General features: G+C 37.6%; 2 protein-coding genes, 1 non-coding gene and 1 pseudogene across 6 annotated transcripts; 2 read left to right on the top strand and 2 right to left on the bottom strand.

Annotated features, from left to right (window-relative positions):
- Nucleotides 1-30,818: 30,818 nt before the first annotated feature.
- Nucleotides 30,819-31,865, bottom strand: LOC122688675 (RWD domain-containing protein 1). Its single transcript, XM_043894848.1, has one exon. It carries the CDS (start codon nt 31,716-31,718, stop codon nt 30,987-30,989), a length of 732 nt encoding a protein of 243 aa, XP_043750783.1. The 5' UTR covers nt 31,719-31,865; the 3' UTR covers nt 30,819-30,986.
- A 36,744-nt stretch (nt 31,866-68,609) lies between these two features.
- CSRNP3 (cysteine and serine rich nuclear protein 3) lies at nt 68,610-264,870 on the top strand. Of its 4 annotated transcripts, XM_043894612.1 has the most exons (8): nt 68,617-68,642; nt 79,113-79,167; nt 82,341-82,511; nt 104,930-105,018; nt 182,908-183,078; nt 236,174-236,433; nt 251,841-252,137; nt 254,369-264,870. In XM_043894612.1, the coding sequence occupies exons 4-8, from the start codon at nt 105,006-105,008 to the stop codon at nt 255,419-255,421; spliced, it is 1,794 nt and encodes a 597-aa protein (XP_043750547.1). In that variant the 5' UTR covers nt 68,617-68,642; nt 79,113-79,167; nt 82,341-82,511; nt 104,930-105,005; the 3' UTR covers nt 255,422-264,870. The 4 variants fall into 4 exon arrangements, with proteins under 4 accessions (XP_043750548.1, XP_043750547.1, XP_043750550.1 ...); XM_043894613.1 differs by lacking the exon at nt 79,113-79,167 and having other exon boundaries at nt 68,610-68,642; XM_043894615.1 differs by lacking the exons at nt 68,617-68,642; nt 79,113-79,167; nt 82,341-82,511; nt 104,930-105,018 and adding an exon at nt 163,999-164,129.
- LOC122688245 lies at nt 155,655-156,445 on the bottom strand (annotated as a pseudogene).
- On the top strand, nt 223,644-223,750 carry LOC122688859. The gene has a single exon (XR_006339601.1). It is a non-coding gene; the product is annotated as a U6 spliceosomal RNA (small nuclear RNA).
- Nucleotides 264,871-288,358: the final 23,488 nt, after the last annotated feature.

The raw sequence follows: 288,358 nt of genomic DNA, 5'->3' as shown, positions 1-288,358 counted from the left end.
TTCCACATATATGTGCTAATATACGATATTTGTTTTTCTCTTTCTGAATTACTTCACTCTGCATGGCAGACGCCAGGTCCATTCACATCTCTACAAATGACCCAATTTCATTCCTTTTATGACTGAGTAGTATTCCACTGTATATATATATTACATCTTTTTTATCCATTCATCTATCAATGGACATTTAGGTTGCTTCCATGTCCTGGCTGTTGCAAACAGTGCTGCAGTGAACATTGGGCTACACGTGTCTTTTTGAACCATGGTTTTCTCAGGGTATATGCCCAGTAGTGGGATTGCTAGGTCATATGGAAGTTCTATTTTCAGTTTTTAAGGAACCTCTCTATATTGTTCTCCATGGTGGCTCTATCAATTTACTTGCCAGCTTTCACCTATGTCCTGAAAAGTGCAGAATATGCCCTCTGCTTGAGAGTCACTTAAATCCATCTTTGAATGGTAATGGTCTACCACCACCACTTCTAATACTAATTTTAGCTATGAGCTGGGAGAGAGAATCAGGTCACTAATAGCTGATCTCCTTCTCTTATTAATTTTTTCTCTTTTGTTCCATTGACGAGTAACAGGAAATGTTTTCCCTTTCCTGTGAGACAAGAACTTCCCTTATATAATGTGCTACTCTTCCTATTCTAGAGCCTATACTTTATTCAACTCTCTGTACTTTAAGTCTTAATATGTAAAAATTCAACATTACTATAAATTTATAAATATGAAGTTTAGAGAAAAGAAATGTTTTTTCCCCTCTAAATTGATATAATTGATATCTGAATTCCTGTTATTTGAAACAAAAAATGTCATGTTTTTCAGATGAAAAGGAGTCAAGAAAAAGGAGAAAAACTTACTTAGAAGTCAAAATACAATAGGTCACTCAAACATCTTGATATACTAAATAATCATATATACTTTAATTGATAAATCTTATAGCATATCATTGAAGTCAATCTTTATGGGAAAAGGAGGATTATTACCCCATGTTAAATTCTAGAAAGGCTTTCTGTAAAAGATTGACATTATCAGAGGGAAATATAAGTAACTATAACTATTGTCATTATTTTCCCACACGAATAAGCATTCTCTTGCAAAACATGACAATATTTTAGAAAACCATATTCTGATGTGTCTTGGTTGGCCTTTTTGTGTGTGTGGTTCCTCAAAAAATTAAACACAGACTTACTACATGACCTAGTAATTAAACTGCAAATGGAAACATATATTCACACAAAAAATTGTATACAAATGTTTATAACAGGATTAATTGTAACAGCAAAAAGGTAGAAACAACCCAAATTTCAACCAGTGAATGAACAGATAAGCCAATTGTGGTATATACATACAATGAAATATTGTTCAACAATAAAAAGGAATAAAGTACTGCATGAACCTCAAAAATATTATGCTAAAATGAGAGATGCCAGCCACCAAAAGTCACATTCTGTATGTTTCTTTTATATGATATATCCAGATTAAGCAAATCCATAGAGACAGAAAGTAGCGTAAGCTTGCAAGGGGATGGCAGAACGTTGAATAGGGAGTGATTAGCTAATGGTTATGAGGTATTTTATGGAATGACTAAAAAGTTTTGAAACTAGAGAGAGCTAGCGGTTTCACACATTGTTAATACACGAAATATCACTTAATCTTACACTTTAAAATGGTAATATTTTGCGAATTTCTCGAGGGAAATTTGTTTGAAAAAAAGTTCATATTATTGCAACTCTATCCACTAGAGGGCGCCACTTCCATTGAGAAGCATGACTTTTTTGGCGGAGTAGAAGTTAGCCTTGCAAAAATACTTCTTATTTTCCATCTATTTTAGATGGAAAAAAAAAAAACAGATAAGAAATGTACATTTGGAAACATTCCTGGAAAAACAATGGTTTACATTTGAACATACCTCTTCAAGAAAAAAAGCAGTTTGCAAAAGGTGTATTAAGATTTCTTTCCTTGAGTATAGAAGACCTCTTAGTTCAAAAATTAAACATGACTAAATTATGAAACTAAAAGAAAAAAGTTAATCAAAAGCATTTCAGAGACTCATAAAAAGCTTAACGAGCAAAGTGTACAGGTATTCATATCAACACAAAGTTTCAAATATTTTTCATTATTACTGTGAGTACTTGAGAGAGTCTTGAAAGTATCTGTATTTTCCTGAGCACAGTAACATTTGATTATACAACTCACCTCGTGCCTTAACTTCTTTCTATGATTCATGAAATACTTCATACTGTATTAAAATTAATAAAGCTACATTTGTTGAAGCCTTATCAGAAATAAAATAATTAGATCATAATCTCCCTGAGCTACTAAGGCCAGGGCTTCTTAACAAAGCAATACAAGAAATGTCATTTATCTACATGTATAGAATATTTTTTCAGATCATCAGATCCAAAACCACACAATAAGTTACTCTTCTTACAAAAGGAAAGTCTTTCTGCTACCTTAAACAACAAATCCCAATTGTAGCAAGGAAGAAATAGCTTAAGAAAATATAATCCACAGAGAAAATATGATCCAAGCATTCTGATTTGTACCATATAATTATAGTATTGTACAGCTATTCTTGGGCTAATTTATAGAGTGGTCAGTTACCATTTTCCAAGACATGCTAACAGGAAGCAAAGCCTTCCTCAGAAATCTTATAAACACTGTAAAGACCATCCTCTGAACAAAATCAGAATGATATCACTACTAAGTCCTCTATAAAACAAGAAGCAGGGATACCAGTACAGACGGTTTGAAATGGCTCAATATGGAACTGGCAAAAAATATCTAGAAACATAAGCTCAATCAGAGGCTTTTATTTAGAAACATCTGGAAATATACCACAATCTACTTTATAATCAACATATAAATCATATATAGATTTTTTTCTAAAGTGCTTCAATTCAATTGTTCTAAAAACCAACACATGAAATACCAATTAGATAGCATATTGGCTTTCAATTGCCGAGTAATAATCACAACATAGTGATTCAAACAACGTATTTATTATCTCACAGTTTCTATGGATCAGAGGTTGGGGACAGCTTCCCTAAGTCCTCTATTCTGGGCATCACAACGGTGTAGTCAAGGTAGTGGCCAGGGCTGAGGTCTCATCTGAGGCCTGAGGTCTTCTTGAAAGTTCATGTGGTGATTGGTAGAATTCATTTTCTTTTAGCTACAGAATCCAAGGTGGCTTGTTCCTTCAAAGTCAGCAGAAGATTTGCAGTGAAGTCTCAGTGCTCACTGTCATGACAAATACATGTCATTTTACATTTGTCCAAACCCATAGAATGTGCAGCACCAAGGGTGAGCTATAATGTAAGCAATGGGCTGATGATTATTATACACCAGTGTAGGTTCATCAGTTATAACAAAGGTACCAGTCTGGCAGAGGGCACTGATAATGGAGGAGGCTGTGCATGTGGAGGGGCGTGGGGAATATGAGAAATTGCTGTCTCTTCCTCTCAATTTTTCTGTGAACCTAAAAGTGCTCTAAAAACAATTGCATATTAAATAAATTTAAACCAATTGGATACCTTCATTACACCCACAAAATATTTTATGACACATATTAAAAGTATGCCCTCACAAACAAACAAAAAGATTACTGATATCCTAACCACACAAAGAAATCTTATTTTTTTTCTTTTTAAACTTGAAGTATAGTTGACAAGCAATATTATATCAGTCTCAGGTGTACAATGCAGGGATTTGATGTCTACATGTATTCAGAATTGATCAGCATGGTAAGTCGAGTAACCATCTGTCACCATACAAAGTTATTAAAATATTATTGACTGTAAAAAATGAATACCCTCATCTGCTTTGTGTATGTGTATGTGCGTGTGTTTATTCGCTCAGTTGTGTCCAACTCTTTGCGACCCCACAGACTAGCCTGCCAGGCTCCTCTGCCAATGTAATTTTCCAGGCAAGAATACTGGAGTGGGTTGCCATTTCCTTCTCCAGGGGATCTTCCCTACTCAGGGATCAAACCTGTGTCTCTTGCCTCTCCTGCATTGGCAGGCAGATTCTTTTTACCACCGAGTCACCTAAAATTGGATTTATAGTGTATTGCTCATTCTTACTCTTCATTGCTAAAACATATGCCCAAAGAGGATATAAAGAGTAGTTAAAAACTAGCAATTATATATATTTCTGTTTGAATATATTACTGTATTTAGTACTCAGACATTGGAATAGCAACCACTAACATCACAGAAACACACGGCTCCCCCCTTGGGGTGTGGGCCACACGGGTCTGTCCGCTTCAGTTCCCGTTTTGTTCTCAAGGGTGCAGCAGGGCTGGCAGTTATTCAGTCTCACTCTTTCTGACCCCGCTGTAACAGAGAGGGGTGATTCAAGTTTCCTGTCGTCACTCATTTCTTAACCAAACTCAACAGTGAAAGATGGCAGGATATATATTCACACACAGAAATTGGCAGTGAGCCCAGTCATCAGAGTCTGTGATCCTGTCGCCACTGGGGACTCATCTAGGTTCACAGTGATGCTCACTCAACAGATTAGAGGCTGAGTAGGCACAGCCTTGGGGGGCGGGCGGAGCTCGGCTTTCTGCTGTAAGTGGGTGAGGGTAGCTCTTCCAGTTAACTAATAGGAAGCATGGAAATAAATTGTTCCTTTGACAATCTGGGTCTGACATCATGTCCTCTGAGTAGCCTTCCTGGTGTTTCAGGATTGGAGATCTATCTCTTGGAGGTTGTATTCTTGTTCTTGGCTGTAGGGTGGCCACAATAGAGTCAGAGAAACCAGAGACTTGTACTTGAGAGAGATCTTACTGCCAGGTAGATTAAGCTATACTAATCAGAGTGACAGTGATGCTCACTATACCCAAGAGAGCCAGGAAACTTTTAACAATTAAGTAGCACAGAATTAAGTAGCATCAGTTGGGGACTTCCTCATGGAACAGTGGCAGTACCAGTAGAGGTAAATATGAGTATGCATGTATACTTACACAGAACATACACTTGTAAGCACAAATGAAACTTGGGACCTCCTAGAAATATTTGTGAGGCTAGAGAACATGTAGAACAGGAAGAACAAGAACTAGAAATATTTGGGTAGCTAGGGTGACCAACCATCTAGTTTACGTGAGAATTTCCTGGTTTCAGCACTGAGAGTCCCATGTCCTGGGAAATCCCCTCATCCCAGCAGAAAGCTTGGTCAACCTAGTTATAACTCTTACAGTGTTCCAATCTGTCCTATGTTCTGATTTGTTGTTCTTTAGTCATTCAGTCATGTCTGACTCTTTTGTGACCCCATGAACTGTAGTCCACCCGGCTCCTCTTTCCATGCGATTTCCCAGGCAAGAATACTGGAGTGGGTTGCCATTTCCTTCTCCAGGAGATCTTCCCGACCCATGGATTGGACCCACGTCTCCTGAATTGCAAGCAGATTCTTTACCACTGAGCCTCTGGGGAAGCCCCGTATTCCAATTAGACTTGGGGAAATTGGGATCATACATATTAAATGATATATACATTTTATTTGGAAGCTGAAACTCCAATATTTTGGTCACCTGATGTGAAGAGCCAACTCATTGGAAGAGATCCTGATGCTGGGAAAGATTGAGAGCAAGAGGAGAAGAGGGCAAGAGAGGATGAGATGGTTGGATGGCATCACCAACTCAATGGACATGAATCTGAGCAAACTCCAGGATATAGTGGAGGATAAGGAAGCCTGGCATGCTGCAGTTGATGGGGTTGCAGAGAGCTGGACATGACTTAGTGGCTAAATAACAAACCATATGTTTTATTATTTTCTTAGTTAAAAATTCTAGAAGTGAAATTGCTGAGTCAAAGATTGCAGTTAATTTTGTCTTTTTTGACATGCATTTTCAAGTTGCCCTAGAGAAAGAATACACCTCCTACCAAATAATAAGGCATTTTCAAAGCTATGGAAAGTTAAATAACCTGTACTGGCATAGGAATAGATATATTAATGCATTTAGAGTCATTCAAACCCAGATATAGACTTAAATATGGATAGAGATTTAAGATATGAAAGATGATATATCTTATCAGTTGGGAAAATTTGGATTATTTATTGCCTTTAGGTGGGCAGCTGTATAGTCATCTGAAAGAAAAGTAAATCCCAATCTTCTATTTAAAACAAAATTAATTTATCCAAATTTAAATATTAATGTTAAAAGAACATAAAAATATAGGAAAAAAAGTCATTTGGGGAGTTAAATGACTTTCTAAGTATAAAAAAATCCTCAGAGTCCAAAGGAAATGACTGATTCTCTTAAATTTGTATAAATATTTTTTAAAAGATATGCACATGCAGGATAACATTCACTAAATAAATCCACAGGAAAAATAACAAAGTGGAATAATATTTTCAATACGAATGACAAAGAATTTTTTTTAAAAACAAATAGCTCACAGAAAACAAAATTCAAATCACCAATAAATATCTGATGTTTGGCATCACTAGTGCTTAAAAATTCAAATTAAAACAGCACAGTATTTTTAACACATTATATTGGCAAAGATGAAAAGATTTGATAATATCCAGTCTAGCATAGGTGTGGGAAAACAGGCAGTTTTTACAAGGTTCTTGTAAATTGAAATAACATTTTGGGATGGCAATTTCACAATATTTATGACATTTTAAATTAACATATCTCCTTTACTCAGCAAATCCATTACTAGGTGTTTATCCTTTAATATTCACTCAACTACACAATGATACAAAAAGAAGAATGCATACTACTGCATTATTTATAAGAGCAAAGAACTGAAAATAGCCTAGATGCTTGACAGTAGAGCTCTAGTTAAATAATGTGACAACTACTTAATATAACACAACACAGCTGTTGATAGAATGAGGCAGATTTGTATTCATGGAAATGGGTAGTTGCTGTAAGAAAATAAAGAATACCATGTTTAGAATGAGTTTATCTGTATAAGAATGTATATATAAGAAGAAATATTCTGGAAGGATAAACATGAAACTGTTACTACTTCTGGAAAGTAGAAATGGGGGCAAGAGATTGTACTGGAAATTTTACCTTTTAGTTTACACTCATCCAGGTGATTTTGTTTTGGCCACAGTCATGGGTTTTTAGTAATAGTATATTATTAACAGATTTTTTAACAGATGTACAAATCTGTTCTTTCACTTGTTTGCCTATTTTCACCATATCTTCCAAATAAGAGTGGATATTTCTTGAATGGTGTCATGCAGGTTGATTTCAGTTGCATGTTGGTCAGAAACAGAAACTCAGTTAGACTACCTTACACTGTGTGTGTGTGTGTGTGTGCTAAGTTGCTTCAGCCATGTCCCACTCTGTTTGACCCCATGGACTATAGCCCATGAGGCCTTCTGTCCATGGAATTCTCCAGGCAAGAATACTGGAGTGGGTTGCCATTCCCTTCTCCAAGGGATCTTCCCCACCCAGAGATGGAACCCTCATCTCTTATATCTCCTGCACTGGCAGGCAGGTCCTTTACCACTAGCGTCACCTGGGAATGTACAGATTTAATAAACACATACATGTGGAAATCAGGGAGGCAAGAACCCCCCAGGAAGTCAGGAACAGCTGAATGGTTGAGATGTAGTGAAACAGAACACAGTGGGGCAGAATCATCTACACAGCACTAGGGTTCATTTATTTGATCACCTCATTAACTGAGCACATCCTTCTTGGGCAATTATGGAGACTTATCTTTATTTCTACTACTCCTCAACCAGCTTGTCCATCTTTTTTGTAGCTTCTTCTTTTTTATTTCTTCACTTCAGTCATGGTTCTCATTGCCCTGACATCTTCTCAGCTTTTGCTCCTACATACTCTGTTCCTGCGGATTCTCTCTTTTCTGGATTAAACTCCAGAGGAAGAATCTAGGTCCATGTGACTTACCTGTCCTTGGAGATTTTCATCCCAGGCCACTTTGGATGGCCACTTTGAGAAAAGGACCCGTTTTGTGCACATAAAGGATTGGATAACATAGAACTGCCTTACTATAGTAATTATTAAGTAGACATTTGTAAGAGGGATATGTTTAAAAATTAACTAGTAGTGTTTATATTAAAAAAAGTTATAAGCTACCCACTCGACTGTCAGCTTTATGAAGTCAGGGCTCCTTTCATTTGTCCACATTTCTCGCTTCAGTCAGTTCAGTCGCTCATTCATGTCCAACTCTTTGCAACCCCACGGTCTGCAGCACGCCAGGCTTCCCTGTCCATCACCAGCTCCTGGAGCTTGCTCAAACTTATGTCCATTGAGAAATGGCTCATGTCATTTCTCGTTTAGCATCTAGCTTATAACCATGCTGAGGAGCTGTTGTAAGCCAGACCAGATACTAGTTTATCATATACCATATATCATGTATCATATACCATCCATGTTTTCAGAAAAGGGTAAATGTACAGTATAGTAGTCGATGACTTCAGGAGAATTAGTGCTTGTGGGTATAATGTGACTGAGTAAGAGTGCCCATTCTGCACAATGCACAGTGCTACGCCCAAGCAGTGTGCAAGGGTGGAATCCCACCCTGGGACTCAGAGCTCAGAGCTGGGGTGGAATGAAGGGCTCTTGTCCCAGAAAAAGGCAAGCACCACAGGAAAGGGATGCAAGGCTAGATTTGGCAGGCACTTCCCTTTCCTGGCACAGCCGCCCTGATCACAGGGCTGTCCTATTAGGTATCTGGCTGTGATGCCATCACAGGAGGTAACAGACAGACAAGCTAATGGGATAGCATGGACATTGATAAGTTGAGGCACAGAAAAAGGTTTGAGGGAGGAGCCAGAAACCTGGAAATCTAGGGAAAAAAATAAGTCAGGAAACAAAATGGGTAGCTGGCTAACAGAGACCAGAGCAGATAGAGAATTCAGGAAAGAAGCTAAATAGGTACTCTGCTAAATAGCTGCATCAGTTGTTTTGTTAAACTACGAGTTTTTCAATGACTTTTTCTTGGTTCAGTGGAAACAGTTTATAAGCATGAGGTGGACTTTTAGAAACATGGTCCAGGCCCACTCTCCTTGTTAAATCATTTGAGATGCCATGTGTGCACGCATGCTGTCAGTTCAGTTGTATCCAACTCTTTGCAACCCTTCCTTGGTCTGTAGCCTGCCAGGCTCCTCTATCCATGGGATTCTCTAGGCAAGAATACTGGAGTAGGTGGCCATTCCCTGTTCCAGGGGATCTTCCTGATCCACGGATCAAAACTGCATCTCTTGTGTCTCCTGCATTGGCAGGTGGGTTTTGTGTGTGTGTGTGTGTGTGTGTGTGTGTGTGTGTGTGTGTGTGTTTTACCACCAGCACCACTTGGGAAGCCCCTTGAGATGCTATAGCTTCACCAAATAGAAGTAATTCAGGTAATGAACATAGTTGGAAATAAATATATATGGTAATAGGAAAAGACAAAATTATTAGGCTACTTTCAAAGATGCTTCATAAAATGTCCTCAAACTTCTTTCCATGGATTATCCCTCATTTTTATGTTTCAAAATACCCTGGAGTCAACCTACACAGACCAGAAGTCTTTACTCATGCAACACACATGTGTTCAGGTCCCTATAGTTCAGTACCTGTATCTTGGTCTCTGTTATATAGTGAAGAATTTAGCTGATCTTTGTCTTCAGTTTAAGGGGAGTAGCCTCTAAATCCTTGGAATTTCCCAAGTGATAAGGGTATTTTTATTATTCACAGTGATGGTTCCTAATACTTTATACTAGTCGATCTCACTAGTTACCCACGCACAGGGTTGTCCTAGAGAGTTTATGCTGAGATGAGTCAGGACCAACCTTGGTATTGGAGGATTGGAATTTTGAGCTGCATGACAGCAGCCCAATATCTAGGGATGGGGGGTGTAGATTTATTTTGATCATGTGGCCCATGACTCACTCACTCACATTTATGTAATGACACTGCTATGTAAATGCTAGACACTGAAGCTTGGGTAACTTCCCCTGGTTGGCAATATTTTGTTGACCTAAAACAAGCAAGCAATCCCAAACACCATTTGTTAAACATCTATTCTGTTCCAAGCACTGTACCAGTTTACTGCAGTGACAAAAGCTGCCAGTACCCTCTGCAGAGTAGGCCAGTGGGTTGCTTGCAAAGACTTTGGGGTCCTCTACTGTGAAAGTGGCAAGGTTTGCAGCTGTTGCTGGGACTATTGAGGTCCTTGGGGACAAAGGCTGCCAGTGTCCTCTACAGGGCAGGCCAATGGGGATCTTGATGGCACCCACCATGTGGCTGATGCCATATGGATTATGACAGCCTCTGACCTTCTTCGTTTCCAGCTTTCTCCAGATGTTTCAGCCAGGCTGGTCTCCCCAGCAATCTTTTATGTGCCATTATTCTCCCTTTTTTTTTTCCCTTCACTGCTGCTGTAGCCTCTTAACCGAACTGTTGAGCCTTCCTGGAGCAATTTTCATTCATGAGTAGCAGTATGTTTTCTATAGGAGGATGAAAACTGACATTTCTTACTCTGCCTTCTTACTAAAGTCCTAGATCTGCCTTTTTCTAATCACACAAAATATTTAAAAGACATATACTTAAGGGTCAAGATTTAATGAAATTAATCTTTACTGCTTCATTAAGAACATTCTTAAGTGAAGCTGTTTTTTTTTTTTTTTCTTTGTCTTTCTCCCACACATTTGCAACAGTAAGAACAAAATTTACTAGAAATGGAGAACAGTAGGGTGATACTGGTGGTATCTGTGCTAAAGCACCAGCAGTTTTACCGATTATTGCTTCTACATCACCTATGCAGATGTCAACAAAGAGGAGGAAAAAGCAAATAATGTCTTATGCTATTATGAAAAGCAGTTTGAGCTCATGGATCCACTAAAAGAGTACTGGGGATCACCAAAGGGTCCATGGTACACACTTTGAGAACTGCTGATGAAATAGCACTCCCTGTTGCTTAGTGATGCTTCCACTAAAATAAAAGCATTCTGGAGTCAGGTTCACTCCTGTCTTGCTTGTCATTTTAGTCTCAAAGCCCAGAAAGGTGCTCAGAATAAAATGTTGCAAAATAAATATGTATACAGCAAATTAATTTAATGTTAGTTATACTTGAACCTTGCACTCCACTGTTTTGCTTTCGATGTTCCCCTAATTAATATCTATCAGTTATAAAAGCAGATTCTATAAAACTGATCTCTTAAAAGACTTACCCTGCACATGCTTTATTGACTATGCCAAGCCTTTGACTGTGTGGATAACAATCAACTGTGGAAAATTTTGAAAGGAATGGGCATACCAGACCACCTGACCCACCTCTTGAGAAACCTTTATGCAAGTCAGGAAGCAACACTAAGAACTGGACATGGGCCAACAGACTGGTTCCAAATAGGAAAAGGAGTACATTAAGGCTGTATATTGTCACCCTGCTTATTTAACTTATATGCAGAGTACATCATGAGAAATGCTGGGCTAAATGAAGCACAAGCTGGAATCAACATTGCCAGGAGAAATATCAATAACCTCAGATATGCAGATGATACCACCCTTATGGCAGAAAGTGAAGAGGAACTAAAAAGCCTCTTGATGAAAGTGAAAGAGGAGAGTGAAAAAGTTGGCTTAAAGCTCAACATTCAGAAAACTAAGATCATGTCATCTGGTCCTATCACTTCATGGGAAATAGATGGGGAAACAGTGGAAACAGTGTCAGACTTTATTTTGGGGGGCTCCAAAATCACTGCAGATGGTGACTGCAGCCGTGAAATTAAAAGACGCTTACTCCCTGGAAGGAAAGTTATGACCAAGCTAGATAGCATATTAAAAAGCAGAGACATTACTTTGCCAACAAAGGTCCATCTAGTTAAGACTATGGTTTTTCCAGTCATCATGTATGGATGTGAGAGTTGGACTGTGAAGAAAGTTGAGCACCAAAAAATTGATGCTTTTGAACTGTGGTGTTGGAGAAGACTCTTGAGAGTCCCTTGGACTGCAAGGAGAGCCAACCAGTCCATCCTAAAGGAGATCAGTCCTGGGTGTTCATTGGAAGGACTGATGCTGAAGCTGAAACTCCAATACTTTGGCCACCTCATGAGAAGAGTTGACTCATTGGAAAAGACCCTGATGCTGGGAGGGATTGGGGGCAGGAGGAGAAGGGGACGACAGAGGATGAGATGGCTGGATGGCATCACTGACTCGATGGACATGAGTTTGGGTAAACTCCAGGAGTTGGTGATGGACAGGGAGGCCTGGCGTGCTGCGGTTCATGGGGTCGCAAAGAGTCAGACACGACTGAACGACTGAACTGAACTGAACTGCACATGGCAATATTGTCGGGGAAGTTTGTAATTTCCTCAGTTCTGTCTCGCCAGAGCAAAAATTTGAAGCTGTGGACAGACCAATGTTACAGTTCCGTGTTACAGCTCAGTTTTAATTGCAAGCAAAGGAAAATACATCCTCGAGGCGTGAGTGCAGGCTGACCCAAAAGACACGAAGAGAAGCCCAAAGCTCCTCTTTTTATATGTTTTTTCCTCCTCCTTGTGAGCCTGCCCTATGTAAACTGGACTAGCCAGAGGGCTGTTTGTTTTACCTGAGGTCCTCACTCTGGTCCTTCGACCTTCCTTTGTTCTATTTTCACAAACTTTTCCCTTCTTTGTCTTTTAGCCACCACCATTCTGGACTCCTTTTTCCTATTCTAACAACATCAGTTCAGTTCAGTCCATGAAGAGAAAGCCCAGCTCTTTGACATGCCAACAAAGGATGGTCCCCAGACCAGCAGCATTAGCTTCACTGGGAGCTTATTAGAAACGCCAAATCTCAGTTCCAAGCCCCCAAATATCCTCTTTAACAAAATCCCCCAGGAGATTTGTATGCTTGTTAATGATTAAAAATCACTGATAACTTAAAAATCACCTTCATCCATTTCTCTCATTTTTCTTGTCTTCAGAGCAGCTGCTCCCATGCGTTTGATCCATGAGTGCTTTGTGATGCTAAATTTCTGCCAATGGATAATAGAAATATTTTTGGAAAGAAAACAAATCCTACCTCATCCCCATCCTTCTACAGAGGAAGGAAGGTCCATGAAGATAAGAAGAAAATGATGCTAGGAAGATGAGGAAGAATCAAAAGTGCAGAGGTAAGGTGTTTGCAAGGGTGAGTGGTTAACCTGGGAGCATCTATGGTTGAAAAAATTTTACTTTAATCTTTTTAAAAAGTGTACACTCTGGAAGAAATCTGCTTCCCTATTAGAATCCAGATTATTCTGCTCAGATTCAGCCTTGGCCGAATAATTAAAAACAAAACTACTGAAACACTATTGGTGATAAACTCATGAGTTCAGAAAAACATTCTAAAGCCTCTGATCTTTAAAGGGTATGATAAACCACTGATTTAGTCTTAATTATTTTATTTCTGCTCACCTGTCTGTAATCTGTGATTCAGCCATTCAGAAGTGTCTTTAAAAAAAAATGGTGTTTTCCCTAAGCTTATTAAACTGTTGACTTGTGGTTCTAACACATTACACTAAACAAAAATATGAACTTCAGTGAGAATCTGATACAATCTAAGAAGCCTTAGATGTTGACTTTTCACAATGAAAGCTTTCTCTCTCTCTCTCTCTTTTTTTTTTTTTTTTTCATATATTCATAGCTTGTTGCTTTATAGGGATCCAGAATAAACCACGGTGGTGTAAAAATTTATTTTGATCTGAAGACCTTTGAGTTCCTGAAATCCCTCTACCTAAAAGCAGACCCTCCATTGCCACAAATGGGAGAACCCCATTGTCACAAATCACCTCCCTAGGAGTTATGCTAATCTCTTTTTGGAGAACAGAAGTCAGTACCACACCCTATCTCATCTATTTTCCTAAAGCCCATTTATCTCTTAAAACTGTTTGTTTTTCCTTAAGTAGCCTTTTTAACCCCCTTCTAAGAACTCATTTGTTCTCTCAAAAGTGTCACTCTGCCCCACCCAGCCTCCTGTTAAGATGGTAGGTAAGCTCCAAACTCCCCTCCTTGAGTCCCATTTCTTTGTGAAATCCCTTGTGTACATATGTAATTAAGTCTTTTTTTCTTGCTAATTTGTCACTTGTCAGTTTAATTGGAGGCCCCAAACACTTCACTTAAGAGGGTAAAGGAAAAGTTTTTAAGTTTGCTGACAATATTTAATCTTATCAAATTTGAGGCAGTGTAAATTAGTATTAAAAGGGCTTCCCAGGTGGTGTAGTGGTAAAGAATCTACCCCCAATGCAGGAGACATGTAAGACTCGGGTTCGATCCCTGGGTGGGAAAGATCCCCTGGCATAGGAAAAGGCACTCACTCCAGTATTCTTGCCTGGAAAATTCCATGAACAGAGGAGCCTGGTGGGCTACAGTCCATAGGATTGCAAAGAGTTGGACGTGACTTAGTGACTCAACAACAACATTATATTTCTTTCCTAATGCAAAGCATAATTACACACCTGATATTGTTGTAGCCACGCGTTCTGAGAAACAAACTCACTCAGAAGGATGATGCAAATAGTGGAGGGCAGTTTATTACACCAGCAGTCCCAAGGCAGAGTCTCCTCTTAGCCAAGGATCCTGACCAGTTTTTGTGAAAACCTTATATACCCTAAGTGTATGTGCCCAAACCCACCTCCCCAAATTCCCTGAAACTAGTCTTGAACAAAGGAAAAGAAAGTTAACCCGCGATTCATATGCCTTAAGCCTAGGTAGTTAACAGTGGACAATTATCAATAGGCCTGTGGTCATACCCTGGTTACACAGATAATTAGGGTATTCTTTTAGTCAGTGGAGTGTCTAGGTATGAGCCCTGGGGCTCTTCCATCTGCGGCATCTGGTTTTGCAGTTGGTATGTCATTTCATAGATACTGGGCATATATCTATATATATAGATATATGTCTGGCCTAAGATGGAGTCCTGCTTTCAAGATGGAGCATGTTCTGTCTGTTTCCTCCTTGAATATCACCACTAATAATGTTCTTGTTGTTCAGTTGCTCAGCCGTGTCCTACTCTGGACTGTAGCCTGCCAGGCTCCTCTGTCTATGGGATTTCCCAGGCAAGAATACTGGAGTGGGTTGCCGTTTCCTTTTTCAGGGGATCGTACTGACCCAGGGATCGAACCCACGTCTTTTGTGTCTCCTACACTGGTAGGTGGATTCTTTACCGCTGAGCCACCAGGGAAGCCCACCACTAATACTGCATTCTTAATCTTTAATAAATGACAAGTGTATTTGAAAGATGCAGGTAGGTTGGAAAGTTAAAGTACCAAGGGATTTGGAAAGTTTTACCATTTGCCATTCATGGCAGAACAATGCGAAGATTATTATTACAATACATTATCATAAAAGATGTGACATTTATATAAATTCAATTACCACTCAAATACATGGACTTATCATTTGGCAGTTATGCTATAGTACGTTAAATCTTATATTTAGCGTATTTTATCATACACATTTCTACATGATTGCAGAGACTGTCTCCCTAACCATTGTCCAACAGGATACTATATCATCCATTATTTTTTTAATTGTATTTTTTAAAATTAAAGGGTAGTTGATTTACAGTGTTATGCCAATCTCCATTGTATAGCAAAGTGACTCAGTTATATAGACATTCTTTTTTTTTAATATACTTTTCCATTATGGCTTATCACAGGATATTGAATATAGTATCCTGTGACACGGGTTTGATCACTGGGTTGGGAAGATCCCTGGAGAAGGAAATGGCAACCCACTCCAGTATTCTTGCCTGAGAAATCCCATGGACAAAGAAGCCTGGTAGGCTACAGTCCATAGTGCCGCAGAGTCAGACATGACTGAGCAACTGAGCACACACACATATATACTGGTTTACATCTGCTGATCCCAAACTCCCAGTCCTTCCCTTCTATACCCCTCCTCCCCAGTTAGTATTTTTGATGGTTGATTAACAAAAGAAAAGAAATGGCTGCAACAGAAACTTAGACAACCAAACAACCACAAACTACTATCACGTACAAAATCTGTCCTGCTCTTACTTCAAGAGCTGTGTTGATATTAAATGGTTTATGCCTCATATGTGTGATTTATAAAACTCCCATTAGGAATAAGCAGTTATTGCGGTATGTAGAGATTTTGTGTCGTTTGTTTTAACAATAAAAACTAGGCTAAGACAACTTTGTTCTTTAAGAAGAATGTGTGTGTCTGCTCAGTCTTTGCAACCCCATGGACTTTGCTCGCCAGGCTCCTCTCCCCATGGAATTTTCCAGACAAGAATACAGGAGAGGTTGCCATTTCCTCTTCCAGGGGAATCTTCTCTACCCAGGGATTGAACCTGGGTCTCTTGCATCTCTTGCACTGACAGGTGAATTCTTTACCACTAGTGCCTCCTGGGAAGCAACCTTAAAAAGAATAGATTTAGAATATAAAAAACTTTGGATTCCAAGGAAAAATTAACATAAGTATTTTAATATGCTGGATTATTTTTACTCATTGTTAATCTCACTTAATTAGTGCATTTAACTGAATGCTGACTCTGCAACTCAACAAGTGCAAAAGTTTTGAAAGTTGACCGTGCATTAAATTATAAAGATTAAAAATCAAGTTGAGCACATTGACTGGTGTACTGTAACTTTATCCAATATTAGTTCCCATTCTCCATCTCTTAGTGATGGAATAATGGCTTCGTGCAAAATTTTCAGAGCCTGATTGTCTTTTAGAATAATAGTTGTGTCATCTTTATACAAGTATAAAATCAACATTGTTCTCCAGAAGTTTTTCTTCCAAATACTTAAATAAGCATGCAATTATTTCCTTTGTACCATAAAGACTAGGCAACATCTATCTAGGATTATTTTGGTCCATTTCTCTCTGAGGAATTAGATATTTGATTTTCAAGCAAACAAAAAAATAAGCAAAGGGCAATTTATTTAAACAACACCAAATCTTGGTTTTTCCTCACTTCTTTCTCTCCCTATATATTCCTATCCACTAATAATTGTGATTCTAAGGGGACTCCCGTGAACTTCTGCGTTTCCCTGGTGGCTTGGAGATGAAGAATCCACCTGCCAATGCAGGAGACCCAAGAAATGCAAATTTGATCCCGGGGTTGAGAAGATCCCCTGGAGAAGGAAATGGCAACCCACTCCAGTATTCTTGCCTGGACAGTTCCATGGACAGAGGAGCCTGGTGGGCTATAGTCCACAGGGTTGCAGAGTTGGACTTGACTTTGTGATTAATCAACAAAGAACTCATAAGACTTTGCAGAGATTAGTTTAGAAATGCAATTTTTCTATACTTATATGTCTCTGCAAATAGAACAAAAAGTTTTTTTAAATAAAATTTCTTTTCCACAATGTTTTTGATTATAAGAAATTTTATTTTCTATGTCATATCTCAAATTTAACTGAAATTAGTAAACAATGGAGATGATTGTTCCTGGATTTTATCTAATAAAGGTGAGCCCTTTAGAGGTGGTGTCTAAGAAAGCCATTCTTCTGACCTTGAAGGATGAGTCACTATGAGTTCTACAAGGGAACAAATTCTACCAAATTGGAAGAAGAGATTTCTGGAACTTGGATGAGACTCCAGCTCTACGGATAGCCTGATTGAGCAGAGAATATAGTAATATGGTGCCAGGACTTTGGACCTATAGCCACTGAGATAATAAGTGAAGCCTGTTTTAAGCTATTAAATCATTGGTAATCTGTTACACAGCATTAGGAAACAAATAAGCTTATCTAGAGGTGGTGCTAGCGTTCTATTCTTGTCATTATGACATAAACACTCTCAAAGCATTTCCTTGCTGCCTGTGCTATTATTTGTCCCACTGACGCGGTGAGAGGGCTTCCCTGGTGGGTCAGTGGTAAAGAATCTGCCTGCAGTGCAGGAGACCTCGATTCAGTCCCCGGGTTGGGAAGATCCCCTGGAGGAAGGCATGGCAAGCCACTCCAGTATTCTTGCCTGGAGAATCCCATGGACAGAAGAACCTGGGGGCTACAGTCCATGAGGTTGCAAAGAGTCCAATATGACTAAAGCAACTGAGCATGCACGCACAAAGTGGCAAGAACTTTCCTCACTACCCACAGTGTGCACCCTCAACTAGTGTAGACGGAACTGTTAAAGACCCAGCCATGTGATATTCTTTCCCTTCAAGTAAAAAGATACATGGGGTACACTTTTATGTCTTCTCTCTCCAACTAGGTTTTACATTCCATTTGGAGTGAGCATCTCTGTGTAATTTTTATAACCATTTAACAAGTATTTATAACGTACATTGCTTTAAGTCTATTCAGTCTATAGTAGAAAAGCAAATAGAATTTGTTTTTCATTGATGAATCTGTCACCAGTTTCCCAAAGATGGTTAATATAGTTTAGTTAAAATATTCAATTTATTTCTCAAATTTTCAATTTCACGATCCTGATGAATATTCACTCAACTGTGATGCCAAAACCATTCTTTGACACTAAACACTATTTATCTACAAAAAGAATAATAAATGTCAATTACTTTTGACCCACTAATTAATAATTGTCAAAGTTTTTAACATCTATAAGAGGTAGCATTAAGACAATGCTTATAATATTCAAATAACTAATATTCACTTTGTTACCATTGATTGGCACATATTTCTAATTCATAGATGAGAAAAGAAAGAATTTCTAATTTATTAACAGATTTCTAAGAAAAATACTCTCTCTAATCCAGCTTCTGAAAGTCAGTATTTTCAAACAAATATCCTCAGCACATGAATATTTATTTATGCCATAAATAAATTTATATATTCCTTAAATTACAAAAGATGCAATAGAAGTTTTTAAAAACTGAACTGAGAAAACCACAAATATTTTAATAACTATTTTAATATAAAGAATAACAAAACTTTTTTTTCTTTGAAGACAAATAATACATAGTACGATATGGGGACAAAACTAGTATTTCATATGCTTCATTATTTATAAAAAATATTTCAGCCTAATGCTTTATAATGTAGAAATTTGCAAATATGAGTTTAAGTTCAGTTTGCTTAGATATTTGGGTTTGGAGACCCATCTTAGCTGACCAAAAAAAAAAAAAAAAAAAATGCAGATACAAATGGAAAAAACGTCTTTTTTTTTTTTTTACTTTGCATATGAAATCATCCTACTCATTTCTCTATATTGTCCACTAAAGATTTTTGTTGAAATTCAAGCAAGCTTTAATCTTCCCTGAAGTCTGTCAGTTTTTTTTGTAAACTAATCAAATGTTAATTATATCTTTAATGATTTGAAACCCATTGAGTCACTTTTGAAGATTTTCAGGGTAGAAAATTCATTTTCCATGTTTTTAAGTATGCAGATTTTTAGCAACAAAATTATGTAATGATAGAAACATCCGTTTTCAAAATGCTCTTTCCACAGCCTGCATTTACTTCAGAAAAGAGTTCTTTTTATTGATCAACTTCTTGGATCTTAGTAGATTACTCCTCTTAATTAGATTGGGAAATAACTTGCATTAAGAGTAGGAAATGTGTCAGCCGTATCATTTTCAGATGGCTTATTGTGGTTGCATTACTCACAATGTCTTCAGTCAATCTCGATTCTTTTTAAGCCATTTTCTGAAGACTTAGGTCAGTGAAAATCAGGGGGAAACAATCCATATGTCCACCTACATGAGTCTCAGTGAACTGCTTTGTGTTGTAATAATGTTTGAATGAGAATCTTGCTGTCAAAGGTGATAAAGACCCACCTTTCCTTCCACAGTAGGTGACTCATGACTGGCCCTGCTGATGGGTTCATTTTGGGGGCCAGAGTATGAGGAAAACCTAATGCCTTTCTTCATTTTCACGTTAAAATAAAATAATTTTAGTTTTTTCTTTCCCCATCTCAAATAAATGTCTTGAAGAGCTCACTTTGAAGAATAATCTTGTTCATCACCTTCACCGAGTCCTGGTGGTTCTTGATAAAATTTCAATTCCTGAGTCCCATCCAGACCTACTGGGGCAATGATTGGAGGTTTAAAAACAAGCTTTACAGCTATATGCTACAACGTGACAACTTGTCTTGAATCAGTGATTCCCAAGCAAAGTAGAGAAATAGGCGTATATCAGAATTAACTTGGGATGCTTGTTAAAAATATTCAGAAACTGGATTCCATCCAAAAGCAACTAAAATCTCTAGGAATAGGACCCGGACTTTTGTATTTTTTAAGCGATTTCTCAGGCAGGAACTGGTATGAAAACCACTGCAGTCTCCATCATTGAAGTGAACTTTTAAAACAAAAACTGACATTTTTCTTATTCTTCACATGATTCCATGGCTAGGAAGGTTTTTAGAGTTCTTTGAGATTCTTAGCTTAGATCTGTGGTTCTCAAAATAAGGAACTTGGGCCAGCAGCAACAGCATCACTGGGAAATTTTAGAAATACAGGTTCTCAGATCCCACCGCATTCACTGAATCAGAAACTTTGGGGCGGACCTGAGCACTTTGTGCTATAAGGAGTCCTGAAGATAATTCTGATGCACACTTATGTTGAATGCTGCTGGTTGAGGTCCAATCGTGAAAATTACCTGTCTCATTTTTGTGGGGAGAAAGGTTTTTTAATAATTTCATATTTAAAAACTAACTTAATTTTTTAAAAGTTGTGCTATTGACAATGAAAAAAAACTCTCTGTGTTTCCTTTAAGTTATGTGCAGCAGATATTGGCAAGAATAGCACCTTTTAAAATATTTGTATTGGGGGAATCTGAGATGAGAATTGAGGAAATATTTTAAGGTTAAACTCTCACAAATACTTCCTCCCAAAGACCTTGTGCCAGTCCGTCTGTGATTTCCCAGCAGATGTTTTCCATTACACTGTTACTGGGTCATGACAGACTCTGCACAGTTTGCAGTTGCCATGACAACCACAGTTTTCTGTCTGCAGAGAATAGTATACAGCTCAGAGGTGTACCTTTTTTCTCAGTAATGGAAATGTTGATCCACCAAAGGAATTGAATAAGTTGACAACTGTAGTTTGATAAATCAGCAGTAATTTGCAGGATCACATTTATTAAACATGCTTTATCCAGTGGACAGTATGCTATTTCCACTAAATTTTCTAGACAAATAGAGATCCTGTGGTAAGCATATCAGTCTTTAAAACTATAAAAAGCTGGGGGAAATGTTTTATTATTCTTATAAGCCATATTTTTCATGGAGGAGAAGATGATTCTAGGGAAAAAGAGCCACAAATTTTGGTGATTCATCGTCATGGTTTTGCACTCATTTTGAACCTATTTTCCCCTTGGTCACTTTACAAAATGAAAGCAAGTATTAATTTGCAAAGCAATGATAATTTAATAACACTGTAGACTTGAAAGCAATGTATGTAACATCTAATTGTTGGTAATTTTATTTGGGAACTTGTTATCTAGGGTATCATTAGATTTTACATACACAAAAATGCTATGGTAAAATGTTTTCAGAATTAAGGTCCTTTGAAAAATGAACCAATTATCATTTTTAAATTAAATCAGGAACAAGTTTTTTTTTTTTTTTTTTTTTCAATCTGTTTTTTTTTTTCCTACCAGTGTATGTCAGGGCATGACCGTTTTCTTCGCAAATACTCATAACATACTGAAATCATGTTCTGGTTAATTTATGACCTAGATGAGAAGGGAAATCTTTCAAAAGAGGTATTCTAAATTATGGTAATTACTTTCATTTCTAGGTCCCATGAAGTCAGGGTCAAAGTAAAATGTTCATCTAGGAAGCTGTAAAATCTAACAGCATTTCTTCTACTATAAAAGTAATTAGAGAGGGGCTCCATTTTCTACTTGTTTTTGCAATATTTTAAATTTATTGTCTTGGAATAGTTTGATTAAATATAATTAGGTATATGCATCACGGGGTTTCACTGGTGGCTCAGGGGTAAAGAATCTGCCTGCCAGTTCCAGAGCTTCAGGTTCAATCTCTGCATTGGGAAGAAGCTTTGGAGAAGGAAATGGCATTTCACTCCAATATTCTTGCCTGGGAAATCCCATGGGTAAAGGAGCCTGGCAGGCTATTGTCCATGGAGTCACAAAGAGTTGGATACGACTTAGTGACTAAACAACAAATATGCATCACGTTGATATGCAATTGTTCCATTTTAATTGATTATTTTTTAATTTGCTATAACTCAATGAAAATTTGAAAATATTTTCATTTTTCTTTGTCCAAGAAAATAAAAACTTTTCATATTCTTTCACTGCAACTTTCACTGAATTATAAACCTTGAATTAATTATATTTGGTATATTCCTTTTACCAGTTGCCTCTTATAGTACTGCATAAGTGGTGTATGTACTTTTATTGTTTCTTGCTTGTAGATTAGATGCTACCTATGCAGATGACACAACCCTTATGGCAGAAAGTGAAGAGGAACTAAAAAGCCTCTTGATGGAAGTGAAAGAGGAGAGTGAAAAGGTTGGCTTAAAGCTCAACATTCAGAAAACTAAGATCATGGCATCTGGTCCCATCACTTCATAGGAAATAGATGGGGAGACAGTGGAAGCAGTGTCAGACTTTATTTTTGGGGGCTCCAAAATCACTGCAGATGGTGACTGCAGCCATGAAATTAAAAGACGCTTACTCCTTGGAAGGAAAGTTATGACCAACCTAGATAGCATATTCAAAAGCAGAGACATTATTTTGTCAACAAAGGTCCGTCTGGTCAAGGCTATGGTTTTTTCAGTGGTCATGTACGGATGTGAGAGTTGGACTGTGAAGAAAGCTGAGCGCCGAAAAATTGATGCTTTTGAACTGTGGTGTTGGAGAAGACTCTTGAGAGTCCCTTGGACTGCAAGGAGATCCAACCAGTCCATCCTGAAGGAGATCAGTCCTGGGTGTTCATAGGAAGGACTGACACTGAAGCTGAAACTCCAGTACTTTGGCCACCTCATGCAAAGAGTTGACTCGTTGGAAAAGACCCTGATGCTGGGAGGGATTGGGGGCAGGAGGAGAAGGGGACGACAGAGGATGAGATGGCTGGATGGCATCACTGACTCGATGGACATGAGTTTGGGTAAACTCCTGGAGTTGGTGATGGACAGGGAGGCCTGGCGTGCCGTGATTCATGGGGTCGCAAAGAGTCGGACACGACTGAGCGACTGAACTGAACTGAACTGAAAGTTCAATGTTATTTCTTTGGTTTGTCTTTTTATCCCTTGTAGTGCCCATTGTCTTTGAAAGGAGATAAAAAAATATACAAAAGATAAAAAAAGAGACAAAAGAGTTAGGGATGGAGACCCATCCCGGGAGGGAGTCCTAAAAAAGAAGTTTCCAAACACCAGGAAATCCTCTCACCAGCGGGTCTGTGGGGAGTTTTGGAATCTCAGAGGGCAACATAACCAGGAGGAAAAATAAATAAATAAATAAAACCCACAGATTACGTGCAACTCCCAGCAGAGAAGTAGCCCAGACGTCCGTGCCACGGGATGCATTGCATAGGATAAGGACCAGGCCTGAATGCCCTGAGGGCAATCTGAGGGAGTTAACATGAGATAGCAACCCAAACCAGCCTGTTCACAGAAAAAGGACTGAACAAATACCAGAGGAGAGCTAGCCAGCAGCGGACTGGCCCATCCCCTGCTGGAGGCAGGGAGGCAGGTGGGCAACAGCCAAAGCCTGAAAGGGGCAATCTCAGCCCCAGAGATGGCATCCTCTACCAAACTGCGAGCAGGCTCCTAGTTGCTAACCGAGTCTTCCTGGAATCCTGGACAGTTAACATCTGACAGGAGGGTCACAGCCAGAGATCAACTCTCCAGAAGAGACACATGGCACACCTGAGATGGTGGTCCCGCTGTGCACCCAGGAAACAGAGAAGCTGGTACTGGGGAAGTGATAAGACTCATGGCACCTGGGGAGTGTGCACTCACTATACACCTGGTCACCTGAGCTGCTCAGACCTGGGAAGGGCAAAAAACGCAGGCCCAACTGAGTCTGCGCCTTTGTAAAGTACCCGAGAACCTGAATCTGGCTTAGACCTGGGAAGTACTGGCAACCCAGGGCCCACTTTAGACAGTTCCCCTGCAGAGCAACCTGGAGCCTAGCAGTGTAGACTGGGAAAGCACACATGCAGTGAGCAGTGGCAAACCCAGTGTGGCCAAGACACTGCGAGCACTCCCCACAGACGCCAGTGATATTTGTTAGCAGTGTTCCTCCCTCCTCACAGCACGATTGAACAAGTAAGCCTAAATAAGTGACCACCTTTGCACCCTAGTGTCAGGGCAGAAATTAGACACTGAAGAGAATTGCAAACAGAAGAAGCCAAAATAAACAGAGGGAACTAGTTTGGAAGTGACAGGTGCAACAGATTAAAACCCTGTAGCTGGCACTGACTACATTGGAAGGGGCCTATAGATCTTGAGAAGTATAAGCTGGAACAAGGAACTATCTGAAACTGAACTGACTCCACACTGCTCACAACAGTTCCAGAGAAATTCCTAGATGTATTTTTACTACTATCATTTTTAAAATTTTTTTAAAAAATTTAAGTCCTCTATTACTCCTTTAATTTTCACTTTTATAACCTACTATTAACTTGCAAAAAAAAAAAAAACAAACAACCTATTTTCAAAGCAAACTTCATATATATTTTTTATAATTTTTGTGATTTAAAAAAATATTGTATTTTTAAGAGCCTAACCTCTAGATTTTTAATCTTTGCTTTTTGGTATTTGTTATCAATTTTGTACCTTTAAGAATCCAATCTTCAGTACCCATTTTTACTTAGGGGTGTGATTACTGACTTGATTGTCCTCTCCCCCTTTTGACTCTCTTTTTTCTCCCCTAGGTCACCTCTATCTCCTCCCTCCCCCTTCTCTTCTCTACCCAACTCTGTGAATCTCTTTGGGTATTCTGGGCTGTGGAGGACGCTTAGGGAACTGATTACTGGCTAGATCTGTCTCTCTTCTTTTGACTCCCCCTTTTCTCCCTCCCCCTCTTCTCCTCCTGGTCACCTCTATCTCCTTCCTCCCTCTTCTCTTCTCTATGTAACTCTGTGAACTTCTCTGGGTGTTCCAGGCTGTGGAGAGCACATAAGGATTTGATTACTGGCCAGATTGCTCTCTCCCCTTTTGATTCACCCTCTTCTCTCCTGGTCACCTCTATCTCCCTCCTTCCTCTTCTCTTCTCCATGTAACTCAGCAAACCTTTCTGGGTGTTCCTCACTGTGGAGAATCTTTTCTCCATTAACCTAGATGTTTTATCATTGGTGCTGTATGGATGGAGAAGTCTTGAGGCTACTGTAAGAAAAAGACTGAAAACCAGAGGCAGGAGGCTTAAGTCCAAAACCTGAGAACACCAGAGAACTCCTGACTCCAGGGAACATTAATCGATAAGCGCCCATCCAAAAGCTTCCATACCTACACTAAAACCAAGCACCACCCAAGAGCCAACAAGTTCCAGAGCAAGTCATACCATGCAAATTCTCCGGCAACACAGGAAATTAGTCCTGAGCTTTAATGTACAGGCTGGCCAAAGTCACACCTAACCCACAGACATCTCAAAACTCACTACTGGACGCTTCATTGCACTCCAGAGAGAAGAAACCGACCTCCACACACTGGAACACTGATGCAAGCTTTCCTAACCAGGAAACCTTGACAAGCCACTAGTCCAACCCCACCCACAGGGAGGAACATCCACAATAAAGAGGAACCACAAACTGCCAGAATACAGAAAGACCATCCCAAACACAGCAATCTAAATAAGATGAAAAGGCAGAGAAATACTCAGCAGGAAAAGGAACATGATAAATGGCCACCAAACAAAAGAGGAGGAAATAGGGAGTCAGAATAATGATAGTTAAAATGATCCAAAATCTTGAAAGCAAAATGAAGTTACAGATAAATAGCCTGGACACAAGGATTGAGAAGATGCAAGAAAAGTTTAACAAGGACCTAGAAGAAAAAAAAAAAAAAAGAGTAAGTCAATAATGAATAATGCAATAAATGAGATAAAAAACACTCTGGAGGGAACCAACAGTAGAATAACTGAGGCAGAAGACAGGATAAGTGATGTAGAAGATATAATGGTGGAAATAAATGAAGCAGAGAGGAAAAAAGAAAAAAGGATTAAAAGAAATGAGAACCAAATGTCCCAACATTCAAATCATAGGAGTCCCAGAAGAAAAAGACAAGAAGAAAGGCCATGAGAAAATACTTCCCCTAAAATGGGGAAGGAAATAGTCACCCAAGTCCAAGAAACCTAGAAAGTCCCAGACAGGATAAACCCAAGGTGAAACAACCCAAGACACATATTAACCAAATTAACAAAGATCAAACACAAAGAACAAATATTAAAAGCAGCAAGGGAAAAACATCAAGTAACTCACAAGGGGATCCCCATAAGGATAGCAGCTGATCTTTGTATGGAAACTCTTCAGGCCAGGAAGGAATGACAGGACATACTTAAAGTGATGAAAGAGAAAAACCTATAACCCAGATTACTGTACCCAGCAAGGATCTCATTCAAATATGAAGGAGAAAGCAAAAGCTTTACAGACAAGCAAAGGCTGAGAGGATTCAGCAACACCAAACCAGCTCTCCAACAAATGCTAAAGGATCTTCTCTAGACAGGAAATACAGAAAAGGTGTATAAACTTGAACCCAAAACAACAAAGTTAATGGCAATGAGATCATACTTATCAATAATTACCTTGAATGTAAATGGGTTGAATGCACCAACCAAAAGATGAAGACTGGCTGAATGGATACAAAAACAAGACCCCTATATATGCTGTCTACAAGAGACCCACCTCAAAACAAAGGACACATACAGACTGAAAGTGAAGGGCTGGAAAAAGATATTTCACACAAACGTAGACCAAAAGAAAGCAGGAGTCGCAATACTCATAACAGATAAAATAGACTTTAAAACAAAGGCTGTGAAAAGAGACAAAGAAGGACACTCCATAATGATCAAAGGATCAATCCAAGAAGAAGATACAATTATAAATATATATGCACCCAACATAGGAGCACCACAATATGTATGGCAAATGCTAACAAGTATGAAAGGGGAAATTAACAATAACACAGTAATAGTGGGAGATTTTAATACCCCACTCACACCTATGGATAAATCAACTAAAGAGAAAATCAGCAAGGAAACACAAACTTTAAGTGATACAATAGATCAGTTAGACCGAATTGATATCTATAGGACATTTCACCCCAAAACAATGAATTTCATCTTTTTCTCAAGTGCACACAGGGCCTTCTCCAGGATAGATCACATCCTGGGCCATAAATCTAGCCTTTGTAAATTAAAAAAAAAAATTGAAATCATTCCAAGCATCTTTTCTGATCACAATACAGTAAGATTAGATGTCAACTACAGGAAAAAAACTACTAAAAATTCCAACATATGGAGGCTAAACAGCACACTTCCGAATAACCAACAAAAAATTACAGAAGAAATCAAAAAAGAAATAAAAATATATGTAGAAAGGAATGAAAATGAAAACACAACAACACAATGCCTATGGGACACTGTAAAAGCAGTGCTAAGGGGAAGGTTCATAGCAATACAGGCTTACCTCAAGAAACAAGAAAAAAGCCAAGTAAATAACCTAACTCTACACCTAAAGCAACCAGAAAAGGAAGAAATGAAGAGCCCCAGGGTTAGTAGAAGGAAAGAAATCATAAAATTTGGGCAGAAATAAATGCAAAAGCAACAAAAGAGACCATAACAAAAACAACAAAGCTAAAAGCTGGTTCTTTGAGAAGATAAACCAAATAGACAAACCATTAGCCAGACTCATCAAGAAACAAAGGGAGAAGAATCAAATCAACAAAATTAGAAATGAAAATGGAGAAATCACAACAGACAACACAGAAATACAAAGGATCATAAGGGACTACTATCAGCAACTATATGCCAATAAAACAGACAACTTGGAGGAAATGGACAAATTCCTAGAAAAGTATAACTTTCCAAAACTCAACCAGGAAGAAATAGAAAATCTTAAAAGACCTGTCACAAGCATGGAAATCAAAACTGTAATCAGAAATCTTCCAGCAAACAAAAGCCCAGGACCAGATGGCTTCACAGATGAATTCTACTGAAAATTTAGAGAAGAGCTAACACCTATCCTACTCAAACTCTTCCAGAAAATTGCAGAGGAAGGTAAACTTCCAAACTCATTCTATGAGGCCACCATCACCCTAATACCAAAACCAGACAAAGATGGCACAAAAAGGAAAACTACAGGCCAATATCACTGATGAACATAGATGTAAAAATCCTTAACAAAATCCTAGCAAATAGAATCCAACAACATAGTAAAAAGATCATACATCATGACCAAGAGGGCTTTATCCCAGGGATGCAAGGATTCTTTAATATCCACAAATCAATCAATGTAATACACCATATTAACAAATTGAAAGATAAAAACCATATGACTATCTCAATAGATGCAGAGAAAACCTTTGACAAAATTCAACATCCATTTATGATAAAAATTTAAAAAAAAACCCTCCAGAAAGCAGGCATAGAAGGAACATATCTCAACATAATAAAAGCTATATATGACAAAGCCACAGCAAACATTATCCTCAATGGTGAAAAATTGAAAGCAATTCCCCTAACGTCAGGAACAAGTCAAGGGTGCCCACTCTCACCACTACTATTCAACATAGTTTTGGAAGTATTAGTCACAGCAATCAGAGAAGAAAAAGAAATAAAAGGAATCCAGATTGGAAAGAAGAAGTAAAACTCTCACTGTTTGCAGATGACATCATGATCCTCTACATAGAAAACCCTAAAGACTCCACCAGAAAATTACTAAAGCTAATCAATGAGCATAGTAAAGTTGCAGGATATAAAATTAACACACAGAAATTCCTTGCATTCCTATACACTAACAATGAAAAAAACAGAAAGAAATTAAGGAAACAATACCATTCACCATTGCAACAAAAAGAATAAAATACTTAGGAATAAATCTACCTAAAGAAACAAAAGACCTATATATAGAAAACTATAAAACATGATGAAAGTAAACAAGGATGACACAAATAGATGGGGAAATATATCATGTTCATGGATTAGAAGAAACAATATTGTGAAAATGAGTATACTACCCAAAGCAATCTATAGATTCAATGCAATCCCTATCAAGCTACCAATGGTATTTTTCACAGAACTAAAACAAATAAGTTCACAATTTGTATGGAAATACAAAAACCCTCAAATAGCCAAAGCAATCTTAGAAAGAAGAATGGAACTGGAGGAATCAACCTGCCTCACTTCAGACTGTACTACAAAGCTACAGTCATCAAGACAGTGTAGTACTGGCACAAAGACAGAGATATAGATCAATGGAACAAAATAGAAAGCCCAGAGATAAATCCATGCACCTATGGACACCTTATCTTTGACAAAGGAGGCAAGAATATGTAATAGAGAAAAGACAATCTCTTTAACAAGTGGTGCTGGGAAAACTGGTCAATCACTTGTAAAAGAATGAAACTAGAACACTTTCTAACACCATATACAAAAATAAACTCAAAATGGATTAAAGATCTAAACGTAAGACCAGAAACTATAAAACTCCTAGAGGAAAACATACGCAAAACACTCTCTGACATAAATCACAGCAAGATCCTCTATGACCCACCTCCTAGAGTAATGGAAATAAAAGCAAAATAAACAAATGGGATCTAATTAATCTTAAAAGCTTTTGCACAATGAAGGAAACTATAAACAAGGTGAAAAGACAGCCTTCAGAATGGAAGAAAATAATAGCAAATGAAGCAACTGACAAAGAATTAATCTCAAAAATATACAAGCAACTCCTGCAGCTCAATTCCAGAAAAACAAATGACACAATAAAAAATGGGCCAAAGAACTAAACAGACATTTCTCCAAAGAAGACATACAGATGACTAACAAACAAATGAAAAGATGCTCAACATCATCATTATCAGAGAAATGCAAATCAAAACCACAATGAGGTACCATCTCATGCCAGTCAGAATGGCTGCTATCCAAAAGCTTACAAACAATAAATGTTGGAGAAGGTATGGGGAAAAGGGAATCCTCTTACACTGTTGGTGGGAATGCAAACTAGTACAGCCACTATGGAAAACAGTGTGGAGATTCCTTAAACAACTGGAAATGGAACTGCCATATGACCCAGCAATCCCACTGCTTAGTATACACACCGAGGAAGCCAGAATTGAAAGAGACACGTGCACCCCAATGTTCATCCCAGCACTGTTTATAATAGCGAAGACATGGAAGCAACCTAGATGTCCATCGGCAGGTGAATGGATAAGAAAGCTGTGGTACATATACACAATGGAATATTACTCAGCCATTAAAAAGAATACATTTGAATCAGTTCTAATGAGGTGGATGAAACTGGAGTCTATTATACAAAGTGAAGTAAGTCAGAAAAAAAAACACCAATACAGTATACTAACACATATATATGGAATTTAGAAAGATGGTAATGATGACCCTATATATGAGACAGCAAAAGAGACACATGTGTATAGAAGTCTTTTGGACTCTATGGGAGAAAGCGAAGGTGGGATGATTTGAGAGAATAGCATTAAACATGTATATTATCATACTTGAAACAGATCACCAGTCCAGATTTGATGCATGAGACAGGGTGCTCAGGGCTGGTGCACTGGGATGACCCTGAGGGATGGGATGGGGAGGGAGGTGGGAGGGGGGTTCAGGATGGGGAACACATGTATACCCATGGCTGATTCATGTCAATGTATGGCAAAAACCACTACAATATTGTAAAATAATTAGCAACCAATTAAAACAAAAAGAAAAAATAAATAAGTAAAATTTCTGGGTACAGCAAATAAATAAATAAATAAATAAAATAACATTTTGAAGTGATGAAGTCCACTTATCCAAGAGACTTTTTTTTTTTTTTTTGAAATTTTTAAGATCAATTTATTAAGTTCAATGATGAAAGCCATCAGAAGAATATTCTCCTGAAAATTATTTTTTTCTTAGAAAAAAGAAAGGAAAATCAACACCCTCTCAGCATAGCCACAGATGCTGTGGCAGTCAGGCCTCTCTGCAGACGGGAATAGTCCATCAGTCGGTCAAGTCACTCTCCCGGTCAGCAGGATTGTAGTCTGGATCATCTTCATCATCCTCCAGCTCCAAGTCATCCATTTCCTGGAACAAAGACTCATCTACCTCCACGTTGTTTCCAGCATCTTCCAAGAACTGGATATCAGATGTGTCAAGATTATGATCTGTTTCAAATAGTTGTCTCCCACTTAATTTATTTTTTCCCGCTTGCTCTTCTTCCTTCATCCGTTTCTTTTTAATTTCCAAGAGTTCTGCATCAAACTTGGCCTTCCAATTTAAGAAATTCTCAATTGTAACAGGAGTACCATGGAATAATTGCTTCTCGGCTTCTTCCGCTTCTCTTTCTTTTTGTTTCTTTTCTTCTTCTCTTCTAGTTTTTATTTGATCTACTATTTCATTTAATTTCTCTTGCACAGCTGACACTAAGGTGAAGATCATCACCATTCCAAGGTTTTCTTCTGCCTGTAATGCTAATAATTTTAAAATGTCTGCTACATCATTATCTTCTAGATTTAACTGGGCGAATATTTCATAAAGGGGAGCTTCATCTGGGTATTTTTCACTGTATGTAAACTTGAGGGTTGTCTGGACAGTTTCATCATTTTCTCCAGCCTCAGATGTCACAGTAATGGTGAAGCTGGGTGGATTTTCTGATAATACTGTGAAGGAGTCAGGGTAGATGGACTCCAGAGCCTCCAGCTCGTTGCGCTGCTCCTCGCCGTAATCTGTCATCGCGGCCCTCGCTGCAGCCCATGGATCGCCCAGACACCCAGGCGGCGTGCTGCAGCCTGGACCGCGGCAGCGCTGGGAGAGCAGGCAGCGGCCGGGCGGGCGCAGGCGCAGAGTCCCAGGCGGAGAGGCCTGGGGCCCACAGCCAGGCTGGGCCTGCTGAGCAACAACCTCCAAGAGACTTATATATCAATAATCAGGAATTGGATAGAGTCCCCTTTCTCCTCACTTTGCTCTATTTCTTTTCACCCTTCTCTCATTGTCTCCTGCTCTATGTGTTGGTCTTTTAGGAAAAGGAGAATCATAGGATTTCAGAGCTGAAAGGGACCTAAGAGACTATGAGGTTACCATCTCCAGTGCCCCTGGATCTGGGTAGTCGGTGCAGTGGGCATGCTGAGGACTGATGTCTTGAAAAGCACAAGCCCCACCCATAGGAGGCAGTGCAGACTCAGCTGCAGGCAGTTATTACCAAGGGAGCATGTAGGCCAGCTCTGCCAATTTCTTCATGAAAATTCAAAACTGGGTTTTCACATAAACATCCCAATTTTAATTTTATTTTTTAAACTTAAAATAATTGAAGTTAAGCTGACCTACAAGATTATATTAGTTTCAGGGGTACATCATAGTGATTTGATATTTCTGTAGATTATATACCATACAAGGTTTTTATAAAATATTGACTATAATCCCGAGCTGTGTATTATGTCCCTGTTGTTTATTTTATAATTGAGTGCTTGTACCCCTTAATCCCCTGCATATATTTTGTCCCTTCCCCAACCCCTTTCCCCTATGATAACCAGTAGTTTGTTCCCTGTATCTGTGAGTCTGTTTCTGTTTTGTTATATTTGTTCTTTGTTTTGTTTTTCAGATTTCACATATATGTGAAAACATACAGTATTTTTCTTTCACATTCTGAATTCTTTCACTAAGCCTAATACAATCCAGGTCCATCCATGTTGACACAAATGGCAAGATTTCATATTTTTTAAGGTGGATTAATATTCTATTCTATATACATACACATCACATCACATCTTCTTTATCCATTATTTATTGATGGACACTTAACTTCCTTCCATATTTTGGCTACTATAAATACGTTTAATAGCTGATCTTTTAGCAGAAACTCTGCAGGCCAGAGGGGAATGGCACTGAAAGTACTGAAAGAGAATAATCTATAACCAAGATTACTCTACCTAGCAAGGATCTCATTCAAAATTGATGGAGAAATAAAAAGCTTTTTAGACAAGCAAAAGTTAAGAGAATTCAGTACCACCAAACCAGCTTTACAACAAATGTTAAAAGGACTTATATAGTCAAGAAATTCAACAGAAGAAAAAGATCTACAAAATCAACCCTAAACAATTAAGAAAATAGCAATAGGAACATATATATCAATAATTACCTTAAATGTAAATGGTTTAAATAATCCAACTAAAAGACACAGATTGGCTGAATGGATACAAACACAAGACCCATGAATATGCTGTCTACAAGAAACCCACTTCAGACCTAGAGACACATGTAGACTGAAAGTGAGAGGATGGAAAAATATATTCCCTGCAAATAGGAGGCAAAAGAAAGGTGGAGTAGCAATCCTCATATCAGACAATATAGACCTTAAAATAAAGAAGATTACAAGAGATAAGGAAGGACACTACATAATGATCAAGAGTTCAATCCAAGAGGAAGACATAACAACTGTAAATATCTATGCACCCAACATAGCAGCACCTCAATACATAAGACAAACACTAACACATAAAATGAGAAATTGACAGTAGAACAATAATAGTAGGAGAATTTAACCCCACTCACACCAATGGACAGATCATCAAAACAGAAAATTAATAGGGAAACATGAGTCTTCAATGATACATTAAATGAAATGAATCTCACTGATATCTTCAGGACATTCCATCCAAATGCAGAAGAATGCACCTTCTTCTCAAGTGCATGTGAAACATTCTCCAGGATAGACCACATCTTGGGTTACAAATCAAACCTCAGTAAATTTAAGAAAATTGAAATAATATCCAGATTCTTCTCCAACCACAATGCTATGAGATTAAATATCAATTACAAGAAAAAAGAACTGTAAAAAACACAAAGACGTGGAGATTAAATAATACCTTTCTAAATAACCAACTGGTTACTGAAGAAATCAAAAGGGAAATCAAAAAATTTCTAGAAACAAATGACAATGAAAACATAACAACTCAAAACCTATGGGATGAAGCAAAAGCAGTTCTAAGAGGGAAGTTTATAGCAATACAATTCTACCTCAAGAAATAAGAAAAGCATCAAAAAGATAATCTAAATTTACACCTAAAACAACTGGAAAAAGAAGAACAAAGGAAACTCCAAAATCAGTAGAAGGTAAGAAATCATAAAGATCAGAGCAGAAATAAATGAAAAAGAATTGAAAGAAACAATAGTAAGGATTAATAAAACTAAAAGCTGGTTCTTTGAGGAGATAAACAAAATTGACAAACCTTTAGTCAGACTCATCAAGAAAAAAAGAGAGAATAATCAAATCAACAACATTAGAAATGAAAAAGGAGAAGTTACAACTGACAATGCATAAATACAAAGGAGTATAAGAGTCTATTATGAACAACTGTATAGCAGTAAAATGGATAACCTGGAAGAAATGGACAGATTCTTAGAAAAGTTCAATCTTCCAAGACTGAACCAGGAAAAAATAGAAATTATGAACAACCCAATTAGAAGCACTGAAATTGAAGCTGTGACCAAAAATCTCCCCAAAAACAAAAGCCCAGGGCCAGATGGCTTCACAGGAGATTTTTATCAAGCATTTAGAGAAGAGCTAATGCCTATCCTTCTAAAACTCTTTCCAAAAATTGCAGAGGAAGGAACAATTCCAAACTCATTCTGTGAGGCCACCATCATCCTGATCCTAAAACCAGACAAAGAAAACACAAAAAAAGAAAACTACAGGCCAATATCACTGATAAACATAAGTGCAAAAACCCTCACCAAAATTAGTAAACAGAGTTCAGCAACACATCAAAAATCTCATACAACATAATCAAGTTGGGTTTATTCCAGGAATGCAAGGATTCTTCAATATATGCAAATCAATTAATGTGATACACCATTAACAAATTGAAAGATAAAATTCATATGATAATCTCAGTGGATGCGGAAAAAGCCTTTGAAAAATTCAACACTCATTTATGATTAAAACTCTTCAAAAAACGGGCATAGAAGGAACTCACCTCAACATAGTAAAGGCAATATATGATAAGCCTACAGCAAGCATTTTTCTTAATGGTGAAAAACTGAAAGCATCCTGCCTGAGATCAGGAAGAAGACAAAGGTGTCCACTTTCGACACTATTATTCAACATAGTTCTGGAAATTCTAGCTACAGCAATCAGAGAAGGAAAAGAAATAAAAGGAATCCAGGTGGAAAAGAAGTAACGCTCTCACTGTTCGCAGATGACATGAAACTGTACATAGAAAACCCTAAAGGTAGTATCAGAACATTACTAGAACAAATCAGTAAATTTAACGGAGTTGCAGGATGCAAAATCAATACACAGAAATCACCTGCACTTCTATATACTAACAATGAAAATTCAGAAAGAGAAATTAAGGATCAATCCCATTCACCATTGTAACAAAAATAATTAAATATTTAGGAATAAACCTACTTAAGGAGACAAAGAGATGACACAAAAGAAGACTCTACACAAGGACATCACCAGATGGTCAACACCAAAATCAGATTGATGGTATTCTTTGCAGCCAAAGATGGAGAAGCTCTATACAGTCAGCAAAAACAAGACTGGGAGCTGACTGTGGCTCAGATCATGAACTCCTTATTGCCAAATTCAGATTTAAATTGAAGAAAGTGGGCAAAACCACTAGACCATTCAGGTATGATCTAAATCAAATCCCTTATGACTATACAGTGGAAGTGAGAAATAGATTTAAGGGACTAGATCTGATAGACAGAGAGCCTGATGAACCATGGACGGAGGTTCATGACATTGTAAAGGAGACAGGAATCAAGACCATCCCCCCCAAAAAAATGAAATGCAAAAAAGCAAATTGGCTATCTGAGGAGGCCTTACAAATAGGTGTGAAAAGAAGAGAAGTGAAAAGCAAAGGAGAAAAGGAAAGATATTCCCATTTGAATGCAGAGTTCCAAAGAATAGCAAGGAGAAATAAGAAAGCCTTCCTCAGCAATCAATGTAAAGAAATAGAGGAAAACAATAGAATGGGAAAGACTAGAGATCTCTTCAAGAAAATTAGAGATACCAAGGGAACATTTCGTGCAAAGATGGGCTCAATAAAGGACAGAAATGGTATGGACCTAACAGAAGCAGAAGATATTAAAAAGAGGTGGCAAGAATACACAGAAGAACTGTACAAAAAAGATCTTCATGACCCAGACAATCATGATGGTATGATTACTCACACTCACCTAGAGCCAGACATCCTGGAATGTGAAGTCAACTGGGCCTCAGAAAGCATCACTATGAACAAAGCTAGTGGAGATGATGGAATTCCAATTGAGCTATTTCAAATCCTGAAAGATGATGCTGTGAAAGTGCTGCACTCAATATGTCAGCAAATCTGGAAAACTCAGCAGTGGCCACAGAACTGGAAAAGGTCAGTTTTCATTCCAATCCCAAAGAAAGGCAATGTCAAAGAATGTTCAAACTACCACACAATTGCACTCATCTCACACACTAGTAAAGTTATGCTCAAAATTCTCCAAACAAGGCTTCAGCAATATGTGTACTGTGAACTTCCAGATGTTCAAGCTGGTTTTAGAAAAGGCAGAGGAACCAGAGATCAAATTGCCAACATCTGCTGGATCATCGCAAAAGCAAGAGAGTCCCAGAAAAACATCTATTTCTGCTTTATTGACTATGCCAAAGCCTTTGACTGTGTGGATCACAATAAACTGTGGAAAATTCTGAAAGAGATGGGAATACCAGACCACCTGACCTGCCTCTTGAGAAACCTATATGCAAGTCAGGAAGCAACACTAAGAACTGGACATGGGCCAACAGACTGGTTCCAAATAGGGAAAGGAGTACATCAAAGCTGTATATTGTCACCCTGCTTATTTAACTTATATGCAGAGTACATCATGAGAAATGCTGGGCTAAATGAAGCACAAGCTGGAATCAAGATTTCCAGGAGAAACATCAATAACCTCAGATACGCAGATGACACCACCCTTATGACAGAAAGTGAAGAACTAAAGAGTCTCTTGATGAAAGTGAAAGAGGAGAGTGAAAAAGTTGGCTTAAAGCTCAACATTAAGAAACTAAGATCATGGCATCTGGTCCCATCACTTCATGGGAAATAGATGGGGAGACAGTGGAAACAGTGTCAGACTTTATTTTTGGGGCTCCAAAATCACTGCAGATGGTGATTGCAGCCATGAAATTAAAAGACGCTTACTCCTAGGAAGGAAAGTTATGACCAACCTAGACAGCATATTAAAAAACAGAGACGTTACTTTGCCAACAAAGGTCCGTCTAGTCAAGGCTATGGTTTTTCCAGTGGTCATGTATGGATGTGAGAGTTGGACTATAAAGAAACCTGAGCATAGAAGAATTGATGCTTTTGAACTGTGGTGATGGAGAAGACTCTTGAGAGTCCCTTGGACTGCAAGGAGATCCTACGAGTCCATCCTAAAGGAGATCAGTCCTGAATATTTATTGGAGGGACTGATGCTGAAGCTGAAACTCCAGTACCTTGGCCACTTGATGTAAAGAACTGACTCATTTGAAAAGACCCTGATGCTGGAGAAGATTGAGGGCAGGAGGAGAAGGGGAAGACAAAGGATGAGATGGTTGGATGGCATCACCGACTCAATGGACATGGGTTTGGGTGGATTCTGGGATTTGGTGATGGACAAGGAGGCCTCACGTGCTGCAATTTATGGGGTTGCAAAGAGTTGGACATGACTGAGTGACTGAACTGAAGGAGACAAAATAACTGTACACAGAAAATTATAAGACACTAATGAAAGAAATCAAAGATTATATAAACAGATGGAGAGATATTCCATGTTCCTGGGTAGGAAGAATCAATATTGTGAAAATGACTATACTACCAAACACAATCTATAGATTCAGTGTGATCCCTACCAAATTACCACAGCACTATTCACAGGACTAGAACAAAAAATTTCACAATTCATATGGAAACACAAAAGATCCAAAATAGCCAAAGCAGTCTTAAGAAAGAAGAATGGAGCTGGAGGAATAAACCTTCTTGACTTCAGATTATACTAGAAAGCTACAGTCATCAAGACAATATGGTACTGGCACAAAAAATACAGAAATATAGACCAATGGAACAAGATAGAAATCCCAGAAATAAACCCATGCACCTATGGGTACCTTATTTTTTTACAAAGGGGGCAAGAATATACAATGTTAAAGACAGCCTCTTCAATAAATGGTACTTGGAAAACTGGACAACTACTTGTAAAAGAATGAAATTAGAACACTTCCTAAAAAAAAAAAAAAAGAACACTTCCTAACAAACTCAGCATGGATTAAAGACCTAAATGTAAGACCAGAAAGTATAAAACTCTTAGAGAAAAACATAGGCAGAACACTCGATGACATAAATCAAAGCAAGATCCTTTATGACCCACCTCCTAGAGTAATGAAAACAAAAACAAAAGTAAACAGGTGGGACCTGATTAAACTTAAAAATTTTGCACAGCAAAGGAAACTATAAGCAAGGTGAAAAGACAACCCTCAGAATGGGATAAAATAATAGCAAATGAAACAACTGACAAGGAATTAATTTCTAAAATATACAAGCAGCACATACAATTCAATTCCTAAAAAACAAATGACCCAATCAAAAAGTGAGAAAAAGACCTAAACAGACATTTCTCCAAAGAAGACATACAGATCGCTACCAAACACATGAAAAGATGCTCAGCATCTCTCATTAGAGAAATGCAAATCAAAACTACAATGAGATATCACCTCACACCAGTCAGAATGGCCCTCATCAAAAAGTCTACAAACAACAAATTCTGGAGAGGGTGCAGAGAAAAAGGAATGCTCTTGCACTGTTGGTAGGAATATAAATTGATACAACTACTATTGAAGATGGTATGGAGATTCTTAAAAGTCTAGGAATAAAACCACCATATGACCCAGCAATCCCACTCCTAGGAGCATGTATACCCTGAGGAAACCAAAATTTAAAAAGACACATGTATCCCATTGTTCATTGCAGCACTATTTACAATAGCTAGAACATGGATGTAACCTTGATGTCCATCAACAGACGAATGGGTAAAGAAGTTATGGTACATATACACAATGGAATATTACTCAACCATAAAAAGGAAAGCATTTGAGTCAGTTCTAATGAGGTGGATGAACCAAGAACCTATTACAGAGGGAAGTAAGTCAGAAAGAGAAAGATAAATTTCATATTCTAACACATGTATGTGGAATCTAAAAAATGGTACTGAAGAATTTATTTACAGGGCAGCAATGGAGAAACAGACATAGAGAATAGACTTATGGACATGGGGAGAGGTGAGGAGAGGGTGAGATATATGGGAAGAGTAACATGGAAACTTACATTACCATATGCAAAATAGATAGCTAATGGGAATTTGCTGCATGGCTCAGGAAACTCAAATAGGGCCTCTGAATCAACCTAGACGGGTGGGATGGGGAGGGAAATGGGACGGAGGTTCAAAAGGGAGGGGATATATGTATGCCCATGGCTGATTCATTTTGAGGTTTGACAGAAAACAGCAAAATTCTGTAAATCAATTATCCTTCAATTAAAAAATTAATTAATAAAAAATAATGCAGCTATGAACACAGAGGACCATATATCTTTTAAATTTACTCTTCAATTTCAAATTTCTTTGGATCAATATTCAGGAGTGGAATTGCTAGATCATATGGTAGTTCTATTTTTAGTTTTTTGAATCACTTCATATTGTGTTCTATAGTGGCTGTACCAATTTGCATTCCCACTAACAATGTACAAGTGTTCCCCTTTTCCACATCCTCACCAAAATTTGTTATTTCTTGTCTTTTTGACAATAGTCATTATGACAGGTAGAAGTTGAGGATTTGCATTTCCTTAATGTTTAGTGATATTGAGCATCTTTTCATGTGCCTGTTGGCTATCTGTTTGTTCTTTGGAAAAATACTTATTCAGGTCCTCTACTTTTTAATTGGGTAGCCTATTTGTTTGATATTGAGTTATATGTGTTCTTTATATATTTTGGATATTAACCCATTATCAGACATATCATTTGTAGATATCTTTTTCCATTCAGTAGAAATGGAGGAAATTCCTTTTCCATTTTGTTGATGGCTTCCTCCACTGCGGAAAAGCTCTGAACTTTAATTAGTTCCTATTTGTTTATTTTTGCTTTTCTTGCCTTGGTTGCAGAGAGAGATCTAAGAAAAAAATATTGCTAAAACTGATTTCAAAGAGTTTACTGTCTATTTTTTTTTAATCAGAATTTTATGTTCCAGGTCTTACATTTCAGTCTTTAGTCTGTTTTGAGTTTGTATTTGTATATAGTATGAGAACATTTTCTAGTTTCTTTCTTTTACACATAGCTGCCCAGTGACATCCCATCTTTTGAATGCTGGCAACCAATGCACACCAAAAATGTACTCTTTTTCCAAGACTTCCCTGGTGGTCCAGTGGTGAAGACTCTGAGCTTCCACTGAACGGGCCGCAGTTCAGTCCCTGATGGAGAAACTAAGATCTCCCATGCCATGAGGTGTGACCAAAAAAATAAACAAAAAAAAGTACTCTTTGTCCAATAAAACAGATCCTCAGGGCAAAATTAGTCCATGAGCTACCAATTCTCAAAATGTGGTTAGACCAAACTCTCATTTTATAGCTGAGGAAAATAAAATTCAGACAAATATAAAAACTTGCCTAAGACCATCCCAGATCTTAAACAAAAACTCCAGCACATCAACCATAAATGTTGGTGACTTGACATAAATATTTTCTTAACAAGTCAGGAAGGAAGTATGTAAGCATGTACTCTGCAGAGATGAAATGTCTGGAAACTGTTCTATATCTTTGATGGGGCAAGAAAGCATTTATTTTGTGATTAGAAAGTACCAACAAGGCCTTGTTTGAGTAGGTAAATGGTCCAACATTTGACAGGCAAGTAGAGTAACAACGTTTAATTTGTGTTCTCTGAATTTTTTAATAACTCCAAGTTCTTTTGTGCAGAATAACATAGCAGTCTGAATTTCAGTTAGTTTTAGTAATGCAAGGAAATTGATATATTTTCTATTACTAGATTATTATTTTGATGGATGCATCAGGATTTAGGATTTGTAATTTAGAGAAAGAAAATTATCTACCGAAATTGCAAGAATAATCTCTTTCCCTGCATTTTCATTATTACATCACATTTTGTTTTCTGCATTTAAAGTACTTTTCTCCCTAATGGCTCAAGGAATTTCCAATAGATCATCGGCAAACTCATCTAGATCTTCCTTATGAAAATTAAAGTTTCTAATTCCTTAGATAAAATTTTCACCACTGAAAAGATTTTATGTTATAACGGCTCATCACACATTGTGTTTGTCTCACAAATCACACAAGACCAGAAATGGCTGAAATCTAAAAGTGAGAGTATGGCTGCAAAGATTAAGAAATGCCTAAATCACAAAATACCTAACCAGGCACACTTGAAATGTTAAATAAAAATGACCCTCTATATCAGTTGTCCTCAGCCCAGATCATCTGAGAAACTTGAAAAACAAACAAACAAACAAAAACAAAAACCAGTGCCCAACAAAGAATTCTGATTGAACAGATCTGGGAGGTGGGCACACAGATATCTTATCCCAGTCTACTTCTATGTAGTGATACTGACACAGGGTGGAAATAATAAAATGTCCAGAAGTAGGGAGAATACTCCTCTAAGTGCACGTATCAGTCCTTGCCCTGCATCATGTGATGTCCAGCATCAGGAGTGATATGTGAGTGATATGTCCATCTCAGTCCCATAGTGATGTGCTGGGTACTGAAGACTGAACCAAGAGCTTTGGTCTAATAATTGTGTCATAAGTGTCAGGGCTGATCAGTTTGCAATTCCTTATCAGTGTCTATTTCCCTGACCAGCACATCAGTTTTCAGATTAAGCGGCTTGTGTCTTTAAGACTAAAGTCCTTTCACTTCTCTGGGGACCCAAAGCAGTAGAGGAGATTAGCACACTGACAGAAGGAAGCACCACTTGTTGGGCATGCTCAGGGTCATGGTCGCAGTTCAGCTCAGTTCAGTCGCTCAGTCATGTCTGACTCTTTGCGACCCCATGGGCTGTAGCATGCTAGGCCTTCCTGTTTATCACCAACTCCCAGAGGCTACTCAAACTCATGTCCATTGAGTCAATGATACCATCCAACCATCTTATCCTCTATCGCCCCCTTCTCCCCCTGCTTTCAATGTTTCCCAGCATCAGGGCTTTTCAAATGAGTCAGTTCTTCACATCAGGTGGCCAAAGTATTGGAGTTTCAGCTTCAGCATTAGTCCTTCCAATAGATATTCAGGACTGATTTCCTTTAGGATGGACTGGTTAGATCTCCTTGCAGTCCAAGGGATTCAAGAGTCTTCTCCAACACCACAGTTCAAAAGCATTAATTCTTCGGTGCTTAGCTTTCTTTATAGTCCAACTCTCACATCCATACATGACTACTGGAAAAACCATAGCCTTGACTAGATGGACCTTTGTTGGCAAAGGTTGTCTCTGCTTTTTAATATGCTGTCTAGGTTGATCATAACTTTCCTTCCAAGGAGCAGGCGTCTTTTAATTTCATGGCTACAGTCACCATCTGCAGTGATTTTGGAGCCCCCCCCAAAATAAAATCTCTCACTGTTTCCACTGTTTCTCCATCTATTTGCCATGAAGTGATGAGGATGCCATGATCTTAGTTTTCTGAATGTTGAGCTTTAAGCCACCTTTTTCACTCTCCACTTTCACTTTCATCAAGAGGCTCTTTAGTTCTTTGCTTTCTGCTGTAAGTGTGGTGTCATCTGCATATCTGAGGTTATTGATATTTCTCCCAGCAATCTTGATTCCTCCAGCCCAGCGTTTCTCATGATGTACTCTGCATATAAGTTAAATAAGCAGGGTGACAATATACAGCCTTGATGTACTCCTTTCCGTATTTGGAACCAGCCTGTTGTTCCATGTCCAGTTCTAACTGTTGCTTCTTGACCTGCATACAGATTTCTCAGGAGGCAAGTTAGGTGATCTGGTATTCCCACCTCTTGAAGAATTTTCTACAGTTGTTGTGACTAGGCTTTGGCATAGTCAATAAAGCAGATGTTTTTCTGGAACTCTCTTGCTTTTTTGATGATCCATCAGATGTTGGCAATTTGATCTCTGGTTCCTCTGTCTTTTCTAAATCCAGCTTGAACATCTTGAAGTTCATGGTTCACATACTGTTGAAGCCTGGCTTTGAGAATTTTGAGCATTATGTTGTTAGTGTGTGAGATGAGTGCAATTGTGTGGTAGTTTGAACATTCATTGGCATTGCTTTTCTTTGGGATTGGAATGAAAACTGACCTTTTCCAGCCCTTTGGGCACTGCTTAGTTTTCCAGATTTGCTGGCATATTGAATTCAGCACTTTAACAGCATCATCTTTTAGGATGATGATCACAGTAGAGTCCACCTATTAGAAAATATAAGAGCATTCCATAGATAGCACCAGAGTTGTTCATGGGAGGCTCCACTCTACATGGGAGGCTGAACTCTGGCTGGCAGGGAGGAGAATAATCCTTTGATACCTGTCTTAAAGCTATATTTCCATAACAAATCACTAGTTTTACCTAGAGCATATGTTTATTTGCAATACAAGAAGTTACAGAGCCATGAAAGGCTGATGGAGATCATGGAAATAACCAAATACCCAAATCAGCCATCTATCTGTGACACCTGTGATGGTTTAGTTTAAGAGTTGGCTGGTTGTCAAAGCAAATTTTAAATATAGGTCAGGTGCAGAGAGGGAGTCTGAATGCTCTAGAATCGCCACTGGCACACACCTTGAAGTGTTGGGTTTGGAGAAAACCTCGGCCCTCTCAATCATGCTCAGTGCTGAGAACTTCATTCCTGACTAGACTTGACCTCAGAGGGTTACAGTTCTTGGTGTTTGTTTGTTTTAATCATCTCCCAAGGTGCTGGATCAGGTTTGTTTCTGGTATGTGCCACCTTATGGATTCAGAATCCTCACTTTCTACTTCTTCCTAAATGTCCATTTGGACAGTTATTAATAATATTTGGACCTTTGGAACATAAAAATTCTTATTATCCTGATCTACAGGATAACCAGGACAAATGGCCGTGAACTTGCTTCTTTAAGGGAAACTAACCTCCGGGAGTCTTTGGTAATTTTCTGTGCCAATATTTAGAGTTGCCACTTATCACTTTATGGCAGGAAGAAAATATGGATATATGTTTATTTCCACTGAAGCTCTGAATAATTTCTTAATTTACATTCAATCCTCTGAGAGCCTACAGTTAGAGGTTTACACAGTAGAAATAACCAACTTTTATAAATTTTAATATTTTAAGTTTTAATACTTAACTTCAAAACAATATATCTAGTGAACACAAGACTTTAAATCAGTATTTCCCAAACTGTGTTCTGCAGACCTACAGTTCTATGGTTTATTAGCAGTTGCCGTTTACTCATGCATTCATGTAAATACAACCACACACATACAGACACACAGACACACAGAATTCACAGGATTGGGAAATGCTGTTTTAATTAAATGTAACCTGGCTTAATTGCTCTAAAACTTCAAAAGATTATGCCAATTAATATCAAGAGGATATATTTTAGCATGTTTTTCAAATGTATTCAGCCAATCAATCTATCTTGGAGGGTCACGTGATGAGGTTAGCGTGTTTTAAAAAGAACTTCAGGAAATGTGTTCTACATGATACACTGAAAAGCTATGGAATTTGGAATCCCAGACACAATTCAAATCCCACTTTGTCACTTGTCCATCAGTGAGACTGTGGATAAGCTACTCAAATAGATTTCTTGAATAGAAATTATATAAGTAATATCTGTGTCATAAGACTGATCTGAGATTAAAATATATGAATTATGTAAATATCTTGGAATTATGGAAATGGGGAAGTATTAAATATATCAAGAAAACTGAATTCACTCCATTCTCTCACTTAAGTTTCTTATGATGGCACTTCATGCACATTAATTTATGTTTGTAGGATTTTAACAAAATTTCACATGTATATCTTCTTCTTACTTCACTTACTTACCTACTTACTATAAAGATGGGCCTATTTTAAGGTAGTTCATACAGTTTAACAGGCAAGCTATTAATAGTGTTCCATGGTATTAAACATTAGTTTCCTTGGACAATCGCTTATTGTTGGAGATTTGAGTTAGTATTTTCAAAGTTTCCTTTTCATAAACTGCTTCGTATGAACAACTTGGAACAAATTATTTGTTTTCTTTTAGATTATTTTCTGAGAGTATATTTCCTAAAGTGCAATTACTAGGTCAAAGAAAAGAAAGCATTGTATAGCTTTTGTCACAAATGGCTCTACAGAAAATTTGAACCAATTTACAATGTCACTTAAAATATATAAGCGTACCCTTTTTTACCCTAACCTGTCACCGATGTCTCTTTATTGCTTTTTCTGGTTTAATGGGTACATACTGGTACCTTCAATTTGATTTGAGGCAATTTTATTTAATCTCCAGATTTTGAGTATAATGGTTTACTGCCTTTATTTTTATTCCAATATGAAAGCTGTTTATTCTACTCTTTTGATATTTGTTGACTAGAATCTGAATTCCCAGTGTAATAGAATCTTCAGCCAACCTCATGGCTTTTTAAAAAATTATTTATTTTATTTTTGGCTGAGCTGGGTCATCAGTTGCACCACGGGCTTTTCTGTAGTTTCATCGGGGCTGGGGGTTGGAGGAGCAACTTTCTAGTGGTGATGTGTGGGCATCTCATTGTGGTGGCCTCTCTTGTTGCAGAGTATAGGCTCTAGGGCAAGTGATCTTCAGTAGTTGCAGCACATGGGTTCAGGCAGTTTTGGCACATGGACTTAGTTACTCTGTGGCATGTGGGATATTACTGGACCAGGGATCAAACCCATACTTCCCACATTGGTAGGCAGATATTTTTTACCACTTAGCCACCAGGGAAGCCCCCAACCCCATGTTTTAGGGCAAATATTGATAACATGTGACAACGCTTTTTAAAGATTAGTAGCAAGTTTTGTCATGTGACTCCAACTGTTTGCACTTTCATCACTTCTCATCCCCATTCTACCCTCTAAATTTTGTAGTTCAGTGGATCTCATTTTTTTTAGTACAAGAATGATGCCACACAATATCCAGTGCTTAAATCTCTGCTTATGGTTTAGTTTTCTCTAAAACTCGGAAGAGACATGATCCCAAACTTACATTTAATAATTTATCCCATGGAAAGTCTTTAAGTCAGATCTTGATAACTTTTAAATTAAGGTGTAAAGTTACCAGACAATTATGTAAAAGCATTACAGAGGACTATTTCATATAATACCAAGTTCTGCCTACAGTTATTTTTCTCCATTGCCAAGGCCACTTGGCCACTGTCCACCCAGTTCTTTAGGAGCAATCCTGACTTTAGACCACAGTTTCCATTTCAGTAATATATAGCTTAGCATTAAGTTACAGGTCAAGCTAGTCCAGTACTGATCACTAACTTATCTGTCTTGAACCCAAGGACCAAGGTATTTGGTTTTGCCTCTGTTGGCCCTCCACAGGGTTAGTTGTCTGTTCTCCAAAACTCAAGCTTGTTGGTGGGGGGTGAGTTGGTCTGTGACCTGTTGATTGACTGCAGACACTGGCTTCACTGACTTCCTGCCTATCCTAAGCCTTAGCAAATGTGTGTGTTCAGTTGCTCTGTCATGTCCGACTCTTTGTGGCCTCATGGACTGTAGACTGCCAGGCTCCTCTGTCCATGCAATTTTCCAAGCCAAGAATACTGGAGTGTGGTGCCATTCCCTCCTCCAGGGGATCTTCTTGTCCCACAGATCAAACCGTGTTTCTTGTGTCTTCTGCATTGGCAGGCATATTCTTTACCACTAGCGCCACCTGGGAAGCCTTAGCAAATTAGAGTCATCTTATTAACTACTAACAGATGAAAAGCTAGATATATCATGATCCAAAGTCTGAAGCTCTACCATTGTTTTCCACAGAAAAGAGTGTGTGTTATTTACATGGAAACCTGAACAGCTCTCTCTTGCCAAGTTCCACAAAATGTGGACTCTCTTAAATGCATGACTGTATATTTTCTTCTTTATATTGGGGAAACATGCATGCTTTGTTAAAGAACAATTATTGAGGACCGTGTACTGAAAGAAATGAGGCAGGAGAGGGAGCCATGAGGACGCAACCCAGCAACTGTCTGCAACAACAGTTCACTAGATGTCACCCCACACTTGTGTCAGGATTCATGTTTTTCTATTTTAACAGAACACACTAGCAGGAAGGTGCCTTCAGTTTACTGGCAGAAACCTCTTATTTCTCCTCCAACCTAATGGCATATCTGTGTGTTGAAAATGATTCCAAGTCATAAAAGGAATTTTTGGCTTTAACCAGAGGATTTTTAATGTCCATGAAGCTTTGGCATTTAACCAATTATGTACTATGTTAATCTATTATGTAATTGTATATAGTGTATGTTTACTATGTAGAAAATTTTAAATGCAAATTAGCAAATGAAAAAAGGGGAAATCTATGTGACATGACTTTGCCTTCACAAAGAAAATTACAAACATTTTGATGTTGTTGCTCTTGTTGCTATTCAGTCACTAAGTTGTGTCTGACTCTTTGCGACCCCATGGACTATATACTGCCAGGCTCCTCTGTCCATGGGATTTTCCAGGCAAGAATACTGGAATGGGTTGCCATTTCCCTCTCCCAGGATCTTCCCAGATGAAGGATCGAGCCCATGTCTCCTGCATTGGCAGGTGGATTCTTTGTATACACACACACACACACATGCACTAAAAATTTGGGTTATAAAGTACATATTATGAATCCTTTCCATATCAATAAATACATTTTTACTATGAATATATAGTCACTTAAATGACATAATAGTGTTCTGTTATTTATTAATAAGTCTTATCAAACAACTTCAAACATATTATCAAACACTGATTCTATAGGCTTGAGATACTAATATGATGGGAAAAGATATGAGCCTATTACATTTTTCTCATGTTTTATTTTAATGGGTATGACATTACCAAATCCTCCTTAAACAATTTTAGCATTTTCCTTTGAAATAATTCTTCAAACTTTGTTGCCAGAATCTTGACTCCCTGTCCACTGATGTTAAACAGACATACGGAGACAGTTTGGAGGAGATAAAGAGTAGCTTTATTATTTTTGCCAAGCAAAAGAGAAACACAGCTGGCTAGCACCTCAAGAACTGTGCCCCTGTCTCTTGGGAATAGGGGGAGGTTTTATATCCTAATGAAGGTCTTGCATTTTTTTTTTCTTCTGCAGTGTCAGAATAACCACAGCTGGCATCAGGCAACTCAACAGCCGAGTCTTGTGTCCCTGAAATTATCAGCTCGTGACCTTCTTTCTGAAATGCAGAATGCTACAAGAGAGTGTAGGGGGAGAAGAATTAGCTTTGTAAGAGAGAGTAATTAGCTTTGTGAAGGCCTAGTCCAGCTACCAGTGTTTGCTAGTATTAATAGTAATGGCTAAAGAATAACCAAGTTGTTTAACTCTTGTAGGCCTGTTTGGCTAGTATGTGCCAAAGGCTGTTCACTCATTTCTGTTTTTGCTGCAACAAATTCCTCTCACATACACACACCCCCATTATTTATTCCTTCCATTTCAATGGAGGAAGGGAAAAAAGCATCATTCTTGCTTGACTGAGGACAAAACTGAAGTTTTGTTCCATTTGACAATCATCAGCTGCCTGGCCCAGGGGGCCCGTCTATCTCCTACTTCAAATTAAAAAAAAAAAAAAAACTTACAGTAGCCACCTTTAACCAAGTACTTGATATGAATATCTGTGTTTATCACTAAGTTTTCAATTCTAAGGAAGAAAAACTTCGTTAGGAAGAGAAACTTATTGGGAGACTTAGTTCTTTGATGTGAGCATTCACTTCTATGAAGCCTGAAACAGCACAGGTTTCTTATCTGTGATTAAAGCTGGAGGGATCTGTGGACACCTATTGTGTGCAAAATATTGAGTGTATGTTATTTACTGACAAGAGACTGTAGATTTCAAGGTTTTCAAAAATGTTAGTGATATATTCTTGAGACCAGATATTTATGTAGTATTATTCTTTATTGGGTTAGTTCATGCAATTTATTTAATTTCTCTGATCTCATTTTTCCACCTGTGACCTAGGGGTCATGATATCTACCTTGATGAATCATTGTAATTAAATGAGATCATGCTTTTAAAGTTCCTGGTGCATAAAAGCACAAGGAGTTTATTTTCTGTTTTATAAATGAAACTTTCCCTTTTTCAGAAATATAATCCATGATTTTTCAAGTCAGTTGAATGCATGAGTAAGTAATACATGTTTAACTCTGTAAAATGCTTAAACATATTTTATTGAACTGAACAATTATGAGTAAACCATGCTTCCTGCTGTTATTTCCATATGGTTTTTATCAATATACTTTTCAGTTGTTTATTCTAAGCACTACACATTCTTACAATTTTTGTCTTCCTCTAATTTTGTTTCCTCTCTCCTTAATTCTTTCCTGTCTGGCAAACTAACAAAGTCATTGAGTCCAAAATGCAATAAATCCTGTTGGGTTATGAATATATGACTTCAGTTTCTGTTGATATTCACCATGTGCTTACGGAATACACTGGCTTTTGAAAGAAAATAATGATATGATACTCTGACAGCTTACTCTCTACACCCTTTCCATAATAAAGTAATATGGAATATTACAAGTCAAGTAATAAAGAAAGTGGTTGCTTTTCTTTGACAAATCTGTTTAGATAGCCTGGTCAAACGTCATAGGTTTGTTTGCACCTACAAACCTACCCAGCAAGTGAAGGAATAAAGCAAGAAATAATCTATCCTCTCTCACTAGGATACACACACACACACATAAGGATATTGCGGTCAAGGCATGCTTTATCAATCCTTCATATTATCTTTATCAGAAATGATTTTTTTCTAAAACTTATTACTATACAGAAAACACCACTGGGACTTTCCTGGTGGTCCAGGGGTTAAGAATCTGCCCTTCTGCAGTGGAGAAGGAAATGGCAACCTACTCTAGTGTTCCTGCTGGAATAATCCCAGGCACAGAAGAGCCTGGTAGGCTACAGTCCATGGGGTAGCAAAGTCCATGAGATTTGTGGAGTGTTTAATATGCACCAGATACTACTTGTGTGACTAAGAGTGCATTTCTGCAAAGAGTCGCACACAACTGAACAACTAACACTTTCCAATGCAGGAAGCATGGGTTTGATTCCTAGTCAGGGAACTGAGATCCCATATGCTGCACAGCCTGGCAAATAAAATAAATTTAAAAGAAAGATAAAACCACTGATCTTGACTCAGCTCAAAAACAAATATGTGTGCTTGGTGTATGTGTGTACATGGACATGATTTTCATATATATATAAGATTCATGTCTTTATTTCTCCACCCTATAAAAATAATAATAATAAAAAAAAACACCAGCTAGGTGGGAATTAGTTAATCTTTATTTGCAAGCCTTGCACTTCTAATACCAGACATTTTATTCCTTTCTTTTTTTCTCTCCTTTTCCCCTAGGTGGGCTTGTCTGAATGTTTCCAGGAGAAGTTAGTAGGTGGCGACTTTCATCTATGCTTTCTGCACTACTGGTGTCTGCTTTTACCTTGGTACTGTGCAAATTGTCGTGTTCATGCTGTTTTACTCTTTAGGGCTGTGCTTGCTCAAGCTGTGTTACTGTTTTGCTTCTGCTGCGACATGAAGACCTAAACATTTTAAAAGAGAGGTCAGAATAAACACATTCTGTTCCTTCACTCAGTGGAGATTCGTGGAGTGCTTAATATGCACCAGATACTACTTATGTGACTAAGAGTGCTGCTGCTGCTGCTAAGTCGCTTCAGTCGTGTCCGACTCTGTGTGACCCCATAGACGGCAGCCCACCAGGCTCCCCGTCCCTGGGATTCTCCAGGCAAGGACACTGGAGTGGGTTGCCATTTCCTTCTCCAATGCAGGAAAGTGAAAAGAGAGAGTGAAGTCGCTCAGTTGTGTCCAACACTTAGTGACCCCATGGACTGCAGTCCACCAGGCTCCTCCGTCCATGGGATTTTCCAGGCAAGAGTACTGGAGTGGGGTGCCACTGCGCATTTCTGCTATTAAATTCTTTCTATTAGGAGAGTTTATTCTCACTTTTGGAAAAAGGAAATCTGTATTCAGAGTAAGCATTATATTCAATGTATGCCTTATATTCAGTTTGCTGCCCATTGTGTCTGGTTCATGAGGTTTGCTAGTTTCTGCCTTTTTGTGAACTTTGACAGAAAAGACTATAAGCATTTAGACTCTGTTTCATCATTTCAAAATTTAGGAAGACTTTGCTTTAAAGTTTATTGAAGTAGTAATAAAACAACCCATTTCACCAACCTATCCTCATTGAACAAATCTCCCATTTCCTATAAATTGAGACAAATTGATAGAAATAACACCATACTTTTGGTCTTAGATCCAAATATAAAATGACATGAAATAGTGTTATTTATCAATTATATTTTGGAACACTTTTTTCCACACTTGGCAAGTGCTAAACACTGAAGATCTAAGGACGAATAAAAGTCTCTGAGCTTTAAGAAGCTTCCAGATCTAAACTCTATACAAATCTGTTTCCTTCTATCTGGTAGAAGAATGATAGAAACGTCCATGGGTTGGATTTCAAACTCAAAACTAAATTACCAAGGGTTCCTATAATTAATGATTCATAAACTTAAATCAGCAGTGAAATAATATGTACTGGACTCTACATCAGTTTTTATTACATATTCTTTTAGCAAATATTTATTTTTAAAATATCTAGCATTTACTTACTCCTATTAAATGCATCATACTAAATACATACTATAATGAATGTGAAAGTGTTAGTCGCTCAGTAGTGCCTGACTCTTTGCAACCCCATGGACTGCAGCCCACCAACTCCTCTGTCCATGGGATTTTCCGGACAAGGATGCTGGAGTGGTTAGCCATTTTCCTTCTCCAGGGAATCTTCCTCCTGCACTGCGGCAGATTCTCTACCAAATGAGCTACCAGGAAAGCCATTATATAAATATACATATATATATATATTATAAATATAAATATTGTCTCTTTAAACACACACACACAAACAACTCCATAAAGAAGGTGTTATTACTAACTCCATAATACTAAAGAAGAAACTAAAATTTAGGGAGGTTTTCATTCTAGAGCCAGGACTGGAATCAGGGTTTGGATCTGGATCCCATGCTTTAATTACGTTGTACTGAATGTTGGGGATTGAATGATGAGTACATCAAATACCTTCCCTCACCTTATGGAGCTTACAATCTAATTGAGGAGACAGATATTAACTAAATCACTACACAAATATGTAAACACAAATAGCAAGAAGTACTCAGAAGTGCAAATATGAGACATTAGAACAAAACTACTATGGGAAACAAGACATAAACTGACAGGGTAAGAGAAAACAACTCAAAAAGTTAAAATCACTGAATGAATTCTCAAAGTGCCCAGGAAAAGGGCAAGCAATTCTAACATTGCCTATGGTCCACCACAATCTGGTCTCTGATACTTCACAGATTTCATCAAATTTCATGCCCTTTTCCTGGGTGCTTTCTGAAGTATAAACAAGCTTTCAATTGGTGCATGTAATGGAAAAGGGGTTAGAGGTTAAATAAAGTATTCATAGACAGAGGACGAGGCTGTGAGGCAGAGGAAACAAAAGGAAATTCAAATGGCTGAGAACCTCTATTAAGGAGAAATCGGCATGAAATTTGATGAAATCTGTGAAGTATCAGAGACCAGATTGTGGTAGACCATAGGCAATGTTAGGAATGTTTGTCCTTTTCCTGGGAGCTTTGAGAATCCATCCAGTGATTTTAAATCTCCAAAAGTTCTATTTACCTCAAAAACCTTGGCAAATTTGCAAATCTACTGCCCACAAACACAAAGACATATTTGAAATTTCTTCAATTTTTGCGAAGAATATTTTGTTATGTCTTTGGTCTGAGATTTTTATTTGAAGTTATTTGCTACTTTTGAATTTGAATTACTTTTAGCTTATCTTCATTACATATTTAGTGGGTCATAAAATTTTTGGCTTAACCCCATCCATCTGGAATGTCCAGTGTTTGCATCAATATTTTTGGTCTGTAATTTTTGCAATATTACCTGAAGATTCATACAGGTTATAGCTTACGTATTAGTACATTCAGGCTAGTATAACAGAATACTATACACTGGGTGGCTCATAAACAAAAGAAGTTTCTCACAATTCTAGAGGCTAGGAAGTCGGAAATCAAGGCACAAGCAAATTCCGGTTCTGCTGAGCTCCTTCGTCCCAGTGGAAGGAACAAGATGCTCTCTGAAGTCTTTAATTAGGGAAATACTCCCATTTATGAGACTCCACCCTCATGATCTAATCACTTTCCAAAGGCTCCACCTCCTGAATTAAATGGTTAAAATTTCAACATATGAATTTGGGGGAGACATGAAATTTCATCCTGTTCATGGATTTCTTGAGGCAAGAATACTGATGTCGTTTGCCATTCCCTTCTCCAGTGGACCACACACCTTCACCACAACAAGGCTGTGATCCATGTGATCACTTTGGTTAGTTTTCTGTGATTGTGGTTTTCATTCTGGAGGCTGTGGGATTGTAATTTCTGCTTCCTGATGGGAGGGACTGGCTGTGGGCAAAACTGGGTCTTGTTCTGGTGGGCAGAGCCATGCTCAGTAAATCTTTAATCTGATTGTCTGCTCTGGGTAGGTAATGTGAACAGTAGACTCATTGGAAAAGACCCTGATGCTGGGAAGATTGAGGGCAGGAGGAAAAGGGACAGACAGAGGATGAGATGGTTGGATGGCATCATTGACATAATGGACATGAGTTTGAGCACACTCCAGGAGATGGTGAAGGACAGGGAATCCTGGCATGCTGCAGTCCACGGGGTTACAAAGAGTCGGACAAGACTTAGCGACTGAACAACAACAAACTTTCAGTCCATAACAAAAACGGTGATGCCTATCCATAGAAAATGTGTACGTAATTCCATATCCCAAATCTTCTTATAAGGAGGTACTTTATTGCTGTAATTAGGTACTTTTATTTTCCACATTGGAGTTTAGACATAAGTAGAGTTTATGTTTTAACAAAAGGTTCCCCCCCACCAAAACGGGTTAAAGTTAAAAAACATTTGAGAGGCATGTATGCCCTCATGCTCGAAACAAACTATTATCTCATACAGGAAAGAAACCATTATCACACACTGCACATTTCTATAATGGAGATGATGGCAAAGGGAAACAAGACAGCCCAGATCTCCCTGAAAGAAATAGGAAAGGCTGCAGACCAGGCAGTGTCTTATCTGAGGCTCTACAACTAAGTAGATTATTGCCATGCTTTTCAGTGGAAGAGAGCAGAGGAAATAAAATGTATAAATGCAGGGAAATGAGAGAATATTCCATAATTACAAAGTTACAATGAACTTTGAATTCCAGAAATCAAGTGAAAGCCACAGCAAATGATCAGCCAGGATAGATATGTACCTTGTGAGACATGGAGGTGGAAGTGTCCAGTTTGCCAACTTTGGAAAAGAAATCTGCTTTTCACAGAGGTGGATTTTATGACCTATAACAACAGAGGACCCAAGACCAACAGAGGAACCAGAGTCTGCATTAAAATGCGAGACTATTTCTTGAGAATGCTGAGCTATTTGGCTTTCAAGTGAGAAAGTACATAAAAATATTATGATAGATATTGTTGAAAGGGAACACACATTGTCGAGACTCCTCAAACTTTCTATTTTTATGGAAATTAGTAGTCAGGAAAAATATACCAAAAGGAGATGATCAATATGCATGTACAGAGATTTGGCTTCTGACAAACACCCATATGATAACGTTGGGTCTACTCAGCACATTAATGAAATTTGGCAAGAGTTATGAATTGTCTTAGCAACCTCCCCAGGAAATGAAGTTTGGCTGATGCAATGCCATCTTAGGAAAGGCCAGATCTGCATATCATTAACATTTGTGTTGGTGGGTTCCCAAAAATGGATGTCATTTGACCCAGAATGGGTGTTATATAAAAGCCCCCGCTTGCTACAGGAGTGGGAAACCATGTGAGGGAAGTAAAAAATCAGACACTTCTTCAAGCACAAATGGCTGGTGTCAAAACTCGTTGCAATCATGCTATGTTCGGCAGCTGCACCTGCGTGGTAACTAGGGAGCTATCTGGCTATGCATGTTTGTTTCACACATCAGAATTTAAAGAAGAGGATGGAATACACTGGGCAACATCTCATGAAAATGGAGTTTTTTCCTCCTTCCATAATCTGAGCCTGAAGCCTTAAAACGGGAGGAAGTCATGACATAACTGTGTTTTCATCTGTAGAAAAATACATATTTTTCAATGCTAGTAATGGCATTTAAAAGGAAAACATGCCTGTTTGGTCACTGGCCACTCCCACATTATAACTCTCCTGGAATTTCCTTTTTAAGCAATCTTTCCTAGAGACCCAGTATTGGCCTGAGACCAATTTACTCTTTGCCAAAAAAGTTATTTCTCAGGCCCAATTATCTAGGAAGCTCATAAAATGTGTGCCTTGGCAGACTGAAGAAAAAAGATTTTCTTAATCAGGTTTTCCAGAGGAACTCTCAGAATTTCCAATCCAAGATCCTGTTTTAGTTGGAAGAAGGTGCACAGATAGAAACATTAATAAAAAAAAAAAAAATGAGGAGTATTGTCTCGTAAAACTATGGGAAGATTTATAGTATCAGGACCCTCCTGGTGGAAGTGAAGGGAATAATAAAAGGAAAGAATCTAGAACTAAGGATCTATAAAATGCCCATATTCAACATGCACAGTCATTTGGGTAACCTGATGGAAGACCTAGAAGTTAGAGACAGGATAAAAATTTCTTTTCATAGTTGTTTGAACCAGATAGTAAGGCAAAATAAGACGATTACAATTTAAAACATAAAAATAAAACAACTACAAAAAAGAAAATGAGGGCCAAGAAGTTTGCCTGGGATCCATGTAGGTAGGGGGCCAGGAGACTTATAAAGACCTAGGACTTTGCTTACATATACCCTGTTGCCATAATTTTAAGGGGGGTTTTTATCTTCACAATGAGACAACAATTAACCTTTATTCCTGTTTTCTCTACAGTTTCACTGGTATATCTAATTATTTTATCTGAGAGAACTTCAAACATTTTTAACTTCTGTTATTCCTCTTGAAGGGAGTATATGTGCCTTAATCTAAAAGAATTTTTCCTGAGAAATTCAGAAAACAAAGGTTCGATGCTGAGACATTTTAAAGCTAATTATATATGCCTCTGAATGATCAATTACTATTTGCTTCACTTAGATGAGAAAAATATCATAAAACATTACCTACTCATTTTTATCTTTTTCTAAGCTCATGTTTTGATCCCTGGACCAGGAAGATCCTCTGGAGAAGGAAATGCCAACCTATTCCAGTATTCTTGCCTGGAAAATCCCAGACAGAGGAGCCTGGCAGGCTACAGTCCTTTGGGTCGATAAGAGTGGAACATGACTGAACAACTGAGTGACTGAGCACAAACGCAAGCTTATGTTTATTCTTAATCCTTTGCTTCAAATGAGTTCACAACTGCAGACTGATCTTTATCAATAAATAAAAATAACAATAACAACAATAATATTAATCATGTTATTAGAAGAGAAGGGGGTGCCATCTCAGGAGAATTCCTAGGAGGAGCTGCCAAGTAAGGGTCTTTGGCTTTGTGTAGGAAAGAATTCAACAACAACCTGTAGTAAGGTGAAAGCAATTTTATTTAGGCAGATACAGTTTCCGTAGCAGATTGTGGTCTGTCTCAGAAGGAGAGAGTGCAGAAATTTGAAGTGGTTAGTTTGTATGGGCTGGGTATTTTCATATGCTAATAAGTGGAAAGAATAGTCTATTTTGGAGGAGTGGGGATTTCCAGGAATTGTTCCACCACTCACTTTTTGGCCTCTCATTGTCAGCCTCTGAACTGTCGCAGTGTCATTTAGATATGCTATATTATATTACAATGAGCACAGAAGGCGCAAGGTTTTATGGGAAGTTGAGTCTTCCGCCATCTTGGGCCTAGTCAGTTCTAACCTGTTTTTCCCATGTCCTGCTTTCCTGAATGGCTGTGTCATTCTCTCAATGGTTGTGCCCTGCCGCCTTCCCTCCTGTCTCAACATGACAGCATCTTCTTCGGTGAGTGAAAGTGAAAAGTGAAAGCCTTTGTTGCTCAGTCGAGTTAAACTCTTTGTGACCCCATGGACTGTAGCCCACCAGTTTCCTCTGTCCGTGGAATACTCCAGGCAAGAATTCTGGAGTGGGTTGCCAGTCCCTTCTTCAGGGGACCTTCCCAACCCAGGGATCAAACCTGGGTCTCTTGCACTGCCGGCAGACTCTTTACCATCTGAGCCACTACCAGAACTTAAAACCTTAATGTCGTTTTTGTTCCTGCAAATGGAGACCGGGAGAAAAACTGAGAGAATGAAACACTTCAGAATACTATGTGAGTGGTAAGGAAATGCAGTGATTTTAGTTGGGTTGGTTTAAAGTGGATGAAAATTTTTCAACTGGATGAAAAAAGTGGCCCTGGCATTCCATTCTAATTAATTGCCCTAAGGAGACAGTTTAGGGTCCACTAGTGTTCAGAGTTGCATGGTGAACCAGCTGCTGCTTTGTTTTACTTGAGGAAAGAGGAAAACCAAAAGTTGTTCTTTGAAATTTAGGGAAACGTTAAACTAATCAAGAATACTTTTAAAAACAGCATTAGGATATTAAGGCCATTTTGAGAAACAGAAAGTTCACCTGATAATATTTTACTGGCCACGTCTCTCAGAGCATCTGCTACCAATTCAAATATTTGAAATCCATGGGAAACTTTGGCCCAACATCACAACATCATATAACCATGGCAAGATTTTTCTTGTTCTTTTTGCTATTTTGCAAATAAAACTCTTCTGTTTGCAATGTGCAGCTGTAGGTACTACATCTTTTCTTCCTGTATGAGGAAAGTGAAAGTGAAAGTTGCTCAGTCCTGTCAGACTCTTTGTGACCCTCATGGACTATACAGTCCATGGAATTTTGCAGGCCAGGATACCGGAGTGGCTAGCCTTTACCTTCTCCAGGGGATCGTCCCAGGTCTCCCACATTGCAGGCGGATTCTTTACCAGCTGAACCACCAGGGGAGCCCAAGAATACTGGGGTGGGTAGCCTATTCCTTCTCCAGTGGACCTTACTGACCCAGGAATCGAACCGGGGTCTCCCACATTGCAGGTGGATTCTTTACCAGCTGAGCTACCTGTATGAGAAGGACAAAACAAATGAACATAGTTCATTTATGAAACGTTAGGAACCATTTTGCTACTTGTTTTCTTTTGCTTCCAGGAAATTTATATTTAAATAATATATTTTAAAGAAGCCTTTAGCACAGTTAAGTATGGTTAAAATAGTATGTTTTTTATTATGTGATTTTTACCACATAAACATTTTATAAAAGAAACCTTTAGAAGTAATGTGTTGACCCTCATTTTTGTCTTTTATATAAATAACCCCGATGTGCTATGATTTCTTGCTATGACCATGCCAGATTTGTAATAAATATCTATGTACCGATAAGGAAAGAGTGCCTACCCAAACGCTATCTGGGAGAAATGCCTCCCAGGGGGTTATAACAGAGATCAAGTTGGAGGTAATAAAATGACAAAGCATCTTTCATTTCCATCATTCCCTCTGAGATGACTATGAAAGAACAGGATGCATCATCCTTTAGGACACTTCACTAAGATTTACAGCAATTGTTCCTTTCTTTCAGATTGCTGTTACTTTCCTCAGTGTTACATACTGTCATTAAATTCTCCACCCTCACTATTACAGCTTCCATTACCACCCACATGGCACTACGGCTTTATCCATGGGTGGCAGATGTTATCACCATATGTCATCCGATCAATTTTCCATTCAAGGGTAATGTAATGTTTGGGGGAAAGCCAACTCACACTTTAGTAAAGACTTTCTCTGTAGTCTTCACCAGCCGTAAATGCAAGCATCCTTTCAACTTCTTGGCTCTGATAGCTAACCAAAAAATCAGCAGGGAACTTAAAGATGTATTGCATATTTCCATGTTAGTTGGGCTCTCTCTTACTATTACCTGCCAAATTGCTTCCTATTAAGGAGTTTGCCAATATTTTGCTTTCCTCTACTTTTATTCTTTTGTCCAGAACATCCTGGACAGAGAACCATTAGCAAGATGAATCCCAAAGAAGACAGTGGTCTCAGGTCTGATTCACAAGGTTGCTGCTTTTTGTTTATTTCTAGGATCTTTATTTCACCCCCTTATTCTAGAAGTTGGCTTTGCTCACAGAGTTTGAAATTCTTATTCTATATAATTCTAGAGGATAACCAACAATGGCAAGATCAGTTTATCATCATTTATCATGATTTGCATATGCTCTCTCTCTTTCTCTCATTCCTTTTTGTTTTCTTCTTTTTTTTCTCAATATTTTCTCCCAGTTCCATTCCTCTCTTGCTGTGGATTTATACTTTCCCATGTTTACTGAATACATTTTTTGCCAATCACTGTGCTATGCTCTGCATATTTAAATATTAAATAAAATGCACTTCTAACAAATTTTTCAAACCTGGAAGTTTAAAACTCAAATTATTTTGAAACCAGTCCAGTCTAAATCACTGAATTTCTCATCCATGTTGGGTAATTAAAATGTGGATTGTTTGGGAGGAGAACAAGTGGAAACAATTACTTGTTTTTATTGATCATGAAATAATTTCCATCTCAAGTGTTCTAGATGCCTTATAATTTGGTAAATAAAGTTATCTTTACGTTATCCACAATCATCAATATTTTAAGAACCTGGATTATGTTCTTTTTCCAATCTCATGGTTAAACTCACTTGAAACCTGTTAATTCTAATGATCATTGAACTTGCCTTTCTCCATATATTTTCTGTTTGTTTCTTGATATATGGTAACCAGAAATTACTGTGGCATTTCAAGTGTAGATAGAAAAACTAAAATTTTATGTGAATACACTTTTCTTTTAAAAATTTCTTATGTCTTATGCTTCTCGAAGACAGGTAGGTTTGTGGGCATTTTGGGTGACATGAACCAAAATGATGTCTCCTCCTGAGTTACAGCTGATGTTCAAAAATCATCACATTTAAATTTAAACAACTTTATATCTACCCCTAATGAAAATCACCCACTACTTTATTATTCATTAATGCTGACCTATAAATTTTTTTTAGTCTTGTTTTTTATGAAACTCTCCAGGAAATGTAAGTAGAATCAGAACACAAATTATTTTACTGTTTTTCAAAACATTTTTATTAATGTCAATTGTTGTAAAACTAACAACCCTATTTTTAGTTGTCTTAAGCATAAATTCCTAAGGAAACCATGTTGCCAGTTTTATTTTTATCCAGAGCATCTTATCACTCAGCAAATTCCTTATTTTTGATACATCATATTTCACAATCTTCTTCTATATTTTGTAATGCATTGGGAAATATTTTTTTAAATTAACACCCATATAAAAATGTAGACTGTTAAAGCTCTTTAACAAAGAGATCGCAAGGCACATTTTTTTCTTACTAAAATATGTTGTCACCTTTGCTCCCATAGTTATTCCAGTTATTGCTATCATCTATGATCCTCCTCTTTGTTATACATTCTCCTGGGATACATCTCAAGGGCAGGAAGTACATCTGCTATTTAATTTGGGTCTCTACATATTGCCTAATTCAGCACTCCTGTTCTGTAGTGTAGACCATAAATGTATATAGATAAGATATAATTTACCTCCATTAGCATGGGAGCTCCATAAAATCAGAGATATGACCTTCTTTACTGTAGTATTTTAATACCAACAACAATAATTTTCATGCGAAAATCTCAATAAATATTTGTGAATTCATACTTTCAGAAGTACATTGTTAATATTTCACAAGTAACTAATGAAGCTAGTTTCATCTTTTTTTTAATTAAATACCTTTGAACATCTCTTACTGTTTGATGATTATCATGGTGTTCTCACATGGGTAGAAGTCACACTGATGGTCTCCTGGCACCAAGGTAATTTATAACAACATGTAAAATACTTTGGCCGGTTGCATCAAATTTTACCCTTGAGTTCTTATAAGCATTTGGGTAGTTGCCAACAAGTCTTGCTGATCCATTCTTTTCTGTGGCTCATCTAGCTCTAGAGTAGTCCTAATATTCTTTATTACCTTTTGATTTGATGCTCCTGAATCTTAATTTCAAAAGGCAATTTAAGAATCCTTTAATGAAATCCATAGTGAAGATTGGAATGAAAAAATGATTTTCTATATTTTTAATCCCTGGATATGCTTATGAGATAAGAGATATGAAATAGTTCTACTGATCCTTCAGCTTACAATAATACATTGAAAGTCTTTTATCTTTGACAATCTGGTTCCTTGCAGGGGGCTTCTTGCTTCTAAACTACATAATTGTGGATGCATTTGGACTACCACACCTTAGTTCAGTTCAGTTCAGTCGCTCAGTTGTGTCGGACTCATTGTGACCCCATGAATCGCAGCAAGTCAGGCCTCCCTGTCCATCACCAACTCCCAGAGTTTACTCAAACTCATGTCCATCAAGTAAGTGATGCCATCCAGCCATCTCATCCTCTGTTGTCCCCTTCTCCTGCCCCCAATCCCTCCCAGCATCAGGGTCTTTTCCAATGAGTCAACTCTTCGCATGAGGCGGCCAAAGTATTGGGGTTTCAGCTTCAGCGTCAGTCCTTCCAATGAACGCCCGGGACTGATCTCCTTTAGGATTGACTGGTTGGATCTCCTTGCAGTCCAAGGGACTCTCAAGAGTCTTCTCCAACACCACAGTTCAAAAGCATCAATTCTTTGGCTCTCAGGTTTCTTCACAGTCCAGCTCTCACATCCATACATGACCACTGGAAAAACCATAGCCTTGACTAGACAAACCTTTGTTGGCAAAGTAATGTCTCTGCTTTTGAATATGCTATCTAGGTTGGTCATAACTTTCCTTCCAGGAGTAAGCGTCTTTTAATTTCATGGCTGCAATCACCACCTGCAGTGATTTTGGAGCCCAAAATAATGTCTGACACTGCTTCCACTGTCTCCCCATCTATTTCCCATGAAGTGATGGGACCAGATGCCATGATCTTAGTTTTCTGAATGTTGAGCTTTAAGCCAAAATTTTCACTCTCCTCTTTCACTTTCATCAAGAGGCTTTTTAATTCCTCTTCACTTTCTGCCATAAGGGTGGTATCATCTACATATCTGAGGTTATTGATTTCTCCTGGAAATCTTGATTCCAGCTTGTGCTTCTTCCAGCCCAGCATTTCTCATGATGTACTCTGCATATAAGTTAAATAAGCAGGGTGACAATATACAGCCTTGACTGGTCCATGTCCAGTTCAAACTGTTGCTTCCTGACCTACATATAGGTTTCTCAAGAGGCAGGTCAGGTGGTCTGGTATTCCCATCTCTTTCAGAATTTTCCACAGTTTTTTGTGATCCACAGTCGAAGGCTTTGGCATAGTCAATAAAGCAGAAATAGATGTTTTTCTGGGACTCTCTTGCTTTTTCGATGATCCATCAGATGTTGTTGGCAATTTGATCTCTGGTTCCTCTGCCTTTTCTAAAACCAGCTTGAACAGCTGGAAGTTCACGGTTCACGTATTGCTGAAGCCTTGCTTGGAGAATTTTGAGCATTACTTTACTAGCATGTGAGAATAGTGCAAATGTGCAGTAGTTTGAGCATTCTTTGGGATTGCCTTTCTTTGAGATTGGAATGAAAACTGACCTTTTCCAGTCCTGTGGCCACTGCTGAGTTTTCCAAATTTGCTGGCATATTGAGTGCAGCACTTGCACAGCATCATCTTTTAGGATTTGAAATAGCTCAACTGGAATTCCATCACCTCCACTAGCATTGTTCGTAGTGATGCTTTCTAAGGCCCACTTGACTTCACATTCCAGGATGTCTGGCTCTAGGCACGCCATCGTGATTATCTGGGTCATGAAGATCTTTTTTGTACAGTCTTTCTGTGTTTTCTTGCCACCTCTTCTTAATATCTTCTGCTTCTGTTAGGTCCGTACCATTTCTGTCCTTTATTGTGCCCATCAAAACATGAAATGTTCCCTTGGTATCTCTAATTTTCTTGAAGAGATCTCTAGTCTTTCCCTTTCTGTTAAGAGCCTCCCAAGTCCATTCATTTCACAAGTCCTCCACTTTCAAAATATAAGTTTTATTACAATAGTCTCTAGTTAAGTATGGTGGTGTGTGTGCTCAATTATGTTTGATTCTTTGTGGCATCATGGACTGTTGCCCACCAGGCTCCTTTGCCCATGGAACTTTGCAGGCAAAAATACTGGAGTGGGGTGCCATCCTACTCCAGGGGATATTCCCAACCCAGGGATCGAATGCCAATCTCTTACATCTCCTGCATCAGCAGGGGAACTCTTTCTCACTAGCGCCACCTGGGAAGCCCAGTTCAACATGGTTAATATTTATTTAATTATTTGGTCTGTGCCAAGCCTCATCTATTTCCACAGTGCTCATTTGCATGATCGTAAAACCTTACCTTACTTCTGTTGCTCAACTGAGGAAAACAGCACCCAGTTAAAACATAAAATATTGAAATCCTTTGCTACTACAAATTGCTCTAATTTTGAGACTTCTGTAAATTTTCCCAATTCTTTTACTCTTTTGGCTTATCTTCATTACACATGTTTTTGAGTATTCTTAAATTATTTAATAATGGCACCGCCTTTAGAGTTTTTGTAATATTTACTTCTCAGGAAAGATTTTTAAGGTCACTCAGACTACCCTCAGTTCTGTTACCTCTGCTTCTGACGCTGTGTAACTGAATTCCCACGGTGATCAAGGGTCCCACTGTCACGGTTCCTTAGGAAAACATTTTCTCTATCACCATCAGCCTTATTATTCTCATCACTTCTGTCTGCCCAGTGGTCTAGGCAGAGACATGCAGTCGAGAGGAAGCCCACTTGTTTGTGTTATTGTTGTTCAGTCGCTAATTCATGTCTGACTCTTTGCGACCCAATGGACTTGCAGCATGCCAGGCTCCTCTGTCCTACACTATCCCCTGGAGTGTACTCAAATTCATGTCCATTGAGTCGGTGATTCTATCTAACCATCTCAATCTCTGCTGCCCCCTTCTCCTTTTGCCTTCAATCTTTCACAGCATCAAGGTCTTATCCAATGAGTCAGCTCTTACCAACAGGTGACCAAAGTCTTGGAGCTTCAGCTTCAGCATCAGTCCTTCTGATGAATATTCAGGACTGATTTCCTTTAGAATTGACTGATTTGATCTCCTTACTGTCCAGGGGACTCTCAAGAGTCTTCTCCAACACTACAATTATAAAGCATCAATTCTTTGGTGCTCAGCCTTTTTTATGGTCCAACTCTCACGTACGTACATGACTGCTGGTAAAACCATATCTTTGATTATAAGGAAATTTGTTGGCAAAGTGATGTCTCTGCTTTTTAATATACTGTCTAGGTTTGTCATAGTTTTCCTTCCAAAGATAAAGCATATTTTAATTTCATGGCTGCAGTCACCATCTGCAGTGATTTTGGAGCCCAAGAAAATAAAATCAGTCACTGTTCCCTCTTCTATTTGCCATGAAGTGATGGGACCAGATGCCATGATCTTAGTTTTTTAAATAAAAAATTCAATTTAGTGTCTTTGAATTGAAGAGATAGCCTGGTGGTCATTGTGCTAGAAGATTCTTGCCCTGGGTATATACAAAGCACAGAATTTGCCTCTGTTTCATTATCTCCCATTCATTCTTAAAATCGCTTTCATTTGCCTCTTGACCCAACCACTCCCCTGAAACTGCTTATTTTCAGTTCACCAAGAACTAAAAGTCAAATTTCAATGGAAAAAAATGTTTCTAAAACTTAAGTCAGACAGAAAGACAAGTGCTGCATGATATTACATATGTGTAGACTTTTAAAAAGCCAGACTTGTAAAAACAGAACTGGTGGTTACCAAAGGGTATGGGAGTGGAAGGACAGGAAAGATGTTGTTTAAGAGTAGCAACCTACAATTAGTAAATAAGCCCTATAGCTATGTATAAAGCACAGCAGAGTGAAAATAGACAAAATTGTATTATAAACATCAAACTTGCTAAGAGATTACATCTTAATTACTCCAACTCCTAAAATGAAAGGATAATTAGAGGTGTTAATTATCTACAATGCCAGTCCCATTGCAATATATAAATGTGGCAAATTTACATGTTGTATGCCTTAAATTTACACAGTGCTATAGTTCAAAAATATTTTCATGAAAAAAATAGTAAAATTTAAATGTGCATATTACTCACCTGGGGATCTTATTAAAATGCAGATTATGATTTAGTTTACTGGGATGGAACTGAGATTCTGCGTCATCACAAGATCCAGAGGATGCTCACCTCAGTGGGCTGCACTATGTACAGCAAGGCACCAGACTTGGCAGAGCCTTGATAAGACATGATCTTGAAATTCTTTACCCTTTGGGATTTTGCTCCATCATTCTCTTGGTTTCCCTCCAGGATGACTCTTCCTGTTCCCCTTCTCCAAGCATCTTTTCTTCCTTCCACTACCTCTGGTGGTTCTTTAATGCCAAGAGTATCATTCTCAATCTACTTCTCTTTCCAGAGTGAGAGTTTTCAAAGGTTAGTATAAAAGGAAAGGTAGCTGGGAAATTCATTTAAATGGAGTTCTAAAGTTTTTAAAGCCCCACTTCAGAGATTCTGATTTAGTAGGTAAGGAATAGTCTGTTAGTGTGCATTTTTAATCATATTTTTAGGGTTATACGTAGACTTATCATATGACCTGGTGGTGCCACTCCTAGACATGTACCTAAGAGAAATAAAAATATACGTCCATACATAAACTTGTATACAAATATTCACTGTGGCCTAATCACAACAACCAGAAATTGAAACAACTCAAATGTCCACCAACTAACAAATGATCAAACAAAATGTGATATGGAATGGTATTTAGCAATAAAAAGGAATGAAGTACTGATACATGCTACAACAGACATTAACTTTGAAAACATTATTCTAAGTGAAAGAAACCGGACACAGAGGCTATATACTGTATGATTTCATTTATATAAAATATCTAAAAGAGGCAATTTATATATAGAGAGAAATAGAAAATAGATTAACAGCTGCCTAGAACTAGGGGTTGGAAAGAGATGGGAGTAATTGCTAATGAGCATGAGGTTTCTTTTTGAGGGTGATGAAAATGCATAGTTGCTTGGGATAACAGTGGCACAACTCCGACACATTTTTAATTCTGATAAATGGGTTTCTTGGACCACAGTTCTGAGAAGCATTGCCTAAGGGCACTCATGCACTCTCATTGCTCTAGTTAAACCCTAGATGATGTCTGGGTTAGGCATTTGTTAGTTGGTGGACATTTGAGTTGTTTTAATTTCTGGTTGTTGTGATTATGCCACAGTGAATATCAGTATACAAGTTTATGTATGGACGTATATTTTTATTTCTCTTAGGTATATGTCTAGTAGGAGTGGAATCACCAGGTCATATGATAAGTCTACGTATAACCATAAAAATATAATTAAAAATGCACATTAACAAACTACTCCATACCTACTAAACCCCAGACCTCATCATGATTTCAACTGACTATATAATAATTCAATCTGGATTATTCAAAAACTTCAAAATGTCAAAACTAAATCAGTTATATTTACCTCCAAAACCACTTTTTACCCCCTCTCTCTGAGATAACAGGGCTATAATCTAACAACAACAAAAATTTCCAGTCAGAGTTTGTTTCGAAAAAATGCATATCTACTGAATCGATGACCTACAGCATGGTTGGCATAAATATCACCTGGGAGAACTTGCTAAAAATGCTAGGCCAAAGACTCCCCAAATGCTGATTCCTGAAGTCTGACCTGTGGCTTGAAGATCTGCATTTTTCATAAATGTTCCTGCATTGATTCTTATGCAGATGGGCCCCAACCTGCAAGTTAAATGCTATCTGAGGGATTCCTCCTGTTATTCCTACATAGAAGCTCTGAAAGCACTGTTCATAGGAAAGGACTTGAAATGGGAATCAGAGATAATTTAAGCTTCCCTTTATCTCTAACAGAGCCTCCCAAAGCTAACCCAAATAACTGTACACACAAGGTAAAACCAGTGAAATTCTATCTAAAGTCAATTTCAGTGACAGTCACTCCCTCCTAACCAGATTGACACCCCTAAAACCTTCCCATAGTTACTCCTGGACTACCAGCAATACCAGTGACTTGCTTTCATTCCAGTTGTTCTTGGAGTTAAAAAATATTTTCTTTTCACTTCTCTATTTTTCTCTCTTTGGTCTTATTTCCATGAGGACACATTACTAATTTAAGAAATTGAATGGCAAAGCCTTTAAATATCTCAGATAGAAAGTGCACATCTCTGTGGTTGAGATAACATTCATTGTTTATGTCTCCCCATGGAAAATTTTCAGACCTTCACTAGTGAAAGCTCAATTAATAGCACTTTTTATCATAAAGAGGCGTGATTTGTATGATATTTTGTAAGTTAAGAGTTCAAGCTGTATGTAGTTTAAATTCTTTGTCAGTTCTAGACAAACTTCCTTTAAGCTATGGACAAATTTGCTTTATTGCCTTAGAGAAGTCTGACGATTTTCCTCAAATGTCCTTACATACATGTTATGCTTCTTACTTCAGAAGTGAAATGATTTTGCCCAAGGTTAATAGAATAATATTGGAATTCAATTAGTCACTTTGAGACATGGCAACAAAATGGCTGATTCCTTTTTAATCTTTAACAAGTTCCGTTATTCACATAGAGAAATTGATGCCAGCATTTAAGAAATATGAAGTAATGCAAACCACATAACTTTGAAATATTTAAATATTCTAGTGCTTGGGATGAAACATCTTTCTCATTGTGACTAGGCTTAGAAACTGTTTTTAAATGAAAACAGTGCCCAACAAAGGTTGAAATGCAAATAGCATTATACATCAATGTAAAGGGTCTTAATTCATTTTATCTCTTTGCAAACTAAATGTGCATAATGTTATCTTGATGTTCAGCCTCAACCTCTTCTATCTACATATCAAAATGTACAATGAGAAGATCATTCTTTATTCCACTGAAAAAAAAATCAGTGGGAACTGAAAAATAGGCAATGTCCCTAAGCTCTACCATGAGTGTTTCACTTTGATTTCAGATGGGTAAAGCATTGATTAACCAACCCTATTTTCCTAAAGCCAAAGCAAGACATTTTTACTTCAGTCGAGTTCACCTGCAGATATTTTCCATAGTTTGGAACTGTTCTTTGAAATATCTTTCATCTCTTTATTCCTTTCCTCTCCATATTCCTTTTTTCCCACTCCCTGCCTCTCTCCCAGCTGCAAGGATTTGTCCTCTAAAAGAGTGGGGGTGGGAGGGAACAGGGATGAAAGCAGACAGGGAGCATGAGCCAGAGAATGCCAGGATCTGGCTTTTGTTATTGGTTGGCTGCCGCCTGATGGATAGAAGAGGGAGGAGTGAACTCTTCAGTCTGTTCTGACGGAGCCGAAGTACAGAAACCATATTTACAGGTAAGAGCAAAAGAGAAGGGAAAACATTCCTTTTCTTCAAAAGAGAATGCTTCTCAATTCTTACTGAGGCAATTTTATGATACAGAAATTATTCCATGAGACATTTCCTTGAAAGTGTGTCCCTCACATTACTTGAGGAAGCTTGCAATGAGCTGTTCTTTCTCCCTATAAAATCCTTAGCTGATAAAAACGCCAGAGGCATGTTTTATTCTGGATAACTTTCTAGCAAGTGTTACTGGAGCAAAATTAATAGATAAAATGAGTCATCGAGTGTCTTTTATTGTTCGTTTTTATTCAAGTGTATGTTACTGTGAATCAAAGAAAGACTGAGGAAAGCTCGGTAAATTCCACAGGTCCTGAGAAAATGGAGCTTTCTCTGAATATGTAGTATAAAATTTCATGTGGTGTTTAATATTTACAACACAAGAAATGGCTTAGGAAAATAATTTTTGCAGGTTGTAGACTCTGAATACTAACTTAGCATGAATGATTCATATGCATTTTATTTAACTCCCTCCTCTTGATAAAGAACATGTTATTGAGTAGTTATATCATTTTATTTAGTAAATTGTAAGCTCACATGATAATTAAATAATTGTCTTTATTTATCAACATGCATGGAGCTGTTTTCATTTTCAAAGTCCAGAAACCTGTTTGTGAAGAATTAAACATTGCTATAAAAAATAGCATCATATTAGGCAAGTTTCATTGGTAGTTTTATTAATCAAATATATCTGTATAAGAATTCCATCACAGCATTTATATTGTTGTAGTACCCCTAGGGCAATATTTTTAACAGTTCAAAAATTAAGATTTTACTTTACCAGTTCCTTCTCTCTCTTAATATTGCCTTTTATGTACCCTTAGGGTAAATGTATAGACTTAAATGACACAATTATAAGAGAGACATATGAAAAATAATCTACTCCAAGTACATTTAATTTTATAGTGATTTTAATTTGTAAATATAGGTCAATTTAGGTTGGGAAACCTCATTAAAATGGAGTTCCTTTTAAGAAAGGTTATTACTGACTTGAACACAGTGACCATCAATTAATACTTGTTGATTATATTAATAAAAGTCTTTCAATGATGACTTGTTCATATATTTTTAAAATGCTTCTTTTGAATGATTCACAAACTAATAGGAATGGACGTATACAATGTTTTTGGATTTTTTTTTTTTGGTGTTGTGTTTGCTTTCTGTTTTTGTTGAGAAATGGATTTCACCCTTGAAGAACAGACAAAAACATAGCAGTTTTTGCAAAATAAAAAAAAGGGGTAGAAAAACTACTGAATGAAATGATTATCTAAATGAATGGAGAACTATCTTTAATTATCTAAATGTGGCAAGCATAGTTAATAATATGTTTACACACTTAAATGTCATATTGACCCAAGCAAATACTCTTGCATAATTTATTTTGAGCTATTTTTGGATTTCAAAAATTTAATGATGTTAAAATACTGCCATGTTTCTAATTATTGATGGATTCTTTTGATCTTGTTTTTCAAAACAAAATGATGGTAGAAATTAATACACCCCTTAGACTGGAATTTAAGGTGATATGATATTCATCTCCTGAAATGTGTTAAAGAAAAATAAGTTAAGGCAGCTACATTTTTTTGCAAATTATAAATTCCAAGTAAATCTACCTCTAAGAATGAAGGGGAATTGATGAAAATTAGAGAGCAGAGTTCCACATGGTTTTAAATTATTCTGTTTCCTTGGAAACCAGCTGCTGCAGATGCATTTTGCTTTCTTTGGCTAAAAATATCATCCTTTTAATAATCGCTAAGGGAAAGATTCTGAATAAAACCAGAGTATATTGTTGCTGCTTTTTGTAATTTGCTTAATGGCTCTCATATTTTGGATGAAAAGTAGTTAAACCCTTTCTCAGTCAGACTTTTCTATCCTCCATGGGCAGCCGTCTGCATGAGATAACTATGGTAGCATTTCCTGCAGAGACTATGTGAAAAGAATGTGTGTGTGTAAGTGTGCGTGTGTGCATGCACACACTGGAGTGGAGGCTAGAAAGAAAACAAAGTATGAAAGAAAACAGTTAAGAGGCTCCTGTCCAAGTGAAGGATGAGACAAGGAGCATGAAACCCACGTAAGGCTGCTGTGTGAATGGTGCCAAAGGAAGACCATTTGCTTTTCCTTTGGTGCAAACATAAAGATTCAAATGCAGGTTTTTAATAGAGACCACTGTATCCAACTTTGTCTCCTGGACAGAATACTTTCCTTCTTTTTTCTCTTTATATTTGTAGCAGTTAGTAGGATACTGAGCAAGATAATAAATTAAGAAGCATTTTTTAATGTGTCAGTCATTTCAATCATAAAAAGAGAAAAGCTTGAGATATATGTTCAGTCTATGGATCGTGAAAAGGATTAAATACATATTTTGACATATGAGATTAAAAATGTCTTTTAACTTAATGTCCAGACCATCTTTTATTAATGTAGTCATTTCCTTACCTTTGTAATATATCTAATATATATAAAAAATCACACATTTCAACAACCTAATAACTGTTTTTCAATAGCATTAAGGTAATATATTTGAAGTTTAATAGGAATTATTATAAGTACACATACATGCTTTCTGTTTTATTTGAAATCTTTTGCAATTTTTTTGGACATGAAATTTTTATGTAGCTTTTCTTTATAAGAAATAAAAATCACAACTATCATCGTATTTTACCCTAGGCAATTTTTAAAATTAAAACATTATCATTATGATTTTTTTTTCTATCTCAGCTATTTGGTGAAAGGGAAAATTCGGCATAAAGCTGCTATTTATTTCCTGGCTTATTAGAAGCATGTGGGCTCAGTCATGTCTGACTCTTTGGGACCCTATGGACTATAGCCCGCCAGGCTTCTTTGTCCGTGGGATTTCCCAGGCAATAATACTGGAGCAGATAGCCATTTCCTTCTCCAGGGGATCTTCCTGACCCAGGGATCAAACCTGTGCCTCCTGTGTCTTCTACATTGCAGGAGGATGCATTTTATTATAATTCAGATGAGAGTCCTAACTCTATCTTCCCTTTCACCACTTGTTTAAATGCTTTTGACATATAATATCTTATTTTAATAATATTAACGTTAGTCTATTAGATTAACTGTTAGCAATGGAGCAAATAAAGTACTACAAGCTTAAACCATGTTTTAATATATTTAATATGTAGGCAATACATTATTTGAAGTGAAATTAATTTGGTATGTCAGTATGTTATTTTTCAAAAAGAGTTAGGATAATGGGAAGTACTTAGTTTTTATCAATTAACACACACAAAGCTCTTCAATTGCAGCACTTTCATCATAAACACAGATGACATTAAAGAGCATGCTAACAAATCAGATAGACTAGTAAATGGATTATGCAACCTGTGCAAATAACTCATTTCAGGCACATTCAAAATTATCAAGTATGTTTCAAGTTCCTGAAAAGAACGCATCGCATGGACTTTAGCTACAGATAATTTCTAAGTACAGTTTGTTAATAGTGATTCTTTACTGCTTTATGCTTTTTTATCTGCTTAAAGTAGCTTGCCAGATTCATAGGTGAGTTTATATAGGTCTCTTAAGTCTCACGAAATGTATTCAGGAATATGAAATATTAATAGTTTCCCCTATAATATAGGTAGACAACTTTATATCTATAATGAAAATATGCTGCCTTGGCAAATAACCCTACACTGCTGGAAACGGAAGGGTGGGATTTAGAAGAAATGGAAATTCCACTAGGATGAGGGAGTTCAAGTCAGGTTTCACTGTTCAAACTGTGCTAGGTACTTCAAGTAATTCAAGCAAATGAAAAACCATGTTAGTGTTTGTACTGTGGTAGGCCATGATTCGGGCTTCCCTGGTAGCTCAACTGGTAAAGAATCTGTCTGCAATGCAGGAGACCCCAGTTCAATTCCTGGGTTGGGGAGATCCCCTGGAGAAGGGATAGGCTGCCCACTCCAGTATTCTCAGGCTTCCCTCATGGCTCAAACAGTAAAGAATCCACCCACAATGCATGAGACCTGGCTTTGATCCCTGGGTTGGGAAGATCCCCTGGAGGAGGGAATGGCAACCCAGTCACTTTTCTTGGGAAAATCCCCGTGGACAGAGGAGCCTGGCAGACTACTGTTCATTGGGCTCACAAGGAGTTGAACATGACTGACTGACTAAGCACAACACAGGCCTAGCTCAAAAATATTCTTGATCAGAATTTATTTTTGACTTGGTATATATCTAATACCTGATAGCATAGTATAAGGTTTATATCAGTATAGAAAGGGCGTTGATTCAAAGCAGCATTATTATTCTTTAATTACCATTTTGTGAATCAAGGAGCAAGGAATGGATTTGTTTATCAAGGTAATGATCAAATTTGGATGTTTTACATATCTCAGTGAATCAGTTGGGCAACTCATTCTATTTCTTAGTCAACTGTTTAGATCTCAGTGGATAACAAATAGACTAAATAGTTTCACCTGAAAATTGCTGAATGTACATACTTTGAGAATAGAGATTCAATGTAACTTTTCAAGCATTTAATAGAAGATTATGATGACCTTGATAAATGTCAATGCTAAGGATGACACTTCACCAAGAAAACTACTTAGTGGGAGATCAGTTTTGCCATTCATTGATATTAGTTTCATGGCCAAAAAGATAGATAGTAGTCATGTGATTTATTGCCAGAGAGTCTGTGTACTTTAGTTAGATCAAGGACTTAACACATCAACTTCCAATACAACAAAAGTTAATGCACACAACACATTCCTATAGATACATTTCTCCTGACTCACATGCACATTTGTAACAATATTAAATCACCAAGTAAAAGTAGTTCTAATGTAAATTTTGTATCTTTAAACAATAATGACTACAAAGTCCTTTGGCAAACACTCACTTAATTTTCATTATTCCCTTTAAATATTGTAGTCTTCCATCATTCTAGAAGTGTGGAGATGGCCTGTAGAGATAATTCCTTCCTGGACTGCTTACTTTACCTGTGAAGAAAGTAAGGCACAGAGAAGGATTCTAGCAATGATATTGTAGTGGGAAACTGAGAACTATGCAAGACAAGAACAGCCAAACAGTATGTTTGTATTAAGTATTGGTTATAATGCATTAAATACTGGATGAATGAAAAGAAGAGTTAGGAAGACTTTGGAAGAGGGTGAAGAAACATGGTGTACCAGATGCTCCCTAATGTGCAAAAACACAGGAATTTCAGTTGCACGGAACTCCCCATTTAGACCTGCTTTGGGTTTCCGGTCATCCTGGTCACTTTGACTTATTGTCATAATCTCCTTGACTTTCTGTGAGTTTGCTGTCAGGGTCAAAGCTGCATTCTAGTTTTGTTTTCTAGTAAGTGTTGCAGTTAGCTGCTGTCATCTTGTAGATCTATCACAATATATTTAATAAAAGAAACAAGCAACTTCTCAAACAGGACTCCTGAATGTATTTACAAAGATTTCTGTTTCCTTTTCTATGTCAGGTTAGGCTAGCCATGGAAAATCAATATTTGTCACCAGTCATTACCCAGGTAAAACTGGTTTTGATGCTGTCGGCAGATTAAGGCAGAAAGATTGGGAAAGGTTCTCAAAAGGCATTTAAAAAATTCTTGCTTTGCTGTCTTAAAATTCCTTTCTTATAGCTCATAAAACTTAAACCTTAGATTGTTTGGCCACTGTGATGTCTGGATCAGTACAGGGCCCTGAGTGGACTCTCCCAACCTGCCCACTGAGGTCCCCAAGGATTGAGAGTCAAATGGAAAATTGAGTTTAGGGACTCCATTATAAGCTTCTGTATTCAGAGATCATCATGCATGATGGGCAGGACCACCTAGAGCAGTCTTAAGACCACCTCAGGCCTGTCTTGTACTCCCTGCCATGGCTTTTTGGTGTGGCCCTTCCAGTCACTTCTCTGACCTCTCTATAACCTTTTACAACTATCTCAGTTATAATTCTGTGCCAGGGGGTTTCCTTTGTCTTATGTCATCAACATCTATCGTAATACCTGATACATTTTATGTATCAAAATTGTACCAAAATTGTTTCGTTTTCAGAGTAAATAAGTGAACGATCTTGTCAGATAATCATCTTACCCTTTCCTGGTACCTTTTCCATGACAGACACTCATTACATGCTAAGACAGTCCCTTTCTTTCATGTGCTTCTTTGTCAACACCCTTCCGTGTGACAGTGTTTGTGTTACATACATGTCATTAAGCCACAAAAAGTTTGTATCACAGACTTTTTATTGTGCAAACGCCCTTTGAGCTCTCTCTGACTTTAACAGGGAATGGCATCTGTGTACATCCTCACCATGCCTGTCTGCACTGTGCTCTTCGTTTGTAATACTCTTCTGTTTCTGAAGAGCAGAATACATACACACACACCCCCATCATATAGTAAATCAATGGACAAATTATATGTTAATGTAATTCATTATAATTTTATATTAACATAAATCCTAATGTTTGTGTAAGAAAATACAGTCATATGTATTTTATCAATCTCTAATATATATACTCTTGTTTAATAAATACTCACTCTCTTGATTCGAAGTTATTCAGCAACACTGATTAAATATTAAATTGTTCAGCAATATTTTTCTTCTGCTTCAGATCTACTTCCTGCCATTCATCTTGTATTCTGGTGAACAATTTTAAGTCATCATGTTTGGCAGGTGACAATGCTGAATCAGCTACAAAGAAACCAAGGGTGTGTGCTAAGAGCTAATATACCCACTTTACCGGGGTTTAGTATGTCTCATGGAGAAGGAAATGGCAGCCCACTCCAGTGTTCTTGCCTGGAGAATCCCAGGGACGGCAGAGCCTGGTGGGCTGCCATCTATGGGGTCACATAGAGTCGGACACGACTGAAGCGACTTAGCAGCAGCAGCAGTATGTCTCAAGGCAAAGGTAAGCAATCATACAGGACAAGTGAAAGTCCCAGTCTACCATAGCAAGGTAGAATAGAACTTCCAGTAAAAAAAAAAAAAAAAAAAAAAATTACATGATGTATTGTCTGGGGAGACTGTAGAGAAAGAAGACTGGTAATAGCTAATATATTTTCAAATATACTCATGTGTGTGGGGACTGTACTGTGGTGTACATTGCATTTTTGCATTTGTTGCTAAGTGGCGTACGTATATATCCATCCCTTAAATGGAGGATTCAGTCAGCCAGTCAGCACATCTGCTTCTAGAAATGCATCCTCTAGTGCAAATTGGGTATTGTATTGGTAACTTTGGCTAACCTTTAGTTCTTTAGATAGTATAGCATAATGATTGATGAAAAGCATCATAAATTTTGTCATTATATAGACAATAATTCACTTCCCAGACATACTATCTTACTGCCTGTGTAAATGTGGGCAAATTACTTAAGCTATCTGAGCCTCGGTTTCCCTTTCTGTGAAATTCAGTAATCTACCTGAATGATATTGTAAAGATTGATAGATCCACATAGTACATTTTTCACCACAGAATTTAAGGCATAATCATGAATGGTATGCAATTTCAGTTGTTATTGCTAGTCATCCTTTTCTGTTAATAAACTAAGAATTGAAAGGGCAGAGTAATCCCCAAGGTTTTTAATGGCTTCCTAAATACTATTCCTCATTAGGAGATTAAAAAATTCCTTTTTTCTTCCTATTTTTCCATATTAGCTGCAATTAACTCATTGGATATCAGCTGGCTAAATTAGTACTGTATGAGATAGTGAAATTGCAAAAACGATTTAAGCAGTAAGATACCATTAAGAATCAAGGAAGAGTGTAATGATTAAAATATAATTTCAAGTCCCAAAACGCCTGGGTTGGAATGCTGCCTGTAAGACTAGTTATGACCTTGGTTCATCATCTAACCTCTCTGTATTTTAGTTTTTAATCTGAAAATGATATTAATAATAATGCTTGCCAATAATAATGCTTACCTCATATGTATACAACAAAGTTAAAAAAGTTGATATATGTTGTCTTACTTTTCTACTGCCTTACAACAAATTACCACAAACTTAACAATTTAAAACAATGCCTGCTTTTAGCATATAGTAGATGCTATAGATGCTGTAGATCAGAAGTCTGACAGAGGTGGCTAAATTCTTAGCCTAATGTCTCAAAAGGCTGAACTCAGGGTCAGCTCCGTTGAATTCTTGTCTGGTCACTCTGGGGGAAAATCTACTTCAAAGCTCATTGGCAGAATTCAGTTCCTTGTGCTTATAGGGTCCCTGCTTCCTCCTTTGCTGTGGCTAGAGCCACTCTTAGCATCTAGAGGCTGCACATATTCCTTGTAACATGACCTCTTCCATCTTCAAAGTTGACCAGAGAGAATCTCAATTTTATGTGATTAAGTCAGGCCCACCTAGATAATCTACTAGGTCACTGATTTGGGACCTCCATTACATATGCAAATTTCCTTTGCCGTATAATGTGGACCAAGTGATATTTCACCATGTTCACAACCCTGTGGTTATGCAAAGAATGCCCACTAGAGGGTGAGGAATCTTGTACACCGCCTTAGAATCCAGCCTGTTTCTGTTCAGGCGCTGAGTCTTGTCCAACTCCGTGATCCAATGAACTGCAGTACATCAGACTTCCCTGTCCTTCACCATCTACTGGAGTTTGCTCAAGCTCATGTCTATTGAATCAGGGATGCTATCTAACATCTCATCCTCTGCCGCCCTCTTCTCCTTCTGCCTCAGTCTTTCCCAGCATCACGGTCTTTTCCAATGAGTTGGCTCTTCACATCAGGTGGTCAAAGTATTGGAGCTTCAGCTACAGCATCAGTCCTTCCAATGAATATTCAGGACTTATTTCCTTTAAAACTGACTGGTTTGACCTCCTTACTGTCAAAGGGACTCTCAAGAGTCTTCTCCAGCACCACAATTCAAAAGCATCAATTCTCCAGCACTCAGCCTTCTTTGTAATCCAACTTTCACATCCATACATGATTTCTGGAAACACCATAGCTTTGACTATATGGACCTTTGTCAGCAAAGTGATGTCTCTGCTTTTTAATACACTAGGAAAAAGTGGAAATAGTGACAGATTTTATTTTCTTGGAATCCAAAATCACTGTGGACAGTGACTGCAGCAATGAAATGAAAAGACACTTGCTCCTTGGAAGAAAAGCTATGACAAACCTAGACAGTGTATTTGAGTGTCTAGTTTTGTATAAAAGCATTCAGCTGTTGTTTTGAATATTTTAATTAAAATATGACTCTTATGTTTGACAAAATTTTAACTGTTTTCATATTAGGAAAAGTATTAAGGAAATTATTTTATATACCTCTCTAAAAGGAATTGTTGGATATAGGGTCAGTAACAATACTGCATTCCTCTAAGTTAGATAAAGAAAACCTAATTTAACTCCGTTTGTTTTTTTGGGGGGGGGACACATACAACCTTGTGGGGGACCCTGAATTAGAATTCTAGAACCTTTGACTTCTAACAAATATTGTAATCGTTTAGGTGCTAGAAAATATAAATCAAGTCATTCATACTCTGCTCTGTTTGCTAACAGTTTCTTCCAGCCATGTACTCTCAAAAGAGCATTCTGAGTTATAGGGTGACTTAATATTGTTTAGAATTGCTCTCCCTGGGCTATGTGGCTGGGACAAATTCAATCAAGGATATTTATAATAACTCTGTTCTCCCTTCCCACCTATTATTGCAGGCATCTGAATGGGGGTAGCATCTTAATTTCTCTCACAATTTAACTTCTCCTGCATGATCTCACTGTCTGTTGCCATGGAAATAATTGTAACATTGCAATTTTAGTACTACAACTGGAACACACTACAGTAGAATCAAATTGGCAAACACAAAGTAGGATGAATCTCTTTTTCTTCTCTTTCTCCAAGTATTTCTTTTGCTTTGAGACATTTTTTTCCCACCCTTTCTTTGTGTTTACTGAGCTATCTAATTACATGGTTCATTTTCTCCTTAATGACTATTCAACTTTCTTCAAGGTCACTAGAACTAAAAGTAAAAATGTGAGCAAATTCACACAAATTATTTACATTGATTTCATACCAATTAAAGAAAAATTTCCAAATAGTTTCTTATAACTAATAAACAGAGTACATTAGCATTTTAAAAAACCCATCAACAGCTCTCAGTTTTTAGGAGGTTTTCTGCAGTTCTTTTAAAATCTCCATAATTTGCTTACAGATAAGAGAGATTCTCCAACCAATGGCCTTCAAACAGGGTCAACTCCAAGCCAGAGTCCTATAACCCCTGCAGTAACAAGTCATAATTATGGATTTTACTTTGAAAAAAATCTTGAATGAGTAACCTTGGGGAAGGTGGTGGATTATTAACTCTTTGCCTCCATTTTCCCATCGATAGGTAAATCTTTGATAATGGTCACCATCCATATAATGCCTCTTCTCTACCAAATTAAAAGTATTCCTTTAGAATAATGAAAGAAAGCTTACATTTTCATTGTTAATTTTATTTTCCAAAGGGGTATCACAAAGTGCTTGGATGTATCAGAATTGGTCCTATTTGAAACCTAACAGGTAAGGTGGCTCCCATTATCATCAAATATTTGTTAGATTTAGATACCAGAGATGATTGTAGGTAAAATTAAGTAACCACATTGCTTTGGGAAGCACTTTGACCTTCCTCATCCTTCTGACGTCTTTCTAAATTCTTTTCCTCCAGAAGAAATCTCTTAAGCCCTCTGACTTATCAGGTTCTGATTTTAACTATTCATCTGAGCTGCTAAGTCCTCCTTAATTCTAGACTTTTCCATTTCCCCATAAAATCTACCTTTCCTTTATCCTAAGTGGAGTGAAAGTGAAAGTCGCTCAGTCATGTCCAACTATTTGCAACTCCATGGATATACAGTCCATGGTGTCCTCTGGGCCAGAATACTGCAGTGGGTAGCCTTTCTCTTCACCAGGGGATCTTCCCAACCCAGGGACTGAACCCATGTCTTCCGCATTGCAGGCGGATTCTTTACCAGCTGCACCAGGGAAGCCCCCAAGAATACTGGAGTGGGTAGTCTATCCCTTCTCCAGCGGATCTTCCCCACCCAGAATCAAACTGGGGTCTCCTGCATTGCAGGCGGATTCTTTACCAACTGAGCTACTAGGGAAGCCCACTCCTTTATTATAAGCCCTCTTTAAAAAAAAAAGAAAAAGAAATAATAGGCAAATGAGTGGCCCTTTTAAAGTATAAGTGAGATCCTATCACTCCACTACTTAAGCCCTCTAGCTCGTGTAGAGTAACGTCCAGTCTTGACAGTCTCGACACAATCTAGCCCCCAACACTTGTCTAAACTCATTGCCTCCTATGCCCAGACCAGGACCTTGGGCACCTGCCTCCTATAGCTTGGTCTGCTCTTTCCCCAAATGTCAGACCGACTGGCTCCCTTACCTTCCTTACTGTAACATGAGCTCACCAATTCATTCAAAATGCAGTGTTCTCTAACAGCCAAATATCTGATCGCTATATCACTTGACCACTTAACTTTCTTCATAGTATTTAACTCCACAGAACATATATCATACTTAATTTACTCATCTGTTTATTTGCCCTTTTCCCAACAACACTGAGCAGGGAGCACTGTTAGAGGAATGATTTTTTTCCTGTGTGGTTACTTTAGCATTCTCTAGCATCTAAAATAGTCACTGGTACATGGGAGAAGCTCAAGAGATGTTTATTGAATAAATAATAAATGGCCCGTTAAAGTACGGAAAATAAACACATTTCTTTTCTATTAGAATGGCATAAATATCTGAATGAACACACTCAGATTCCCTTACTCAACAATCTGAACTGGAATATATTAAAAGAACAAGAGAATTGGTGTTTAGTGTTGAGGTTTTCAAGATATGATAAGACAGAAGATGTTATTTCAGAAATAAAACTGTATGCAGCTAAGAATACTAGAAAGCAGAAAATACAGAAACAGAGGAAGCTAGTCAACAGAAGGACTTGGAACAAATACTCCCCACAGAAGTATAGCTACCAAAATTGACCTGAGGTACCAATGTCGAGACTCTGTGAGGTCACTGAGAGGCAAATGAAAGTGGCCAGACTTTTTAAGAAAGTCACTCTATTTTGATTTGTTCCTTATTACAGATAGGAGTGCTATGCTGAGATTTGATGGCTTAAGATACCACCTCTCCTTGGTAGCACGTATTGTGCAAGCATCTTTGTAAAATAAGTTTGTTCTCCCAACTTATGTGTCTCTAGCAAAGGCATTTCAGGTATTGTGTTGGGCTAGTAAGGAAGAGAATGTTTTGAATCCTTATTCTGTTAATCCTTCTAAGCCACAGATCTAAACCGTTGTTTGACTCTTATAGAGTCAATCTAAGAGGGGCTTTACATTACAATGTAACATAAGAATCACTCCTTTAATTTTAATTTTATAAACAAAATTAATAAAAAGGTGGGACATGTGAAAGCTAACAGTGTAAAGGATTGCTTCTGAATGTGAATGGGGCATTGGCCAGATTTTAGATTGGGTTATATTGGGAGAGCATGGAGGTGAAATGACCTGGACCTAAGTAGTGGCTTCCCAATTTGGCCTGTGTGTGCATCTCCAGTTTTCCACAGTTTACACTGTTTACTACCCACTGTCTCTTTGGTTGTGAGATCATTTATTATGGTTCCTATGCTATCATTTTTCTTAGGGTAGAGAAGTATTTCTTGATACCTTTGTTACAAATAACAGAAGAAAAATGAGAGGACTGAGATGATTTTATTATATCTGATCCTCTTTACTCATTGAAATTAACTGCCATTGTAAGAATTTGTGTTTGCAACCACTGATTATCGTCAGAGTTACTTTATGGCTATGAAATTATTACTCTCAGAGGTCTAATGACTCATCTAAATTGATATTAACAACTTTTTAAAAATGTATCAGGCTACCTCAGACTGGCTTTCACTGACCATGTTGATACAAAGAATCAGTTCAGTTCAGTTCAGTCGCTCAGTTGTGTCCGACTCTTTGTGACCCCATGAATAGCAGCATGCCAAATAAAGAGGCTCAAATTAATATTTTAACCAGCAAAAGATTTAGGGACTGTGATTTACCCTGTATAAAATTTATTCAGCCAGCCTCCATGGTACAGGATTCCAGAATTCCCTGTAGCTCCACTGAACTGACTGGAAACATGATAAGGCATCTAAATTCTGTAGGTACAGCCGTTCCTAGCAACCAATTTGATTTTTGACGGACAAAGAGCCCCAGGAAAGTAGACGCCTTTGTACCTGAGAAAAAAAGAAATCCCAAGCAAGATAGACATGCCCTAATCAGCATGCTCTGGGTATGACAGCATGCAAGTGAGTGATCTATTTCGTTCTGAACCTTGGCTCTGTCAATGACAGAACACGATTTACTAGAACAAATCAAATAAATGTATTTGACTCCTGTTTTGACGTTTCAAAACGCTGAACCATATTTCCTTATGCAGCCCTCTGATGTCACATTTTTAATTTTGACTTTTTCTTATAAAATAGTCTTGTCAGAATGAGAATGTAAATAGCAATGAGTCCGTGTAGAAATGCTTTCAAACATCACGGAAAGGATTGTTTCTGCATGGATATGATACTCTGGCAGATGTGGTTCAAAAAATTATAGCCCTCCCCACCACCTCCAAAGAACGACTTGGAGACCTTGACTGTGCAATCAGTGGTCAGATGTTTCAGGACTCTGTTGTTCCCATTCTTGTTACAGTTACATGTGACAGTGCTGCAGCGATGAGTGGAATTTTCAAGGGGAAGTTGGAAGAAATTGATGGCTCCTTACCCTGCTCCTCTGTGCAGGAATCCGATGATGAAGTTTTTAGCTGTGACAGTGCTGCCAGTGTTGATAGTGTCAATCCATCCACTTCGAATCATTTTACTGGTAAGTATCTGAGGCTGTATTTCAGGTTGTACTCTAAATTGTGTTGTATAGTCGATTCTTAGAATTTTCATCTGTATCCATTGGCTTATATTTGCCCCTCAGCTGCTTATCAAAACAGACTTAGTTTGTAAAACATGATACCATTTTGGTTAATTAACTCTCGGTAGTCTACTCCTGTTTATCTCGACAGAGTGAGTATGAGAGGCAGAAATGAGTCCAAACTAAGGTAAGCAAATAGCAAGTGCAAATAATTTCCTGTGTGTCTTCAGCTTTCTGAAGCAGAGCCATCCTTTTGAAATCTAAATCACTTGAGTTCTTTTGACCGTCTAATACTGGTTAATGAGTTGTGGAATATTTGCAGTACTGAGTACAAAACATTCACTTCCAGGGTGAGAAAATAATGTTTGTTTTTAAAAGAATGCTACTCTGAAATGAAAGCCTTGGAAACCCTAAGATTCTGTAATTGTTTGAACACTGGTAAACCTCAGACCGAAGGCCAGATTCATGCACTACAGTAAATGTAGCTTTCTATACATAATTGGGCTTCCCAAGTGGTTCAGCATTAGAGAATCTGCCTGCCAATGCAGGAGACACAGGAGACATGGGTTCAATTCCTGAGTCAGGAAGATCCCCTGGAGAAGGAAATGGCAACCCACTCCAGTATTCTTACCTGGAAAATCCCATGGACAGAGGAGTCTGGCAGGCTACAGTCCATGGGGTTGCAAAGAGTCAGACACGACTGAGTGACTGAGCATACATACATACATATATACTTCTATGCTGTTAATGTGAACAGCATCATTTAATTTAGTGTAATATGTTCAGACTTGAAGTTGTAGCCATTTTAATTTGCATTCCATGTGACAGATGCTCATATGAAGACTTTGAAACAGGCAAATCTTTTCTAACGTATCCATGTCCATTCAACACCATGTGATTTTAAAATTATTTTTTAGAAGAGTTAGTATCATTCAAAGAAAAACTAAAAAAGGTCAATAAAAGCCCCTTAAGTTCACCCTGACAGGTATAAAATTTTTTTAAAGGTGCATTCCTTAAATAAAGGTAAAAATTATCCAACACAAAAGAGAAGTTTTTTCTTTTCCACGATAGTATTTCCTAGCATTACTTTTGTAGGGCATTTGTGTTTGGGGATTTTTTTTTTTAGCTCACCAAAACAACCTTTTAAAATTCACACTGACATTTATTTATACAATGTGACCCCTCTAATTCCATCTTTAAACTTTCTCTCCCGAACTGCCAAGAATTCAAAAAATCGTTTGGTTTTCATGAATTCTCCATCATCACTGTTGGAAGGGGTTAGAATAAAAATAGGTAAAACTTTATAATAATGTTTAGCCTTTGTATTATCTCTTGACTAAAGTAGAACTTAGTTTTAATGAACTTGTACAAAGTATAAAACAGTAGGGAGAAGATAAAGGAACACTCAGGCAAAGGGAGAAAACAATAGCTGTTTGGAGAATAAAATTCTCTGGTTACAAAGGGAAGTTAGATTTATTGGGGGGTTACATTTTGTTTGAAATTTATCAATACCTTCCTGTCATCCACGGTCCCTGGAAGAGCAGTGAACACTGAATGATGCTTGAAAGTTAAAGTGAAGTCAGTCAGTTTTGTCCAATTCTTTGTGACCCCATGGACTGTAGCCAACCAGGCTCCTCAGTCCATGGGATTTTCCAGACAAGAATACTGGAGTTTGGGTTACCATTTCCTTCTCCAGAGGATCTTCCCGGCTGAGACTGAATCCAGGTCTCCTGCATTGCAGGCAGATTCTTTACCGTCTGAGCCACCAGAGAAGCGAATGATGCTTAGACTCCTGTATTGAGTGAACAGATTAATTTGTAGACAATTTTTATACTTTCTTGATAAATAAAAATTATATATATTTAATGTGCACAACTGGAGAAGGCAATGGCAACCCACTCCAGTATTCTTGCCTGGAAAATCCCATGGACGGAGGAGCCTGGCAGGCTAGAGTCCATGGGGTCACGAAGAGTTGGACACGACTGAGCGACTTCACTTTCACTTTTCACTTTCATGCGTTGGAGAAGGAAATGGCAACCCACTCCAGTGTTCTCGCCTGGAGAATCCCAGGGATGGGGGAGCCTGGTGGGCTGCCGTCTATGGGGTTGCACAGAGTCGGACACGACTGAAGTGACTTAGCAGCAGCAGCAGCAATGTGCACAACATGATATTTTAATACACATATGCATTGTGAAATGATTACCACAGTCAAACTAATAAACATTTTCATCATCTCACATAATTAGTTTTTTTCTTTTTTGGTGGTGGTGAGAACGTACGATCTACTCTCTTGGCCAGTTTTAAGAACAAAATACATTATTTTTATAATTTTGGACAAATTTTTTAAAACTGGAGAGAAAGAGTCCACTGGATGCCCTTGTCCTTGAAAAAGCAACAGTATGCATTTAAATTCAAGACCCTCAGAACACTCTATTAAATACCTTCTGTGTGTCCCTTGAGAGAGCTCATTCTGCAAGCCCCAGAGAATGGCCTAGTATTTCTCAACTCTTTCCCCTTTAGCCACTCCTGAAAAACACCACCAACCTAGACCCTCTTTCTTTGAGATCCTCCTCCTCTAGTGCAGTGCAGCATTTTCCACACAATTTTTTCTAAGTCCGCAGCATGCTTAAACCTCCTCCCTGGTGTCTGTGCTTCTCTTAAAGTTACAAATTGACTCTCTCTTGGAAAAATCAATTTCAGGCCTTCTCTATGCAAGGTGCCTATTGATTTCTATAGCTTGTGAGTTCACAAAGTACCTATAATGTTCGTTTAAACACCATCAGCTCTTACAATTGCAGTTCAAGATATTTTCCAGATGAAAGTGATGTTCTGGTGGTTTAGAGGGGTTTGAAAAATTATAGGTCAGGCACTAGTTATGAGCACCTGAACAGTTCCCTGGAGGGTAAAAGTTTGAGTGGAGAGTGGTTTTATTTCGATGAAATAAACTATTTGATAACTATTTTGCTATCTGGTCATAACTTTCTTGTTTCATCACCACGGCACAAGTCTGTGGAGGAGGAGACATCTACTGTGTACAGAGGAGACGGGCAGGCTAGTAAAGAAAGCAGCTGCGATGTTTGATGAGCTTTTTCAGCATTTTTGTTGCAAATTTTCAAGGGTTTTGAGGGAAATATTTACTGATACTCCTCTGTAAGGAAACAGAGATAGGCATCATTGAACAACTTGTAATTGAATGTGTGATCAAAACCCTGATTTGGGATAAACAGTGGGGAGGAGGGGCAAAAAAGAATAGATGGAAATGTAACAGTAATGGGGGGATTTCTTGTTTTCTGTGGGTTATTCTCAGCCTGATCTCCAGTACAAAACTGGAGATTATTTTAGAAAATTGGGCAATTGAGGAAGAAATTCCATTTTAATATTTTTAGAGGATCCAATGATCTTTTATATGAGTAAGACAAAAAAAAAAAAAGACTAGTACCGATAACCCTCATTTTGAATCCAAAGAATTTTAGAACTAGTAGAGCCTTTGAGAACGTCTAGATAGACGCCCTTATTTTACAGATATGGAGACCACAGCCCAGGGAGATTAACTTGACAAGAATCCAGATGTGAGAGAGTGGCAGAGAACTTTATTGTAGATCCCTAGAGGATCGGCCTTTCTCTAGACTGCTGCTCTCTAACAGGTCTGTTTCGTCATGCTTTTATCTTTTGTGCCATCTCCTCTTAGAAACAGAATGAGCACATCTGTTGGTGAAGGTAATTGGCACCTCATCTCTGTTGCCTATTTTTTTTAAGTTGGTTTTTATGGAAAGTATGGTTATCTCCTGGCTGTAATACAATACCAGTGATGAGTTTATGAATAAATTCAATGAGCCTAAGGAAATAGTGGACAGAGAATTCAATTTGAGTGTGAATGAACAATTCCTCTTCCTCTTTCTGTGGCATGGCAGACTGTTGAGACTTTGCTTGTGTGTCCCTGACAATGATGGAAATATCTTACAGCAAATATGTTTTATGTTTACGTGAATGAAATTGGTTTGTCTTGGTGACATAATGCTACTTGTGGCAATGTGAAAATATTACGATGAAAGTAGATGAGATGCAGTTTGCAGTGTGCATCTTCAATAGCAGCTAACAAATAGAAGTTTCTTTGATTTACTTAGAAATAGAACCCTGTGCATTCCACTTTTGCCAGAAGGGTGAATGGTCATCCTGGATTCCCTGAAGAAAAAAAAAAGATAATGATACCCTTCCATCCCTTCAACTCCAGGACCCTACATTACTTGTTCAATAATTCAAGACCAGAAACCCACTTACCTTGCATTTCAATGAGACTCAGTCACAGCTTCTGACTAAATGCAGTAATTATATTCTGTTTTACTGGTTAGGTAAAGATTGGCTTTCATATTTGCTTGCTTTATGCCCTGAAAAACTTAAATTTGAGTTTAAATATAAAAACACAATTAGACCAAGTTTCAAATGAAATTTTATATGTCGACATCATGGTAAATCTAGGAAAACAACACATCACTTGTGGTTTTAATTCTCAGTTAGGTATATAAGAAGCTAATTATAAAGATAGTTCTGGTGGTGCTAATGTACTATTTCTCACATCATTTAAAGGATAAGACCCTATTAGCATGAAATCCAAAATAGAAAATCATAGAAAAATCTTCCATTTTCGCACATCTCTTTTTTTATTCAGGATATCTATAGATGCAATTGATATTGTAGTGAACAGTACAAGAATTAGAGTTGAATTAAATAGTAAAGACACCACCTTTACATTACTGATCAGAATATTTTTGTCTGACAATGTAATTTGTTTACAAATATTTCTTACAGTATTTGAGTTTTTAAGCTTCTTGATAAGAATCATATTTTGATTTTGGGGTCATCCAAAGTGATCATGGGCAATAAAGAGATGATTATTGAACTGCAAAATATTGTCACTTGAAAAATGGATCCAAATGAATTTAGGTGATTAAAATTTTACTAACCATTCTACTAACAATGGTTCTACTAACCATTCAAAGTCTTAAGACCTTTTGGCTTTGGTTTGATCACCAGAGGTTGACTGGCATTCTACTTGTTGTTTATGTTGGTGATGATAAAATCATAGTGCCTGAAGCAAATGTCCTTGTGTTTCTCAAAAGATTTTAAAATTCATCATGCAAATCAGGCAATCTGATGCTTTCTGACAGCTCGAGGGAAGTATATTTGTGTGCATGTGAATGCAAAAAAGCGTTAAACCTGGTTCTGCTAAAAAAAAAAAAAAAGCCAGTTGCTATTTCTGAATTGGCTGCAATATTTAACCATTTCACTCTGGAAAGTACTTGTTTGCACTCTGAAAATGTTGCTTCTTTTTTGTCTGAACCATTTGGAAATAAACTGGGAATGTGTTAGGGCCACAGAATTGTTGTACCATATGTTTTATATGTTCAGCTATAGTGATCTGGCATGAACTATAATAGTTAAATGTCTGAAATTTACTGAATTCTATTGAGAGTTAGATTAAGGTTAAAAGTACAGTTTTTAAGCATAGTGAAGAAATAGCAATCATAATAAATATAGCAAAACATAAATATTTTATTTTCAACCAAGGATCAATACTTAAAAACTAGAAAGGCATTTTCTTTGAATGGTGTTTAATTTCCAGGTAGGGAAGTATTTGTAGCGAGATAAAATTGAAATGGACACTCAAGTTTTTGCATTTGATTTTATCTCATCTCACAAGTATTATACTAATGGAGTGGTAATAAAGATTTATGTAATTTACAACTCTAGAAATCTGCATGATATGTTATGAAACTTGATTTATATGATGAACCATTAAATCACTTTAAGATCCTTCATGGATATCTGCAGTGGTCATAGCATGACAAAAAATAAAAATAAAAATCTAAAAGCAAATTCTATTAAAATGATTACCAAAGCACTGTGAAAGCTGGTAAAGACTGCTTCACCAAGTACTAAAAGCACTAGATATTTCTGGCTGAATTACAATAGTGGGTCACTAATTGTGATGTTTGGAGGGGCTGAAATGTATATTTCAGTAGTATATATTTTTATGCTCGATGATAATGTTAGTGGATATAAAAACTGTACATATTTTAGTTTTAAATCATATTAATAAAATTACTTTATTCATGAAGAATACTTAACATTTCATTTTAAAATTTTCACTAATGCCTACAGTTTTCTACATTAAAAAAATGTATATATTTTGAATCTTAACAATGCCAGCATTTGGGGTATTTAATTCCATCTCTTAGGAAACTTGTTTGGAAGAAATAAAGACTATTAATTTTAAACACAGTTAATTTTTCTACTTTTTAGCCTGTTGTATTTCACAATTTCTCCAAAGGTGTTGCCCCTTATCTTCTTGCTATGTCAGCTGTGAGTTTTTGCTGTTTGCTGTTTCTGTGGCAACCATTATGTTGGCTTAGCAAGAGTAGTACATATTTCAGATATATACATTCATAATTCTAGGTGCACACACACACATACACACACTCACTTTTAGAATTTTTTATTTACTAACAGAATTGATGATTAATCTAACTATTATGATGGTCATTAATCAGTACTAAAATACTATGCTGAGATCATGGCTGCATAAAACATATATCATGTATTTGGCCTACATTTAAAAAAAAATATGCATGAAGCTAGAGGAACTGCAAAAGCAAACCAAGGAGTAAACTTAACTAAAATTTACAGATATTAACAAAGAAGCGTATATATTTAAAAAGTCCTCTCAAAATGAGATATTTTGATGAAAAATTAAAGAATGAATGAAATTCAGGATAACAACCTAAATAAGAATTGTTATTTTTAGCAGAGCAACTCTTACTTTTTTTAGCATTCACTAGTTTTGCAGCTAGAATATGGAAACTGTTGAAACTTATAATTGCAGTATTTCAAGTTCCTTGAGGTCCAGAACTGTGTCTTTTTTTTCCCCCACATTGTTGTTGCTGTTCAGCTGCCCAGTCGTGTCCAGCTCTTTGTGACCCCATGGACTGCAGCATGCTAGGCTTCCCTGTCCCACACCATCTCCTGGAGTTTGCCCAAGTTCACGCTCGTGACATCGGTGATGCCTTCCAGCCATCTCATCTTCTGATGCCCTCTACTCCTTCTGCCCCCGATCTTTCCCAGCATCAGGGACTTTTCCAATGAGGCATTTGTTCACATCAGAAGACCAGAATACTGGAGCTTCAGCTTCAGCATCAGTCCTTCCAGTGAATATTCAGGGTTGATCTCCCTAAAGATTGACTGGTTTGATCTCCTTGCTGTCCAAGGGACTTTCAGGAGTCTTCTCTAGCACCGCATTTCAAGGGCGTCAAGTCTTTGGCATTCTACCTTCTTTATAGTCCAGCTCTCACACCCATATGTCCCCCACATTACTTAATGTTAATAATCATAATAGCAAGCTTTATTAAGCATTGTCATTTGCCAAGCACTGTGCTAGATGTTTTAAATAAATTATTATTATCATTATTATTATTTTGAGTTTCATTATAGAATTTATTTTCCAGAGGTTCCTTTTTTTTTGACCACACTCAGTGGTTTATGAGATCTTAACTCCCCAACTAAGGGTCGAACCCGGGCCACAGCAGTGTACGCACCCAGTTCTAACCACTAGGTCACCAAGCAATTCCCCAAGTATTTTGACTCTTTTAATACACTGTCCTAAATAAATTTATTTTTGATTAGTATGTTCATGACTTTTTCTAAAATGTACATGTCTTAACTGATCAAATGATTTCTGTCATCTTAAATGTGAAATGAGTGAACTGATACAGACTAACTATAGAAATTATTGGGTTGGCCAAAAAGTTCATTTGGGTTTTTTCATAAGATATTACAGGAAAACCCGAATGATCTTTTAGGCTAACCCAATAATTAATATTGCTGGATACAATTTAGGGTCTTCTTCAATGGGTACAGACCCATATGAAAAATGTTTTTATATCAGATGTTCATAAAGTTTCCAACTATGCATATAATATTGTCAGTATAAATGAAATCACTTTCCAAACTTCCTACACAGTTTTAAATTTATTAATATCAATATCATAATTCAATATTTTAAGATGAGAGCACTGAAATATTTTTAATACATATATTTAAAGTTTATTACTTAAAAATAAATATTAAAAAATTTAGCTTTAATTTTTGCAATATTTTCCTTACAGTGAAAAATTATAAAGAAACTATATACTACACAATTGTTTAAATAATGTATGGAATACCCATACAATAGATTACCATGTGGCCACTAAAAAGAATTGAACACATGTATCCATTGACATAAAAGTATATTCAAATTAATAAATAATTCACATTAATTGCAAAATTATTTTGCAGATTCATCCCACTTGTAAAATATTACACATGAGGTATGAAAGCAATAAGATCTAGAAACAGAAAGAGAAACACATATTTTCTATTGTTGCTGTTGTTCAGTCACCCAGTCGTGTCTGACACTTTGCAACTTCCAGGACTGCAGCACACCAGGCCTTTCTGTCCATCACCATCTCCCGAAGTTTGCCCAAGTTCATGTCCATCTTAAGTTTTCTCTGAATAGTGGCATGGGTAATTCAAATTATCTATATGTTTCTCAATATTTCACGATATCTATATATTTTCTCAATTTATATTAATATATTTTAGTTTAAGACTTATTGTCTCCATTCATTACAATAGCTTTCTAGAATTTTTCACTAATACAATTACTGCTGCTATAACATGCTTATAATTTTTTCCCTAAGATAGAAATCATAGTTCAAAGGTATCATTTTAATTGCCCTCCAGAAAGCTTTACCAATTCATGTGCTCACTTCTAATAACTAAAGTAATCCCCCTAGTAAGTTACCAAACTAACTAGGCATTTTTTTCTCTCTCTCTCTGTGCATATATACCTGGCCAATTTGGTAGGTAAAGACTGATATTTCCTTAATGCTTTCACTTGAATTTCTCTGAATAGTAGAAAGCAAATTATTTACGTATTTATTTACCCTTTTTTTGTGTGTATAAGTGGTCTACTTTAGTTCTTTTTTATCATAATTTTCTCTTTCATTATTTTATATTAAGTATTATTACATTAACATTTATGTGATAAGATCCTTCCTATTTTGAAACTGGTCTTTCAACTCTGTTTATGTTTGCCACAGAACTATGTTATATGGTCAAATATACTCATGGATTTGGCTTTTAAGAAATGTTTAGGTAGATCTCAGCTCCCAAGATTAATTGCATACAAATAATCTCCTCCAAAACTTTCGTAAATTTCTATTAAAAATTTAGATCATTGGATCAATTGAAAATTGTATTGGCATACTGTGTAAAATAGACAATTTTTTTAGTTTTTCTAAAATCATATATTGAGTAATATAATATTTGCTATTTGAAGTTCTGTCCTCCTCTTGAACCAAATTCTTATATACAGTAGGATCAGTGTCTGTAATTTTCCATTTCATCATCTAGATGGCTATGCCTAAACCAACAATACTGACTCTATAGTAAGTTTTATCTCACATAAGAGTTCCCAATTTTCCATAACGCACTACTATAAACAGAAACACGGTATATTATTACACTTTTTAAGAACTCTGTTAGTTCAGTTCAGTCACTCGGTCATGTCCGATTCTTTGCAACTCAATGGACTGCAGCACGCCAGGCCTCCCTGTCTGTCAACAACTCCTAGAGTTTACTTAGACTCATGTCCATTGAGTCAGTGATGCCATCCAACCATCTCATCCTCTGTCATCCCCTTCTTCTCCCACATCAGGTGGCCAAAGTATTGGAGTTTCAGCTTCAGCATCAGTCCTTCCAGAGTATTCAGGACTGATTTCCTTCAGCATGGACTGGTTGGATCTCTTGCAGTCCAAGGGATTCTCAAGAGTCTTCTCCAACACCACAGTTCAAAAGCATCAATTCTTCGGTGGTTTCTTTCTTTATAGTCCAACTCTCACATCTATAGATGACTAATGGAAAAACCATAGCTTTGACTAGATGGAACTTTGTTGGCAAAGTAGTGTCTTTGTTTTCTAATATGCTGTCTAGCTTGGTCATAACTTTTCTTCCAAGGAGCAAGCATCTGTTAATTTCATGGCTGCAGACACCATCTGCAGTGATTTTGGAGCCCAGAAAAATAGTCAGCCACTGTTCTTCATCTATTTTCCATGAAGTGATGGGACCGGATGCCATGATCTTAGTTTTCTGAATGTTGAGTTTTAAGCCAACTTTTTCACTCTCCTCTTTCACTTTCATCAAGAGGCTTTTTAGTTCTTCTCTTTCTGCCATAAGTGTGGTATCATCTGCATATCTGAGGTTATTGATATTTCTTCCAGCAATCTTGATTCCAACTTGTGCTTCATCCAGTCCAGCATTTCTCATGATATACTCTGCATATTAGTTATTCTCACATAATTATTATTTGAATTTTATAAGAATGTCATCAAACTACCAAACAAACCATGGCATTGGAGTTACATTACATGCTATGCCATTGGAGTTACATTACATTTATAGGTTAATTTGAGCCACAAGGCAAATTGACATCTTTACAATTCCATTCCAGGAATACCAGATATCTTTCCATATTTAACTGTCATTCTACCCACAGAAGAGTTTTGTGCATTTCTTCTTGCAGTGCATTTTTCTTGCTGAGTCCCTAAGTTTTTAAAATATTTTTACATCTATTAGAGATTTTTAAAAATAATCCTATTTTTATTCAAATTTCTATTATGATTAGCTGAAAAATATTTTTCTTAATATTAAAATCATTGTTGCCTTTGAATATTAAAGTGAAAGCCACTCACTGGTCTCCAACTCTTTGCGACCCCAAGGACTATACAGTCCATGAAATTTTCTAGGTCAGAATACTGGAGTAGGTAGCCTTTCCCTTCTCCAGTGGATCTTCCCAACCCAGGGATCAAACCCAGGTCTCCCACATTACAGACAGATTCCCAGCTGAACCACAAGGGAAGCCCAAGAATACTGGAGTGGGTAGCCTATCCCTTCTCCAACAGATCTTCTCAACTCAGGAATCAAACCAGAGTCTCCTGCATTGCAGGTGGATTCTTTACCGACTGAGCTATCAGGGAAGCCCGCCTTTGAGTCTACTTTAAATAAAATGTGCTTCCTGGGTGGGGCTAGTGGTAAAGAATCCAGCTGCGAGTGCGGAGGACATGGCAACCCACTTCATTATTCTTGCCTGGAGAACCCCGTGGACAGAAGAGCCTGGTGAGCTACAGTCCATGCAGTCGCAAAGAGTCAGACATGACTGAAACAACTTAACATGTGTGAACACAAGAGGTCCTTAAAAACGTTCAAGGTTATTTTAAAAATCCACTTAAAAATGTTCCATTGAAAGAAAACAAACCTGAAAGCATCACTTTTCCTGATTTCAAACTAAATTACAAAACCACACTAGTTAAAGCACTATGATACTAGAATAAAAACACGGACCAAAGGAACAGATTAAACACCCCTAAAATAAATTCAGGTATGTTTGGCCAACTAATATTTTACAAGGGAGTCAAAAACACTCAATTAAGAAAGGATAGTCTCTTAAATAAATGATACTGAAAAAAACTGTATATTCGCATAACAATAATGAAACTGGACCCCTGTCATATAGCATTCACAAAAATTGACTTGAAATGGGTCAAAGGCTTAAATGTAAGGTGAAATTGCAAAACTCCTAAAGGAAAACATATGGGAAAATCTCTCTGATGTTCATCTTGGCAATGAATTTTTTGAATATGACACTAAAAGCACAGGCATCATAAACAAAAATCAACAAGTAATGCTATACCAAACTAAAACGCTCTGCACAGCAAAGAAAATGATCAACAAAATGAAAAGCAATCTATGGAATGGAGAAAGTATTTGCAAATAGTATATCTGATAAGGAGTTAATATCCAAAATATATAAGAAACTCATGAAACTGAATAACAAATGATCCATTAAAAAACTGGGCAAAGGATGGAATAGAATTTTTTTAGATGTATAATGACCAACAAGTTCATGAAAAGATGCGCAACTTCAGGAATCATCAAGGAAACACAAATGAAAATAACAGTGAGAAATCACCTTACACTTGTTAGAACAGCTGATATCAAAAAGACAAGAGATAGAAAATGTTGGGGAGAATGTGGAGAAAGAAACCCTTTTACACTACTGGTAGGAATGTAAATTGTAATAGGTTTCCAGGAACCTATGGAAAACAATATGAGGTTCCTCAAAAAATTAAAACCATATTGCCACTTCTGGGTAAATGCCCAAAGGAAATAAAGTCATATCTTAAAAAGAAATATATACCCTTTATGTTCACTGCAGCATTATTTGCAATAGTCAACTTGTGTCCATTAATGGATGAATGAATAAAGAAGTTATGGTGTATGTATATATATATATATGTGTGTGTGTGTGTGTGTGTGTGTACAATGGAATATTATTTAGCCATAAGAAGGAGAAAATCTTGCCATTTGTGACAACATGGATGGAATTTGGGGCATTAATGCTAAGTGAAATAAGTCAGGTAGAGAAAGACAAATACTGTATGATCTCACTTATATGTGATATTTAAAAAACAGAAAGCTCATAGAAACAGAATAGTGTTATGGTTACCAGAGCTGGAAGATGGAGGAAACAGGGAGATGTTGGTCAAAGGCTAGAAAAATAAGTAAACAAAATATTTCAAAAATACATTTGAAATTTATACACAGATGGTAATAATATAAAAATGGTGCAAAAAAGCCCTATGCTATTTTCCACTTAGGGCTTCCCTGGTGGCTCAGCTAGTAAAGAATCTGCCTGCAATGTGGGAGACCTAGCTTCAATCCCTGGGTTAGGAAGATCCCCTGGAGAAGGGAAAGTCTACCCACTCCAGTATTCTGGCCTGGAGAATTCCATAGACACGACTGAGTGACTTTCACTTTCACGAGGACAAAGTGATTAAATCAGTTAAATCAGGGGAGTAGTAAAAAGATAAAGTATAGATATTGCTTAATGTGAAAGAAGGAAAAGCTAGAAATATTAGTTTTTAATACAAATAAATAGATATAATGGTTTGTTGAGTCTCCTTTATCTGTTCTGCAAATGGGTTAAAGGATAAATCATCCACTTTATTAAAAAAATCTTCAACATTGGGGTATGATAAAAGGAAATAAAACTGCTCAGTTTAGAAGCCCACATATTGTAGCTGCAGATTAATTTTAAATACATTTTTGTTTCCTTGTGGCCATTTTTTGTTTTGATAGCCTCCATCTGGTATTGATCTGTGTTTTTTGTAGTCTGCTTACTAGGCACAAATCAAAGAAATCAACTAGTTCTTCTATCTTAAAAAGCTGGAAGAAATTTCCTTTTTAGATTTCTTTCCTTTTTTATTTTTGGTATTTAAATTCTCTATTTAAGATATGATGGTCACTGAGGACCTATCAACACAATCACTTTCACTTAATTTCTCTTACTGGTAATAAATAACTATATCAGTTTTTAAATTGCATTTCTTACTGGTAATACTTGGCATTTGTCCTAGCACTTCTTTAAAATATTCAGTTAATAGTCATGGTTATGTTAGTCAGAATTTTTTATTGCTTGTGAAAAAAGCTCTATGCAATCTGGCTTAAACAAAAAAGAGATATCTTCGTTCATGTAACTAAGAGAGACATGGGTGAGATCATATCAGGCAAAAACGGTTCTAGGGCTCAAAGAATAACCTCAGTGCATCCTCCCACCCCCATGACTTGCCTCTGTTCTCACTATGGGAGGGCCTTACTTTCTCCCACTGCATATGGGGTTATGGGTTTCCCTTAAGATCTATGAAAGATATCTGCTTACATGTAGACATACACATCTTCCTAGCACTATATTCTTGAAGACAAGAAGCTGTCTCTTCCACCCCTGGCTCCAATAGTTTAGATGGTGAAATAGCTCATGTCTTCATAGTGTGTCAACTATGTACTCATTTGTATTCATTCTCTGCCCTTTCTCTGAAAATTGCATTGCCTGATTGCTTGTCTACTGACTTCCCTGAGTGTGTGCGTGCGTGCTAAGTCGCTTCAGTCGTGTCTGACTCTTTGCAACCCTGTGGAATGTAGCCCGCCACGCTCCTCTATCCATGGGATTCTCCAGGCAAGAATATTGGAGTGGGTTGCCATGCCCTCCTCCAGGGAATCTTGCTGATCTTGGCATCGAATCCACATCCCTTACATTTCCTGCACCTGGCAGGTAGGTTCTTTAATACTAGCACCACCTTAGACCACTGATTTCCCTACAAAATGCAAAATTGAAGTTCATATGCCCATTTAATAGATGAAGAAACTGATGTTAAGTAAATTGATGTGCCCAAAGTCACAGAAGTAAGAAAGATAAAAACATAGAAATGATGACAACCTCTGTTTTTTGGTACTCCAGAACCTAAGCACTTTTTCTAACAATGTCATGTCCCTAATACTTTTCTTGAACTGCATTGAATCTTCATTTGTCTACTCTTATTAGTAAAAATCTCCACTCAAGTTTCATTTATTGTTCACTTTATGGTAAAGTCACTTTATTATTAAGTCAGCTATCATGAAGTGTATCAACAGAGAGATCCGTAACAAAATTTTCTCATATAATATCTAGATTGCATCCCTCTTTTCTTCATCCGCACATTATACCTGACATTAGCAGGATATGCTTCTTCATGTTACAAGCAGACAGATTTGGGGACAGATTAATTACATAATTATATATCCCCCATTTCTGTCTGCCACTACATGCACTGCTTCTGAAATGTGGAGAAAGTATGTAAAAACATTAAGTACTAACTAGGTTCTGGGCACTTTCCACAGGGAAATATTGGTGAGGCTTCTTACATTTTATAGTGGCAGAGAAGATACGGACACATTCTTATGTAACAAATTTGTGGTTTTTTTTTCTCATTTCTTTTGAGAAAATGGAGGTTATCAGGGCAGTGCGAGCAAGCCTTCAAGACTTTATTTTGACATTCCTACCCTGCAGAATAGTAACCCTGCGTGGTTTCCATGAGAAAGAATCTAAATAATTAAGATAGATACTGTAGACTGCTTCATTAACTGAAAGTGGAGGGAACAAATGCTGTAAAGATCTTCCTCTTTCATTCCTGTCAGTGGATGCTGCTTTTTCTTTTTTTAGATTTGATTTCTATTTTCTGCAACTGAGCATGAAAGTACACTGACTAACATAGTCTGTAATTTAACTGTGTTCCTAGGACCATCTGTAAGAATTTAAGCATTTCCTGGGAATCTGATCAATTCTAGCAGCCTTTCTCTATTTTCTCTGTAAATTTAAGAGCCCTTCAATTAATTTTATATTTAAAAGTTGGTTTCTGCTGAAAAAAAAATGTGGACCCAACATCCAAAAACTGTTCTGTGCTTCAAAATTGGTTTTGTTGAATAATTTTCTATTATGCAGCTACATATGCATTTTTATGTAAAGTCATAAATATCATATCACAGAATTTGGTTAATGTAAGGAAGATTTGTTCCTTCTCCCCTATTCATTGATTCAGTCATTTATTTATATCAGTATTGACTCATAGATATTCATTTTATTCTTTGGGTTATAATCTAATACTGTCATTAATTTTTCGTGCTTAAATTATTCCAACTTTTACCATTGAGAGTTCTTTTGGGTCAGTTCTTATGTCCTTCTGACATGACTGTGCCTCTTTTTTTCCTTCCCTTTCTTACTTTTCATCACTGTAAGATCCTTCAGGTTCATCTGATATTTACCTGCCCCAATCCTAGAATTGGCCATTTCTCAAAGAGATTTTTTAAATACCAGTCACTGGGTAAATGATGATGCAACGTAGTGAAATGGGAAAGACTGGAGGAAGGGGAGGAAGCCCGAAGTATGTTACCTTCCTTCCTCACTCCCTCCCTTCCTTCTATCTTTCTTTTGTTATTATTACTATTTTTAATATGTTAAATTTGAAAAGCCTACTAGCCATGTAAGTGGACCTGTAGAGTAGACAGTGAGTATAAGAATCTAAAGCTCAGAGAAGAGGTTCAGACTACATGTCTACATTTGGGATTCACAGATAAAGGATAGCATTTAAAGACAGAGGACCAGGTCTGCTTTGCTATGAGTCACACAGAAAAGTCTCAGACTTCAGTTCACAAGAGGCTTTAGAGGTTAGGGATAAGGGAAGACATCAGACAGAGAAGTTGAGAAAGGGCAGCAAATGGGCAGGAGAAAATCCTACCTTATGTGTGGTATCCTACAAACCAGGTAAAGAAAGAGTTCAAGACAGGAAATCTGTGTCAAGCTCTCTTGAGATATTAAGGAAAAAAAGGACTGAAAATTTACCATTGGATTTGGTAATATTTAAGCTCACTGATAAACTTTATAAATGTTATTTCAGTGGAACTGTGAAAATGAAGTCTAATTTGGGGGAGTTCAATGTAGAATTGTATCTGAGAAACAGAAAATACCTTCCTTTGACAAGTTGCTACAAATGGAGTAGAGAAATAGGTGATAGTGAGATGGGGAACTGATGGAAAGGGACTTTATTTTTAAGTTTGGAGACATTACAGCATATTTGCAGACAAATGGGAATAATCCAGTAAAAAGAGGGGGGAATGATGATGCAGAAGAGAAAGGGGATTATTAAAGTGGCAAAGACCTAGCATTGGTGAGAGGAAATGGAATCCAAAGCTTAAGAGAGGGAAATCACCTTAGGTGGGAGAAAGAACAGTTTCTCCATCATAACAGGATTGAAGGTTGACTCCATGTGTACAAGTGTTAGGGGTACACACAATATTGTGGTGAGAAGAGGAATTTGAATAGGGTTTTTTTCAGTTTTCTTAGAAGCAGTAGCATAAACTAAGTTGGAAAAGATGGGAAGAAATGATGGACAGTTGAAAAGAAGTAAAGTTGCCTTTTGTGGTATAGAGTTGAAGCATGCATTAAGAAGGGAAATGTAACAAGATTGTCAGACACTGCTACTGGGGACCCACTTACAAGAGCCTACATTTTCTCTAGTCATTATCATCTCTTCAGCTATGAGAGGCATGTTCATAGTTGGAAGAGAGATGAGTTTAACTAGCTGTTTTTGTCACATTTATTTGAAGAAGAGAGGAAAAAGGCCATCATGGTGAGTGTATATGTGAGGGAGAGACCACAATGATGAATAATGGACCCTAAATTCAGTAAGTGGGGAAATGTGAATGTGAGTGGGATGAGAGAAAAACATGTAGAGGTCAAGAAACTTTCTTGTTGATGAAGTGTATGATTTATTGGAGACTTTTACTATAAAGATTCCTTAAGGCTTCCCTGCACCCTGTTGATGCTATCTGCTCTTGCAATGGTGGAATATGAAAAATATTTTCAGTCTCTTTTATGATAATCTGTCAAGTCAAGTTTGCACCTGTTCTTGGGTCAGTCTTGCTAATTTACAATTTTCTTGGAATTTATCTACCTCTTTGGTGTTTTCAATTTTTACCTAAATTTTCACCCAAATTTTCTTCTAGCTCTTGCAAATTCCTAGTAATTATAGTTATGTCTTTCCCCATGTCTTTAAATATAGATCTCTCTGAACTATTTCAGAGATTTGTTTTGCACACTTGAGAGCACAGCTGATTGGAAGAATCCCATGGTGAACCTGATATATAAATATCCTAACTAGGACTGATTTAATTTGTTTCAGTAACTCCTGTCCACTTTTACTGAAATAGAATGACTAAGTGCTATTATAATCTTAGAAAGTTTTTGGTCATATGATACCATTCACTATAGTTCAGCACATGTTAGGAAAAATGGATTAAGGGCTACATGTATTTTGATAATTGCACTTTATCAGGTGTATGTAGGTACAAAATTGAAGTGGTATTGTTACTTAAAAAATAAATCTAAATAGAATCAATGTGATTTCAGTGGTATTTTATTGTCTTTAAAAAAATAGGGCCAAACTGTATATGACAGATTGGTGTTTCCTGCTAGATTCCTTTGTCCTAGGCCTTTTACTTCTGTCTGGAAGTTGTCCTTCAGAGTGAAAGATGCTTTTGCTGATTGAAGGCATATTAAATACACAATACTGTGTTTTGAGATGCAGTTGCAAATGTAACTAAACTGTTGCACCAAACTTACAAGTTGTATTATTACCTTAGAAGCACTGAATAGACAATTCATATTTCTTCACTTGTGTTCATAGAATATTTCCTTTTGACATATTGAAACTGTGATATAAGCCAGGCTCCCAGACATATAGAAGTGATCAACTTGAGAATCTCAAACTCCATGATTCTTGGAGGAACAAGCTTAGTCTGAAATCCCCACAATTGCAAGAAAAATAAAAATTTTAAGGATGGGAGCAAATTAAAAGAATGTTGTAAGCAAGTTGTATTTCATCCTATCTAACCACTGAATCACCCACTAAATACAACACAAACTGATCTTATAGCTCAGTCAAGGCTACCACTGAGATGTGACCCTCATTGACCTCAGTGAAGTCTAGCATGGCTGTTGATTAAAACATGCCAGCAAGAGCTTGGTGCATCACTGACCTGCTAAAGGTACCATTTAGAGAAAATGTTGATGAACATGGGCGAGTTCTTTGACCCTTGCTTGCCACTCCGAATGGCTTCTGGGATCTTAGGCTGATTTACAGTAATGTGTATGGGCAACCAAGAAACCACAGGGCCTAGAACTAGAAGAGGTGGCTTTCACCTTCCACCCGCAATATTGCAAGACTTTCTGTAAGTGAAAAACGGTTCTTAGGGAATTTCTCAATTGAACCCCAGGTATGAGGAAAGACCAGATGTGAACTGTAAGTATTGGGTGCACGTTTTAAAATAATAATGTAGGTTTTGTCAGTTTTGTTTTTCATGGAACTCATAAGCAGAAACTGAAGTTCTTTAGATGAGCACAACAAAAGATATGTGAGGACAAATGATATTACATTTACATTAGCATACATGTTCCATTCCATCAATGTCACGCTCCTTGATTATTTTTCATAGTTCCTGAGATAGTTATATGTATCCACAAATCAGTCCCAGATGTCACTTGTCATTGTTAAGGCCACCCATGGGATTGCAATCTCATTCAAGAAAAGTATAACAGGCTACGCTGGGGGGTTGGGGGGGAATTCTACTTAAGTCATGATCACATCATAGACATAGGATTTCAGGAAAGTGGCACTTCCCACAGATCTTGTGTAGACCATCACCGATGTGCCCACAGGGCTTGCAAAGGAAGACCAGCAGCCTCTGCATCTTCCTGGGTTATATCATCTAGGTGGTATTCCTCTATGTATTGCCTGAGTCTCAAGTGGGTGCTGTTGACTGATGGATCCTAGCTCCTCCCCTCTCGACCTTCTTTCTCACTTGTGGACACATGCTTTTTCACACAGTCTCATGCAGCCAGTGTCTCCTAGTCACACCCAGAGAGCCACGGTGCTGAACTGGAATTGTTTCCAGCATCAACCACTGCACACTGTGCCCAGAACTGGTGTTGATTCTCATATCTCCAGGTCTTGGAACATGGCACTGAATACGACTTGTTCTTCTAAAATTATTTAACTTTTGTGATGACTCCCTCTCAAGAACTTGACTGACCTGAGTTAGGATCAATCCTGCCCATCAAATTTATTTTTACATCCTTGACCTTCAAACAGATCAGAGTTTGAGTCCATTTATTTTTCCCCATCACTGTGGGTCCCTTGGCCTCAGTCTGAATTATAGGTTAATTACAGGTATGCAATTTTCAGTTTAGTTCAGTTCAGTCACTCAGTCATGTCCGACTCTTTGCAACCCCCATGGACAGCAGCATGCCAGACCTCCCTGGCCATCACCAATTCCCGGTGTCCACTCATGTCCCGGTGTCAAACTCATGTCCACTGAATCAGTAATGCCATCCAATCATCTCATCCTCTGTTGTCCACTTCTTCTGCCACCTTCAATCTTTCCCAACATCGGGGTCTTTTCAAATGAGTCAATTCTTCGTGTCAGGTGGCCAAAGTATTGAAGTTTTAGCTTCAACATCAGTCCTTCCAATGAACACTCAAGATTGATCTCCATTAGGATGGACTGGTTGGATTTCTTTGCAATCCAAGGTACTCTCAAGAGTCTTCTCCAACGCCACAGTTCAAAAGCATCAATTCTTCAGCCCTCAGCTTTCTTTATAGTCCAACTCTCATATCCATAAGTGACCACTGGAAAAACCATAGCTTTGACTAGATGGAACTTTGTTGGAAGAGTAATGTCTCTGCTTTTTAATATGCTGTCTAGGTTGGTCATAACTTTCCTTCCAAGGAGTAAGCGTCTTTTAATTTCATGGCTGCAGTCACCATCTGCAGTGATTATGGAGTCCAAAAAAATAAAGTCTGTCACTGTTTCCACTGTTTTCCTATCTATTTGCCATGAAGTGATGGTACCAGATGCCATGACCTTAGTTTTCTGAATGTTGAGCTTTAAGCCAACTGTTTCACTCTCCTCTTTCACTTTCATCAAGAGGCTCTTTAGTTCTTCTTCACTTTCTACCATAAGGATGGTGTCATCTGCATATCTGAGGTTATTGATATTTCTCCTGGCAATCATGATTCCAGCTTGTGCTTCATTCAGCCCAGCATTTCTCATGATGTACTCTGTATAAATATTTTTGCTTTACTCTACAGACTACCTTAAATGACTAAAGAAAGTTTTTTATTTTTTGTTGTAAAATGCAATTATGCTTTAAATTTCAATTTTTCCAACTGGTAGTCAAAAATCATACAGTCTCTTCCTGAGAGTTAGCTACACGTCACAAATACATGGTAGCCAGTTTTCCTGTGTGTACAATAGGGAAAACTGAACTAGATAGCAGTTTCTTCACTTTTTTGCCTCTTGATTTGTTTATATTTAAGTTTCCCCACTTTTTTATAGAAGCAAAATTTTATTTTATTTTTAGGATAAAATCTTAATGATACCTCAATATGTAAAAATGACATTTAAATAATATGAGATTCATTTTCATTAACAAGAAAATTAGAGTTAAGATTATAAATGACATTTATAGAAAGATTCATTTCAGCATCTAATTTATTTTTAGTATTTGATTTTAATTTCAGATAAGTTTTTAAAGTCTGTATTCAATGGACACATTACAAACAGGTAGAGATCTGTTAGCATGCTTGCTTGTTGGTTCTTAGTTGCTTGACATGCAATCTAAGATATGTATCATAACAGAGGAGTCAGTTATTTTCTGAAATATTCCTCAAAATAAGTGCAAGGGTGATGTAAATTATTGCTTTAGTGGTCTTCAGTATGTCATCATGTTATGCATAATATTCTTAACAGGGTTTTACGAGATTTTAAATTATACTTAAAATTGAATTTTGAATCTATCTTTCCAAAATTTCTCATTCTTTTGCTGAATCTGGGCTTTCTCAGAAGCAAACTAAACTCTATTATCTCTATTAACTCTGTAATTCTAACCGCAATTTGATAACACTATGTTACTGTTGTGAGTGCTGCAAGTATTCTAGTATGTTCTAAAGCTATTTAAAGTGTATATCCATGAAGATACACATAAAGTTTAAACAGAGAAAGAGGCTCCTAAAGACATAATTTTCCTAAGACAACTTTTTTCTTAAAGATGTTTGCTGTTTTAAGCTTGTTTGAATGACATCAGCATAAGTTGTTTGCTCAGTCTATTTCTTCATTCAGTAATCCATTCATAGTCCTTTTACATTAGCTATTGTTACTGGCTATGATCAGAGGTAGTTCATTTCTGGCTGTTGTGCAAACACAATAAATGAACCACAGTTCACAAGTTTCTCTATGTCGTGTTTATGGAAAAATTTTACACTTGTATATGGACTTACTGATTTTTCTTATTAGAATGGAAATTTGTTAGTTATTTAGAAAAAGTGATTATATATGATACATTTTAGTCTGGAAAAATAAAAGCATTTAATTACTGCCAGGATTTTATCATCTCTTTAAATTATTTCACTAATCCTAATAAATATTTATTGTGATTTTCATCAACTATCTAGCTATAATATTTTGGTTGGTTTTCTTGTTTATTTTTGTTTCTTGAAGATATGAATCTCTGGAGACTAGAAAGTTATTTAAATTTAGTGTGATGTTGATTGATGAGATAAAGTGCCTTTAATTTTTTGTCCCTAGTAACAGTTGTTGATTGAATAACAGGTTAACAAATAAATGAAAGCTTATGAATGATTAGAAATTTACTACATTCTTTTAAGATGGATATTTTTTCTGCACTAATTTATATACAGTATAATCATTCAGTTCTAAATTTAATGCCTTATTTTTATATTCCAAGAATCCTATTGATTTTGCTCTGTGTCATATTATATTTACACCTTGTTGTAAACTTTACTTCTTGAAAATATAACCTTATGTAACATATTGGTTATATATTTTCTTTTTTTAAGGAAAAAATAAGGAGAGATCAACAGACTGAAAAGATGTTTTCAGAGGCATAGCGTCTTCAGGAAGATACTGACATTCATGAGATCTCAAGGTTAGTATACATTATCCTTTTCATAGTTATGCAGATCTGGGATCTAACTGTAACACTATTCCCCATGCTGTTACTGCTAATGTGTAATTGGATAATAAGGAAAAATGCTCTTATATAAAATACTTATATTTAAATGATCTCTTTAAGATTTCAGGAAATTCATTTATACTAGAAATGTATATTTTTATTCAATTGGGGATAATTACAAGAATTTTTTTTTAGTATAGAATCCATTTTCTATTAAAGTTTTTTTCACTTTTTTAATCGGTAATACTGTTAGCATAAAAATAAACATTATGCATTCCTATACATTTTTATTTTGAATTTGTTAAGGAATGTATACCTATTTAGCAAGTCTTTAAATTTCTTTTGTATCTTTTGTTACAGCATACACACATATACACACATTGTTTAGAAGGACCACTAAAGAGCAATCTTTCTAAAATTCTTAGAACCTCATCCCCTGACTTTCCCAAGTACAGTAAAAAATTTTACTCTTGTCAGAAAGTGTGACCTCAATAAAATGACAGTTGGTATGAATGAGCAAAAGGATATGTGAGGAATTTACAAGTTGTTTAGAGTCATAAATCTAGAAAAGCAAAGCAAAATAAGCCTGCTCTTATTAAATAGCTTCAGTTCAGTTCAGTTCAGTCACTCAGTCCTGTCCCACTCTTTGCGACCCCATGGACTGCAGCAGGCCAGGCCTCCCTGTCCATCACCAGCTTCCAGAGTTGCCTGAAACTCATGTCCACTGACTCGGTGATGCCATCCAACCATCTCATCCTCTGTCATCCCTTTCATCTCCTGCCTTCCATCTTTCCCAGCATCAGGGTCTTTTCAAATGAGTCAGTTCTTCTCATCAGCTGGCTAAAATATTGGAATTTCAGCTTCAGCATCAGTCCTTCCAATGAATATTCAGGACTGATTTCCTTTAGGATGGACTGGTTGGATCTCCTTGCTGTCCAAGGGACTCTCAATAGTCTTCTCCAACACCAAGTTCGACACCACAATTCAATAATAAACAGTTTATTATAGTAATAAATGAACATAAAATATTCATTTGGAAATTTGAGCTACAATGTAGGTTAAAAATGGTTCATTCTGATGGGATAACTTGAGAAAGTGGATAATTTCTGACTGCTTTGTATTGTGGGGACCCAGTGTCAAATATTAATAATTTTAAATGAAATATACTGATGATTCTTATTTATTTTCATTTGTTTTATGTGTTTATTGAGGTAACATTGATTTATAACATTATATAAGTTGGATGTGTGCATTCTATTTCTGCTTCTGTATACAGCATAGCATGCTCGCTATAAGAAATTTAATTTCTATCTGTAATCATACAGCTGACCCTCCTTACCCATCACCTACCTGTTCACTGCCTCCCAGCCCCTTCCTTTCTGGTAACAACTACTCTGTTCTCTGTAATGATCTTTTATTTTGATTGCCTTGATCATGCTTCAGAATCTTCTTTCCCTCACTCATCCAAGAACACATCATTCAAAACTTATTTAGGACTTAACCATATGCAAGACAATGGGCTGAGTGAAGTTTTGGTTGTTTCAAAATGAATAAGATATGGTTCTTGTTCTCAAGAATTGTGCAACTGATAGATGTGTTTCTGGGAAATTAATTTTATTATTAATGCAAGCAACACATAATTAAAAAGACAAGCTAGATTTAAAAGGGCAAATAATGAATCCTAAAGCACAGTGGGAATTCTTTGGGTATTATTCATAAGTTCACATTATGGCTTTTATTAGTCAACGATACTGAGTGTTTATACCAATGGGAGTGGTGCTCCATTACAACCCACATTCAAATGACCTTTTAGTAAAGCTCTTCAAGTACAATACAAGTAAGTAATATGAGATTCTAAGAAAGAAAAGTCTCTTTTTTGCCACAACTGCAAATTTAATGTTGTAGAAAATAGTTATGCAAACACATGAAAAGAACAAAGGTGAGCATTGCCTACTTAGTTTTTCTTATTCCTGTATAGGCAACTTCTTTATTAAGCTAACCAGAGAATTAAATCATTTCCCCAAAGACCTAGAAAGGCATGTAGATTTTCAATGCTTGTAATGTAGGTTTGAATGCTATAAACCCCTAAGGAATCCATATGCAAATAGCTGGGTAAGTAAAGAGATTTGCAGTAGAGTGGGAGTCTAAACTCCGCTGGAGACGGAATTGCACAGCACTATGCTTCTCACAAAATGCTTCTAAAAAGGTGATGTCTTAAGGTGCAGCATCTCCAGCACTAGCCACAAGTAGGACTCCACCCCCAAGCCATGAAAACAAAAAATGTCTCCAGATGTTGCCCAGTAACCCCTTGGGAAAAATTATCCCAACATGAGAATCACTGATCACATCCTAACCTCCACAACCTCAATAAACATCTACCCCATATCAACAAAAATCCTTCCAGCCACCAACAGCATCTTGTTCTCAATTAAAGCTCAACTGAGACACTTTAAATTCCAGGCACCATTGTTAAAGTGAAACTCACTTAACCATCTGTATATGTTTTTAGTTTCCTTTCATTTGCTTTCACCTGTCCTTGTATCTAAAATGTGTCTGACAGAATAATGAGTGAATATGAAATAAGTTAGAAAATTAGGGGAAAGGAAAAAATAAGGTTAAAACATAAGTTTTTTATTGGGAGTCACAGAAGGAAATGGCAAACCACTCCAGTATTCTTGCCTAGAGAATCCCAGGGACAGAGGAGCCTGCGGGCTGCCGTCTATGGGGTTGCACAGAGTCGGACATGACTGAAGTGACCTAGCAACAGCAGGAGCACATAAGTCTTAGGATACAAATGAATAAATCCTTTCTCTCTCACCTTGTTTTTCTTGAATCTGTGGCTTTTTCCATTTTCCCAAGCCTTACTTGGACTTTGGCTTGGACACCAGGAGCTTACTGTCCACATTTCTATAGCCTGTCCTTTTACACTGTACACACAAACCTGAATTTATATGAGAAGTCTCTTTTCTTAAATTCAGGCCCATGAGTGCTACAGGAATGAATTATACCACTCTGAAGATAGATGGTTTTCTAATCTGAGCTAGTCCCTCAGTAGCATTCACTAATCCTGTCACTCTGATGTGGTCAGCCACCATTTCAAAGTTTATTGCCCAACTTAAGCCATACAATCCCTGCCCTTCACTCTCAGTGAACCTCCTATTTTGATAAGAAAATTGAGGTCACTGTACGGAAACTCCTTGTGTATCCTTGTGAGTCCCTCCAGCACCAAACAGCAGCATCTATCACCTTTATTTCTTTCTTCCAATCTTAAGGGATCAGGAGTCCTTCCTGCTATTCAAGGCAAAGCCTGGATTTGATTTTATTCCGTATCACTGATGCTAACGCTTTTGCCATTAATTTCCTTTATACCCTTTACCTTCAATACTTTCTTCTTTGCTGACCCTTTTTCTTCAACCTATACATGCTCTTCAAACTTCTATCCAAAAAAGTAAGTCAACAAACAAAAGCAAACTGACCTCTCCCTTCACTTGATTTCGCCGCTGCTACCATCCAATTTCCCTGCTCCCCAGCTCATTCAGGCTCTCGATAGTAGCGGACTACATTCATTATCTCCAGCGTCCAAGATTCAGTTCCTGCTCAGCACAGTGCGATCTGATATCTAACCCCATTTAACAGAGCACGCTCTCTCTAAAGGCTCAGATGACCCGCTGCCCTTATCTTGACTGGCTCTCTCAGGGGTATTTGACACTTTTAACTTCATTTTTCTTCCTTCATTTCCTGGGCTGTTGTGACACCCCTCCCTCTTGGTCTACCTTATCCCTTGGAAACCTTTTCACAAACTCCCCTTTCATGGGCTCTTCTTTCTGTATTCTTTCCCAGAGCTGGAACCATAACCCAAATACCAATAGGCAGTCGGAAGTAATATAAATGAGTGAAATCAACTCACTGAAAACAATAAATATTGTAGAAACCAAACAACGTGCCTGCAGCAGGTCATGATATTTTACTCCTGCTCAGAGGATAGTGCTCCCTAGAGACCCACCCTCAGCTTCCTGCTCCTCCACCCGCCTGGCTATCCGTGATCAAGCAAAGCCACACTTGAGAGTTTATTAATGACATAGGTGGCAGTGACTCCAACCCTGTTCTTTGATTTAACTACAGAATTGCATATCACACACACACATGTCTATAGGATATCAATGCCCGGTAAGGACAGACACAAAGACAAATCATCAGACCAATGGAAATACAAAGTTCAAAAACAGACACTATATACATGTGATCATAAAATGCAACAAAGAAATAATCATCTGTCAATGGAGGAGGTCTTCCAATGGAAGTTTATTAGCAACCCCAGGTATATAGTTAGTGTCTGAAGGCGTTTTGAATGGGGAGAAGCAGGAGGGACAGTGGCTTACTTCGTAGAAGGCACTAGAACAATTCTTTACTTGGGGAAAAATAATACATCATATGGGCTTCCCTGGCGGCACAGCAGTAAAGAATCTGACTGCAATGCAGGGGACCTGGGTTTGATCCCTGGGTTGGGAAGATCCCCTGGAGGAAGGCATGGCAACCCACTCCAGAACTCTTGCCTAGAGAGTTCCATGGACAGAGGAGCCTGGTGGGCTGCAGTCCATAGAGTCACACAGAGCCGAATGGGACTGAAGCGACTAAGCAGCAGCAGCCTCCATCATACCATGTTAAACTGCAGATAAAGATTTAAAATACTTTAATTACTTTAAATATTTTAAAATTATTATTGAACATTCAGTAAGCTCGATAACTCACAAATATTCATGTGTCTTTGGTTTAGGGAAGCACTTAACCAATGCAGGAAAGCAAAGAAAAATGAAAAATCATTTATTCATTTTTATATTTACAAACAGTAAAATTCACTCTTCTTGGTGTAGAGTTACAGAAGATCTGACAATTGCATAGAGTCATGTAATCTTCCCTACAATCAGGATACAGATTGGTGTCATCACCCCTAAAATTCCCTTGAGCTGCACGTTGTTGGCTGCTCCCCATCCCAATCTCTGGCAACTGATCTGTTTTAGTTCATTATAGTTTTGCCTTTTCCAGAATGTCATACAAATGGAAACATAGAGGATGTAGCCTTTTGTAACCAATCTCTTTCCCTTAATTATAATGCATTTGAGATAGGTTTATGCTGTTGTCTATTTCTATAGTTTGTTCCTTATTATTGCTAAGTAATATTCCATTGTATGGATGTATCATAGTTTGTTTATCCATTAAAGGACATTTGGGTTGTTGAGATTTTGTTGTTTCGAATAAGCCTACTATAAGCGTTCATTTAGAATTTTTTGTGAGAACCTAAGTTTTCATTTATCATGGGTAAAGGCTTAGGTGGAATTGTGTGTCACATGTTGAGTATGTTTGTAACTTTCTAAGACACTGCAAAAATGTATTCCAAAATGGTTGATGAGTGCGTGTTAAGTAGCTTCAGTCACGTCCGACCCTTTGCAACCCAGTGGACAGTAACCCGCCAGGCTTCTCTGTCCATGGGATTCTCCAGGTAAGAATGCTGGAGTGGGTTGCCATGTCCTCCTCCAGGGGATCTTCCTGACCCAGAGATCAAACCCACATCTCTTATGGCTCCTACGTAGTACTACCTGGCAAGCTTTAAATGGTTGGTATCATCTTGCATTTCCATCAGCAATGTAAGAGTATTCATACTGCTTCACACACTTACCAGCATTTTGTATTATCAATTTTTACTTATTTTTATTTTAGCCATTCTAATTGTCATTGTGATTTTTATTAATTTGTATGCCCTAAATAAATAATAATATTGATCATTTTTACTTGGGTTTGTTCACCATCTATATATACTTTTGTGCAGTGTTTATTCAAATATTTTGTCCAATTTTTGTGCAGTACATTGTATGAGTTTGGATAAATGTATAATGACACATATCCATCATTGTAATATACAAAGTATTTTCACTACACCCTCAAATCCTTTGTACTCTATATCTATTTCCCTTTCCTCCCCACCTTCAGTCCCTGGCAACCACTAATCTTTTTACTGTCTCCATAGTTTTTACTTTACCAGAATGTTATATAGTTGGAATCGTATAGTCCATAGCCTTCTCAGATTGACTTCTTTCACTTAGTAATATACCGTTAAGTTTCCTCCATGTCTTTTTGTAGCTTAAAAAGCCACATTTATTTTAGCACTGAAAAATATTTCATTGTCTGGATGTATCACACTTTACCCATTCACCTACTGTTGGACATCTTGGTTGCTTCTAAATTTTGGTAATTATGAATAAAACATCTAGGAACATTCAATAGCAGATTTTTGCATGGACTTAAGTTTTCAAACCTTTTGGATAAATACCAAAAAGTGTATTTGTTAAGTCATATGGTCAGAGTATGTTTAGTTTTGTGAGAAACCACCAAACTGTCTTTCAAGGTGTCTATACCATTCTGCATTCCTAGCAGCAATAAAGAATTCCTATTGCTCCACATCTTATTCAGCATTTGGTGTTGTCAGTGTTTTGGATTTTGGGCCACTGAGAGTCCCTTGGACTGCAAGGAGATCCAACCAGTCCATCCTAGAGGAGATCAGTCCTGGGTGTTCATTGGAAGGACTGATTCTGAAGCTGAAACTCCAGTACTTTGGCCACCTTATGCAAAGAGTTGACTTATTGGAAAAGACCCTGATGCTGGGAGGGATTGAGGGCAGGAGGAGAAGGGGACGACAGAGGATGAGATGGCTGGATGGCATCACAGACTTGATGGCATGAGTTTGAGTAAACTCCGGGAGTTGGTGATGGACAGGGAGGCCTGGTGTGCTGCGATTCATGGGGTCACAAAGAGTCAGACACGACTGAGCGACTGAACTGAGCTTAATAGATAGATAGTGGTATCTCATTTTTAAAATTTACATTTCCCTGATGACATATGATGTGGAACATCTGTTCATGGCTTATTTGCCATCTGTATATCTTTGGTGAGGTGTCTGTTCAGGTCTTTGACTCATTTTTTAATCTTTTTCTTACTGTTGAGTTTTAAGAATTCTTTGTATTTTTTTGCCTATTTTTTATTGAGTTATTTTCTGTTGTTTAGTTTTGAGAGTTCTTTATAAATGTTCTGTATAAAAAGACTTTGGGAGATGTGAAATTTGCATATATTTTCCCCTTTTGTTTTTGTTTTCTTGACTTTGTTTTCAAAGAATAAGAGTTTTTAACTTTGATGAAGTCATATGTATTAATTTTTTTCTTTTCTGAATTACGATTTTGGTGTTGTATCTAAGAGCTCTTTGCCTGTCCCAAGGTCACAAAGATTTTCACCTGTTTTTCTTCAAAATGTTTTATAATGTCATGTTTTACATTGAGATATATGATCAATTTTGAGTAAATTTTTATATGGGGTAAGAGATTGAGGTTCAATATTTTGCATACAGACATCCAAATGCTTTATTTTTTAAACAGACTCTCTCTTCTCCATTAAATTGCCTCTGCACCTTCATCAAAAATCAGTCACATTTGTGTGGGTCCATTCCTGGCCTCTCTTTTCTGTCCCACTGATGTATGCATTTGTAATTTTTCCCATTATCACAATCTTGATTCCTGTACTCTGTGGCAAGTCTTGAGATCAGATAGTGTGTGCTCTTCTTTTTCAAAATTTCTTTGCACTGTGCATTTTAATATCAGTTTGTCAATATCTACAAAAAATCCTGCAGAAATTTTGATTGGAAGCTCATTGATATGCATTTTTTAAAGTCTTCAAATTAAATTTAAATTAAAAAACACTTGAAAACATATTCACCGAATATATAGGATGAAATAGTCAATATTATTAAAATATAGAGTTGTTAGGTACCACTAAGAAAATATAAACCTCATTAAGATAACTTCTAAGGCCTTCTGGGGCTTCCCAGGTTTTCAGTGGTAAAGAATCTGCCTGCCAATGCAGGAGACACAGGTTCAATCCCTGGGTCTGGAAGATTCCCGGAAGAAGGAAATGACAACCCACTCCAATATTTTGCCTGGAAAATCGCATGGACAGAGGAGCCTGTTGGGTTACAGTCCATAGGGTTACAAAGAGTTGGACACAGCTGGGCAGCTTTCTGAGAACTTTTTACAGAAATTGTTCTAGTCACCTCTAAGTTTAAAAAAAGAAATATTAAAATAATTTAAGTAACTAGAAACATTTGATGTGTAACAATGGTCATATAAGTATATAAAACTTTTTGAGATAGTATAGCATATGGACAGAGAGCATCAGTTTAAAGGTCAGCCTAAACTTTGAGTTCATTCTTATCTCTGAGGATTTAAGCAAACTGTTTAAATTTTCTAATGTTCAGATATTCTATCAATTAAGTAGATATAAAGTCTAACACATTGTAAATATAAATGGGGATTATTATTGGTGAAAATGTGGAGAATTAGACAGTGTCACACTATAGGGATGGAAAAGTAAATTAGTTCAACTTTTCTAGAAGGTAATTTGTCATTATGTGTCAGATCATTGTACTCTTTGCATCTTCTTAGAAATTCCAGATATTTAAAAACTTTAATGAAATAATCAATTATGAACACAAAACTATGTATACACAAATGTTTATTAAGATAATGTTTAAAATAATGAAAATAAGAAACATCTGCAAGTCTGATAATAATGAAGTAATTAAATTATTTAATATCCATTCAAAGTAATATCCTGAGATGGTTAAAATAAAGATGTTTCCACAGCATATTTTATTATTAGAGAATTATATGCAGTATACCAATAAGTCAAAAGAAGGCTATAAAGTAGTTTTTGCAGTGTGATGTCATTTATGCTTTTAAATGATGTATATGCATGGAAGAAAGGATGACTAAATAAGTGCATATGTGTATGGGTGTATGCACATACAAACACATATAGAAAGTTGGTTATGTCTGAGTGGCTGGATGTAGATTTAATTTCTTGCTTTTTTGGTGTTTTTCAGTAGTCTCCAAATTTTCTGAAAATACATCTTATTATTACCTAAAATTAGGTAATTTAAAAAAGAATATGGAGGTGTAGGAAATCAAACTATATAAAAAGATAAACAGTCAACTACTTAAAACATTATTTCATAGATGACAGTGAAGCGTTAGCTTTATTATTTAGCCATATTATTTAAAGAAATTCACAAAGGGCTAAAAAGTGGAAGAACAACATGCATAAAAATGAAATATAAATAGCTGATAAACATATAAAAAATTTCATCTTTAACAATATTCAAAGATATGAAAATAAAGTGTTGTAATTTTATGTCTATCAAATTAACACAGGTTTTTTATTACCTATCTGTTTCACTGACATTTACTGTTGATAGAAATATGTTAGTAGCAAAATATGTTAAAGGTCCATATGCTTATGCTTTCTTATGTTAAACAAACAATAAATTTCCAGATAAAGGCAAATATGTCATAGCATTATATATAACTATTTGAATCATTGAAAATAATAAACCTGTTCTGTAATAGAATTGTTTGAAAAATTGTGGTACATCCAGAAGATAAAATATTATTCATATACTGAAATTTCTTTTACAAAAAATTTTAATGACATGAAAAATACTCATAATATGTTAGATGAGAAAAATAGACATGAAAAAGTGGAGATAATATAAATATATAAAAAGAGCATTAAAGTAAATCAATGACAGAGGAATTAAAATATTTTAAATTATTTTATAATAATGTAAATATTATAAATAGTATTTGAAATACAGATTTTTTCAAAGGTAGAATGGCAACTGGTTTGTTTTTTTCATTTCTAGATGCTCATAGCTTTTTTCTATTGAGATATAGTTATGCAATATTATGTAAGATTCGTGTACAATGTAATGATTCACAAATCTTAATGGTATTTTCCAATTTTAATTTGTATAAAATGTTAGCTATGTTCCCTGTACAAATATCCTTGTAGTTTATTTATCTTATGCATAATATTAATACATCTATTAATCCCCATCCCCTATATTTCCCTTCCCTCCTTCCCTCTCCCGACAGGTAACCACTTGTTTGTTCTCTATATCTGAGTTTGCTTCTTTTTTGTTATATTCACTAGTTTATTTTATTTTTTAGATTCTAAATATAAGTGATATCATATAGTATTAGTCTTTCTCTCATTTATTTCACTTAGAATTATGCCCTCCAAGTTCATCCATGTTGTTGTAAGTGACAAAATTTCATTCTTTTTTGTGACTGAAGTAGTATTCCATTGTGTATATATACCACATCTTCTTTATCCGCTTATGTGTTGATATCATGTAAATCTTCAGTTCAGTCACTCATTTGTGTCCGACTCTTTGCAACTCCAGGGACTGCGGCACACCAGGCTTCCCTGTCCATCACCAACACCCGGAGATTGCTCAAACTCATGTCCATCGAATCAGTGATGCCATCCCATCATCTCATCCTCTGTTGCCACCTTCTCCTCCTGCTTTCTATCTTTCCCAGCATCAGGGTCTTTTTTTTTAAATTTTTTTTCATTTATTTTTATTAGTTGGAGGCTAATTACTTTACAGTATTGTAGTGGTAAATCAGTCAGCTCTTCGCATCAGGTGGCCAAAGTATTGGGAGTTTCAGCTTCAGTATCAGTCCTTCCAATGAATATTCAGGACTGATTTCCTTCGGGATCAACTGGTTTGATCTCCGTGCAGTCCAGGGAACTCTCATTAAGATGTAAATTTTAATTTTTTTAAATTTGCTTATCTCCTTTCGGTCTCAAACCTTTTCCTGCTACTGTATTTACCATCTCATTTAATAATAGCCAGTCATGAAAATCAGGAAGCTTCTCACTCATCAGTATTTCCAGAAAACTACAATCGGATTTGACTGAGTCTTTCTTCATGCTCTTCTCATCCCCTCCTGAGAACTGCGCTGTCACTACCACCGCTTTAATTCTGCTGCTTTTCGTCTCTCAGCGGGATACAGTGATAGCCTAATGGATGAGTTTTCCTGATTCCATTTGTGTCCCTTCAAATCCACTCTCAATACAGCTCCCTGGAGATTCAATCTAAAACAAATGTCTTCCTTCACCCTCCCACATTTTCACACATTGATGAGATCCAAGTCGCTTGTCTCAAGTACCTGCCTTTTGCATTCTTCTTCAGCATCTTCACTCATCATGCCCAACCTTGATTCTACATTTCATCATCCTGAACTCTTATACTCATCCCCTTGGTTCTATAACTTTGTGCCTTGACATAGATGCTTGTTCTGATTATAATACTCTTCTGTTCATCTTCCTCTCTTTTTTTACTGCTTCTCTAACTCCTCTTTATACTGAAAGTCTTAGATATAGTGATTCCTCAAGCAAAAAAGTTTTTTTTCAGAGCTTTCCCCATATTCTGGCTCCTTACATTTACTGTCTATCGGATAATTAACTGCTTTTTTCAAATTATCTTTTTACTGTGTTATCCTCCTCTCAAGACCAGTGAGCTCCAAAGTATAATGAATATAACCTAGGAATGAGCAAAAAGGTCTTTTGAGAAACAAAAATATTACTGTCTCCATTTATATTTGTTCTTCATTTCTAATTTCTGTTTAAGTGTTCATATAATTGAGATAATATATTTGTACAATAATACATTGTATTATATATAAATGCATATATATATGAACACACACATATATATATAAAAGAGTGAAGTTCATGCAGAAAATTTTTTTTCTGCTGGTGGGAATCTATGGTTTGCCATGCTTGAAGACCATTGCTCTGAAGCTTTGCAAGGGCAGGGAATATGTCTTTTTATCCATAGCATATGGCAAAATTTTGGGCATAGATACTCTGTTGATCTCAACTAAAAGTAAAATTTTAGCAAACTCGAATCCACATTTATAAAGGTAGTTGTGAAGTGATAAAAAATTTAGATTAAGGTGGAAAATTCTTTTTTGTTTACTAAACTTGACATGTATGAGAGTTAGAGGAAATTTGAGACAGAAAAGTAGAAAGCAATAGAGGAAAAAATTATACTTAAGTAACGTTCATCATTGCAAGTGGTTTTAAATCATGAGAAATACAGTTTTAACAGATGCTTGCTTGTAGTTTCCCAGATACAGTAAAAATGCAACATTGCCTTAGACTAGATCTACAAGAATTTATAAAAGAGAGTATCCCTTTTTAAAGGAAATTAAATTTTTAAGGATAGAATGTTTTATTGTTGTTGAGTCACTAAGTCGTGTCCAACTCTTTTGTGATCCCCTGGACTGTAGCCTGCCAGGCTCCTCTGTCCATGGAATTTCCCAGGCAAGAATACTGGAGTGAGTTGCTATTTTCTTCTCCAGGGGATATTCCTGACCCAAGGATCAAACCAGCATCTCCTGTATTGACAGGCAAATTTTTTACCACTGAGCCACCAGGGAAGCCCCGCTAGAGTGTGTTTGTATACTCCAATTCTGTAAGCTCAGAACCTGAAAGTCCTTTAAGAATTCCCTTTTCAAGGAGCTACCCAGTTTATATATACATTGGAATATCTGTCAATTAGTTTTAATACTATGGAAGGAACAGAAGTCTAAACCTGAGAGAAAAATTCCATTCAAATGTTTGATTACTTTATAGTGAATGATTCTCCTGATTTTAATAAAATCATAGTTCTAGTTATCTGTAACTCCAGACATAGAATGTAAGGAAAATCTAAGGAAAGTCATCATTATGGTTTGTTTAAGAACAAATGGGTACACAAATGAATGAATAAAATTTACAAGCTGTGTTTTGGTTTTGGTTTCAGGATGAATTCAAAGTATATATTTAAATATAATAACAGATGTTTAAAAGGAATTTTTCTCTTCTAATTAGTTTTTTTTAAAAAAAACTTTATGAATATAAGGAATAAAGAGGCTCCCTTGGACTTTTTTTTTCTTACAAAATATTATAGCTTTATGTTTTCCTGCCCCTTCTTCATTTTAATTAGAGCTTATCCAATTTAGTTGTTTGGTTTCTTTTTTTTTTTTAGGTTTTAAACATCAAGCCAAACATAAGCATCTAAAAATTTGTGTTACTCTTGGACAATTTTGTCCTACTCTAAGACATACATTCCTAAAACAATGTTATTTTTATCTCACTCATGACTACCTTTAAGAATCAAAAGAAATGAATCTGTGGTTTGCAGTATTTCTCTTCTGGCCTCATATATTAAGAAAAAATAAAAACTAACAGATGGAACTTATTTCAGAACACCTAAAAAAATCCCTTAGTTTCAAAGTTTTTTATTCTCTGAAATGATTTTTCAAATCAGGATAACATGGTGCGTTTTGAAGATAAACATTTAGGAATTGTCTTCAACATAGGTTTGATTTCCAGTTGTCAACAGTATGTAACTAATTTCTTTTACATCCAGCAGAGATGGTAGCTTCATCCTTTCTGTTAAATATAAATGAAAAGTGTTGGGAAAATAGATGCAATTTTACCTCTAGGTATTCTACTTTTCAGATTTCTAAAAAAAGAAATACAGCTTAAATAACAGTCAAAAACACAAAAGTACAATTATAATAACAAGAGTATTTCCAAACTCTCCTTTTAATCAGCATCACCCTCGCGTGAGACTGACTGGGAAACTCATTCTGCTTTGAAATCCACTCTTTGATGCATCCTGTAACAATGGGAATCCCTTATTTGGCCACCTTGACTTGGCATTCCTGTAAGGTTAAAGGGCATAACAAGGTGCTAACAGAGGCCAAGCTGCCTCATGCTCACATTGTGTGCTCTACTGAAAGTTCCAGAAGTTTACTGATGCAGTGGAACTAGAAAAATGAAAGCAGAACCAAGTTTCTCCCTGGCCTTCACCCTTTCGCATAGACCACAAGATAACCACCATTATCAAAAGGAAACTAAAATTTTCCTCTTCTGCTTTTTATAAAGCTAAAATAATGGGATTTCTTTTTTCTTTCCAAGGACATTTCACTAAATCAAATATAAATCTTAGCAGTATATTGCTTATGTTCAGAACAAGTAGTGTTTCCATTTCTTTCCATCTATACTGATACATGAATATATTAAAATGAACATATTTAAATTTGAAAGCTTTGCACCTAGTTAATAAAAACTTTTACTTGTATTTATGAATGGGCAAAATATGACTATTGTTTTCAACATGTCTATTATGTATGAATAAATAACATATGATAAAGATAATGTGTGTGGTGAAATGATCTTATCACAGATTGTATTGCTCTCTTTAGTAAAGAAAGATCTATGCTTTAAAATTAAAGAATTAAAACAAATATATTCCATTAAGACAAAGGCTGAAAACTGGCAGCCTGAAAACCCAAGATATATTTTTTTGGCTATTATAGTTGGCTTTTTAAAAAATTAATTTGCTGAGTATCCACTACTTCTGATTTCCTTATTCTATGCATAAGATATTAACATGTTTTGTTATCTAAATGGCCCTGAAGTCATCTGGATCTGTAACCCCAGCTTCAAAAAAATTGTTATTGCATGATTTTAAAAACATTAGCAAGTATGTAGAACAGATTCTCTTATTTACTATATCAGCAGACATGTCAATTCTTTACAGTGTTTTTTGAGGGTATTTGTCAATATTTACTAACACAATAATTCATTTGAATCTTCCATCTCACTGAAGTTATTCTGCAGAAACACTCATATAAGGGCATAAAAAGATGTTCACTGATAAATTGATGATGAGTGAAAAATAGTAAACCATCCAAATAACTGTCAATAATGTATTGGATTAATAAATTATAGTAAATATATATAATGAAATATTACATAGGTCTTTAATAAAATAATAAGGTGATTCTAATGCACTTTAATATGGAAAGATATTAAGTAAATATTAAGTGAAAAAAGAAAGTGGCAAAATATTTCCATGTTTCTGTAAATAATTTTCTCATATTATTAAAATGATAATGCATGAGCATTGTGCTAATGTATACCAAACTGGTAATGGTAACTGTCTTTTATGGGGCGGGATTATGATGGATTTCATGTATTTTAAACCCATATTCCTATAATATTTAAGTTATTAGAGCAAGCATACACAACTCATAATAAAAAGCTAAACTATAGACATCCAAAACATTGAAATTTTCTATAAAAAATTAGTTAAGAAACCATTTTCATACATTTATATTCAGAGTGTGTGCTCAGTTGCTCAGTCATGTCTGACTTTTGCGACTCCATGGACTGCAGCCTGCCAGGCTTCTCTGTCAGTGGAATTTTCCAGGCAAGAATACAGGAGCAGGTTGCCATTTCCTACTCCAGGGGATCTTCCTGACCCAGGGATTGAACTCGCATCTGTCGCAGCTCCTGCATTGGCAGGCAGATTCTTTTCACTGAGACACCTGGGGAGCCCAAGTTTATACCTTAGGTATAATTCAAGAATAGAGATATATTATATGGTCCAGATTATAAACATTCATTGGATTATGTTTACCACATTTTTGTTACTTTTTTTTGTTTTCTTATTTAAATGAATAAAATGCATTGTTAGAGATATAGGTTAAGAGTGTTAGACTCTAACATATTCTTAGGAAGAAGAAAAACACTTAAATATTTAAGTACATATTTTTCATAAACTAAAGGAGAGAAATTTATTTGGAGCTTCATAAATACTTTTATGTTGTGGACCAGGTCTATTCTCGATGTGTTAGATATTTTTTCGAGTCACATTTTAAAATTCTGTAAAACCCCTTTTGGAAGGAAAATAAAGCATATTCCTCCTGATGTTAAGATGAAAAATTTGTCATCTCAGCCTTAATCATGAACTAGACAGTGGGTTATAAAATAAACTTGGCAAAATTTAGATGCCCTTCCCTTATAGACTCATTTGGTCTACAAATGGACAGATGATATACAAGATGACCTTCTTGTCATCAAAGATAGGATCAAGAATGAGGCAAGTTTTCATGCGGGAGAAAGAATTTGTGTGCTAGCCTTGGAAAATTTTATGTCTGACCTGATCACAATGACAGGTTTATGAGAGAGAATTAAAACCTGGCTGGCCTAGAGAGAAACTTGAAAATAGAGAGAAGATCATAGTCTGGAAAATGAGATCATAGCTTGGACTATTGTCATCATTATCAATAGCAAACAAACTGAGAACTCACTAGATGAAAAGCATTGAATTAAGTGTGGTGAGGCTAATGTTATAAAACCCACAGGAGAAGCTGACAGAATGATATATATTTATGAAGTTGATTTAATGGTATATTTAGTCATTCTTGACATCATCAGAATTGGTAACATTCGAAAGTTTCTGTTTCCTATGAAACTATGACTCTTCTCCTCAAAAAACTACACACAAATTTTGCATGTAAAATCTGAAGTTCACTCAGCCATTTTCTTAGGTTAAACACAAAAGATGGAAAAGATAGTTTAGTTTTTAACTCCAGGTTAATATGCACATGTATGCAGCAGTAGTATGCTCCCAAAATTCACTTTAATTAAATATGGCAACACAACCTTTCTGCACATTTGTCAGTTTAATGTGTCAAATATTCTGGTTGCTTGTTGAACAGTAACCAGAACAGTAACTAAAACAGTAGTTTTATTGTTGTTAGTCCAGGACATGCAGACTCAAAGTTTTATAATGTAGATTCCTTTGACCTCAAATTACTCATGCTTTTCTCTTTATTATTGGTCATGATTAAACAAATTTCTTCAAAGTGAATCTTGGAATTCTTTTTACTTATTCCTTATGAATCAATTGACTAAGTTTTCTGTGATGTCTCCATAAATTTCAGCTGAAGATGATTTCACTTTATTCCCCCATCAATAACATGTCAATATCTAATGACCACATGAAAACTATACTTAACTGTTTAAAATAGTGGTTCTGTCAGAAGTGAAATCGATAATAACTGTCTTTAAAACTGTATTATTCTGCATATTACTGGCCACACCTTTGCAAAATTTCCCATAGAATTTCTAGAGTGCGTGATGTTAAACATGTGTCAGACCCTTCAATTCAACACAGTAAATGGAAATGTGTATAAGATTGTGCTCTGCCTGCAATATGGGAGACACAAGAGATGCGGGTTCGATCCCTGACTCAGGAAGGTCCCTGAAGAAGGAAACTACAACCCACTCCACTATTCTTACCTAAAAAAGTGGCATGGACAGAGGAGCCTGGCAGACTACAGTCCAAAGGGTCACAAAGAGTCTAACGTGACTGAACGATTAAGCACTCTGCCACAGAGACATCGGCTCAGACACATTCTGGTAGAATCTACTCATTCTTCCAAAAGTGATACTTAATCATGATCTACATGTAACTCTTTCTCGTATGTCAGTCACGGGGCCCATGTAATGTTGTGTCACAGGAGAATAAGATTTTAAATTGTGTTTTCAATTAAATAGATGAATAAATAATATGCATTAATATTAGTCAGTATGTATTAAGATCAGTGAAGAGGCCATATGTTGCAGTGGCTATAGCCATTGTTTCCACATTGTATTGGATGCATGGTAGTCTCCAAACTGAAATTGAAAATGTGATCTATAAAACAATCAAGCAGGAAATTCTGCCTTTCCTTTCCTCTATGTCAGTGGATTCTCCAAAAGAACAATCCCCAGCAGTCCTGATTTCTATTTTTCACATCCCTTTATTGTCTCTGTTGCCCAGAAAGTGAGTGAAAGTCACTCAGTCATGTCCAACTCTTTGTGACCCCATGGACTATACAGTCCATGGCATTCTCCAGGCTAGAGTACTGGAGTGGGTAGCCTTTCCCTTCTCCAGGGATCTTCCCAACCCAGGGATCGAATCCAGGTCTCCCGCATTGTGGGCAGATTCTTTTCCAGCTGAACCACAGAATAGAAGATGAACCAATGTCTTCAAATGTCAGGAGAGAAGGACAGTGGATGGCAGACTCTACTGTTACTGACACATTCAGCGCCATCCTGTTTTTTCATGTTTGCGGCAAACGGACAGACAAGGGGGAAGGAGGCAACTTACTGAACGCCCGTGGAGTCACAGATCCTGACCTTGTGAATGCTGAGCTTTCAGGATTTGTTTCCACATGGTAAAGATATTCAGAGCCTGAACAACAAGGGGACCCAAAAGCCCTTTACACCAGAAACCTAACCTTAAATTTTCTGAATAACAGTATCACTAAATCCTAGACATAATGAATGATATTTATATGCAATTTCATATCAATGTTATATAAGGGGTAGCTGAGCTTTTGTCATCAGTTAATATCTTTTGTCAGTATCACAAGTGTACATGGGAGAAAAAATTTATCATTAATTTTACACTCATTTGTTGTGAATTATTAGCAGTTTTCAGAATGTAACGCCTCCTCTCAAAGAGCTCATAGTTTTTTTCATATTTCATTTATGGTACCTCAAAGAAATATTATGTTACTCACTCTAAACTTCCTTTTCTGTGTCCTCTTAATGTTTCTTTACTTCTTTCTCTTGCTTTTCCTTTTCTCCATCCTCCCCTTTCTGTTTTCTTCTCTTCTTATTGATCTTAGAGTTTCTTTCCTTCACCTTAATTAAATTTATGACCTAGAACTGCTGTTTGCCTTCCATTTTTCTTTCTGATTTGTTCAATTCAGGAAACATTTATTATCTACCACATGCACAGGCTCTGAGAATCCTAAGTGAAGAAGAAATAGCTTCTGCCTTAAGGAAACTATGGAGTTTATACCTTTGGTTTCTGAGGAGAGTAAGGAAAACAAAACCAGAATGTTTATGCATAAAGGAGGAGGACAAATCCAGTTTTTATCTTTAGCATTATTAGCAAGAACCAGCTCTGCTTCTGCAGGACTCCTCAGCAGTTCAGTAGTGACTACAAGCCCTTGAAGGGGCAAAATCTTTCATTCTACACTATAGGAATGTCTATAAATACAAACACCCCTGAGAGAAATCTAGTTAATCAAGCTCTCCCTATATGAGATTCCCATGGTGCATTGGTTAATTTCTTTCATTATTGTTATTTTTATTATTATATACTATCCTGCCTCTAACTATGCTATTTCCCCCAAAACAGTAGGCGAAAGTGGGACAGGCCATTTTGAGGCTTACGATTCTAGTTTCCTGCAGCAGCTTCAGTCCTCTCCCTAGCGATCTTGCTTTTTTGAAGACGGCCTTACCTGTCTCTACTTTCTCCTGTCTCCATGAAGTAGTTAACTCTGTGCTCTACACCACTTACCCACTGCCTGCGCTTCCATTCCATCTCTTCCTCCATAACTGGGGGATGACAGAAATGTGTCTAGTCTTCCAGTGCTTTCATATGGTCTTAAAGGGCCATTTCGTGGAATTGCTTTTGAAATGAGTCACTGAAATTTTCAGTGACATCCTTCTTAGTATTTTGCCTTGACGTTTCTCCCATTTTTTCATCATTGTCTCCAGGAATAGAAATAGTCTCTTGCTTCAGTTGATTTGTTCCCCTACCTTTCATTAAAGAATAATGAAATGGCTTCTCTTTCATTGGATCTTGACATATTTTCTGGAATGTGACAGTAACATTTGTGAATACTATTTTAGGGACATATACCTCATTTTTGAAGGATTTAGCATCTGTTGCCATTGCTAGGTATCCGCCCTAGCCAATTCTCAAATAGCAAAAACTGTTATGTATAAATTTCTATCACTTCTTCCTTTGAAATAACCCAAACTATATTTAGAATTTTCCCACATTTGGTGAAGAAATATTCTTAATGATGGATTTTTGGAAAGTATGAACTATCATGGGACATCAGGTTGGGAAGGTGAAGTGATGTTTTAGCAACCAAGACAGGCTTAAACTTTGAATCTTGCCCTTTATCTTTAAAATTCATGCACTTTGTGCATGCAACTCCATGGAGTATTTATGTTTATTATAATGCAATAGGATGCTTTGACTACTTGCAGCATTTTCTCTAAGTTTCTTCAGTAAAACCGACAGATCAGTATGTTTTTATTCTGTGGTTTCATGTTAGGTCTATCATGTCTCCCTGATAGAGAAACAGGAATAGACAATAATTTGTTTTTCCTTCATCCCGCCCAACTCGGACACTGAATTTTTATGCCCAATCAATTTGGTTTTCTTCCTTATCATTTACACTTCCAATATTCCCCTTACTCCTATGTGACATTTCACCTGTCATGATATAAAAGCCTCGCCAATTTATCCAATATTTGGTTATTTTTCCCAAATTTATGTATATTTTTTAACATTTTTACATAGATCCTGTTAGGTGTCTGAAGACTCCAAGAAGACAAAAGTTTTGTGTCTTAGTCTAGTTTATAGTGTGACTTGTACAGCTAATGTACAACAAGATATTTAATAACTGCATTTTAATGGTAATTTTAAAATTTCTTTTTCCATAGCTTTCTTTGTATAACTTTTTTTCTTGAATGAATATGGATTTATATTTGCAATCCAAGTGGTTACCTGTTGAAAATATGGTTAACAATAAGAAAGAAATCAGAAATAACTGTAATGATTATTGATATAGAAATGGCATAAATTTTAAAAACTAATTTAATACATGCTTGGGGTTTTTTGTTTTCACGTGAGACTGACTCTTGGTTAAGGGTGTCTGTTAATGACTGTGCTGCAGCAAATTGTAAGGCGATTTCTTGACTTAAAGCTAGAGGTACTTGAAATCAGAATAAATCCATAGGTGATGCCTAATCCTTAAACTGGAGAGATCGCCAGAGTTGCTGGTAATTTGCCAATAAACCCAAAGGATGAAATGCCAGAAGTAATTGACCTGTAGTCCATCCCCAATAAAACAACATGAAATTACAATACTCTCTTACCCAAACCTCTAACCTATTACTGTTCCTGGAGAGCAGAGTGCATTGTCTCACTGAGGCAAGGTGTTGGCAGGCAACCAGTTCCCTCTCTCTCTTTGCTCTAAAATGCATTGAATAGGCTGTTGAACTTGTTTATATTATTTGCTTCAGTGGCTTGCCTTGGCAAATTACTCCCTGTCTTTATTGTTAAATTCAGTGTACTGGTGGTGTTTTAATTTTAGTTGGTAGCCCAATGTTTAACATTTCCACTAGTGTAAACAATATTGGATAAATTGATATTTTTTTCTGAGAAAGAAGCTTATAAAATGTGTCTCATCCTCTATTTGAAATTCTTTTACTCAATATCTAGAAAGTCTTTATTTTTGCTTTTAAAATTTTGTTAATTCTATGGAAAACATAATTAATACCTATGAACTTGTCCTTTTTTCCACAGCTAGGCAAGGCATTCTCAGTCTGTATCTTCTTCCAGTGCTTACCTGTGAAATCAGCTTCTCCTCATCATTCTCTGCTCACTAAGCCCTGGAGACACATGTGGACTTTTCCCTCCTATTCCACAAGACACCTCATTGATCTTTCCAGTTTTATTGCACCAGTTCTTTGTTTTCCACAGGAATCCCTGCTAGCTTGTCCCTACAGGATTCTGGCTGAATTCTGAAGTACCTGCTTAGTCTAAATCTCTAAAGCCTGAACTCTGGATTCTGGTAAATTAGAGGGAGAGCTTAGCTCCCTGGCCTGCCTGCCTGGAAAGGACAATCCATTTCTGTGGCTGATAGATAAATAAAGTGTATTTATCTTTAACACAGTTGCTGGATAATTTGTATAATTTATGCATCTAGAAATAACATCACAGGAACATTTTGCATATATTTTAAAAAATCCAATATTTCTATATGGCAAGATTTTCTCTGAAAAGCATGCCTTTCCAAAGAAAATGCTGCATTATAACACCTCGTATTGCTCTGATGTTTTGAATTTGGAGCCTGTTGTTTATATTCCATCAATCGATCTTTTTACTTGATCTTTTTAACTGATCTATCTGAAGGCTCAGTTAATGTTCAGAGTTCAAATTTTGACGCAATCCCTTTCTTGAACTTTTCTACCTGATTACCTGCTAGGTAATCACAGCCTCTCTACCAAATGGATATTTTAGACAGTGACAAAGGTTATCAGTTTTTTACTTATTGTGTAACCTACATGTTGGAGATTAGAGATGTTCATAAAGGAAAAGTCCTTTTGCCTTATTCTCAATGTGATGACTTTTCACATAGCTTCAAGAATGCAGGCTCTGAGTGACTCATGAGCACTAATAGAGGTTGTCCTATAGGACACTGACTATCCTAAGGCTCCTCTTTTCTGTGCTAGCTACTTTAAAATGACTTGAAATTGGAGGTTTGACTACCAGGTAATGCATGGCACCTCCTATCAATGCGTTCTGAACATTTTATAGTACAAATTCTTCTCCACACACATCTAGAGCACTGCGGGGTACCCAGCCCAGGGGACATACTCCGTGGGGTAGGAAAGTGAATTAGATCATCTATGCCTATAAAAGCAATTGAATCTAGGTGCAATGCCTGCTGAACACTAATGGTATCCCTGAAGATCTCATTCCCTCAGTAACTCTTACTCTAAGTGGGGCACAACCCAAGCAATTGTCTCCATCCCTTCCATTGTGCACTTGATGAGGTCACAACTCCCCAGTTACCCCAGGTTCAAGAGACTTAACTCATACTGGCCAGCATGGTGAGGAAGAGAGTCAATTATTTCCTTCTACAGGTTTTATATTTCTAAAAATATTTATATAGTGTTCTGAAAGCAAGGTCTCATAGGGAGATGGCAGAATTGGCTTCTTACCAATGAGGAACCTGAGACTTTGTGTGGTCTATGGTCTAGTGATTTGTCCAAAATCTTGGTCAAGTCTAGAACTTGGAAATCTGTTCACCACTCCGATGTCCTTGCTGGTATTTTCCAAACATAGTTATTGTAGCCATGGAGCCGTGATTAGAATTTTCAGGGATATTTTCCAAATTGCTTATTCCTTTCCATAACTTTTTATAATTTCATCCTAGCACTCCTGACACTCTACTCTTCCTCTTGAAAATTAGTTTGCTGAGTGCAGAATATCACCGATGCGACTGTTTTGGGAAAGTGAATTGTGTGGAGAAAGTAAAAGTGTTTACTACCAAACCTTTTAAAATTAGATAAAGCTTTCTGGGGAAAAATAAAAGGCCCATACACACAAATATTTGTATATACTTTCCTAGGACTCATGAATCTCTTAAAACTCTCTATTATCATTTGGTGTTGATCCTGTCAATATTAGTGAATGTATATATACGTAAATATATATATATGTAAGATATATGCTATGAAATATACATAGTGAAATACAATATATGTATATGCATGTAAGTATATACATGTTTACTTAAACAAAAGACTCAAGCATTTCATCATGTGTGTGTGTGTGTATGTGTGTGTATACACTAAGTCGCTTCAATCGCGTCCGACTCTTTGCAATCCAATAGGTCATAGTCCACTAGGCTCCTCTGTCCATGGGATTCTCTAGGCAAGGATACTGGAGTGGGTTGTCATTTCCTTCTCTAGGGGATCTTCCCAACCCAGGGACTGACCCTGCAACTCTTACATTTCCTGTATGTGGCAGGTGGGTTCTTTACCACTGGTGCCACCTGGGAAGCCCTCAAGCATTTCTTTATGTAATGTTAACTCCCTGATGGTTCAGAGGGTGAAGGATCTGCCTGCAATGCAGGAGACCCAGGTTCAATCCCTGGGTCAGGAAGATCCCCTGGAGCAGGGCATGGCCACCCACTCCAGTATTCTTCCCTGGGAAATCCCATGGACTAAGGAGACTGGTGGGCTACAATCCATGGGGTTGCAAAGAGTCGGACATCACTGAGTGACTTTCACTTCACTTCAGTTGTCAAAGTATTATGAACCTCTTCTCATATCAGCAGATATACATGGCCTCACAATTTTAATGGCTGAATAATATTACACTATGGGTATATCAAATTATATGGTAAATCCTTTTTTCTAAACAATGAGATTGCTTTATATTTTCCCATTATTCATAGTGATTCTTAGAGTTAAATGCTTAAATACATTTATGATAGTTCTTCTCTCTGCAGAAATTCTTAGAAATGAATTTTTTAAGACTTTTGATTAGAAATGACAACTCAATGGACATTTATCTTGCATATTCTAATTTCAGCTGATCATAGTATTCTCTCTTAGCAGTAAAGTTTATGTTGGTGTAGATATGATTATTTAGGAATATTCATAATCTTCAAGACTTCTGGAGACAAGTCTTAATGGAGTATCCAAAAGTAAATCTGAATAATATTCTCTGAATTTATCAAGGATCTATGCTTTTGTAAGCAACAGTAGATTCTCATACTTTTCTGAAACAAATCAAACAATCAGTCAGCTCTTACTAGTAGTTGAAATATGTTATATGGCTGTGTCCTCTCCTGAACACGCTGAGGAGGACAGTTATCTGGCTTCCTGGATTGGCTGAAACATCAATTGACTCATGTTTAATTTGAGGTTTGGGGCTTTTCTACTTTTACTAGACCAGGTTGTTTCAATCATCTTCCTTAACTATGCCCAACTATGCCCTGGACTAGAGCTATAGCTGCCCTTGCCTCTAAGGTCTTCCTGGATTCTTATATTTGTTATTCTTTCTACTATTGGAATTTTTATCTAATTGGTCTGGCTTTTTAAAAATAGAAGAAAATATCTGTAGCAAAGAGCTTGCAACTTAAAAGTACATTTAGTAGTAAAGGTAGAAATAGAAATTAGTTGAAATGATTTAAGTGAGCTCCTGTGAACATTTAAATTATATTTTAATCAGAATCTGAAACTGGATATGTAACTATTACCACATCTCCATTATCATTTAGTTTTAGCTGTAAAAGGTCAAACATGTTATTTTTTATCTATTTTTAAAAAGCTGATTTACTAAAGGGAGAAAGGAAGATTTCCCAGTCATCAAACTCAATTATTTTCTTCTTATTCAGGATTGTGTTGATATTCTAATGAATGCAGAAGTTAATAAAAATAGTAGGACTTAACTTATTTTGAAGCTGCAATAAAATAAATGGTTTTAAATAATTCATTCAATAAGTACTGATTAAGTTTCTATTTTATGTGCAAGACATTATTTTAGGGCCTTGAACCCATCAACAAAGAAAAGATGAGGATACCTTCCTTATAAGGATTTACTTTCTAGAAAGAGAAGATAGACAATGAGCAATTAATGTAATATTGTGTTCTCTGTATATATTATATATGTATATCATGTATGCTCTTTATATAGAATAATATAGATTCTGCATATGTAAACTATCCAGAATATCATATAGTAGGTTAAAAAGAGATGAAGGAAAAAGAAAAAACTGGGAAAGTGAGATCTGAAGTACAGAGTGGGGATGGGGGCAGATTGTACCTCAAATAAGGTAGACACTTACTGAGAGAAGGAAAGAACTGAAAGACGTGGAGGAGTGGAGGAGGTAGTCAAGGGTTATCAGGGGCCATTGGCCAGAATGCAGGGTTTCAGCAGGGAGTGACTCCACTTCAAAGACATCAGTGAGGCCATGGATGGCTAGGATAATTAAGAAGAATGACTAAGAAAAAAGAGTTGGGCGGAGCAATAGCAGTGGAAATGTAAGAAGTGGTCTAGTTTTGTATGTGCTGTAGGTATTTCTAATGGGACCTACTGACAGGTTGTGAAGTGCTGGAAAAAGAGAGAGGACAAACACAACAGAGCAACTGAGATCAAAATACGATGAGTAGAGATGGAGATGGCCACATGTGACAGGATTGAGTGGGGGAATCGGACGTTAAGGTGAGAGCAGTAAGTTTAAAAATATCCATTATACATCCCAGTGGAGATGGTGAGGATGTAGTTAGGTAGAGGGGCATGGAGTTAGGACCAGATATATAGCTTCAACAGGGAAGTGATGGCTTCCCAGGTGGCACTAGTGGTAAAGAACCCTCCTGCCAATGCAATTAGATGCAAGAGACAGGGGTTCAATCCCTGGAGGAGGATTCTTGCCTGGAGAATGTCATGGACAGAGGAGCCTGGTGGGCTACAGTCCAGGGGGTCACACAGAGTTGGACTCATCCTAGCAACTTAGCACTCAGCACTCAGAGATGATATGTAAAGTCATGAAAGCAAGCATGTGCTCACAAAGACAGTTAATGTAAACAGAGAAATGATCCAGAAATTGAAACCTGAACCTCTCCAATTTAATTGAGAGGCTGGGGAGAGAGGACTACCAGCAAAGGAGACCGGGAAGAACCAAAAAGTGAAGTAGAAGAAAAGACAAAGGATGTGACATCATGGGTCTCAAGAATGTGCATCAGAGAGATGGAAGTGATGGGTTGTGTCAGTTGCTTCTGATGGGCCAAGGAAAGGCAGATCGAGAATTGGCCATTGCATTTAACAATGTGGAGACCACTGATGGCCTTAATAGCTGCTTTTGTGGGCCAGTGGAATTAAAGCCCTATTTAGGTGGATTTAAGAGAGACTGAGTAGAGAAGAGTTAGTGTATGTGTACCTAATTATTTCAACGCATTTTGCCACAAAGGGGTGTAAAGAAGGAGGGGGCAGTAACTGGATAGAGAATGGTGTTGGGGAAAGATTGTCATTTTCTTTTTTTTTAACAATTATTTTTATTAGTTGGAGGCTAATTACTTCACAACATTGCAGTGGGTTTTGTCATACATTGACATGAATCAGCCATGGAGTTACATGTATTCCCCATCCCGATCCCCCCTCCCACCTCCCCCCCCCCCCATTGTCATTTTTTTAACTGGAAGAGACAACAGCATGTTCACATGAGAAGGATCCAGTAGACAGTGAAAAATTAATAACATAGGAAAAGGAAAGAATTGCTGACACAATGTCCTTGAGTAAGCAGGATTTGGTAGGGTCTAGTGCATAAGGAAAGTGAGCATGTTGGGAAAATGCTAATATACTGCTTTGGCACTGTATGACAGTGTCATTACAAATAGTACAAAGAGTCCAAGATTCAGAGCAGAGATGGGGGTCATGTGGGTAGGTATCTGGGCTTCTTGTCACTTATTTCTAAGTCATTAATTCTTAATCAGGGACCATGAGGATAGTAACCATATCTATCGTATTTATTCTGTGTTGTGCCTAGTGCCTAGGATGAGTTCTGGCACATCAAAGAAATGCTTAATAAGTATTTTCTAATTCACTGATTATACGAAGGAGACTGGATTATATGAAGGAAACTGGAATGAGTGAATTTAATTCAGATGACCATTTCATCTACTACTGTGGGCAAGAATCCCTTAGAAGAAATGGAGTAGCTGTCATAGTCAACAAAAAAGTCCAAAATGAGGTACTTGGATGGAATCTCAAAAACGACCGAATGATCTCTGTTCATTTCCAAGGCAAACCATTCAATATCACAGTAATCCAAGTCTGTGCCCCGAGCAGTAATGCTGAAGTAGCTGAAGTTGAATGGTTCTATGAAGACCTACAAGACCTTCTAGAACTAACACCCAAAAAAGATGTCCTTTTCATTATAGGGCACTGGAATGCAAAAGTAGGAAGTCAAGAAACACCTGGAGTAACAGGCAGATTTGGCCTTGGAGTACAGAATGAAGCAGGGCAAAGGCCAATGGAGTTTTGCCAAGAGAATGCACTGGTCATAGCAAACACCATCTTCCAACAACGCAAGAGAAGAATCTACACATGGACATCACCAGATGGTCAATACCGAAATCAAGTGATTATATTCTTTGCAACCAAAGATGGAGAAGTTCTATACATTCAGCAAAAAAAGGACCAGGAGCTGACTGCAGCATAGTCCATGAACTCCTTATTGCCAAATTCAGACTGAAATTGAAGAAAGTGGGGAAAAACACTAAACCATTCAGGCATGACCTAAATCAAATCCTTAGGATTATACAGCAGAAGTGAAAAATAGATTCAACAGATTAGATCTGATAGACAGAGTGCCTGATGAACTATGGACGGAGGCTCATGACATTGTACAGGGGGCAGGGATCAAGACAATATCCAAGGAAAAGACATGCAAAAAGGCAAAATGGTTGTCTGAGGAGGCCTTACAAATACCTGTGAATAGAAGAGAAGTGAAAAAAAGAGAGAAAAGAAAAGATATTCCCATTTGAATGGAGAGTTCCAAAGAATAGCCAGGAGAGATAAGAAAGCCTTCCTCAGCTATCAGTGCAAAGAAATAGAGGAAAACAGTACAATGGGAAAGTCTAGAGATCTCTTCAAGAAAATTAGATATACCAAGGGAACATTTCATGCTTTGATGGGCACAATAAAGGACAGAAATGGTACGGACCTAACAGAAGCAGAAGATATTAAGAAGAGGTGGCAAGAATACGTAGAAGAACTGACAAAAAAGATCTTCATGACCCAGATAATCATGATGGTGTGATCACCAGCCTAGAGTCAGAGATCCTGGAATGTGAAGTCAAGTGGGCCTTAGGAAGCATCACTATGAACAAAGCTAGTGGAGGTGATAGAATTCCAGTTGAGCTATTTCAAATCCTGAAAGATGATGCTGTGAAAGTGCTACATTCAATATGCCAGCAAATTTGGAAAACTCAGCAGTGGCCACAGGACTGGAAAAGGTCAATTTTCATTCCAATCCCTAAGAAAAGCAACGGCAAAGAATGCTCAAACTACCACACAATTGCACTCATCTCACACGCTAGTAAAGTAATGCTCAAAATTCTCCAAGCCTTCAACAGTATGAGAACCATGAACTTCCAGATGTTCAAGCTGGATTTAGAAAAGGCAGAGGAACCAGAGGTCAAATTGCCAACATCTGCTGGATCATTGAAAAAGCAAGAGAGTTCCAGAAAAACATCTACTTCTGCTTTATTGACTATGCCAAAGCCTTTGACTGTGTGGATCACAATAAACTCTGGAAAATTCTTCAAGAGATGGGAATACCAGACCACCTACCTACCTCTTGAGAAATCTGTATGCAGATCAGGAAGCAACAGTTAGAACTGGACATGGAACAACAGACTGATTGCAGATGGGGAAAGGAGTATGTCAAGTCTGTATACCTGCTTATACCTCTGTCACCCTGCTTATTTAACTTATATGCAGAGTACATCATGAGGTATGCCGGGCTGGATAAATCACAAGCTGGAATCAAGATTGCCAGGAGAAATATCAATAACCTCAGATATGCAGACGACACCACTCTTATGGCAGAAAGTGAAGAAGAACTAAAGAGCCTCTTGATGGAAGTGAAAGAGGACAGTGAAAAAGTTGGCTTAAAGCTCAGCATTCAGAAAACCAAGATCATGGCATCTGGTCCCATCACTTCATGGGGAATAGACGGGGAAACAGTGGCTGACTTTATATTTTTGGGCTCCAAAATCACTGCAGATGGTGATTGCAGCCATGAAATTAAAAGACACTTACTCCTTGGAAGGAAAGTTATGACCAACCTAGACAGCATATTAAAAAGCAGAGACATGTTGTGCTTTTTTTTTTTTTTTGCAGTTAACAGTTCAGAATTACATAGTATTTAGCAAATCACCTAAGGTAGACTATTTCTCAAATACTGCATTTCATTTGAAATCGCCAATTAAAGGTTCCTGGATCCATTTATTTCTTGAAGACTAATAATATTCACTCTTTAATTTAGAGTGTAATAAAGGTATACACCTTAAAAGTATACAGTGCTATATGTCAATGGTCTCTCAATAAAACTGGGGAAAAAGCAGTAAGGGTAAATTACACTAAGTGTAATAAATACAGAAAATAAAATGTCTCCTTCATCAGTCAGTTCAGTCACTCAGTCACGTCCAAGTCTTTGCGACCCCATGAACTGCAGCACACCAGGCCTCCCTGTCCATCACCAACTCCCAGAGTTTACTCAAACTCATGTCCATTGAGTCGGTGATGCCATCTAACCGTCTCGTCCTCTGTTATCCCCTTCTCCTCCTGCCCTCAATCTTTCCCAACATCAGGGTCTTTTCAAATGAGTCAGCTCTTTGCATCAGGTGGCCAAAGTATTGGAGCTTCACCTTCAATATCAGTCCTTCCAATGAACACCCAGGACTGATTTCCTTTAGGATGGACTGGTTGGATCTCCTTGCAGTCCAAGGGACTCTCAAGAGTCTTCTCCAATGCCACAGTTCAAAAACATCATTTCTTCTGCACTCAGCTTTCTTTATAGTCCAACTCTCACATTCATACATGACTATTGGAAAAACCATAGCCTTGACTAGACGGACCTTTGTTGGCAAAGTAATGTCTCTGCTTTTTAATATGCTGTCTAGGTTGGTCATAACTTTCCTTCCAAGGAGTAAGTGTCTTTTAATTTCATGGCTGCAATCACCATCTGCAGTGACTTTGGAGCCCAAAAATATAAAGTCAGCCACTGTTTCTCTATTCCCCATGAAGTGATGGGACCAGATGCCATGATCTTGGTTTTCTGAATGCTGAGCTTTAAGCCAACTTTTTCACTGTCCTCTTTCACTTCCATCAAGAGGCTCTTTAGTTCTTCTTCACTTTCTGCCATAAGAGTGGTGTCGTCTGCATATCTGAGGTTATTGATATTTCTCCTGGCAATCTTGATTCCAGCTTGTGATTTATCCAGCCCGGCATACCTCATGATGTACTCTGCATATAAGTTAAATAAGCAGGGTGACAATATACAGCCTTGATGTACTCCTTTTCCTATTTGGAACCAGTCTGTTTTTCCATGTCCAGTTCTAAGTGTTACTTCTTGACCTGCATACAGGTTTCTCAAGAGACCGGTCATGGGGTCTGGTATTCCCATTCCTTTAGAATTTTCCACAGTTTATTGTGATCCACACAGTCAAAGGTTTTGGCATAGTCAATAAAGCAGAAATGGATGGGTTTTGCCATATATTCACATGAATCAGCCATGGGTGTACATGTGTTCCCCATCCTCAACCCCCTCCCACCTCCCTCCCCATCCCATCCCTGAGGGTCATCCCAGTGTACCAGCCCTGAGTCACCCTGTCTCATGCATCAAACCCGGACTGGCGATCTATTTCACATATGATAATATACATGTTTCAATGCTATTCTCTCAAATCATCCCACCCTCACCTTCTCCCACAGAGTCCAAAAGTCTGTTTTTTACATCTGTGTCTCTTTTGCTGTCTCACATATAGGGTCATCGTTGCCATCTTCCTAAATTCCATATAAATGCATTAATATACTGTATTGGTGTTTTTCTTTCTGATTTACTTCACTCTGTATAATAGGCTCCAGTTTCATCTACCTTATTAGAACTGATTCAAATGCATTCTTTTTAATAGCTGAGTAATATTCCATTGTGTATATGTACCATGGCTTTCTTATCCATTTGTCTGCTGCTGGACATCTAATTAGCAGCCTTTTAAGCAATGTGGAAGCACATTTTATTGAGTTCAGAGACTTTCCCTCAAGTAATACTGTGTAGCCAAATTGCTTTTCCTGACATGTGCCTAACTTTCCTCCTGGGTGAAGGTGGGAGAAGAGAAGGAGCTTACAGTTGAAACCCATTCATAGTTTGAGACCCTGGAAAACACTATAAAGCAGAAAGCAAATTACATATCCTTTTTTCAAAGATGGACTTCTAACTGACTTAACATATAGAATTTAATTCATTGGGTAGGTATCTGGGATTACTTTAGCTATATTGTGATTTTTTTTTAATTTGAAGTATGTTAGTAAGCATTGTGAAAATCTTTTCAAATAATATTAAATATATTAAGTAAAAATTAAAGTTTCTTTATCTCCTTTCTTCTAATTAGTAAACAGAGTCAAAGCCATATCTTCTTTTAAGCCTTTTTCTGTGTATGGTAAAAATAATACCTTGGTGTTCTCTGCTTTGGAACATACATAGGAACCACACTCGTTTTTACATCTGCAGAGCACCCCATGTTTTGAATGTGTCATTACTCTAACTATTTCCATTTGGAAAGACGTTTGAAATTCTTTTCAATTTTTCACTGTTACAAATAGGTTGATAGAAAGCACCTATGTATTTCCAGAGAATATGCTCCTAGACACAGAATTGCTGGTCAAAAGAGCTGGACATTGAAAAATTCTGACATCTCCAAATTACTGAACAAAAAAAACCTGTCTCTGCAATGAAGTAGGCAAAAGCCTGCTATCACAGCCGTTTGCCAACGTAGAATATCATCAGTCTTGAAATCTGCCAGTCTAGTGTGTGTGCTTTATTGGTATCTCTGGGTTTTAATTTGCATTTCCCTGATTATTAGAGAGGTTGAGGATCTTTTCATATGTATATTGACAGTTAGTGTTTCTTTTTTCTATTAAGTACCTGCATAGAATTCAAAATACACCCAGTTTCTCAATGATTTTTGCTTTTAGGTTTGACTGAAATAGTCCAAAGAGTAGTCAAACTTTACCCAGGAAATAAGAGTACATGGGCAGATAATTAGTTTCAAAATAAAAAGCATATTTCTTTTTGTGGATTTTTTTTACTATAACAGTAAGTCATGATAATGATAAGAAAAATAAAATGCAGGTGTACAGGAAACTATTTAAAAAAAAACTATTAAGAATACACTTAAGAAAAATGTTAAAATCTCTTACAATAACAATCCAGAGGTACCCACTAGCAACATCTTGGTGGATATATATGCTTTATATTATTTTGTAGCATACCAGTTTACAAAATTAATAAAAGATAGTAGTGCATATTGTTTTTAAATTGCAAGTATTTTAAATTGTAATTTATTTTGTTTTTATTATGAAAATAATGCACACTCATGCTAAAGCACACAAATGCCTAGAAAAGTAGGATAAGGAACTCCAAACTTCATGCGCAGCCCTGCTCCTGCACAAGCTGAGTTTTTGGTTTGCTAAATCATCTCCTCAACAATTGCCTTATTATTTTGGTATTCAGACCCACGGAGTGTGTATGTGTTAGTCGCTCAGTTGTGTCCGACTCTTTGTGACCTCATGGACTATATAGCCCGCCAAGCACATCTGCCCATGGGCTTCTCCAGGCAAGAATACTGGAGTGGGTTGCCATTTCCTTCTCCAGGGGATCTTTCCAACCAAGGAATTGAACCCAGGTCTCCTGCACTGCAGGCAGAGTCTTTCCTCTCTGAGCCACCGGGGAAGCCAATTCAGATCCACGGAGAAAGCCTACTTAAGCAATAATGAAGTGGAAATTCCTTCAAAGTATGCCCTGGGAATAATTAATCACAGAACTTTGCTTTTCCTGAAGTATCACAAATAAAACACAGCCTTTGGTTATGAAGATGTGATTGGAGTCCCATTTCTGCTATTTATTAATAGTCTGACATTAAGAACTACTTCTCTCCTCCTCAGATATAAACTGGGATTAGTAACATAGACCTCTCCAAGATACACTGAGGATTAAATGACATTACTGCCTGACACATGGCAAACTGCCCAATAAATATGCTTGAATTTGAATTATCCAAACTATTCCATATAACTATATTTACCTTATAACTAGATTTACATAGGAAATAACGTTATTTTCACATCCCATAATATAAAAATATATATATATTTAGTTATAAATATATAGCCAAAAGTCTTTGTGTCTTATCACAAAGACAGCAAACAAGACTTTAATATTGTGACATAAAACATAAGAGCTTCATACTAAGTCTTAGCATTTATTATTTTCAAGAAAAAGGCATCTAAATTGTTTGGAAATGGTTATATAGCCTAAAAATTGAGAAGTGTAAACATGAGCAAGCACATAAAAACTACCAATAGCATAGTTTTTTATAAGTGACATTAAAGTATCATATTTAATCATGGTATCTCAATATTTCTGTGAAGAATCCATCATAGGAAAGATACTCTTTAAATAGACAGAATTATGTCAATAATTAATATAACCCATATTCATGGTATTTTTCAAAACTACTCCTTTAGGGATTTCTATTCCAGTCTAAATAAAGAGAGAATTCACTTTAAAAAATATTTTCCCATTACTTACATTCCCATTCTTTTAACTTTTTTGGTAATTGTTTTACTGAGGTTTTATATATATACATTTTTTTTTTAATGAGGAGATACACACACATACACACACACACACACACACACACACACACACTGAATATACATAGACTAGTAAAGAGTTTTATGACTTACTTAAGGGAAACTCCTTTTGAATTCTTGAATTCTTCGAATCTGGCTATTTAATCTGCCCTTAATTATACTGAGATTGCCTGAAGGAATAATTTTGAGCTGGTGTTTCATATTGTGAAGATGATTCTATTTATAATCTGAGCTAATAGAAACTGCATTTTTATGAAGTCTTCATCTCAGAGTCCTATTAAATCTGGGAAGTACCAGAAATACTTCTCAATTTTTCAATGTTTATATCATAGCTTTTCCAAGGTTCATAACTATAAACTACAGATTTGTTTGGGAGAGTTGAAAGTTAGGGTAATAAATGTATATTTAAACTTAAGGGGCCAGTTTGAAAGTTTACAATTATAGTCAATTAATCCAAGTTAGTAGCAACTGTCTGCTTATGAAACTAGGCTGATATACAGCTTGGCCTCTGACATAGAAAGCTCTGGGGTTTTCTATGCTAGAGAGTCAGTTTTTTGCTTTGCTTAAGAAAATACACCCTAGTTATTCAACTGTAATTTAAGTTTAAATGTGATAGCTCTCAATTACATGTAATATTATTGTTCTCAATGAACTGTTACATTTTTCTTCCATGTTATTCTATTTAAATCTTCACAAAATTGCTGAAAGATACATCTCCTCACAAGCACTCAAACTGAGAAGAATTGAAGGGGTGGGAAATGTGACACAATCTAGCATGACAAGAAGATAGAGACCATATTTTTTCTACCTATTAAAATCCCCTACAAGGCCACACAGGCTCTAGTGTACAATAAAGATTCATTGTTATGGCTGCCTAAAGGAGCTTTCAGTCTTTCTGAAGTCCATATGCTGTAGATGATGTGTCCTTCCACATTTGTACTGACATCTAGAGATAATCATCAAAATGACCTTGGAAATGTGCAGAGGAAAATAAATCATTAGTCCAGCCCAAAGGTTTTCCTGCAGTCTGTTGCTCATCACTAAAGAATCATAACATTTTAGAGTGGGAAACATACCAAGTTTTTAAGCAATTTAATTGTCATTATATGCTTAGGACTTTGAATATTCTAAGAGCTGGCTAAATAACCCTAGCTTTAGGAAGGAATTAAAGATGTGGTAAAATGGTAAACAATCTTCCCAGACCATGGTGATTATTATTAGTGATTTGAGGGCAAAGAAAGACATTAATAAAACATCAACAAAATTTTCAAATATCACTGGTGGTGCATGAACAAAATGGAAAAGAGAAAAGAAATGGATGCCAGCTGAAAGAAGGAAAAATGTGATTTTGATGTTGCAGAATATTATTGTAAGTAAGGCCTTATTTTAGAGAGAATTCAATACATCAGTAAGTCTGTGGATGAATTATAATGTGATCCTGTGGGAAAAAGAAAAATCAAGGGGAACAGAGTGGACAATTTATTTTGAATAGAGTAGGAATGGTATTAACAGCTCAATTAAGTGCCAATGGTTTAGAATTCACTGAGAGTCATTGTCTTCCTGGGACAAATAAATTCTAGCTGTTCTAACTTGCTTTATGTTTCACATAAATGTGAACTAAAATGTGCTTACATCTTTCCTGTTGACAACAGAGCAAGCCAGAAAAGGCTTCATCTGCTGAGGAGAAATGAAGATTCACCCATTACTGTTTTCTAGAACACTGTCAGGGCACAAATCCTTTTAAGTTTCTATATTTAGGCTAATAGAGATACATTTTCACTGCAAAAATCTGGCCCAGCTCTTCTGAATCTTCCCCATTCCTTGCTGTCCTACTTTCTCTCTCTGTCTCCAGCTCACATTCACTAGCTATGTCTTAAGAGGCCACCATCTCTCCATAGGGGGTTAAGGTTTTCTCAACAGTCGCTTTGCCTGGATTCAGGCCTCTGACAAGAACAATTATTTGATGAAACAACCGTGATCAGCTTTTTCTCAAACACAGTTTCTCTGCATTTTAATTTTATCATATAATCTCACTTTCTCCACCTCACATCCTGAAGACTTCTTTTTTTTTTTTTTTTTACCTCTGAAGTTGCTCTTTTAGATCCACTTTCTCTTACCCTTTTTCTATGATCTGCTTCCAGAACTACACAGCTTTCACAGTCCCTTCCTGTGCTCTCATTCTTTGATTCCAAATCTGCCTGAGCTTTCAATGCAATTCCAAGGTCGTTCTCTTACGGAGTGTTGAAGCTCCTGTTTCACACTGGCCTGATCAGGCTAATATCCCTAGTCATTTCATCTCCACTCAGAACCCTAGGATAGACACACTGTTATGAGTTCTCCCCACCCCAGTGTGACTCTACAGAAAGATGTTGAAACAGACATTTTAGAAGTTCCCATTAAGAGAAAATGAAGTATCCTTCACAATTTTATTTCCACGGTGCTTATCTATTTCCCCCCAAATCTTTTAGTCTCCCCCCATACCCAAGTGAATAGTGGGAACTCCCACTGTTTGTCTCTCTACCACTCATCTTTCTCTTTCTCTGTTGTCCCTGAGTGCTAAATTGCAAATGGAGATAGAGAAATTATACATTAAAAACACTCATGTGTATCCAGCAATGGCAGAAATCAGTTTCAAAAGCCCCTGCAGATCTGGATAATGATGATTTCTTTCTAATTCTGGTTGTTCATTGCTAAAATAGAAAGCTGGGAGCAGAACAAAATTGCATTCCCAGAGGAATCTAAATGGTAGCATTTCATAACAAAGTAAAAATAATGTTCACTGATTTGCAAGCTCTGTGGATGTGTCATAAAATATTGGGCTATCATTCTGGATCTGGGAGCAAAACAAAAATATGTAGATTACTCTAAAAAAAAGTTCAGAAGTCCAATCAACTTTAGGCTGTAATGTCAACTTGTTCTCAAATGAGACAGATACATGGAAGGAAATCTTCAGAGGCTTTTAAAGAGTTGCCAAAGAAATACAGAAATTCAGTAAATAGAGAAAGTGTGAAAAAGCATTCATATTTATTTTCAATGAAGAATCTAGCCTATTAATTTTCACGATGTGATGATAAACAACAGAAGAGCCTATACCCTTGTTTACGGACATTTTATGAAGAACACTATCCTCCCAAATATTGAGAACTCATGTTGCTGGGAAGGCCAGTGTCCTAACAAAATCTGTGACCCATTCTATTGCCCTATATTTTCATTTATAAGCATGTTGGGGAGAGTGGCTTGAGTGGAAATTTAATTAAAAGAGAAAAAGGCTGTTAGTTTTATGCAAATAGGTAAATTATGACCTCATGGAATTTCTGATTAATATATCACTAAAATCATCGCATCACAGAAATTCTACTTCCTGTGCTCTTAGGCCCATTCCCTTCGGACACCTACAGCCATCTCTCAGTAATCTAGAGAGAAGACCAACCATCTGTTTCAGTATAATACTTATCCTCCATCAGCCAGTGTTAAGGTGAGATATGCTTTGGTGTTGGCAACATAGTTATCAGCTATGGATTTGATAGGGTAATAAAAATCAATGTTTTTTTAATTCACTGTGGACTAGTACTCTGGAAATCACTTTATATGCATATTTTCTTTAATCCTCAGTAAACTAAAAGATACAAACTATCAATATCTCTATATACAGCTATCTACAAACCCCATATCACCCCTTCCTTCGCTGAAAATTTTAGTGTCTTATTGTTACACTCTCTAACATCATACCTTCAAAACCTCATTCTTGGTTATATCAATGTCCAGGCAGATAAGCCTTCCAGTGGTAGGTTTATGACTACCTTCTCCAATAACTTTATATTTTGCTTTCTTTCTGTGTACATACCATACAGCTTTTCATATCCAATAATTGTAGCCCGTCCATGATCTCAATCTCACTGGAACTCTTCTGTGATCACCATTCTCCACCTACCTCCTCCTTACTTGCTTTCTCCCTCTAGTAATAAGAATCTGGTAATTCTTCAACCCCTTAGGGCTTACCATGCATGGGTTTCACCACCTTTATACTCATTTCTTCCTTTCTTCCTAAAATAAACTAGATTAAATGGCCCATTATTATAATCACTTCCTCAGACTTATCCTCAATTCCCTTGGCCCATCTGTCCCACTTTATAGTACGTTCCTGGCATGACCCCAGGTTCAACCTAATACTACCTATTTCAGACCTATTTCCAGTTGAACATGATGGGAGAAAAATGTGCAGTTGTACTGATTTATTTCTATTTAAACTTATAACAACTAATTTCAACTGAGCTTTGCTGGTAGTCACTCATCCTATCATATTCTCCAGGTTCACTAAGTTCCTTCGCGTTCCTTCTTATAACAAAATTCTAACACCTCTTCCTGACACCTTGGTGATCAGCTTATGATCTTGTTTACTACTTCACTGAGAAATAGAAACAGAAGAGAAGTGGTGTAGGCTCTGTCCATAGCTCTACCTTCCATTAATATTTGTCACTATGGACGAACTGTTCATGTTGCTATCCAAGGCCAGACACTCAGTATATACATGAGATCTCATTCTTTGTTGCCTATCCAAGGATATTACTCTGCTATTTACTCTTCTCTCCCATATCATCAATATCTCCCTCTACTATATCAGTTCTACCAGCATGTAAGTATGCCTTTTTTTTTTCTTTAAAAGTGAAGTCTCTTTTCTTTCACATCACCTTCCATCTATGCCTCATTACTATCTACGTACTTAGCAAAACTCCTTGAAAGAGTTATTTATGCTCTCTGGTCACGCATTGCCCCTACCACTTCATCAAAGCTGCTCATCAAGGTCACAGTGGCCTTTGAGTTTCTAAACATAATAAAATAAAATTGAATTCTCAGTCTTCCACTTACCTGACCCATCAGTAGCTTTGGAGAAAGTTTATCACTTCCTCTTGTTCACTGTCTTATTTTATTTTTTTACTTTCTATACTTTGCTCCCAGGAAGCTACACTCATAATTTTCTTTTTGCCATGTTTGCTGACTCTTCTCAGTTTCCTTTGCTGGTTATTCCTCATTTCCCAAGTAGCTAAATACTAGGGTGCACAGGACTCAGTTCTCAGATTGCCTCTCTTTTTTATCTACAATCTAGAGGCTTTATGTATATAATTTGTTCACTGGAAAATGTTAATCTTGAGCTTAAAGACCTTCCATAAGATTCAGCTCATCTATAGATTGAACTATCTATCTGACTTCTTCACTTAAATATATAATAAACAACTCAGAGTTATTTTTATCTAACCTAAACTCCTATTCTTATTTATTCCTTGGGGAACTTTTGCCCAAGGATTTCCCGGTAACACCCTCTTTGTAATTGCACAGGTGACACTCCTTGAAGTCAAGATTGTCTCCTCTCTTTTTCCAAGCCCCAAATCCAGCAAGTTTTTGGTTTTTTTTTTTTATGCTACTCCAAAATATGTTCAAAATAAACTATGCCTTATCACCTTCACTTGATTCAAACCTCCATCATTTTTCATCTGCTTCATTGCTAACAGCCCCCGAAATGGCCCTCTTTCTAGCCTTCCTCTCCCATGATACATTTTCAACACAGCAACCAGAATCATCTTTAACCTTATTCAGTTCATCTGCTTTTCTCCTCAAGAACCCCGAGTGACTATTTCACTCAAAGTCCTTACAAGAGGCTACAAATGATAGTACTGTCTGCTCTCTTCTGATACCGTGACCACCTCACCCACAACTTGTCTCCTCCTCTCTTCTTCCCTTGCTCACTCTTTTCCAGCATTCTTGCCTCCTTGTTATTTATGGAACAGGCCAGACCTTTTGTAGTTGCTATTTCTTTTTCCCTGGAATTCTCTTCACTGTCGATACTCTCATGGCCCACCTCCTTCAGGTTCTCTGTTCAAATATCACTTCTCAGTGAGACTTCTCCTAATCACTCTCGGAAATTTCCCATCTTCCTCCTCCATCCTATCACTTCACTACCTATATGCCCTGTACACTTTCCATATGTTAGAGTGTATTTTTTAGTTATTTTTTTATTATCTATTTATTTTCTTTCTCCCCTCCTTTCCTTATGTCTACTAAAATGAAAGTTCCTTGAAGATGAGAATTTTTTCTGTGCCTAGAAAAATGCCTGAAACATAATCTGTGTCCCAAAGGTATTTTTTTCATGAATGACTTGAGTTTCCATTTTAAATACGATGCTTAGAAAGTGTAAACCCCATCCATAGAGCAAGTAAGCTGTGATGCTGGGAACAGAACCCAGACACTCTAAATCCTGTGCCTTGCCGGGTAGTCTTCACCTAGACCTGTTTACCAGTTACTGGACTAGGAGCTGGAGTGACAGTGACTATCCACACTTTACTTGTTTGGTAATAGTGAAGCTGAGGTAGTTAGAGAAAAGAGAAGTCATACTTTCAATAGAAACTGGAAAATAAAATGGAAACAATCAGGAAAGGCTCTTAGAGCAGCCTTATGAATTCAGAGGCTGAATAAATAAGTAGGACTAGGCAGAGGAGGAAAGAGGAGATATTTTTGATAGGAATAACATGTTCAAAGACATGGAGGTATAGGATTGTATTATATATATGTGTGTGTTATTATTTTTAATTAGTTTTTTTCCATCCCCCTATTAGTGGGATGGAAATAAAACATATAGGATTTGATAGAAAGTAAGACTGAGGCAGGAAGCAGAATCTATATGGTGGAGGGTCTTGGGGCCATGCTAAGTAGCCTAACAGTGAGTCACTCAGGAGGTTAGTAGAGAGGGTGGTTTCCTTGATTACATTGTGTTTGAGATGGCCCACCTGATGGCAGGTATAAAAAGAGAGAGCAGGGACTAGACCAGCACAGTGGACCAGCTCAGTGAAAAAGCCTGAGCAAAGACAGCCATAGTTGGGATGTGGCTAGAGGGCCAGAATTAAGAAACTTTTGATGGAGAAATCAGTACTCAATTAAGTGGAATTAGGTGTAAGGGAGGAAAACATTGAGAATGATTCTAAGTTTCTTGGCTTCAGCAACAGGGGTGGCGTTGCGGGACTAAGACATGGAATGTGAGAGAGAAGCATGTCTGGTGGGAATGTCTATAGGTTCGTTGTCTGACACAGTGACTTTAGAGACACCTCAGGGAAATCCAAGTGATGAAGTGAGTCTGAAGTCTAAAGAGAGGTCAAGGTCAGAGATGTAGACATAGAGGTCATCTGCATAAAAGTGAAAATGAAACCCTGAGAATAGATCAGACTGCCAAGGCAAGAACAGGGAACAGGGAGAAGTAGGCAGAAAATGCTGGGGAATACCAGGTGGGGATGGTTGCAGAAAAGAGGGCTGGATAAAGAGGAACCTGCCATGGCAACCAAGAATCAGAAGTTGGAAAAGTAGAAAATGCCTAGGGGGATTTAATGCAAGTGACAGAAATTGAACACCTAAAAAGGGCTGAAAAATTAAAAAGAGAAAGTTTCTTCTGGAAAGGCCAGTTTTAAAGGAATGATGGAAACAGATGATTTATTGAAGAACAGATGAGAGATGATAAATTACAATAATTTTCAAAAATATTGGGTATAAAGAGAGTAGACCAATATCAAGATGGCAGTGCAAAATGTGCTTTGTTTCATTTTTCAAATGAAATGAGGTGTGTTCTGGGTTGGTATTTGTCCTAAACACATCAAAATTATTCACTAGTTGCTTATGGCTTCTATTAGATATGAGAGCCAGATTTACCTATTCTGATTGGTCAGAATCTAGAGTCATCAGTCAGTATCCAGAGTCATTGCTAAATATTTTTTATATTCTCCTTAGTGTGATTATAGGCTAAAAGGAAGAAAGTAGAAAAGGAATGGTTGAAGATATGGAAGAATGGCCATTATTCATAGCAGAGGTCAGCAAACTATGGTTGAGAGTCAAGTTTGACATGCTACTTATTGTATTTGCTCATAGAATGTTCCAACATTCTTTAATAATTGGAAAAAAGAAAAATAACATTTCACAACTCATAAAAATTTGAAATTTCAGTGTCCATACGTAAAATTTTATTGGGACACAGACACATGGATTTATCTACATACTCTCTATAGTTGTGTTAGCATTGCAACAACAGGGTTGAATAGTTGCAACAAAGACCATGTGTCTTTAAAAAGCCTAAAATATTTATTATCTGGTCTATCACAGAAAAAACTTGTTGACCACTGATTTATAGCACAGTTCCTAAGAAGAGAGAGGAAGAATATGGAATCAAGGTCACATGCAGAGGTATTGGCCAAGAAAAGGAAAAATGATGCTTCGTCCTATGAAACAGTAAAGCGTGATAGGATTGTAAAAATATAAACAGTTTTGCAAGGGCTGGGGGAGAAAGGAGAGGGAGTTCCCCTTACCACCACATACACCCCACACTTGAGGTGAAATGTGTTAGCTGCCATCGATCATGACATTCTAGAGGACAAAAACTGTGTCGTATTCATCTCTGTCTCCCACACAGCTTTCAGCACACCACCTTTCTTTCAGTCACTCTCACTAAATATTTAATTGAATCCCAGGTGAAACTCTATTATAAGCACATTCCTAGAAACCTCTGCCCTTAGGGCCTTGCATTTAATTCTCTTACTATCTGAGCCCACATTTATTAAAGTTTGATGTTATGTTTAGAGGTGTAAAGATAATGGAAGCTGGCTTCTTATTCAGTTAATTTCCAGTTCACTAAATGGAGTCAATGTAGTCAGTGAGAGTTAATGTTCTTATTAAAATTAGTCTGTTTTCCCTTTTCTTTCAGCCTGAATAGTATTGTATATCTCTAAAGGGTTTTAAAAATAAATACTATACAAATATAAGGTGTTAACACAGATTTTTAAAAAACTACTAACAATGTAAAAGAAAAATAGAAACTATAGGAAAGTTGAAAAGTTAAGGGGGAAAATTATTATAAAGTAGAACATATGGCAACTCTTTAGTTATTTTATTTAGCCAGCATGTCAGGTTTTAAGAGTTTCACTTCTAACACCCTTGGGTATATACTACTCATTCACTGCTACTGTCACCGTCTCTACTGTCTTATACCTACTCATATGAATACACTGCCAGCCCAGACCTGGCCTTTAATTACAAATTAAATCTGTAATTGCTAATGAAGAGTCATCTGAAATCATAAGAACAGTGATTAGCTTAAGGTTTATGTTTATCATGACTTAAATATACTTGCAGACATACACATACAAGAATATTTACATAAACATACATAAACTCACCCCAATCAGCTCGCTCTTGTTTACTTAAAAAGTAACAGCATGACAGTGGTAATCGTATGGCAATATATAAATATATCCAACCATCACGTTGTACACTTTAAATTTACACAATATTATGTGTCAGTTATAAGACAACAAATAAATAGGTAAATATAAGTAACCACCAAATTTTTTAAAAAGTGACAGCATGTATGTGGAAGTGTTAGTGACTTTACCTATTAATTCATTGTGAATGTGAAGATTGATTTTGCAAGCACTCAGTTATCTAATCTTCTTTAGGCCCCCAATAAATTTTTCCCATCTCCAAAGGGAGCTATACATGTGGCAACATATGATGATAGTCTTCTTGGCATGATCGTCCTTATTATGAATCATCTAGTAAGGCATAGATTGCTGAAAATAATACTCTGAATTACCGATGATAGCATTATGGTGCCCAATGACAGGGAAACATATCTATTCATGCAACATAATAGTAACTAGGCACATTTTCACACTCACAGGCTGCTGCCTATAAACTAGACACTTGTCTAACAGATCTAAAGTACAAGACAAACGTACAGTAAAATGATATATCAGAAGCTTTGGGGGTGGAAGGCAGAGCAAGAGAGAGGGCATGTATAAAGAAAAAAGTCAAAACTTTTGCATGTTAATCAATTCATTTGGGATATGAGATTTCAAATATGGGAGTTTTCATTTCTTATTTCCAACTGCATTAGTTTTCAAAAAATACAAATTTTTTATTCTTTGCCATTTTCCTCAAAAAATCACTCTGGTACCAGAAAAAAAAAAAAACCCAAAACAAAACAGTGCATAAAGGTGACAGAAACAGCAATAAAAATATTCTGTTAACTGTTAATCTCTACTGATACAGGTGCACCTTTAAGATCACTTGTTTTAAATGGTATCAAACTCAGCATAGATAAAGACTAGGAGAAATAGCATATGATTGTCAGGTGAACATGCTTTTATTAAGTATCTTATTTTAGGCTTTCTAACTGAACAACATTTAAATGCATTAAACCAAGATAAATGTTGGGAAGCTGAGATATTTTTTAAAAATGAATGAAACATAATTTATTAGCAGACTATTCTTTGGAAGGAGTCCCAGTTATTCACAAGTAAAGAAAAAGAATGTATAATAGGACTAATAGTTGTACTAATGAACAAAATCAGGTTCTATTGTCACCATTTAGCTTTGACACATTAGAATTTAAGGGAATATAGCTAAGTTAAGAGATCTATAAGAACAAATCATAAAAATATTACATTTGCATTTTAAGTCATCTTTCTAGTCTCCTATTTATCCTATATTATGGAATTACTCTCTGTGATACTTTTCAAAACCAATATCATTTTTAATTCATCCTGTTCCAGGGACAAAAGATTATATATTAAGTTATAGTTAAGTCCTATTTCTTGTCTTAGAGAGCTCACAGACTATTATCCTATCCGGATATTTCTTCCTTGTTAAATGATGGGATCAATAGACTTCATCCCTAAAAATAAATTTTTAATAGGAATATCAATTTAAAATATTATACCTATACTCCTAGGGACAGAAGAAGTTGCTTAGTGACTTCTATAAAGATTTTTTGAAAATGCCCCAAGGTACAGGTCTCTGAAATAAGAGAATAAGGTAGTTTGACCCCTTTTTAGCATTCACTTCAAACATAGTTTTCATAACATGTGTGAATAATCCTTATGTGACCACCTCTTTTCCTGCGTCTTCATCTATCAAGTTATTCCATAGCCAACCCAAGCTCTATACTGTCTTTTCTATCTAACCTAAAGCCATGTACTTCTCACCAAATGATTCCATTCATGCCCCACAACCTTCCCATCTCCAGTGACAGTATCCACCCAAACAACCAGAAGCCTGGCTCCCCAGTTGAGCTTGAGTTATTCAAATCACTCTGTTTTTGACAAGAAGAAAAGCAACACAGTAATCAGGTGATAAAGTCCTATCTAAAAGCAAAGCTCAAAATGTCTGTGTATAATTTGGCTAACTACTTATCAGATATGAAATTCAGGTCCGTATGGCGAACCAGACATTTTCCCGTTATGTGCTTGGCTTGCAGATCTACTCCGTTTGTGATTTGTCTTCAATCTCTAAACTGTTTCACTGGTGTCTATGATATAATTTGGCTCACTGAAGCTTAAACTTTTGAGAAGCAAAAAATGCTATTATTTTTATATTTGGTTATAGCTGTCCACTTTCATGCAGTGTGTTTAGGAACAGGAAGAATCCCTTTAAACACTATCCATTTATCTAACATATAAAAAGAAAGACTTTAATTCCTTATATTAGTTACTAAGGACTATTGCTTGTCAAATACATTTCTGCAGTTAAATAATAAAAAGCCAGAGTGCTTGACTGAAAAGAGCATTAAGTCTAAACTAAGAAAATGGCCCCTTGAAATATTTATGCCTTACTTTTCCCATCAGTAAAATGGGATAAAGTTACAAGTGGTGCTTCTTTCTTGCATGGCTACTTAAGGATGAAAGAAATGTTTAAAACATCTCAGGAGAAAATTCAAGTCCATCAAAAGGTTGAATAAATTCAAGTTACCCAGCACAACCCCCTCAAAAGGCCATATGAAATTGGACTCAGAAAGGGAGAATGGTTGAAATATTTTTTCTCCCTCTCCAAGAATGATTTCTTACTTTTCCAATTTAGTAATGATATTTCTGTTTATTCTGTGCTCTTGATATTCAGTAAAAAGTCATTTCAATTTTGGCAATATATTCACTGAAACCTTTTGGGTTTTATTCTCTCTGCAAATATTATAAAATTGTATTTTTTTCTATAAATTTAACAGCAACGTTTACAAAATTGTTGCAACACAGGTCACCTTATAATCTCTTTTGTCCTATGAAATTCTCTACAACTAAACTGAAATCTTACTATTTTCCACAGCACAGTATGTCCCTTGCCTCAAGAGGAAAGAATAAGACAGTTGCAATAAACAAAAACGGAGTAAGAAATTTCTACTTTGTAAACCCTTTTTCCTTCTGGTCCATCTGCTGTAGGTTTGATGGGGAGGGGGTTCTCATCATCAATCAATGTCTCAATAAGCTTTTCTTATGTTAATGACCGTTAGAGTCTTGTGAACTTAATGCTGAACGAATATAAATACAAAGCTCTTCTGTATGTACTATTACTGTGTGGACATTTTAGTCTATCTAACATACTTTCATTTAACACATGTCATGAATTGACAGAAAGCTTCTGTTGACAGTAAAAGTGTTCTCGAAATGGCTTACATATTGGCAGACGTGTTGATCTGAAATGTGACATGTTTGTTAAGGCCCATTAGCAAAGTCTGAATACCTCTTGATGTGCAAGTGTCTGTACTCTGAAAGAAACTGACCTCTGACTTCAAAGAGATCACAGTAGGCAAACAAGTACAAGCAAAATCACAGGCCCTGCTCTTGGACATAGCAACAGTTGAAGCATATCTCTTCTGTATTTGGAAGAAAAGGAGGGAAGGGAGAAAAACTGTTGACAAAGGGGATAGTAATGATGATTGGTACTTGAGGAAAAGGCCCAAGAAGCTTTATCAGTTGGAGAAATTTTTAACAAGGCTAAAAATGTGTTATCAGCTGTGGAACAGCTACTAGAGGAGAGAAATTGCAAGATATCCTGTCTGATCCAGTTCTCATAACCCTGTTGTGATGGGTGAGAGGAGGAAGTGTGCACAATCTTTCCAGCTTTTCATCTGTTTTCTATTGAGACAAACTCAGAAAACACAAACTGGAAGCTTGTGTTAAACAATAATTCTGTCCTCTGAATAGCAACCTGTGCATTACCAGTGTTATTCAAATATTCTAAAGACAGCTATCTAAAATCTTGTGTACATTTTATGTCTATATTCTAAAAACACTTTTGCAAGAACTTGTTCAACAGCATTGAGCATCCCCCAGTGTGAAAGTCTTGTGGGAGGCACTAAAGATATAAATGTGAATAATGTGGCGCCTTTATCTTTGAAATCCCAGTTTATTGGTATCTTTCTAGAAATGCAAACATATTACTACAGTATGATGTTGTAAGGTGGATAGTAGAGTAATAAGTGAAGACATGTGAAAGAGAGAGAAAGGAATGGCCTTTTTCTCTCCATGTGCAAGGGATATGGAGATAGGTTTTAAAAGGAAGGGCAGTTTTGAGCTAAGTCTTAAAGGGGGAGCAAGAGCTGATTGATGAAGGAAAGAAGAGAGTATAAGGAAGCAGAGGGCCATCTCTCAGTTAATACTGGCCTGTGGACCGAGAATGGGCTTCTATTCCAGATTTTCCTATTTATCGCCAAGATGTATGGGTCATTGCAGATTCAAAGTTGCCTCTCAAATTGTTGCCTGGGAAACTCCCAAACTATGTTATACTTTTCCAGTATATGATTAACTTTAAAACTGACAATGGGATATTAGGTTCATAAGTTCTAGCATCATGTCTCTCTGGAATACCAAGAAAGCCAGAATTAAATGGCTGGGCATTTGTTTTCCAGGCACTCTCATGCATAAGGAATATTTTGTATGAATACATTAATATTTTCCCAATTAGATGCTTTTACCCCAGGCTTTCCAATTTTTCTGCTGTTGAGTTTCAACTAGAACTACATAATGCCCAGCTACAGATTTTTTTTTTTTTAATCCCAACGTCTTCTTCCAGTTTAAACATGTATCTCTTACTCTACGGCCCTTACTTCTTCTTCTTACCATCTCCTCCAGGCAAGTAAAATAACGTATCATAGTGTAAGGCCCAGCAGCTCATTCAGAAGTAGGGTTACACATTGAGACCTTATTGGGCTGCCCCTAGTCACCCATTCTGGTCCACTGCCATGGAAAGAAGGCCTGGGAGTAGATACGTGAACATTCTTGCAGTACCTCAAAGGTGAATTTAGAAAAACAGCACACACTCTGTAGTTGCTTGAAGAAAATGTTGAAAAGGAATCTGTTCATCAATGGACAAAAATCACATCTTTAAAAAACCTAGTAGACCAGATGGCTTTGTGTCAAATCTGGCCTAAGGGTGGAGTGTGGGAGGTAGAGTTCAATTTCCTTGATATCTGAAGGCTTAAAATCACAACAGTTAAAATTGTTTGAACAATAGCCTTAATTTTAAATTCTTTTTCTACCATTAAATTAATTTAGCATAATTAATTTTAATGTAAAAATTACATTATTAATTTTTCATTGTATCGGTAACAGGAAACAGAACACTTATAAAATTTAGAAAAAGTCAAAGTCAAAAATCAAAATCACCTATTACTTGATGTTGAAGAGATAACTATTTTTTATGATTTTGATTCTACTTTTCTAAATATCTTATGCTTAAAACACTGAACTTGCAGTGTGTATATTGTTTTAAACTCACACATAATCCCTAAATTCCTTTAATTCCTCACCAGTCTTCTTCTATACATTTTACTTGTAATGATGTTTTTTTATATTTCTGGTAAATTTCTTCACTAATTATTATTTTTAAACATTTATATTTTTATATAGTCATAATGCTGACTTTAATGGCTATATGATATTCTATGACATTGATAAATATGTAATAAGTAATTAAGTATTAATATTAATTACATATATGTAATAAGTAATATGTAATACTTAACTTGTAGTTTATTAAGTCTTAAATTTATTGCTTCCACCTGGTTTCAGGGTGGCTATAATATACAGTAAATTAAAGCAAAGGGAAAAATAAATAAATAAAGGAGAAATGAAATAATGCAGTCATAGGCTTCCTGGGTCAAAGAGATACTGTATAGACACAATGTAATAAGCATCAGTAGACAACATTAAAGTCACCTCACTGTGCATGGCTGGGAAATGGTAGCAATATAATGCCCAATTTTGTCTCAGTCATCATAATCCCATGTTTCATAGATAAATATGGGCTTCCCCCATAGGTGACTCAGGGGCAAAGAATCCGCTTGCCACTGCAGGAGATGCAGGTTCAATCCGTGGTCTAGGAAGATCCCCTGGAGAAGGAAATGGCAACCCACTCCAGTATTTTTGCCTGGGAAATCTCATGGACAGAGGAACCTGGTGGGCTGCTGTCCTAAGGGTTGCAAAAAGTGGACATGACTTAGTGACCAAATAACAGCAGCAGCAACAATCAATAACTATCAGGCTTCCCAGGTGGCTTGGGTGTAAAGAATCCGCCTGCCAATGCGGGTGATGCAGGTTCGATCCCTGGGTTGGGAAGATACCCTGGAGGTGGGGATGGTAACTCACTCCAGTATTTTTGCCTGGAGAAGCCCATGAACAGAGGAGCCTGGCAGGCTACCATCTATAGGGTTGCAAAGAGTTAAATACAACTGAAGTGACAGCATACATATAGATAACTATCAGTAATTAAAGAGGCAAAGATTAAAATCTTGCTTTGGCTTCAAAAGAGTAGCAATAGCTGTGGTATCCCTGGTTGTCAGCTGAAGTTATCAGGAGTCACCCAGGAATCCCTCAGGAGTCACAGTATTCAGATAAAATGTATTTACAGTTCTTTCTATTCTTAATCCAAGGTAAGAAATTCTTAGAATATCTAGACAGAGTTTAAATGAGACTGTGATCAAAAGTCGTTTTTACTATTTATTTGAAAGACTGATGGCTTTTCTTCAATGGCATGTTGATGTTCCAAATTAAGATAGGTGTGAAAGGTTCTTTAGCCTGACAACCCGAATTAAATAACACCACTAATACAAAGGAACACATATACACTATGATCACATGTGTATATAACAATCATGTGTGTGTGTATGTGTGCGTTTTAGTCTCTCAGTTGTGTCCAACTCTTTGCGACCCCATGGACTGGTCAGGCTTCTTTGTCCATGGAATTCTCCAGGCAAGAATACTGGAGTGAGTTGCCATTCCCTTCTCCAGGGGATCTTCCCGACCCAGGGATTGAACCCAGGTCTCCTGCATTGTAGGCAGATTCTTTACTGTCTGAGCCACCAAGGAAATCAATTATATACCAGTACAATAAGGGTGTATAATTTCCTTCCCTCAGAGTTAAAAATTAGAGCCAAACATGCTTGGATCATGGTTTCATGTAATAGTGCTCTTTGATAAAAATAGATATGAATAATGAATACTAAACAGGAAGCTGACTATATGAACAGGAAAGAAAATGCATTCCTCTTTTCAAAGAAGTCAGTCACTAGCATTAATAGCAAGCCTCGGGATTAAGCTCATTAAAACACCTGCCTAAAGAAGAAATCTAATTTATTTTTTGTATGTCTTCATGTTGTATGATTAATATAAAGCATGGAGGTAGATTTTGTGATCTGGACCATGATCTTAATCTGCATAGAACACTTTTATATAGTTTCCTTATATGAGTATCACAATTAAGTTCAATTAATGGTATTCCAGATTTGAAGTTTGGTTGTGAAGTTGATTGTGCTTTCTTTACCTTTATTCAGGCCACTGAGAGAGTGGAGAGAAATGTGTATCCGGATAATTGATTTTGTCTGTGAATTCCTCTGCCAGGCACTGAACACTCCGGATGGAATCCTTGTGTTCTTAGGGCCTTGTACTTTTTCTGGGAGCATTTTAGGCATTCAGTGTTTACCACTGAGTGGCTCCATATCTTTAATTAAGTACAAAGACTTTGCGAGTCATGTCACCTAGAGATCATTTTATACACTGCTCTGTTTGGCTGCCAATCTCTTGTTTCTTTCCTCGGGAATGCTGAGGCAGATACCCTTTCACGAGGAAGAGAGATCCATGGTCTGTTGCCTGTGCCAATAACAAAATTGTTGGAGAGCTGGATGGCAAAGCTGTTGCCATTGGCATCTTTTATATGAGCTACATCAAAAGAATCAGGATGTCCCTCCCTGTCGGTGATCATAGCAACTCTTCCCAAGTTTGCACCTCCAGTCACCATGCACAGGTTACCAGTGTTAAATTTGATGAAATCAGTAATATTTCCAGTCTTCAAATCCATTTGAATGATGTCACTCACCTTGATGAGGAATTCGGGGTAGCAGATGGTGTGAGCATCATGGATCACCAGATGAGGGATTCCTTTTGTGCCCATGAAGATCTGTCTTACTTTCTACAACTGATAGTTGGCCTTCTCAGGTGTAATATGATGAAGAGCAAAGCAATTCTTGATGTCATAGATGAGAGGAAAATTCTCTCCAGTCTTGCCAATGCTGATGACATCCATAAAATCAGCAGGGTAGGTTGTATCAGTGTGGACCTTGCTATCAATCTTAACGAAATTCTGTACGCAGATCTTCTCTACTTCATCCCTTGTTGGGGCATACTTAAGTCTGTTCCTTAGGAAAATGATTTGGGGGAAACGCTCCCTCAGCTTATGGGAACTGGTAGATGAATAAGGAGCATACACTCCAGTCAGTATATCCAGCATGCCATGCTCTGGAGCTGCGACATGTTTCAGGTGCTTCTTGGGACCACAAGTCATGGCTGCCCTAGGCATGAAAAGCATTCCTCTTGTATTTCTAACATTGGTTACTGATATCATCATCCATGCTGTCCTCCAAATAAAAAATCCTGGATTCAGGGTTCCCCCTCATCCCCACCTAAGTATCTGCTGGCTTACTTCCTTAATATCTTTCCTTTCCATAACTAGGGCGGCCACTGTCTTCATTCAGAGCTTTGTAACCTTTTCCTATTGGATATTTCAACTGTCTCATTTGGTGTCCTTTTTTCCCAGACCCTCTCTCCAGTTCATTCTCCTGAGTCATCTAATAACAAAACACAGATGTAGTCAAGCAATTTTTACATCCCCTATAAGTACAAACTGATTCTTAGTTGAATTCCAAATAAGCCAGCATTACAAATGCACAATCCCATATCAAGATCAAATAAACTCACCATTTTCACAGTAAAGTTTTTAATTTCTTCCACATATACATTAGTCATGCCTCAGACTCTTTATATATTTTAGCTCTTCTGCCTAGAATACTCTTCTCCTTTTCCACAGAAGAACTCTTACTCATCCCTTAAGATTCGTTTCCCATATCACCTCCTCTATGAAGCCCACTGTGACTATCTCAAGTAACATGATAGCACTAGAGACACTCTGAATTAAACTAATACTATCTGGGTTTGGATACTGACTCTGTCAGTCACTTAACTGACAAGTCACTTAACAAGTCACTTAACTAGCCTATTCCTTAGTTTTCTCATCAATGAAATGGAGATGGTAAAAGTAACTTACCTCATGGGCTTGTTGCAATTGTCATATGAGTCAATTTATATGTGTAAAATAAAACACTTCATCTTAGTTAAGTACTTGATAACTATTAGCTATTTTTATATAGCTTATTCACTCCTGTCTTTTATGTTCTTATACATTTTTCAATTAGAGAATGTATCCCATTATGTTGTATCTATTTCTTTATACAGGTCCCTCCCTCTAGATGGAAAACCACTTAGCTTGCTGCCTGTGACTTATTCATCTCTTTAACCTGTCAGAGCACTGAATCAGATTCTGAGTACATAGTAATCAGTGAATGTAAAATGAATATGTGAATGAATGAATGAACTCAGGTAAATAATATGCTAAAACTATTTCTGTATGTCTCATATAAATCAGAGTAGATTCAATTTAGTCAAGTACCTATAGACTTGTGTTAGTGAAATAAAATATAAGAAACTCCTTCCTGTGTCTTGAAACCCCAAAGCAGTGTCATAGCTCTCTTGTGTGCATGCTTAGTCACTTGGTCATGTCTGACTTTGAGACCTACAGACTGCAGCCTGCCAGCCTCCTCTGTCCATGGGATTTCCCAGGCAAGAATACTGGAGTGGGTTGCCATTTCCTTCTCCAGGGGATCTTTTTGACCCAGGGATTGAACCCCCATGGCCTGTGTCTCCTTGTATTGGTAGGCAGATTCTTTACCACTGATAGTTCTTTTAGTTATGATATAACCTTCCCATTGACATGGAAAAGCCACTGGTCCTATTAAATTATTATGTTTTCTTTTTCTTTTTTTACCTGCTCAGTTCCTGTTTGCTTTTGCATGTGCTGTTTGACTCCATATTTTTGGTCCCATGTTAGACATCTAATTCAGCATAAAAAGAAATCTTTATAATCAAAGTTGATGGTCACTAAGAAATAAATGTATCCTTTGTGTTCTCAGAGAGGAGGTTTGCTTCATTTACTCTTTTCTCTGGATAAATGCTGTTTTCTAATGCTTTTGTGCTGATAAAGAGAATGAAGGGTAGGGGGAAACCTGGATACTTTCTTCTCTGGGTCACTTTGCATAAAGACTTCTTTGCAGCCGTGTTCAGATGATTTATGTACATATTGTATATGCAGCAGCAATTATAGCAATACCTACCATTTAACCTGCATCATTCTGCATGGCTGTTCACCGGCTGCTAACCTAACATCTGCTACTTTGGTAGTCTAATATTCAAATAGAATGAAGAATCAGAAAAATAAAGCTCTAGTAGACTTGTATACTTTGATAGGTAACGGTGTGTGGTTTTGGGGGTGTGGAGGAGCATATTTTGTCTTAGTTTGCATTATCCAAAGGTAACTATCTTTTTAATCTTTGTAGAATTAAGACATACTTTTCTTTTTCAAGTTAGGAATCAAATGGCAGAAAGAAATATAAGTGGTTTCCTCTATGTACTCTATCTATTTAAGGAAGATCCTGTTGTTTTATAGTCTTTTGTAAGCTCCCAAACACAATGTTAACAAAATATGATGTAAACCAATTTTCACAATATTTGAAAGTAGACAAACTGAGGCCAATACAAATCAAACTACCCATGAAATTACTAAATCTGTCTAACAAAGCTAGTTACATGCTCTATACTGGTCATATATAATTTGTAACTAAATCACAGAACTGTTGAATTTAACGCAATAAATCAGAGAGCTTGGCTTATCCAACCAATTTAAAATTCCTTCTTTCTTTATGATGGATTCCTCTCTCCTCATTCCTCAGTTGCCAGGGTTTCATCATTTCTTCTTATCTCCTCTTCCTCAGACTCCCTGCTGCCTTGCTTCTCTCCTGCCAACATTGCTTTCCTTATTCATCACTTTGACCATACCTCCTTTTCTATGCCTTGGTCACTTCCCAGTGTCTCCTGTGTTGCAACAATCTCTGCACTTCAAGCTTCACTGCACTCCAAGAACGGGCACCAGACTTCCTTTTTTCTCCTTTAACCTCCCAGCACATGCCTAAATCTCTTGCCACCCAAACTTCCTCAAAGTTCGTCTCATTATAGTAAAGCTATTTCCCCTGTTGCTGGGTTTTTCCGAAAGTACCATTACTGGGAATTCCCTTTTCTTCTGGCTAGTGAAGCAATTTCTTCTCTGTTAGTTCAGATATCCCATTCTGGCAATACAATCTTCTTAGATAACTCAGTCCTCATGTGCTTGGACATGCTCTGATTTTGGGGGTTTTTTCTTTTTGCTTTTTTCTCCACCCTCCTAAGTTGTATTTTCTTTTAATGAATCCATTAAATTCATCCATTTCACTGAATGTTTGCATGCTAATTCACTTCAGTCATGTCCAACTATTTGTAACCCTATGGACTGTAGCCCACTAGGCTCCTCTGTCCATGGGATTCTCCATGCAAGAATAATGGAATGGGTTGTCATGCCCTCCTTCAGGGCCTCTTCCCAACCCAGGGATCGAACCCCTGTCTCTTAAGTCTCCTGCATTGTCGGTGGATTCTTTACCACTAGCACTCCCTGGGAAACATGTATGTGTGTATATATATATATGTATGTATTTGTATGTATGTGTATATATATATATACATATATATTAGACTGCCCTTTCTTGTACTTTTATGTTTATTATGTTGTCTCTGTCCTACACATGTAACTAGGTTCTAGTTATCAATATCTGAGTAACTGCCACAACACTTAGTGCCTAAAACAGCAACCATTTTATTATATCTTATGAATTATTTAGGACAAGAATTTGAGAAAAACTCAGCTCAGTGATTCTTGCCCCATAGTGACAACTAGGGTAACTTCATGATACACCTTTGGTGGCTAGGTAGATGTGGAGGGTCCATGATGGCTTTCCATATGGGTTAGGCATCAGGAATGGCCAGAATCCTGGACTCAGTTCAGATCGTTTGATCAGAGTGCTACTCTGTGGCTTCTTTGTGACAGTCTTAGTGTAGTTATTCCTTTCACATGGCAACTCAAGGCTCCTGGAAGACTCAAGAGACTCCAAGAGGCTGAAGTGGAAGCTTTAACGTTTCTTAGGACCTAACCTTGGAATCTCCAAAACATTCACTTGTGCAGCCTCTATTGGTTAAACAAATCATTAAGGAGGCAAGGGAAATTAAATTCAACCTCTTGATGAGAAGGATACCACAGGAATATGTAGCTATTACATGTTACATATATATATATATATATATAGACATCTAGATATGACATTTGATAAATGATTTTCTGATTTTGTGAAACAATATTGAAAAGAAATTATATTCATTGTACCTAAAATACATGTTAAATCAATAAAATAGTCAAACTTTAGAAAACATATCTCCATTGTACTACTCCTCCCATAACTTGCTAAGCAACTTTTATTTTTTAGCTAGATAGATTATAATTGTCTTAGGTACAGTGTATATTTCATTTTTATACCCCTAGCAACTCTCTCAAGCTTGGTATAGTAAACTCTCAAATGTTTGTTGAATTGAATTGAGTTAGTCCTGGATTTTGACATTGATGTGGCCAACTTACTGACTTCTTTGAATGTACTGTAAAGAAGGGTGAAGGTAACTTGAAAATCCAGCCTTATCAAGGGTACATCTAACATGATGTATTGGTATATGCCAGTATATATATGTGTGTGTGTGTGTGTGTGTGTGTATACATGCCAATTAATATGGTTCTAGTTAATGCAGGTGATGGTATCTTAATCTTCATCTTCCTTCATGCAGTAGAATTTTCAAGGGACCATTCAGTTGGTGTGTCTATATCCAAGTTACTAAATGAACTGGATAGCAAACATTCTGGATTACTTCTGACAAGCATTAGTTATTTTGTAGAAAAGAGGGGCAAACAAAATGATTCTATTATGCCTCTTTGTCATTAGAGAAAAGTCAAGCTAGTAAGAGTCAATAATAAGAATTGACACATCTTTTTTGAATTCACAGCTTTTCATATACAAAGCAAATTAAAATTTTCTTTCAATCTTGGATGGAATTTCCTTCTTTAAGCTGTGATCTCGTGTTTCTCTGGTAATTTCAAATGTAAAGAACTCTTGGCTGATGAACTTGTTATATAAGCAGAGGCATTGCTGTTCATTGTGTGAGAATCAGAAACTCTGCTGCAATTCTCTTGTCATGTCCCTGACCAAGTTACAGAATTTTGATTGGAAGGATGGGTATATTTTGTAATTTGTTTTAATCCTGAGGCAATTTTGAGATTCATTTCAAATTGCTTACTAAATTCATTTCTAGTTTATTTCCTGTAGGTACTAGGGAAAAATCACCTCTTGTTTCAGAAAGTCCTATCTACTTACTAGAACTGTTTATCTATGCTGTTAGGATAATGCATTCAAAAATTCTCTTAACTACTCATTAGAATTTTACATCATTTCTCCTTACTTTACTAATATTAGTTGACAATGCTTGGTTAAAACTTATTTAGAGAACTGAAGTATAAAAATATTGCTATTTACTTCCACGACATGTTTTCCAAAGATTTTTCTGTTCCTGTTTTGCAGACTTGACAAATAAGGCATAAGATGATAGAATCATTCACCAAGGTCATTTAAGACAATAGTAGACCTGGGAAGCTAATTACTGTTTCATGATCATTTTGTTTTTTTCTAGATCTTTTCAACTCTGTTGTCCATCTTTAAATACCTTTTTCAACATTAATGAATTTAATAAGCTTTTACATTTAATACATTGTTTACAGACTATAGTCTTTCCATTGGAGATATCATTTTACTGATAATTTGTTTAAATTGCTTGCTATTTCTATATCCCTAGTATTTATTTACAGTTCTTTATTATAAATTATTTATTTACATACATTCACACAAAATTCATATATATGGATTTTTATTTCTAATTTCACAACCTTTGCCCCTCCCTCTCCCAAGAATTTGAAAGTAACTTAGTTTTCTGCTGATTCTTTTTTTCCATTTGGCGACCATTTTATTTCACTGTTTTTGAAGTGATGCAGCAACAGAAAAATGGCTGCCTTTTGTTTATTTCCTTGTACATTAATATGATGACATCATCAAAGATATTAGCTACAATATGCATATCTTTAAGAACCCAGAATTACACTATAAGCCAGAAACCCTTGTTTTCCTTTTTATTTTAATGCCCCAAGGTTTTTCTAGCTTTAGTGCGGCTCTTATATGCAGGGGAAAATGAACATGAGCATTTTGGAACAAATGCATTAAAATGGTAGCATTTGAAACATATCTGAATATTTTTTCAAGGTTAAGAAAAATCCATGAAAAGGCATTTATTTAAGTCATGAAACATTCTAAATCAATGTTAACACTACAAAAAATATTATAAAGAATGATGTTAAATCATCGTATTTAGAGACTGGCTATTTAGCCACACATGTCTATTTTGGCTTTAAATTATTTTTTAAAATTTCAGCTGACACAAAAAAATTTTAAGTTATAATTATTTCCAAAAAATAACTTCTCATTAATGAAAAGTTTAAAGGTATATAGATTTACTATTTTTAGGATTACTATATTACTTACAGGCATTATTAAAATGTTCCATATATCTAACTGTACAGAAAAATTTATTTTCTGATATTTATTTATGGTGTTTCTGACTTTTACTTTTGTGCTGTTCGTTGCACATTGCATGTATTTGTCCTAAGATTTCCACTGAGATTAACAAGAAACAAGCTTTCAATTACCAATTCAATTTAGATTATTAAAGAGATAAGAAGTTTATTTTTTCATCAACTTCCAATTATTAAATAGCTTTTTCATTTGGAAATCCACTATCCATTTTCAAATTTTGAGAAATAATTTTAGGTAATTATTTTAAAATATACTTTGGAAAGATAATCTGACTATACCTATGTGTATATATGTATGTGTATTAATTCAGTATTTACATAGGAGAAAAATTACTATAAATGTTGAGTAGTCAGTTTTGAAACTACTTGTTAACACTGAAATCAGATAAGGTAAACCATATGCTTTATTGAGGTGAGCTGTCTAAAATAAGTTACTGCGATTTTAAGAATTAATATGAACCACGTGCCCTTTAGATCTTTAAATTGAAATCTTCATTGTTCTTTTAAGTCAGCTCTTATAGGAATGTGTCATCTTTTGAGAAGATAAATTAATCATCTACCTCACTTATATACATCAATAAAAGACACTCTCTCATCTACTTTATCAAAAGTAATTAGAACATCTCTATTTTTATTCATATATCATATCTATTAGTGACTGAGATTTTCATTGAGGCGATTTTGAGGGGAACAATGACTTATCCTTTCGAAAACAGCCAAGAAAAAGAAACACCAGCAATCTAAAGGTTAAACATACTGTCAAATCATTCAGTTCAGCAAGGTTCTTTAATAACATTTGTACAGAAGTACTTTCAGAAAGCAAAAGGTGGGAAACAGCTTTTTCTTAGTTCCCCTTCCTTATTTTCCAGCTTCTTATTAAAATGAAATCTAGTGAACTTCTTTTGAATGCCTGCTCAAATGTTTTCTATAATAATAAAAAAAATCTTGTGAAGGGATTTCCATAAGTTGTGCTGCATTAATGACTTAGAGCAGCTCCCTAATCTGTTATTCCTTCCTCCTAGCAGACCTCAGCTGATAAAAATATCCATAGACACAGTGAAGTCAGCGGCATGCCTGGCTTTCTCAGACAAAACTCCCATGTGATCACATATAGGCAGCCTCAGTGAGGCTGATGCCGTGCAGCAAGCAGTAGGTAATGAGTCTTTGTGCAGAGTGAAGCTCTTGTCGCTGAACAATAAAGCATACGGTACCAGCAATAAAACACAGGGCTGGCAAATTTCAGAAGATTCCGCTGAACCAGGAAGAACAGTGCCTTCGGTGATGCTGACACACATTAGAAAATGTTAATCAATTTATTTTGGATTCTAATGAAAAAAGAGTGCAAGGACTAAGACTACAGCTATTTGAACAGGTCAGTGATTTTATAAATTACTCCAACACTTCCTTGTGTTTGATTGGATTTAAATTAGGATGGGCTGGTGTGTATTTTGCCTTAAAAACTTTGCAAGATATTTACAGTGTGTAATATGAAGGATGCACTTGAATTGACCCAACTCAATTAAATGGCTGGTGTAGTCAGATGTGATAGAGAAATGTTTATATGATTATAGTAAACTGAAAAGTTATTTATCCTATTTAAAAATTTATGGGTTAAAAAAATCATTCAGTAATTTCTAGCCTTCTATAATGCAGAAATAACATATGGCAGAATACTAACAAATAGCTCAAATAAAAATCTTCACATTTATTTTTCCAGAATTAAAAAATTCTGTACTGCAATAGTTTGTGTCTTATGAATTGGATGATATATCATTCAAAATTTATTGATATCTTTTAGTGTACTACAAGAGATTTAGCATAGTCAATTATTTAAATAAAAAATTTTAAAACCAAGAAAATTTTGAAATGTTAATAATGCTATCTCTCAGAACAATGCATTTTATATTTAACTATAAAATAGCATATATCTACATTAATCTGTGCCTTTTATTTATCATGTTATATTTCTTTATTGCATTAAACGGTTTATTTCTTAAATATTATTCACTCATTAAAGGAGAAAACAAATTAGCTTAATTTAAAAAAGAAGAATGGATTAATTATGTGATGATGCATATTTCCATTGACTCACCATTTAGAAAAGAATATGTGCCTTCATGGGTATTTATAAAAATATGTATACATGACCTTCTGTACCTAGAAAATAATCACTTCTTAGGTTTATGAGCAAGAGAGTTTGTGTTTTAAATAGAGAGACTGCTGTGTGTAGGAAGACAAGGGAAGAAATAACTCTAGCAAATAATAGCACAACACTGAACATCTCTGCCAAGGAGAGACAAGCGCTACTGCTGCATGAATCTTTAGATCAAAACACACAGTTTAACTTTGCTCTACATTTTTACTGCTGTGTTGTTTTAAAGGCATCGTGGGACCTAAATTCTTTACAATTAATTTGTCGGACATCATTTAGGATGATCTTAAGGCACTAGGGCGCATTTAACATTTTATAGAATTACCACAGTGACTTCATGTATTCGTATAGTGACTCAAATGTATGCCTGTAAGATGCTGTTTAAACCACAACAAAAAGAAATACCCTATGTCCCTGATTATGCGTGCACTGTGCCTTGCAAGGGGGGGAAAATAGCTATGTTTCAAAAACAAGAGGAGTTAATGAAAATTTTAAATTGGCCTTCCACATGTATTTAAATGAAGTATTTGACTATTTGGGTTTCCTTGGTTACCATAGTCGCTGCTGACAGCTTCTTTTTGGTGGGGAAGGGGAAAGCAGGACTCTAAAACAAAGAGTTAAAAACACTTATACATTAATAGACAAGGGGGGCTGGGGGTGGGGCTGTGATGCCGGCAGCCCGGCGCAGTCGGTGCCCACCCCCCATCGCGGATTCCAGTTCTCGGGTGATTCAGGTATTCTGGCAGAACTGCAGTTCCACAATTCCTTACCCAGCATTCCGTTTCAGCTGCTGGAGGGCTGCCCGAGCCTTATGCAAATGAGACCAGCTCCGAGGCTTTGACTGCAGAAGCGAGGGGGGGAGGGAGGGGGCAGAAGGGAGTTCAAAGGTCACAGGGCTGGTGGAAAGCTGGATCAGTTGCCCGAAAAAAATGCACTGGGCTCCTCTGCAGCAGTGTTTTGCAGCAGTTACATGAAGTGTGCTTTATGTCTCAGAGTGAAGATCTTACAGCGTGTGTGCCGTAGTCGTTTCAAGTGCACGCAGGTACGGTGACAGATTTCGTGATGCGCCTGATTTTGTTCCTATAAAAGACACCGATGAGGATTGGCTATTTTAATTCATTGTGGAAATCGGCAGGGTGTTCTTGATTTTCAGCTTCCCTTAACTAGTTTATTAAATCTTCTTAATGTTGTCTCAATTTGAAACGTGGGTGTTTTGTTCTAATGGAATAATGTCATGAGAGAAAAAATTTGGGTTGGGGATCCTAAATAATTCCATTTTGGAGAAAGTTTTTGATTGCAGGGAGGTATCTGGGTTGAAACATCTAGTTGAATGTCAAGACTTTAAACTTTTAGAGGATTTTCACATATTTAAGAAATCTGTTTTAAATAAGAACCTAAGATTCTTGTGAGGTATCTGGAACTAAATAATGGAGTTCTTTTGTTCATAACCCTCATGATACCATAAGGACAGTTTCAATAAGTTATATTTTCATTTCCTTTTAAGAGAGGGTTCATTTTGGACAGTCTTCATTCTGTATTTCATTACTAAACACCTTATCAAAGAAATAACTTCTTATTTGGGGGTTGCATCCTTTAAATACTTTAATTTTCATAATTGTTATTAATTTTCTTTGGAACTTTTAGATAATGCTATTTTGAACTCAACATGTTCAGCTTCCTATGACTTTTCCTTTCAGTTAAGTCTGGATTGTGAAGTGAACCTCATAAATGTCACAGGCAGGAAAAAAGTCTTTTTCCATGGACTAAATTTCACACTTTAGTAAAATGTGTGATTACATCATAGTAAAGTCTGACCTGAACCAAACAAATGTGTCCTCACTTTTATTGTTCATATTGCTTTTTTATTTAAAAAGCATATTTTAAAATAAACCTAATTAAAGCAGCATGATCAGACAATCTATGTCATTAAAATTTTCAAATGTGTCAATTCAGCAGTTACAATGCTGATGGGGAAAAATGTTATTGTAATTTGCATCAAATATTTATCTGTTTACATTATAGGTTATATGTGTATGAAAATAAGTTGGAAAGATGAAGAGGCAAAATAATGTTTCGTTGTGAAATTGCTTTATGCTTTCATATTTGCCTAAGATATTTTGAGTGAATTTTATGAACCTTACCTACAAAGAGCTAGTACATGTTTAGATAATTACTTTCTTTTGCATTGAAAAGGGGGGCATTAATTTTATTATAATGATTATCAAGATTTGGTAGTTTGGCACTAATATCTTTTATTTTCAAATGGGGTACAGGGAGTATGGAGGGCAGACCAAAACAGGAGAATGGCCATTTAAAACAGTGAAGGACAAGTATTTTAAATATTTATGAAATCACTTCATAGTAGTCATGTAGGGCCAGATTCTCATCCTTTATCACACTATGGGGACATTCTGACATTTATCCAGAATCCTGAGATTAAATTAGGAAAAGATACTCATATTTTGTATGAGTTTTGTAAAGACAAATAAACTGCCATTTTCTTCTAAACTCTCTTTTGTAACTTTCAGTAATGACTGCAGCTTAAGGGGGTATATTTTAAGTCAATTGCCCCTTTTTATGTAGAATGGAAAATGCTGTCCTTTGGTCCAAACAACATATTTGGTTGCTTTTGTTTTATACATAGGTATATAATTTTATGAAATACATATTTACATATATTTTATATATTCATATGTTGTTATATAAAATATATATGATATGTATATATTATATATGTATGCATACATACTACATACATACATGTATTTCAAACAGCCAAATAAAGTCTTTCTTACGGTCAACTATATTTTATCCAACAATTTTGAAAAGCAAACCTCTTTACTTTTAGCTCAGGTCATGCCCAGAGTTTATACCTACCAGCCCTCTACACATGTTACACGCAGGGCACAGGGAAGAGGAAAGAACTAGGTTTAAAATTCATTTAGCCTGTCCAATACTATTAACTTTGTAAATGCAACTGCTACTACCCATTAGCACATTCTGAATATAGAAATAAAAACAGTGAGGGCAAAGAAGTAGCGCCTGTGAAGATTCTTGTAGAAAACGTGGTAATAGACAAATGTGAAATAAAGAGGATTGTTGTGCTTTCGTGAGCCACGAGAGAGCTATATATGTCCTGCGGCAAATTTATTGCTTTGAATATCCTGGAGAATTTATGTCTCTATGCAAATTCACTCAAAACTTTGAAGTCTTTTTTGCATTTGCTTGAACCATACAGCTTCCATACAAGTCTCAGCAGCAGGTACCTAGTAAGTTAATGGTCTGGATACTTAAATGCATATAGAAAAATGCATTTCTGTAATACAAATGAAATTAAATTTAGAAAGTTAAGAGCAAATAGAGTAATGTAAAAACAAATCATTGAAGGACGTACACAGTGTACTTTACGAGGTGGTATTATATCAGACTTCAAAAAAATCTTTAAGGATTTTTCAAAAATTAATTTCCTGCTTTCTGATTACCAATCTGTCTTTGTCATCATTTGAAACTAGAGACCATATTGTAAGCTTGGAAGAGATTTTAGGGCAAACATGTTGTACTCAGTCTAGCAGGATGGAACATAATCTAAAATCTACAAATAACTGTTGTCGTCTCAAAATTGTGTGTATAGGTTTTAGGTTGTATTATCAATATATGTGTCCTTTCCCTGAAGTTCTGGTGCCTATGAAAAAGAAAGAAGAATAAAATTACAACATATAGATGAAAAATGTGAAGAATAATTGAGTATTCAAAACAATCACATTTTTTCATCTTAAACTGGCATTTCTTAGGAAACAGTCAAAACAAATGATTGCATTTTTATTGCCTATTCTAAAATGTAAATAGACTTGTATTAATTTTGTTGAAGAGTATAAGGATAATACAATTGTAAGATGGTTTTAAAGGTCTTATTTTTATTCCATATTATTAGACAGATGGCAACATTATAGTAATACTTTGTCTAGGACAGTTGGAAAGTAATCTACTAAATTAACCAATTTTCCAAATATGTAAAGTTTACAACTTAAATGGCCAGTTTTTCTTTAATGGTATTGGTTTCTTGGAAGTTAAAATATGGTACATATCATTCTGCTTTGTTGAGCAAAATGGAAATCAGTTTAGGCCCTTCTTCATGGCATAAGAATTATTTCCACCATTACGCTGACTTATAGCAAATGATAACATTGTTCCTCAACTGTATACCAATACTATATAGTGTTAGTTGCTCAGTCATGTCCAACTCTTTGCGACCCCACAGACTGTAGTTCACCAGGTTCCTCTGTCCATGGGATTCTCCAGGCAAGAATACTGGAGTGGCTTGCCATTCTCTTCTCCAGAGGATCTTCCCTACACAGGGATTGAACCCGGTTCTCCTGCCTTGCAGACACATTCTTTACCATCTGAGCTACAGGAAAGTCCAGTACTAAATAGTGTTGCCATTATATACTTTCTAGCATATAGCTCTATATGCTTTCAATATACTTTATGTGCCTTTTATATTTTACTCTTTCTTTTCTCCTGTTAATATTTATTATTTTAGTAATTAATGATTACTCCTTATCTGATAGTAATTTAAAATGAAGTATGTGCACTTAGTTTACATTAAATTCTGTATAGCTTAGACTTTGGTGGGCAGAATGGGGAGAGGTAAACATCCCTCTGTATCACTCCTATGTGCTGACCTTCTGACACATGCAGATATGTAGTATACTGAGCACAGAAACGTAGAATTTGTCTTCGTTTTTCTTACATTCAGGATATTTAAATCATGTTGGAACTCCAGATAAATGAGAAATTGAGTTTTGTTGCTACAATGAGAATCTGTCATACTAAATCACCAACAGGGATTTGAAATTACTTTTTCTAATAGGGAATGAGGAATTTCTAGCAGGTATACCAAAGAAAACACACAGACCAATTATCTTGGTGGCGTTTGACTAAACACTGGTGCATATACCTATTCTTACCAATTTCAGGAGTTGTGGTCTATTTCATACTTAAATCCTGGGACTTTGAGATACACCACCTTCTACTGCCATGCTAATTATTACTCAGGAAATCTCTCATCTCCATGTAAGCTTATGAATGCACATATTCATTTAGAAATGCATTATTTAGTTGTTTTTGTGTGTGCATGCATGTACACATGTGTGTATGCCTAACATTCCCCCCAATCATATACAAGAAAAGACAACAGAGCCATCAATCCCTATTTCTTCAAAATTCACTAGTATAGTGTATATGTTAAGATACATACAGTGGTTAATATCATACCCATTAATAGGTGGTCTCTTACACTCCAGAGATTTTTGAAGAGCTGAAGAAATGTTGCTTCTCATTCTGTAAGAATTAGAATAGTCCAAAGTACTGGGGAAAAATTCTATATCATGGTCTTCTTTTGCCCACTAGCATTTAAAAATGCCTGAGAACTACTTTAACAAGCCTGGGTAATTTTGTCTAATACAACAAAACATTGTAAATCTATGGCAATTCATGAACTGAAAAACCAGGAAAATATTGTATATTGTTTTCTTGATAAGTAAGTGCTTTTATTATGTAGTTTTAAAGAGTGTAAGTTCACACTATATTGTGGAGTGTGAAAAGACTGAATAGCATGGTGTTTGGGAGTTTACTTTCAAGTTTCAACCCTGTTGTCATTTCTAAAGCATGGTCTGCCATTTACAATCCATGTGGCCCTGGACAGGGTACTTGAAAACTGTAAGCCTCATCTTCATTTGCAAAGTGGAGATAATTGTGTCTGTATCAAAGAACTTTTATGAAAACAAAATGGCATGATGCATGCCTGGCACAGAATATGAGCATTATAAGTGAGAACTATAGTAATAAATTAGTAATATTTTTCAACCCACAGGAGTCGGTTCCCTGGTCCTCATATGACAAGTTCAGCTTAAGTCTATAGTTACAACACTCTTGATAAAATGTCAATGGATGAAAAAAAAAACATGTTTTCCAAAGATAGAAACCCACTAGGAGAGAGGTCATACCTAGGAAGTACTGAGCAGTTGATGCCTTATATTCAGATGGGACAAGTAGAAGTGGCAGCCACCACAGTTATCAAATTCAGAATATATGTGGTTTCATAGTCCTACCAACTAGAAATGTAATATCCACAAAATCCTCACATATGTAGTAATATATCCTTTTTTTGAATTTTGTTTTATATCCTTTGTTGCTTTAATATTTTTCATTTTTAAGGCTTTGCTCTACTATTTTTTTCTTTTCCACGTTGACTTTGTACAATTAAGGCATTAGTTGTTCCTTTTCCACCCAAAGTTCCTGGTTTATCCATAGACTATGTGTTGCAGGAAGGGGAACCTCTTCCAGGGCCTGAAACTGGACTCCTGTCTAACATTCAGAAGTGAATTGTCCGAGGAGACACATGTGCTGACAAAGCAAGAAATTCTGTTGGGAAAGGGCACCTGGGCAGAGAGCAGTAGGTAAGGGAACCCAGGAGAACAGCTCTGCCGCGTGGCTCGCAGCCTTGGGTTTCATGGTGATGGGATTCGTTTCCGGGTTGTCTTTAGCCGATCATTCTGACTCAGAGTCTACCTGGTGGTGCACGCCTTGTTCAGCCAAGATGGATGCCAGAGAGGAGGATTCTGGGAGGTGGTCGGACATGTGGTGTCTCTTTTTGACCTCTCCCGAACTCTTCTGGTTGGTGCTGGCTTATTAGTTCCGTGTTCCTTACCAGGACCTCCTGTCGTAAAACAACTCATGCAAATGGTTACTATGGTGCCTGGCCAGGGTGGGTGGTTTCAGTCAGTGTGCTTCCCCTAACATATGGACCTTTCAATTATAGAGCGAGCATGGCTCATGTTCGGTGCCCAAGAAACGTTTGCTGATCCAATGCTGTTGTAGAGCAGGATTCCAGTTCTGCCTCATGACTTAAAAGTGCTAATTTGTTTAAATCACGAAAAAAAATATTCATGGACTCACTGCTGTTTTAAACTTCCTCTGTATCAGAATGATGTCTAGAAATACTGCATCAATTGATGTAGTCACAAGGTTTTTCCAAAGAAATCTAGAAAATATATCTACATCTTTTTTACTTAAAAATCATTTTAACAGTAGCATACCTAGAAGTGCTCTGTGATGACTATACATGAGTAGCAAGTGTTGGATAAATTGGTGGTGGGGAGTGGGGAATATCATGATTCTGCTTTTGTGAAACTTGTTTGAATGATGAAACTTTTCTCAATAGTGGGTTTCCAAGTTTTAAAAGATTGTATGAGTTTGGTGTGCTTTATCTCTATTGTGAAATGATTTTAATTTATGCCAGGAGAACCTTCTCTGAAACTTGAAAATTCAGGTATTTAATCTTACTCTCTAAATTATTTTTACTAACTGCTGCTTCATGCAATGTCAGCTTCAGGTTGAATAACTATTTACTATCTGCCTTCGGTAGTAAAAAAATCTATATCTTGCCTAAGGTAGTGATCATTTTAAAGGACATGTAAAGTGCTTTTTCTACTTATTCTAATTTTTCAAATCATCTTTATTTTTTTGCACAGTATCTTTGGCAGGATCCCAGTGCTTAGATGGGTATGGTCCTGAAGTTTGACCATATTTATTATGATATCCACTTTAGGGTACTTTATAAGGAAGTGTTTTTAAAAGATCTTTCACTTCAGTCTATTCCTATGATTCTTCTGAAGGAAAAGGATGTCATATCTCTCAAATATCTTTTGATCTATGCTGACTACTCTACTATTTAGTCAGAAAATTTCTAAACAACTGAAGAGAAACTTAAGTGCTCAGGAAAAAAAAAAATGTTATCTTCCAGTGCTGCAGTAATAATTCTAAATTCTTTCACATTTGTGTGGTCCTTTTTTTTCCCCTAATGTGGGAAGTCTTGCCAGTCATCCAAGAAATTAGACTAAGTCTTAATAGAAGCATATAAAATAAATTTTTCATTGGTACTTTTTTTCATAGGAAAAATAGGCTTACAACAGGCACTTGATCCATTTTCAACAGTTTTAAAAGCCTTATCATGTTCCTGGTTGGGTCTCTCTTCTCTTGCTAACTGAAAATGCATCCTGAAAGTTAACTTTAGGGAACAAGTTTGGCTTTCTGTCCACATGTATTCTATTATATCGTGTTGCCAAATAACAACTAATGAACGATGTTTTTAGGGTTAGGAGGCATTGAAAACCAAGTTCTGGCTATCTTATGTGGACTCTAATCCCAATGACAGGTAGTATGGAAAGCTTCTTGGGGTTCTGTAGAACCCCTTTGGCATTAGTCAGTGGAACAGCCTTCCATTCCTTTGTCAGCAGTGCATGCATCAGTTTAGACATTGCAGTTTGCACACAGTGAGGCAGGACAGTACTGACAGTTAGAGGCTCCCACGTTTGATGGAGGCCAGGCTTCTTTCATTTACTCCTTGGTTGTGGGGACTGTACTGCATCAGAGCCTGCTCTTACTAGGTATGCCCTGCCCCTTATTTTGATAGAAGTGGAAACTGAGACGCAGAGGAGGTAATCCTCTTACCTAAAATTAGGCCACTTGTTAGTAGCTGATCCAGGATTAGGTTCCAAATTGATGACCATTCATTTACTGAACAGGCACTGGAATACATATTCAGTTCAGGAAGAACTGTACAGTCAAGTATGTGAAACAGTCAGGTGAACTAGTAATTCTGATGCAGTGTAGTAAATACTGCTCAGGGCATCTGTGCTGTGATGTAGGGAGGTCACTAGACCCAGTGTGATGCTGGTCAGGGAATATTTTTCAGAGAAAGTCTGGCTCCGGTCTCCTGGGCAAATGACCTAGATCTCTGAAACCACAGTTTCCTTTGCTAAAACTACCCTGCAGACTTGGGGAAAAGATTACAGAGGATAGGTGCAAAGTGTCTGGCCCATAATAGATATTCACCAAATGGTGACTGGCATTATTATAAAAGGAAAGAGGCAATCTAAACTACATCTTAGGAAAGACAGACACTGTTTAGAAAGGAACCCTTGAAATCAGCAAGGAATGTCCCCAGGAGATGCAGTGCGCTCTTTGGCACCTATGGCAGAAGAAGCTAGGGGAGAAAGAACCTTGCCTTGGGAGGGGGATGACCCTAGTGTAAAGAGAACAGGATGCAACAGATGCTCAGATTTCTAGGATACTTTAAACTAATGTGTTTCCAATCAATCATTCTTTTAAGTTCTGGATGTCCACCAAAGCTGAGGAAATGGCGTTAAGTCACTAGAGCAGACGTTTTTAACCAGGAAATCCATGGATAAATGGCATATGCATGTGTGCACTTGTTTCAGGGGCAAGCATTAATTTCTTTAATTAAATTCTCAAACTGCAAATCATCAAGCTACAAAATTGTTGAAATTCAAAATATATAAAGTAACTCAGACCTTTAACTCAAGGTCACAGGTCACTCTGGCATAAGGAATTCATACATAATTGGGGAACCCTCCAATTGTTTCTCCAACAAAAATATTCATTAGACAAAAGCACTCCCAGCATTTTTGGCTTAAGCAGACACCTGGACAAGAGAAATATATTTGGCTAACTTGCACTCCTTGAATTGGCAAGCCACCAGTAACATTTTTCACATTGGTGGTGCCCCATGGAAACACCTTGCAGGATTTTACCTTGTGAATTCATTGCCAAATCCCTATCTTCTTGGCAGCAGCTATGTCAATTTCTTGCCAAATGGGTTAAGGCAGAAATGGCCTAATATTGTGAAAGAAGATATCCCCCTTTTTTAAAAAAGAAATGCATAAGCATTCTGAGGCCGTTTGGCATGATGTGGTCCAGGCATTGAAGTCTGATGCCAACTTCTTAAGATAATAATTATCTTATTTAGTAGCAACTTCAGTCAATAGTCAGTGTTTGATTCATGTAACAGTGTAAGGGCAGTAGCAGTGTGAATGTTAGGGCAGAACAAAGATTACTCAAATTCATGGTGTAAAAAACTGAGGATGAAAAAGATTTTGATTTAAACTAACTCGTTTAATATTGTATCCTGATGGGCTTTCTGGTGGCTCAGATGCTAAAGAATCCACCTGCAATGTAGGAGACCCAGATTTGATCCCTGGGTTGGAAAGATACCCTAGAGGAAGTCATGGCAACCCACTCCAGTATTCTTGCCTGGAGAATCCCGTGGACAGAAGAACCTGGTGGGCTATAGTACATGGGGTCGCGAAGAGTGGGACACGACTGAGCGACTTCACTTTCTTTCACTTGATAACTAATGATATTCCACCAGGAAATACCACTGTATGATATTTTCAGCCAAGCCCTCTTTTCTTAAGTACTGGAATAAAACCTGCACACCATCAATTGAGCAACTGTCCTCTTCATCCTCTCTCTGGCCCTGTAGACAATCTAGTTGATGAAGTGTGACATTGTGAATAATCTTGGTTTTGCCAGCTAAGCTTTTCCCACCTGCTATCACAGAAGAGCCATACACCAGTATTTTCATCAACCTGTTTGCAGTGCTTCTCATCTCATCATTTGAATTTGGTGAAGCAGCCAGAGGAAACATCAAAATTGCTTTCCATTCTGCATAACAGTAAAGGAGAATAAGCTGCTTTTTCTGGGCAACTGAATCCTGACACTGGTGGTTCCTGGGCTCTGGGCCCATTGCTGACTGAAGCGAACAGCCTTAGCTTATCAGAGTTGTTGGGAGAGAACTTTATTATGGCTGCTTAGTTTTCTGTGCTTGCTGGAAGAATTTGATGAGGATGTAAAGTAAATTATTTTCTTCTTTGACAAACCAGGAAGAAATGTCCTTCATGTCAGGTTATAATGCAAGCTAACATGCTCTTTTGATATATGACACATCACCAAGGCAGAAGGGTCTTTGTTAATGACCTTTGCAGTTAAAGGTTACTCTCATTTTGATTAACTACAAAATTAGCAAGCAACCAATGCAAAGGATACACCCAGGTAAAACTGAACAGAGGGGCTCTAGACACACTTCTTTGTTCCTGAGAGAGGACCATGTATAGCTCCTGGTCTAAGTGGCCTCCATGGAATTAAGGACCTGCCAGGTCAAATGAACCATCAGGCCAGGGAAGAAACAGCATCTCACTGAAAATATCTCCTCATTACAATATAAAGAAATTCTTGCCATGCCAGAATTACTTCCTTTTAAATGCATTTTTTCCAGCATCGGTGATAAGGCAAGCTTGCCCTTAACTTATTAACTATATCCCACCTCCCTCACCTTTTTTTCAGTTGTTTGATGAACTCATGATTCACCCTAATGACCTCACATGTTTCATTTACTGGGTTTTGTCTGACTGGTAAAGGATAGGAATATTCGTATGCGGTAGTTCCAATTAGTGAAGTGAAGTGAAGTGAAAGTTCCTCAGTCGTGTCCAACTCTTTGCGGCCCCATACAGTCCATGGAATTCTCCAGGCCAGAATACCAGAGTCAGCAGCGGTTCTCTTCTTCAGGGGATCTTCCTAACACAGGGATCGAACCCAGGTCTCCTACACTGTAGGCAGATTCTTTACCAGCTGAGCCATAAGGGAAGCCCAAGACTACTAGAGTGGGTAGCCTATCCCTTCTCCAGCGGATCTTCCCGACCCAGTAATCAAATCGGGGTCTCCTGCATTGCAGGCGGATTCTTCACCAACTGAGCTATCAGGGATGCCCCAGTTCCAGTCGGTAAAAGGCATCTTTTATGTAGATGTTTTCTTGATTTCATAGCCATCCTGATTTTTCACCAAGAGCCAAGAACACCAGTTAGGGTTGTCAGAAGAAAAGCAGGATGCCCAGTTAAATTTAAATTTCAGATGAGCAACAAATAATAGGTCAATTTATATCTCAAATGTTATGTTTTTAATCTAAAATTCAAATGTAACTGGGTGTCCTTTATTTTAATTTGCTAAATCTTGCAACTCTAAAATGATTCTTCTCCAAATAAAAGAACTCGCTGTACAGAACTGAGATTGATGATGCTCTTCAGCCATATTTTCTGTGGCCATTTCCTTATAATACATAGCAAAACATTAGAAAATAGGGATAGACTGTCATAAGAAAAAAGGATTAAACATAAGATGAATATAAATGGGATAGTAAGAACTCAGTGAGTTACCTAGAAAAGCTATGAAATTTTTAGGCTGTTGAAAGAGGAACGTGAACAAGATTCCAACAAATACATAAAATTTAGCTTCAGTCATTCTTCCCGAGGCATTAAAATGTACATTTTTATCCAATATCTTACTTCTTTTCTTCACCCTCCAGCCTTATGGTTTCTGACATTTTTTCCAGAAATACATTAAATAAAATCATTGTACTTATAATCGTAGAAAATCTAGTGTAGTTTTATCAGTATCTTTTTGAGTAAAGATGGAGACATTTCTACTTTTCTACGACTTTTTCTTTAAATGTGTCCAGAGGCTTCTTACATCTAATACAAATATGAAATAAATAGTATATGTTAATTAAGAATAACAGATATCCAAGATTATAAAATGTTTATTAGAATTTTAAAGTTGAATTTGGCAATAGAAGGGGCACTTGAGTGTAGGGAAAAAGCAATCCCAAACCAAGAAGCTGGCCAAGTAATGAATTCATGGACTATATTAATAAATGAAAAAATTAGACAAATCAGTGCTAAACAGGGAGAGACTATTGGCTTTGAAACGCGGTGAGCTTATTGAAGCCTCTGAGTGAGGTTCTTTGTAGTGATACCTAATTGGGTGGCTCCTTGCCCATTGGCCCTGTAGTCCATGGTCACAGGACTGACACCTGACCCAAAATGGGCTAAAGGTTGCTCATGCCTTGGAACATTAAGCTTGAACTGTGAGACACAGAAGTTGCTAGACTTAAACCTGGTAAGAGTGGTGCTCTAAAAAAAAAAACACCAAAAAAACACATCAAGGAATTTCTACAACTGTAATCTAGAAGCTGTCCTTATTCCTGCTGTTCCTCAATTTTGCATTTCAGCTGAATCTTAGATTGCATCAACTAGTTCAGTATTTTTCCAACAGATGTCTTTGTGCTTAAGTTAGCTAGAATTGGCATTTGGGTTGCTTGCAAGCAAAAAGAAATTGTATGACGTTTTGAGGTCAATTTCATGTCATTTTGATTCTCATCTAATCAAATATGCCAGATATTTTGTTAGGAGAGATGGAATGGTGAATGAGATGAACATGATTCTGCTTTATGGAGCTTTTAGTCTATCAGAGAAAACAGACACTGACAACATAATTAAACTATGGAAATGGAAGAGTTTCATTCATTCATCATACAAATATTTATTGAGCCCCTATTAGATAAGAGAAGGCAATGGCCACCCACTCCAGTACTCTTGCCTGGAAAATCCCAGGGACGGAGGAGCCTGGTAGGCTGCAGTCCATGGGGTCACGAAGAGTCAGACACGACTGAGCGACTTCACTTTCATTTTTCACTTTCCTGCATTGGAGAAGGAAATGGCAACCCACTCCAGTGTTCTTGCCTTGAGAATCGCAGGGACGGAGGAGCCTGGTGGGCTGCCGTCTATGGGGTTGCACAGAGTTGGACACGACTGAAGTGACTTAGCAGCAGCAGCAGCCCTATTAGATATAAAGCATTGTTCTAGATGCTTGGAACATCTGTAAAGAAAACAAATATTCCCACTTTTGTATCTTCCAGCAGGGGATGAAAAGTAATTAATACACCTAAAAATACATAAATAAATAATATAGATTTAGAAGGTGGTAGACTGAATTGAACTGAACTGGACTGAAGTGCTATGGGAAAAGAAATTAAAAAGAAGATTGCAAGAAATCATGCATATATCAAAGGGCTTAGAGTCCAGAGAGAAAAGACAGGTTGGAGAAAGTGAATTATTATTAGAACTAAAACTGGCAACAAGGCCAAATGGTCCGAAAAGGTGAAGTTAAACAGAGTATGTTGTTAAAGACTTTATAAGCCATTTTGAGGATTTTGAACTTTATCCTAAGGCAATCCAAAGCCACTTAAGAGTTTTAAGCTATGGACATGATCACATTTGCATTTTAAATTTATCGTTCTGCCTCCAACCTGGAAAACCCATTGAAAACAAACAGTAGTGGATGGGAGAGAATAATTAGGAGGTGGTTGTCCTAGTCCAAGTGAGAAATGGTGATACCATTGATTACCATGTGTTTCTTGAATTGGAAAATGGTAGCTGTATTTAAATGGCTGTTAACGAGACAAATTTTCAGCTTATCATATTTAGAGTAAATTAATGCCTGTCCAAGTTTATCTTCTGTTCTTCAAGCTTTGATGCTGTTTACCAATTTGAAATGTTGACCACTTTTTCACTGGCTTCGTACCTACCAAGTTTAATTATGTCTCATCTTTAGGAAAAAAATATATGACAAGTTAAGGAGCTATGCAGCCACAGGACAAGCATTGATTCTTTTCACCTGCATCTATACCTAGCTATCTACATATGGTTGTCCTCAAATTCTGAGAGAAACAATACAGGGTACAAGCAAACCAAGTATATACAACTTCTTTATTAACAGGCCTTCTCTTTAAATTCTTGTATTCGTTTCTTCCTAGTGAGATAGTATAGATGATGTAGGAGAAAACCACATGCTCTTTTTACCATTCCACTATTAGGTCTTGATCAAGGTTTATCTGCTAGTAAGCAATAGGTCATTTGGCCCTCATAATTTGTTGTAACATCTTGTTACACTCACATAAGATTTTTTAAAGGCTGTGAAACTAGGCAGGTGTTATGCTTGGTTGCTGCACAAGCAGTTTAGCACTTAACCTGTTTCATTGGTATAAGTTAAAGCTATAAAGTGGAAGTCGCCCAGCCGTGTCCAACTCTTTGTGACCCCATGGACTGTAGCTCACCAGGCTCGTCAGTCCAGGGAGTTCACCAGGCAAGAATACTGGAGTGGGTTGCCATGCCCTTCTCCAGGAGATCTTCCCAACTCAGGGATCGAACCCTGAAACACGTATTAATCAAGGGTATCACCATTTCTCACTTGGACTAGGAGAGCCACCTTCTAATTATTCTCTGCCATCCACTACTGTTTGCTTTCAATGGGTCTCCTGCATTGCAGGCAGATTATCATCTGAGCCATCAAGGAAGCCCAAAGTTAAAGTTATACCCATCTGTGATTATCTGAATGTTTAATTTTCAGCATAGATACTAATCCTACCCTAAGCAGTCAGTTCCTTTTTTTCCTTTGACCTGGGAAGAGTTTAGGCTCTTTCAGTCCCAAACATGTAGACAGAAATTGCAGTCAGCCTTCAACTCCACTGCTTCAGGTCTTGCCAGTACAAATGTAACAACAATGGGGAAAGAGATTTTTGAATTCCCTTATCATCCCTCCAAAAATTTCCCCTCTCATGCTTTGAGGAAGTGAGAAAGGAAGAGAAGAGTGCCAAGTACCACATTTTGCCATGCTGGAATATAGTTTCCTTTGGGCCAATTGGGTGTCTTTGATTCTCAAGAAATCTGCCTTTCTTAAGGAAGCTGGGGGAGATCAGATGGTTAAGTGGCGCGTAGGACATGGTTTTTAACTGTTACCATTGCAATATCTTACATAAAAATGTACTTTTTAAACATGAGTTTCCATCTTGTATTACTTTGTGTCTTGGTGTCTCTCCCTCATGAATTACTTTGCATCTTGTTTGAAGTGAACAATTTTCAAATTTATATCCTGTCCTACTTTTATTTCAGGAACTTTACTTAAAATATCTTTTTCCCCCTCCACCCTGCTCAGATATGCATGAACATTTTATGCATTTCATATTCTTTAAGACAGAGAAAATAATAAGCCAATCTGAATAGTGGTAAAAGAAGAGTCAGAGTAGAGATTTTATTCTCAAAAGAGTGTACAGTGCAGTATCTTCTTATTGCTATCAGTTATCTATTGTGAAAATAAGTCATGAAAAGGCATAAATTAGTAAAACAAGGCAATAGAACATGAATTTGGAGGTATTCTCAATTCCATGCAGCCCAGCATAGTGAATGCTTGCTTCTTGGGAGCAGGTAACACATTCTACTCCTTTTTGTATCCCCTTACTCCACCGAAGGAGTCAAGCATATGTCTACTGGTTACTAAACACATGAATAGAAGAGTAGAGTAAATTGAAATTAATGATACTTAAGAGACATCTAATACTGTCCTTAGCTTTACTAGAAGTCACAGCAGTGATGGACGCAAAAGAAGATTTTGATTAGGAATTGAGTGCTGGGTCAGATAACTCCCTGCAGCTGGTGTGTGGCCACACTCAAGGAAGGAAAAGCCCAAGGAAGGAGCTACTGCAGAACAGACTAGAAATTAGGCAAATGGCCCTCAATTTGAGTGTGTAGAATCACCTGGAGGGCTTCATAGAGCAGTGTCCTAGGCCCTAATCTCCAAGAGAGTTTCTGATTCAGTAGATCTGGAATGAGGCATTAGAGTTTACATTTCTAAGATTTCCCCCTTAGGTGGTTCTGATGCTGCTAATCCAAATAGAATTTGAAAAGTTGGCCCAGCTCAGGGGATCTGGTCAGGCTGTGTGCTGTGTGATCTGCATAGAGAAGGGAGTAATTACAGCAATTTCTGAAGCCAGTACCTAGAAAATGTAACAAAGAACTCAAATGGAAGTTAAAAATCAGCTGACATACAAGATGGAAGATAGAATGAATGGAATCAACCTAGCAATACCTTCAGCTTCAGTTCAGTTCAGTTCAGTCGCTCAGTCGTGTCCGACTCTTTGCAACCCCATGGACTGCAGCATGCCAGGCCTCCCTGTCCATCACCAACTCCCGGAGTTTATTCAAATTCATGTCCATCAGGTCGGTGATACCATCCAACCATCTCATCCTCTGTCGTCCCCTTCTCCTCCTGCCCCCAATCCCCCCCAGCATCAGGGTCTTTTCCAATGAGTCAACTCTTCTCATGAGGTGGCCAAAGTATTGGAGTTTCAGCTTCAGCATCAGTCCTTCCAATGAACACCCAGGACTGATCTCTTTTAGGATGGACTGGTTGGATCTCCTTGCAGTCCAAGGGACTCTCAAGAGTCTTCTCCAACACCACAGTTCAAAAGCATCAATTTTTCAGTGCTCAGCTTTCGTCACAGTCCAACTCTCACATCCATACATGACCACTGGAAAAACCATAGCCTTGACTAGACGGACCTTTGTTGGCAAAGTAATGTCTCTGCTTTTTAATATGCTATCTAGATTGTTCATAACTTTCCTTCTGAGGAGTAAATGTCTTTTAATTTCATGGCTGCAATCACCATCTGCAGTGATTTTAATTTAGCAGTGTTAGACCATCTACCTATATCTGTGCTAATTTATAGATAAGTTATTCCTGAAATATTTTTACATGGGCAGAAAGTTTATACCTTTGTGCATATGTCAAGGTAAATGATGAAGATGGAGAGAGGGCAGCTCAAGGAGAGGAGACACATCATTCAGCCTAGAGAAAGAATTTAGGAGAAACCACCTCCACTTCCCACTCTTCACTCTTCCCACCCAATTAGTACTGGTAAATATCCTTAGGAGGTTTCTGAAACTGTAGCAACAGATTCAGCAACCAGGTATCATGTGGAAAAGTTTCACTTTATTGTAATCGTTAAGTGGAAACTACCTAAAATTTAGACCTGATTGCATATGCTTCATTGTGCTCAGCTAATTGGGTTTCTTGCAATTTAAAACTTGGGTATGAAGTTTGTGCATACTTATCTGTGTTCCTCCCAGTAATCGTTGAGGACTTTGGGGAACATTAACATTTTTCTTTGTTCCAGAATTTTACATACTTAAGTGGATTTTCTCAACTTGCCAACAAAAAGGGATAGAGGTAGTACATCAAAATGAAATATGTCTAAAAAATTGTTACATTTTGATAAGCAAATGGTCAGATGCTCATATTTGATCTAATTTCCTTTCTGAAAATATGTTTTAAAAAACTGCTTAGTGATCCTTTCAAGGGAGAACTCAGCTCATGTATAAAAAGCCATATAAAAATGACTCCAGAGACCTTGGCTGCACATCCAGCGGTCAAACATCTCAATGCTCCGCTGCTCCCGTTCCTGTTACAGGTACATGTGACAGCACTGCAGCGATGAGCGGAATTTTAAAGAGGAAGTTTGAAGAAGTCGACGGCTCCTCGCCCTGCTCCTCGGTTCGGGAATCCGATGATGAAGTTTCCAGCAGTGAAAGTGCTGACAGTGGGGACAGTGTCAATCCATCCACTTCTAATCATTTTCCCCGTGAGTACAGAAACCATAACTGAAACTGATTGTTTGGTTCTACAGTGAAAATAATTGGATCATTGTGGTGATTTTTTTAACTGCTATTACAGATTTTGTTTTGTTTTTACAATTGAACTAAAAGCAAGACATGATTAAGGAAAAATTAAGGAAGATTTTTGAGGCAACATTGGATTCCTTTATTTAGTGGATTATTTGATAATGTTAACCAACATTTTCAATGAAAAATGAGTTTTTGTTATTATTACTTTTCAAAGGAGATGCCCTACTCTGGCAGTAGATGGGGAAAGACATGCCCAGGCACAAAAAATGTATCCTTGTCATAGTTGAAATGATACCCTAGGAGAAAAAAAAAAAAATGGGGAGGATGTATTTGGGAGCAGAAGGTCTGGGTTCACTGAGAAAGAGCTTAGTCAACCATGACTTTAGAGATTAAAAAGCAGCAAAACTCTCCCAAATGTGCAAATGAGTGCTGTTTGTACCTCTTTCTATTCATCCCTTTATTCTCTTATCCTTAAGAATAATATTTAAGGCCCACAAAATAAAAAAGGTATATTCTTTTTCCACTGCACTGTAACATCACACCTTCCCGTCAGGCAAGGTACTGTGAGGTTTGAAGGACTGACAAGAGAATTTCATAGGGTAATACAATCTACAGGCTAAATGAAACTGACTATTACTAGCTAAATAATCTTGAGTTTATGTTTCCAATAGGAAGCTCTTAATATATTGTGATATGATGGTAGATAACTAATTTTAGTTTTTTATTTTTCAGTTAAGTAGCTGATTTTATTAATATGCATTACATAATGTAGAATTTATTTTGGTAATGTGACTACCGAGAAAACCAAGAGAATTAATAATATTTTTAAGAGTAAATAAGGAGCTCAGTAAAACTATTGAACATGAAACACATATATTAAAATCAACAGCATTCCTTTAAGCAAGCAAAATTCATAGAAAATAGAATGAGAGGACATCTACAATTATTATAACAAAAAAGTCATCAAATATTCAGGGGCAAAGTAATTGTGTGATGTAGGCTGATCTTCAGATATATTTACAAATGTCATGATAGTGTGAAATGAGCTTGTGTTTTGATTTTAAAGATGTATGTTTACCTGTTTGGCCTTAATATTAACAGTGATAATAACAACAACATCATCATCTAAGATGGTTTTGTGAAGATCAAAGAGCAAGTGAGATAATACACATGAAAGAACTTTGTAAAATGTCAAGTACTGAGCACATGTTATATTAAAATTTATTCTTGTAGCTCACATGTACTGGGTACATGCTGTGATCTAATAGTTTTATATACATTATTCCTACCCTTTACAGCCATCCTGGAAGAACCACTACCTTCAATTTACAGAGGAAATAACTGAGGCTCAAAGAGGCTAAATATCTTGCCCAAGATCACATAGGATTTAAGACTAGACACACATATATACATGTGTGTGTATATATACATATATATATCTCCATATATTTATGTGTCCCATCCCATAGTCTTCACCTTTTCTATTATCTCATTCTTCCCTTTGATTATATATATTGGACATATCTTTATAATGCGATTTATTGTGAGTTAGAAAAGTACTTGAATTAATGAAGAGACAGATTATGCTTCTGGATATAAAGGTAAATCTATTAAATCTTTCCATATTAATTTGTGAATATAAAAGTATAATCTTTATAAAACCCTCAACTAGACTTTCTTAGAGGTGATGGAATAATAAAAATCTATTTGGGAAAATAAGCTACTGAGAATAAAGGGATATTTTTAAAAAGAAGCCATAAACCTTGAAAAGCTACTCCAGATATCAAATAATCACAGAAAATTATATAGTTTAACATTTTTGGTACTGTATTAGATCTAGGAAAATAGAGAAAATCTCAACATAGTATAGATAAGAATTATATACTATACATACATATGTTATATGAATAGAGCATTATAAAACAATGTGAGAGGGAGGAAGTATTTAATAAATGGTTTTGGTATTAGAGTTTGAAATAGAAAAATTCAGAAACACATCTCATAACATATACCAAAATACATTTCAGATGGAGTAAGTAGACAAAGATTTTTAAAATTCATATCATGGGGAAATTGCATATTTGCTAGACGTTTGGTAGGATTGTTATCTGAGCTTTGAAGTAACATAAAAAAGTCACATTGCAAAATACTTAAAATATTTAATAATATAAAAGTATTAAACATACCTGATCCCCCCAAAATCCCAAAGTAAAATAATCTCTATTGGAAAGATATTTGCAGTTAGCATGGCAAAGCGTTATTGTCTAATGGCATACAAAAATACACATGTAACTTTTTTATATAAATTAAGATACATACCTTCAAAGATAATCAACATGATAGCAAATATGATTAGCAAATATTTTGAAGCATTACAGTAGTAATAACACAGAGTAAAGTAATACTAGTGAGACTTCATTGTATGAAATCGTGGAAATTTCATTTCCATGAAATTAGTGTTCCTCTCTCCAATAAAAAATACTAGTAGAGTACTAAAGTGCTGGTGATGGTCACGGTACAAATTGTATGTACATCCATATTGCTATTGATGGCAATGAAATTTATAAAGCACTTTGGAAATACAAGAGCCATAATGATATTCATCTCTATACATCTATACTTCAGATAATTTATCTAAAGGGGAAAACATCAAAAACACAGGGAAATTGCATAATTGAAAATGTTGATGGTTGAAGACAATGCCAAAAAATGGGGATTGGGGCAGGGAAGAGGAAGGTCATGTGTCTAAGAGTGGGGAAATGATTCGTTGAGTTATGGTAGCTGATGTAGTTAATGTATTTCCATGATAGTTATGAAGACATGGGGCTTCCGGGTGGTGCTAGTGGTAAAGCGTCTGCCTGCATGCAGGAGATGCAGTTTCTATCCCTGGGTCAGGAAGATCCCCTGGAGGAGGCCACAGGCAACCCACTCCAGTATTCTTGCCTGGAGGGTCTGACGGACAGAGGAGCCTGGCGGGCAGCAGTCCACAGGGTGGCAGAAAATCGGACAGGACTGAAGCAGCTTAGCACAGCGCAGCATGAAGACATGAGGTAGTGTTAAGAAAAGGAGAACACACAATTTTACCTACACTGTCAGGGAATGTCTTTGTATCATAAGTTACTCTAAAAACTGAAAGCGGCTTGGTTTTTTGAAGTATTAGAATGATAGATTAATTTCATATTTGTTGATTTTTATTTCAGTTAATATTTATATATCTCACAAAAAATGGTTTAAATTTAAACTGAAATAACTGTAGTTTAGATTGTGTTTATGTAAGCAAATGGCATGATCAGCTAAATCATGCAATGCTTCAGTTAGCTAGTAAAGACTTTTTATGAGTTATGTCCAACAGATGTTATTTTTCCTGTTGAATAAAATAGACATATTTTGTGATGCCCAAGAAGTTACTGAAATTTTCAACTCATCATTTATTGTCAGTGGTAGCTGGCAATGGTTAGTTTTCAAACTTGATAATTTAACTTTGTATTAAATGAAATCTGGCAGAGATTTTTCATGACTTTTAAAGACAGTTAAATGATTGATTTAATAAAAAGTGCCCTTTTGATGTAATAGTCTGTTTAGTTCACCATATTAACATTATGAGGAAGGAGAAAAAGTGGGAGAAAAAAAGGCAAAACATCAAAAAACAAAAATTCCCCCTAGAATATTAATATTTGCTGTATAAAAGATCTGAACATGTTAACCCATGTGAGACTAGTTAAAAAGATTTCTTGTTTCTTGAAATGTATTTCAAATCATTTGCTAGCCCCAAGTAGAGGCATAAATTTTTGTAAAATGCTTTATTTATTTTTTCAGCTAGATTAAAGTATGTACTGATCTGAAGTCATCTTTAGAAATATGTATTATTATTGATAAATCTTATTTCTTTAATATATTTTTCTACTTTCAAAATAAAAGCAATTACCATAAAGAAAGATTTTTGATTACTATCAAATTTGTGTGGTATTAGGAAACCAAATTTAGCTTCACACATCTTTTAAGATATGGTTATTTAAATCTCACTCATTGTGAGCTCGTCTTTCAGATTTAAAATGTCAAGTACACCCAGTGCTTTATAAGCACTAACATATTGTGTAACATAACATTTTGTTATCATTACAAACATAGGAATTGATAAAAATCATGTGGTACAATTCAGCATCTATGGTAGTAGAAAATTCCATCCATTCCATGCTTTCTGTAAGCATATTCGATTTGTAGCACATCACATTATGATATTAAAAGCTTCGAAATGTAAATCAGTAAAAAGACTATGCTTTTTTCCTTGGACTTTTGAGTTTTGCTAGGCAACTAGCATACTCACCAGCGATCAACCAAGGTCATATCTTGTACTTCCCTTGAGACAGAAGCAGCTGGATTCTGTATTGCTGTGGAACGCTTTGTTTCACCAAATCCCTGTGGCTCTATAGCCAGTCAGCCTGTACTTGAGCTCTGTCACAAGGAGAGCTACAGAGAAGCCGGTATGATTTTTTTCCTACCCTCTCAAGGTTCTTGGCACTTCACACAAGTAATGAGAAGCTGTTTGATGAAGCATCCTCCCCCAAGGAACACATATTTTTCCTGAAACATAGTGTTTCTACAAATAAACATATAATATTTAGGAAGTGGAAATATCAAAAGGCAAAATGATAGGTATTCTAAATTGCACGTGAAATCTGGTAGTGGATGTCTTATATAGGATAAGAGTTTCTAATGTACACTTCCACATTCTTGAGTTCATTGGGTAGCCTAAAATCATTGTTTGATTAGGAGCCATTATTGTACCCATTTTATACAAGTAGAAGTTAACATTTAGAGATATATTATTAATTTATCCAATGGCTGAGATTATAATCTGTGTTTCTCTCCCACCCTCCCTCCTTCCTTGCTTACTTCCCTCAGTTTTCTCGCTGAATACATAGGGCATGAATATGCTACCACATGCACCCAAGTCACAGTTTTCCTCCAATCTCATTTCGCTCCCACTGACTGCACATTTTATAGTGGGGTTAGAGATAAAAAAATCAATGGAAATCAGATCTTGATGTGAAACTTTGTGGTGGAAGTATGACCAAAACATATCTATTCTCTTTACCAAGCAGTTAAAGTGCATTGAACGTTTAGATTCAGTTTTGACAAATATCGTGTATCTTATGTTAAGTCTCTGTGGTAGGTGCTTTTAGACATGTCAAAATGATAGGCTACATGTGGTAAATACAGCTCAGATTACAGCGACAGGTCATGTCTACTCAGCATTGTGATAATAACTTGAGAACTTACTATAGCAAAAACAAACATAGCAATCAATCCCTGAATCAATGATTTTTCAAACAATGGAGGCGCTTTAAGGCAGAAAGTGAACATCGAAGTTTTAGGGAAGTCTTTGAGCAGGAGTTAGCACCATGTGACCCTCAAAAGCTTCTTTCTACCTTGTGATAATATGGTTCTAAGAGCAAGGATCAAAATTGGTCTTAAGTTAGAGCAGAAACCAAGTAGGAAAAGATAAGCAACATAGGTCAAGGGACCTCTGATAAGCTGTTATATTAAGACCTTCCCAGACCCTGACTCCCTGCATCTGCTTGTGCTAGAAAAGAACCAGTTAGCCTGGCATTGTGAGATCAGATCTGGAACCAGTTGCAGATTTACATAGTACGTCATGTCCCTATCTGGACACTAGCCATGCGCCAGTTAAGTCATTAAGTGTTTAGTGGAAATATGGGATTTAAGTAGTTTGACGATTATGAGTGAAGGAAATAGATATGAGTTAGTGGTCCATTTGGAAAATATTTAATACTCATTTGAATGTATTATAAAAGACTTTGACTGATATACAGTGGAATTATTTTCAGATTATTTTGCCTGAGAGATCTGGGAAATCCAATGCAATGAATCAGAAATAGTCAACCATTGCTGCCTCCTCTGACCTTACTTTCCCCATCCCTCAGGCTGAAAGTTCTTCTCCTCTGCTTCTCAGTCTCTGACTATGAAGTTCTGTACCTGCTACAAGGCTCACATCAAATGTTTTTTCTCTATGAAAACTTTACCAAGTCTCTTATTCTACTCATCTTCTTTGCCTGAATCTCCTGGTATTTCACAACATTCAAACACTTTGGCAATGGTTTTCTATCTTCTTACCATCCCAGTATTTCCCACCAAACCATGATGTGAATAGCCATGTGATAGCTCATTGAACCACTAGCCTCTTGTTTCCTTGACCACCTCTATTCTGGAGTCTTCTATTCGTTCATATCATTTATCTCCACTCCTCATAGCTGCTTGTGTCCACAGCTTTACCCATGATAGTTTTACAAACCAGTACAGCCCTATCATTGAAATATCAAATCTCAGTGCTCTAAACTCAGATCATACCCCTCCTTCCACCCCATTTCTCCCTCCACCCGTATTTTTATCTCATACTCTTGTTTTCCCCATCATGTGGGTGCATGCTACATCGTTTCAGTCATGTCCAACTCTTTGTGATCCCCATGGACTATAGCCCGCCAGGCTTCCCTGTCTATGGGATTCTACAGGCAGGAATACTGGTATGGTCTGCCATGCTCTTCTCCAGGGGATCTTCCTGACCCAGGGATGGAACCCACATCTCTTATGTCTCCTGCATTGGCGGGTGGGCTTTTTACCACTAGCACTAGCTGGGAAGCCCTTTCCCCAACATAATACCCACTTATTATCTTTACATATCTTTCCACAGCACCCTTTATATTCACTCTATTGTTATGGCTTTTTTTTTTGCGGAGAGTACAGTGAAGCCTGGAGTCTTAACCGTTTTCCTCCCATATCCTTTACCCCATATTTCCTTTTCATTCAAAACAGCTGAACACTTTAAGAAGTTTTGGAGAAAATGATGAAACTGGGTGTTTTCATCTTGGCTGCCCATTATTGCCACATGGCCTTCTCCTAAGGTGCCTGGGATTGTTTTCTCTTCCATCTCAAAGCACAGAGTCCTTAACTAAACTCATCAAGTCCCTCCAGCTCTGACCTCATATTGAACAGATTACCTTGCCTTCTCATCATCATGAAGCCTACTTTCCTGTTTTCCTTTTCTGCATGTCCTTCTTTCTGTCTTTAAGCAGGGCATTCAAAATGAGTTTCAAAGGAATGAGTGTAAGCTCAGCAAAGGCAGGAGCTAGGTCTTTGTATGTCTTGTATCTAGTAACCTCTTAATAAATATTAGTGTAAGTGGATGAATGAACACTTATTAAGTACTTACTGTTTGCATAGCTGGAAATACAAAAGTAAAGGAGACACCATCCAGTTCTGTAGAAACTTACAGTCTAATAGCTCCTCAGCCCTTCTCTAAATTATTGCATTCTGTTTTACACCATTGTTATTTGTGTGTACACCTTATCTTTTTGGAGATTTATAGAGCTTAAACATATATTCTCAGCACTAAGACTGGTGCTGGTTCAATTGCTAATAAATACTTGATAAATAGCACTTGCTTTGTAAAGAGTTTTCTTTTTTAGTACAAATAAATCACATAAAGAAAAAAATATGCATTTGTTGTAGGACTTCATAATGACATGGACATTAGTGGAAATAAATACCAATTTTCAGGCTAACTCTGTAATTTATGATTTGGATGGGTGTCACTGTGATATATCAGGGTCCTGATTTATCGGTTATTATATCCGAATATGTGTAATGGTGAACTGGGTTTTAAATAGGTTCCCTCTGTAATTATGTATTCCCAGCATGTCCATGCACCTTTCTGGTTTCATCTGCTTGTATACAGCTTTCCCAGGCAGAAACATCACTATTTAATTGGATGCTGTGCAGCTATTTAGGTAGTAGCAATATAACACACTTGAGAGAATCCAAGATGCTTTCACCTTCACCATTCTTTGAAACAGCTAGGGAAAAAGTGGTATTACCAACTCATACCACTAACATATGTAAGTACAGTTCACTTAGTGTTTTTCTGTTTGGTTTAAATTTAGAATCAGGACCTCACATGTAGCCTTAATAAATGATGACTTACTATATTGAGTTGTTTATTTCAGCCCTAAGATTTTCTTTAAAAATTCTGTTTTGGTCTTATTGTCTTTCCCCTAGAGTCACATGTTATATAATAGGTCTCAAATCTGTCCACCGATCCCCATATGTGTTGTACCCCCAGTACAGACAACTTGCATTTCTCCTCTGTACTGCTTCAGGAGCCTGCCAGCTGCTCCGAGCTTCCTCTCTGCAGGAAGATCAGCCTCTTCTCCATGCAGGAGTGTATTGGATCACATCTCTTTCCTATTTGAGTCCTTTGGTTGCTTTCAGTTGTATTCATTACCTCAGCCTCCAAAAATCTATGACTGACTGAGACTTTGCTCTCCTTTCCCACTCCTCTCCTGCCTTCCCTCCATCTCCAAACTGCAGCCATACTGATCTTGACTCAGTTATTTGAATGTAACAAACTTTCTTCCTCTAAGATCCTTCTTGGAAGAGTCTTCCAATAACTGACTCTTGATATTTGAGGTTCCAGCTTAAATATCTGCTCTTTGAGGTAGCTGTCTCTGATCACCCCATCCAGAGCATGCTGATCCAAAGTCTTCCTCTTTTAGTGATATATATGCAAGTTTTTACAGGAAAAATGATACTATCTTGGAGTTGCTTTCCAATAACCTAACAAAAAAAGAAAAAAAAAAAGAGCTAGACGAAATGAGATTTAAAAGTATGCTACTATGTATATTTTTATTTAATTAAAATTTTACATAATACATTAAAATATGTAGGTACCATTTATCCTAAAATTTCAGTGAAAGGTCAAGGACTTAAAAAATGACCCAGTAAAATTTTGAAAAAGAATAAGGAAAGGGGAGGATGTGCTTATTCTAACATATCTCAGTACTGAAAATGTTATAGTAGTTAAAGAACATGGGACTGCACATGGAACAAATGGAGAGCTTAGAAACAGACCAACATTTAAATGGCAGCTTAGTTTACATCCGAGGAGACATTGCAAATGAGATGGAAAAGCAGAGACTGTTCTAGTGAATATCCTTTGAACAACTAGCCAGTCACATTGAAAAATATAAAATTAGATCCCTGCCTCATAACATACATGAAAATAAATTCCCAATGAATTAAATACCTAAATGTAAAAAAAAATTAAACACTATAAAACTTGTAGAAAAATGTAGAATATCTTTATGTCAGGTATGATGCAAGTAACACAAAGCATAAGGAAATATGATATGTTTGCATATATTAAGCTTGTTTTAATGACCAAATATGCAATTAAAAAGGTGAAACAATGGGCACAGACAGGAAAAAAAAATTTGTAATTCATTAACTGACAAGGAATTACTATTTCAATATGAAAGGAACTCTTATAAAAATAAAAGCCAATCCAATAAAAAATAGACATAGAATATAAATATATAATACACAGAAAAACGCTAATACAATTATGAATAGATGTTCAATTTTGTGGTTAGTCATTAGGGAAATTAAAGTTGAAAGAAGACCCTGTTTCACACATGACATACTATCAACATGGCAAAATTTTAAAGTTTGACAATATCATTTATTGACAAGCATATATTGAAGCAGGAGCTTTCAGAATGTACTGTAAGTGTCAGATGCACTGTGAGCGTGACACCTAGGAAACCCGGTAGTGAAAAGTTAACCGTTAACTGTCTGTCAATATGGGGCTTCCCAGGCGGCTCAGTAGTAAAGAATCTGCCTGCTGGGGCAGGAGACACAAGCAAGGCAGGTTCAATCCCTGGGTTGGAAAAACCCCTGAAGAAGGAAATGACACCTACTCCAGTATTCTTGCCTGGAGAATCCCATGGACAGAGGAGCCTGGTGGGCTACAGTCCATGGGGTTGCAAAGAGTTGGATACGACTGAGCAGGCACGCATGCATGCATGCGCCCATCAGTATAGGGTTGGATAAGCTGTGCTTTGTTCATATAATGACAAAATAGATAATAGATTGAACTGAATAGTCAGATTTATGTATATATATATATACCAGTGAAAATTACAAGTTGCAAGACAGTACTTACATCATTAAAACACACAGAAATACAATCTATTTTATGAAACAAAAAATATACATAGGAAGGGATGATAAAAAAGGATGTGAAAATTGGTACCTCTAGAAAGGAAGGATGTAAGACTGGATGGTGGGTGCTTTAACTGTACTTTCTCATTTTCATTTTAAAAGGAGCAATCTAAAGTTAATATGCTAAATACTAACATCCATTAAATGTAGGTAATAAGTACATGTTACGTCTGTAAGTTTGAAATATTTTACAATTTTTGACAAGTTTTATGTATCTTTCACTTGGGATAAAAATTTGTGAATCACCCACTCTCCACATCCCCATTAATTTTTTTCTCTGCATCTTTTTTCCCTTTCATAGCACATACCACAGTTTGCGACTATTTTATATTTGTTTACTATTGCATATGTATTTTGTTTACCATTGTATTCTGAATAAGGAAAAGCACTAGAGCCCTGCAGCCCACTAGAAACTTTCAGGCCAAATTTGGTCGTTAGGTAGAACTAAATTTAATGTATTCATTTAGCACGTTTCTCTTGTCCACAATGATAGCCAAGTGATGTTATCAAATTTTTTCCTGAAACCTCATACCTTCATTGCCTGTGTCCTAAAATGTAGGGAGTCATCTCTTTCCCAGGTGTCATGTTCTAGGCTGCACAGTGATATCTAGAAAAATACTCATCGAAATTTGCTTCTTGTACTTATAAAATACATTATACACTGTTACACTCTATATACAGTAAGTCCCACATAACCTTTATGTCTCCTTTATGGTGTTAAAAAGGAATATTGTTTCTTTATTTGATTATCAGCAAATGGCTGTTTGTGTTTGAGAGCTATTGTGAAAGAAAAATATTTAGGTTTGCTATGATTTTGCTTTCCTGATTGCATCAGTTGAATTTGTGAGAAGGAGACTCTACTGCAAATTCCTTCAGTTTGTTGTAATTGAACAAGTCACAACTGAGGAGCCAGAAGATCCTCTAGTTTTAGTTCTGTTAGAAGTAGCTCTGACCATGATTATCTCGTTTATTTGAAAAAAAAATGTGAAATAGATTGATTTTCAAGGTATTTTAAATTGTGTAAGATTCAGGTAATCCATTTTCCCTCCAAATATAATACGCCTCTGAAGGTCTTTTAGCTTGAGTTATTTATAGTATCATGCTTGAGGACATCTTAGTGTTTTCGTGTTTATGTTTGTGTGCCATTAATGTACCTATATACACGTCCAATAGAATATTCCATCTGGCACTTTTAGTTTATAGATTGCACCAGAAAAAAAACAAACAAACAGAAAATCATGAATTATTTTAATTGATGACATTTTAGGATGTCTTGATTAAATAAATAATGCACTCAAAGTATAGTACGTTATTGTTGTTGTTTAGTCACTTAGTCGTGTCTGACTCTTTGCGATCCCATGGACTGTAGCCTGCCAGTCCCCTGCCAGGGTCCTCTGTCCATGGGATTTCCCAGGCAAAAATACTGGAGCAGTTTGCCATTTCCTTCTCCAGGAGATTTCCTGACCCAGGGACTGAACCTGCGTCTCTTGCATTGGCAGGATTCTTTACCACTGCGCCACCTGGGAAACCCCATAGTGCATCAGAACTGTAAAAAAGGCAGTTTAATGAGGATGGAGTAAAAAAGGTGATGATGGTTGGAATAAGGAACTATGTATGTTGTCCTATTGACAGTGAAATGTTATAAAATAAATAGAATATTCATGTACTTATGCTTTTAAAAAATTATCTTCAATGCTGTCTTCATCTGAAATGTATAAGTGAACATTCTGGAACATCTCATTACCACAAAGGAGTATTCTAACTAAAAATTTTCTAAAGAAAGCCACAAAAGAATGAAGAATTGGAAGGGATGATTTGTCTGGAATATGTTTAAAATACAAAATACATAGTCATTTGATGTCATGGAACGTTATTTATAAAACTAAATATCTAAATTTGTCTCATTTATGTATTAATTGTGTTTTAAAATTGGTAAGTCAACACAATGTGCAGACATTTGGGGAGTATATTTTAAGAGGTTTTTCTATCCTAAAATATCTTCTACCACATGACTGAAATTCCCACCATTAATATAATCACTTTGGGATGATTCCTTTGAAATGACTATTAAAATCCACAATAAGTGACCTTCTAGTCTATCTATTAGTTAAAAATATAATGTCTAGACTCAAATTGCCTATATTCTCTTCAAAGATTGTCTACTCAGTAGCAGGTAATGTAGTAGCTCTAACGTTTGATTTTCTTTTTTTTTCATTTATTTTTATTAGTTAGAAGCTAATTACTTTACAATATTGTAGTGATTTTTGCCATACATTGACATGAATCAGCCATGGATTTACATGTATTCCCCATCCGGAGCCCCCCTCCCGCCTCCCTCCCCATGCCATCCCTCTGGGTCTTCCCGGTGCACCAGGCCCGAGCACTTGTCTCATGCATCCAACCTGGGCTGGTGATTTTCTTATCTATGCATGCGTGCACGCTCAGTCTCTGTCATGTCTGATTCTTTGAGACCCCATGGACTGTAGTTTGCCAGGTTCCTCTGTTCATGGGATTCTCTGGGCAGGAATACTCAAGTAGTACTTTCATTCTCCAAGGGGATCTATCTTTCTGACCCAGGGATCGAATCTGCATCTCCCATGTCTCCTGTATTGGCAGGCAGTTTCTTTACCTCTGAGCCACTGGGAATCCTTCCTCATCTATAAATACTGGTAAAAAAATATATCTACATTGAAAGTTTGACGGTGGCTTACATGAGTGAATACAGGCAAAATGCTTTCATTGTACTTGATTTTTATTAAATGCCCAGGAAGTGTTAGCTGTTATTGTAATGATGCCTCTAATGAGAGACAACACAAATTTTATTAATACTTATTCTGGAAAACTACATGAGCAGAGAATAGCTTTCAAGAGGAAAGAGACATATGACAGTTGTGTTTTTGGTAGAGTGGGATATAAGTCTGAAAAAAATTAGATCAGAAATGCAAATCCAAATAAATCTTCAGATCCAGGCAAGTCGTAGGACTGTGAGAAAGGAGCCCAGTGTATGACGTGAAGGAGTGGTGGATCTAGAGTATACCTCCCCAAAAGACTTTAGATTTAATGGTAACAATAATAGCAGCAAATCTATTCCACTGAAATTCTTCTTGAGGCCGAGTTCAGTTTACTACCTACCTGTTTGACACTCGTGATCTAGGCAGTGGAACAATATTTAGGGAACATCATGAGATTCAATACAACAGATACGGAAGTAAGAATTTCCAGAGTTTACTCCATTCTTATAGCAGTAATAACTGGCATTTATTGCGCTTTTATTAAACATCTGTACTGGGGACTTCACTTATATTTTATATGTGTTATTTTACTTAATTGGCATAACCTATGAAGTATATGATGCTGATTTTAAGTAGTTGCCCAAAATCACAAAGCTAATATGTAATGAGGCCAGCTTTTGGTCTTTATGTCAGTGTGACTCTGGATCCTGTACTTTTGTATTATTAGATCATATTGTTTCCCATAATTATTGTTGAAAACAGCATTAACAATCTTTCTCATTCTAGCATCACTTCTCAGACTTCTGTCGGCATCCAATTCAGAAAATATACAGTCTACTGCTAATTAATCAAATAGCATATAGATTCCATTTCAAACGAGAGGTGCAAATTTGATTGGGTTCAAAGTGAATAAGGTGTATTGGCTTATTGTTTTCTTTGTGTTTAAAATGCAGGACAGATAATCAGAGTTTTGTCCTCTTAAGATTTTTGAAGCTGAACCCCTTAATTTTTTTTCTGAGTTGTATTTTCTTAGAGTAAAAGGAGCTAAAAGGAGCAGGGAAGAGTTGCTGACATTGTTAATGGCTGAGACGTAAGGCTGGGCATTGTGGCACCATCAGCCAGGCCCACCTCCCTGCAGGAAGTGCTTCAGAGCTGCAGAGAAGAGGTGTCTTGGCAGCTGCCTCCCCTTTGATTGACCACATCAGGCTTTAAAAATATCTATGGGCTCATTAGCATCAGCCATTTGCAGAGTTCTCTCTTTGACCATCTTAATGGAACCGTGAGAGCTTTTATGAGTGCACTCCACCACAGGATTTATGGGAAAGAGTCACAGCAGGTGTTCGATGTCTTGTGGACTTATTCTCCTGAATTCTAGGCACTATCAGAACATCAGTTAAGGGTGTATATAATAGCATGGAGAAGTACAGTGTTGGCACAGGTGTTTCTGGAAAGTTTTCTATAACATATATCAAGGACAGTGTCCTAGAAGAAATAGATAGTAACTTGAGGTTTAAAAGTCAGGGAAGGAGGGAGGAGGAAGGGAGCGAGAAAGAAGATAATGTAGTCGATTGCACTGAAAATGTATACTTACGTACTCAGAATATGGGATCCAGAAAGGAAAAAGGGTCAACAAGCAGGAAAAGCATCGCAGGGTGGAGGCCTGTGCTTGGCCCAGGCCCACAGCACAGACAGTAAACAAGTAATAAATAAAAATATGCATTAAAAAAACAATTGCTGTTCAAGTAAGAGGGGACATGGGTAAACCTATGCCTGATTCATGTTGATGTTTGGTAGAAGCCAACACAAAACTATAAAGCAATTATCCTTCAATTAAAAAATAAATAAACTTTTTAAAAAAGAAAAAAAAATTTCTGGTGTTCTAGTTAGCATCTCTTAAAGTTTCCAATTAAGAGACAAAATCTGTTTCAAACTCACTAGAAGGGTGGGTTTCCTTTCAAATGGTGTAAAAGAAATGTGAGATTTTTTAAAAAATTATATTTACTGCTATACTTTTCATGCATTAATACACTTAACAGCAATTACTTTTAATCCTAATTTTGCACATGAAGGAACTGGAATTCAGAGGTTAGTGAATTCCTGGGTCCTATTGTTAGTAAGGGCAGGACCACATTCAAACCCTGGTCACTTCATTCTAGCACCTGAATTTTTAACCATGCACATTTACTTTTCTATGGCTTCCCCCCATGGCTCAGTGGTGAAGAATCTGCCTGCCAATGCAGGAGACACAAGAGACACAGGTTCGATCCCTGGGTTGGGAAGACCTCCTAGAGGAGGAAATGGCAACGCACTCCAGTATTCTTGCCTGGAGAATCCCAAGGACAGAGGAACCTTTCTATGGAAGCATCAAACGATCTACTCAATGAAACTTTTTCTCCTCTCATTTACAGTTCTTAATCTAGGCGTGATTTTAATCTTTGCAGAAAACTATGTGGGTGTGGTTTAATTTTCTAAATATGAAATGAAATCATCTAACTTTCTAAATACAATCTTAATCCAAAAAACTTCATTGTACAGCTTTTATTTGTATTGCCTAAAATGTAAAAACATTTATAATATACATATATATATATTTGCTTTTAATAAAGATTACCTTTATATTGTCTGTGTAATATTTACAAAACCACAAAATGATTGCTAAAGTATTAAATGCATATTAGCCATATGCAAAGACTTTACTTTATTTTTGTGGTTATTCTTGGTACTCAATTAGTTCTCCAATTTTCAGAATTATGCTTTATATACAGTAGCAAAATCAATTACCTTAGAATTCTTGAATAATAGAACTATGCATGTTTAAAAGAGTGTGTGTCAGAGTACTACATGACCTTCATTCATTTTTCCAAAGGTTTGAGGACATATGGCTGAAAATATTGGTTGTAACTCTTAACCAAAATTTCAGAAACTGAGACCTGATTGAAGTAAAGAAGCATTTATTTGGGGTTTGTTAAGATAAAACCTGGGAGACGACAGATTTAAGAAGCACTTGAAATCGTGTTTCCCTGACTACAAAATGGTGGAGGCTGATGAAAGCAAAAAACTGCAAGGTTACATAAATTGTTTTCAATAATTAGGATTGAAGCTAGTAAGAAGTAAGAGTATTTGTTAAGCAAGGATTGGTTGGGGTCTGAAGTGGCTTGAGTTTTCCTTGAGTTTGATATGTTCTAGAGAAAATTCAAGTTCTTAGTGATGAAGAAAGGTGTCTGAAACCACATCTACAATGGTAACCTGGCTTCATTTTGGATGCCTGAACTGTAACTACTCCATTTTAATTTTTAAATGATCTTAAAAATGACATCATAGTCATCAGAACAGTGAAATTCTAAAAATATTGTTTGACTCTATTTTGATGGTTATCATAAGAGCTCTTTTGCTTGTATATTTATTGTATACTTTGAGTTATTCCCATAAATATTATATTGATATAAAATTGTATTAATTTACCAGCCCCGGTGGGATTATTTCCTCCACAGAAATTGACAAAAACCCTCACATCAGAGCTATCAATTTATTATTTTATAGATTGTACAATAGAAAAGCAATGGAAAAATGTGAATAATGCAAATTAAATCATTTCTGTAGCTTTTACAGTGTGCATAACACAAGAAGCTGAATAAATATTCTTCTGGTCTTCAGAAATTTTATCCTACTTAGCAGAGAAGTCCTTCATGTCATTGACGGATGAATGACGTTTCAGCATGTTTTTGATATTTCATTTTCCTTTGACCCATGTGTGTGTGTGCTCAGTTGCTCAGTCATGTCTGACTCTCTGCAGCTGTGTGGACTGTAGCCTGCTAGGCTCCTCTGTCCAGGGAATTTTCTAGGCAAGAATACTGAAGCAAGTTGCCATTTCCTACTCCAGGGATCTTCCCTGACCTAGGGATCAAACCCACATCTCTTATGTCTCCTGAATTGGCAGGTGGATCCTTTACCACTAGGACCATCTGGGAAACCCTCTTACCCATTTTCTTAAATGAAAATGTCAACCAGTATTCATATCTTAGCTACACTCATCTATCATTTGCAGCCAGAAGTTGGTGATGGATGCAAAACTTAGGCAAAACTCAATTAATAATCAACTCTGAGAATCAACTGATTAAATGGAATTATAATAAAAAATATTTATATTATTTGTAAATAGTGGGTCTATTCATTCTTTATATAAATAAATGCATTTTTGTGGAGAGCCAGTTATTAACTATTGGATTTAGCTCTATGATTGTTGTTAAACCCACCAGTTTTTGTGCACCTTAAACTTTTTCTACAATTTTCCTTTATTTTTTTGAATGCCCTGAGTATAAAATTTTAGTGTTTCTTAACTGATAAAATGGCATTTTGTTAATTATCATAAGTATTGACTCATTACAAATTCTTAAAATTGTTAAGAATTGGTGGGGGAACAGCACTCATTACAATAAAATGAAAAAATAATTTGGGTGATAATTTATAGATACTTAAATATTTTTAAAAATACCAACTTTTCTCTTATGTTTCTCAACCATTTCCAGTCTTTTTATGCCATGAGCTTTTGTCCGATTTGTGGTCAGTTAGCTCAGTTACAATTCAAGTGTGAATATCAGGCACAATTCCAGACTAACCACTGCCTCAGCTTCCTTCTCCTCCATTGACACAGGCTAGCCCCAATTCTGATCAGATAGCTACACTGTCTGTTCTCCAATTCTACAGAAATGAGGTAGAGGACAAATACATGAAAATGTGCCACAGCAACAGAAAAACACAGTTCAAACTGTTTGGTGCTCAATGATCTTTGTACACAGATTGTACCAACAAAAATATTCCATCTGTGACTTTTTAACACAGTGGTGGCAGGTCATTTGCTGTGCTGTCTTTAAGTAGATGCTTGAAAAACTAGCAGAGTCTTTTTCCCCCTCTTGGAAACTGAAGTGTGTTATCTGATTAACATAGCACTCATTGTCATCAACGTTAGCGAATATTTACTAACACCCAAACAGTACTGTCATTTAATTGGACTCTGAAATTCACAAAGTTAGGTACCTTTGTTATTTAGCAGAAAGACAGTATGAACCAAGAACTAAACAAATTGACATTTACACAAATTACACCATTTCATATAATTGTGAAGCCAGCATTAAGACATCTTTGCTATCCAGTCACCTTTTCCCCCCTCTCTACAGGCACAAACAGAGAAAATTATATATGTGGAAGGATTATGGAGTGCTGGAAATAATAGCCTTCACAGGGTTGCTAAATGCTCTGAGGTTAATTATAAAGGGTTTATTAGGAGAACCAAACTTGGGTTTGACTTAAAGAATGATTTGGTAATGTAGTAGAATTTGGAAAAAGAATTATATAGCAGGATTACGCTGGATTACCCTTATGAATGTTGTTATTTATGTGGGGTAACTTTGGGAGGCTGTTCAAAAGTGCTGTAACATGTTAGGAACACATTCCTTTGCATTTAAACCCACCCTTTGCATTATTTCTTTGGGGATGGTTAAAATCAGGGCTTTAAAGTCATGAAGTTGTCAATCACAGCCAAGGTAGTGAATGACTTGGTTTCTAATGGAAGGTGCATGGGGCCCCAGTAGTGGCGCTGTATGTCTGAATTATAGAAGAGCTACAATGAAATCCACAAAAAGAGCACTAAAGCCAAATCTCTCCTAATTTATAATTGTACCTAATATTGTTTCTAAAAGAATATGAGTGTCCTCTTCTGTGTCTTCATCTTCCACTTACTGAGTTGTGAAATAAAAAAAATTACAGGTTGTTTTTTTTTTTTTTTTTACCTACTTACCTAATGGCTCAGTGGTAAAGAATCCACCTGCCAATGCAGGAGATGCAGTTTCAATCCCTGGGTTGGGAAGATTCCCTGGAGAAAGAAATGGCTACGTATTCTAGTATTCTTGCCTGGGGAATCCCACGGACAGAAGAGCTTGGCCATCTACAGCCCATGGGTGGTAAAAGAATCGGACACGACTGAGCGACTAAACAACCAACTCCTTTTAGAGTCAGATTCACACACGCTAAAGATAGCAGCTGTGGAATCACATTGACTCTTTTTGCTTCCGCAGACTATTTTATTACGTTACGAGTGAGCTTAGGGAGCAAACAGTCCTTCTTGGTGAGTGGGGTCACGTGTCATTTCCCCCCATATAGTACCTCAAGTGTGTGTACTAAGTTGCTTCGGTAGTGTCTGACTCTGTGCGACCCTATAGATTGTAGCCTGCCAGGCTCCTCTGTCCACAGGATTCTCCAGACAAGATTACTGGAGTGGGTTGCTATGCCCTTCTCTAGGGGATCTTCCCAATCCAGAGAGTGTACCTGGTAGCTGCTAGCAAAATCAAGAAATATTGTGAGAACATGTCTTTTCAAAATCAGTTATAAAAGTTTTACACACACAATGTAAAGCAGTATCAAAAAGAGAAGCGTTAGAGGCTCAGAAATTCTTGTATCCACAGTTGGTTTACTGTCAAATATCCTACTGTAGGTAATTTCCACCTGTGCTGTTCCCTTACTTGCTCAATCTGATAAAGGTACTGAACTGCTTATACAGTCACCTAAGTCAGAAGGACGTAGAAGTTCTGAGTAAAAATATTTTAAAGAGTTTTTTCAAGCATACTAGTGAAATTATTCATTTGATTATTAATAAGACAAACCTGCTACTCTCATTGAAGGAATAGAAGCTTAGTAACAGCAAGGTTTGGAAATCAAAAATTCTCAGATGAAGTGCATATATCTGAAGTGGGCACTCAAAAGACATGCAGCCTTTTTCTCCTGTATTTTTAGAGATTTCATATATTACCTAAGCAAAAATATTTAATTGCAAAATTTTTAAAGCAGAATTAAAGCAACTTTGTAATTAATAATTACTTATTATGTGGTTTTCTATAAATGTTGTTGGATAAAGCTTATAAGCTCTTAAATTTTTTAGTTTTTCTTTATGATCAATTTGATCCAGACAGAACTTATAATGGTATAAACATTCTAAAAATATCTAAGATATCTGGTCATCTACTGTTCAAAAACAGAAAAGGAAAAAAAAAATGGAACATTGTAAAGTGAATAAATATTTTAAATTTTCTTTTCTGTTTTGGAAATCTATGTAGATGCTGTTGTAGTTAAATAAAACATATTCACTTAAAATAATTACAAGTCCAAAGTGGCTTTTTTATGTGTATTTCCCAATTAAAAGTTAATGTGGGGGATGGTAATTTTGATATTAAAAGGGAGCCTCAGTTTGAAAACATTGAAAAACCATTGTTCTAGATACTCCAATATGATTTATTAGGCAATGAGGACAAGTCCAGTGGGGTTGATAAGGAAGACAGTTCAGGACTTATTAGTATCTCCTAGATGCCTTTGTCATTTCAAATGAGTACGCTATTCAGATCAACTCTACATAACTGTTTATTTTGTTTAAGAATTGTTTATAAGGTTAATAAAGCAGAAAAAGGTTTTACTTAAATATTACCATCAAATTTGCAAAATACTGCAAGCCCACTCTTGATAAATTGTGACTGATTTTCCATTATATGTTGTAATGTAAGCTCATAGTGGGTAGTATTGGTAGCCCATAAATGTGGTGGCTGATATCTTTTTAAAAATTATTTATTTATTTTGGTCATACAGTATTGCATGTAGGATCTTAGTTCCCAGACCGGAGAGCAAACCTGTTCTCCTGCACTGGCAGGCCAGAGTCTTAACCACTGGACTGCCAGGGAAGTTCTGTGGCTGATATCTTCTTACATTTGGTATCAGTAAGGTACCTTTTCATTTAGTGGATGCTCACATATTTTCATGGAAGGAGTTTATCTGAAACTTATTACATTATAATTCCTTCCCTACAACAAAATGTCAATATTACCTATGGATTAAGTGACCTCAAGCTTTGTTTACCATCCCTTAATTTTATCTTCTCTTTCATATGTGTATGTGATGTATATGTAAATAGATATGTGAAAGTCGCTCAGTCATGTCTGACTCTTTGCGACCCCCTGGACCATATAGTCCATGGAATTCTCTAGACCAGAGTGTTGGAGTGGTTAGCTGTTCCCTTCTCCAGCAGATTTTCCCAACCCAGGGATTGAACCCAGGTCTCCTGCATTGCAGGTGGATTCTTTACCCGCTGAGCCACAAGGGAAGCCCAGGAGTACTGGAGTGGGTAGCCCATCCCTTCTCCAGTGGATCTTTCCAACCCACGAATTGAACAGGGTCTCTTGCATTGCAGGTGGATTCTTTACCAGCTAAGCTACCAGGGAATATGTAATGATTTATATATATGATGATTATATATTATATAATTATATTGTATTATATATGATTATATATTATATATAGTATAATATATGTAATGATCAATTCTTTAGTGGGTCTTTTTCTAGTTTGCTTCTTTTCAAACTTATACTTTAAGAGAGCAATGACCATCAAATAGTAACCTTGCTTTTCTTACTTTATTTCCCTGATGTTTGAAAGAACATATGGATATGGTCACCTTATGATACATCTTAAGCTGGAAATCAGACGCCAAACTAAACAAATACCATCCTTGGTAAGCAGTTGTGGATCATTGTAGTCCTGGGTGCTATGCTGAGTCTTGTCCAACCACAGCTGTTCTTGGCAGCTTTTACTGCGGGCGTCTTACCAAAATATTATTATTTGTGTTCTGCTCACTTCCTTCAATCCTTTTTTGAAATACCATTGATGCCAGCTTTGGCTTTCTTTTCTGGCTTTTCATCTCACTTTCCTCCCAGCAGGCAACATTGTCCTCAAGTATTCTTTCGTTTGATATGCTCAGAATGGAAGACACAAAGAAATAAAACATGACTTGGCCCTCAAAAAACTCCCAATTTTAGTGATTGGAAATGAAGATGCAAACATTTTTCAATGGAGCATAAAATGAGTCCATAGAAGTAAGGAAAGATGTGTGAAGCAGTGCAGAAGCAGAATATTTCTGTTTAAAAGAATATGGACCAAGAAGATCATCTGGATGAGGGGATATATGAACTACTTTGTTTTTATTTAGCTGCAAATAATAGTATTCCTTTATTAAAGAAAGCTTAATATATGTTCTCATCAAATTCTCTATCTTTCCTTGTTCTTAATAATTTGTACCATTGAAAAAAATTTTATCTATTTTAAATAGATTAATTAAAGTCTAAACACATTTTCATCCTCATACCTGTGACATATAAAGTATATTGCCTTACTCTTGTTTCCTCCTTGCATCTCGTTGTTTTGACTTCCCATTTGATATTTCTATGTAAGTATGCTATTAAGTATTTCCACAAAGGATTTGAATATTTATTTTTCTCTTTAGAGCCATCCTGTGGCTCAGCTGGTAAAGAATCTGCCTACAATTCGGGACACCTGGGTTTGATCCCTGGATTGGGAAAATCCCCTGGAGAAGGGAAAGGCTACCCACTCCAGCATACTGGTCTGGAGAATTCCACGGACTGTATAGTTCATGGGGTCGCCAAGTCAGACACAACTGAGCAACTTTCACTTTCACCTTAGAGCCATCAACTTTACCAAGTAGGGAATTTTCTTTAGATCATTTAACATGTTCCCCTACTCCTCAGTTCAGTTCAGTTCAGTCGCTCAGTCATGTCCAACTCTGAGAATTTGTGGACCGCAGCACGCCAGGCCTCCCTGTCCATCACCAATTTCCAGAGTTACTGAAACTCACACTCATTGAGTCGGCGATGCCATCCAACCATCTCATCCTCTGTCGTCCCCTTCTCCTCCCACCTTCAATCTTTCCCAGCATCAGGGTCTTTTCAAATGAGTCAGTTCTTCGCATCAAGTGGCCAAAGTATTAGAGTTTCAGCTTCAGCATCAGTCCTTCCAATGAATATTCAGGACTGATCTGCTTTAGGATGGACTGGCTGGATCTCCTTGCAGTCCAAGGGACTCTCAAGAGTCTTCTCCAACACCACAGTTCAAAAGCATCAATTCTTTGGCGCTCGGATTTCTTTATAGTCCAACTCTCACATCTATACATGACTACTGGAAAAACCTTAGCTTTGACTAGACAGACCTTTGTTGGCAAAGTAACATCTCTGCTTTTTAATATGCTGTCTAGGTTGGTTTTAACTTTTCTTCCAAGGAGTAAGCGTCTTTTAATTTCATGGCTGCAGTCACCATCTGCAGTGATTTTGGAGCCCCCCAAAATAGAGTCTGTCACTGTTTCCACTGTTTCCCCATCTATTTGCCATGAAGTGATAGGGCCGGATGCCATGATCTTAGTTTTCTGAATGTTGAGTTTTAAGCCAACTTTTTCACTTTCCTCTTTCACTTTCATCAAGAGGCTATTTAGTTCCTCTTTGCTTTCTGCCATAAGGGTGATGTCATCTGCATATCTGAGGTTATTGATATTTCTCCTGGCAGTCTTGATTCCAGATTGTGCTTCATCCAGCCCAGCATTTCTCATGAAGTACTCTGCATATAAGTTAAATAAGCAGGGTATACAGCCTTGCCGTACTCCTTTCCCTATTTGGAACCAGTCTGTTGTTCCATTTCCAGTTCTAACTGTTGCTTCTTGACCTTCATACAGATTTCTCAAGAGGCAGGTCATGTAGTCTGGTATTCCCATCTCTTTCAGAATTTTCCACAGTTTATTGTGATCCACACAGTCAAAGGCTTTGGCAACAGTCAATAAAGCAGAAGTAGATGTTTTTCTGGAACTCTCTTGCTTTTTCAATGATCCAAAGGATGTTGGCAGTTTGATCTCTGGTTCCTCTGCCTTTTCTAAACCCAGCTTGAACATCTGGAAATTCTCAGTCCCTGTACTGTTGAAGCCTGGCTTAGAGAATGTTGAGCATTACCTTACTAGTGTGTGACATGAGTGCAGTTGTGCAGTAGTCTGGGCATTCTTTGGCATTGCCTTTCTTTGGGATTGGAATGAAAACTGACCTTTTCCAGTCCTGCGGCCACTGCTGAATTTCCCCAATTTTCTGGCATATTGAGTGCAGCACTTTCACAGCATCATCTTTTAGGATTTGAAATAGCTCAACTGGAATTCCATCACCTCCACTACTCCTACAGATCTTGAAAGGCAGGTAGAAGTTCCCTCTTTGCTCTGGTCTTTCTATTCTATTTTTAAATGTTTCTTTTATAATAGGCATCTTACTGTATTCTGCCATATTTTCCACTTTGAAAAATAATTTCAGAAGTTACTGTGGCAGTGAGAAAACAGACTATGTCTCAAATTGAATTCAAAAGGTTCTCTCTTGCAAATAAATATTTTCAATTCTAATAGCCCATTTTCCTTCTTTCGTACATGTATTTTCCACCACATCATTATCCAGCTGACTCTCCTTAATTGACATCTGGCTTCATAGATCTTTTGATGGGTTAGTTCTGGGTCTGCATATTTTTGTAAGAGTCAAATATATATTTTAAAAATAGTATGTTAAAGAGAGGCTTATATTTAAGCCTTCTGTTTAGTATCTATGTATTAGTTTGGTTGATATAACAGAATAATAGCCACTTTAGCTACACTATAGAATATAGCTTACGGTTAAGGTTATTATGTAGCTTAAAGAAAATAAAAGTTTGTTTCACTCTAAACATAAAGGTCTAAGCCTAAGCAGCCCACTGCCCTTTTGGCGGCTCCCTGGTTGTGGGAAGTCGGGCTACTTCTATCCTGTTGACCTCTGATATTTCATATACAATTTATAGGTTGACTGTATGGTCTCCTGACACCCTGTTCACATTCTCACTCATGGGTAGGGAATAAGAAAAGAATGATGAGGAGAAAGACACCTCTTTTAAACACAAGACCTAGAAATTGCCCATATGATTTTTGCACATCCCCACTGGTTAGAACCTAGACACTTCATCACCCCATTTCACTGTCCGGGAGGCTGGGTGACTAGCTTGAAATGACATTAGCAGAGAAGTATTCAAAATATTGGCAAATGAACTACCAGCCTCTATGCTATTCTACACCTGTAACATCCCATTTTCTCCTCCTCCAACCCAGACCTCCTGCCTTTAAATCCACTTGTCCCTCACCTTGCTGAAGAGTCTTGCCCAGGCCTTTTGTATGACATTTAGTTTATTGGTTCTTTGATGTCCTCGCCCAGCAGAGTCTTCAGTTATCAGATATCGTGGTGTGATGTCATTTATCTCTCTCCCTCTCCTCCAGTGTCCACTTTTGAACCTCAGACTCCTCTTATAGGTGGCTGTTGCCTCAGCTTTTTGTCTCTTACCATCACTTTTTCTAACACCCTTCCTTTCTATTTTAGAGCAACCTCAAGTGAAATGACCCTTACTGTCTCCTCTCTGCAAAAGTTATGTTCTCCTTGTCTAGCATTTCCCTGGATTCCACAGGAAGTCTATCAGCCTCATTTTTCCGTTCCTCCCTGGAGCTTCCTCTTGCCACGCACCCGCCTCCCCCAGTCCCTGCAAACAATGACGAGAGTCCTAGCTGCCTGCTCTGTTACTCCAGTCAGTTGCTTTGTCTCTTCTTTCATCCTGGGTTGGGCCCTAAAGATAATTCAGAAAAGTCATCCTGGAATTTAGGGGGAGAGAGCAGAAGGAAAATAGCCCTTATTTTATAAAATTTGGTCTTTTTAATAAGGACATTTTATTAAATATTTTATTTACCTTAGGCTTTGCCCTATATATTCAGAAGCTAAAGGGTTTATCAAAACACAGAACTGTGTTGGGATTCTGTGTATCTACACCCCAGCCTGGTTCCGTGGGACCTCCTGAGGACATGAACAAAGCCTCCGTGCCTGCGCTGCAGAATCACACAGAGGGCTTCTGTCAAGCCAGCCCTTTCTTCTTCCTAAAATGGCCTCCAAAGGCAGCCTTTTTCCCCCTTTGATGTAAGCTCACAATTTCCTCACTTTCAGGGATTTAAATTACAACAAATGTTCTGTGGGTTCACCTGTTTTTTTTTTCCCCGTCTTGTATTTTTTTCCCATTGAGCTGAAATTCACATAAAATAAAATCAACATTTTAAAGTATACATTCAATGTAGGATATATTTTTAAAATGTCACCTTGATTTTCTTCATTTTTACCATAAAGGGTCAAGATACCCTTTCTTTTTTGTAATTTTTAAATAAAAATTGTATATATGGAAGGTATACAACATGATGTCTTGTTATATACATATACAGTGAAATGATCTCTCTAGTGAGGCTAATTAATATATCCATCTCCTCATATAGTTACTATGTGTGTGTGTGTGTGATTGGAGCACCTAAAATCTATTCTCTTAACAAAGTTCTGGTCTACAGTACAGTATTAAGTAGAGTCTTCATGTCGTACTTTTAGCTGTCTAGACTTATTCATCCCATATCACTGCAACTTTATGAAGGTTCGCCCATTCTGAGGTACCGTGGTATCTACCGAGTCCACTGTTGGCCAGCTGCTCTCCTCCATTGTTAAACTGGGGCCTCATAAATTTCCCCTTAGAGGTCCTCCCTCTTTACAAAAGCTGCCTGGTTTCTGCTTCTTAACCAAGAAGCCTTCTTTCCATCCTACAGCTCTCAAGGAAAGCCAAACACACCGAAGTTCTCACCTTTCCTTCCCAGCCTTTCCCTAGTTCCTCCTCCTTCCTAACACCTCATTCTTTTATTTCTTCTGTCCACTCCAGTAGTCTCACCTACCATTCACTAGGAATTGCTTAGGTGCCAGATGTTATACTTGTTAATCTCCACATCCCAGTGAGGTAGATGTTCTCGTTTTACAAAGAGGAAACAGGCAAGAGAGGTTACAAAGCCTGAAGAAGGTGGGGAACTAAATAGTGGCTGAGCCAGGATTGAAATCCCAGTCTGGCTGGGAAGCCAACACTGTGTCACACTGCCCTGCAGACATACGTGTTCTGCTTTTAAAGAGGTCACACAGAGTAATTGAAACAACATAACAGTCCAAAAGCTTCGATTTCAGTTCCTGACTCCATCATTTTGTTTGTGTCCTAGCCAAGTTACTAAACTTCTGAGTTCATTTTCTCACTTGTAATATGGGGTCAATGATCAGTTCTTTCATTCAAAAAAGTATTATGTAGCATGTTTTTTTAAAAGATTTTTTTGATGTGGACCGTTTTTTGAAGTCTTTATTGAATTTGTTACAACATTGCTTCTTTTTTTTTTTTTAACCGTTGGCTTATTTTCCATGAAATATGTGAGATCTTAGCTCCCCAGCCAGGAATTGAACCAGCACTCCTTGAGCTGGAAGGCAAAATCCTAACCACTGGACCACTGGGGAAGTCCCTATGGAGTACTTTTTATGTGCTGGCCACAGTTCTAGGTTCTGAGGGCACAGCCTCGGGTAGACAGATGTTACCCTGCTCTCAAGGAACCAACATGTTAGTGGGAAAGCAGATAATGAATATACATATCTTGTAAGCACTTTAAAGAAAAATAAAATAGGGGGAAGGAGAACGTGAAAGAAAAGAAGGAAAGACAAGACCACTCCAAGAATGTAAAACTTAAGCGGAGACCCATAATAAATAAGGAGCAATGCACAGAGGGAGCAATGTGGTTATTCTGGGATAAGAATATTCTAGGCAGGAGAGTAGAAACGGCCAAAAGCAAGATTTAGTAGAAACTAACACAAAAGCTTGTAACTATTAAGTTAATTCTGACAGTGCATACAGATTGGTATATTTCAGGTGCATAAATATTGTCTTCTTCAAAGTTTTCGTGTGCTGCTAACACTCGATAGTTCCTTGTGCAAAGAATCAGTGAGAGCTGCACACATCTTAAAACTTCCTGTTTTGCTTCACTGCCAAGATGCACAGGTTCTTTGAGCCTGATGCCAACACCTTTTACTGCCCCCGCTGTCTCCTCTTTGTACCCAGTGGCCAAGTAGCTTCACCCCAGGGTGGACCAACCTCTCCCAGTGTGAAAACTCTTTATTCTGCCAAACTTTTTGACACAAGGATAAAGTTACTTATGTTTATCCTCAAACCATAGAAAATCCCTACTCCTGCCTCTAGTTTTCCATACCCCCAGTCCCCTCCCACTTCCCCAGGAGCACAATGAACAGCTTCTTCCTTCCTTTCTCCAGCAGCACTCCCCTCGTCGTTGTATAGACGGCGTCTCTGGCCTCCTTGTTTCTGATGTGATACACGTTGCTTATTCTGGCTTTATGCTTTCACGCACTTTAGAGAAGAGGTTCTTCATGGCTTCCTTTGAACACCCCTCAGCGCCTGTGAGACTCTTCTCTTTTACTACCACCTTAAAGACTGTTCTTGTCACCCAGTACTTGACAGTGTTGAGACCTTGTGGAACCCATTTAACTGGGCTGGATGTTCCCCTTCAATATTCTCCTCAGAGCCTGAGAAGACCTCTGCCTCTGATATAAGCCTACCCGTCTCCTCTCTTCAGCAGGTGCAATCACTTCCTTTCCATTTTCTCGATCTCTGTGTCATCCGAGCTGAGCTTTCCATCGCCTGAAATCCTCTGCCATCCCACCTGCAAGCCCTTTCGCTCTAGCTCCTCTTGCTGTGCTGGGGTAGCCACAGGTAGCTTCCCTGGGTTCCCTTTCATTCTGGACCCTTGAAGTAGGCATAGTCCACTTTTACTGAGAAACTGTTTGTGGCAATCTGCTAGAAATAGTCTTTTCCCCCTCATCTAAAAAGACACGCTGACAGTCTCTCCATTTTGAAAACCCTCTTCTCCCTTCACATTGCACTTGGTTGCATCACATGCAAACCATGCTTTTGGTGCCCTCTCTTGGAGCCACAGTGGAATTCTTGAAGAAGAGAATGGGTTGTTTTTAGCCTCCGCCTGTTCAATTTATGGATACATATTAGAGTGTGATACACATTTAAGTTTGAGAACATATTCATGGATCACATATGACCCTGCTCAGAGGGGTGATCTGCTTCTTCAGGATCTCACCAAGTTGTTCTCCTCATGTTCCTCCTCCTTTCTGCTTCGGGTCCCATGGATAGATAGAGGACCACTGTGTATGTTCACCATTTGCCTCCTCCTGACTCATTAAATAATGTGCAACAACAGTGGATCCCATGACCCTGGAACTCTCCCATATTCACTTCACTTGGAGTAGCTGTGCTTTCTTATGCCCCAGTTCATGCACCTCTTTCACATAGGAAAAGCACCCATGATTTTTCTCCCACATGCTTTGAATTCAGGAGGATGCATGTGATCCATCTATCTCTGTGAAGTAGCTGAAGCATCATAAGGTCATCTGGGTATCTGTCAAGTCAGGAGAGAGGGCAGAGTCAGAGGCAGAGTGTAATCTTCCTCCAGATAGCGTGATATAGTCTCCAAGTGAGAAGTGAAGCTATTTCTAGTTATGTTTGATTCAGAAACCGAATTAGTAAACATGAAACTCCAGAACCATCAAATTACTGGGTTTGGGAAAACCTGAAGCATCAGCTGAGCATTAGTCCTATTTGATCACCCTCTCTTTATTCCATTTAAAAGTTTTCATCTTTATTTATCTTCATTTTGCACTCTACTGTTCATTGATTCCCTTTTAATCCCGGACGCCCTGCCTGCTGTATTCAGCAGACTCTTCCTTCTCTCAGATCTAGAGGAGTCTAAGCTGATTTCCTGTGGTTCAGTTCTCAACCACTTAAAAGAAAGGTTGCAGCTTTTTCTTTTGTAGTCAGGTGGGTTTGATTGTTTAAAACAAGCTTTCTTTCAAAGAATCTCAACAGACTATACAAAAGCTTAATCTTCATATCTGTATATAGACTAAAATAAGACCTGCGGTGCACCATCTGAGGGTGCTTGTTCTTTGATTTTTAAAGACATTTTAAAGCTCCTTTTTGTCTCCTTTTCTGCCTGAAAAATTAAATTCTAGTGTTTTTAGTGAACAATATATTAATCTTAATCAAGCATACATATTTTGGATTGGTCTTTTCTCTTTCTTCTAAAACGGCATTTAGCATTGCAGTTTTTATTTCTTCTACTGCTAAATCTGATTCCCTTTCCTCCAGTGTTTATTCACCCTGCTTTGTTGCCTTTCTTGGTTTACCCATTTGTAATGCCTTTTCCTTAATCACTTTGAAATCCACCGTATTTTCTCCTGTTAGCGCACATCCTCCCTGGGGCACTAGCTGTAGCAAGTGGTGGACACGTTTTGGGTACTCATGAGAACCTGCCATGGAGCTTTGTCCCTTCAGTTGGACGCCAATAATTTCTCCAGCCTGGGTCTCCAGGATCCTCCCCAAAACTGCTCTTCCACAGCATCTCTTTTTCTCCTAGATACCAGATGAAAAATAAGGTAGACACTTCATATTTACCCCGGACACGGATCTCTCTCCCTCACTGTGAATTTCAGCACAATTTTAAGAGACATTGACCTTGCACAGCTATCCTCTAGTGGGAATTTTATCAGAAATTCTTTTATATCTCTTATAAAATTGCTAATATTCAACATGTTCCATGTCAGCCCTTCGATCCCTCAAAACTGGTGGAGCAAAGGCCTATTGCCCTCATTCATTCAACAAACATTTGTTGAAAGCCTACCCGGGGACACACAGGAACATGTGGATGCCCTGGGGAGATGAACTGTTTGTTCCACATCCTCTTACCAGAGCCAGGGTTTTCAATTATTTGTATACCTTTTTCATTATGTTTAAAATGAGAGATTTATTACCTGCACTACACATTATATAGCTTTACAACTTAAATGTAATTGCCTCGCTATTGCAATTTTCTGAACCAGATCACTTCTGAGGAGGCATAGAAGACGGTTTTTAATTTAAATGATAAAATAAATCACATGTTCCTGGTAAACAGTAGTTATGCCATATATCAGGCACTTCCAGTATTTCAGCTCCCAGTGACTACAACTTCAGGCAACTGACTTAGTAGCTGGGTGGGGGTGGGCACTGTGTGTGCAAGGAAATGGTTGTTCCTTTCCTTGCAAGGAGCAGCCTGGGGTGTGTGCCATGCGTATCCTCTACAAAGATAAGTGGTGACAGTGAAGGCTTTTTTATGTACTTTAGTGGGAATGAGACCAATTTACAAGTTGCCAGTCTCTAGAAATCCAGCTTTACTGGCACATATATTTTATTTATTCCTGTGATATTCTAATACCCCGTTATGGATGCCCTAGTAGGAACCCTTGGCAACCACCCAGTTGTGCTGCCCTTAACACACCAGGGATATTAAGGGAGAGCCAGATGCACTCCATGCTCTGAAAGACCTCAACCCAATAAAGGAGGCAGCAGTGAAAACAGATTAGTTGCACAAACTAGTAATCAGGCAATCAGAATATGGCTTCTGTTTAAATGATATTTTATAGCAGTAATCTATTTTATAATTCAGAGTTCAGCAAACTACAGTCATTGCAAGCCTAGCCTCTCCTGTCACCTGCTTTAGTAAATAAAATTTGACTGGAGCACAACCATCCTTATCCATTTACACATTACACATTGTCTGTGGCTGCCTTTGCACTGTAATGGCAGAGTGGAATAGCTGCAGGAGACAGAATGGCCTGCAAAACCAAAATGTTATTATCTGGCCCTTTACAGAAAAAAGGTTTGTTGACCCTTGCAATAAAATATGCATGAACCTATTTCAAAGTGATGAGTTCAAATACTGTTGGCACTTAAAGCTTTCAACTCGAGAATTGCTTGGAATATTTTCACAATTTCTGTGCAGTGTGGTCAAACCTAGAAACAATAATGAAATATGACCATCCTCACACTAGCAATAATAGAATACCATTAAGCACTGTATAAATGCTTAGAATACTGCCTAGGTATTAATTCTGAATTTAGTGAGAAACTGTTCTTTGTATTTTCTTAGCAATGTCACAAGCCTGACATCCTATTAAGAAAAAAGAAAGTGAAATAAGAAAAACCAAATGTTGTTTTCTCTTTCTTCAACAGTCTCTCCCTGCAATGGGATTTGAGAGTCTTACATTTACATTTTTCAAATCTAAATCTAGAAATCAACAAATTGAAACCATTTGTGTTTGAAGAAATTCTCCAGTAGAATACTTGACTGTGATGCATTTAAAAAAAAAACAAAACCTTGGATTAAATTAATATCTCCTCATGGGATAGTCCCAATAAATATGGTTGTGGCGTACCTCATGATTCGCCTACATTTTTATTTTGCTACTGTGTTTATCAGAATTTGCACTCTCCAGTCTAATTGAACAACATGGACGAAGCGACTTAGGCAGCTGTCAATTTCCATTTCCTATCTGCAGAGTAGAAGCCCTTTATTTCATTTGTAGGACTGTGCCAAGAATTAATGAGATAAAACCTGAAAAACACTGAGCGCTATGGTATAAATGTGAAAAATGTTTATTTTCTTTCTCTTTTTTTAATACAGTCTGTGATATTTGACCAGTCTTTCATGTCATGCTTAATGCAAATGTTCCTGTCACCTTAAACATAGCAAAAGGACCACCCGAGTGAACCAGATGCTCACTGAACGGTTAAGCTGATTCCTTGTCTCTGAAAGCCTTCATCTCTGTCATTACCTGATAATACCATTTCAAGTGATTAAAAAGCAGGGATGCTCACTCCAAAGGGCTAATAATGCAATAATATTGTTAAAAGAAATCAACCAGGACTGTCTTTTATTGTTTCTATCACTTAAATCACCTGTAACTACATTGGAATACAGATCATTAACCTCCCAGAGTCAGCAGGTTTTGGGTTTCTGTCTTTAAGGAAGAATGCAATGGTCTATCATGAAACCTCAGATTCTGGCATTCATCATATTTTGATCTTGTTATTTTTCTAGAATTTCTTATGAACCAGCCTGGGAAATATTTACTTTTTAATTACAAGAAGAAAGAAATCTCTTCTGATAATTGGAGCTTCTTTAGTCTTGCTTTATTCAACATTCTAATGCCTTTCTTTGTTTCCTACCTAATAACCTCAATCCCCTTGTTTACAAGCTTTCTGAGACACCCTGCTGACAACAGACTGAAAATCCAGTCTCCTGATCACAAGATCTGAGTTTAAAACCAAGCTGGTCTCTTCTGTGTTGTATTGTGTCTGACTCCTGTGTTTATTTCCTCAGTGCTAAAAATAGTGCCTGGCACATAGCAGATGCTCAGTAAATATCTGTTAAACTTAACTAGTAACTAAAGTATAAACAGAACTTCATCTGCAACCATCCACTCTGTGGTCCCTAAATGTGTTCTGCCACTGGCAACCTTGGGGTTCTTTTCAGTATTGAAATCTTACCCACACTTCCAAGGCCCTGCTCCATAAAACCTTTCCTGGTCCTTCAGTAGCTAAGATGAATTTCTCTATTGAGTTTTCATAGCATTCCCTACTTCGTTTATAATTATAATTATATTAAAGCAATCCATTCATTCTACAACTATTTATTTGTTGTAAAATATTATTTATAAAATATGCAGTGAGCACGCTTTCTGCAATGTTCCAGCACCAAAGATACAGTGGTAAAAAGACTGATAAGGCCCTGCAGGTTTATATGTTGATGGTCATAATGATAACAGACAAATGTATAACATCAGGCAGTGATGGGGACTCTGACAACAAAGGAGGGAAAGGATTGAAGAAAGATGGATGGGCTTCTCTGAGCAAAAGGCACGTGAGCAGAGACCTGGATTACACGAGGAAGTGTGCAAGGCCTTGTGCTAGGGGCTGAAAAGATAAAGACGTGAAGCACGCTCCTTGCTCTCATCATCATGAAGAAACTTACCTGCTAGGCGATAATTATTGCACACTAGTGTCGGAGAACTACAGCTAACACGACCTCTAGAGGACAGCCATTCTAGTGCCTTGCTGCCTTGCTATTTTAGGTACTTCTGTGTTCCTTGCTATATTGTCAATTTGTCTAGGAAGGAACAACAGGTTGTTCATCTTGGTGTCCGCTGGCGTGTTCACGGAGCCTGGTGCCTTCCTGGCCCAGCAGACTGGTGGGCTTGGCCAGTGCGGTCCTGAGCAGAGCCTTCCCTGCAGAGCCTGGAGCTGGGGGAGAAGGCGCTTGGAGTTCCTTCCGGGCGTTCTCCGCAGAGGGAGCTGATTGCTCTCCTTTGTGAATTACTGTCCACACTGAGAACCCGGCAGCAGAGGGTCTGATGAGTGGGAGAGCTGCCAGAGCAGTGCGGGGAGGTTGGGCCCTCGGGGCGCCAGTGAGGTTCATCCTGTAGCTTTCTGTTTGAAAAACACTGTGATCACAGTGGAGATGAGAGGGCGGAACTTGGAGAAACTGGTACTCTTTTTCTCTCTGTATATATATATCAAAAATGTATCCCAGTACCACACGGGGCAATTTAATTCATTCAGGTTGACAAAACCCTGCCTCTATTTTTTTTCCCAGGAAAAGAAGGAATTTTAAATGGAAACCAAATTCCAAAGTCTTCAGAAACTGTAACCCTTATTCGCAAGGCACTTCTGAGAGTTTACTCTCTGGGATAATTGTCTGCTTTAATAAATTGGTTGGCCCTTTAATAAAATGGTTGGCCATTTGTTGAAGCAGAAAGAAAGGCAGCAAGTAAGAAAGAGCAAGTGCGTGATTTGTATGCAGGTAGAAACAGGGCATCATAGACTGTTGATACATGCAGTACAAATAGCTATTTTGAATCACTAATCTTATTTGTTATACTATTTACATATCAGGTAATATTATCTTGCCTACACACAGTATCTCACCTAATGGTAAAACTAGTCTGGACTGGTCTAGATTTTGTGTCAGATGGCAGAAGTCATCTCAGAGTTGTGGTCATGATCCAATGCAAGCACGCCAGGATTGCACCAGGATAAGAATGACACGATTCTGTACAATTGAAAATCTGTTTCAGAGTCATAGGTAATCGTTGCATGATAAAAAGTGCAACCTCGCTTCTCTCCCTAGCTCTATTCTTCCTCTATACTTCTCTGTTTTCCTCCTGAATTGCTCCCCTGAGAGCTGCAAGGCACATCCTTTCATTATGCAAAGCCCTTTAGCTCCCACCAGCTTCTGCTCCCAAACATTCAAACACAGCATGGGAGTGGCAGACTAAAGAGTAAAGAAACCTGGTTTTTGTTGTAACAAGTTCCTACATCTATGTAAACACATGACATTGTTTTAGTAGTGTTCCTACAAACATTAAGAAAAACAATGTCTTCCATTGGGTCAAATGAACATCCTTATCTTATCAGCGTGGGGCCAGTGGCAAACTCATTATGTCAGCAGTTTGGCAATTTATGCGGAAGCCACATAGAAATTGCCAGGGTTATAGGTGCTTAATATATGTTTATTCAGTGAATGAATAAATATGAATGTGTGCCTGCATAATTGGGTGCATAAATTATGTGAGGAACTCTTTGAAGGAGTGAATAACATAGGAAGATGATCTGTGTATTTTCAGAGAATTGAAATAAGGAAAACTGTTCCAACTATATGAGGAAAACTATTCTAACTCCATCATAGACATATGCCTTGAGGTGCTTTCAGGAGTGCTGATGTATTTGCCTTATTCAGGTTCATCTCTCCCATTTAATTCTCATAACATATAACATTGATGTGCAACACAGGAGAGGTAATTACTATTACCATGTACAACCTTGGCTTCACTAGAACCAAATTAGCAATCAACCAGATACTTAAAACTATTTAGACATACCTCTATGTTATTTGTATATATAACTACACATATATTTGAATTCTAGCAAAACTTAGACTCTGTGGATATTTTTCCCACCCATTCCAAAATTCCATCATGATAATTCTCCTACTCTTGTATTATTTTTTAAGTAATTAGAGAATTAAGCATTAGTTGACTGATAACCAACAAATTCTTTTGCTTTTTACTGATGCTGGAGCAGGAGTGGTTTATGACTAGTGGATTGAGGGCAGTAGGGACTGGGCAGTAGGGTTGACCCCTATGTAAGAAAATCAGCAATCCTATTCACAATATCATGGCATATGGCTCTGATCTAGGCCAATTATTTCCTTTTAGGTAAAATGTCTGCTATGGTGAAAAGAAGTATGGCAGAAGATATTGTGGGATCAAGGAAATAGGCAGGTCATAGAGCTTTGATTCTTGGTTGATTCAGCAAGTCTTATTCATAAAGTAGCCTGGAACTGAAGGAATAAAACCAAGTTCTGAGTAGGAGGAAACTAAATGAGACTAGGGTTCTCGATAAGAAAACTTCAGTTCTGAAAAGGAAATGGAATTCGAATTCAGAACCAAGAATGAGGCTGATTTAAACCGTCTGAATCTTTATGTGGAGATTGGTAGAAACACTACTGTCCAGTGATTGTGAGGATGTCCCATGAAAAAAGAACAGACTAATTGTATACCTGGCATGCTAATGGAGATGAAGTTATTAACATATTTCTAGGTTCATCCTCATTGTCTCTGAATTAGTACTTAGCTTGTTGTGATGAGGTATATAAGGAATGACACATTCATAACCATTTTGGAGTAGTTTAGGGTCTTAAACATACTCTATGGAATCTATGTATATATAAGGACTTGTGGTTATGTTTAATGGAACTTTGAAAATATGAAACATATGGTCATAAATGCTAGAGTATAAGATGACTCATTTATAGTAATGTCACTTCATGAATGCATTAAACAATTTTATTGTCTTACATTCAAAAGCTATAGAATGATCTTAAAGTACAAAGTGGAGAATTTATGTCTATAAGTTTTCTGCTTTTTGTGGCATTCACTGTAGAAAAGTTGGAAAATTCAAAACTGTAAAGAAATGGATTTTGTGGAACTGTGATACTATCACTCCAAGATGATCGATATTAACATTGTGGTATATTTTCTCAGTATTTCTTTTGTGTGTTATTATATAGCTGTTATATATTGTTAAACATTTTTTTCTAACCTATTTTTTATACTGAACATTGTATCAGGCATTTCCAGTATTATTAAAATATCTGCAAAATCTTATTAATTTTATTGGCTACAGAACTATCCCTTCATATAGACAAAGCTTTATTTTAACTCAACCATTTCTACAATGTTGACCATTTAGGTGGTTTTCAGTTTTTCATTATTATACATAACTTAATGAACATGTTTAGACACATAATTTTTAAAACTCCTGATTACTATATCCTTGAGGTCAATTCCTAGATCCAGAATTATTTTTATTGAAAAAACAAAAAAAAAGATAAACCTTTTCTGAGGTTCTTGGTATATATATTGAGAACTTGCCTTCTGAAAATGTTGTAATAATTTATATACCAATCAGTAGTATAGAAAAATGCTCATCTCTTTGTACTATTGCCATACTTAAGATTATTCCAATTTTGCATTATTTACTAATTAAATCAGAAAAAATGTATTTTGTTATTGTTTTGATTTTTACTTGTTTGATTATTGGTGAGTTTGAACACTTTTTATATATTTTAATCACTTAAGTGCCACTTCTTGTCACTTTTCTATTAACTTTGCTCAGCCGTCAATTGTTAGAAAAATGGCCCATGAACAGAGAAAAAGTACGGCTAATTCTCATTATTCCTAGTAGTTGTGTTGTATAAAGTTGCAGCAAACAATAAATTAGCAAATACTGAACCTCTGTTCCTAGGAAATATAGGGTTAGGTTTCTGGGAGCCTGTGGTCATGTTTTCATCCACCGGTCAATACATACTTTGTTAAGTGTGTTTCTGTTTCAAGGTAGTAGTGGTAATGTTAGTTGCTGAGTTGTGTCCAATCCTGCAGCTCCATGGACTGTAGCCCACCAGGCTTTTCTTTCCCAGCCAAGAATACTAGAATGGGTTGCCACTCCTTTCTCTGGGGGAATCTTCTCAACCCAGGGACTGAACCTGAGTTTCCTGCATTGCAGGCAGATTCTGAGCTACCAGGGAAGCTAACCTAATTTTTATTCTTGATTGATTAACATTAAACTCATAGTCAACAGCACAGTGACTCATGCCCATACAAAGCTTATCTAGCAAGACATCACAGCCTTGCACTTAGGGACACTGGACATTTCAGCACTATGCTTGGGGCCATTTCAAACAGCAAACTGACCAACAAAAAGCCCCAAAGTGCATATCCTGTGACATTAAACATACCATGTGAAGGATGCTGGTTTACAATAGGACAGCTGACACAGATTCAAGCATCAGTTTGTTCAGCCTCAGCTGAGAACATGAGGCTACTCAGAGTTTGCGCTGCTCTGGGCATGTCTGTGAATGATCATGAAAGTACCATAAGTATTGATTGGAGGTTACAAATAAGTTTCAACAAGAAGGCGAATTCACAAATCCAGAATCTATGAATAATGAGAAATCACTGTATCTTCATTATCTTAGTGATCTGGCCCCAGGTTAATGGTGATAAATATGGGTGGGTAACGAAATGAATAGACAGATAAATGTAAATCAATTCTTGTTGAAGGTAAAAGAAAAGTGTTACTTAAATCCTATAATTTTGAAGTATAGACAGGATTTGCAGTACCCACGACACGGAAAGAGCAAAACTGAGAATGGTGAAGCATGTATGCTGACACCTGAGGAGAAAGAGCAGAACAGGGAAATGCAAAAGGCGCCAGCGTGAAGCCAGACAGAGTAGAACATGCGTCTCATCGACCAGCTCGTGACCTTGGCTGAGAACCACTCTGGGCCCCTTTTTTCTCTTTCATAAAATCAAGACTAAAACATCTTCCTTAGACTAAACCTCATTTGGGGTACCTTTTCTCTCTTATTCAGCTACAGCCCTAGGACCTTGTGTAATTCCCGAAATATATATGTCAGCTATGTTAGGTGTATGTCAGATACTCAATGACAGAAATGTACCAAAAATGAAAAAAAAAAGGTATTTAAAGTCCAGAATATTGTACACTTAAAATACAGAATAGAGCATTTTCATTGTAAAACACTTGTCATGTGGGACTAGTCCCTGCCAATGAATAGTTAACACATATTGATCTCTCCATTTCACATACTCGACTGCTCTATATAAATGATTTATGTCAATTCAAATTATATTAATGATTTATTGATTTCTTTATTTTTATTTAACGCTTGCATAGTACTTAATATGCGCCAAGCTTTGTTTAATGCTTAGCAAATATTAATTTGTTTAATCCTTGTAATAACACTATACAGTGGGTTTTATTATTAAAACTATTTTATATTAATACATGAGTCATAGAGGGAGCAGGTAACTTGTACAGGGTCACACCACAAGCAAATGGCAGACCCGGGATTTGAACTGAGTGCTTTGGCTTCAGGGTTCATGTTTATAACCTCTACTCAACAACAGCCCTAGGAAATTTGAGATAAAGAAGCAGGGGTTTAGTCACTGACCTAAGTTAGCAATGAGCCTACTGGTGTGTCTGACTTTAAAGCCTGTGTCATTAGGATTTATAGCTCCAGGCCACTAGCATTCTGGTAATAAAACAGCAGAGGCTTACAACAGTTTACTACCTATGTTGCTTCTAACTGCTTCTAAAACAAAAGCAACTTGCTTTCTCTCTTCCTGTTTTCTTAATAATGCAGCTAGATTTTCATTGCTATAATTAGAGGTTTTCTTTCTGAGTCCTGAAAGCTGATTTTCATGGAACATGAAAGTGAAAGTGAAAGTTGCTCAGTTGTGTCCGACTCTTTGCAACTCCATGGACAAACAGTCCAAGCAATTCTCCAGGTCAGAATACTGAAGTGGGTAGCCTTTCCCTTCTCCAGGGGATCTTCCCAACCCAGGGATCGAACGCAGGTCTCCCCCATTGCAGGCGGATTCTTTACCAGCTGAGCCACAAGGGAAGCCCATACCTTTGCATAAGCCCTCTTTATTTTTATGGATGCCAATCCATGACTAAAGTCTGATCTGAAAAACATACTTACGCCATGGAATATAAGAAGGGAGAAAAAGGAGTCTTAGCCCATTCCAGAACTAAGAATGGGCAGGAGATTGTTAAGATTAACAGTTTGAGCCTTGGACTGATGCTGTCTGCATTCACATCAGGCTGCTCTGCTACTGGCTGTGAGGTTTTGGTAAATCGCTTCACCTCTCTGCACCTCAGTTTCATTTATAAAATTGAACAGTCTACCTATTCCAACAATGCTTGTATTGGTATGAAGATTCAATGAATTAATACCTATGAAGTTCTTAGAAAGGCCTTGGCACATGGTCAACACACAAATAAAACTTCATCAATAGAAGCAGTATTTTAAAATTATCCAATTATCATTACTAGTTTTACAGCTTCAACACTTGTGTACTAGTAAGTTTTCAAACTTTGTGATTACACACCTCTACCATTAAAACTGGCCTATGCACAAATATCCTTACTTTATGTATAGATTGTCAAAATGTGTAGCAGTGGTTTGTAGTAATAGATTGCATGAAACTTTAAACTGGATCACAGCAATGATTCACCAAGTCTTGGTTTATCTTTTCCTAATGCCCCTAAGCTGCCCCTGGATCCTTGTACCCAGACCTCTCCTCCCCCGAAGAGCTCTTTGCTCAAAGCTACCTAGGGCCTTCTCTAGGCTTTCTCAGTTTCAGTGGCTTGCTGTAGAAAAGAGGGTAACTTCTTCTGTCGAAGGAAAGTAATTATATCCATTACCATCTGGGAACAATAATAGTCCCTTAACGCTCTCAAGATTATTCAAGTACTCAAAAAACATCCTGTGTTATCCCTACTGAATCCTTGATCAAAGACCAGAAGTCTGGGGGGGTCAAGGCAGGGTCGACCTCAAATTGATTCTGCTTCTCACTTTTTTCCTTATGCCATCTCCCAGCACCAATTCCCTTTGGTGAGCGAATTGGTCCCTGGCAGGGGCTGGAGATGAATGCTTTGCTTGTGAAAGTCGCTTAAAACTTGAATTTAGAGTGCTGGCTTCAGCATCACTTTTACTAAAATTGGAATAATCCAGAGAAGATTAGCCTGGTCCCTGCTCAAGGATAACATGCAAATTTGTGAAGTGTTCCAGACTTTTTTTTGACATATATACACTACTATGTATGAATGAGGGCAGGAGGAGAAGGGGGTGACAGAAGATGAGATGGTTGGATGACATCACTGATTCAATGGACATGAGTTTGAGCAAACTCAGGGAGAAAGTGAAGGACAGGGAAGCCTGGCACACTATAGTTTGTAGGATCGCAGAATCGGATAGGACTTAGCAACAGACAACAACAACGTATAAAATAGATAACTAATGAGAACCCACTTTTTAGCACAGGAAACTACTCAGTGTTCTGGGTGACCTAAATGAGGAAGAAATCCAAAGGGTGGACATGTGTACATATATAACTGGTTCACTTTGCTGTAGAGCAGAAGCTAACACAACATTGTAAAGAAACTATACTCCAGTAAAAACATTTTTTTTAACTAAAAAGAAAACCTTAGAGACATTGAAGACCATATATACATGAGAGGAGGTCAGGGAACTGGTTAGTAGAGAATGCTGAGAACCAAGGATCCAAGTTTGAGCTCACTCCAGATGTAAAAGAAACATAGAAATCATTGAGAAGTGATGCTCTTGAAGATAGACAGGGTTGAATCCTGCTTTTATGAAACTCTGTATACTCATTCTGCTCATTTTTTTCTCTTCCATCCCAAGGAATAGAAAATCCTAAAATGTAGAAGGAAAAGAAACCTTTTTATACCTTCATCTCTCCTTCATAGCCCAAAGTCACATTTAGCTTTGGAAAAAATATTTCCTGTAACAACCCATATGTCATATGAGTAGCATAGAAAAGGGAAAACATAGATCCCAAAAGGGGGACTGTTTTTATACATCCTGAGGTACCTGAGAGTATATGTGGATGCACACAGTTTACCCCCCATATCCGTGGATTCTGCATCTGCGGATTCAACCAACAAATGATTCAAAATATTCAGAAAAAATTCCAGAAAGTTTAAAAAGAGAAACATGAATTTGCTGTGCTCTGGCAACTATTTACATAATATTTACATTATATTTGCAATAATCTACATAGTATTTACATTGTGATGCTGGGAAAGATTGAGGGCAGGAAGAGAAGGGGACAACATAGGATGAGATGGTTGGATGGCATCACTGACTCAATGGGCGGGAGTTTGAGCAAATTCTGAGAGAGTGAAGGACAGGGACGCTCGGCATGCTGCAGTCCATGGGGTCGCAGAGTAAAACACGACTTGGCAACTGAACAACAAGGTATTGTAAGAAATCTTGAGATCATTTTAAGTATACAGGAGGATGTACATAGGTTATGTGCAAATATTATATTGCTTTACTTAAGGGACTTGAGTATCTATGGACTTTGGTTCCATGGGGGTCCTGGAACCAATTTCCCATGGATATCAATGGACACCTTTATCCCCCAATTTGCCCCATAGATGTGATATCAAATCATAACCAGGCCCACTCCTGGGAACTGCCAAATACATTCCCAAGAACTTTGGGCTGATTCTCTCCTTTGGCAAGATGTTTTCAAAGGGAAATATCTGTGAGCTACAAAGAGATCCTGGTAGCTCGGTGGTAAAGAATCTGCCTGCAATGCAGGAGACTTGAGTTCGATCCCTGGGTCAGAAAGATTCTCTGGAGTAGGAAATGGCAACCCACTCCAGTATTCTTGCCTGAGAAATCCCATGGACAGAGGAGCCTGGCAGGCTACAGACCATGGTATTGCAAGAGTTGGACACGACTTAGTAACTAAACCACCACCACCCTGAAGGGTGAGGTAATGTCTCCTTCCCAATGAACAACAGGTTTGCTTACTGCTTGCTAAGAAAAACAGTGGATTCCCAAACTCGTGCTTTTGGTACAATGCAAACGTACTGTGTGTGCAGCATCTATCTGGCTCCACCACCTTGCCCCTGTAGAATCTGGTGAACAAGGAGTACCAACAGAAACAAGATGCTCCTTCTGCTTCTTATACTGTGAATAATGAAATAGTTTGTTTCTGACCCAGAAACTCATGTTTTTGCCCCCATCTGCGAAATATTAAGAGGACAACTCTTTAGTTGTAGGGTAAAATTGTCCCAGACAAGATAAATAACTGCCTTCTCTCAAATTACATAGTAGCCTATATTGTATCAGTTCTGTCTGGCTCTTGTATTTCAATAAAAATTCAAAATTTTCCTTGCTTGCTTCTGCAATTTGTCTCAGGAACTCAACAACCATGGCTTTTACTTTCATTTCCGTCAACCACAAAAAGAGGAAAATTAGATGTCTTAGAACGTGGCTGTATATCATAAAATTCCATAGGAAATTAATAAATCTTGTGTGATATGATTTTATTTTTACAGGATAGTTATGACGCTAAGGCAAAGATAATAATTTAAATACCAAGAGACAGAATTGTTTTTTAGATCTATCACTAGTGAACTGCTAAAGGCACAAATTTCAGTCTTGTTTTTGCTAGAGGTCAGTACCAATTAGTGATGTTTTATCAGCAGGATTTCTCTTTCAAAACTGTTTTATAATGTTCAGGTAACTCCCCTACCAGCTACTTGCTTTTTAGAGATGGGTTTACCAGCTCATTATTAATGGATTATTTAGAGGTTTATTATGGTGCCAGGGTTTTTTGTTTTTTGGGGTTTTTTTATGTCAGATCTATTGAAATGGAAAATATAGCATATTTCAAATGGTTTGTAATACAAAAGTTATGTGTACCCTGAAGCCATGAAGGCAATGTGTCCTCTCTTCAGTATGTTTTCTATTGAAGGGTACCTTCAGAAAATAAAGTGACTAGAAACTAGGGAGGAAGGAAGACATTGACCATGAGGCTTTAGGGGAAAACTGTCAAATGTCATCTTATCATTTAAAATTAAGGAAAATGTATTCAGGAAATGTATACGTTTACATATGTACCTCATAGCTCAGTTATTCATTCATCTAATTTGGTTACACAAACATTTATCAAGTGAGTCCTCAGTGCCTAGCTGTGTGCTGTAACCTGAGGGTTCTGCAGGGAGCAAAATGAACTCCTTGCCCACTAGGTGTTTACCAGGCAGTGGAGGAGAAACACACATTCATATTTTCTGTACCAAGTCAGGGGTGTTCTGGAAATGTGTAGAAAGAGCACATACCACATATTAGGGATTCTATGAAAGGCTTCTTAAAGTTGACATTTGAGCTGAATCTCAACTAATTTTTTCTATTAATAGTAGACATTGGGTGGTAATTTTATGCCAGACATGATACTTTAAGTGGTTTCCTTATTTGTAGTTTTTAAAAGTGTTAAAACAGACAATGAGAGGATTATGAGAAGTTGAAGCATATGCTCAATCAACAAAAGACTATTTTTGTAGAAGAATCATGAAGTTTTTCTTTCTTTCTTTTCGATGTTTACAACCCTCCCAAATCTTCCGTTGACAGCCAGGAAACAGAAGGTACCATAGTAACCCCAGCTGCCCCACTCCCAGCTGCCTTCCCAGACTCCGTTTTAATCCCAACTCTGCAGCCCTAGATCTCTTTTTTAAATTTAGAATGTCTGACATATGGAGCCAGTAATACAGCATTGATGAATTTCTTCCTTTTATGTTATTTTAATGATTTCGATTTTTGTTTGGGGTGAATGTAGTAAAGGCTTTTTCGGTTAAGGATATAAAAAAGAAATGTGCTTCCAGATTTCCTCATTCTTAGCAAAGTTCAAAGTTCAAGTGCATTACCTTTGACCCAGTCCTCTCCAGAATGACTTGATCTTAGTTGCTCTTGTTATTTTTGAGGATTTTGTTTCATTTTGTTGTTATTGTTGTTCAGTGATGCTCTGGCCTGGATTATCATGATATATTAGGCTTGATGGGGCTACATTGTTGGGCCAGATGAGATACAGTGTGGGGAAGTCGTTGAGCAGGTGGGAAGTGCTGTTTAATCCTTCTAACAGGGGAGGCTCATGGTGGTACTGAGAAAATGTAAAAAGCAGCAAAACAGGTTAGTAGAGCCAAAGAATAGCAAATATCTCCTTCTGTCATTGTGTGAGCGTTTTAATCAAATGGCCTGCCTCATGCAGCTTTATTTTGCATTGAGATATTCCATGTCCCCCAAATATTTCTCAGATGGTGGTAATGAATTGCATTGCCCTCTCGGTTGTAAGAGCGCGGGTATTCTGCTGCGGAGCCATATGGTTCCCATTTATTTTAATGTGTCTTTGACATCAGGAGAATTGCTGAGACAGCAGAGGAAAGTGCTTACAACTTGGACTGCAGCCAGAACTGCGAATATTTATGTTTAGTGACGACTACCTTTTTTTCCGGGTAAAAAACGATATGGTCCTAAGATGGTATCCATGTTGAGATTTTAATAAAATGAGAGTTTATATATTTTGGAAATAGCTGTTACTTTAATAACAGTGAAATGTATTTCTTAAGCATGTAGTTTTAGGGTTTAATTGCACATATGAGAGATTAAGGAAACAAGCTGGGAAGTAGGTGGCATTTATTTTCTCACTGATAATAAAGGAACACACTTTTTGTTTGGTTTAACAGCATCACCAAGATAGTAGTCTGCATATGTAATGCTTTCCATCTGTGATTCTTAAGGTTTTTTACAAAGGTAATATTTCTGATAATATTCCTGAGGTAAACATAATTCTGAAAATACTGACGGAGGGCCTGAAAAATGCAGGTGCCCCTTAATTTAATCTGTATAATGGAGATCAGCAAATTCAGAATTCAGATTTTGAATTAAGTACATTATCTAACAATTTATTATTTTCCAAGTATGAGGATAGGATAATAATACTTTCTCTAATTCATTAATGATATGGTATGCTTACAATAAAGAAGCATTCTTTAAAAATGAGATGACAAAGACCTCAGTAATAATCAATGTTCCATATGTAAATGTTAATATCAGCTCTGTAGAAATCTTAGATTCTCTGGAAAATGATTATGTTATCTAAAGGAAAATACATACTGTTAACAGAGAAAAGTGGTGATAACATTGATCAATTTCTATGAAATTGTTCTCACTAGAAATAAAGTCAGATGGCCAGTTGAATATATGGAATGGGGAAAAAAATTTCTGAACTTTCAGTTGTTTGAGACAGAACTAAACAGAATGCAGGGTCCAGATTTAGCTAAAGGATTTTAATATATAAACTTTATTTAAGTGATATGTTATATAAACACAATTTATCATATAAAGACCAGAAGGAAGACTTCATATCAAATATAGAATTAGAATCCCAAGATTCATGATGCCTAGTACTATAAATTTGATGGATGAATTGATGAAAAAGGAAAATTAGAGTGAAACTTGGTTGATCATTCAGTTAATGGTATTATTTTAATCAGTGGTTTAATCTAAATTTGTTTTAGTTTAACAGTTCACTATTCCCAGTATTAATTGCATTTGATGTTGATAGATAGGGCTTTCTAAGTCACCTTGCATTTTCAGTGGGCATCAATTTAATGTAAGCAGTGAAAGGGTTAGTGCTAAGTCAACTATAAAGATTAAAGATAAGAGAGAACATGACTTCTTTTTAAAATTTTTGTTCTTTCAATTAAAAAAATTATATTGGAGTATAGTTGATTTACAGTGTTGTATTAGCTACAAGTGTGCAGCAAAGTGAATCAGTTATAAACATATATCAATTCTTTTTCAGATTTTTTCCCCATATAGGTTATTACAGAATACTGAGTAGAATTCCCTGTGCTACACAGTAGCTCCTTATTCATTTCTTTCAGTTTTTTAATTTCAAATTTATAACTTCAAAATATAGCATTTATTCTTTTTTTCTAATAAGTATGAGAATAAAATGACCCCCCCCCATTCTTTTAGATTACTCACAAGAATCAGGGGGAAAGTGCAGAAGGCATTTTAATAAATTCAAATGTATGAATAAAAAAGAGCTAGTTCTGAGAAATGACCACTCTTTGTGAGTTAATCATCATAATTATTTATGACATCAAAGCTGGAAGGTCGAAGTTCTCAATTTTTATTTGCAGCTTTCTAAATATATATCAAAATCCTGGGCAATAAGCTTTATTTTTTTTCCAAGCAGAGAATTGCAAGTAGATGATTACACTATTGAACCACCCTCTCTGAGTCAAATTCAGCTTGCAGTGTGCTGAGCGGCCTGGGCTGTAGCTGTCAAGAGACTGGAGAGAGCTGCTTCCCTGCACACGGGTCTCTGGCTTGCTTGTGTGGACGTAGCTGACAGACTGAATAGATGACTACGTGACGCGCATGCTCATTATCCAAAACAAAGCGTTGGTCGTCAGGCCCGAAGGGTCAACATTTTATATTATTTCTGTTCTTGTTAAATTTTTTGCTTAAATGCGTATGCAGTATTTGTACATGTCTAGATAGAAAATTTATTATCACATAGTCTTATGTGAGAGAGTTTTTTCTTTTGTTTTGTTTTTGTAAAACTAACGATTTAAACAAAAGGTTTTCATCTTGAATTATTTCCACTCAGAAGCTTCAGAGCACCAAAGACGTTATTAGTCTTCAGGGTAATCCATTGTGAAAATTTTCAACCTATTATTAGGATGGAAAATACTTAGGGCTAAATGGTTAAACTGCCTAACCTTGTCTGTGAGTTATAAACCTATTTCTCCTCTACAGAAGGACTGATGTCAGAATGCTGACTGGTTCTTATGTATGTTTATCATACTTTATGTTCTCCAGTCGGTTTGCCGCGTTACTAGTACATAAGTTGGTTGGTTGGTTGGAGATGGGGAAGAATGGCATTTAGGGGCTGAAGAGACAGGTGTGCTGCAGTTTGACAAGCAGTTAGAGCTATCATTCATACTATAGGGAACCAGATACAAACTGGAACTTGATATCTTAAACGTCACTTCAACTGGGAGCTGCCCTTCCTTGATTTTTGTTTTTGAATGCTGCTTTCATAGAAATAAGGGCAATAGTAAAAAAAAAAAAAAAAAAAGTCCCTAATTTGATGGGTCCTGACATTTTCTTACTTTTACCAACTTTGTCTCCATTCTGATGGCCTTTTAGGAAATACAAAGCACTTCAATTACAAAACATTGGGAATACCTCAGTATTGTCTCTAACAGATCCAGTATTTGGAAAAGTCTGTCTTTCATGATTGTTTTTGCACATGTTATATGTTTCATGACATGAAAGTGTTATTTGCTCAGTCCTGTCCCACTTTTTTTGACCCCATGGACTGTAGCCCACCAGGCTTCTCTGTCCATGGAATTCTCCAGGCAAGAATACTGGAGTGGGTTGCCATGCCTCCTCCAGGGATTGAACCTGGGTCTCCTGCATCAGAGGCAGATTCTTAACTGTTTGAGCCACCAATGAGGCCCTATATCTTTCATCACTAAATATAAAATAACATCCTGAGTATAACATACTATTGATTTGGCCACCACTTTGTGTTATATACTTCAGGTAATTTGAATTCTGTTCACAGTTGGAGGAAAAATACTCCCAAATAGTCTTTACTTTCATTTGCCTCTCATTTACCCGTGCCTTAAGACATTTCCTTTTATTAATCTTTTGGAATTGTTCCCACTTGAAAGATTTACTACTTCCCTAAATACCTTACTTGAACAAAATAACAAAAACAAACAAACAAAAAAACCACAAAAATACAATTATGGTAAGTAGATTTGAGAAACTTGAGAATGTGACATAAGGGAATAAAAGGGAACAATTAGAACAAGGAAGAATTACTTTTGACAGCAAACTTGCTTCATTTTCAAAGGAACTACTCCTAATTGCTTGGTTGCTAGATCCATTTCACTCCTTACTTGTGGTTAAGATCTGATACTATGTGTGTGACACCGTGATCAAGAGGGGCCAATCTTGACAATTGTGTCAAGCTGGAGAAGATGTGAAAATATGATCACAGGAGATTTGTAGAAGTCACTTGGAAAGACTGAGGACATATATTTTTAAAATTCTTAATAACTTTAACCATTGGAAGTTGATTTAGTATCTAAGCTGTTATTGTTAATTCCTATGCAAATTATTTTCTGGTGACACTGGGGTCTTTGTTTGAAAGTTAGGTTTCATGACTTCATAACGGATATGATCTTGATTTGATCTTCAAAAGGTGAGAAACAACATATTTTCAGAGCCCCTGATTAACTTGGCCTGTATGATTTAAGAAAACAAGTTTTTATTACCCAGGATTTACCAAGATAAACTAATTTCAACAATCTCACTTTGCTTCTACTAAGTTCCCCCCCCCAAAAAATAAACTCAATATTGACTTACACATCATCTGGTATTTTCCTTTTGAACATACTGCATAGGAGAAAGAAGTATACTATTAACTTCATCAGACCCAAATGGTAGAATTAATATTTTCCACAATTTTCCCCTTGTTTAACATCAGACTGGACCAAAAACTCTCAACCTCCATGTGCCAACTTCAGAGCCAAAATATATAGTTCTGTTTACTGTTGTCTGCCTTTCCACCTATATCTGGACTTTGCTGATAGCTGTTGACACTAGAAGAGCCAAATGTGCATTAAGAGGGTAGCTGAATTACTCCTCAAGCACTTGCCCCAGAGTGACTGCGCTATAGTGGAATCAGTGATCCAGAATCTTGTCTTCAGTTTCACAGGCTCAGACACATGATGGTCTCTGTGCATACAGAGAGAGCAATCTCAGATGCAATGACACACACATTCACAAATGTCTGAAGTATAAACCTGGAAGCAAATTTGATTATTTTCAGCAAGAATAGAATTGACAAGTCAATCAGATAGTCTTGTTGACTTTTGAAATTATGTTCCAATGTGAATGAACAGGTTGGTTTATGTGTGCAGAAATGGAGCAAGGTTGGTTGCATTTTCTCAGAGCCTGATGTGAGGCAGCTTTGATATTTTGATATACTCATCTTCTCTGTAGGATCAGAATATTCAGAATATGTGTCTCCTCAGAGCACTGGCTCCCCTGGATGGCCCTGAAAACACACTGTAGAACTCTTAACTTTGGCTTCCATTTTTTAAACATGTATTTTATTGAAGTATCGCTGATTTATAATGCTGTGTTTATTTCTGCTATAGAACAAAGTGATTCAGTTACACATAAATATATATACATATATTCTTTTTCATATTATTTTGCATTGTGGTTCATCATAGGATATTGAATATAGCTCACTCTGCTATATAGTAGGATTTTTGTTGTTTATTCATTCTATATATAATAGTTTGCATCTGCTAATCCCAAATGGCTTCCATTTTTAATCCACTCTGAGCGTGAGCTCTTTATATAAATGTTTTGTATAACTTATTTTATCTACTTACTTTCTCACCCTGGCATCGTTAATTAGTTTCTCAACTCTCTTCTTCATTCATTTTTAAAAGCATTTTAAAGATGGGTAGCTTCTGCAGATAACTAATGCTGGTTACTCTGTGCTGTTTATTCCTTTAATTTACAAGGATCAATATTATCTCCATAATATGTGATGATTTTACACCAATACCAGTACACCCTGATGTGCTAGGCATAATGGTGGCCCCAAGAGCTGTGTCCTGGTTAGGACAAATAATACTGCTGCACTTAGACACTTCTGCTGCAGGATGGTAACTAAATGAGATAAAAGAAGAGGAGCTGGAAGGCAGCAAAAAATTAGCATTGCATATGAAAACAGACTAGTTATTTTTCAAAGCAGTAATGAACGCCACCTTCTCCTTCCTTTTTTTTTTCCTTGCTCTTGACCTCACTGTAGTAAAATGAACCCTGAACTCTGTAGAGACACAACGTTGAGTTCAGTTATTCCGTAAAGGGCGCAGATTACTAGGTACGTGTATCATCGAGGTTTCAGATTCCCTATGGCAGATGTGGGATTTAATCTGTTTTTCTCAGATTTGAAAAACACAGACTCTTTTTTGATAACTTCATTCTCTGATTGTTAGTCAAATTGGTTCTGGAGGCAAGAGATAGCCCAGAAGGGCCTGTTCTAGGGCTCCAGTTCAATCATCAAAAGAGAGACATGAGTGCCTCCTAAGTTTAGGAAAGCCACATTTAAAATATTCCTCATAAGGCTAATCTTACAGCATCTCAAAACCTTCCTTTTAAATGTATTCTATAGGCATTTTGATCATGTTTCTAATGTGCTACTTACAATATGCAAGTGCTGAAACAAGTATAAGCACGTTTGAATTATAAGCTGTAGTGGATAGGAAAAAGCATAAGTCCATGTGCACTTTGACAATGTTAGAAATGCCAAGAGCCCAGGTGAAGGGTTCCTACTCTCTGCCACTGTTGTCTTCTTCCAAGCTTTGGAAAATCATCTCGTAACAGTTTTCTGGGAAAAGTGTAATATGGCTTTTTGTGAAAGGATGGTACAGTAGATTCATCCAAAAGGTGGAATTCTTTTATAATCTAAAAATGCAGGTACAAAATCTGAATAAAAATTTCTAAAGGAAATTCATGTAGACTACTATGAATTATCTAAAATGCAAGTAAGAAAATTATCAGATGTGGTTATAATAATTATTTTAAATGAGTACATTAAAATATTTTTATTTTATTTGTAAATTATGGCCTTGAAAGATAATATTTTCAGGGCATCATTTTTATGATATGAAGAGCAATATAAGTTCAAGGTTATCACCCAAAAAGCAGAGGCTCTAGCCTGCTTTAAGGTGGTGATGGATAAGGTTGTCAGATCAGGTAGCAAATTACTGGGCAGATGGTTGAATTTTACTTTCTGTGGTGAAATCTTTTACATTTTGACAAATTCTTCTTTGTTTTGAGATGATTTAAACCTACAGTTATGAAGCAGATTAGCGCTTTTAAATCTAAGTTGAAAATTGTCACTAGTGCCAGGAGTACAAGTATGTTGCCGTGAACATGTACATAAATAACTAGAAAAAAATAAATGGAAAAACGACATACACATTGGAAGCATTCGCTCCCTGGCAATCTCTTTTGGAGAAGTAAAGCATTAACGAGGAGGAAAAGTTGAGATAGCTAAATTCTTGCCCAAATGTCTTATTTCTTTTACTCTGTTTGAGTCTATTTATTCTGAGTTTCTCATCACTGGAAATGAAAGCTCCATGTGGGCAGGGATCACTATCTGTCTTTTCCACCAATATATCCAATCATTTAGAAAGTGCCTGGAAAAACTACTGGTTTGTATTTATAGAATATATAAATCCTCAAAATGATATGTATCACAGCAGCCTCTCTATTTGGCTTGAAGGTTTTATAAGGAGAAAATGAGACAACTGAACTTGGAAGTTCATTCCATTCCCTTAGAAGCATATTTTTATATAAATTCAAAGTGCTCCTGTAGTTACTTTTGTTTCATCGTTTATACAGTCTTACAAATAAAAATCATCTTTGGAGTCTGCAGCAGTTAACATCTCCCAGAAGCAGTGTGACCCCAAATCATAGCCTTGTTCATCTTCCTTAGCTTGATCTCAGCTTTCTACTGTGACCTGATGGCTAAAAGACTGGGTTCTAGAATAATGAATCCCATTTTCACTGCTAGTTATATGTGCTTGGCCACGTCATTTAACCCTTTATGGATTGTTTTCCTCAAAATGGAGGCTTGGATTACTCCAACTCAAGCAGTCATAAGAATAAAATGAGACAATTCATGCATAGTCCTTTGCATAGTTCGTTGAACAGTCCATAAATGTTAGCGGATCTATATATATATAAAACATCTGAGGGGTTCATTGTTTCTTCATTGAAAGAAATCACTCAAATTCTATAAGACTGGGTTACTTCACAACAAAATAAACAGACTGGCACATCTTCCAACTTCAAAAGGTCAATGTCTAACTCTCTTTCTCTCAACTACAGAGTTCATCTCAACCTTCCATGGTGCTCTGTGCATCTTGATGTCTCTGTAACTAATAGTAAAGGTTCTGATATATCTCATGACGTTTTCAGTATTCTCAATGTATACTTGGATTAAAGTCCCACTGTCCATAATGTTACTTATTGGTGTTTTCATCAGATGAAAACTTGGGTTAGATTTAGATTGTAAAAATGCCTAAATAGTGCCATTGAGACTTTTCCTATAAATTTTTATTGCATTTTGGAATTTTCTAAAATTTAAAAATAGACATTTATTTCACACCAAGTGCATCCATATCAAATGAGAGACAAAGAGTTTGTAGTATGTGTCTTTTCTGATTATAGTAAAATACAACTCATGTGAAAATCATAAAAGCGAAACTTAAAAGGTTAAGGGAAATGAGAAATTAAATTCTGCCACTGATTCACAGACTACTGGCAACTTGCCTATAAGTTTGCTTGGACTACCATTATAGAGGGCTTAAAAGTCTACTCCACCACAGCTAGGAAAAAATCTAAGTAAGGAATGCGAAGTCTGTGCCAATGCTGAGTGACAACATTTTTAGTGTCTCCCAGCCAGAAAGGGTTGATGGTAAATTTGAGATCATCGAGTGGCATTTTCTAATTCTTCACCTCATCCGAAAACTGCTGTGGGGCTATTCCCTGAATTGTTTCTTTCCCTTTCAGCTTCCTCCATCCTCAAAAGAGAGAAGCGGCTGAGGACCAAGAATGTGCATTTCAGCTGCGTCACTGTGTACTACTTCACCCGGAGGCAGGGTTTCACGAGCGTGCCCAGCCAAGGCGGCAGCACCCTGGGCATGTCCAGCCGCCACAACAGCGTACGCCAGTACACCCTGGGCGAGTTCGCCAGAGAGCAGGAGAGGCTCCACCGGGAGATGCTGAGAGAACACCTCAGGGAGGAAAAACTGAACTCTCTAAAACTAAAGGTAACAAAGACCTTAGAAATGCACTTTTTTTTTTTTTTTTCCAAACCCCCTATCCTTACCTCAATCTGGTTGCATTAACCCATTTTCATGTTTAGATCCGCAGATTAAAATGGATATTTTCCAAGCAGACTCTCTGCTGAGACTTTTTTTTTTTTTTAAGGAAAAACAGTATAGTCTCATCACTGAAAACAGGGCAGAAAACTTCCCTGACATTGTTTATTTATTCGCTCTATAAATATTTATTTAGGTCATAAACCCTGTGCTTCAGCTGGGGCTAATTGCTATGAAAAATAGATGTGGTCCCCTTTCTCCTGGAACTTACATATTAACAGAAAAGAAAAATATTCATCATGTAGACAAAATCACAGCTTCATGAAGTACCATAAAGGGGAGTTGCTAGGTGCTAGGAAAGTATGTAACGGAGAATTGATGGGGGCTGGATATCAAGGAAAGTTTCCTCAAGAAAGTGACGATTGAACTGAAATCTGAACAGGTAATTAGGCAGAAAGGGTTGGTGCGACTGGTTCAGGCAGCAGGGAAGGCTGAGTTACCTCGTGTCAGGAGGAAGCACGGGGAGCCATGCACAGGCTCGGGAGCCTGGAGCAGAGACGGAAGGAGTAATGTGAAGGGGGTAGGGTTGGGCTTTGTCAGTCTGATTAAGACATTGTTTTTCTCTTCATCCTAATGCCATCAGAAGTCATATAGGAGTTTTAGGCATGGGGTCAGTTGGCAGAATAATGTGATCTGGTTCATGCTATGATTTGAGAATGGTTTAGGGGCAGGGGTGGCCATGTTAGGGGAGCTTATGGAGTCAGACCAGTTAAGAGGCTATTACAATAGTCCTGGAGAGAGAAGATGGTAGGTTAGATTACACTGATGGTAGGGGAGATGAAGAGAGATGGACGGAGGGAGTAATTTAGGAAATAAAATCAACAGTCCTTGATGACGGGTTGGATTTGGAAGGAAAGTGGGGAGCTGTCAAGAATGACTCCTAAATTTCTGGCTCACAAAACTGAATGGGTTGTGGGTGATAGTACCTTTCTCGATGACAAGAATATGAGAAGGAATCCAGGTGATTCTGAGAGGATTTTGAGTTATTGAAGTGATGTCAGGGAGAGATCCAGGCAGAGATAACTATCATTGTGCCATCTTAGAGAGTCAGTGGAGAGAAACACAGCTCAGAAAACCTTTTCCTCAATCAGAGACACTCTTTCTATTTGTATTGATCCATCAACTTATCAGCTTATAGTAAATGGCCTCCCATTATTATCTAACGACAAAGGAAGAAAGGCAAGGATTTTTCTTACATAATCCAGGATGCTTAACATAAAGGATCACTGGTTAACTAGCCGAAACACCATAAGCACACCTGTGTTACGTGTACCTTTAGTTGCCAATATGAAGTCAGTTAGCAGAGGTGTGATGTGTGTTTCACAACACCTGTTTTTAGGTATTTTGCACCTCATGTATGTGCATTGTCCCCAGTTGCACAAGAAGCCAGTTGCTTAAATGAAGCTGGTTACAACCTGGCCTAGAGCAAGTCTCATAACTCCTTTGGAGGTATTTTTGACACAGTTCATTGACAGGCCCTTAAGATTTTTTTGGTAACGAGTCACTATTGTTGTTGTTCTATATTATAGCTTTGAATGTAGCCTAATTTAACAATAAGTCTCAGATTTGCTTCTGAAATACACTGTCTGGTTTTCTAACTCACTACAGACCAACTGTAACCCTTACTCAAAAGATGAAGTCATTCTCCAAACTCAAATATCGGCAGAACAGTAGTGATGGCTGCCATTCATTAAATGATTTTTTACTTGCCAGGCATTTTATAAACATTATATAATTTAATCCTGACAAAAACCCACTGGAATAGGTAAATTATGAGACCATGTGTACAACTGAATAAAAAGAAGCACAAAGATGTTAACTGGCTCACTCAATAGAAAACTATTATCTTGTTACTTAGTATTCTAAAATCAATTGATTATACCCAATAGGTGTAGGGAAAAACAATCTCTGTACCTATTGGGAGTCATCCCTGTCTGGGGTTTGGTACTGTGTGTAGTGGTTTTTAACAGGTGGAGAACTGTAATTCTATCTGAGATCCAGATGTATTGTGGTGACCTTTGTAGCACACACATGCAGTGACTGTTAGGGGGAGCTACATACCTGCAGGAACCTTCCTCCTTACCAGGCGGTGATATATTCTGATGCTATAATTTGTATTCAGTTACTTCTACCCTCTTATTTTTAGCAAGCTGAAGAAGAAGCAAAAAGAGGCTTCTGTTATTGATTTACTTTTGTCATTGTGCTTAGCGTTGCAAGTTGAAGAGTCAGTCTTCCGAGTGGGTGTCATGCCTTGGTTTGTCATTGATAACTGAAAACATGCAACTTTCCCTTTTGGTGAAGATATGAACAAAAGGCATTTGGATATCATCACTCCTTTCAAGTGAATATCAAGCAAAAAGATAATGAATGGGATTCCAAGGTGATCTGATCTAAGCGTACTGAAAGTATTCAGAAACTGGGAAACACATTTCACAGAAATCTAATAAAAGATCAAAGCAATGTGGACTCATTGACTAAAAAATCTGAGGGGTATTAATGGAGGAAAACATATATTAACTTTTATGAGTTTTTAAATATCATCGACTATGCTTGTCTAAGGTTTAGCTACCCAAAATCTAAAATTAGCTATCCGAAAACATTACGGATCCAAAAATTTCACTCAGATACTTGAGATTTCACTTTCAATATGACATTTGCTTTGAAATATACCTCTGGGATAAGGAACAGAATGTGACTAAATTGATTCCATTTTTTGGATAAAGCAGCTAGAGGGGGTCAGTAGCAGAGAGAGGGACCCAAAGAAGAAAGGGATTGTTAAGGACAAACTTTGCCACTTTGGTTTTTCCTGGAGATGGTCCTCTCTGGGTGACAGTGAACTGCCCATTAAGGGAGGAGAGAGAAGGAGTGTCTGACAAAAAAACAACACTTTGCAAAGCTTTAAGTGTCAAACTTTTTCCAAAGCCTTCACTATGGAGACCAGATAAAATACACCAGGAAACTCAGTGGGCTTGGAACTGGGTCATTTCCTTCCTGCTTACCTGAGAAGCAAAAGCTCTGGGACATAAAGGAGACGTTTTTCTTTCCACTCTACCTGTGTGTCTTTCCAGGGTGTCTCAGGTTCTAAACAGTGAATCAGTTTACACAACGACATCCCCCCTCCAATGGGGCCTTTTTTTAAAATTAATTTTTATTGGCGTACAGTTGCTTTACAACATCGTGTTCATTTCTACTGTGCAGCAAGGTGAATCAGCTGTATCTCCTCTTTTTTGGATTTCCTTCCCGTTTAGGTCACCACAGAGCCCTGTGTGTAGAGTTTCCTGAGCTACACTACAGGTTCTCCTTAGTTATATAATTTGTACTTAGTATCAATATTGTGTATATGTCAATCCCAATCTCCCAGTTCATCCCATCCCCCCTTCCTCTCTTGGTTTCCATACATTTGTTCTCTAAGCCTGTGTCTCTATTTCTACTTGCAAATAAGGTCATCTATACCATTTTTCTAGATTCCACATATATGCATCAATATGCAGTATTTGTTTCTTTCTGACCTACTTTACTCTGTATGACAGTCTTGTGTTGTGGGCTTAGTCGCTCAGTCGTGTCTGACTCTTTGCAACCCCGTGGACTGTAGCCCGCCAGGCTCCTCTGTCCATGGGGATTCTTTAGGCAAGAATGCTGGAGTGGTTGCCATGCCCTCCTCCAGGAGGTCTTCCCAACCGATTGAACCCAGGTCTCCCGCATTGCAGGCAGATTCTTTACCATCTGAGCCACCAGGGAAGTCTAAGAATACTGAAGTGGGTAGCCTATCCCTTCTCCAGGGGAACTTCCTGGCCCAGGAATCAAACCGGGATCTCTTGCATTGCAGGTGCATTCTTCACCAGCTGAACTACCAGGGAAGGCCATATGACTATCTTAAGATCAGTAAAAAGAACACAGACATGCGTTTTGGTGTTTATTTATAATAAAATACTTCAGAAACAAAATAAGGATAGAAATTTAGTTTCTCATTGTAAAATGTCTTCTTAGTGATTCATCTCAATCTAATTATGAGTTTGATATATTGAGAAGGAATATATATAATTAGATTTGTAGAACGAATCCAATTTTACTTGGGGGGGAGGGGTTCAAGTGTGCCTTTATTGGTGGTGGTGGTGTTTGTTCCAAACATTGTCTAGAAACAATTAATAGGGAAAGCTTATTGAATAAAGTACATGTTTCTAGAAGAAATAACTAGCTTTAGATTTCTAAATTATAGACTACAGTTCTTTTTCCCTGTCAAGCCCATTCAGACATGTCATACTCTTCACAGTAATCATTGCAGTCATCTTAATACTATACATTTTTCCAAATTAAGTACTTAGATTTCATCATCTGCACCACACTGTTGAACAATTACATTAGCCTTTATTCCCATTTCACATGTATCTGTAAAATCCATTAGGCGGCTGCCTCTATGTTTCAAAAGAACCTTGGCATTGAATTCGCCTCTGGGGTTATATTTTTCTGGATTCTATTACCATGGTATAGGAAATGTAACTTATTTTTCACAACTTTCACTGGATTCTTTTTCTCAATGTTTTCTCAACCTTGATCGTTCTTCCTCTCCTTTCTAAGGTCAAAGCTGTTTCTACATTTTGGGGTTATCATGTGTTCCTTGAGTAATGCTTGGTTGTTTGCTCTCTTTCTTCATAAAAAAAGAGTTGCCAGATGGTAACTCTTCCTTTAATGAGCAAACTTTAAAATGTCTCTAAGTTTCCTTCACCCCAAATCTTAGATTTATGACTGTGCTTTATTCAGTTAGTAATTTACCTGTACAGTATTATAATTCTCCACCTTCACGCCCAGTCTTCCAGCCCTGCCCTCTTATTTCCTCTCAACGGTCTTATGATTTAACTAACCTTCAAGTAAAATTCCTAAAGGCCTTAGGAGATAGAAGCCATTAGAGGTTTGTGAGAGATGACTGGCGCCAAGTATCTCTAACCTGTGGTTTCCAAATTTAGGGATATGTTTTTAACTATTTCCTCATACTACAGTTCTTACTAAATGGGTCAGAGTGTGCTGATCTTGGTATTTTTAAACTCCACTTAGTATTTTTAAACTCCGTACAGAATTTCTTTGTCAGCCTCTGCAGAGATTACTCAAAAGCTTATATGGGACCAGTACTTCAGAATACATTGTTCAGTGCAGGCCTGCTCCGACACCAAAGGGAAAACATGGACTTCCCAAATACTTGCCATGTCATATGTGCAACATATTTTGAGAGATTCAGAGAAAATACACCTAACCAAAGTGGTGCATCCTGAGAGGCTGGGCTTCAGCCCTGAGCAAATGCAATACATTTAAGAATAGGTTCCTTCAAAAATGCTGGCATTTTTATTTAAGTGGAAAAATTAAACATATGTAATCAAATCTCTACAGTTTTCCTATGCAATAAACAGTGATCTTCTAGTTCAGGAGACATCCATTCGGCTGATTGTTCTCATTAACATGTGGGGTTCATGCAGTGGTGTTCTGGAGTCAGCTTGTAAAAATTCCTCACTAAAGTGGATTAGACTCATCTCTTCCCCCACCGTAGCTTGAAATCGCCAATGATGGGAACAGTCATATTGTGGGACTTGACAAGCACAAAGCAAACACAACATCAGACAAACACAACAAACTCAACAACAAATTAGAAACACCCCTCCCTTTTTTTTCAGAGACGTAGTTATTATATATTTACCAGCACACTCTTGGATTCATTTTGCTTATTAGCCCTTGCTGAAAGAGACAATATTTGTCTAAACCAGAAGGAAGAATAAAGGAATGTATGGAAAATGTATGTCTTATTTGTTGATATTATCATCTTTTCTGGTGACTTTTGGGGTGATATGTAAACCAAGGACTCATTGTAAATTCAGGTTGTTGAAATTCTTATCAGCTGACGCAACAGCCAAACATAATGAATCTGGTTCCAAATTGCCAACTACAATTAACAACTAATGAGCTGAGGACTTATACTGTAAGATTTGACTGAACATCAAAGTGATATGAATGTTTTAGTTTGGTTTGCCAGAGACATTAGCACCCAGGCTATTTATTCAACTCATAACATGTAACCAGGAATTCCTTTCATCAAATATATCCTATGTGTATTTGGGTATACAAATGCAGATATGTATATCCAGCCTCTTATTACACATCTCTGGCAACCCAAAGCACATTGCTTTGTTAAAAAAAAGTGTATTAAAGTATAGTTGGTTACAAAAGAGGAAAGAAGGGGAGGGATAAATTAGGAGGTTGGGATTTATATATATACATACACTACTGTATATAAACACACACTGCTTTTTGAGAAAGCCGATTCCATTTTGTAGTGATAATTGTTAGAAAGCTCTTCTTCATATTGATCAACCTGCTATCATCTAATTATACCTTCTGACCCTAATTCTGGCCTCTAGAGACATAGAATAAATCTTGTCCCTGTTCTCCAAACTCCAAGTGTTTGAAAGCAGTCTTGATGGACATGCAAATATTTGACAATAGGTTATATGGGCTCCATGTGTCTCTGTTCTATAGATTTAAACATCCTTAGTTCTTTTCTCTAACGTTCCTGTTTTCCAGACACTTTATAGCCTTGGTTGCTCCTTCTGAATATAACGCTGTTTATTAATGTCCACCTCAAAATGTGGAACCTGGCGGTGGGGTGGGAGTGAGGCTCATGAGAGACGGGATGCACATATACATAAAGCTGATTCATGTTGTTGTAGAGCAGAAACAAACACATTATAAAGCAATTATACTCCAATTAAAAATTATGGAACTTGATCTGGACATTGCACTCAAGATGGGATTTTTTTCAGTACATAGGGATGTGTTACATTACCTGCTAACCGAGCTATAGATACTCTATCCACAGGTATATGCTAAAGGTACAGGAGCTTTTTGGATCTTAATAAGTTTGTTTGTTCATATTATGCTAGTGGTAAGTAAAGCAACAACAAAAAGACAAGGAAGCAAATATGCATATCAGGCCTGGTAAATAAGGTCTGCATCATCATGCAAATTAAAACTTTTTAACATCTCCTAGGTAAGAATCCTCTTTAGTACTATACATGGTGTACAGAGAGCAGTCAATAAAATTTTGGGTTTTTTTTTTTAATGAACTTGATCTTGTCATCTGAAAAATGTGCTAACCTGCCTTTTAGTTATCCATCCAAGATATTATTTAAAAACTACATTTAACAAGACAGGGCCAAGTTCATGATACCCTCTCAGAGGATCCTTGTCACCACCCCTTGGTGACCTTCATGGAGATTCCTTTCCTGGATTAGTCTCTACTGCCAATAGAATCTCCAGGTAGCACACACCTTTTTGGTGGTGCAAAGAGGCTGAGCATCTCTGTTCTTTGAAACATTTTCAACATTTCAACTAACTAAAATCCATGCATTCAACCATACCCTTATTGGTATTCCATCCTTCCATGCACAGAACATAAGAAATTTTGTCAGAGAATCTCAAGACTAGATTGCTGGTTTTCCAGTTATGTTCCATCGGGTCAGGGCTTTGGATACCTTTCTCACTTTTGTTTGTTTAATAGGTTAAGATTCTGCATGAATTTTAATTTGGCAAATGGACATTCTCTCCCCGGTGAGCCCAGGCAATAGTATAATAGTCACTGTTGACTGTTCTCACCTGTACAGAGACCATCTTTTTGAATCATCTTTTTTTGGAATTTTATCTAGAACTTGCACTTTTAAAAATAATAATTCACTTGCATTTTGATTACCTTTTAATTCCTTTCCCCATGACTCTTTGCAGATACTAGACAGAGCAGTCATAACTTTCAACTTTTTCGTTGATTTAAAACATGTATAGCCCAGACCTAAGGATTCTTACAGAAAACTGCTGAGCACTCTTGGACTATCTCCCACCTTCTTTTTTTACATGAAATTCTTCCTAACATATCTGTTCTCCCATTTCTTGTTTAAAGGTTTTTCTCCTTGATACAGACTGTGAAATCAGAATAGGAAGTAAATGATTCTACTTTGTGTCTTTGTATCTCCCTCCCATTTTATTTGTCTGTCATTTCCTCCTCTCCACTGCTTCTATAACTTGCTCATATATTTTGTTGCACTTACCGCACTCTATCATATTTATTACACGGTCATCTCCCCAGCAGACTAGTAGCTGGTGGTCCTTGTTCTCAACATATTCCCATTATAATGAGGGAGATACACATAAAACCAACCACCAAAACTAATATATTACTACAAAATTAGGCAGCATACTATGCTGATCAAGTGCTCCCAGGGTAAACGATAGTGGCTCAGACAGTAAAGATTCAGCCTGCAATGCAGGAGACCTGAGTTTGATCCCTGGGTTGGGAAGATCCCCTGAAGAAGGGAATGGCAACCCACTCCAGTATTCTTGCCTGGATAATCCCCATGGACAGAGGAGCCTGGTGGGCTACAGTCCATTGAGTCCCAAGAGTCAGACACAACTGAGTGACTAAGCATATAGCACAGGGTAAATGAGTTACAAGTCAGCTGAGAAACTCAAAAGTAACACATGAGTTCAACAGTGGTAGCTATCACTTGGACTAGCTTCTTTTGCTGGCATGTCTATTAGAAAGAACACCTCCACAAGCTCACAAAATAGATTACTCAAAGGAAATGCTCACTGGCGAGAATGTCATATCTTCAGCTGGCTTCCTGTATTCCTTTTTGAGCTCTTGTTCTCTGTGTATGAATCATGTATTTTTTAAAATTTCTGAATGAGCTACTTATAAAGAAGCTTTTCTGCTCTCTTACCTCCTACCCCACAGCACTGAGATCAGCTCTTGGAGTGTAACTGCAGCCATATCCTTCTCTTTTCTTCTATACAGGTTTTCTATTAATATTACTCTAAGAATTTTCACTCCAAACTGGTCTTGTGAGCCTGGCTCAAGTTTTGGAGTCAAACCAAACCTGAATTTGATTCTCAGTACAATCACCAATTATCCAAGTAGCTAGACTTTAGCAAATTATCTTCTCCATGCTCCAATTTTCTCAACTGTTAAAATACTTCCTAAGATTGTTTGCAAATCAGGTGAGATAATTTATATAAAGTAGAGAGTTCAGTACCTGGTTTTCAATATATGATGGCTTGGGTCATTCTCCACATCATCCTCATTATTGTGGAATTGAATTATTTTTTCGCATTCTTATTGCCACTGTCCTTGTTACATGTGTTAATGAGTTTGTAATAACCAGGAGTTTTTATTATTAAAAACACTTTAAACCACTGAAAGGAAGTGTTTTTATTTTTGTGGTTTTTTGCTTTATTTTTAGCATTATGATCGATCTACTTTTTCAGTACTGTTTCCCTACTATAATTATTTTACAGTCAATTCATCAAAAAGTTCATCTTGTTGGAATTTACAGCGGAATATATCCACTACATGATATAGAAAAAAAAAAAAGATCGACTACTGAGTTGATAATCTCCCACTCACCAATCCCCCACCCCACTCACTCCCCCATCCCATCTGGTCCTTGATTCAGGATAGTCTAAGAATCACTCTGCTGATTCTGGAAGTAATGTGTAACATGTCCCATCCCTCAAACATATTTAGATGGGCAAAACTTTTATTCTGTTGGGCTTTGGAAACTGTTTACTCATACTTATCAGTACATATCAGATAGATTTGCAGAAGTAAGGATTTTCAATTCTGTTTAAGAAAAGCTATAATCCTTTAATTTATAGAGTGAGTCTGGACAAGTTTACACAGTGGCTCAAGAACTAAGTCCTATCTTAAGTAGCATCATTAGAACAAAGCAAATACACACACACACACACACACACACACACACACACCATCCCTCGAGATATTTCCAATACAGTATAAACACACGTACACATAAATGAAATAAATATAAGGATCATTAAATCAAATTATGAGTTAAGACATTACTTATCACCTGAAGATGGCCAAGGCAGAGGAAGGGGGATGCTACTTTCTGAAAACGTTCTGTTTATTTACTTTTTGTTTTTTGCTTATGGGCCAAGACAGGAAGGGATGCCACACAAGTTCATCCAGTCTGGATATTTTGTAGACCAGTGAAAGCTCTGTCCCATCTCAGGCCTTTAAAGCTATTGTTGCTCAGCAGGGACTGCCTTCTGCTTCCACCTGTTCAGCTAACTGCTACTCCATCTTCAGATTCAAGCTTAGATGTGAAGCCTACCCTCCTCACTCCACCACTTAGCCACACCACTAGATGCCCCTTCTGATGGTTTGGTCACTAAGTTGTATCACCCTTGTGACCCCATGGACTGTAGCCCACCAGGATCCTCTGTCCATGGGATTTCCCAGGCAAGAATACTGGATGTGGGTTGCCACTTCCCTCTCCAGGGAATCTTCCCAATCCAGGGATCAAACCCCAGTCTCCTGCATTGCAGGTGGATTCTTTACCATCCGAGCCACCAGTTGCCCCTTCTGCATAGTCTCAATGCCCTGTGTCCAAGTTCAGTTAGGAAACCTTTATCAGTTCAGTTCAGTTCAGTCTCTCAGTCGTGTCTGACTCTTTGTGACCCCATGGACTGCAGCACGCCAGGCCTCCCTGTCCATCACCAGCTCTCAGAGTTTACTCAAACGCATGTCCATTGAGTCGGTGATGCCATCCAACCATCTCATCCTGTCGTCCACTTCTCCTCCCACCTTCGGAAATTACTAGATTCCTCTTCTTTTTAATCCATTGATTTCAAGACCCATATCTTGTGTACCAACACACCTACAGCCTAATGTAAAATAAGCACAAAAGATTATTGAATATATATTAAATATATAAAAAGAGTGTATCTAAGTAATTATCAAAGCAGTTGAGAACACAAGCTGCAGAGTTAAATATTTAGGATTCTGACATGGTACATACCTCACTGCCTCTGATTTTGGACAGGTTATTTAGCATTCCTATGCCTGTTTCCCAATCAGTTAAACAATCTAATGCTAATATCTACTTTATGAGATATTTTGTGATGCTCAGTGAGCTTATGCAGGTAAACTGCTTGAAGCAGTGACATGCAGATTCAAAACTATTGTTATTCATATTGCTATTATTATCTCACATCTGATTCTCTCACCTCTCTTTCACCCCCACCTCCAATCTCTCTCTCTCATTCTCTGTCATACACACACACACACACACACACACACACACACACACACAAGCAGGTTTGAAGGTCAGTACACACACACACACACACACACACACACACAAAAGCAGGTTTGAAGGTCAGTATCATTTGATGGTCTCCTTAAACCACATTTTTTGGCAAGCCTTCTTTGAGCTCTTGGAAAGGCAGCATTCTTTGGGAAAACAACACTGAGCCAGAAATGGTCCAAGATACAGATTGCCTTCTAAGGGATCAACTTCAAAAGAGAGCATTTTTTTGAATGTGCTCGTTACTCTGTATGCATTTATTTTATAAACAAAGGAACTTTTTAGACACTTTGTGGTTTAATTCCACATTATATTAATAGTCCCCATACTGCATTAGGTACCATTGGAAACTTGGAATCCATCTGTTTTATACAGGGAAAAGCATACTAAAATAGGAGTCAGGGGATTAGATTCTATAATAAGCATGGTTTGGAGAGGCTGTAATTGTTAATAATCTGAGCTTCAGGAATGCATAAAATAAGGAGGCTGCATTTGATGAACTAATGTCTGAAAATTCAATGATTCTATTTTAAGATAGGAAAAAGACATTTAAAGGTATCATTCATGTCAAAGAGAAAAAAAATGTACAAAATAAATATTCCTGTGAAGATGGGTCATGGGGTAAAGGAGTCAGCAAAAACAGATGAGGAAATCTTGGAAGACTCCCCAGAGTTTGTTGTACTAGATCTTGAAAGCGAAATGAACATGAGTTAGTGAACAGAAATAAAATGCTCATTGGCTTATTTCCCCATTGCTCTAATATAGAAAATGCATTTGAAAACAATGTATGCAATACTCTAATTTAAAAGAGCATTTAAACTCAGTAGGTTTGGCCTGAGTTTTAAAGGTGCAAATGGGCATATCCTGGAGAGAGTTGGAGAAAGACTTGCGAGGGGACAGTAGAGAATAGTACCTGTCAGTGGTTACACACCAAACCACATACTGTGAGGAGGGAAGATAAGCCAGTTAACTAGGATGAACTGGAATAGTTCCAGTCTTCACTAGAAATGGCAGAGATGATATTGGATAGGTGAGGAGAAAACCTTGCCAGACCACTTCAGGGATAATATGAGATTTTTAAGATCTTGATTAGAGCCCTTCTGTGTTCTTGAACAAGAGTAAAAATAGTTTGCACTCTGTGTCAAGGATTTTTAGATTCTTAATTGAATTTTTATTTTAGCTGATTCAAAGAATAAAAAAATAAAATAAAATTAAAATTAAAAAAAAAAAAAAAAAGTTAAACTGACAGGTCAGCATTAGCTAGATGCTGTTTGATGCAGAACAACACCGCTTATCTTCAAAGGAAAAAAAAAAAAAATGAAACTGCTTATTGTAATTTAAGTGATAGGTACACAGCAAAGTGATTCAGTTTTATATATATATATATATCTTTCTCAGTATCTTTTCCATTATAGGTTATTACAAGATATTGAGTTCCCTGTGCTATACAGGGAACCAACAACCGACCTTGTTGGTTATCTATTTTATACAATATCTAGTAGTGTGTATATTTTAATCCCAAACTTCTAACTTATCCCTCTTCTCTCCTTTCCCTTTGGTAATCATAAATTTCTTTTCTGTCTATGAGTCTATTTCTGTTTTGTAGGTAAGTTCATTTTATCATTTTTTTTAGATTCCACATGTAAGCAATACCATACGATGTTTATCTTTGTCTGTCTGACTTACTTCCTTTATTATGATAATCTCTAGCTTCATTCACAATGCTGCAAGTGGCATCATTTCATTCTTTTTAACATTTCATCACAGAGACATATATATATACGTATGTATACACACACCACATCTTCTTTATCAGTTTTCTGTCAGTGGACATTTAAGCTTCTTCCATGTCTTTGCGATTGTAAATACTGCTGCTATGAATGAACACTGAGGTGCATGTATCTTTTCAAATTATAGTTTTCTCCAGATAAATGCTCAGGAATGGGATCAGTGAGTGATCATGTGGTATTGGAATAAGCATCATCTGTAGTTTGAGATACAGTTGTTTCTTTTTCATTCTTAGATGCCAGTTGGGTCTTTCATGTTGTCCTAAAAATTTTCATGTTTTTAAAATGTTTGCTTATTTTTATTGATTTTTAGATTTCATGTGTTATATGACAGCCACCATTATTTTTTGAAAAAATCAAACATATGAAATGAAGTTCTTTGTTGTTTTTGTGATGTTACCAGCTACACAAGGGAGCATAAATATTATAGAACATGGAGATTAAGTAGGAAGGAGGTACTGAAATGAATCATGCTAACTAAGTCCTAGGTGTCCTGCATGTGCTGTGGAGACAGAATTTTGATGAAGTTCACATAGACAAGCCAAGAATTAATGAAAACATAATTTAAATGCCACAGAGATGACAAAATAGGAAAGGTAACCCTCCTGTTGGTTAATGCAGATTTACCTATCTCAGAGGATTGAGTATATGTTAGGCAGTTATACACTTGAATTCCTTCAAAAATCAAATCTTTACAGATAGAAAGATGCTTCTGTTGGCAAATAAGAATTAGCAAAAGTGCTAATAGCAGCCAAATGAAGTAATACCATATTAGTGGACATCAAAGAAAAATGAAAACAGCTTAACCAATGCATTTATAAAGAAATTTCAAGAAAGGTAATAAACCACAGATCACAGCAAGAAACAAAACCCAATAAAAGGAAATGCTTAACTTTGTTAGAACATAGATTTAAGCTCTGGAATAAAAAAAAAAAATTATATAATAAATCAACAGCTTTTGAGAATGTATTTCAGGGACTCTTTGCAAAACACACACACACACACACACACACACACACACTTGCTACTGTGTTGCTTCCTCCACCTGAGGGCAAAGATCAACCTTTTATTTGCTTTTCAATACATTCAGAGTTGTCAAGTTGTCAAGTTTGGGATTTTTGGTCAGCAATAAATATTCTTCTCTAAATGTCAGACTTTTTCCTATGAAGATGAGAAAATGATGTCCAGTGTCACCAAGGTATTTTAACTGTGTAATAACTGAATTGTTGTTAAGATCAAAAAGCATAGTAATGATTACAATTAATGAAATCCATAAAGTAATACATTGAAAAGCTAAAGCATCAAAAAAGTTCTATTTAGAACTTCCTTGAATAGTCCCTTACTGAGTTTCTGCATTTATTCCTGTGCTGCTTCTTAGAATATATGTTTTGCTCATATTCAGAGAAAGTGTCTCTTTCTAAATGCTTTTTTATGAAGAAAACATGTTATGTGGTGATATAGCAGTAAGAAGTGAAATACTGACTCTGGGTTTCCTGATGAATGAAATTAATTTAGACAAGAAATATACTTAGGAGAGAACAGTTACGGTATGAGACCCAGCCGCCCTCAGGGGCTCTATTGCGGAAGGCACTGCTGTGGGTAGTTTCCTATGCACTCCTTTGAGGGCGGAGTTTGTTTGGGTACCTGTGTGCAAGAGCCTGCCTCACTGCCATCTGTTCTTGTCTTACTTCCCAGTAAGACACTGACCTGACTGACTGCTTCATATCCAGGCCTCGGTCATGGAACATTGTGTAGAGAAACCATGTTTGTAATCCCAACAGCACAGGGCAGCAAAACTTTATTTCCTAGTACATGGCTTCTCTGGAGCCCAAAAGACAGAGTTGCTGTTTCAAGGACATGTTTTGCTGATTTAGGTGGCAGGAGCTTCCACTAAGATGCTATCACCTCTGAACAAGGACACATTTATCCCAACATCAAATGTGTCCATCACGAACTGAGTCTAAAGATAGCTTTCACTGATGGGCACCTGTAACCTTTGGCCTGTTTCACATCATGCTGGCTGAAAGCTCCAACAACTGTAGCTCCTAGATTAGGAGGTTAAGAGTTCCAATTAACAGGTCTTGTGTCCATATAAAAGCCTATCATTTTGCTATGTTCATGTGCCTTCCTGTAACTTCTCTAAAGAGAAAAGTAAGAGGAAATGATTTGACTCACAGTTTTTTTTTTTTTTCATCCCATATGAATCATTTGTAAGTGGAAGTGCAGACCTCTTAATCTCCCACACCTATCCACAAACACTCATAGATTATAGGGACATAATGTTATATAATAACTTCATCCTTACCAAGCGCAAAAGTGGGGATTTTCAAACCTGCTAAGTCTCTTATTTGCTGCTTTGTATTTCTAGATGACAAAGAACGGCACTGTGGAATCTGAAGAAGCGAGCACTCTTACAGTGGATGACATTTCTGATGATGATATTGATTTAGACAATACTGAGGTGGATGAGTACTTCTTTCTTCAACCCCTGCCAACAAAAAAACGAAGAGCACTGCTGCGGGCCTCTGGAGTTAAAAAGATTGATGTGGAGGAAAAGCACGAGCTGAGGGCCATCCGCCTATCTCGAGAGGACTGTGGTTGTGACTGCCGGGCGTTCTGTGACCCAGAAACGTGTACCTGCAGCCTGGCAGGCATTAAGTGTCAGGTAAGGGTTGGGATTTCAGGGAACCCAAAGGCAAGGCATTATACACTACCCACTAAAGAGGCAGTTGTGTTACACATAATGAAGTTTCCCACATGTGGAAAAAACTCTGAAGCAAGGCAAGACACATGATTCAAGAAGGGAGAAATACTAATTCAATGACATTTATGAGTACATGTAATATATATACTTATACATAATATATATTATATAAACATGCATATATACATATTTATATAAATATATGCATATATAATATTCTATATATTATGTATGTGTATTACCTATACACACATATATCTATTTATATATTATATATTATTTGTATATATAATATATATATGTATGATATACATAGTATACATAATAATAAATGTGTGTATACATATTAATGTATATATATATATACACATATTACATAATATATATACACACATATATGACATAGTGTGAAAGGCAATCCAAGCTGCAATTATCAGTTGAAATTGTTTCCCCTTGGATTCATTTATTATACGAGCTCATTTTGGCTTCTAACAAGCAGCCAGGGAGATCATGTCATCCCTACCATTTGAGTTTGCATTCTCTAATCCATCCATGGGCTATAAAATGATGATTGGTTAGAAGTGGTGCAGACTAGTGGAATAATGATTAGACTGGAACTTCAGAACACTGAGTTCTCCTCCTGGCTCTGTTTTCTGCCACTATGTGAAACTGGCAAGTCAGGTAAGCTTACTGGGTTCAATTTTCACGCCTCTGACCTGAATGGGCTAGACTAGATCAGGGGTTGGGGAATGATTACTCTCAGGTCAGTCTGGCCCGCCACCTGATTTTGTAAATAAAGTTTTATGGAGGCACAGATATGTTTTTGTTTTTTGTTTACATGTTTCCTATAACTGCTTTCATAATTCTACAGCAGAGTTGAATAGTTGCTGGAGAGACTGTATGACTCACAAAGCTTAAAATTATTCTCTGGCCTTTTACAAAAAAAAAGCTTACCAACCCCCGAACTAGATCCTTCTCAGGTTCCTACCCATCTGTGTCGTTGGTGCTACGTGATTAGATAGAGGGTGGTATTTTATGCAGAAATTCAACTTTTTCAGTTAAAGCCCTCAGGCAGACAAAAGGAGAAGGCAGTTATCCGTTGAGCAGTTGCTTGAGGTGGATTCACAGAAAAGGAAATCACAGCTTAGAAAGCAGCTCTAGATTCTGTCTCTGACATCTGCTGCTGCTTTTTTGTTGGGGCCAGGATGACTGGGATCGAATCTGCTTTCTTCTCTGTAACATGGGAAATTCCTGAGCTTGAATAAGGTAGCAAGAAAGGCAAGTTCTTCCTGCTTGCCTATACTCTGGTCTGCATAGAGATGGGGTCTAAGACAGTAAGCATATCTTAGGCGTTCCGTGGGATGCCCAGAATTCCACTCATCACCTGAGTGGGGAGCTCAGGCTTACAGCCCTTGCTGCACCCAATCACTCTATCTACGGAGTCCAATTATTGGAGTAATTCAGGGGCATTGATTAAATAAGCAGCTTCTCTAGAGAAGCCTGTAGTCTCAGGGGGGGATAGGGGAGGGGGAGCCAGCAACTAAACCGGAGTCCTCCAGGCACAGTCATGAGTGTGCATACCCATCGCAGCCCTCACAGTGCATCAAGTACCAAGGACCCAAAAGAATAAGACAGTGAACCAATGCGAGTGAATTATCAGGCTGCATGAGACTAAATGGTGTCTCAGGCGGAGAAGTTCATTTTATAAGAAGAAAAGAAAAAACTCCTGGCTAGTGTGAGGAGTGTCATGTTATTTAGACTAAAAATAGCAGATGGGTATGAGGGCAGTAAATTTGTTTAAAATTGGGCATGTGAGCTGGCTTGCTGCTGAAAAAAGAGAGCTCAGGAAAAGGAGAGAAACATGGGGGGTAGGGATGGGACCGAAATTAATGGGCTGGAGAGAAGGGGTAAGGGAGGATGGAAACAGAAGTAAAGAAAGCACCAGGAGGGATAAACGAACTAAAACCATACCGTCGACTCATTTTTATTTGGAGCATAGGTTTAAAATTCGTTTAACTCTTCTGTCCTAAGCCTTCACTTCCCCTTTTGTTTCTGTTTGCTGTTTGATTGTCGTTTTCTCTGGCGTGAGTGGGTTTGTCATCCCAGATTCCAAGGGTTTGCCATGAGGCACCGGATTTGGATGTGATTTGTTACGAGTTCCAGGGGGGCTAACCCGTGTTCTTCCTCCCAAGGTGGATCGCATGTCTTTCCCCTGCGGCTGCACTAAAGAAGGCTGTAGTAACACAGCAGGCAGAATTGAATTCAATCCGATCCGCGTCCGGACTCACTTTTTGCACACAATAATGAAACTCGAACTGGAGAAAAACCGCGAGCAGCCAATCCCCGCGCTGAACGGCTGCCCCGGGGAGATAAGCGCGCACGGCAGCGCCATGGGCCCGGTGGCTCACTCCGTCGAATACGCTCTCGCGGACAATTTCGAGATTGAGACGGAACCGCAGGCCGCCGTGCTGCACCTGCGGTCGGCCGAGGAGTTAGACTGCCAGGGAGAGGAGGAGGAGGAGGAGGAGGAGGAGGACGGCAGCAGCTTCTGCAGCGGAGTCACGGACTCCAGCACGCAGAGCCTGGCCCCCAGCGAGTCCGAGGAAGAGGAGGAGGAAGAGGAGGAGGAGGAGGAAGAGGACGACGACGAGAAAGGGGACAGTTTCGTGGAAGGGCTGGGTCCTCACGCCGAGGTGGTCCCTCTTCCTTCCGTCCTTTGCTATTCCGATGGCACCGCCGTCCACGAGAGCCACGCAAAGAACGCTCCTTTTTATGCCAGCTCTTCGACCCTCTATTACCAAATAGATAGCCACATTCCAGGAACGCCCAACCAGATCTCTGAGAACTATCCGGAAAGAGAGACTGTCAAGAGCGGTACCCTCTCGCTGGTGCCTTACACCATGACCCCGGAGCAGTTCGTGGACTACGCCCGGCAAGCCGAAGAGGCGTATGGCGCCTCCCACTATCCAGCCGCCAACCCCTCCGTCATCGTTTGCTGCTCCTCTTCGGAAAATGACGGCGGAGTGCCCTGCAATAGCTTATATCCCGAACACAGGTCCAGTCATCCGCAAGTGGAATTTCACTCATACTTGAAAGGCCCCTCCCAGGAAGGGTTTGTCTCTGCGATGAATGGTGACAGTCACATTTCAGAGCATCCTGCTGAAGATCCTTTGAGCCTTGCAGAAAAGAGTAGATTGCACGAAGAGTGCATCAAATCGCCCGTGGTCGAGACTGTCCCTGTTTAGTAGTTTAAGTTATTCTAAGACCAACTCTTCTCCTATTTAAAGCACTGTATTTAATTGGATTTCCTGGGCTCGTTGTGGTTTCAACTGAGGACCAAGAAAACTTGGCCCGTGGTGAAGCATCCAGACTGTATTTTGTTTTCTCCTTTCTAGCTATGTGACTGTGCCATTGCACAAACGCAGTCTCTATGAGGATTTTAAATGATTTCAGACTGTTTTGATAGAAAATGCTAATTTTAAAAAAAGCATATCTCACAGTTGCCTACCTGTCAAACTGTGTGAAACCTGCCAAGCTGTGTAGATCAGAGCTCCAAGTTTTGGATTATCGGGCCTGTGCAAGATTGTTAACTAAGACTGGGAAATAAGATTTAGAGTCCTAATTTTCGATATATCTGAAGATGACGGTGACTTTTTAATGTAAAAGTTATTATTGTAAGAAAAAGATTTAATTGCCCCCTGTGTATTTTATTTATGGTAGCTAGAAGTCATGTTCTGATGAAAACGAACTGCAGCATGTTCTTTTCAGCTGAAGATGCATAGTTAGTACCACCGAGCATGCCCACATGGATTGCCTCTGGAATCCATTCACGTTTTTATGATCATGTCTGATCAGATTTGCAAATACTTTCTTAAGGGTGAAATAGGCCTATTTTTGCTATTTTGGACAAACAAATGAGTCTGTATGTGCAGGTCCTTACACAGTTTTCTCTAAAGTTAAGAGTTAGGACAATCCTCTGGTGAGGGCCTAGTTCATTGCCCTCCCTCAGCTGACTCCAGAGATGGAGGTAGAAGGAATTGCCTTTCTTTTTTAAACACAGCATCATCTTGGTTCTTAGCTCGGACAGCACCTTCAAACTCTACGCCCCTGCATCAAAATGCACTTTATGCCCCTTCATGGTAACTTGTGAGGGGTGGGGACTAAGAACTCTTTGAGATGAAAAATTAAAAAAAAAAAACACACATTTTTAAAATCTGTAACTATTATAAGGTTCATAGAATTAAATAGAGGAATCAATCCAATGATACTTTATGAAGGAAAAATGACCTGTTTTCCTTCACCACTCTCAAGACCTAACTGGGTCAAAGCAGAGGAGGCTGAGAAAACATGGAAGAGACACAGCCTCAGCAACCAGCCTTTTTCTACAGCGTGATCAATCCGTCTCTACAAAAATGAGTGTCTAATGAAATTTACACTTAGTGACTAGCTGACTGAAGTGGGGGCCTCTACCCAAATACTCAACTAGGCCTTACTTTTCTGAAGTATTTTGATTTCTCTTGCCTGGGACAATTAGCAGAACAGTCCAGAATGCATTGAATACTTTCTAATTACCTCATGTTCTCTTATAAAAGGGGACAGATAGAAATAAAACATGCACTCCCCACCTTTAGATTATCTGCACTTAGTTCGTCGGAGGACTTCTAAGATCCTGTTTTCCTGTAAATTAGTTTAGGTAACTAAATAGTGTGTTCTAACTTTTTAGTTCCAATGCAATATGACTATGCTAAATCTGTTTCATATTTTTGACCTTCTATTGTTATGTCATTTCACATTTTATGCCTCTTTGAAATGTGGACATGCCTTGCTATTCAGTGACTGCATCACTACTTATTTTTTGTCTCTTAGACTTGGATGTTTAGAAATATGGATATAAATACATTGTAGATCTCAAGTCCTTAAAAAATACTATTTTATTTCACTGAATTTAAAAATGTTTGGTCTAGAGAAAGTCCTCCAATGGAAGAGTTTCTACTAAGACTTGACTTGGGGAAAACATGTTTACTTGGCAGCTCTTCCACTGTGCAGTTGGTTACAGCTCCTACTCTACCCCCACAATGAGCCAACCCAACCTTAGAACCATTAGTATTAACATTAAAGCAGCTTTGGGCTGGTCTTTATGGAGGTAGCAGTAATGGGGGCAGGGATGCTCCTTGAATGACAGGCCCTTTGGGCTATTCAGATTGGGGTTTTGCTCAAATCTTGATAGCATATCTCATGTTGTCTGTAAAATTACAGTTTTTAGTGCTTGATCTCCAAATTTTTCCCCCATCAATACAATCTAAAGAGCACAGGCCCAAAGAGAAAATGACAAGAAACTATTGTTCCTTCACTTGAGCACATGAAAAATCCTCTGTGCCATATTGATTAGGCCATTGCAAGCCTTGGAAATAGTTATGTGTGAAGCACTCAGCTTATGCTTGGAACATAGTGCGGCAGAGTGGGGCAGAGGTGTCTCTGTGTAGGATTGAAGGGTAGAATGCCAGTCTAGATTCTGAAAGGATGGATATTTAATTCAGTTCAGCTTTATTTTCACAAGAAGGTTGACACCTAGTTGTTTATGTTGGACTGGGTCTCTGTTTTGTAGCTTCATTTCCAAAAATATGCTTAACCTAGAAACAGGAAAACAAACAAAAAACAACTTTTTCCCCTATCTGTCTAATTGGGGTCAAAAGTCACTGCTACCCAGGATTAACCTTCCAGCCACGAGAGCTTCTGTTCCAAACGTTCATATATATATTTATAACCTAACCCCTCAATATTGCCTACATACACAGAATACCTATGAAAACACTTGCACACATGCCTCCATCAACACACACAGTAGGTGTAATACCACACATCAGAGAATGACAGATTTTAGGCCAATAACGAGTACTAAATTTTCCCTACCCTAGCATTTGGTTGGGTTTTATGATCTAAAACTGTGGTCTGGAAATGAAGATGATTTTTAAAGCTATATTTTAAATATACTGGTTCAAAGTTGTAAATAATACTAATGGTGGAATCATTTCATTGTTACTTTTTCCCAGAAAAGCTGAGAGAGCACAGTGTGCCATTTGACTTTTCTTTTTCCATTAATAGATCGTCTATTCAACAAAAAAATGCCCACATGCCAGGAAGGGCTACAGTTTTTCTAAGCATTTTTAAATGGGGACCAAGAGCTGAACACAGCCAGTGGATTCTTCAGATCTTTACGCGGAGACACAGTGGCCTGACCTGCAGCTGTTGTATTCCCCCCGTAGTATAGCTAGCCAAATTATAGTCTTGTTTTGACACACGGCTTATTAGTCATTCACTGTCAATGGCAAAGCTTCATGCTTTAGTCCCTGTTGTTTTAGCACCAGCCCTCTACCTTTTATTAGGGTTTAATTCCCGGTTATAATCCAGGCCAGATTGATTTGCAAGTCAAGTGGCTGGAGCAGCTTGCATTTCCTTTGTCATTCTAGGTTTCCTCTGGGAGAAAGAAATCAATCAAAGAGCTTTACTTTTTTCCCTTCTCTTGATCATTGATTATTTAAGACATCAGTAAAATCCATTTGTCTTCTGTCTTTTGGTTAATTGAAGAATATGGTTACTTTCTGAAAGCCAGTCTTTTCTTTGTGGTGAAACAGCATTTTTCCCAGAGTGCCAATCACATATAAAATTTGAAACTAATACTTACTAATTAATTTTATTATTAAAGTCTTCATAATCGTATATAGCCCAGCAATACTGCCCCCAATAAAAACAATGAATTACAGAAACACTGGTCACACATTAACAAAGGAAAAAGGAGATTATAAATGATTATGTTCTTTAAAATTTTATCCTCCGACAGATGACTTCTAGGCAGAATTCTGGTTTGGTTGTCATTAAGCAAGGAAATGAATGATTTATTTCCTGTTAACTGATATATCACTGATTCTTTGGTTAAACTTCTGAAATTGTTGTACAAGTCAAAATCCTTTGGTCTTGACATATTTAGAATGTGTTTATCAATTCTTTCTTTTAACAAATACTTATTGAACACCTACTATGTTAAAGGAACTGTCCTGGGTGGTTAAAAAGAGGGGGAAACACTACAAATTCTAAGGGATTATGATAATGATGAAAAGTGGAATGAAATAATCAAGCCTCATTGCAGTCCTTTTAAGTTATGACTTTATAAAGTGATGTTAGAAAAAAACGACATCAATTCTTGTCTGACTACATGAAAACTGCAACTAAAAAAGATACTTCTTTTGCCTAAATTAGTAGAACTCGCTGGATCCTCCTACTTCCCTCTCTGTCTGAAATTTATGAATTAAATTTGGCCACAACTAGAAGAACTTAACCCAATGAAAAAGAGATTTTCACATAATTGCTTCTTCGGTGTTAGACCTGTGTAAGTTATATTAAATTTATGCCAGCACTCCTACCAGACAGTTTCAAAGGCAGGTTGACTCACATATAACCCAGGAAACCTTTCAGGAAACCTTTGAAGCAGCAATGTAGAACACCGTCACTCATTTCTGCTTACAAAGAGCCTATAAAATAGCTAAGCTTGAGTTCCTGGTTCCAACAGCATTGCCTTGCAGCTTGTAGAAAACAGGTCACTCGGCATCCTTACTTTTAGCCAGGGATTACAAACCATTGAATTAGCAGGTAGAAAATCGACATCCTCCAACGTTAAGAGACTGCCTTTTTAAAAGGTGCCACGAGACTTCCGTTTCTCCAAATACAGACTTAATCTTTCTCTTCAAAGTGGCATCTGCTCCTTGTTGTCTCAAGATAATTCAGAGTTCATTATTGTAGTCGGTGTATAAAATACCAACCTTAAATGGGAACTAGCTTCATGCTTTCAAAGGCAAGACAACTATAATTCAAAACTGGAACTAAGCTATGAATTCTTACCATGACCAACACCAAAAGCTAAAGCCTTAATCACTCTTAGTTCTAACACAAATTTGCAACTACTGATTACCTTATTCATTCTGAAATCTGCTAACTTGTGCTTGAGTTACTTAAATGCCTAAGCCGAATGCCACAGCTCTGCGCAAATAGCACAGCTCATCAGATGTTTTCTGTAGCATTAAAGAATGTAATTGACTTAATTTAACTGAATATCAGCAATTTGAAAACTCACTAGAATTATAGGAATTTTGGGTGTGCTGAGGATGGACTATAAGCTTAATAAGTTATGGTGTCTCCTAAGAATCATAAAGTTTCAGCTGAGCTGAGAAACTAGAATTTTATTTTACTAGAAAAACTGGATTCATAAATAGCAACCCCAAACCTAGAAGTTACAGTGTGGACCCTCACAGCCCAGTTGGTGTTCACATCTGTGACCTACTATTCCCATCAATTAATCTTCTTATCTAAAAATAATTTGATGCTTTAAAAAAAAATAATATGGAGCTACAGCATGATAAAAAAAACTATTTTAAAGATGAAAACACATTTTATATTAAAAAGACTGATAGATTCTTGTCAAAAGTCATGAATATGGAAATGAAAGAGCTCTTTAATATTTCACCTGCCAAATCTGTATATTGAATGTGATTATTTAAAACAGTTGTTTCCAAGTTTTATTTCAACCCTACAGCCCTCTCCTACAAAGGGGAGCAAGAGACTCCTCCCTTTCTAACAATGCATGTGTTTTGGTTTTTTTCTTTCTAATCAGAAATTCAAATTTAAAAGCGTGATGTGAGCTGGGTTTTACTTGATAAGCAGCCCTGGGGTTAGTCTAACTTTGTGCTGTCTGGATAGTAAGTGTAATAATGCCTTGATTTCTGTATCCTGGCAGTGGTGATTCAAACAGAATGATGGGCAGCAGGAAGGTCTGTACAACCAGATTCAAAACCTAAGCCAGTTCATTTTTTTATACAGTTTTTGTAATCTAACATATAGCCTGTGATTTTAGTAAATTCAGGTACTTGGTACATTCATGGAAATTGAATTTCAAAGATTTAAGTCAGGTTGTTGACGACTTTCTTTCACTTGTGATAAATATATCACTATACAGGGTAATTGTTTTCACTTGCTACTCTACACTTGCTTATAATTCAAGAAAAGCCAACTCTAGTGTGTCATTTATTTCATCTCATAGAAGCTTCTGGCAGAACTGAAGTTTCAAGAATGTAGAATTTATGTTGGACAATGCTTGTATTCAGCGTACTAATGGTGGCATTCCTTTCTTTGCATTACTCGTTACCATGGTGATAGTCAACTCAGTTCAATGACTCATTCTAGTGACGTGTGAGGCCGCTTAAATATTTTCAAGCTAATGTATATTGATTAGAAGGGTTTAGGAGAAGACAAATTTATAGTAGAAATTAGCCTAGCCTTTGTCTAAATTAATTTATATGACCTGTTTGAATGACTTCAGTTGTAATTTTGGAATACTTCTTTGTTAGGTATTCTCCTTACTCTTGGGGCTTTCTCCCAGTATTTTTATCTGGCTTAGCAGGATATTGCAAGTTATTTATTAATGAGTATTTTTAGAAGGGGAATTGACTTAGAAAATATCTCTTTAAAAATTGTCTAGGAGCTTCTATCACCCAAGCTCTTTATCAAGCTCTCCTGCCGTGCTGGGTAGGACCAGAAATGATCTTGTCAGGGGTGTGACCTCCTAATACAGTTTTGCTGTTGTCTCTAAGTAGGGAACCTATACAATATAAAAATGAAATTTCTAACTTTGTAGCAAAATTTATCCAATTTTGTTTTGTTCCTTCTTTTTATGTTGGCCACCAAGCTTTTCTCCTTAGCCATAAAAAAAGCGCCTATCTTTTAAGAAATTCAAAGATCTATATACCATTTTGAAAAGATACTTCTGAAAGAGAAAGAAGAAATGAAATCCTTATCTGAATTCTTCTAAAAAGGAAAACCCAAATATCTAAAACTATAATATAAATTACCCAAGGTTAGTTTTTGTTTTATTTTTAATTTAGTGTTGATCCTTGAATGTTTTAATGATACCCAAATGATTTCTGAATATAATTGATTTTAAATTTTAGTAGTTGACAAAGTCATTTCCTCTGTACCATAACCAAATAAGGTCCATCCACTGCCACAGGTTACTGTCTGTGTCTTGATTCATTAGGCACCAGTCATGCCAAACGGGTATCTCAGCATAGTTTCATCTTTTCAAAGATACTTAAAATGGCCAACTGTGTGTGAATAATGGAAAGTTTGAGATTCTTCTGTATTCTTCAAATTTTTTAGCCCTGCGGCTCCAGAGGTCATCTAACTCATCCATCTACCTCTAGGGAAGACTGTCACTCAGGCATGCTCTACAGGATAGATACCCATCTATTCTTAACATCTCTGGGGAAGATGGTTTCCTTAGCAACACAATCCAGTTCTTTTAGGCTTTTCTCACAGTAGGAAAATGTCTTGGCCAGTCTTTGTGAACTAGGCACCTGGCAACAGATGTGGTGATTTAGGCCATTGTCCTGGGAGCCTCAGAAAGTCGGATTTCCCTTACCTTTGATATTTGTTACATTTGATGATTCCCTAAGACTCCTAAGAAATCAGAGTTTTAAAAATAAAGATGTGGATACTGGGACAATGTTCAGTAACATGACCTGCTCGTGACAAATATTGCTATAGTTTTTGGTTTATTTTTATCTTCTTTTTTGTTTTGCCATTGCTATGATATCAGGAAAAGTGACTGTTTCAGATCCCCAGTGACAGATATCAGAGCTAGAATCAAGTGACTCTGCTTTTAAACTGCTCAATTTTCTGAGAAGTTACAGTTACAAAAAGGGAGCATTTTCTCCCTTCTTGCTTCCAAATAGGTACTTTCTCATTCATCTTTCTATTCCCTAAAATGACAAAGGAGAATCTCTAGTTTTCCCACTTTTTCTGGGGAATGGACTGGCGGTGGAGAGTCTGGTGTGGGATAGAATGACTCCAGAGAAAATACTCAGCCACCATTTGATCCCAGCCTTTGTCCCCATGTTCTGGAAACAGTGGCTGCTTGCCTTCTCAGGGTTCCACACAATGATTTAAAAATGTGTTGTCCTGACAAGGCCTGAAAACAGAAGGAGGAGTCCAGGAGGGTGGTGATTTTTTTCTGATTACATCACTTGATCCAAGCACCCCCTGCAGAGAGCTTTTTCTGTTTGTTCAGAGTTGCCTCCAGCTTGGAGTTAGAACTAGCAGGAAAATAAGGAGCACCCTGGAAATCAATGTCTCCTCTCTCTATGGGATTTTTTCCAGTCTAGGTACAGCTGCTTAACTCCCCCAACTCAGATGATCTTATGAAATGACAGCCACATCCATGTGGTTGCTCCCCATAAATAACATTAGGGGAAATAACCTTTTTTTGCTTTAAAAAAAAAAAAAAAAAACCAACCTATAGATTGCTTATGTAAAGAATGTTGAATCATTTGGCCCATGTTTTAATTGACTCTAGACACCTCTATGGAAATAAGTCTGAGGCGTAGTTTGTGAAACATGTTTCAAAAGTGTTTGATGTAAAATAAATGCTAGACATTTACAGTACAGAAATAGTTTTTAAAAAAAAAATGTAGATTACAACTCTGTTCCTAAGAACCTCAGCCTTTATCGTGTCTTAGTAAAGCTGATCTGCTTTCATTTTAGTTTATTGCATTTCTGGTGTAATAGCCTCTTAAGATAGAACTATTAATACATATGTACTGGTTAATGCCTGTTAATGCAGAAAATGGCACTTTGTTATTTCAATGTGTTTCCCTCAGTGTCACAGGGTATAACAGTTTAATAGGAAAAGGTCATCTGACATTGGTCAAAAATGCATTCTCCCCATTTAAAATGTGTATGTATAATTGGTTGCATAGGCAAATGTCACCTTTTGCAGTATCTTTATCTTGATCATAGTCTTAGACATCAACTGTGTGTCCACTTTCCAGCTGCCATAGAAATTTGGTACATTTGCAAATTCTGGTGAAATTTTGTAAGCTGAATGTAATGGTAGAGCAAATGATCCAAAGCACTTGGGTGTTATCCTTCAGTCTACATTGAACCATTCGGACATTGGGAATGGTCTTTACACAAGGGAAGTCTTTTGAGAGTATTTGTGGGGTTTTTTGTTTCTTATCTGTTGGATTTCTGGCAAAAAAAAAGTAATCTAAACACAGTGGGATCAATTCACCATATAACATTTTCTATATTGTGATTGGTTTTATCTTTTTGTTGACTCCTATTATGACCTTTACTCAATTTCAACAATATTTCAATAGATACTTTATTACTGTTATGCTCAATATAATCACTTAGAAAGGTTGACAGGAAGAAAATCAAACTACAATTCATACATCCCTTCACTTTACACTAAGACATCATGTTGTATGTCACATAGTTTCCAGATTGATTTCTCTTGTGTATAAGTTATAACATCAAAGATGCCAAAGGGTATATAAAATAAGCTACAGTAATAGTCAACAGAACTTAACCTGGACCTTATGTTGTAATAATTTATTCATATTAGCTGTAGTCTTCTGTATTTATATTTTCAGTATTTATTATGAATGACATGGAAATTCGTGTATTTATTGTGGCTTTTTATTGCAGTGTGTATATATATATATATATTACAAATAAGCATTTTTAAGTCTTATCCTTAAGTTTCTTTTACTAGTGGCACTTGTATTATGCTGTACTTTTTATTATATATTGTACAAATATCTTGTCCATTTGTTTGCAGCAGAGTAAAACCAGTTTCTAAATTGTATCTACTGTTGCATTTTGTGTAAATCCTTTGTTCTTACCTTCAAAGCAGTCACACACATACAAGAATACCTCCCTCCTTCGGTGTAACAGATACATTCCTGAAAAGTTGTGTGTGAAGCCAGTTCCTGTGAAATTACTCAAAGATGTGCTAACTCTACTGTGATTGATCTCTAAGTGAAGATGCTTAATAACATTTTTCTTCCTCAACTGTATTCAACCCTTTCATCAAGTAATGACATGTAAACAAATATGAGGGCCAGAGAGGAACTTCCTGTTCCAATGAAATTGGGGAGGATATTTTTACCAAGGCAAATACGATCTTTTGTAAGTAGTATCCTGCAATTCACCTGTTTAGTAGTATTTGTGTTTTGCTTTGCTTGAAGCAGAATCTATGTGATTTGGTATTTAGAATATGTGCACATACGTACACATATATGCCTATCTGTTTAATCATGCTGACTCAAGGTAACTAAACTTCTTTTTATTGGCAGTAGAATGAAGAGAAAAGAAAATGGATCCTTCCTAATTTCCTATTATGTACAGGTCACTGTCTTCGAACAACTTGTTTTTCTTACATTTGAACACTGTATCTATATTTTTGAAAGTTAAATCATAATATGTGATTGATCACCCCTGAACACAAATTTGATCGCGTGGCTCACTTACTTAAAAAATCTGTGGAGTTCCTTCCTCATTGTTGACAAGATAAAACACAAACTCTTTGGAATGTCCCCAGGACTTCCCTGATCGCTCAGTTGGTAAATCTGCCTGTAATGCTGGAGACCTGGGTTTGATCGCTTGGTTGGGAAGATCCCCTGGGAAAGGAAAAGGCTACCTACTCCAGTATTCTGACCTGGAGAATTCCATGGACTGTATAGTCCATGGGGTCGCAGAGTTGGACATGACTGAGCGACTTTCACTTTTGGAATGTCCCCACGAGGTGAGGTAAGATCTGGGTACAGCAAATCTCTCTAGCTGTTTTACTTATCAGACTGTTTGTTCCACTGCCCACAGACAGACGACCTAGACTTTGCCTTTGTTGTTTTTGTTCAGTTGCCCAGTTGTGTCTGACCCTACTACACTAGTTTTTCTCTGCCTCCTCCTTTGCCCAGAATATACACCCAGCAACTGCATCCTGACAGCACAATTCTAGTGAGTACTTACTTTTTGAGCAAAAACTCAAATGCCCCTTCAAACTTCATGTTGCCTTTCTGAATCTCCTGAAGATGGATGGCCTGCTCTTTTATGCTAAATGCAGATACTACAGGTGACGCTAGTGGTAAAGAATCCACCTGCCAGTGCAGGAGATGCAAGAGATGCAGGTTCCATCCCGGGGTCGGAAAGATCCCCTGGAGTAGGAAGTGGCAACCCACTCCTGTGTTCTTGCCTGGAAAATTCCACGGACAGAAGAGCCTGACGGGCTACAGTCCATGGGGCTGCAAAGAGCCGGCAGCCTACATGACAGTAACAACACAGCTCTTCCAGTCTCATTGAGTTTATTTCCCTATTTACTCCCTCTGCAGGACTCCCTGAGAACCAAAACGTGTCTTTTTACTCACCATGTCCTTGGCATCCAACTTAGCACCCAGAATATAGGAGATGCTTAAAATATGTTTACTGACATATGTGCAGTACAGATCTGAGTGGTGCGTTTGCAGGAGTTCAGATGAAGGAAGGATGGCTGTCTGAAAGGGTGGAGATGGGGTCAGATTCAGCAGGAGGAAGAAATTTTACTGGTAGGGGACATCCAGATTCCAAGATGTGGGATGGCTTGGGGAAGGACTGAGTCAGGACCAGGTCACCCTCTTCTGTGCAGACTAGAAAGATGCTGCTAAGAGCAGATGATATACCTTGAGGGAAAATGAGCAATCCGATGAGGAAAATCTATTCAGATATTGCAAAACTCTGAAGACTAGTCTGGAGAGTCTTCCTTTTATCCTTAGGGAAGGAGGGAAATCTTGAAGGTATTAGAAGAGGAGGTTCAACCAAGTAAGAGTGATGCTTAACAGTGAAAGCACTGTGGTTGCAGGACACAGACAGTTTGGGAAGATGGGAATGCCAGAGTAAAAATCTTCCTTGTAGCTATTGAAGTCACTACTCATTCATAAAATCACTGTCAAGGACCTACTATGTTTAGGACATTTCGCTAGATTACAAGGGGGCAGCATGAACAAGATAGGTCCCCTCCAGACAAGCAAGGACAGGGATCCAGACGATTATGGCAAAGAAAAGGCTGGTTCTTTGAAAGCCTTCTTGGGTGAGAGAGATTAAAAGCAGCAAAAAGATGATGACTCAAGACACTACAGGTGGAGAATTTAAGTGAACAGGGGAGAATTCAAGTGAATAGATGCATCATGAACAGAAATTAGTATTATAAGGAGGTGTGTTCATTTTGGATAAGGATTGTTGCTGGAATACTCAGTGAAAATACCAAATGAACAGAAGGAAATAGGGATCTAGAACTTAGATAAAGATGCGAGATTGAGAGTGAAATGGTGTCTAAAGGGGTAACTAGAGAGAGAGAAGAGAAAGGTACAAAGAAGAAGACTGAACCTCTCAGAAGCTGGGGCTGCAGGCTCTGCTTTCCAGCAGAAATGCTGAGATGCAGTTTAGCAAGCAGGATTTTCCTTAGGGACCGATGCTTGTGAAAGCTTAGGGAGGACACAGGTGAGGAGGAGAGGGAAATCAAGCTACAAAGCAGGTCCAACAAAGCCCCAGCCAGCCATCCTTAGTTGGGTGCTGGACTAGAAAGGGCTTCTCCAAGCCTGGGGGCTGAAAATGATTGGACCTTTATACCCACCTCACAATCAGTCACTGGACGTGGTCCCCCAGGAATGGAGTGCTCTGGGGCAAGCTGGTGCTCTGTAGTAGAAATGCCCAAAAATAGAGTTGCAAGCTGGAAACTACTGAGCACTCTCAGAATCTGGGGAAGCCCTACCCTGGAGGGGAATTCTTGAAGGTGACAACTCTGTGTCTTCCACAGACCACAACTCAGACCCACCTCTTCGTTTAAATTTCAGGGAGCAGGCCTTCTGGGATTCAGGAAAACTTAGAACTTGGTTAGCAGAATGAGCTACAGCTTTTGCCACTGCGGATGGTCTTAGAACCCCCACCAATATGCATCATCTCCCTCGTTCACTATACATTCTACTTTTTCCTCAGCTTCAGCAACCACTTCTGCTAATCTCTGTGGCTTCCTTGGTGGTAAGACCCAGACCCAGGAGGCATCTTAATAGATATTTCTTCCTGTTCCCACTGTATAACAGTAAACCTATCTCTTCCTGGTGATCAAGGTCAATTACTTCTACTAGGATGGTAACTCTTCTCCCTGCCCCAAATGCCCAGGCAGCAGCTTAGAGTCTACAGGAATTTTTCAGTTCAGTTCAGTTCAGTTGCTCAGTAGTGTCCGACTCTTTGCGACCCCTTGAATCATAGCATGCCAGGCCTCCCTGTCCATCACCAACTCCCGGAGTTTACTCAAACTCATGTCCATCGAGTCAGTGATGCCATCCAGCCTTCTCATCCTCTGTTGTCCCCTTCTCCTCCTGCCCCCAATCCCTCCCAGCATTAGGGTCTTTTCCAATGAGTCAACTCTTCTCATGAGGTGGCCAAAGTATTGGAGTTTCAGCTTCAACATCAGTCCTTCCAATGAACGCCCAGGACTGATCTGCTTTAGGATGGTCTGGTTGGATCTCCTTGCAGTCCAAGGGACTCTCAAGAGTCTTCTCCAACACCACAGTTCAAAAGCATCAATTCTTTGGTGCTCAGCCTTCTTCACAGTCCAACTCTGACATCCATACATGACCACTGGAAAAACCATAGCCTTGACTAGATGGACCTTTGTTGGCAAAGTAATGTCTCTGCTTTTTAATATGCTATCTAGGTTGGTCATAACTTTCCTTCCAGGAGTAAGCATCTTTTAATTTCATGGCTGCAATCACCATCTGCAGTGATTTTGGAGCCCCCCAAAATAAAGTCGTCTGCCGTTTCCACTCTTTCTCCATCGATTTCCCATGAAGTGATGGGACCAGATGCCATGATCTTAGTTTTCTGAATCTTGAGATTTAAGCCAAGTTTTTCACTCTCCTCTTTCACTTTCATCAAAAGGCTTTTTTTTGCCATAAAGGTGGTGTCATCTGCATATCTGAGGTTATGGGAATCTTTAGTCCCCTGATAAAAGTGTGCCCACTTTGAGAACTGGGACCTCTAGCCTGGCAGAGCCTATAGAGTTGTAGAGTAGGACGCACAGTTTTCCCCAGTGGGTCATGTTAAGTGGGGCCCCTTCTGCTTTCACCCTATGGAAGAAACATCTGGGTTCCTAGACCCATGTGTTCTTTCTACTGGGGATGTAACAGTATATAAAGGTCCAATGTATAGACTATATAACCCCATCCTATAGAATTTCACCTCCAAACTTGCACTCCAGCCGTACCTTTAGCAGGCTGGTCAGCCCTCTGTCCGGTCGGCAGCTTCTGAGTCCATGATATGGCCAGTGAAAGCTCACAGTAACAAGCCCACTACACACTTCCTTTCCTATAAGTTAGTTCACTGTTCTAATATGGTGTGATATGGGGTCTCATATGAGCAGATTAAATATACTGTAAGCCTTGTAGCTAAGAAAAGCAAAATCAGACTTGGAATATATATATATATATATATATATATATATATATATATATATATATATATATTTAAGTTAGAAGCAAACAACAGCAGCAATGAAAAACAACCTCTTACCCATCTAGGATGTAGGAAGTCCAATGTAATTAATCTGCCAGTAAGTGTCTGGTTAAACTTCTGGAAAAATAGCATCATATCGAGGGCTTACCATAACGAGTCTCTGTTGCTGGCATTTTGTAGTTTGGGCAGCAGTGGTAGCTCTATCTACCTTGGTAAGTGGGAGGTTGTGCCCAAGGGCCCAGCATCACTTTCGTGTCTCCCACTGCTGCCCAATTCGTGGGCCTATCATGGCAGCACTGAACTAGACAATGGCTGAGGCTCACTGCTGTTAGCTGGCGAAGTTTTTCTGCCTACATCAGCGTAATGTGAGCCACAAGGGTGAGTTGCACATACAACTTTATGTTTTCTAGTAACTGCATGGAAAATAATTTTTAAAAAAATTCAAAATATTTTTATTCACCCTAATAAAAAAAAAAATCATTTCAATATGTAATCAACAACAACAACAACAGAAGACATTTTACATTCCTCTTTTTTTGTACTCCTAAATCTTTGAAGTCCAGTATTTTCACTAACAGCATGTTTCAGTTTGGACAAGCCACATGTGGACAGTGGACAGAGTAATAGGCAGCATGGGTCCATAGTGCCATTTCGTGGCCCTTCTGCCATGGATGCTGTCTGGTCAGTGTTAACATGAAATACCACAATCCTCACACTGTGCGCCCACTGCCATATGCCCACCCACACCATCCCACCCCAGACTTCCTTTTTCCTAATCTTCTGATCTCTCTCATCTCAGGGCCCCGACTAATCAGCCAGGCCATTCACTTCTGTTCATGATCCATATATCATAACAGAGCCATTTTCCCTTCCACACCAGAAAACCAGGTGCACCACTGATGTTCTGCCCATATGAAAGGTCTTCCCCAGCTACTATTTTTCAAAGCTAACCTTGAGTGACACCACCCTTATGGCAGAAAGTGAAGAAGAACTAAAGGACCTCCTGATGAAAGTGAAAGAGGAGAGTGAAAAAGTTGGCTTAAATCTCAACATTTAGAAAACAAAGATCATGGCATCCAGTCCCATTACTTCATGGGAAATACATGAAGAAACAGTGGAAACAGTGGCTGACTTTATTTTGAGGGGCTCCAAAATCACTGCAGATGGTGACTGCAGCCATGAAATTAAGAGACACTTACTCCTTGGAAGGAAAGTTATGACCAACCTAGACAGCACATTAAAAAGCAGACACATTACTTTGCCAACAAAAGTCCATCTAGTCAAGACTACGGTTTTTCCAGTAGTCATGTATGGATGTGAGAATTTGACTATAAAGAAAGCTGAGCACTGAAGAATTGATGCTTTTGAACTGTGGTGTTGGAGAAGACTCTTGAGAGTCCCTTGGCCTGCAAGGAAACCCAAACAGTCCTAAAGGAAATCAGTCCTGAATATCCATTGGAAGGACTGATGTTGAAGCTGAAGCTCCAATACTTTGGTCACCTGATGTGAAGAGCTGACTCATTTGAAAAGGCCGTGATGCTTGGAAAGATTGAAGGCGGGAGAAGAAGAGGATGAGATGGTTGGAGGGCATCACCGACTCGATGGGCATGAGTTTGAGTAAACTCTGGGAGCTGGTGATGGACAGGGAGGCCTGGTGGGCTGCAGTCCATGGGATCACAAAGAGTTGAACACGACTGAGCGACTGAACTGAAATGAACTGAACCCTTGAGAGAGGCTGCAGAGCAGCTGCCATGCATTTGGGCTTACATTGCATCTACTTCCCAAACAAATTCAGGTTTTTTTCCTCCTCCATAAGGAATGGACATAAGGAATCCACCGCATGGTAGGAGGGTGAGCTGAGTGAGAGGTGCTGGCACAGAGATGGAAGACGGGGCTCCCTCTTCATGCAGCTTCCTGCGCCTTCCACTCTGGTTTGTGCGTAGCCCCAGGCTTTCTGCTTTGATTATACTGTGGATCGCTGCTAGCCCTGCCTTATCTTTGGACTTAGTGGCTTTGTTGGAACCCAACTTCTGAGATCTGATTCCCAAGGCATGGTCACTTGCCATCCTCTAGTCAGGTATTTAGTCTCTACCAAGCCTCAGGAATATATTGAGTTGTTTTTCAAAAGGCATATAAATTACTACTACAAAGGGCAATGCCTAGATCCACAGGCCTGGCTTGTGATTATACCACTGGTACTTGCCCTAACCTCCATACCACATCTTTTGCCATCACCTCTGATGTCATCGCTTCTGCCACACTTTGACACTGCAACCAGGACTTGCTACCCAGACCCTGTCTGCTCTGTGTTCACTCAGAGTTGGCAGTTTGTCCCGTTGTCCAGTTTATGATCAGAACAGCATTCACAGATGTGCAACATGCTGCCTCAGAACCCAGAGTCTTACCAGGTACTACGCTTCCCTCCTCATGGTAGGAGATGCAATAACTTACTTCTGCTGTGAAGGGTATGTCTTGGAATGCCCCAGACCACGGGATCCCCAAAGATTATGCTGATATGGCAAGCTCCTGAGTCTTCAAAGGGTTTATCTCCTGCCCTTTAGAGCACCTAATGCCTCTAGCATGCTGACCATTTATTACTCACCTGGCCTGATTTGCAGAATATCATAGATGGGGTGGTATTAACTGTGGGATGTCCAGAGAATCAATATCTCTTTGCACTATATTATGACAAAATACAAAACTAAATGTATACTGTCACCCAATCCACATAAACGCAAACAATTTCACTTCTCTTTTCTGGTTGGAAGAGAATGGAATACATTTTCCAAATCAATGGCCTCACTCACGTACCTGAGGTTGGTTAGCCTTCTCTAGAAAACATTCTCTTTCTATCTGACACAGCAACTGCAATTGTAGTGACTGCTTGGTTGAATCTGCAATAATCTATTCTCATCCTCCAAGATCTATCTGCATTCTACAGGGACTTAGGTGACTTAAATGGAGATGTGATGGGACCTCCGCCCCTGGACACCTTAGGTATTTAAGGATAAGACTAATTTCCACTATCCTCCCTGGATTGCAGCCTTGTTTGTTTTATTTTACTTTGATTAGAGGGAGGGGGCAGGAACAGTTTCAGAGATTTCCTCTTGGCCTTCCTCACTATTATAGCCTTTATCCCATAGCCAAATGTCCTATGTGGGGACTTCATATATACCACATATGCCAATCTCAATTATGTGATCTGAGACAGGGGAACTGACTGCTGGTGGGTCTACAAACCTAGTGGACTTAAGTCAGCCCTGTACTAGGACTCTGTTTATTTCCTAGTTCTTAACAGGTCCCCTCTTAAACAGGAGGCTCATGGTGAGGCTTCATTTCTCTAGATATAGTCAAGTCTAATACAGCATCAAACAGTCCTTAAATGTTGGGATATTCCTCTTTCCCTGGTGCACAGTCATCTAAGTAAATGGCTGTAGGTCCCTTTTCAGGAGGACTGGGGGAACCATTACTATGTAGACTTGTATGATACAGTTGGGTCCTTCCTCCTAGAGACTTAGCCCCTTCTTGGGTCAATGAATCCTGAGTCTGAAAACTAATTTAGGTCTGGAAAATGGCCAAGAGCTATTATGATTTTTTATTGGAGTGATTGCCTTTAGGCTGTTAGTCATCTATCCTAATTTCTTGTGATGGTATAAAGGCTGTCCATCTATTTTGTCAGTAGATACACCAGTTATCTATGAGCCATTTCCATAGCTTTCTGTGTCAGGACCCTTTCCTGCTACTCTGACTCTGACACTCATTATGAAAAGTGCAACCTTCTGGCTTTTAGCAGTTAGGTGCCACTACCTGTCATTTACTGTGTTTGAGTTCCACTAACCCCAGAATTGATGCTTTTGAACTGTGGTGTTGGAGAAGACTCTTGAGAGTCCCTTGGACTGCAAGGAGATCCAACCAGTCCATCCTAAAGGAGATCAGTCCTGGGTGGTCATTGGAAGGACTGATGCTGAAGCTGAAACTCCAATACTTTGGCCACCTGATGCAAAGAGCTGACTCATTTGAAAAGACCCTGATGCTGGGAAAGATTGAGGGCAGGAGGAGAAGGGGATGACAGAGGATGAGATGGTTGGATGGCATCACCACCTCAATGGACATGGGTTTGGGTGAACTCCAGGAGTTGTTGATGGACAGGGAGACCTGGCATGCTGTGGTTCATGGGGTCGCAAAGAGTCGGACATGACTGAGCGACTGAATTGAACTGAACTGAACTGAACCCCAGTGGACTGCCACCTTGGGCATCTGTGGTCCATATACCATCAGTGATGGGCAAGTGCAGCTCCAGAATCCCACCATATTGACTACTATTTTTGGACCATTTCTTGTCAGATTGGATTTTAGAGAAACAGACTCTAAAATGGCGGTTGACATGCAGATATTTATTAGGTATCAATACCTGTAGAATCAAAGAGGCAGAAGCAATTAAACAGAGGAATAAGTGAAACTGTGATGTGGCCTCAGTACAACCCACAAGGAGCCCCAGAGCCAATTTGGCCCATTGGAGTTGTCCCCTAGTGAGACAAGGACATCAGGTCTTTAAACCCGTCGTGATTAGTCATTGCATGTGAGTACCCCGGGTTGGTCATGCTTTTAAGCAAGGCATCTCTCTGTAACTGAGGCCCTCCTTGAAAGAGAAACAATGTCAGCCTGACATGAATTGGAATGGGACATTACCATGTCCATCACAAACTCAGGATTCAAAAGAAGGAAGTGAAGATGTGTAGCAATTAAGAGCTAAACGTAAAGTGTTGGACTTAGATTTTAAAAATGAACATGTATGTTCACCTGGACAAGATTTATGCTTCATGATAGACTTCCTGCCCTAACCATACCCTCCCCCTACCCCACCACCCTGATACCCACCCCTGCTGCGAAGAGCTGACTTCAGTTCTGGTTACTGCAGTTTAAGAAGATACATTTACTGAACTGTATTCACAGAAGAAGGATCAGAATTGTAAAGAGACAAAAAATTATAACGAAAGAGGCCTGCTTAAAGAACTAATGTTTACACTACATAGAAATTTTCTTCAGATACCTAAGGACTCTTGAAATTATCCCCTGTGGAATTAACTCCCAAGTCTCAGTTCAGTGGTTCAGTCATGTCCAACTCTTTGTGACCCCGTGGACTGCAGCACACCAGGCTTCCCTGTCCATCACCAACTCCCGGAGCTTGCTCAAATTCATGTCCATCAAGTTGGTGATGCCATCCAAACATCTCATCCTCTGTCGTTCCCTTCTCCTCCTGTTTTTCAATCTTTCCCAGCATCAAGGTCTTTTCCAATGAGTCAGTTCTTCGCATCAGGTGGCCAAAGTATTGGAGTTTCAGCTTCAGCATCAGTCCTTCCAATGAATATTCAGGATTGATTTCCTTTGGGATGGACTGGTTGGATCTCCTTGCAGTTCAAGGGACTGTCTTAGGACTTTGGCTATAAAGCAGTTGTGAGTTTTATTCCACTTGGAGTTTTAGAAGAATAAGTCTGACAGCAAAATAGAATGGACTAGGGGAGATGTACAAGACAGGAAGTAGAAAACCAATTAAGAGTAGCCATGATCGATGAGCCCAGGTCTTGCTCATCATGGTATTTGCAGTACCTGGCATTGTGGCTGCATATGAGGAGAGCCTCAGAAAATCACCATCAAATGAGTAAATGCTCAATCCAAGTACAAACACTCACCTGAACTAAGACAGTGACCATGGGAACAGAGAGGTGGCAACTACATCAAAATATATGTCAAAGACTGAATGAAGAAGAAGGGAGAGGAAGGAGTGAAGGAGAATACATAGATTTCCTGATTTGTGCCTAGATGTATGCTTGCTCTAGATAAGAAACACTGGAAGAGGGGTAACCGGTGACAAGGGAAGAAAAGAAAGACTGAATTCTAAGGTTCATCTAATAATCTATGATTAGGAGCTACCTTTGCTGAAATTTCTTGACAAAGTCTCCACTGCTAATGTGCTTTCTTATAAGCATTTTCTATGCACAAGTTCCCTATGATCAGCACCTCCCTGTCAGTATGGAACAGCCTCTGCCTCTTTGTCAAGCTCTCACTAGTAAAGCAAAGCAGCAAGCCAATTACTGGGATCATTCAGATGAAAATTTTACTTTTGCCTGAATTAGCCAGAGAATTGAAGCATAAATGGACCTTTTCACTTGACTGATTGAGATAATTGCCTCACTTTTCTAGGGGAGACCTATAGCTGGGAGGCTGTGTTTGGTCACCAAAACATGTTTGTAATATGCATTATTGACTTTTCTTGAAACATCTATGTTTGGCTAGGCGCCACACTCAAATGCTCTACCTCGTATCTTGAGTTGTCAGAAACAAATGCGGAGAAATACCATACCGGGGATATTCAGTGCTTGAATTCTTTCATTCTGGGCCAACCTGAAAACACATGCACTCAGGCCTCCAGAAGTAAAATAACATTGAGGGGAGTCTGGGAGAAGGCAGCAGGGCAGGAGGCTGGCTCAGTGGATAAGATGCTAGAAGTGAGAATTAGCTCCAGGTGCTCAGAGACAAATGGCTTTTCCTGAAAGACGTGGGTAGGTGGACTTGAAAGAAACATGCAATTTACATTTATTATTGGAGAGTGAGAGGAGTTGATAAAGAGACCTGAGTAGGGGCAGGCATTAAAACAGCAGGACTCAGATCAGAGCCTTTGGCCTGGATCCTACGTAATAGAAGCTTTTTCTAACAGCATGGGACGTGGGGAAAGAAGGAATTCCAAAGAAACAGCACAGCAGCTGAGCATTTCTACAGCATTTACTATCTGATGGCCCCCCACTATGACAGCCTGGGAGTTCACAAAGCGTGGTCAGTGATGACCTAGAAAACTCCCTGAAGAGTAGGACGGACATTAGAAAAATCCTCACAAGCGTTCATTCTAGGAGGAAAAGTTGTCATGTAAATGTGTTCATAATTACTTTGTGATGGCTCCCCTTACTGGCCAACAGGCAGAACGTCCTAGATCCTGTTCTAAAGAGAAAAGGGAGGACACACACTGCCAAAGCATCCTCGTTAACTTCTAAGTTAACTGCATTAAAAAAAAATTTTTTTTTTCTACTAAAGGAGATTTTATTTTCTGAGGATCAAGATAAAAGGAGAAATTTCATCCATGATATTTATAAAAGACATCAGAATCATTCTTCGTCTTTTAGTGGATGTCTAGAGTCCAATGTTAGGATTTGTGATTATAAAGGAATACAATTGCTTTAAACATTTTCATTTTAAAAATTTTATAGTTACCTCTAATTTTTAAAACTATTTGAGGTGATGGATGAGGTGCATACACAAGTACACAAACATGACAGAATTGATATATATAAATGAGTTGCATTTTTTGAAGACCGTATGCTTACAATGAGGAGGTTTGGTTGTTGTTATTCAGTCACTAAATTGTGTCTGACTCCTCTGTGATACCATGGATTATAGCCCACCAGGCTCCTCTGTCCATGGGATTTCCCAGGCAAACATGCTGAAGTAAGTTGCCATTTCTTCCTCCAGGGAATGTTCCCAACACAAAATGGAACCCACATCTCCTGCATTGCAGGTGGATTCTTAACCACTGCACCACATGGGAAGCCCCATAAGGAGGCTGTCATTGTTCAAAACAATCTTCAATTTTTTTTTGCTTTATTATTTGAACTATAACTTTATGGCAAGTATTAACACATTAAAAATCTATTCAGCATTTTGTAACATCCATAAATCATTCAAAATTAACTACATGGCAACCCACTCCAGTATTCTTGCCTGGAAAAGTCCATGGACAGAGGAGCCTGGCGGGCTGCAGTCCATGGGGTCACATGACTGAGCATGTGTGCACGAGGGTGGAGGGAGATGGGCTGGTAGCAATAAAGTGGTAGAACTGAAAAAATAAAAAAATCAACTACATTAGTTCATGAATGAACTAGTAAAGTTAGAAAACTGTGTCTAAAATAATAAAAATAAAATACATCTTTTCCACATCATTCCCCAGGATTTCCCCCCAAATAATCTTCAAAAGGTTAAATAATGTACTAACTATGTAACTGTGGTGTTGGAAAGACTCTTGAGAGTCCCTTGGACTGCAAGGAGATCCAGCCAGTCCATCCTAAAGGAGATCAGTCCTGAGTGGTCATTGGAAGGACTGATGTTAAAGCTGAAACTCCAATACTTTGGCCACCTCATGAGAAGAGTTGACTCATTGGAAAAGACCCTGATGCTGGGAGGGGTTGGGGGCAGGAGGAGAAGGGGATGACAGAGGATGAGATGGCTGGATGGCATCACCGACTCGATGGACATGAGTTTGAGTAAACTCCGGGAGTTTGTGATGGACAGGGAGGCCTGGCGTGCTGCAATTCATGGGGTCGCAGAGAGTCGGACACGACTGAGCGACTGAACTGAACTGAACTGAACTATATATCACCTACCTTTCCCATAGGCTGCGTGTTTTTTTTTTTTTATTTAAACATAAGGACTGGAGTATTTTATTTTAAAAATATCTATATATTTAACTAAAAATTTTTAATTCAATATCTATATATCCTGGAGGCGGAAATAGCAACCCACCCCAATATTCTTGCCTGGAGAATCCCAGGGACAGAGAAGCCTGGTGGTCTTCATTCCATGGGGTTGCAAAGAGGTGGACAGGACTGAATGACTAAGCATGCAGCATCTATATATAGGTATCATCAGATGTCTTTGTGTGGATTTTTTCATCAAGAAGTCTGAGTAGAAAAATTCAGTTGCTATTGCAAGGCTAATTTTTTACTTTAAACCAAGACTAATAAATTTTGCTGATGAGATAAATGATATTGGCATGGAAGTAACCACATTATTAAAGTGATTTTTTTTCATTTACACTGACCAGCGATAGATTGGATACTCTTGAGATGGACAGTTTACATTGAAATTGTTCATTCTTATTAGATTTTTCACTCTTTTTTTAAAATTTTGGGATATCCACTGTTTTAGTCAAGAGATTTGAAAATATTTTATGTTTAGCATCAAACAAGATTCTAAATCTCAGTGATTTGAAACCTGGTCTCACTTCAGGTCCATCTTTAACGGGGGAGAGGGCACTCTGCTCCAAGCTGCCCTCAGCAGGCGTTGAGACTAATGGAGCCATGCAGCCTTCCAGCATCTGAAACATTGCAGGCAGCAGGGAAAAGGTGGTTAATTAATGCACTGATTCTTAAAGATTTCTGGCTGGAAGTAACGTATCAGTTCCAAGACCATTGCATTGACCAAAATAAATCATTTGGACAGAAATAGAATTGCATTTTACTTCCTATTGTCTTAACTGACTCCCAACACAGATATTTAATCTTTCATAGAAAGAGAGGGGCTTGGTAATGATATCCTACTAAGTGCTTGGAAAGAAAGCAAACGCTGAACGGTACCAATAACTACCACAGTTACCCTGAATGAAGAATGTCATCTTAATGTAAGGAAAAGGGACACCGCTTCCTACCTGAGAATCAAGGATACGGTGAAATTTATGTTTTGATTTTTTAACAGAAAGAGGCTGAACATTACATTTGCTGATTGGATTTAATGCCTGAAATTCTTTCCAATTCTTTACTGCAATAAATTGTACTTAAATTGAGCTCTCTGGGGATTTCACAGTGATTGACTGATTAGACTGTGGTTAAGGCCACTCTGCCTAAGTGTGAGGTGTGGGGCAGCCATGTGAGAGCAGCTACTTTCAGGGCTCCAGCCTTCATCTTGAGCGTTGTCATGGTGACAGCTGCCAGCAGGAACCCACTGGGAGCCTAGTAGGAGCACTGGCTGCCAGACCTTTGTATCAGACGACCCATCCCCAGCCTTTCAGACTTAAGCATAATGAACTCTTTAGCCAGGGTGCTTCTGTTTCCTGTCCTAAGGGATGGTTTATTCTTGCTTCAACTGTCAATTACCAGATGTCAATCCAGAAGGACAAACTCTATTTTCTCTTTCTTCGTGTACTCTTCCTCTCAGCTAATTTTCATAGCACAGCCCACCCTTTTGCCCATTATATAGTTAAATAATTAACAACTCTTAATTGAGCAACCTCAACATATAGGTGCTCTAACACAATGCTGGTGATGAAAATGCTCCATGTCTGTGCCATTCAATACAGTGGTCACTAGTCACATGTGACTTCTCAGCACTTGAAATGTGACCAGTACAACTGAGTCACCAAGTTTTAAAAAATTACTTAATTTTAGTTCATTTTAATTTTATTTGAAATAGCTCCATATGGCTAGGTACGATTGCACTGAACAGCACGGTTCTAGAATCATATTTAAGTCCATGGAGTTGTACCACCTACAGCTGGTCAGAGAGAAACCATCCTCAGCATCTCCTTCTCATCTGAAGTAGCGAATTATCTGCTCTAAAACATTTTATTGCTACTGCCACATAAGCTGTGCCCTGCCCTGTACTAACCTCCTCATTGCTTGTAAATTTAATTATGCAGCCAAAGAAAGAGGAGTAAAAAGAAATATGATGATTTGGGCCATTGCAGGTAATAGTCAGCTAGAAGCACACCTTTATAACAGGAAAATTGTTACTGTTTCTAAATACTATATTAGCCACATTACTGTGATTCTGCAAAGAACCAGGTTCCAATGAAAAGCCATCAGTTCTACCCTCATAGTTTAGCCTAGTCAACTGTATTATATAGGGAAGACACACAACAGAGGGTTTTTTGTGAAGAATTTATCCTCTGTATGCAAAGGGGGAATAATAATATTTACTATGTGTGAACTAACATGACAGGGACTTCATTTAAGTCTCATTTATTCCTTTTAACAAGTCCACAAGTCAAGATTTATTATGCATAATATACAGAAGAGGAAACTGAAGCTTAGAAGGGCTAAGTAGTTAAGATTTCCCAGGAAGTAATTGGAAGAACCAAATGTCCTTCCAACCCAAGTCTGTCTCCAAAGCTCAAGCTCTTTCTACTAAATATTATTAGAATGTGTCTATACTGTCTTCCGACTCTTAATTATCACTAAAGTGAGTGCCATGAGTTTAAACATATTGAATGAACTTTGCATACAAGCAAAAAGAGAATTCTTAACTGTACTCCAGTTTTAAAAACACTAGAATGGGGGCTTCCCTGGTGATTCAGTGGTAAAGAATTTGCTTGCCAATGCAGGAAACATGGATTTGATTCCTGGTCCAGGAAGATCCCATGTGTCCTGGAGCAACTAAGCCTGTGTGCACAATTATTGAGCTTGTGCTCTAGAGCCCAGGAACCACAACTACTGAAACCCGTGCACCTTAGACCATGCTCCACGACAATCGAAGCCACAGCGATGAGAAACCCACACACTACAGCTAGAGAATAGCCCCCACTCACTGCAACTAGATAAAAGCCTGCACAGCAATAAAGACCCAGCACACTCCAAAATAAATAAATAAAATTATATATAGATAATATTTTTTATATATATATAAACACCACCATAATGACTGTAACTATTAGATACTTCCCAAGCTGGACCCATCTAAGACGCCCTAAGTCAGTCACTTGGAATCCTTGCAACAGGGTTCAAAAGGCTTCTCTCCTGGCAGGTAATGCCATGGGAAAGTGGTACTATGCAGGGCCTAGTGGGGCTCTGGAACAAGGCCTTTCTTGTCCACCATTTCTTTGATTATAGGAAACAACCTTCATTCAGCCTCCATGACCTTCTCTGAGTTCCACTGGGCAGATTCAAGCAGTTGTTAATTAGTGAAGGGAGGGGATGTGAGATCAGAGAGAAACAGTCAGGAGCAGCCGTGGACCAAGGTCCTGTTTCCCCATCAATGAATACACACAATAATATCTTTGAGCTACTTTGTAGAGACTGAAACCACCGCCAGATGGGAGAAGTTTATGATTAATGATGATATGCTGCCCACAAGTACGAAGACCCCAGACCAATTAGATGTGAAGATTGATGACGTTGATTTCTACTTACCATCAATCCATCAGAAGAATGTCAACAAGCTGATCATGCCCTCTTTGAACAATTACTACAAAATGTCTCACTATCTTCCCCAAGTTGGGGACAAAGTCTTGAGTGTATTAGCCCATTGTGGCTGCCTTTGCTGGCAAAGCAATATGGCTATCCTTTTCTGCTTCACTCAAAACTCCAAGGTCTGACTCGGCACCAGTGCACAGAGAAGCTGAGCTTTTGGGTATCAAAAGCAGGTATGTTAAAGCAGAATTCCCCCAACGAGCAAAGAGGTTTAGTAATTAAGGTGGTTCACAGATTAGAGAAACAGGCTTCCCTCACTCTCACGCCCCAACTATTTGCTTTTTTTTTCCATTTTTTGATCCAAACTATTTGCAGAATTTTCTGTTACAAAAAAAAAAAAAAAGCAAATGTAGACCAATACTTAAGTAGCCCTTAACAGAGCTTAACTCTCACCTGATTTTAAAAAGCTCAGGTTTATGTTAAAATACCGTCTTACTAATCTCACTCCTGTACTTACCCACAAAAATTTTGAGTGACATGTCTTTTCTCACTGCAGTGATTCTCAAACTTGGAGAAGTTTGTTTAAAATGCATATTCCTGGACCCCACTCCTTAAGATCTAGAATGGAACCCATTTGAAATCTGTATATCTTAAGTGAAAGTTGTTCAGTCATGTCCAACTTTTTGTGACTCCATGGAGAGCCCCCTGGTTCCTCTGTCCATGAGGATTCTCCAGGCAAGAATACTGGAGTGGGTTGCCATGCCCTCCTCCAGGGAATCTCACCAACCCAGGAATCAAACCCAGGTCTCCCGCATTGCAGGCAGATTCTTTACCATCTGAGCCACCAGGGAAGCCTCAGGTTTTGGTGTCTAATGTAACTAGAAGGACCTTTATAAGACAGAGGCAAGAGTGTCAAAGTTTAAAAAGGAGATGTGGCAATGGGACCAGAGATTGGAATGAGGCACGTTGAAGATGGAGGCAGGACTATGAGGTAAGAAATGCAGATGACCTCTAGAAGCTGGAAAAAACAAGGAAACAGTTTCTCAAATTGTCTCCTAAAACCTCCAGAAGGAATGCTGTTCTGTAATGTCTTGATTTTAGACTTTTGACTTCTAGAAGTATAAAATAACAAGTTTATGTTGTTTTAAGCAACTAAGTTTATGCTAATTTGTTATAGCAGTAATAGGAAACAAATTCAGAATTAACCCAAATAAAACACTGTAGAAATCAATTTCAGTATCTCCCATTACAGAAAAGTAACTTTAAGCACAAAGAGTGAAGTAAATTATCTAACTTCACTCATTGACCTATAGAAAGTCTAGGGCACAAGTGGAATTCTCTTAGTTTGATTCTGTCTCTGAAACCTGGCATTCAAGGTGTAACTCCTCAATCTAACACAACCTTTTCTGCATTTTACCATTACTCCTATATCCTTACTCCTATGGATGAGCAAACTAGAAGACACACTCCACGCCCCACCCCACCCCCCCCCACCCCACATCCCCGCCAAAGAAGCCCTGTATTTGCTGTTTTACTATCTTGGCACCTGTATTTCTCACTTCTTCTTCCTTATGTCCTCACATGCTTGACTGTTAAGACTCAATCAAGGTCAAATCCTGCCCCTTCCTGCTGTTCAGCATCAGATGAGTGTTGACCTCTGAGTCTTGTGATGTCCATACAGGTGCTCTGTAGGGATCATGATGAAGACTGCCATTGGTCTATTTCTTCCTCAAGGTAATGCTCTAGTTAGCTCTGGGGCAATGGATACTCTGTAAAGTAATAGTGAAGCAGGAATAGATAACTAAAGATGTTTAATCCAAGTCAGGCCCCCAGATTTTCTTTGTTCAATAAGTAAAATCTTCTCAGTTCCTTGATTAATAGATAGCAACCTCAATGTTTACATCTCAGTAGAGTAACAGCTTTTTAAAACATGTTTCATATTGAGATACAATTCACATATCATAAAATGTACTATTTAAAAGTTATTTTTTAATATATTCACAGAGCTGTGCCACAATCGCCACTATTTAATTCCAGAACATTTTCATTACTCACAAAACAAACCCTTTAACCATTAATAGACACTCCCCATTCTCCCTCCACTTCCCCAGCCCCTGGCAACAACTAATCAATTTTTTCTCTCTATGGATATGTCTATTTCATGCAAATTAGACATCCAATGAGTGATCTTTTGTGGTTGGCTTCTGTCACTAAGTTTGATGATTTTAAGGTTCATCCATGTTGTAGAATATATCAGGATCTCATTTCTTTTTATGTTTGAATAACATTCCATTATATGGGTATATCATACCAGTGAATAGATATTTGGGTTGTTTCTACTTTTTAGTTAATAAGAATAATATTGCTATGAACATTTGTCAGCCAATTTGTGTGTTTGTGTTAAAATATGCTTTAAATTCTATTTGGTATGTAACTAGGAGTAGACTTGTTGGATCATGTAATAACCTACATATACATTTTTGAGGCACTACCAAAGACAAATATTGTATGATATCATTTATATGTAGAATTTAAAAAATTAAACAAATGAATAAATATTACAAAATAGATTCATAGATATAGAGAACAAACTAGTGGTTATCAGTGAGAAGAGAGATGAGGGAGGGGCAAGATAGGCTTAGAGGATTAAGAGGTACAAAATAAACAAGATACAAGGATATATTGTGGAGCACAAGGAATACAGCCAATATTTTATAACACTTATAAATGGAATGTAATCTATAAAATACTGAGTCACTATGTTGTACACTTGAAACTAATATAATATTGTAAATCAACTATACTTCAATAAAAATAAATAAAGCTGTTTCACTAGAACATGAAACTTAAAGAGTCTCAATATCCCAGCTAGGTCAGGTTTCCTCTTCCATAGCTGTACCTAACTGAGTATGTACAAAACTGAAAAGTTGTTTTAATTCAAAAGTAAAAATGCACAATGCATTTCTTAGTTTATACTCTTTGTTCCCAAAGTTACCTCTAAAGTGGTTGCTTCAGTTCAGTTCAGTTCAGTCGCTCAGTCGTGTCTGACTCTTTGTGACCCCATGAATCGCAGCACGCCAGGCCTCCCTGTCCATCACAAACTCCTGGAGTTTACTCAAACTCATGCCCATCAAGTCGGTGATGCCATCCAGCCATCTCATCCTCTGTCGAACCCTTCTCCTTCTGCCCCCAATCCCTCCCAGCATCAGGGTCTTTTCCAATGAGTCAACTCTTCGCATGAGGTGGCCAAAGTATTGGAGTTTCAGCTTCAGCATCAGTCCTTCCAATGAACACTCAGGACTTATCTCCTATAGGATGGACTGGTTGGATCTCCTTGCAGTCCAAGGAGCTCTCAAGAGTTTCCTCCAACACCATAGTTCAAAAGCATCAATTTTTCAGTGCTCAGCTTTCTTCACAGTCCAACTCTCACATCCATACATGACCACTGGAAAAACCATAGCCTTGACTAGACGGACCTTTGTTGGGAAAGTAATGTCTCTGCTTTTTAATATGCTATCCAGTTTGGTCATAAAGTTACTCCTTACTCCTTCCAAGGAGTAAGCGTCTTTTAATCTCCTGGCTGCAATCACCATCTGCAGTGATTGTGGAGCCCAAAAAAATAAATTCTGACACTGTTTCCACTGTCTCCCCATCTATTTCCCATGAGGTAATGGGACCAGATGCTTAGTACCACATAAATATCTGTTAGGAGATGTAGTAAATGGTGATAATTGTTAACCCTTTTAGATTTTGTAGCATATTAAGGTCTATTTAAAATAACATAGCAGAAGAACAGTAGAGTAGACCTATCTGAAGTTCTGGAAATAGAAGGTCATGGAGAAAAGGAAGGAGGAAGGCAGAGGAGCTGAAACAAGAGGAAACAAAGGGAATGTGTTTCCTCTTTTTCTGAATGCAGGTACACCATAAGGAAAGTGGTTTTGCATCTTTCTTTGCTTTTTATACCCCTCTTCTTTGGCCAGTATTGTCCTCATAGCCACACAACAGATTGGCTGGTCCTACCCCAGTCAAAGCTCTCCTCCACTTCGTGAACAGAACTTTCGTTCCTCCAGCACAGTGCAAAACCCTCAGTTAAGTTTATTAATGGTACCTACTTCATTTTATAAAGGCTATAACCCAAGACAAATTATGCATATATATATGCTGCTCAGAAACTCAGTCGTGTCTGACTCTTTGTGACCCCATGAACTGCAGCCCACTAGGCTCATCTATCCGTGGGATTCTCCTGGCAAGAGTACTGGAGCAGTTTGCCATTTCCTACTCCTAGGTATCTTCCCCAGAGATCGAATCCATATCTCTTATGTCTCCTGCATTGGCAGGTGAATTCTTTACCACTAGCATCACCTGAGAAGCCTCGATGGTGCTAGTGGTAAAATATCCACCTGTTTTATATAACAGTTTTATAAAATTATATAATATATATATATATATATATATATATATATATATACATTATATATATATACACACACACACATATAACTAGTTAGGGAATATAAAACAGTGAAGAACAATGATAACAACAATGAAATCAGGATACAGGCAGGAATGTTTAGGACCTCTAACTTTATCCCACTTTTCAAAAAACTTGAGGGGTAACATGGCTTATAATATCTATGTGGATTGAAATGTGAAACCCTCTGTCAAGTCCTAAAAGACTCAAATTCCTTTCATTCACAGAGTCCCAATTCTGTCAGGTTGGTAGCATTTAAAATAATTTATTACCAAAACAGCGGTGCCTAGCTTTCTGTAATGTATGCCATAAAGAGAGATGGATCCAATCATTTATTTAAATTGTTTGTGTCAGTGTGTTCATTATACTAAGGAAAAAGGTAGGGTGAAAATGGTGATCCATAGTGCTTTTTTATTGTCTTCTTCAGTTTTTAGTTTTGTCAGGCGAGTCTATGCTCCTCGGTTTTTGTCTCGTCACAACAAGGATTTGGAGTGACGGACGTTAAAGACCCCCTCGGCGTGTCACAGCTGTCTGGTCTTGGACAGACCGTGTTATAGCTCTTAGATAAACCAGTGTTACAGCTCTATTTTATTTAGATAATAGCAGGAAAATCCATCTTCAAGGCGACGCGAAGAGAAGAGCACCCCTGCGCGTGGCAGAGAACAAGCGAGCTAGCTTTGGCCCCTCTTTTTATGTGTTTCTCTCTCCCTGGGCCTGTCCTATGTGAATTGGGCCAGCCAGGAGTGCTGTTTGTTTTACCTGAGGTTCTCACTCCGGTCCTCGGACCTTCCTTTTGAAAGGTCGGGTATGTTGAGACACGCCCCGGAAAAGTGCCGCAAGGCAAACTGCGGAGGCTGGCTAAACTTCCGGGGACGAGCCCCTGCAGCCTGGTCCAATCAGGTACCGACCGGGAGCCCTCGGACACTGACCGCTGCTGTAGCCCGCGCTTTCTTCCTTATATGTAAAGACCTAGCTTGGACGCCGGCCCTGGCTATAAAACCCCTCCCCACCCCTCATACCTCGCAGACTCCCTTTGTCTCCTCCCTCACCCGCCCCGGGAGTTCTGCCCGAGAGCACCGACCGCTCAATAAAGGCCTTTACCACCGGTCCTTAGAGGCGGCTTTTTGCCTCCCGCATCGTTTTCTAACACCTTTGTTCTATTTTCGTGGGCTTTTCCCTTCCAGGTCTTTTAGCCACCGCCATTCTGGACTCCTTTTTCCTATTCTAACTACCTAACAGTTTGTTGTAGCTGTCATTTTTTAACTTTTTATTTTCACATAATTTCAGATGTATAAAACATTTCAAGAGTGACACAGAAAATTTCCATGTACCGTTCATCTAGTCTTCCCAGTGTGGACTTTCATCATCTTTGCTTTATCTCTCACTTTTCCTCCTGAACCGTTTAAGTGCAAGTTGCAGAACCAAGGCCAAGTCCCCACCATATCCTTCGGTGTTCTACAACAACTTGCATCCACTCTGCTAACTGTGGGGTGAGTCCCCACACCCTCCGAAGCATTCAGGCTGAAAGGTTATAACTCCTCTCTCCTTGTGTGTTCACATCAGCATTAGACCCAAGCTTCTACTGAAACATCTCTTAGACGTTTCAGGAATTTGAAGCAGCTCCCGGAGCCCTCTGGCGAAGGTGGGGAGGCAGGGAGGGGAGGCAGGAGGGCAATCCCTATTGTTTACTCTGTCAATGCGCTTTGATATCTGAAGCTGCTCCAGCATTAAAAAAAAAAAAAAAAAAAATACTGCTCCCCTACCACCTTAGCTGCTGACCTAATTTAGCTGAACACACTCTATTAAATATTCATTAAATATCAGTTCGAGGAAGCACTATAACAAAATGGGTACACAAGGGCAATGCCCACTGGGCTGGTTTCCAGTAAATCAAGAAGCACAGTTCAGAATTAGGAGGGTGGCTGGTGCCCTAAAGAGTAAGTGTAACATGAATTTGACTATTTGGAAAGATGGTTGTACACAATAGCAGGAACCAATTTTTTGTTTATTTTTTGATGGGTTAGAAAGCAGAATCAGAAACATCATAAATACAACATAAGAGAAGTGACGTTTCATCGTCCTATGTGGATATGGAAATAAATTTCCTTATTAAAGCTTAACCTGTTTATTGTTCAGCTTTCACTTTTGCAATTGTTCATTTCCTTGAGCATCTAGGGCAGATGCAAGTATTGTGGAGGCTGAAGCTTTTACAATTTGGGGGTTTCTTGTTATGAAAATAAAACTTAAAATTATGAACATAGAGTGCAAAGATCAATACCAATAGTGAGAATTTAAATCTCAGCAAATAAGACAAATTTTAAAAAGCTGATAAATATCATGTCATAAAATCAATAAATAAGTTTTAATTAATATGCCTCTAAATTTTCCTA

This window comes from Cervus elaphus, chromosome 33, assembly GCF_910594005.1.
Source record: "Cervus elaphus chromosome 33, mCerEla1.1, whole genome shotgun sequence".
Classification (NCBI taxonomy): Eukaryota; Metazoa; Chordata; class Mammalia; order Artiodactyla; family Cervidae; genus Cervus; species Cervus elaphus.
This window is presented reverse-complemented; position numbering and strand designations above follow the sequence as displayed.

Bases quoted from the DNA above. Each gene is read 5' to 3' on its own strand.
- LOC122688675 (XM_043894848.1), bottom strand. From the start codon at position 31,718: ATGACAGATTACGGCGAGGAGCAGCGCAACGAGCTGGAGGCTCTGGAG.
- CSRNP3 (XM_043894613.1), top strand. The intron at 183,079-236,173 runs GTGAGTACAGAA...TTTCCCTTTCAG, and splicing joins CACTTCTAATCATTTTCCCC to CTTCCTCCATCCTCAAAAGA. The intron at 252,138-254,368 runs GTAAGGGTTGGG...CTTCCTCCCAAG, and splicing joins TGGCAGGCATTAAGTGTCAG to GTGGATCGCATGTCTTTCCC.